At 39.8% G+C, this 288,358-nt stretch overlaps 2 protein-coding genes and 2 non-coding genes across 8 annotated transcripts; 2 read left to right on the top strand and 2 right to left on the bottom strand.

The window, feature by feature from the left end:
• The first annotated feature begins 21,268 nt into the window (after positions 1 to 21,268).
• Positions 21,269 to 21,329, top strand: LOC122444436. Its single transcript, XR_006270270.1, has one exon. It is a non-coding gene; the product is annotated as a U7 small nuclear RNA (small nuclear RNA).
• A 100,229-nt stretch (positions 21,330 to 121,558) lies between these two features.
• Positions 121,559 to 121,630, top strand: TRNAC-GCA. Its single transcript has one exon. It is a non-coding gene; the product is annotated as a tRNA-Cys (tRNA).
• Positions 121,631 to 166,452: 44,822 nt separating this feature from the next.
• Positions 166,453 to 171,167, bottom strand: LOC122444310 (histone H3.3A-like). Its single transcript, XM_043473024.1, has 2 exons — positions 171,128 to 171,167; positions 166,453 to 166,859 (listed from the first exon to the last, which is right to left on the bottom strand). Exons 1-2 carry the CDS (start codon positions 171,165 to 171,167, stop codon positions 166,453 to 166,455), a joined length of 447 nt encoding a protein of 148 aa, XP_043328959.1.
• A 2,451-nt stretch (positions 171,168 to 173,618) lies between these two features.
• On the bottom strand, positions 173,619 to 285,902 carry KTN1 (kinectin 1). Of its 5 annotated transcripts, XM_043472164.1 has the most exons (45): positions 285,594 to 285,902; positions 252,944 to 253,125; positions 251,203 to 251,755; positions 247,979 to 248,116; positions 246,430 to 246,600; positions 244,745 to 244,875; positions 237,637 to 237,753; positions 235,633 to 235,773; positions 232,454 to 232,560; positions 231,492 to 231,624; positions 230,014 to 230,101; positions 227,303 to 227,469; positions 226,823 to 226,891; positions 225,521 to 225,558; positions 224,607 to 224,697; positions 224,166 to 224,234; positions 223,406 to 223,443; positions 223,179 to 223,260; positions 222,315 to 222,383; positions 215,229 to 215,263; positions 214,719 to 214,809; positions 213,713 to 213,781; positions 213,070 to 213,107; positions 210,576 to 210,666; positions 210,358 to 210,426; positions 209,108 to 209,145; positions 208,458 to 208,548; positions 208,312 to 208,380; positions 207,798 to 207,835; positions 205,958 to 206,048; positions 202,932 to 203,000; positions 201,886 to 201,923; positions 200,295 to 200,385; positions 198,201 to 198,287; positions 194,602 to 194,691; positions 189,977 to 190,057; positions 188,768 to 188,857; positions 188,559 to 188,651; positions 187,439 to 187,510; positions 187,134 to 187,217; positions 186,885 to 186,968; positions 183,822 to 183,905; positions 181,869 to 181,961; positions 180,901 to 181,021; positions 173,619 to 174,101 (listed from the first exon to the last, which is right to left on the bottom strand). In XM_043472164.1, exons 3-45 carry the CDS (start codon positions 251,723 to 251,725, stop codon positions 174,097 to 174,099), a joined length of 4,074 nt encoding a protein of 1,357 aa, XP_043328099.1. In that variant the 5' UTR covers positions 251,726 to 251,755; positions 252,944 to 253,125; positions 285,594 to 285,902; the 3' UTR covers positions 173,619 to 174,096. The 5 variants fall into 5 exon arrangements, with proteins under 5 accessions (XP_043328099.1, XP_043328098.1, XP_043328101.1 ...); XM_043472163.1 differs by lacking the exon at positions 252,944 to 253,125 and having other exon boundaries at positions 285,594 to 285,901; XM_043472166.1 differs by lacking the exons at positions 198,201 to 198,287; positions 252,944 to 253,125 and having other exon boundaries at positions 285,594 to 285,900.
• Positions 285,903 to 288,358: the final 2,456 nt, after the last annotated feature.

The raw sequence follows: 288,358 nt of genomic DNA, 5'->3' as shown, positions 1-288,358 counted from the left end.
CCAGGGGAGGTCTGCTGCCCACTGACATTGCTGTCTCTGCTGCTACTGCTGCCCAGAGCTGGAAAATGAAATAGCTCCTCCCCTTCTTCCACCTTGCAGTGTCCCATCAGTTCCTCCCACCAGCAGAATCTAACAAGCCAGCTGGCTAAAAAGTCTGGGAAATATAGTTTACAGGCTTGTCACCCCAAAATTGGAGATGAGTGAAGAAGGATTGATTAGGACCTGAGCAACCACAGACAGCATTCTGGCACACCCCACTGAAAATCCTTTGTCTTGGGCAAGAGCAAGCTGCATGTGTATTTTAGTGTCCCCAATGTTGCTCCCATCATCTTTTATCCTTATTTTCTTTCCTTTCTCCCCTTTTCACAATTGCATGCTAAGCAAGATACTTGCCATTGGGAATACAGAGTGAACAGACAGTGTTTCTACTCCCACGAGGGTTAGATTCTGGTGGAGGGTAACACAAACACATTCTGAGCTCTGTCCTGATTCTTTCCTTTCCTGATGTTTGTTCATGCTTTCCCATTCCCAACTTTACCAGGATTGCGATCCCCTCATTTAAATGACATGCCAGTGTTGCTTAATATTTATGTTTTAGAATGCTGTTTACACTTCTACTTTGAATGTAAATCATCTGTTTAATAGGATGCTACTCCAAGATTAAGAGAGGATATGAGTTAATGAGTGTGTGTGATTTCCAGAAGACTGTTTAAATTTCATAGTCTTATCTTTTACAGCTGAGCCTCAGATCCCTGTAAGACTTTCTGTGTTTTCACTATAATCAACTTGAGAGGTATTAATAAGTAGAAAGCTTTGTCAAAACAAAAAACAGAACTATAGTTTATAGAATTTTCTCAAGGATCTTCCCTGGAAAATGCATAAAAACCAGTTTGTTCACAAATTCAAGTGAATGAATTGACAGTTAACCATGCATTGGTGCTGTGTACTGAGAATACAGAAGAAAATAAGAAAGAGTCGCTGTTCTCAAGGAACTTGTAGCCTAGTGAGGGAGGCAGACAAGAGAATTAACAGTGACAGCCCAGGGTCAAAATGCCTAATTGTGGGGCAGGAACATAGAGAAGGGGTATCCATGTCAGCCTGAGGGTTCAGGGCAATTTCCAAGACAAGTGGGGTTTTAGATGAATTGGAAGAGGGCAGACAAGTCAAATGAAGAAGGAATAAGGAAGAGGAGACCTTCTGACACCTCCCTCCCCCAACACAAAGCCCTGGAGGGTCATGAGACGAGAGTGAAGGAAGGTATAGGAATGATTTCCATGATGGATAAAACGAGATGAATGACATGATGGTTGTTAGCAGGAGTTGGGTTATGGAAGGATTTAAATACTGTGCAAAAGGCTTTAACCTGAAGAAAATGAACCAGCCACCAGCTTTAGGAGAAAGAATAAGATCACCATCGAGGGTTTATCAGAAGGACTCAAGACTGAGACAGCAGGACCATTGGAAGACATTGCAGTACCCACGTAAGAAACAGTAACGGTCCTCTATGCAGTTGGAGGGAAAATGAAGAGAAAAGGCAGGGACAATAAATATACAGGCTAACAAGGCAATACAATATAGTATATAGAGAAGGGCTATGAGGGCAGGAGAAAGATCTAGGATGATTCCCTGGGTGCTGACTTTTATGACCGACAGGCCAGTGGTCCACTGACCAAGGCAGGGAAGTACGGGAGCAGGACAAAATCAGGAGCAGGTATTGGGGCTGTGGCAGAGGGTTGGGTGAGAAGACTTTTAACACACAAAATTTAAAATACCCAAGAAACATCCTAGTGCTTGGTGGAAAATATGGATATGGAGCTCAGTAGACAGACTTGGGTTACTTACGTGGCTTGAGGAGCTGTCTGCTTGACAGTGAAGCCAGAGATGGGCAAGACATCATACAGGGAGAAGGGGGAAGTCCAAGGATAAATCGCTTGAGAACTTCCACATTTAAAGGGCATTCAGAGTAAAAGAAAAGCACAAGGAAACTAGGAGAGAATGGTTAGAACTGCAGGAGAAAAAGTCTGTGTGTTCTGCCTCATCTCATGAACCTGCACCTTCAGGTTGCTTTTGTTGGAAAATAGGAGACCATCCTTCCACTTCCAATTCCTCCTTGAGTTCCACTAATGGTACCTTCAATACATACTACAAATATGTTTGCCACTGGTAGCAGCTGGTTCCTAGTTCAAGTCACCTGCTCTCCACTGTCTATACAATCTCTTCCCACTCCTCCCTAACTCCCTCTTGCCTAGCTTTAATCCAGAGAACCCGCCTGTTTTGTTCATACAGCACAACATCACTTCTTGAATGAATAAATGATCAAGTGAATGAATGTAGCCCTGCCTAATGGTACAAAGAAATCAAGAAAACTATTCTTTGCATTAGGCATTCTGGAAGACTCTGGTGATAGCAGTTCTCCTAAAGGAGTGGAGAGCCCTAAGGTTAAGTCTTGAATTCCCTGTGATGTTAGGGACCCTGATTATTCTCTGTGGCCAGAGATCACTCTCCTGTCGTTAGGCAGAAGAGCTGAAATTAAATTATTTCTTAAGATTTGGGAATAAAAATTTAAGCATTTACACTCCCCTTTCCATTGGGCATGGGGAATTTTTGCTCGTTGGACAAAAACGTCCATTATTCCCACTGCCCTTTTATGCTTTTAAGGAAATCACAGTATTAACAGTCCAAACTTTGAATCTTCCTTATGATTTTCCTTCAACTCCCTCCAGTGCGGATATGCCATAAGTTTCAATGACCTTAATGAGACCCAGGACCAAATCCCCTGGGCCCCAAATATTCTATTTCCCTGTCACATCCTATTAACTTTCAGGAAGTCAGGTAAGGAATTCTGTGCCTTCCACATTCAACTAAACTGAGGAGCAGTAGCTTTCACAATGGAAAATTTGTCTCACTTGGTAAATGCCTGCCAGATCATTATTGCACCTTTTTGCAACCTTTATGAGGTGTGGAGTGAGTGTTTTTAAGAGGAGAAAAAAAATCTAACAGGATTTCTCACGAGCCAGTTGCCAGAGTTGGCAGAAAAAGAGTAAAACTGAGTTGATGGGGTGGAGAGGTGGCGCTTTGGTGTAAAATTTGGGTCTCATTAGAGCTTGGCAGCACGGACCTAGTGGAAGTCGGGGAGGATCCCTTGGATTGCCCGTCTGGGGAACGTCTCCAGAAGAAGAAGGTAGACAAATGCAGGCCTTGGGGCTGGAGCAGCATGCCCAGTCAAGAACTGCAACCTGATGTTTATTGCTTTGCTGCTGTTTCCCATTATGGCTGTCCCCTGAATGCTCTAGTACTGGGCACCATTTTTCAGACAGAAATTTAGTAACTCAATTGGCATCTACCTGGGCTCTGTGGCAAGTGGGAATGAAGCTTGTTTTCCCTTAAAGTGACAACATGGTGATAAATAAGTCTCCTCTCTCTCCCTCTGTTGTCATATTCACCCTCTGGCCCTGCCGTATATGAAAACCCCTTCCAGTAGCACCTTGCTAGAATGAGGTATGTATTAAATCTGTTCTCCCAAACGGAGCTTGAAGGAGGGTGCAGGCCCTGAGCTGGATTTGGAGCCTGGTGACTGTTGATGATACCAGGTTTCCCTCAAGGTCCTTCCACCCAAGAAGAAAATGCCAAGATTTTCAGGAGAGAATTTAACCCTCCCTCCCAGCTGCCCTACAAAGTAGGCAATTAGTCTTGGGGACTGTCAAGGTCAGAACAGCTGCAGGGGAAACCTGATGCGGGGAGCGGTCCAGAGAGGGGCACAGCAGGCACGGAGGACGTCCTCCAGCTGAATTTAGCAAAGAAGGGGGGTCACAGGAGGACATCTAATTCTCTAAATGGGATATAGACAGCAACTAGTCTCCCCAAGACTTTGAATTTGCTCCCAGACTGACTTTCAAGGGCCACAGAGATTCAGGGATCAGAAGGAGAACCCCAGAGACCTGGGAAGGTACCTTGAAAGTAGCCCCATTAGGGACTTCCCTGGTGGTCCAGTGGCTAAGACTCCAAGGCCCCAGTGCAGGGGGCCTAGGTTTGATCCTTGGTCAAGGAACTAGATCCCACCTGCCCCAATTAGAGTTCACATTCTGAAACTAAATATTCCACATGCCACAACTAAGACCTGGTGCAGCCAAATAAATTTTTTAAAAAAGAAGTAGCTTCATTAAGAACCTGCAGGAGGAAAGGGGTGCTTACTGCCCATCCTTAATATCCCTGTCACCCAGGATTCCTAGACCTTAGTCATCTGGGCTTCAAAGCTGGGCCATTTTAGTGGTACCAACAAACCAGTCAACAAACCAAGAAGGTACCTGTCTGGAGCACCTCCACTCAGAGTTAGGAAACCTTGATTTCTGTCTCCTTCCAAGTCCCTCCAGCTCTTAGGCCTCAAGGCTCAGTCAGGGAGAGGGTGTTCGCTGCTCATGAACAAACCACAGGCTCTTCTCAGGTGTGCTCTGTGGTCTAATTCTGACCCTGCAGCAGAAGCATTTGAGGAGCTCTTAAAGAAATAAACTTTCAAACCCCAGCTCTAGAACCACTAGAGGTAGCACCCAGTAATTGTAAATCACTTCAAAAAGAGACTTAGATAATGCTGATGCAGCAATCCACAGGCTGGCTTTGAAAACACAATCCTGTAAAACGAAAAATTCCAGGCCTGAAATCAAATTCCTTCTCTGCCACCAACCAACTTAACACTTAGATAAGCTATTTTAAAATCTCCAGGCCTTGATTTCCTCATCTCTATGTTACAGCTAATCTATTGATATTTTTTAAAGCAGTGGCTTTTATTTGTATTTCCTTGCAGTCTTCTGAGGTCTTCTCTGGTAGCTTAGATAGTAAAGAATCTGCCTACAATGTGGGAGACCCAGAATCGATCCCTGGGTCAGGAAGATCCCTGGGTCAGGAAGATCCTGTGGAGAAGGGAATGGCAATGCACTCCAGTATTCTTGCCTGGAGAATTTCATGGACAGAGGAGCCTGGTGGGCTACAGCCCATGGGGTTGCAAAAGAGCTTTAGCATTCATGCATGCTATCTTTCTTCTAAGACAGCAATTTGCAAGAGATTCAGTGTACCAGAGGAGAGGGTGGAGCCAGTGGGTGCCACTCCCCTTTTAATGGGGAGCCAGGGCTGGGGACAGGGATCTTCAGAAAATTCCAGAAACTCCTCACTTTCCAAGGAACTGCCATCTGGAGAATTGTAGGGTTATCAGTGTTGTCTGCCACACTTTCCTACCTCCCTCTTTGCTCACTGTACAGAGAAAGGCAGACAAGTCAAATAAAGGAAATGGCATCAAGGCTTACTAAGATGCAGTTTCCTACAGTGAAGAACCTCTGGCAACAAACAAAAGGACACAGAAGTATTAGTATCTACAAAGCCCACTTGAATTGCCTTAATAACCCTTCCATCCATTGCATTAAGAGATACATTTCTAGCACAATTACTCTTAGGTTTAGTAATTAACCATTAAACTATGTAATGGAGAAGGAAATGGCAACCCACTCCAGTATTCTTGCCTGGAGAATTCCATGGGCAGAGGAGCCTGACGGGCTACAGTTCATGGGGCAACAAAGAATCAGACACGACTGAGAGACTAACACTAAACTATATAATATGTATATGTATATGTGTGTGTGTGTGTATAGTCTTGATCAATTGTGTACTAATACTAATTCCATTGAGAACTTAACCCATAATAAATTTTCTTATAGAGTCCTGTGGTAAACCCCCCCCCAAAAAATAAGCAATTTAAAATTTTCAATGTACATACATATTTTTGTTGAAGAGCAGGATGATAGGGTGATTAATAAAATCTTTCAAGCATAAAAATATATCACATTAGGATAAAGTTATACAAGAGAAGTGAAATGGAAATACAATTTCTAAGGAGGAAAAGAAACACTGTAAAATTTCCAACTTAAAAAAATAGCTTGTTCATGTGTTTTTTGAACCATGGGTATTAAATCACTATGGTATTTAGATTCCACTGGGTAAATTTAAAAGAGTGCTATAACAGCTTTATTCTAAAATGTCAATATTTACAATATGCCAGAAATTACATCCTTTTGCAACTCTTTCATTTAGATGAAAAGCATCTGATACCAACCTAAAAAGGAGGTCATTGCTTCCCAGAAGTTTTCGAAAGGACACACAGAAAAGGAATAAGAAGACCACAGGGCTATATCATAGGGCTGTACTACATGCCAAGGCGGGAGGGGACACACAGGTGGCTGAGAAGCAGAGGAAGCCATGGCCCTTTGGAGCCCGGGGATCAGGATAAGAGAGGCGGGGAGAGCAACGAGTCAGTGCAGTGTCCTCCCGTGGAAGGCAGCCTGAGGTTGCTCTCCGGGCCCCCCATGGCCCACGTGTGGCATTCAGGAAATTTCCATGAGCCTCAGCACAGACGGGTGGTCACCTCCTACAGACTTCACGACAGTACAGATGATCAGACCCCAGCCGTGTGAGACTCATATGACTCTGGAAGACCAGATAGGCCCCATTGACCCTCTCTGGTCAGCCGGCCCAGCAGTAGAGCAACAAGTGTCCGGAAGCCCCATCCCCTGACTGTGGAATCCCAATGAGTCCTTGCCAATACCCAGGACCGTCTTTGGGGAATGGGGGACGTGAGAAATGCAGCAAGAGCAGATGTTCACCGAGGGAGAATGAGTCATCCAAAGGAGACTAATTAAAACAGCCCTGATAGGGAATTCAACTTAGAAAACCCTGACTATTGAAACAGGAAGGAGGCTATAAACCAGAAGAGACTGACGTGTCGTTGATTGGTAAGACTCAGTTTCGTGCTACCCAGCAGGCTGGGGATGTGTAAGGAAGTTCAAGTGAGCTGGAGAAAAGAGTTTGCATTGTCTTTGTGAACTGAGTGTCTTCTGAGCAGATACGCCACCCTACTACACTTGTAAATGAGGTCAACAATACTTCCCTTGCGAGGGTTCCTGTAACAATTAGAAGGAATGTCTATAAAGCCAGCCAGAACATGTGGGCTTCGTGAAAGGCAACTGTGGTTGTTAATGTAAAATCCGTCAGCCTCCACTGCTGCCTGTGAGGTGGCGAGAAGACCACTGGACTGTGGTCCTGGGGCAGCGTCAAGCTGTGCCCGCCTTCGTGTGGCAGCATCATTCTCTGGGCTCTGAAGCTCTCTTCTAACAGAGGCAGGAGGACACCTCCCCTGTCACATTTTGCACTTTACCTTTGGGTACCAGGAGGGCTGCTCTGAGCTGTAATATGAATACTATACAGAGCCAGACAGGAGCCAGTTCTGAGGAAAAGCCCTCATATGCTTCTCAGAATCATTTCTCTGATAACTCAGGCATTATTAACAGGCCTGACCCTTCCCCGACGGCTCAGTGGGTAAAGGATCCACCTGTGATGCAGGAGACGCAGGAGGTGCAGGTGCGATCCCTGGATCAGGACAACCCCCTGGAGAAGGAAATGGCAACCCACTGCAGTATTCTTGCCTGAGACTCCCATGGACAGAGGAGCCTGGCAGGCTACAGTCCATGGGGTTGCAAAGAGTCAGACACGGCTGAGCGACTGAGCACGCAGACCCTACCTTAGAACAGATTTGTTCCCGGGGAGCGCTCTATTGTCCCTGCAAGCAGGTCCTCAGTGAGCCCATCCTGGGAGTCCTCGATAAAGCTGGATCCCAGAGGGTGCAGAACACCCAACTCCAGAAGCAGATCAACCATCAAACTCCTGAAATATAAGCCTCCACCCTGCTTCCCAGACCTTGGGCCTAATTTCCTGTTCTTTCTCTCACTCAGGGCCACCCACAGTGTGAATAGCTCTGGTCTCAGAAAACCTGGCTCTGTCCCACCCAGACCTTATTCTTACCCTCTTCTGGTGACTGGAAGAAAGAACTGGGCCTCCCATGCTGCTATTGTAAGAAAGCCCTAACCGTGCCAGTGATAAAAGCACCTCCACAGATGAAAAAAACACTTCCAAGTTAGATTTTCTCACCAAGTTCTCTCAGATAATGAATTCATTGATCAGATGTTAATTAAGCACCCACCAAGTGCAGGCCCCAGGCCATGTGCTCCCAGCCCATGCCAGGAAGATCCTACAGCCAAGTGGGGGCGTGTGGCTTTGACACTGAAGAATGAAATCTACCTGCTTACTGCCTAAGCAGTCTCTGCAAATTCCTTCCCATGGGGCTGATGATCAGCATAGAGACACCAGTATCTTCCACCCTGTGTCAACTCCCCAGGGTCCATCAACTAAAGGGTTAACACAGCAGGGGATGAGAACCATACTGGCTGTTAATATTTTCATATTATCACTCCTTCCAACTACTATTTTGCAAGCCCTTCAATTTTGCTGGTCTTCTTTAGGTATCAACAAAAAAACCTAGGAAGAGAGATCACTATTCTGATCATCTATGCAGAAAGCCCAGATGAGTCTAGATGGCCTTTGGAATGTTCTCCATCATGCATATAGCCATATATAGGGAGATCTTGCCTAAAGAAAAATCTAACACTAAAACGTAGGTCTAAACAAAAGGCCAAGGAGGAATTCTAATTCCCTTTATAGGATTGATGAAAGATAGGATTCATTTGAACAATAGCTTTCTCCTAATGAATTTAAAATATGTTGCACCAGAAATTAATGCAATATTGTAAATCAACTATATCTCAATAAAAATCATGTTCCATTTATAATAATTAATTTATACACAATTGCCCAGGAACATGTCCATTGGGGAAATTGAATTCAAGAATTCCTTCTTTCATTCAACAAAATGTTATGAAGTATCCACCATGTGCCAGGCACTGCTAACACCAGGGAAACAGTAGTGAATGAAACAGACAGTGGTTATGTTCATGGAGCTGACATTCTGGTGGGAGGAAACAAACAGTACGCACATATGCAATATATCAGGATGGGATAAGTGCTATATGTAAACTAAAGCCGAGTAAAGGGGCTATCAGAGTACCTGGGTCAAGAATGGGGTGCTATCTTTATGGGGAAGTCCACTCTGCTTGGTAATGTTTGAGCTGAGAAGATGTAGGAAGAGGAAAGAAAGGAAACACACCTTGAAATCAGAGCATGCTTGGTGTGTTTGAGGAACAACAAAGGAGTCTAGTGTGGTTGGGTCCTGATGCAGCTGGGGTCGAGCCCGAAAAGGCCAGTGTGGAAGAGTATGAGGTTGGAGAATGAGCCAGGACTTATGTTTGAACCGCCCGAAGCAGACATTTGTTCTGAAACATTTCTCAATATGCCCAGCATATAGTCAGGACCCAGAAGCTCCTTGACTCCTCAAGAAAATTCAATCATAAAATGCTAAACCAAATTTAGGAACCCTAAACACATTTTAGATTAAAAAACAATTTCCTTCCAATATCCTGTAACTTTAGGATATAAGCTGGCAAGCTGTATAGGGTCTACAAGGATTCTTTCTCACTCAATAAATGTGCTGTTGGCTACCCAGGCCTAGAGAGGAAAGAATGGTATTTTCACATATTTAATTCCACCCTGTTTTTGATTAGGTCTTTGTGTTGTACCACCAGCTCCGGGAAGGCTTTCTGATACACCAGCTGCTGACAGCTTGGTATGCAGTTTTCATTGGAAAGATTATGCTCTGACACTGACCTCCAAATTCCCAATGATAAACATGAATGAGCTAAGATATACACCCCGGTGTCCCTCTTGACCCAAAGAGCTGTGCTGTTCACATCCTCACCTCTTCCTCTGATGATTTAGCTTTTATCCTACACTTTAAAAAATTAAAACAATATCAACAACTTTCATGAGTCATTTTTCCCCCTTTGTATCTCTAAGGAGTCCCTGGTGTACGGGAAGGGCCAGGGTCCCCATGGACTCTTGGAGTGTCTGCCATAACAACGTCAAAGAAGAAAGATCATTTCTTTATGCAGTGAAATTGCAGTCACCTCACATGCTTGATTGTAAGAAGTTGTCAGGTAGCATCTCCGTAAGAGAATGCTGTTTCTAGAAACTGCTCAACTAGACAAACCATCTTTCAAAAGGATTTTGGCTTCTTAATCAAGCAGAAGAATAACATGGAGGAAATTTAGTAAATGATGATCCAACTCCCAAAAGCTACTAGAATTTGTTTTGTTTTGTTCTTAGATTTAAAATAGCTTCAATAAAAAACAAAACATTTCTCAATATAGAAATATATTAATGCAATTCAGAAAAGCATGAAGGAGAAATTGAAAAAAAAGTTACTTGGTATCACAACCCATGTTAACATTTTGGTGAACCCCTTTTCAGACATGTTTATGTATGAGTACACACATATAATTTTACATAAATAGAATCAAAGCACACTTAAAATTTTGTGATTTACATTTTTTTCACTCTCATGTATCATGGACAGCTTTCTAAGTTATTACATATAGACTTAAATCATTATTTCAACTAGATGCATAATATTCCATTATATTGATACAAATTGTGAGAGTCAAAAAATCACTTAACCATACTCATACATACAAAGAAGTAAAACTTCTTTATGGGTCATAAATGGAACCTTTCACCAGCTAGTGGAGAAAAAATAATTTAGTCCAATTCTACAATCTTAGTATAATTCTACAATGTGAACAATCCTCAAAGGATAACACTTTTTCTAGGCAAAACACTTTGCTGTTATTGTTCAGTCACTCAGTCATGTCTGACTCTTTGCGATTTAATGGACTACAGCACGCCAGGCTTCACCATCTCCCGGAGCTTGCTCAAACTCATGTCCATTGAGTTGGTGATGCCATCCAACTATCTCGTCCTCTGTTGTCCCCTTCTTCTCCTGCTTTCAGTCTTTCCCAGCCTCAGTGTCTTTCCTAAAGAGTCGGTCTTTGCATCAGGTGGCCAAAGTATTAGAGCTTCAGCTTTAGCCTCTGTCCTTCCAATGATAATTCAGGACTGATTTCCTTTAGGATGGACTTGTTTGATCTCCGTGCAGTCTCTCAAGCCTCTTCTCCAACACCACAGTTCAAAAGCATCAATTCTTTGATGCTCAGCCTTCTTCATGGTCCAACTCTCACATCCATACATGACTACTGGAAAAACCATGGCTTTGACTAGATAGACCTTTGTCAGCAAAGTAATGTCTCTGCTTTTTGATATGCTATCTAGGTTTGTCATAGCTTTTCTTCCAAGGAGCAATTTCATGGCTTCAGTCACCAACTGCAGTGATTTTGGAGCCCAAGAAAATAAAATCTCTCACTGTTTCCATTGTTCCCCCATCTATTTGCTATGAAGTGATAGAACTGGATGCCGTGAGTTTTAAGCCAGCTTTTTCACTTTCTCACTTTCATCAAGAGCTTCTTTAGTTCCTCTTGGCTTCCTGCCATAAAGGTAGTATCATCTGCATATCTGAAGTTTTTGATGTTTCTCCCAGCAATCTTGATTCCAGCTTGTGCTTCATCCAGCCTGGCATTTCACATGATGTATTCTGCATGTAAATTAAATAAGCAGGGTGACAATATACAGCTTTGACACACTCCTTTCCCAATTTTCAATGTCTGGTGTTCCATGCCCAGTTCTAACTGTTGCTTCTTGACCTGCATACAGATTTCTCAGGAGGCAGGTAAGGTGGTCTAGTATTCCCATCTCTTGAAGAATTTTCCAGTTTGTTGTGATCCATACAGTCTAAGGTTTTAGTGTCATCAATGAAGCAGAAGTAGATGTTTTTCTGGAATTCTCTTGTTTTTTCTATGATCCAACAGATGTTGGCAATTTGATCTCTGGTCCCTCTGCCTTTTCACTTAATTTCTCCTATTCATTGCTCTCCCACACCTTCTCACTAATAAAAGTGTCCAGCTGTATGACTGGGAAGGACAGAGATTACGTGACGTTATGGTGACAAGAAGGATTCTCAGGTGCCCCTCCCCTGCTGATCTGCTAGATCCTAATTGGGACTTCAGTGATGTGGCAGGTACTGCCTGCCCCCTGAATACAGAGGCTCTGGAAGTACAACTGGCCTTCTTGGTCTTTTTGTTCAGGTAATGAGCAAAATTCACCCATGAGATCACCCACTATATACCACCATGGTGGCCATCCCAGAAAGGTGTGGGGCTCCCATGCAACTCAACCGGTGTAGGGCTGCCCAAGTTCACACACTTAAAAGGAGACTATATGTTGACATCTTCCATTGCACCCCTGGGAATATACTGTTAAAGACAGATATTTGTAAGCCTAGAATGGCTGTCTGATTATCCCATCTGGAGACAAGCCTGCTATAGCCTCAACCAATTGACCCTGATCTCAGAAGTCCCAACTCTGGCGGCCTCTTCCACCTGCCCCAGTCCCTGCTCATTCCGTAGGGCTTTTAGCACCCCTATACCTCTTGAGGTTGCAGTGACTAGTACTTCCTTGGCCCAGAATGCTCCCGATAGCAGTGCCCATGATCAGTAAAACACCATCCAGCTGGGTTACAATTCTCTGAGGGGATCCAGATGTCCTATCACCTGCCTCCCCATCCTCTGTGGCATCCAGAGTCCCCATTTTTGGTGTCTTCCTCTCTGCTCTGTGTCCCCAGAGTTTAGAGTTCTCAGCGTCCCATAGCCTCCCACATCAAAGCATCAGACACATTCCTTTTCACGTCTTCCAGCTCCATGAGGGTGGAGACCACATCTGCTCTGTTCACTGAGTTCCTATACAAGGCATTGTAGATGCTCAAGGCACATTGAGGGATGAACAAACAAAAGAAGGGATGAATACATACATTCAGAAATGAGGTTCTATGCCAAAGCAGCCCTGTGAGGGGCATTTCCTGCCTAGTCCTTGACTTTGGTAATCCGGGGGATGCTGGTTCTATCTTCTGGGGTCTGTTAGAATTCAGATAGGATCCTTGGATAGGATCTTGTTCCTACTCTGACAGTGACTTCACTGTGTCTGGATGCCAGATTAGATTCTAATAGCAGGAGACACGAGGGAGGTTGGGCATTCAAAAACACTGTTTCCTGACATCTGGACAGACAGAGAGAGAGAGAGAGAGAGAGAGAGAGCTAAGCGCTACCAGGAGATGAGCCATACCCCATCTTCACCCTGCTTTGTATTGTACTGTCTTACACTTATTAAGAGGTGAGAATTTCCCCATCATGATTTATCAAACAACTCTAATAAGTACATTTTATGGTCCAGGTCATATCCTTTCATGAGCCTCATTATTTTAAATCAGTTTTATAGCAATAAGAGAATAAAATGTACCATAAATTATTTTTCACTAAATGTCAATTAGTGGTTCTGTTTAAGCACAGCTTCTAAATCCAAAGGAAGAAAGTTGTTTGTGCTAAATATGTTGCTATGATAGGATGTGTCAAAAATGTAAGCTCATGTTAATTTTAATCCACTGAGATAAACCATAAGAGTCTTTTATTTTCATTAAAAAATACTGCTTTTTTTTGCCGACATCTGAAAAAAATGCTTGTGGATTTTTGCTGCCATTGTTTATTTATTTATTGTTTATTCCTTTATAAAATTTTTGTTGCTATTGTTTTTGCCAACATCTGAAAAAAAGTGCTTATGGAAAAAAATGCTTGTGGATTTCTGTTGCCATTGTTTATTTATTTAAAAGTAAGTTTCCCTTATTTTAAAAAAGTTACTGATTTTTTCTGTGGGTTAAAAAATATAACTGTAATTGGCTCTGGCCAGCCATAAATTCAGGGAGAAAACTAGGCTTTTTCTTGTACTATGAGTAAGTTACCTAGACAAGTGTTCTAATGATCTTGTTTTTATGACAACTGCCTCTGTTCAGGATGTATTTATTGAAAACTTCCTCCAACTACTTCAGAGGTATACTTTTAAAGCAAAAGTATGGTATATTTCTAGTTTTTTGCTAGAGTGAAATACTGCCACTTTTTCCTAGATGGAGGTGGGGAGATGCCATCCTACTATACTGTTGACTCTGACGCGGGACAAAATCAGCTCCACACCTTTGTGCCTCGCAGCCCTCATTCATCCAAGCAGCTTTCGCCCGATGTGCTCGCTGGTCTGCTCCGCGTGGTATCAGCTGGCACTATCTCATGACCACCTTTAAAGCAGGCTCCGTCAGGAATTCTGTGCTGTGGTTAACCTCTCTTCCCCTTGGATTGCCCACCAGTTTTGCTCTAATAGAACATCATCCAGGAGATCTACTCTCCAGCATAGTGCTCACAGCCAACAGTACCTAAAATTTTCTAAGAGGATGCATCTTAAGTGCTCTTACCACACACAAGTACACACAAGATAATAATATTAATAATAGTAATAATAAAGGAGGCCAAAGAAAAGTAGCCCCTTCCAGAAGGTGATGAATATGTCTGTGGCTTTGAAAGTGATTTATGCTCAAACGCATAAAGTGTATACAATGTATACAATAAACATGTACAATTTTTTACAAGTCAATCATACCTCAAGAAAGTGGCTTATAAAAAATAAATATTTTTTTAAATTAGGAAAAAAAACCTTGGGTGATATCTCTCTTTCAGCTAATGACCCAGTATGGCTGGCTGCTAAAATCACATTATATTTTTCTTCCACCAAGATCACCTCTCCTGATCACAGGCTGGGTGAGAATCAGCCTTCTGTTCATCCAGGAATAAAAGGTAATCATCAAGAAGCATCGTGCTATAAAATTCCATTTTCAGGTTTATAAACTCAAGTTATGAAAAACAGGAACATCCAAAATTAATGGGAATAAAGCAGTACTTTGAAAAGACATTAGTAAAAGCAGAGCTGGAAACCAGTTTCAGTCTGGTTAAAATCAGTATTTTCATCTTTAACAACAAAAGCAAAGAAAGAGTGGCATCAGGAAGCCAGGAATAGGTATTTCAGGAAAAGGATCACAGTCTTGGAGTTAATGAGTTTCCCTACGCAAGTCCCATGTGTTCAGGCCTGTTGATAGCATCACAGGCGTTATTTCAGGACAGCCAGGATGGAATCGCAGAGCTATGCTATGCAGCACGTGGTTTGTAAGTTCAAGTTTCAGTGAGGATTTCTGCGTTTACCCAAAACCCTTTGAAATGACTATGTAAGGATGTAAGCACAATTTTCTACTTCTACATTGTTGGTGTTGCTGTTTTGATATATCTCAAAATTTTTGTAACAGCAATTTGAGACAATGTGATTTGATTAAGTGCATGAAATTTTCCAGGGTGAGTGCATGTAATTCATGTTTTTAAATACATGTTATAAAATGCATGTTGCTTATTAGCTTTCTAGCAATCTCTTAACTCTTCTATTTTCATCCCTTTAATTTTTATTAAATGATTTTCTTTTTTCAGCATTATCTTCTTTATTCCTAACTTCAAGGAAATAATTATTTAAATGACCTTATTTTCTACTAACCTTTGTAAATATTTTCCCTATCGGCCCCCATCTTTTTTAGTTATATTTTCTGCAACAATTCTCGGTAGTGTTGTCCAGAGACATAACAGTTAGCACTTACTGGCCGCTTACTGCGCGCCAGGCACTGCATTATCTCATTTAATTTACTGAAAGCACAGTTGTAAATTCTCCTGTTGCTTTTGCTTAGGAGAATTTGCTAAAGCCCCATTTATTAGTGTGAGAATTAGTAGCAGTTTGCTGCTTGGAGTAGACTAAAAACACATTCTGCTCTGTATTCAAGCCAGGGGACTGAATGTGGCTGCCGGGTCCAGCTGGCCATGGGAAATGTCTGGATGATTTCATTTAACGCCTTTAGAAATATTTCTCACTGGGCTAATTCAAGGAAAATGGCTTGTCATGGATGATATCTGACTATAATAAGCAGCTAAAGTGCTTTCCCAATAAATATTGTAAAATGAAACAGGTGTAAAGCCACAGTTGGAAAATCAGCAGCCGAAGAGTGCTACAAGGATTATAGTTGCTACAAGGCCAACTTTCCAGCAGAAGGCTAATGCCTGGGAAGTAGCAAGGACCCGTGTTAGCAGGGCATTTCCCCCACCTCCAATGCTCTCTAGAAATTCATCATTTATTCAAGCATTCATTTAATAAATATTGATACACTACATAGAGGCACTTTTCTGGGTCTTAGCAGGACACAAAGATTAATGCGCTTCAGCCTTAAGGAGTTGCAGGCTAGTGGGATTTAGAGGACCTGGTAGGAGCTCTAGGAAGTGCTGTCAACCCACATATGTGCAGAATGCTCCCTGCTGTGTATAGAGAAAACCCACGTCCCTGAGTTGGAGGTACCACGGGGCAATGAGTCTGGATTGGGTAGAGAGAAAAGACCTGCAGAAGAAGCTGTAAAAGAGCAAGGTGGTGGGTGCTAGGGGCAGGAAACAGCTCTCCTCTCCCCTAGAGGAATACCAGGGTTTAGAGACCTGCAAGGTGAGAGCTGAGCCCAGGCCTGTGGCCCATGAGGCCTCCCTTCTGTGCAGAGGAGGTGGAGCAGAGGGGGTGGCAGGCATGGAGGACACCCAAGGGCATACCTTGCAGGTCGGTCAACTGGCTTCTGCTTGCCTACCAGCCCCGAGACAGGAGTGAGCAACACCCCCAGCATCCACTGCAGAGAGAGGAGGGGCCCAAAGCTAGTGTATTCAGCAGAGCTCCAGGGAGGTGGGAGCTGTGGGTTGGAACGGAGGGGCCTTACATGACCCAAAGAAGGGAGAGCCAAGGTTGTGAGGAAGTCAATGGCTCTTAAGGGAGAGAATGGGCCCTGAGATTCTGCTGACTCCAATACGTGCATCGTGATGCTGATGATGATGAGGTACTGAACGTTTACTATGTGCTAAACATTTTTCTAGATGCCTTACATTTGATCTCATTTAATCTTGATAACAACTGTATGAAGTAAATAGTATCCTTACCCCCATTTGACGAATGATAAACCTGAGTACAAGAGAGGTGACGGAAGTTCCCACATCTAATACCCACACAGCTGGATTTTGAACACAGGCTGTCTGCCCTGGCATCACACTGTTAATTACTCAGCAATTTTTCCCCCTCAAAAAGGTAATGCTTCAGAAAAATGAAAATCCTTACACTCATGATACCAGCCCAGCATCAGTCAACACAGGAATCAAAGATGCATCTCAAACAGCATATAATCAGGATAGCTCAGCCACATCAGTGCAGGACAAGGCTTTTGGGTTTCTTTGCTTCATTCTATCTGACTTGGAATTTGAGCAGAAATTCATGCTAATGGGGTGAAGATATTAGCAGGTCTTAAAAGCCAGTAGGATAGATAACCACCTCTGTGATGCTCTATGGGAATGCTAAAAATCATTTTGTTACGATTAACATGTGGGTCAAGACCAGACCACATTTAGACATGAGCTTCCAATGGCTAACATCTCTTAAAATTCTAATATATCATTGCCAAGTGTGGAATTACACAAATGCGTGTGTGCATGCTCATTCATTCAGTCGTGTCTGACTCTTTGAGACCCCATGGACTGTAGACCTCCAGGTTCCTCTGTCCATGGAATTTTCCAAGGAAGAATACTGGAGTGGGTTGCCATTTCCTACTCCAGGGGATCTTCCCAATCCAGGCATTGAACCCATGTCTCTTGCATCTCCTGCATTGGGAGGTGGATTCTTTACCACTGTGCCTTTTTCCAGTAATGCTGTTATATCTTGAATTGGAGTTTAAAAAAACAAGGAAAATAATACTTCTGGATTTCAGGCTTTGGGTGAGGGACAGAGGGAGAAGGAGATTAATGAAGGCATCTTTAAAAATAGTTATGTACACATAAAAACCTGTACGTGAATGTTTGTAATAGCTCTAGTCTCAAGTAAAAACTAGAGATGATTCAGATGCCCTACAATAAGTGAAAAGTGTAAAGTGGTACATCCATACAAGGACTATTACTCAGTAACAAACACATGAACTATTGAAACATCCCCCCCACCACTGCCACAAGTTATATGTGCTAATCATTAAAGTCCATTTCTGTGGGGCTGACCACCTATTCTTTCTTTCATATACTCTTAAAAACACTCAGAAAAAAGTGACAATCCCATAATAGTCTGAGAAACTCAGTGCCTGGGCAGTTTGTGTTCGGAGAAGGCAATGGCAACCCACTCCAGTGTTCTTGCCTGGAGACTCCCAGGGACGGGGGAGCCTGGTGGGCTGCCATCTATGGGGTCGCACAGAGTCGGACACGACTGAAGCGACTTAGCAGCAGCAGTAGCGGCAGCGGTATCCTGGAGCCAGCTTGTACCTTTCACCTTGCCCCAACTCCATGCTCAGTGACATCATAATGATGCCTAAAATTTACTATCACACATCACACATGAATGCTAAGTCGCTTCAATCGTGTCCGACTCTTTCAGACCCCGTGGACTATAGCCCGCCAGGCTCCCCTGTCCATGGGATTTTTCAGGCAAGAATACCAGAGTGGGTTGCCATTCCCTTCTCCAGGGGATTTTCCCAACCCAGGGATCGAACCCACATCTCTTACATCTCCTGCATTGGTGGGTGAGTTCTTTACCACGAGGGCCACCTGGGAAGCCTCTTTACATCACGGAAATCAGCAAATCAGAGGTCACTTACAATCCTGAGAGCTGGTTACTAAAGCTTTACCAGCACATCACTGTGGATGAGTCACATGAATAAGTTATTTTAGAAAGTTCCGAAGGTGGGCAGTGGGGATAATCCAAGACAGAGAAATCTAACTCAGTTCATATTTTGTAGCAACATCCCTGTACAATCCCTCACGTATCACCACTTGACAATCAGTTCTGAACCAGTCACATTTCTCAACAGAAATAAGACTTGAGTGGAAAAACCTGAGAGATCCAAATAATGAAAATATTTCAACTTTAATAAATAAAGTTCTTTCACATTTCTCAGGGACCCATGAAAAATAAACATTTTTGAAATGTTCAAAAAGTTTCTGAAAGCCTGGGAAAATAAAATGTCATTGAGCACAATAAGACAAGTTGCTAAAAGGGAAAACACATGGGCAAGACTGGTTTTGACTACTGCAGGTGCCATGTATGCATCTTGAGGAAGGTGATCCAGCACCTACAAAAATTATTACCTGAGTGCCTTATAAACCATTTGTAATGATCAAAAACCTGTATCTTCAAAAAAGCATTTGACAGAATCCAACACTCTTCCATGATAAGGAAAAAGATTCTCAGAAAGCTAGGAACTAAGGGGAACTTTCTTAACTCCATACAAAATTTCTAAGAACAAAAACAAACCATCAAAAGTGAATGAAAAAAGCCTATACAACTAGAAAGTGAAAGTTGTTCAGTCATCTTCAACTCTTTGTGACCCCATGGCCTATACAGTCCGTGGAATTCTCCAGGCCAGAATACTGGAGTGGGTAGCCTTTCCCTTCTCCAAGGGATCTTCCCAACCCAGGGATCGAACCCAGGTCTCCCGTATTGCAGGTGGATTCCTTATCAGTTGACCCACAAGGGAAGCCCAAGAATACTGGAGTGGGTAGCCTATCCCTTCTCCAGAGGCTCTTCCCAACCCAGGAATCTGGGGTTTCCTGCATTGCAGGTGGATTCTTTACCAACTGAGCTCCCAGGGAAGCCCCTATACAATTAACATCATACTTAATAGAGAAACACTGAATGCTTTCTCCCTAAGATTAGGAAAAGGGCTCTAAATTGTTTATCTCTCTCTTACTCAACATAGAAAGTGTTAGTTACTCATGTCCCACTCTTTGCCACCCTGTGGACTGTAGCCCACCAGGCTCCTCTGCCCATGGGATTTTTCAGGCAAGAATACTCGAGTGGGTAGCCATTCCCTTCTCCAGGGGATCTTCCCAACCCAGAGATCGAATCTGGGCCTCCTGCATTGCAGGCAGTTTCTTTACTGCCTGTGCCATCAGGGAAGCCCCTTATTCAACATAAGACTCTCACAATTCATTCAACATAGTATTGAAAGTTCCATGTTGTAGGGCAAGAAAAAGAAATAAAAGGCATTAAGATTGGAAACAAGGAAATTAAAATGTCCCTATTTTCAGATAACATTAGTGTCTTTGTAAAAAAAGCCCAAGGAATATACAAAAACAAAGCAAAAATCAAAGACCTTTCTAGAACCAATAAGTGAGTTCAGTAGGGTTGAATATAAGATTAATATTTTTAAATTAATCATATTTATATGTATCAATAGTAATAATGATATATGGAGAATAAAATTAAAAACATAATACCATTCACAACAAAGAAAATGAATACCTGGATATAAACTAACAAAACATGTACAGAATCTTCATGCTGAAATTTATAAAACATTGAAGAAAGAAATCAAAGACCTAAATAATTGAGGGATATATGGTATTTGTGGATTGAAAGACTCAACATAGATGTAATTTATCCCTAAATCAATACACAGCTTTAATGCAATCTCTATTGAAATCCCCAGCAAGAGTTTTTGTAGATTCAAACAGCATTATTCTAAAATGAATATGTATGAAAAGGCAAAGTAACTAGAATAGCTAAAAACAATTTTGAAAAATAAAGTGGTAGGAATCATTCTACTTGATATTAAAGATATCAAATATTAAAGATATTAAAGAGATATATGACTTGGCTCCATAGCTTGGGGGTTAGAGTGCTGGCCTTATAAACCAGGGGTCACAAGTTCAAATCTTGCTGGGGCCTAGGCAGAGTGTCTTTGCCATAACGAGGATGATTATCTGTACTTTGAACTTCCCTGGTTGCTCAGACGGTAAAGAATCTGCCTGCAATGCAGGAGATCAGGGTTCGATCCTTGGGTCGGGAAGATCCCCTGGAGAATGGAATGGCTATTCACTCCAGCATTCTTGCCTGGAGAATTGCATAGACAGAGGAACCTGACAGGCTACAGTCCATGGGGTCACAAAGAAATGGACACGACTGAGTGACTAACATTTTCACTTTCACAAGAATCAAGATGGTGTGGTATTGTAAGAGGGATAAATGTATAGATCAGTGGAATAGAATACAGAACCCATAAATAGGCCCACACAAATATGTCCAACTGATTTTTTTCATTAAAGTGAAAGAGCAATTCAATGCAGGCAGGACAGCCGTTACAGCAGATATTACTGAAGCAATGAGACATCAGAAGCCAAAAAACAAAATAAAACAGAACAAAAAAGGAAGAGCCTGGCCTTAGCCTCTTGCAGTCTCTCAGTGGTGTCCAAGTCTTCACTACCCTATGGAGTGTATACCACCAGGCTCCTCTCTCCATGGAATTCTCCAGGCAAGAATACTGGAGTGGATTGCCATTTCCTTCTCCAGGGGGTCTTCCCAAACCAGGGATTGAACCCAGGTCTCCTGCATTGGCAGTCAGATTCTTTACCACTGAGCCACCAGGGATGCCTTTATAAAAACTCATCTCAAAATGAATCACAGACTAAATGTACAATTCAAAATTAAGTGTCATAGCTCTTCTAGAATTGGTCTAGTAGGTTTCTGGTCTTTATCAGAAGACCCCTCATAGAAAAAAAATATATGTGAACTATAATTTTTAGAAAAAAACTGGAGAAAAATTGGGGGGTGTAGGACTAAATAAAGAATTCTACAAAAGCATAATCTATAAAAGGAAAAACTGATAAATTAGACCTCATCCAAAACTTTCAATTTTGCTATGCAAAAGATCTTAAAAGGATGAAAAGATAAGCCACAAACTAGAAAAAAATACATGCAAACCACATAGTCAACAAAAGGACTAGAATCTAGAATATATAAAAACTCAACATTAAAAAACAAACAATCTAATTAGGAAATGAGAAAAAAGCATTAATAACATGTCACCAAAGAGAATATACAGATGGCAAGTAAGCACATGAAAAGATGTTCAACAGCATTATCCATCAGGGGAATGCAAATTAAAACTCCAATGATAAATCACCACACACCTTTCAAAGTGGCTAAAATGAAAAGCAATAGGAGCGCCAAATTCTGTCAAGAATGCAAAAAACTGGATCATCTCAGATTGCTGCTGAGAATGAAAAATAAAACTCTGGAAAACAATTTGACAGCTCTACACAAAACACAAATGTGACTACCATACAACCCAGCATTAACACTCCTGGACATTTCTCCCAGATCATTAAAATTTATGTTTACATCAACATCTATGTACAAATAGTCATAACAGCTTTATTCATATTGACCAAAAACTAGAAACAACTCAGATGTCTTTCACCAGATAATCACTGTTCAAATGTGGTACATCCATACCATGGAATACGACTCAACGATGAAAAGGACAAACTATTGACACACTTGGCTCAGATGAATCTCCAGGGAATTAAGCTAGGTGAGAAAAAAAAAAAGAGCAATCCTAAACCACAGATTTTGTGATTTTATTTATATAACATTCTTGAAATAACAGAATTATGGACATGATGAACAGGTTAGTTGTTGCCAAGAGAGGACACCATGAGGGATTCTTGTGGTGATAAAAATGTTCTTTTCCTTGACTGCATCAATGAAATATCCTGGTTGAAATAATGTAAAATGGTTTTATAAAATGTCACCATTGGGAGAAATTGAGCAAATTGTACACAGGATACCTGTACTATTTCTTAGCGATTCATGTGAATCTACAATTATCTCAAAATGAAAATCCCATTATTTTTTTTAAAAAAACCTACATCTTGGGAGCTTGATTGATTTCTTTTTACATTTTTATCTGTGACTTTTGCTTATAATTTTTTATAAGTTTCTTTGAAAATATTAGCTGATATGTATATTTAAGGAAGTTTTAAAGTGTTTGGTCATTTGATACAGTAATTCTAAGCCCAGAAATATAGCCTGAGAAAAAACTCAAAATGCAGACAGAGATGTTTATTGTAACAATATGTGCTAACACAAAATCCTGAAATCAACTTCATGTCCAACATCTAAGGAGAGATTAAAATATCACATCCAAATGAAAGAATATTCTACAACCATTAAAGAAAATTTTTTTACCCCCCCCCAAATTTCAATCATATGTATAGTATTCACAATGTGCAAGCCACTATTCCAAGATCCTTCCAAATATTAACTCATTTAGTTCTCATAGCAAGCCTTTGAGGTAACTACAATTATTACTGAATGAGGAAACTCAGGCAAAGAGAAATTAAATAATTTGCCCAAAGTTATACAATGAATAAATAGCAAAGCTGGAGTCTGAATGCAGAGAGTCCTGGTTCCAAAGTCTGTACTATTCATCATTACACTATTTAGCCATTGTTGGGTATTATTATTATGGAGTAGAAGTAAAACTTTAAGTCAGATGCTAAAATAATGAAAAATGCAGAATTTTTCTAGAGATATATGGTTGATGACAACCAGCACAGAGAAAATATGTCAGAGTAGATATATTGCTATAACTGCTTATGGAATCTAGAGTCAAACAGTTTGAACTAAGTATCAGCTCCCCCAATTCTAACCTATATGGCCTTGCATAAACCATTTAACCTGTCTGGGCATGAATTGAATAATCTATTAAATAATATTTAAAAGTACCTATTTTTCAGACTCATTGAGAGGATTATTGAAGTTAATATGTGTAAAGTAATTCTAATATAGTACATACTCAACAAACGCTAGTTTCTTTTCTCTTTGTTAACATCTAAAGCACTGTTTTTAAAGAAGGCAGAACATATTCAGATGATCACATCAAAATATATGCCTCATGATAAATGTATCATCTCCTGATTATAACCAGCAAAATAAAATGGATGCAAGAATCTAAGTGGCTTGAAGGACCATCTTAACTACATAGCCTAAAATGTTCCTGGGAAATGTAGAATCCACAGTGTGTGTAGTTGAAGTATCTCCTAGAGCTTGAATACCCAGCACAAACAGCAAGTGGGTGATTCTCGGTAACAATGTTTACTTGATAAATACAGCAGACACTATAAAACATCCCTTGCAAAGTCCTAAGACTTAACAACATCAAAAGCAAATGTATACCATCCAGTCTTTTATGGAACTTTATGACTCTATAAAAATGGAAACAATAGACTATTGCATCAACATACAATCCCAATACAACAATGAGGCTCAAGAGACTCTGAGATACGCCATCTGGAGCAAGAGAAAGAGAGAGTGATCAAATATAACTAAACTATCTGTAGCAGGTCCAAACAAGTAATGTGGTATTACTTACAGCTGGGGACAGATGCTCAGAGACCCTTAAGTAAAGTGTTGTGACTTATGAGTTTTCTTGTCACAAGGATTTTTAAAAAGTCTTTCCTAAAAAAAAAAAAAGCCTTTCCTACACAAAGCATGAAGCTGAGGGGGAATGGACTATCTGCCATGATACAAAATGTGTTTTACATTGATCATTTTAACAGTCAGGTAATTTCATATTTCATATCAATAGCGATGACAGTAAAATACTGTGTCTAGAATTCATACAAGCTAAATTTGTGCAAGTTGCCATGGAAAGAATGTAGGTTTTGGAGCTAAATGGAGGTTGGTCTCCTGACCTCTCTCTTTAGCATTAAGGCGACTTTGAGCAAGTCATTTATGTTCCTTTAATTCTCAGTTTTTGTTCTGGTTTCTCTTCCATAGGTAAGAAGTGGATTTATCCGATTCAGAGAGAAGTGCTCTCCACAGAGTGTGGGCCATTGCAGAGGGCGAGTGCCTAAGTCTCAGTTTTACTCAGCTCTAAGGTGAAGAAAATTACTTAACCTTGAATAATTGTTATAAGATTATAGATTAGGTATGGAAAAGGAAAATATCAAGTGACCACTAAATCAACTGCTATTATTATTATTAAATTTAAAACTTTGAAACTCTTTAAACATTAACAATATTTCCTGGGGCAAAATTCATACAGGATGAAATAGATAAAACCTGAATAGTTCTAAAACGATTAAGTAACTGATTAATAAATACCTGAAAAAAAAAATCTTCAGACCCAGATGTCTTCTGTGGTGAATTCTCCCAAACATTTAAAAGAAGAAATCATGAATATATTGCAGTATTATTTTCAGCAGCCAAGATATGAAAGCAAGATATGGAAACAACTTAAGTGCCCGTCAGTGGATGAATGGATAAAGAAGACACACATGCATGCACACACACACACAAAGGAATACCACTCAGCCATAAAAGAGAGTGGAATCTTGCCATTTGTAAAACATGGATGGGCCCTGAGGGCATTATGCTAAGTGAAGTAAGTCAGAGAAAGAAAAACATCGATATGATCTAGCATGTGGAATCTAAAAAACAAAACAGTAACAACAACTTTACAACCAAGTTTACAGCTAGAAAGCAGACTGGCAGTTGCCAGAGAGAAAGGTGGATGGGGAAGTGGGCAAAATAGGTGAAGAAGGAAGAAGGTACAAACTTGTTTGAAAGTTCCTAAGAAAGGAAGTATTAAAAGTTCTCACAAGAAAAAAGGATTTTTGTCATGTGTATAGTGATGGATGGTAGCTTGTTATCGTGATCATTTTGCAGTGTATATAAATATAAAATCATTATTATGTTATATATCTGAAACTAATATAATTTATATTATAATTGATATTGCATAATATATTATTATAATTAAATTATAGTATCAATTATACCTCAACAAAAATTTATTAATTTTTCAAAAGAAATCAGACAAATCCTATAAAACTCTCAGAAAGCAGAAACACAAAAACACATCCAACCTCATTTTATGAGACCAGAAGTCATTATCCTGATGCCAAACCAGATTATAAGAATAAAAGAAAACAAAATAATTACAATATTCCTTATGAACGTAGATGCAAAAATCCTTAACAAAATGTCAGTACATCGCATCTAACAACACATAAAAGGAATAATACACCACAACCAAATGGGGTTTATCCAGGGAATGTTTAAAACATGAGCTCATGTTTAAAACTCAATCATGCAATCCACAATATTAGCATTCTAAAAAAAACCGTATGATCATAAGCAATTGATGCAGAAAAAACATTTGAAAAAAATCAACATCCATTATGACAAAAACTCTGAACAAACTAGAACTACAAGAGAACTTCATCAACTTGATAAAAGGTGTCTACAAAAAACCTATAACTAATATTATACTTAATAATGTAAGCTGAATATTCTATCTCCAATACAGGGAACAAGGCAAGGATGTCCACTCTCACCAGTCGTTTTCAATATCAGCAAGTCTTGTTGAGTGCAACTGGCAATAAACAGAAATAAAAGACATACCAAATAGAAAGAAAGAAAACTTCACTATTCATACATAATGCAATTGTCTACATAAAAGCTTAAGCAGTCTGGAAAAAAAAACAGTAAGTACATTAGCAAGTCCTCAGAATATAAGGTCACCTCACAAAAGTCAACCATACTTCTATATACTACAGTGAATGTGGAAAACCATGTTCTACAGACTGACTCCAAAATATGCAAATAGCTCATGCAATTCTACGTCAAAACAAACAATCCAGTCAAAAAATAGGCAGACGATATAAATAGACATTTCTCCAAAGAAGACATGTGGATGGCCAAAAAAGCACATGAAAAATACATCACTATTTATCAGAGAAACACAAATAAAAACTATAACAAGGTATTACCTCACACTGGTCAATATGGCAATCATCAAAAGGTCTACGAACAATAAATGCTGGAGAAGGTACAGAGAAAAAGGAAATATAAATTGATGCAACCACTATGGAGAACAGTATGGAGAAAAATAGAACTAGCATGTGATCCAGCACAGCTGATGGAAATATAAATTGATGCAACCACTATGGAGAACAGTATGGAGAAAAATAGAACTAGCATGTGATCCAGCAATCCACTCATGGGCATATATTCAGAGAAAACCATAATTCAAAAAGATACATGCACCTCAATGTTCACTGCAACACTATTTACAATAACCAAGACATGGTATGCAACTTAAATGTCCATCAACAGAGAAATGGATAAAGAAGATGTGATACACACACACACACACACACACACACACAACTATTAGTCAGCCATAAGAAAGAACAAAATAAGTCAGACAGAGAAAGACAAATAGCATATGATATCACCTACATGTGCAATTTAAAATATGATACAAAGCAGAAGACGAACAAAAGATTTCAAAAACAAACTTACAGTTTCCAAAGGGAAAACATGGGGGAAGGTATAAATTAGGAGCTTGGCATTAACATCCACACACTACTATATAAAAAATAGATAACCAACAAGGACCCACTGCATAGCATAGGGACCTCTACTCAATATTCTATATGGTAATGTAAATAATAACCTATATGGGTAAAGTCTGAGTAAACTCTGGGAGTTGGTGATGGACAGGGAGGCCTGGCGTGCTTCGGTCCATGGGGTCGCAAAGAGTCAGACATGACTGAGCGACTGAACTGAACTGAACCGATACGGGTAAAGAATCTGAAAAAGAATTAATATATGCATACATATAACTGAATCACTTCGCTGTAACCTGAAAGTAACACAACAGTGTAAACCAACTATATTCCAATTGAATTTTTTAAAAAAGCAGCCAGTGCCAAAAATTTATATTCTGTATGATTTCATTTATATGACATTCTCAGAAAGACAAAACTACAGTGATTGAGAACACATCAGTGGTTACCAGTGGCTGGGAGGAGGGGAGGTTGTGACTGAAAAGGAGCCACACAATATGGAAATTTTGGGGTGGTGCAACCATATGTACCCTGACTGTGGGACTACTTATACAAATTTTTACATATGTTAAAATCTATAAAACTGTACATACAAAAAAGTCAATTTTACTATATATAAATTTACGAAAATATTTTTGAAAAAACATTACACTGCTAGCATCATTTTGGCGAAATTCCATTGGGTTTGACAACTATATTACAGTGACAATGCTGTGAGTCCAGAATCAAATCGCAGATTTGGATATAACCTGATAATGTGGGCATGAACTTGACAGAGTTGTATTTACTGGCCTAGAGTAAGGAACTAGCCCATAATCTTTACTTAATATTTGTTTACCTTATAGAATTTTATAGTAGAACTCTAATTGATCGTAAGTAAGACTGGCTGTCCAGAGACATTTACAAGGCTAGTCCTTAATGACATGATGGGCCAAATCAAATTGGATTTATGATCAATATTCTTCATAACAAAGAGATTCAAGTCAGGTTGGCTAAAAGGGTCAGTCTTCTTCAATCTACTAAATTTTATTTGCTATATCTTATTCTCCTAGCACTGCCTGTTTATTAATAGACATCTATAATACAAATGGTCAGAAACTCCCTGTTCAGATATCAACTACAGTCCACTGTCTCCATTAGTACTTTTACTATACCAGAATTTAATTGGACTTGAGAGCTTATGCTTGCCAACTTTTTCTAAATATAGTGCTTTCAAGCTTTACGCAGGATATGATACTTGGGCACTTAATACTTTGCTTTGTCTTGCTTGGAAATCAATAACAGGTGTGGACAGAAAATCTGAGCAGGCTAAAAACAAACCAATATTGAAGAAGCTCTAGAATAGTACCATTTCTAAAGACATTCACTCATTCATTTATTCAAGAAATATTTACACAGTACCAACTCTGAGATAAAAGTGAAAGTGTTAGTCACTTGGTCGTGTCCAACTCTTTGTGACCCCAGGAACTGTAGCCTGCCAGTCTCCTCTGTCCATGGAATTCTCCAGGCAAAAATACTGGAGCAGGTTGCTATTCCCTTCTCTAGAGGATCTTCCTGACCCAGGGATTGAACCTGCATCTCCTGCATTGCAGGCAGATTCTGAACCATCTGAGCCACCAGGGAATCTGTGATAAGTAAATAAGACAGATAAGGTCCCTGCTCACAGAGCTTACAATTGGATGGAGGGAATGGAGGGTGAAAAATAATCAAATAAATAGCCAAATAAATAAGATATTCACAGACTATAATAGGCATTAGGAAGGAGAGTCCCGTTGAGATGATAGAGAGTAACTGAGAGGCTAACTAAGAGGGGATGGTCAGAAAAGGCCCACTAGCAAAGTAAGATTTGAGCCAAGACCTGAAGGATGAGAATGAGGTGACTGTAAGGAAATGAAAAAATGGAATTCCTAAATGGTAAAGGAAAATGCCCAAAGGCAGGAGAAGCCTCAGTGCATCTGAGTAACAGAAAGGCCAGCGTGTTCACAGAGCAGTGACCGAGAGAGGATCATGGTATGAAATGATGTCAGAGGAGTGCGGTAGACAAATTACACATAACTTATAGGCCAACCATTCAGATTTTATTCCAGAAGAAATAGGAAGCTACTAAAGAATTTTAAGCAGGGAAGTGACATATATAATCTGTTATTTATTATAAATCTCTCTGATTGGTACCTAAGAGAACTGGTTGAAAGAGGCAAAGATACACCCAAGTTAAAAAGCAATTGTAGAAATTCAAATATTGATAAAAGATAATGATGACTTGAACCTTGGTGGTAATAATGCAGATGGGGAGAAATGGATGGATTTCAGGTCTGTTTTGGATGTAGAATCAACAACATCTGCTGATTGATTAGGCATGTGGAGGGTTGAAGGAGAGAGGGAAATCAGGCACAACTCCTATGCTTTTAACATGAGCATCTGAGAGTTTGATAGTACCATCTATCAAGAAGGTAAATACTGGAGGATGATTCGGTTCATGTGAGAAAGAAACTCCTTCATTTTGAACACATTACATTTAAGAAGTCAGATATTCAAATGAGAATGGAAAGTAACTGGATATGTGAGTAAGTTGCTCAGGTGATAGGTCTAAGTTAGACAACCAGGAAATATGCTAAACCCTTGGGGAAGGGTTCAAGATTGAACTCCAGGGTGTGCTAATATTTGAAAATTAAGTAAAGAAAGAAGCTGAGAAAGAATGGTCAGTGATGTTAAACCAAAACCAGGAAGCCAAGACATGAATGTGTTGGCAGATGGAGAGAATAGTCAACAGTCAACAACTGGAGTTGTTGATGCTGTTCAAGGGTCAGATCAGATAGGGACAGAGAATAGCCCTTTGGACTGGCAACATGCAAGACACTGATACCCTTAAAGAGAACAGTTTTAGTGGAAGGAAACCTGTTTTAGTGGAGTACTGGGGCAGAAACTTGACTAAAGTCAAAGCGCAAATGAGAAATAAAGGAACGGAGGTGGTAAACATAGGCAATGCATTGTGAAAGTTTGGCTACTCAGGGGAACAGATAACTGGATTCAAGAGACAATTTTTCAACATGGGAGATCTTCGAGAATACTTATGTGCTTATGGAAATTGTTAGCCAAGAGGAAAAAACTAGTGATGTAGGAGAGAGCAAACACAAAGGAAAGAGCAGAGTTGTGAAGAGGAAGGTGATCTTTGATAAAAGAAAAGGCAGAGACGGGTACATGTGCCTAGTTAATCCTTGTAAGGTAATAATCAGGATGCAATACCTATAACCTGACTCTTCAGATTTAAGACCGTGTGTAAGACCCAACCCTGAGAGGCTAGACTCTTTTCATCTCATGTACCCTGCCCATCATGAGATCATGATGGCAACAGGCCTGATAAACCTAACATGCCTCCTTCCAAAGAGAACTGCATGAGGAGAGGAGTCACTTTCAAGAAAATTTGTAATTGTTGCTGTCCCATGTGTATTTAGTTTCATGCAACAGATGAGCAAACTGATTTCATGTTATTAATAATAATATAGTGCTCTCAGAGTTATTTTCTTTCCACCTAAAGTTTTTTGTGGAAGCTGAAAAAAAGACCATAGTTTAGCCTGTAACATATCCTACCAGTGAAATCTATCAGCAATGCAAGAACGCTTATGAAAGTAAGAATGTCCTATTTCAAATACGTTGGTGGTATATGGTGCTCTGGCTGGGTTATGCAGTGTGCTGGGACCACTATGGCAGACAAACTCAAAACTAGGACAGAAGTGTCCCTACCCGGATACTGCTGCTACTACTACTGCTAAGTCACTTGAGTCATGTCCGACTCTGTGCGACCCCATCCCTGGGATTCACAGATAGGACACCTAGAAAAAATGGCTATAGTTTCCTGGACACCTGCTCACAGGCATGCTAAGTCACTTCGGTCAAGTCTGATTCTTTGTGACCCTATGGGCTGTAGCCTGCCAGGGTCCTCTGTCCATGGAATTCTCTAGAAAAAATTACTGGAGTGGGTTGCCATGTCTTCCTCCAGGGGGTCTTCCCAACTCTGGAATTGAACCCACATCTCTTAGTCTCTTGCATTGGCAGTTGGGTTTTTTACCAACAGTGCCACCTGGGAAGCCCTTCCTGGATACCAACTGCCTTTTAAACAAAGGATTATCCCTACAGAAAAAGCAAGAGAGTTCCAGAAAAACATCTATTTCTGCTTTATTGACTACACCAAAGCCTTTGACTGTGTGGATTACAACAAACTGTGGAAAATTCTTAAAGAGATGGGAACACCAGACCACATGACCTGCCTCCTTGAGAAATCTGTATATAGGTCAAGAAGCAACAGTTAGAACTGGACATGGAACAACAGACTGGTTCCAAATCAGGAAAGGAGTACAGCAAGGCTGTATATTGTCACCCTGCTTATTTAACTTATATGCAGAGTACATCATGCTAAATGTCAGGCTGGATGAAGCACAAACTGGAATCAAGATTGCCGGGAGAAATATCAACAACCTCAGATACACAGATGACACCATCCTTATGGCAGAAGGCAAAGTAGAACTAAAGAGCCTCTTGATGAAAGTGAAAGAGGAGAGTGAAAAAGTTGGCTTAAAACTCAATATTCAGAAAGCTAAGATCATGGCATCCAGTCCCATCACTTCATGGCAAATAGATGGGGAAACAGTGACAGACTTTATTTTGGGGTGCTTCAAAATCACTGCACATGGTAATTGCAGACATGAAATTAAAAGATGCTTGCTCCTCAGAAGAAAAGCTATGACCAACCTAGACAGCATATTAAAAAGCAGAGACATTATTTGGCCAACAAAAGTACATCTAGTCAAAGTTACAGTTTTTCCAGTAGTCATGTATGGATGTGAGAGTTGGACTAAAAAGAAAGCTGAGTGCTGAAGAATTGATGTTTTTGATTGTAGGAGAGGTGTAGGAGAGGACTCTTGAGAGTCCCTTGGACTGCAAGGAGATCTAACCAGTCAATCCTAAAGGAAATCAGTCCTGAATGTTCATTGGACGGACCAATACTCCTTGGAAGGACTGATGCTGAAGCTGAAACTCCAATACTTTGGCCATCTGATGTGAAGAACTGACTCATTGGGAAAGACCCTGATGCTGGGAAAGACTGAAGGCTGGAGAAGAGGATGACAGAGGATGAGATGGTTGGATGGCATCACCGACGTGATGGACAGGAGTTTGAGTAGGCTCCGGGAGTTGGTGATGGACAGGGAAGCCTGGCCGGCTGCAGTCTATGGGGTCACAAAGAGTTGCACACGACTAAGTGACTGAACTGAACTGAACTATCCCTTCAGATACCGCATTAAATCCAAGTGTTACCTAAGGGTGGACATTAACTCTGATAGAATTACAAAGCTGGCTTTCATTGGCTATACTCAATTACAGGGCAGGACTATACCCCCAGAATGGAAGCCACAATCTCATCAGCTGAGCAAGGGTTCATAAACTGAGAGAATAGAGTGCCAAGATCCAGGGGGAAGGAACTGATGACTTCCACCAAATCCTATGAGATCTGGATAGTAAATATTAGCAACACATTTAAGCTTGCTGGGCAATGCTGCTGTCTCAAGAGGTTTCTTTTTATCCCTCACCATTGAGTTACAGTTAAGCTCTAAGAAGAATGTTTAAGCTGGATTTAGAAAAGGCAGAGGAACCAGAGCTCAAATTGCCAACACCTGCTGGATCATCATAAAAGCAAGAGAGTTCCAGAAAAACATCTACTCTGCTTTATTGACTACACCAAAGCCTTTGACTGTGTGGATAACAAAAAACTGTGGAAAATTCTTAAAGAGATGGGAATACCAGACCACCTTACCTGGCTCCTGAGAAATCTATATGCAGGTCAGGAAGCAACAGTTAGAACTGGACATGGATCAACAGACTGGTTTCAAATAGGGAAAGGAGTACAGCAAGGCTGTATATTGTCACCCTGTTTCTTTAATTTATAAGCAGAGTGCATCATGAGAAATGCTGGACTAGGTGAAGAACAAGCTGGAATCAAGATTGCTGTGAGAAATACCAATAAACTCAGATATGCAGATGACACCATCCTTATGGCAGATAACAAAGAGGAACTAAAGAGCCTCTTGATGAAAGTGAAAGAGGATAGTGAAAAAGCTGGCTTAAAACTCAACATTCAATTAAACTCAAAAGCTTTTGCACAACAAAGGAAACTATAAGCAAGGTGAAAAGACAGCCTTCAGAATGGGAGAAAATAATAGCAAACGAAGCAACAGACAAAGAATTAATCTCAAAAATATACAAGCAACTCCTGCAGCTCAATTTCAGAAAAATAAATGACCCAATCAAAAAACGGGCCAAAGAACTGAACAGACATTTCTCCAAAGAAGACATACAGATGGCTAACAAACACATGAAAAGATGCTCAACATCACTCATTATCAGAGAAATGCAAAGCAAAACCACAATGAGGTACCATCTCATGTCGGTCAGAATGGCTGCTATCCAAAAGTCTACAAACACTAAATGCTGGAGAGGGTGTGGATAAAAGAGAACACTCTTACTCTGTTGGTGGGAATGCAAGCTAGTACAGCCACTATGGAGAACAGTGTGGAGATTCCTTAAAAAACTAGAAATAGAACTGCCATATGACCCAGCAATCCTACTGCTGGGCATACACACCATGGAAACCAGAACTGAAAGAGACACATGTACCCCCAATGTTCATCACAGCACTGTTTATAATAGCCAGGACATGGAAGTAACCCAGATGTCCATCAGCAGATGAATGGATAAGAAAGCTGTGGTACATATACACAATGGAATATTACTCAGCTATTAAAAAGAATGCATTTGAATCCATTCTAATGAGGTGAATGAAACTGGAGCCTATTATACAGAGTGAAATAAGTCAGAAAGAAAAACACCAATACAGTATATTAATGCATATATATGGAATTTAGAAAGATGGTAACAATGACCCTATATGTGAGACAGCAAAAGAGACACAGATGTAAAGAACAGACTTTTGGACTCTGAGGGAGAAGGTGAGGGTGGGATAATTTGAGAGAATATCATTGAAACATGTATATTACCATATGTGAAATAGATCGCCAGTCCAGGTTCGATGCATGAGACAGGGTGCTCAGGGCTGGTGCACTGGGACGACCCTGAGGGATGGGATGGGGAGGGAGGTGAGAGGGGGATTCAGGGTGGGGGACACATGTACACCCATGGCTGATTCATGTCAATGTATGGCAAAAACCACTACAATATTTTAAAGTAATCAGCCTACAATTAAAATAAATAAATTTATTTTTTAACAAAGAAATTTCTGTAATCTCATAAGAATGCCTCCAGAGATACACATGTACACAATTCTGAATCACTTAGCAGAATCAGCTCCTCTATGAACACAAACACAAACCCAAGATTAAACATCCTTCTGCATTAGGGCAGTCCAAAAAGCCGGGGACATCTATTGGCTTCAGAGCTGAAGCTATCACTGAATATACCCTCCAAGGCACCACACTGCCAATGCTCAAGAAATTCTAAATGTTCTTAGGGGACGCCAGTGTGACATTTAAGCTCTATTTGCTACAAATCTTACATTTTCCTTCTTGAGTGTTTTCTCAACCCTCCTTACAGTTATTTTCACATTTCATTAGTGGTTAGTGTATGGTTCTTTCTTGGGAAATCACTTATTTGCAAATGACATCCCCAAAGCTTTTTTCTCCCCCTGGAAATTTCTCAATGGTTATGCCTCTCCAAGAGTTATTGTCTATTTCTCTCTCATCCCAACTGAAGAACTACAGGGCAATATGGATGAACCATTTTCTCTTAGCTAAATCTTGAATATATTGCATAGGTTACCTAAGTGATCTTAGACATAGTTTTCTCAATTTCACATGCCATTTTACGGTATTGGGAGTAACTCACATTCAACTTGCCCTGGACTTTTGATTCACCTGAAGGAAGATGTGATGGACAGATAAAAGTAAGAGAGATAACTTTGAGAAATATAGTTTACCAATGCAGACACTTTGTTTCCCCTGGGAAGAAATAAACAGTGCCTGAGACCAGGAGATGAAGATGGAGGCTGACAGATATAGCAATAATTAGCAATTAGGGAGAAGAGCGGACATCAGGACAAGTATGCTGCTGACCATGGTCCTGAGAATTATTTGCCTACAAGGATATAATCTTCCTAAGCCTGAGATACTGGTGATTCTGGTACAACCCTCCTCAGGATTTCTGAGTCAGGTGAGGAAAGAAGTGGTGGCAGGAAAGAATGGAAGAAAGAGAGGGAGAGAAAGAAAGAGGTGGACTGAGGCTTTCAGAGAAGCATAGTCATTAACTGTGAACAGACATAGGAAGAAGGAAGAAAAAACAACTTTCTGGACAACATTTTCAAGTAATTGTAATTGACAAGAAAGAAACAACAAATCACACCTAAAAATCAAACATTTGAGAGTGACTACGAAATTTTGTACAAGAAGATGTAAAGTTGTACAAGAGGAGGAATGAATAAGTGTAACCAAGAGATGAGCAGAGCATCATCTGTGTAGAATTGCAATGTCATTGTGAGTTGAGTTCTACCAACATTCTCCTCTCATCCTTATGCATTATCTCCTTGAAGGATCTTGTTCATTTCCAAGGCCACAATAGCATCTGATGCTGATGACTCTAACTTTGTATTTCCATCTGTGATCTCACCTTTGAGCCTTTGATCTTAATGTGCAACTGCCTACTTCCCAAATATGTGAGCAAATTTGGAAAAGTCAGCAGTGGCCACAGGACTTTAAAAGGTTTTCCAATCCCAAAGAAAGACAGTGCCAAAGAATGTTCAAACTACTGCACAATTGCATTCATCTCACATGATAGCAAAGTAATGCTCAAAATTCTCCAAGCCAGGCTTCAACAGTATGTGAACTGAAAACTTCCAGATGTTCAAGCTGGATTTATATAAGGCAGAGGAACCAGAGATCAAATTGCTAACATCTGTTGGATCATATAAAAAGCAAGAGAGTTCCAAAAAAGCATCTACACAAAAGTCTTTGACTACATCAAAGCTTTTGACTGTGTGGATCACAACAAACTGTGAAAAATTCTTAAAGAGATGGGAATACCAGACCACCTTACCTGCTAGGAGAAATATCAATAACCTCAGATATGCAGATGACACCACCCTTATGGCAGAAAGCGAAGAAGAACTAAGGTGCCTCTTGATGAAAGTGAAAGAGGAGAGTGAAAAAGTTGGCTTAAAATTCAACATTCAGAAAGCTAAGATCTTGGCATCCAATCCCATCACTTCATGACAAGCAGATGGGGAAACAGTGGAAACAGTGGCTGACTTTATTTTGGGGGACTCCAAAATCAATGCAGATGGTGATTGCAGCCATGAAATTAAAAGACACATACTCCTTAGGAGGAAAGTTATGACCAACCTAGACAACATATTAAAAAGCAGAGACATTACTTTGCCAACAAAGGTCCATCTAATCAAGGCTATGGTTTTTCCTGTAGTCATATATGGATGTGAGAGTTGGACTATAAAGAAAGCTGAGCACCGAAGAATTGGTGCTTTTGAACTGTGGTGTTGGAGAAGACTCTTGAGAGTCCCTTGGACTGCAAGGAGATCCAACCAGTCCATCTTAAAGAAGACCAGTCCTGGGTGTTCATTGGAAGGACTGATGTTGAGCTGAAACTCCAATACTTTGCCCACCCGAGGAGTTGACTCATTTGAAAAGACCCTGATGTTGGGAAAGATTGAAGGCAGAAGGAGAAGGGGATGGCAGAGGATGAGATGGTTGGATGGCATCACCGACTCAATGGACATGAGTTTGGGTAAACTCCAGGAGTTGGTGATAGACAGGGAGGTCTGCTGTGCTGCCATCCACGGGATCACAAAGAGTCAGACATGACTGAGCGAGTGAACTGAACCGAACTGAAAGCCTTTGACTGTGTGGATCACAACTGTGTGGAAAATTCTTGAAGAGATGGGAATACCAGACCACCTTACCTGCCTCCTGAGAAATCTGGTATGCAGGTCAAGAAGCAACAGGTAGAACTAGACATGGAACAACAGACTGGTCCCAAATTGGGAAAGGAGTACGTCAAGGCTGTATATTGTCACCCTGCTTATTTAACTTAAATGCAGAGTACATCATGAGAAATGCTGGGCTGGATGAAGCACAAGCTGGAATCAAGATTGCTGTGAGAAATATAAATAAACTCAGATGACACCATCCTTATGGCAGATAACAAAGAGGAACTAAAGAACCTCTTGATCAAAGTGAAAGAGGAGAGTGAAAAAGCTGGCTTAAAACTCAACATTCAAAAAGCTAAGATCATGGGATCTGGTCCCATCACTTCATAGCAAATAGATGGGGAAACAATGGAAACAGTGACAGACTTTATTTTCTTGGGTTCCAAAATCACTGCAGATGGTGATTGCAGCCATGCAATTAAAAGACGCTTGCTCCTTGGAAGAAAAGTTATAACCAACCTAGACAGCATATTGAAGAGCAGCAACATTACTTTACCGACAAAGGTACATCTAGTCAAAGCTATGGTTTTTCCAGTAGTCATGTATGGATGTGAGAGTTGGACTATAAAGAAAGCTGAGAGACGAAGAATTGATGCTTTTTAAATGTGTTAGAGAAGACTCTTGAGAGTTCCTTGGACTGCAAGGAGATCAAACAAGTCAATTCTAAAGGAGATCAGTCCTGAATATTCATTGGAAGGACTGAGGCTAAAGCTGAGACTCCAATCCTTTGGCCACCTGATGCGAAGAACTGACTTACTAGAAAAGACCCTGATGCTGGGAAAGATTGAAGGCAGGAGGAGAAGGGGATGACAGATGATGAGGTGTTTGGATGGCATTACCGACTCAATGGACATGAGTGTGAGCAAGCTCTGGGAGTTGGTGATGGACAGGGAAGCCTGGCGTGCTGCAGGTCCATGGGGTCCCAAAGAGTCAGACATGACTGAGTGACTGAACTGAACTGAACTACTTCACATCTCCACTTGTGTGATTCACAAGATGTAAATTCCCCAGTTCAGTATACCTGTACAGAGAAAACGATTGGCAGTTCAGGAAAAACAAAATGCTTCAATAGGATAAATACAGTATTAGACAATATAAACTGCATGACAATATTCGGGACAAAGCAAAAGAATCTAACTGGATAGGAAACTTGGATGTGAGACATGGGGGCTTATTCAGAGAGGATATTGAGGAGACTGAAATTCAGAAGCATTTCCTGCTCATGGTAACTGTAACTAAAAGCAATTCCATTCTGAATACCCTGCAAAAAGAATTGTTGCACAGGCATCTGTCTCCCCAGTCATACTTGTATCCACAAGTAGGAACACTATCAAATAATAATAATGAGATTCTCAAATCCAGAAACTCCAAGATTGAGGGAAACTCACATATACTGATAAATCCAGAAAAGTGATGGAGTCATCAAGGCCCAAAGTCTCAGAATTCCAGAACCAGGCCTTGAAGGATTATATCTTAGAGGAAGTAAAAGTAAGTATTAATTTACACAGTGGGTAATTAACTTGCAGAATCCTTAGCTCTAGATGTAACAGAGGCTAAAAATATAAATCATGTGAAAAAAATTTTAGATCCTTTTCTTGGTGGAAGCATTATTGTATGCTAGCAAGAAACTTTCATTTGGGGGGAACATAAAACTAGCTATGAAAGGCTGAAGCCCTAGAGAGATTTGTAAAGATAATCTTGGTGTTATATTCCACCTGAATTCACCTCCCTAAAAAGCAGGGACCTCCCAGGCCTCAAATGAATGCAGAGGTAAGGCAAGACAGCCCACAGGTTACAGAATATGGAGCTGCTAGAGATCTGAAAGTCAACATCTTGAACTAAAACCAGAATTAAGAACTGGGATAACCCAAATGCCATGTGTGTGGTAACAGAATGGCATCTAATAGCAAAAAGGAAGGAGCGAGTTCAGAGGAGAGGAATGAGGTAGACACTGGAAAGATGTTTTAAGACACAAACAGAAGCTTAACTAGGGGGCAAGGGCTTGGCCATGGGTGAAGAGCAGGCTGTCATGGGCACAAAGCCATGGTCCTCCAGAGGTAAAGCCTGTCCTTGGACCAGTGACCTTTCCGTGTACCCTTTGGACCTTGGAACATGACATGCAAACACATTATAACATCCTCTAGAAACATATTCTTGTCTGAAGATTAACAGGCAGCATGAGAAGGCTTGTGAATATGCGCGCATGTACACGCACACACACACATTCCCACAAAGTTTTTATTAGCATCAAAAGCCAAGAAAGGAGGAGGGAAAGGATCCTTTGACCCAAAGACTGAAGAAAGTTTTTCACAATATGTCATGCACATGAGAATTTAATGAGTCACAAATTCCAGTGGGTATTTTTTTCCCTCAATTTTCCAGTTTGTTCTATTTTGCAAATATTTGTACTCAAGTGATAATGTGACTTTTGTTGAACAGCCACACTGACTCCCTCATGAAGAGCTTTATTTTGAGCCAGAAGACATCTGCTAAATTGAGACTTACAAAGAACTTAATAAATACAAACATAAATAGATGGGCTCTGAATATTATATTCTGAGCATTCACCATTCACTTCCTTATGTACTTGCAAATTATACACCAGCAGGCAAAGCATTTCAAAAGAGCGATGAGTAAATCTCCTTAGAATCTTTTCCTTCTGAGCACCTTGGAGATGTTCTTTGATTCAAATCCATTAATTAGGGAGGTTAAACATTGCCTTCCCCAGTAGGCAAGCTTTGTCTCTACGGGCTATTGATGCAGAATGTGGGGAAAGACAAAGCTAGTGCATTGGAGGATTATGACCACTGATGATTGACATCAAGAATCCATAATATATTCCAGACACAGATTTCAGTCATCTAACAGAGCACACGATATGCTACGGCACAGGCCAAAATCCTCGGGAACGTCATGTTGCTGGGGAGCAGGCTGGTTTACGATTTTCAGGCTCATAAGTGAATCAAATTTGGCCTCATTGCTTTGCTTTTGAAACCGTTTCTTGGCACTGTCACAGTGACAAACCAATGGCCTAAAATGCAATTAGCTATCATGTATCCTTGTTAAGCAACAGCCTGCTTGCCCCTGGCACTGCGTGTGAGATGCAGTTAATGTGGCACGCCTAACTGTCACACAGGTCTCAGTCCAGATGAGATAAGGAACTCACTTTAAATGAGACGTTTCTTTGCAGACTCCAAAAACTATGAAAAAAAAAAAAAAACCCCATGTTTCCTAGTATATTAAGGAGAATTTTTATAACATGATATAGATGCAGTGTTGAAGAGATTCTGGGCTCCCTCTGGAACTAAGTGATATTTTAATAATATTTATCATTTATCTCCTGTGGTTAGAAAGGTAGAGAGGGTCAGAAAGACACAACATATAAATTGGTTTCTGTGGCCTTTGATAAAAACTGTTTGTGTTACATCATTTTAGTGGTTCTTGAATTCTGACTGAGGACATTATTTGGCTCTCCAAAACTGACGGCATCTCCTCTGGGGATAAAGCTGTAATGTGGAAAACTTTGCACTCTCTGCCCTTCCTGTGTAAATTCAAGTCCTAGCGAGAGGAAAGACATCTGTTTTGCCATCTATCTGCAAATGCACAACTGTGATAACGCTCATGACCAACTCCATATCACTCAACAAGAGAGCTCCATTCAATCAGAAGAGCCAGGTCTCGAATGTAAATGAAATAAAAGTGTCCAGTGGTCTCAGCCCCTGTCCTGTGTCCTGTCATCCCAGCTAGCTCTCAGTCACCCGCAGTGAAATCCTAATCATTTCCTGAATGTGCTGCAGCAGCATAAAAATTTCTTTCCACGATAAACCTGCTTCTGAGATCCTGATCATTGCAGGGTATAGTTTAGTAGTGTGCCATAGGCACATTTGAGGACTGTGATAGACCAGTTGCATTAACAGCCCCAATGAATATCTTTTTCCTGCAACTTGTAGACCCCCATCCACTGTAACACTGAGCTGAACCACATGACTTTCTTTAGCTAGTGGGACCATAACAAACTGACTCTTATAGACGTATGACAAAATGTTTGAGCACTTCTGCTTCCTCTCTTGTTTCCCTGTGATGATCCTGAGAATATGTGCAGGTCGGTCTGAGACCACACCTGACCTAGCACGCCAGGGGCATATATGGGACATGAGACAGATCCAGGGAGGAGAACTCAGCAATCCCAGTCATGGCCACCCCAGTCCAGGTGGCCTTCTTCTGACTCATTAGCTGAACTGATGCATGAATGAGCCCAGCTATCCCAATACTCATGGGAAATAATAAATGGCTAATGTTTTGAGCCACCATTTGGGGATATTTTGTTACATAGTGCTATGTTGGCACTACGTAACTGATACAGGGCCAGAACTGAATTTGTGGGGCAACGGAGGACAATTTGAATGTCAGTGTCACCCTGCTTCTCCATTCTCCCCTGTGCAAACTCCTGAAAATAAATGTTGAACGAAAACATAGAGGTAGCTTGAAAGAGCACTGAATGATTGGTCAGTCTGAAGCACCTACAGTTTGAGGAGGCATTATAGATCAGAGGTGAGGCAGGAGTTCAGGGATCAGGTGACTTTGAACAGGCCTAGGTAGATGGGTCTAAGCACAAATGGGTCTCAAAAGCCTGACACACAGGTGAATCATGAAGCTGAGTGTCTGACTCTGGCCCTGGGGCTCCGGGATCTTCCAGCCAGCGAACAGGCGCAGACTCTATCTCATCACCACCTTCCTTAAGAAAAACTGAAGAATCTCCGAAAGAATCTCAGTGGTCATCTGGTATGTGCACTCCTCCTGATACTTGATAAATGTGGGATATCACTTGCCTGGTTTGTTATAAGCTGAACAAATTATTGTGTCTGAGAGTGGTGGTACATGAGTGATGATCTCTGGGGACACTTAGATGGGTCTGAGAATTGGAAAGGCCTCCATGGGTTCAGGTTCCTGCTTGAAAGCCCCTCACTAGGCTCTGCCAGCAAGGAATACGAACTGAGCCAGAGCCTTCAATTTCTCTAAAGCTTTTAATCCATCCATTAAAGCCAGAATCTGAAGGAAAAATAAACTGGGTTTAATTAATCAGGATTTCGCAAAATCTCAAGTCAAATAAAAATGTATTAGGTGTCTGGTTTTGTGCCCTCTGCTGGACACTACAGTTTTACAAAATAATGACACAGACCTCTACCTTCAAAATTCTTATAATTTGATAAAGTAAGATCAACATAACTGGAGATACTAGCAGAGCAATAAGGGCTATATAATTCTGATTGTCATTTACATGTTCATAAATATTCAGATTCTCCTTCCACACACAAGGGTGGATTTTATGTCTCCAGCCCCTAGAAGTGAGGTACAGCCAAGTAACTGGTTTCAGGCAATGGAATGTAAATAAAAATATTGGATATCATTTTTTCAGTGAAAACATTTAGCTACCGGTGCCCAACTCCAGTCTCCCTTCCCTGATGGCCTTTGTCATGGAAGTACACTTCAGGATACAGCCTCTGTCAGCCAAGACCCCTCACTGACCACAACAGAGGCTCCCTGTTAACACAGAAGACTGAGTATGAATGAGAAGTATATTTTTATTATACCAAACCACAGAGACTTAGAGCCCATTTGTGACCCGAGAGTAACTTAGCCTACCCTGTCTGATACAATAACCAACTTTTATTTTATTTTTTAATGTATTTATTTTAATTGGAGGTTAATTACTTTACAATATTGTATTGGTTTTGCCATACATTGACATGAATCTGCCATGGGTGTACATGAGTTCCCCATCCTGAACTCCCCTCCCACCTCCCTTCCCATCCCATCTCTCTGGGTCATCCCAGTGCACCAGCCCCGAGCACCCTGTATCATGCATCGAACCTGGACTGGCGATTTGTTTCACATATAATAATATACATGTTTCAATGCCATTCTCCCAAATCATCCCACACTTGCCCTCTCCCACAGAGTCCAAAAGACTGTTCTATACATCTGTCTCTTTTGCTGTCTCCCATACAGGGTTATCATTACCATCTTTCTAAATTCCATATATATGCATTAGTATAGTGTACTGGTGTTTTTCTCTCTGGCTTACTTCACTCTCTATGATAGGCTCCAGTTTCATCCACCTCATTAGAACTGATTCAAATGTATTCTTTTTAATGGCTGAGTAAGAGTTGACTCATTGGAAAAGACCCTGATGCTGGGAGGAATTGGGGGCAGAAGGAGAAGGGGACGACAGAGGATGAGATGGCTGGATGGCATCACCGACTAGATGGACATGAGTTTGAGTAAACTCCGAGAGTTGGTGATGGACAGGAAGGCCTGGCGTGCTGCGATTCATGGGGTCGCAAAGAGTTGGACACGACTGAGCGACTGAACTGAACTGAACAGAAGATTCCACTGTGTATTTGTACCACCACTTTCTTATCCATTCATCTGCTGATGGGCATCTAGGTTGCTTCCATGTCCTGGCTATTATAAACAGTGCTGCAATGAACATTAGGGTACACGTGTCTCTTTCAATTCTTAACTTTCAAAACTTGAGCATCTTAACTGTGAGCACAACAGGGGCATGGGAGAAATCAGTATGGGAAAGGGTAGTATATAAAGGTAGTTATGCCACAAAAGGTAATACAAGGGATGGAAAGGAAAGGGCAGAGGATTGAACACAGGGAGAGGGAGAAAAACTACAAAAGCATAAAAATAAGAAGGCATTTACTGTTGTCTTTATTATGGGACTTCATATTGCCACTGTGTACCTGGTGGGCTCCTCAAAGGGGAAGACCTGGGCTCCTGACCTTGGTCTCCCCAGGTCCTGGCAACAATGGGTTTTCAAGTTATGTTTGTGGAATAAATTATCAGGGTTTTGTTATTATAAATTAGCAGGTCAACAGTGTGTTGATCAGAAGGTTAAAAAAAAAATAGACTTGATTGACAAACAGCACCACTTTGGGCTTCCTGGGTGGCACTAGTGGTAAAGAACTGGCCTGCCAATGCAGGAGACATAAGAGACATGGGTTCGATCCCTGGATTGGGAAGATTCCCTGGAGAAGGAAATGGCAACCCACTCCAGTATTCTTGCCTGGAGAATCCCATAGACAGAAGAGCCTGGCAGGCTACAGTCCATGGGATTGCAAAGAATCAGACAAGACTGAAGCGACTTAGCACAAACACTTTAAATATCAAAGATAATAAATGTTCAGCTGGAGTGTCGGTGTTGAGAAAATCTTCATCAGAAGACCTCAGTTTCCTCATCCATAAAGCTGGGAGATCAGAGCAGATGACCCCCAAAATCCTGCACCAGTTCCCAGAGCCAGGATGCCATTATGTGTGTCTTTTTAATCTCAGAGAGTGCTTTCTCCATTTAAATTTTAACCACTCTATGGTCTAACCACGTCATTAGATTTTTCATAACATCACTGTTCTTTTAAAAGCTGCAGGATCTTATAAAATCCTATGCCAGCATCAAGCCAAGGGCTCTTTAATGTGGAATAACACAAATTTTTGAATGAAACATTTGGCTTGTGGTAAGTTCAAACCAGGCCCAAATTGCTTCAATGCATGCGTAATGTACAAACAATTTCATTTTGCTCAGGAATTCTATTCTTAGTGAAATAATCAGAGTGGTGTGGGTCGGGCGCGGTGAAGGATGACCTCTATATTGGTAGTGGACACAAATAAACAGCTACATCTGTGGTAACTGAAATTTTTATAACTATGATTTATTCCTCCATGACTTGAACAAATTTTTAAAAATTAAAAGAAAAAAAAATTTGTTTTTCTCTAACATGTTCCAAAGATAGACTTTGAAAATCCCTCTCCTGTCGTGTTGTTTCTTAAGTCTGCTTAGGTTTCACTACTGGTCTCTGGTTTATGTCATTGTGCAACCCTAACCCCACCACTGGATGGCATCACCGACTCGATGGGCATGAGTTTGAGTAAACGCTGGGAGTTTGTGATGGACAGGGAGGCCTGGCGTGCTGCAATTCATGGGGTCACAAAGAGTCGGACACGACTGAGCGACTGAACTGAACTGAACCCCACCACACAGCATTTGTTAAATACATGTCAGGACTGAACTCAGTCCTCCCATTTGCTCCGACTTCAGTCCACCTGAGGCAGGGGACAGTGCCCTTAGAAACACCCACCCACAGGCTGAGAGCTAAGAGCTCTACAGACAGAGCAGGCCTAGGGGCCTTGAGACACATGACCGTTCATCACACCATCTTTGAGAGGGTTGTCCTGCTCCAGGCAACCAGCTCTTCCAGCAGGAAACTTCAGACTGTCTGAACTGTCTTGACTAGGCCCAGGACAGCCTTCATCCTAGGTAATATAATTAAGCTATTAAGCAATAATGATGGAGACTATGCTTATTAGAAGATAATTGTACACTCAGGATGGTATTAACGGCAAGGTCTACCCAGAGGGACATTCGTCTCCCAGGAAGGAGATTAACTCATGATAAAAATACTCAGTGGGGCCTTCCCTGCTTTGGAGACTTTTTTAAAAAATAATCATCTTTATCCTAAAGAAAGATGATAAGATAGGGAGGTTCAAAGGGAGAGGACCTTTGAACAACAATTTCAGACCTGATACATTCAGATTAATGGGCTCTGCTAGACTGTCCCATTGCCAGTCAGTGCCTCATTAACTTGACTCTTCCTAGAGTAAAAACAGAAATACTCAAAAAAAGGATCTCCTATTGTGGGAAACAAATAAATAAATACCCCAAAGCTAATCTTGGAGAGGCTCAATATGGGGATGAGAGAGGCAGGGAATTCACCTAGCCTAATTACAATCCCTAGGCCAATTTAATGATTTCTCTTTTATTTGAACTTTCTTGAGAGTGCTCAGGGAAACATGTCATAGATTTTTCCGTCTGGTTTCAACAAGCTTATTGACTCCTCTGTGCCAATTGCACATCAAAGCATATACTGTTAGCTTCCTAAGGGGGTGTGACCCCACCCAGGGCTGGGTGGTTCTCTGATATCTCTGTTCCTCCCTTCCAGGAGGCTTCTCAGACACAATAAGAAAAAAGTAACCAATACACAAACTCTCTCCTGCACAAAGCCGAAAATTCTCCACAATGGCATAGCAGCACAATGGCTGCCAATATAACATATTTTACTGTACATGTACCTACAAAATCAAGGAATTCTAGGAGCATAAAGCAAAAAATTCAAGTGGAACAGCCCAGGGAAGAATTACTCCCATTTTCTTTTTATTTTGATACCACATCAGGGCTCCTGTGATGTGAGGATTGGTCATTAGTCTTTTACAGTTATCTCTAAACATCCCTTGAGGCCTTTCATGCCTTTCAACCTTCAGAGCCAACTCCTTCATTGAAGCTATCATAGTTTCTCACCTGGACTATTGCAACAGCCTTGAAACCTATCCTTCCAGCAGCTCCACATTGCATTCAGAGTAACCTGGTTTTCTTTCTTATTGAGATGAAATATACATAATGTAAAATTAACCACTTAAAGTCTTCAGTACACTGACATTTAGTTTATCCACAGGGCTATGCATGTGGGGCTGCCCTGATGGCACTAGTGATAAAGAACCCACCTGCCAATTCAGTAGACTAAGAGATGCAGGTTCGATCCCTGAGTTGGAAGACCCCCTGGAGGAGGGCATAGCAACCCACTCCAGTATTCTTGCCTGGAGAATCCCATGAACAGAGGAGTCTGGTGGGATACAGTCCATGGGGTCACAAAGAGTTGGACTCGACTGAAATGACATAACTCACTCACTATGAATGTACCACCTATATCAAGTTCCAAAACCTTTCATCATCTCAGTAGAAAACTCCATACCCATTAAGCAATCACTCCCCGATCCTATGCTCTCTCCAACTCCTAACAACCACCAATCTAGTTTATGTCTCTGTGGCTTTACCTATTCTAGTTATTTTGTATAAATGGAATCATGAGCCATGTGACCTTTTGTGTCTGGCCTCTTTCACTTAGCTTAATGTTTTTAAGATTCATCCATGTTGTAGCAAATATCAGTACTTCTTTTCTGTTTATGGCTAAGTAATATTCCATCGTACATATGTACCATAATTTGCTTATCCATTCTTTCATTGATGGATATTTGGACAGCTTCCATTTTTGGCTAGTGTGAATAGTGCTGCTATGAACATTCATGTACAAATTCAGAGTAATTGTGCACGCACACACACGCTAACCACACACACACACACACACACACACACATCTCTGATTGTGACCTTACTCTCTTAACAGAAGATGAGGAAAAACTGGAATGGCCAAAGAAAACTGAGGCTAAAGCACACTGTCAAGTCTGGTGGTGTCAGAAGTCAATCAAAACAGTTTGGTGGCATTATGAAAAGAAATTTTAGTTTCTAAACAGTCCTGTGAAGCTTAGAGAAATCTGTCCAGCCTAAAGCTGTTGAGCAAGGTCTCACATTTCAGTGGGGAGAAAGGGAGAAAACTTAGTCCTCCCCAAACCAGGATCTTCCAGCCAAGGCCATTGTGAGTTGCCCATTACAAACATAGTGGATTGCCCTTCTCATTCTTTAGGGCTCCCACCAGTCAAAAGATATAAACCAACCTATAGGACAGGGCCAAACATGAGTTTTTAACCAGATTCTAGTTACTGCTTTCAAGTCTGTCATAATACCTATAAACGTCAAAGCAAACCCAAAATAGAGAGAAACTTCTGCTTCAATGGAATCTATCCAGCCTTCTAACTATATGCCAATATGATGAACATGTAATGCTAATATCAAGCCATATCAGTTGTAGATATTTTGTTCATTAGAAGGTATCACTTTTCAACTCTTATCAGTATGTAAATTAGATTTTGACTCTCTGGCCACCTGCCCCAAAGGCACAAACTCTCAAAATTCAATTAATGTAATTTTTATTCTAGTGTGATATTTCTGTTGATGGGAGCTGGACAGGGCCCCTAGCTGAGGACTGGGCCAGGGTTCCTCTACACTTGGCAGAACGAGAAAATGCTAGGTATACCTAAGGTAAAAGCCCCTAGAAGTCAAACTTCGGGGACATGAATCAGAGGATGCAAGAATTTTCTTGCTGGAAGTTCTTTAAAAATTTCATTGACAAATCAGGACACTGAGGTTCTGGTTGCAGAAAATGGGAGGGTTCTGATATATAGATGTTTAGTAGGGGCTATCTGAATAGGGAGTGAAAACCTGCATGCCAGAGGCTGTTTCCAACCTAGGTCCAGCAGTAAAACCAGAGAACTGTGTTTTCCATTGTTAATAAAAGGAAGAACAGGCCCTAAATGGAGTCACTTGTGCTAAGGCCCACATCAGTAAACCAAGACTTAATATCTAATCTAATTGCCATTACAACCTCCCCCAGGAATGTAGTCTGAACCAGTCAGTCTGGGACTTTCTGGTCAGCATCAGTGAGGAAATCTGCCACATAGCTCCCTCCCATCCCCCACAGGAAGGTTACCTAAGCCGAAAACAATTCACTCTGTGCCTCTTCTGCCTATAAAAGGCTTCCATCTTGAACAACTCCTTGGAGCTACTCTCTGCTTGCCAGATGTGGTGCTGTCCCAGTCATGAATCCTTCAATAAAGCCAATTAGGTCCCTAAATTTTACTTAATTGAATTTTTATTTTTTCACACCACCTACTCCTATTTCCTATTTTTTTCACCCTTTTCTTTTCTCTAGTGCCATCACCCTCCACTACCTAGAAGTCTACACCATGGTGTCCCGTCTGTATCCTCTCTCTCAAATACCACCTTAGAACACAAACTTCTTTCCTTCCTTCTCCCTCTTCTATGCTATTGATTGCTTACTTTGATAATCTGATGAATTCTATGGATCCTCTCCAGGAAAAAAATGCACACGTGCAATTTTGCATTCAATTTTAGAGTTTTTAGACTCCCTCCTGAAGTCTTATCCACCTACCCCAATTTAAGAACTCTTGATTTCTGCCTTCTTTCCTCTGTGCAATCACGGGGGAAAGCAGGGAGAAAATTTACATTTTATACTGAAAAGGATTTCCCAACCCAACTTCCCCACAAAGCAGAGTCTGAGATGAAAGCTCAAAAATAGGGAAGTCTGATCCCAGGCAGAGGGATGGGGGTGGGCTGAAGGGAACATTATGGAGTTTGCCACCTGAAACGGGGAGGAGGAGGCATGAAATGTTCTGCAAGATGCAACCTATGAACTAAGCTGGTATCTGAGGAATCCCAACCTGAGGCATCAATAACAAAGCTCTGGGGTGGGTGGTGAGAGATGCAGAAGGTGGGCCTGAAGTGAGGCGTGGCTTGCTGCTCCTGCATGAAGCTGGTCGGAGCGCTCCCTGAGTTGGTCCCTGCAGCAGTGGCCAAAATAAGACACAGATGAGTCTAAGAGGATCTGAAATAAAGCTTAAGAGGTATCTGACATAGAAATCTTGGAAATTGTCTAAATTGTTTTCCTCATTTATCTGACAAACTAACTCACCTCTATCTGTCAGTGATTATTAGAATTTTGGTTACCCAGAAACGGCATACAATTTGGGAAAAGGCTTTAAATTTGTACAGTAAGATACTTAAGAAAGAGAGACCACTCTCACATAACTTTTACTCTAGTATATTGTTTCAATATATTCCATTTTATTATTATTGTTAATTTTTTTCTTTGCCTAATTTATAAATTAAACTTTATCATAGGTATGCATGTATAGGAAAAAACAGTACATATAGGGTTTGGTACTATCCATGGTTTCAGGAATCCACTGGGGGTATTGGAACGTATTTCCCATGGATAAAGGGAGACTACTATATATCCATATATATTACATAAACACTCTGCAACAATGAGAATTATTCTTATAGATGAATATTTAATGGAAGGGGAAAGTTTGACTAATACATAGCAGGATTCTATAAATATTGGTTAAACGAATAATAGCTACCATATATGTTTATTATCTGCCAGACTCTATTTTTGTATATTAACTCATTTAATCCTCAGATCAATGGTATAAGGTGGGTACTAATATTATTTCTATTTTATAGACAAGTAAACTTCATTAAGAGATTAAGGAACATGCTCAAGATCACGCAGTTAATGAGTAGTGGAAGTGAAATTCACACCTGTAAGTGTGATTCAGGGTCCCTGCTCTTAAACATGATGGATGAGTGGATGGGTGGATGGGTGGATGGGTGGATGGATGGATGGATGGATGGATGGATGGATAGGTAAACTGATATTGATTCTTCTTAGCCGCTTACAGTTTTCTCTATAAAACCTCACTACAACTGGGCATTTTATAAACATACAAAACTCTACAGTCACTAGGGTTTATCTTCAATTGCCGAAGCATCTCTTTGGAAGTCAATTGTTTACTTCCATGCAAATGATTCTCATTTTCCAGGTACTAGATTGTGGCTGATTTTTCCTAGTGCTATAAGAATCCTTTGTCTTTAAAAGAATAGCATTTTATTTCCAGAGAACAGTGGTTTTTTATGACATAATCATGCCATTAACCAAGACTGAGGGGCATTTTTAACCCTCATTTTAATAACAGAAAAGTATTAATGTGGTACACAAACAAAGGCAGACAATCTAAGGCAGCCTGTTCTGTTTCTTGTTATTATCTTTTTCCTTTTCTTTCCACATCATTGTTTACTTCCTTCATTCCCTCCTCCCTCAACTTCCTTCCCTCCTTATGAAGGTAATTCCTGGAAGGAAAAATGAATTTGAGATCAGAAAATATGGCCATTTTTTAAATAAGAAACTTATTGCACTCAGTACAAATGTCTTCTTCTTTGCAAGCTGTTTTGTACTCCTAAAGTACAACTTTCCTAGGTATTATCTCATTTGAGCTTAGTGAAAATCCCATGAAATGAAACCAATTTATCATTATTTTGCAGATTAGAAGACTGGAGTTACCATTCTATACTTTCTGCTCAAAAAAGAATCTCACTGCCCTGTTTCTTTTCTCCCAAAAGAGGGAGGCCCAAGTGTCTTCAAGTCCATCAGTTGGCGGTCTGTCTTTGGGTTGATGCATCATGTAAACACAGTGTAACAGCATCACTGCCCAGAGGAGATCTGCCCTACTAAGCCAGCTGGATAGGAGGGCCAGAGGCTGGCATCTAGCCGTGGAGTCTGTCTCCACTAGGTGAGATTATCCTGTGTCTACTTTTTGCTGCAGAACCTCTGGCAAATACTAAAAGGTAGTAATCTTACAGTGGCTCATGCAGAGGCAACAACAGTCCTGAGGTGGGTCTGGGGAGAAATGTTGCAGATGCTGGCAAGGAGGTCAGGACCAGAGGGGACAGGTGACTCTCAGAGAACTCACAGGGCTGGCGGACGTGCAGAGCACAGGTCAGCTGATTGGAGCCAAAATTGGGAATATTGATAATCCTTGCTACCTGCTTGGCCTGCAGAAAGGTGATGAGGGAATTAGTTTCGTTCACAACATCCTCTTGGCCATGGCCACAGGGCAGAGCCAATAATCTGTTTCGCCCACCATCCTCAGGCAACCTCTTCCAGATATGAGGGCTCCAGCCCATCCCCTGTGGAATTCCTAGGGGCACCTCCTTCAGAAAGGGACAGGGACACTATGGACCAGGACTTCGTTGCCATTCTAGACCTTCCAACAATTTGTTTAAAGGCAGGATGACTCATTTGTTCAATTCATTCAACAAACATTTATTCGGCACCTACTACGTGTCAGACACCATTCTAGTTGCTTGGGACTTATCAGTGAAAAAAACAGACAAAGATCACTGAGGTGAGGGAACTTACATCCCAGAAGGGGACAGACATATTAAACATGAGAAATAAGCAAAGTGTATAGTGTGTTAGAAGAGGGTAAGGAACATGGAAAATGAAAACAAATCACAGAGCAAGAAGGACAGGAGTGCAGTGGCAGGGATAAATGAGGAGTCAGGAAAGGCCTCTTTGAGATGGTGAGTTTTGAGCAAAAACTGGAAGAGGAGGTAATGTGAGCCATGCTGCTATCTGGGTGGTAGGGATGGGGGCTGCCGAGTTCCAAGCAGACAGAACAGCTCAGATAAGGACCCTGTTCTCAGAGCCTTTGGCATCTCACCCAGAGGAATCTGATATGGGGAAGGGAAATGGAATAAATGAGCCTTCTGCATAAAATCTATTATGAAGACATTATAATCCAGGCCTCCCAGCTGTAATAAAGCAAGTTCTCGGTGGGAGCGCTCAAGGTTCTCTGGTAAAAGTTCAACAAGCCTCCAGAGAGGCTTGTTATGTGTGTCAATTTCCATGGTGTAAATACCTTCACAACGGTTGATTTCAAGCTACCAAAATGAGATCACTGAACTGGGAGTTGGAGCTGGGGCCAACACACTGATTCTCAACCTCTTCTAGGGAAAAATGCCAAAAATAATCCTATGTTCCAGGATTTCTCATCACCTATTCCTTCCTTAGTATTTCCTTATTCTGAAGTGGAAACTTCTTTTCCCTAACTTCACACCCAGTATCAAAAGTCAAATCAAGATCATCTCTTTTTTTCTTTCTGCCCTATAAGAAATTTTCTGGAGAAAGGCCTAGATGGATTAAAAACAAAAAAAAATCCAGGGAGACAGAAATGCAAAATATGGAGTCGAGAAGCAAATGCTGAGATAAGGGGAGAGGAAAACCTAGCTCAGAACACACAGTTCAAATGGCTGAAACATCAAGCGCTCAAAAGCCTGTGAGCTCCAGCACCAAAAAGCAAGAGGAAGGGAAGGAGGAGAAAAAAATAGTAAAATGCATTTGAAACCAAATGTACTTTTACTTGAGGAAATGATTTAAATCCATCCAAAACACAAATCTGAGTGTAGCTGTCCTTGCTGGGGTAGTTTTATGTACATGTATGTGTGTGTGTATGTGTGTGTATATACACACATATCCCTGGAGAAGGGAACGGCAACTCACTCCAGTATTCTTGCCTGGAGAATTTCATGGACAGAGGAGCCTGGCGAGGTGCAGCCCATGGGATCACAAAGAGTCGAGAACAACTGAGTGACTAATACGCACACACACACATACACGCATATACACATACATAACTGGGGATGGGCTTAGGAAAGGTAGGCCTGTTTGAAACTAGGTGTGCAGATTTGTTTTGATCATAGCCTTTTATAATATCAAAAGCAACCACACTACTTGAAGCCACCTGCTTCTCTTGGTTTCTATAGCAAAATCAACCAGGAACAAAGGATGAGATTAAAGGTCCAATTTAAAACAGACAAGAGGATTTTGAGTTTGCCTATGCCCTACCCAAAGAAGCTCTGGATATGAACAAAGGGGCCAGGAAGAGGAAGCTCAGACACACCTTTAACCCATGGGCAAGGAGATGCTGAAATAGGCCGACATCCTTTGGTTAGACTGTCCCAGTCCATTTAGTGGGATAATCCCTTTGCATTTCATTCAACTTTGCATCCACTGGACAACACTGAATTGAATCTATCTTGGAAGGCTATTGTGGGAAACAGCCACTAAAAGTATTCTTAATTCTGTCTCTGAAATGCCTTTCCAGTTTGGTTCAAAGGGAACCAACTCTACCAGCCTTCTAGAGGCAGTGAAAGTGAAGTCGCTCAGTCGTGTCCAACTCTTGTGACCCCATGGACTTTACAGTCCATGGAATTCTCCAGGCCAGAATACTGGAGTGGGTAGCCATTCCCTTCTCCAGGGGATCTTTCCAACCAAGGGATCGAACCCAGGTCTCCTGCATTGCAGGTGGATTCTTTCCCAGCTGAGCCACAAGGAAAGCCCAAGAACACTGGAGTGGGTAGCCTATCCCTTCTCCAGCGGACCTTCCTGACCCAGGAATCAAACCGGGATCTCCTGCATTGCAGGCAGATTCTTTACAAACTGAGCTATGAGGGAAGCCCTAATACAATATTTAATGTATTTTTTCTGTGAACTTGATGAACAGGAGAAACAAGAGAGATCCTACAGATGTTTTAGAGGCTTTCTTCCAAAGAGGAACTATTTTCATTTTATGAAACATTTTCTACATAACGTCCTCATCGAGTTCCTCTGAAGACTGAGCTTTAAATAAAACTTACAGCATTTTGAGCGCTGTATGAAGGAAGTTTTGATATATGCATCATTATTAATTGTGATCTTATTGGACATTTACTGTTTTGTCTTCTGAGGAACATACTTTTCACTAACCTCTAAATAAGATTAAACGAAAGCCTCTGTCATTTTACAGGTCATGCCTCCTTGGCCACAGGGATTGTCTAGAGACAGCACCCGACCTAAGTAAGAACAGTCATGGCAACCTGCCCCCTGGGCCATAGCGTTAAGAGTATAAGCTTTGAAGCACCACAGTTCAGAAAAGTCTTTAGAAAGAAATCTCTGCTGCATGGGATGTTTATCTGGAGCCAGTCAGGTTTGAGTTCTAGTCCAAATGTACACGGTACTTTCAAGTCTCCGCCTCACTTCTTCTCCATCCGCAGCTGTGGCAACCAGGTCTGCATAGATTTTGAACATAGATCATGCAGGTGCAACCCAAGAGCAGCACCCGTATCCAAGGGTTTTGTCTGACCAAGAAGCATGGCTCAGACAAGAACCACCCGAAATGCAGGAGAACTAACTCCCATCGGGTAATACCTGACTACTGGGGAAATAAGGCGACAGATAGATGCTTCCTCGCTCCCTGCTCCAGGTGGATACTTGTGACACCTTCAGTGGTCCTATGAGACAGAGCACCCAGTCACCCCAGGCAGTAGCTACTCATAGCTCTGTGACCTTGGGGAAGTTACTGAGGTGGCCTTAAAGTCACCGCTGAAGCTCCCTCCCATCCTGACTTACAGTGTCTGAGCCAGTTGTAGGTCAAGTGGTATGGTGGTCTCAGGTGTGCCATCCTTTGCCTCTTCATCCCTATCTTCCCCACTCCTTCATTTCCAATCACGGAGGCCACACCAAAACCATGTCCAACAAGGGATCACACAGTACTGTGAATGCATATAAAATGACGTGGAGAAAGACTGTTCAGTAACATGAAACTTATACAGAATACCAGCTCATTTTTATAAAAGGAAAGAGTGAGCATGTATGCAGAGGGAGAGCGCATGCATAAAAATGTTTTCAGGAGCATCCACCACGGCAGGCTTATGACTGATACCTTTTCCTTGTGGCTGCTGAATTTTCCAAGTTTCCTTTAATTAGTACATATTTATTTTTGGAATAAAATGTAAATAGGATAAATTGAACCTGCTCTGCACATAAGCCAGGTAGGCAGCCTCTGGCTCTGTGGCCTGAGCCTCCTGAATCCTCAGACACCTCTCTGAGCAGTGGCTCCTTTGCAGCCTTTCCCCCTCGGCCCCCATTCCCACCGTTCACCTCACCCCATCTGTGTTGAAAAACGAATGCAGCAATGTCCGCAGGAAGCCCCTGTTAAACTCCCGCGTGTTCTTTTGGAGGCAAGCAGGAGTCCTGAGAACCTAGTCTGGCTTTTCCCATTGGTACATAGGAGCTGATTTCCTTCTCAGATTAGTTTAGTCTTACCTCGAATGGGATTAGAACCAAGTAAAAAGTGACTCTCCAATGGCCTGAGGATGCTGGGGACAACTCATGGGTCAAGAACCACAGAAGGTAGGCCCTAGTGGAGGACCGCCCAGAATTAGCCTCTGGGTAAAGTGGTGAGGAAGGAAGAGAAAAAGGGAGGTCAGGGATGGTGAGGAAGACATGTGATCCCTAAAAATCATACGGAGCGGAAAGATGCCTCCAAATAAACACAGGGAGAAAAAGGCGATGAATTCTGGAGTCAAACAGGGTTGGTTCTAATCCCATCTCCTCGCTATTGCTCCTTAAGGAAAGTTACTCAACGTCTCTCAATCTTAGCTTCCTCAGCAGTCAAATGGCTAGAGAAAAACCCATCTTGCTAGGCAATTTTGAAGATTAAAGAAGATATCTCTGAAGGGCCTAGAATAATACCTAGAGAAAGTAGGTCCTTCTATAACATCCCTACTATTAATAGTTTGTATTATTTCTAATTAATAAGACTAACAATGAGGAGGAGCAGGAAGAGGGTAGAGAAGAAACAGCAGCAGAAAGAGGGGAAGGGGAAAACAAAGGAGAAGGCAGAAGATTGCCCTTGGCTGCATCCCAGATGGATTTCAGAGGTAACCACATACTGTCACAAACCATCAATCATATTATCAGTGTTCAATGAAAATTTACTGAGCACCTTCTGCATACCACGATCTGGGGAAATAAGTCCCCATCCTTAAAAAACAACCGGTTTGGAAAGTGAAGGAGACATGTAAACAGAGAGGGGATGAGTGGGTGGAAGGCATGAAGGGGGAGCCACAGAAGCCCCAGAAAGGAGGCTTACTAAGTGGGAGAACCAAGAAGGCTTTACAAAGGAGGTGAGGCTTTGCTTCAGTCTCTGAGGAGGCTGTTTTGTTGAAGAACAGGAAGGGTCTTTTAGTGAGCTCAGTGTGTGCAGAGTCAGAGTGGCAGAAGGGGCACAAAAGTGTTGCTTGGGAAGTGGAATGCTTTCAGCATGACTGAGGGGCATTTGTATCAGGCGAGGTAAGAACTTTAAAAGGAGGATTCATGGGTTGTAACGGCCTTGCATGTTATGATAAGGGACTTGGCAAGTGGGGGCAGCACAAATCTTTAAGCAGATGAATAATAAGTTCATTGCCTGATAGGATACCAGAAGCTGAACTGAAGTGAGGAAAGTTTTGGCAGAAAGACCAAAAAGGAAGCCGCTGTAACAATCCAGAAAAAGATATAATGAGACCTCTACCAAAGACAAGACAGTGATAAGAGGTGGGGATGGGTTCAGAAGCTATTTCAGTGGTAGAATTGGAAGACTCTGGAGACCAACAACGGGCAAGGATGAGGGAAGGAGCGGTTTCAGATTCTAGCCAGGAATTCAGCTCAAAATACTGGATGACCTCCCTAGAAGACAAGTGGGGAGGAGGTGATTTTGAAAGGAAGCTGAACCCATCTGAATTTGAGATGACTGTGGGGCAAATGGATGAGATGTCTGTCATAGAGCTGGAAATATGGATCAGGAGCTCAAGAGGGAAGTTAGATGAAAATTGGGAAATATTAATATGTAGGTTATAGTTGATATTATGGCAACAGATATGATCATAAAGGAAAAACAACTGTAAATTGGAAAGGGATCAATAAATAGGGAGACCATACATCCTTGTGTCCCCATAGCACTCTAGTTAATTTCAAAACTATTCCAGTTTAGACAATGAATTATATATATCCCCCTACCAATAACTCAGAAAGAAAGAAAGGAACTAAAGAACCTCTTGGTGAGGGTTAAAGAGGAGAGTGAAAAGGCTGGCTTAAAACTCAACACTCAAAAAACTAAGATCATGACATCTGATTCCATCACTTAATGGCAAATAGGTGGGAAAAAAGCGGGAACAGTAACGGATTTTATTTTCTTGGGCTCCAAAATCACTGGGGATGGTGACGCAGCCTTTAAATTAAAAGACGCTTGCTCCTTGGAAGAAAAGCTATGACAGACTGGCCCAGCCTCTTCATTCTTTCTGGAGCTATTTCTCCATTCTTCCCCAGTAGCATATTGGATACCTACAGACCTGGACAGGGGAGGGGGGCTCATCTTCCAGTGTCTTATCTTTCTGCCTTTTCCTACTGTTCATGGGGTTCTCAAGGCAATAATACTTGAGTGGTTTGCTATCCCCTTCTCCAATGGACGGCATTTTGTCAGATGAAGATTCAATTAGACATTGCTTTCCAAAATAGGATACTAAACAAGGTACAGCAATTTTCAAAGTAGGTGTCTGGTAATAAGTTAATCAGCTCATAAAACCCTCATGCAATTGAGAATACAAAAGAAGTTTAAAATTAGAAGATTCTGTTTTATGATTTCAGGGAAGAGATGTTATTACGAGTCTCATCTCCTACTAAGGGCTGGAATAGACACAACTTGCCTCTCATTTCAGAGGACGCAGCTTGCATCCTTTGCAGCTGGGGTGTGCAGTGACCTGATTTCTGGCACACCTCATGCACTTACACAAACCTTAGAGTTGGCCATCCTATTCAGGGAAAGGGGCTCTTGGGTAAACTTTCCCATACAACTACAGAGGAAGGTCATATCAGTCCCCTTATGAATCAGTCTAATAATAGGCTTTTTCATTCATAAATGAAGGGAATCTCAAAAACGCTAAATTTTTTTTTTTTTGAGGAAAATCAGCAATGTGAAATGGAAGGACCAAATTAAACAAAGAAAGTAAATGGAACTTCAGGAAACTGAATATTCGAGGAATAGGAGGAAACTTAAGAAGAAAATTTAAAATTGGTATCCTCAGAAAGATTTAAGAGGATAGATATTGTATTCATAAACTAATAACACTATTATGAAAAGGAAAAAAATGATACATTAAAACTAAAATATGATTGTCAAAATAAAATTATTTAGGAGAAGGTTGGAATATTAACACAGATGTGGCCAAGACTTAATGGTAATATACAATAGAAAGCCAAGAAAATTTCCCAAAATTTCAAACTATAAGACAAAGAGAAAATTTGAGAAGAAAATTGGAAAGACAAGGAGGACCAACCCGTGAGGCCCAACACCTGCTCAGTAGGAGAGCAAAAAAGGGAGAACAGAAGCTTATATGAAGAAACAATAATAGAATAAACAATTCATGAATTTTCTGAGTTGAGGACTCAGATCTTTAAAAGAATCTACAGAGTCTCAAACAGGTGGATTGGGGGGGAAGTTGACTTCTGGATACATTCTGATAAAATATCCAACTCAAAAGATAAACAGAAAATTCTAAAACCTCACAAAAGGAAAAAAAGCAGGTCACCCATGAAGGAGTAATAATGAGGATGCTATCAGACTTCTCATCCACACCACAAGCTATCAGAAGGCATTGCAGCAGAATCTCCAACACCCTAATGATGTGCTCCTGAACCTAGATGGGCCAGTTATTGATTTATTGTCTCTGGGCCAATAAGGAGCAAATCTTTCTTTTTTTGTTTGCTCTAGGAAAATGAATCTGGGCCCTTTAAATATTTTTCTTTGAGTGCCATTACTGAAGTTTTGTCAGTAGAGGGTTCTGCCGAGACACCATAGGGTTTTGTGTCCCAGTTAGGCTTCCCTGGTGGCTCAGAAGGTAAAGAATCTGCTTGCAACACAGGAGACTCAGGTTCGATCCCTGGGTCAAGAAGATCTCCTGGAGAAGGGAATGACAACCCACTCCAGTGTTCTAGAGAATCCCATGGACAGAGAAGCCTGGTGGGCTACAATCCATGGGTCACAAAGAGGTGGACACAACTGAGCCACTACCACTTTCACTTTTGCTTGGGTATGCTTACTTAGCAGGCTTCCACAGTGCAGGCAGCTGCTCCAGCACCCAATTCCTATAGCCCAAGGCTACTAGCAGCAGTACCCGGTGGCCTGAAGTTCTACTGGAATCATCTTTCGAGCAGCTTTGCCATGTAACACCCCTGATAAGACACTGCCCCATGAACAGTTTTCCCCAGCACCTGGAAGGGTAGGTTTCCAGCAAGTTCCAGAGGGTGGAATTCCAACTGGCATGTCACTACAATGAGCCCTCTGCGACTCAGAGAGCCATGGTTGTGCTCTTTCCAACAAGATCTGGATCTCATCTCTGGCTCAGGGGAGGGGAGGCTTGCTCTTCCTGGGTGCTCTGTTTCAGTCTATATCTGCTCCTTATACCTGCTATTTTTATACTCTTTGGCGTTCTTTTTACTTCTTACTAGACAATTGCTCATTACTCCAATCCTCTTTGCCAACAAAGGTCTGTATGGTCAAAGCTATGGTTTTTCCAGTAGTCATGTATGGATGTGAGAGTTGGACCATAAAAAGGCTGTGCGCCAAAGAATTGATGCTTTCGAACTGTGGTGTTAGAGAAGACTCTTGAGAGTCCCTTGGACTGCAAGATCAAACCAGTCCATCCTAAAGGAAATAAGTCCTGAACATTCATTGGAAGGACTGATGCTGAAGCTGAAACTCCAACACTTTGGCCACCTGATGCAAAGAGCCAACTCATTAGAAAAGACCCTGATGCTGGGAAAGACTGAAGGCAGTAGGAGAAGGGGACAACAGAGGACGAGATTATTGGGTGGCATCACCGATTCAATGGACATGAGTTTGAGCAAACTCCAAGATATGGTGAAAGACAGGGAAGCCTGGCATGCTGTAGTCCATGGGGTCGCAAAAAGTCAGACACGACTGAGTAACTGAAGAGCAACAACCAATCCTCTATTAGAGCTAAAAGTGTTAGCCGCTCAATCATGTCTGACTCTTTGTGACCCCATGAGCTATAACCTGCCAGGCCCCTTTATCCATGGAATTCTCCAGGCAAGAATACTGGAGTGGGTAGCCATTCTCTTCTCCAGGGGATCTTCCTGACCCAGGGATCAAACCTGGGTCTCCTGGATCACAGGCAGATTCTTTATCATCTGAGCCACAGGGAAGTCTATTAGAGTTAGTAATTCTCCATATTACTTTTCCTGTTCAAATTACTATGTGGTATCTGTCTCCTGGTTGGACCCAGGCTAATAAATTAGACTTTAAAATTTTAATGAGTACCAATCATATATGAAGGCAAAAGACATTTTCAGAAGTTCAGCAACGAAGAAAATTATTCTACATATTATTTCCATCAATTATTTGATGATAACCGTCAGCAAAACAACAAAAGAATTTGAGAAAGAATAATAACTGAGCTCTGAAAATAAAGGAACTACTACAAGAACCTAATGAACAAAAATTATGGTGACAACTTTGAAATCCACTTAGAAAGCAAATGATCTAAATTAAAACAAGAAGTCGGAAGACTTTAAGAAGATCTTCAAAAAGAAGACAGTTCCATTATGATTAAGAAACTGGAAGCTCTTAAACATGTTTCTTCAGTTAGCAACAACAAAAAAGACAATCAGAAACTTCAAGAGGAAACAAACAAGCAAAGGTTGTGTAAAACATCATTCCAGATATAATGCAAACTAAAATGTGAAAAATAATTGAACAATTATTACAATGCAGGAAAAAATAATTTGATTTGAAACATTCTCCTGTTTGTGGTGTAAGATGACATTTCCTTTACTAAAGCTTCATTCATAGTAGTTGATTCTCCCAGGGAGAATAGTTACATAATTATGATATCATAAATGTTATTCATTGCATTTCAGCTTTTAGAGTCTACCTACAGACAAAATAGAAAGCTTGATGGCATTTATGCAACAGAATACACATGCAACCAGCAAATGTAAACCTTGACAATGTGAAAGTACTATGACTGACCAAAGCAGGAAGGGAGAAAGGTTGATAGTAGCAGTGGAAATTCAGAATGTTCTGTATGCTTTATTTTACACAGTTGGAAATTAATAAATGCTGTCTAAAGTTAATGATTCAAGAAATAAATGTAGGGACTTCCTTGGTGGTCCAGTGGCTAACACTCCAAGCTCCCAAAGCAGGGGGACCCAAGTTCGATCCCTGGTGAGGGAACTAAATCCCGCATGCCCCAAGAGTTTGCAAGCCACAACTAAAAGATCCCACATGCTGCAACTAAGGCCTGCTGCAGTCAAACAAATTAACAACAAATAAATAAAAAGTTAACAAAAAAAGAAATAAATGTATATGTGTGCATGCTCAGTCATGTCCGACTCTTTGCAATCCCATGGTCTATAGCTTGCCAGGCTCCTCTGTCCATGGAATTCTCCAGGCAAGAATACTGGAGTTGGTAACCATTCCCTTCTCTAGGAGATCTTCCCGACCAAGGGATCTAACCTGGGTTTCCTGCATTGCGGGCAGATTCTTTACCATCTGAGCCACCAGGGAAGCCCTATAATGTATATGTATGTCTATAAATACGTGTGTATTGTTTTAAATTATGGTGGTAGTCAAAATGATTAAAATGATTAAAAAGGGAGATTTACCAACTGCAGCATTTTTTTCTAACTACCCATTTCTACCACTCGTAAGTAGGGAGAACACATAATTCATCATCCAAAGAGAACACTTCAGATAGTGAAATTGGGAGCTAAAAATAATTAACAATCATTAATCAATCAGCAAGCATTTACCAGGACTGTCTGGGCAAACCAAAATGTATGGTCATTTGACTCATAAATCTGTAGACTGTCTTCCATGGGGCTAGCTCGGGGTATAAAAAGGGAAATTACTTTTAAAGCGTGCCAAGTTCTTCATCATCTGGCTGGCAAATATACGGAGAATAGATTTGAGTAAAAATCTGGGAAGACAAATTCAGCCAAATTTAAATGGGTATTCAAACTGTTATAATGTACCCCTTCTCTAATTCCACATGTCGGCAAGGGGATTAGCATTTGAACTTATCTGCTTTTCCAATCAGTGTAAGAAATCTTTCCTTTTCCAAACATGAAAGCAGAAATGCCTCTCACTTGTGCCATTATTATTATGATGCTGTGATATCCTTCAAATTTTCTGACTAATTCCAGATCCACAGAGAACAAACCAAAATGAAAATTTTTAGCAAAAACTACAGTGGTAGCTGCTGTATCTTGGGTGATTTTCTGAGCAAGGATGTTTCTACTTTACATGAATCACAGAGAGGAATGAGCAAAATAAAACCACATGCAAATCTATCTGAATTTAGAAAGGATAATCCATAGGACCTCAAATAGGTGGGTGAATTAGAGACTTAGCTCCCTGACCTTCATATGCCTTGAAAACCTACGCTACCTAAGCTTTCCAGGTGCAGCAACTGTACTTAAGGATGACATCCTCAAATTTCACTCTGCTGGAGTCTGGGGTGGCCCCTGACCAACTATGGAGGAGCAGAGAGATTGTGCCAATGAAGACAGGACCCACCTGGAAGCTAGGCCTTCTCAACCCTCAGAGCCACAAGCAGTCCTTCACAAACTTCTCCCCATTCTATAGTGATGCTCGTGAGGGAGGCAGATCAGAAGAAGAGGAGGCACATAGAACGTCCTGACCTTGTTTGATTCTTTGCTCATTGGGGGAAGGAGGAAGGGACAGACATTTTTCAATATTTGAAAGACACATCAAATATATTGCCTGACAGCCACTATGGAGAACAGTGTGGAGATTCCTTAAAAAACTGGAAATAGAACTGCCATATGACCCAGCAATCCCACTCCTGGGCATACACACTGAGGAAACCAGATCTGAAGGAGACACGTGTACCACAATGTTCATCGCAGCACTGTTTATAATAGCCAGGACATGGAAGCAACCTAGATGCCCATCAGCAGATGAATGGATAAGGAAGCTGTGGTACATATACACTATGGAATACTACTCAGCCATTAAAAAGAATTCATTTGAATCAGTTCTAATGAGATGGATGAAACTGGAGCCCATTATACAGAGTGAAGTAAGCCAGAAAGATAAAGACCATTACAGTATACTAACACATATATATGGAATTTAGAAAGATGGTAACATAACCCTATATGCAAAACAGAAAAAGAGACACAGATGTACAGAACAGACTTTTGAGACTCTGTGGGAGAAGGCGAGGGTGGGATGTTCAAGAGAACAGCATTGAAACAAGTATACTATCAAGGGTGAAACAGATCACTAGCCCAGGTTGGATGTATGAGACAAGTGCTCAGGGCTGGTGCACTGGGAAGACCCAGAGGGATGGGATGGGGAGGGAGGCGGGAGGGGGGATCGGGATGGGGAACACATGTAAATCCATGGCTGATTCATGTCAATGTGTGGCAAAAACCACTACAATATTGTAAAGTAATTAGCCTCCAACTAACAAAAATAAATGGAAAAAAAACAAAGATATTGCCTGGATGGTTCCTTATTGCCAGAAAGCTTAAAATTGGGGGGGGGGGGGTGCGATTCAGAATAAATTCCTTATTCTAATACCTTTCCTTTTCTCTTTAAAAATTCTTAGCTCCCAAGGGAACATTTTGGTCACTGATGTTTGATGAATCCTAAGAAGGATAAGTTACTGTTAAATCTCAACCATTTATGCAAGAAGATGCTCTGCCATGTGCTAAAGGCTTTGTGCACCCTCAAATATTTCACCAGTGCTTGCAGAAAAGCATGCTGTCTCTTCACCACTAAGAAGTCAAGGGCAAAATTGTTTGACATTTGTGCTAGACCCCCATTTGATAAGACAATGACAGGTTACCAGAGCAAACATTGCCTAATGTAAATCTAAGGAGTGAAGCCTCAATCATTAAAAACAGTGTTCTAAGTGCTCACAGAGCATTAGTCCTCTAAGATGCTTCCTTAGCCTGAGAAATTCTGCTCACCGAAACTGCCTCTGGGAGATTCAGAATACAGGTCATATATTAAATGCTCTGAGAAATCCTACAATTAAAAGAAATCTGTCAGTGATTAAGCAAGCATTTCCCAAAGTTATTTTATCCTTGAACTCTTGTTTTACATATCGTCTGTCAATTTCCCAGAAGATATTTTGGGAAACCTTTTAAGGGGAAAAAAGAATGAAGGAGAATGGAAGGGGGATCTGGGAAGCATTTTCTTTGATAACACAACTGCACACCTGGACAAATGGCTTTGCCAGTGGAGCTGGCGCGATTTTGACCTCCACATTCATCCCCTCAGCCAAGCAACCTCACTGTGTATGGAGACCCTACTTGACCCTAGACTAATCAGTGACACATTCCTGGTCTTTCCCATCACTGAACACTTGGAGATTAGAAGAGCCCATGCCAGTGAAACCCTCACCCCTCCCCAGATTTGCAATGATTTTGTCAGGATGTGGGAACACTTAAGTATAAAGTCAAGTCTAAGCTTATATTAAAACTGGTGTGAACATAATGATTTCCTGGATATACTCCTAAAGTACCCACATTAGATGAGGTTTGATCAATGCTTCCCACATTCTTTTCGCCCTCATGTTTGTTCTTCATTTTTCTCAGGACGTTTGTTCTTGAAAACAGCTCACACTCCTCTCTGTCTCTTCTGAGACAGCTGTTTCACCTGAGCACACTGGGACTCTATGGACTTATCATACACATATACCCCATACACACACACAGCACAGAATTCTAGCTCAGGACCTAGACAGTGATCTTTGCCTTGGCCGTGAGATCTACACGTGCTATCAGGGGTATCCTTCTCAAAGTATGAAATGTGTTGCTCATGGGTGACTGCAAATCCCTTTTCTCCAGCTGCTTGCCTCTCTGGGACCAGTACCTTGGTAGTTCCAAAGGATCAGGCCCAGAAGTGGTAGAGAATATGAAGAAACAAAGCATGCAGCTTATGGAATTCATCCAGAACCACCCAGATGTCTGCTAGTTACAGTCTTGGAGCATGCTCTCTCTCCTACCTACAGGACTAATTTGCCCTTCTGTTGTTATTATTTGTTCTAGGAGGTTTTCCTTTTACTAGAACATCTGGCACTATAGCTTCATACCCTGGGGTTTCCTGGAAACGCTCTCAGGGAGGAGTCTAAACCTTTGCTACTAGAACTGGCCTGGACCTGAAATGCTGTGAGTTGTAATCTCAGCCCACGTCACGTTCTCTCCCTTGTTTCCTTTGCAAAACATCATTGTAATCAGCCCCGCTGTTTTTCAGTGAGAGGCACTGGCACCAAGCCCAGAAGTGGCTGCTCAGGTCTTGTCCTGCCAGGGAGTGGAGGGAGCACAGGGCTGATATGAAGTGCGCCCACCATGTCTTTGGGCGGCTCCCTCCACGCAGCACTGTCTGATGTCCTGGGGGAAGTCAGAGTGCAACAAGCAGGGGAGTGGGCTAGGTAGGCACGTGGCTCACACTCTGGTCCTGGTCACACTGTTACTCACATGGCTTAATCACAGGTGAAAAAGCCCTCGTGGCCCACTGATGCCCTCAGGGGAGACACAAGGCCCCTTTAAGCTTTGAAAGACCCTGAGCAAATGAAGAATGTTAACTGGAAAGCTCTGGAAGGGACCCCTCCTGCCTTTCCCCTGTCACTCTCCTTTCTGTCCCTGCCTTGACTGCTTTTTTCTTGTTGTTCTTGCCGTGTGTCTGCAGAACTTCTCTTCCCCATCATCATTGCAGTCTCGCTCCTTGTCCTTCAGATTGCAGCTTAAATGTTATCTCCTCCAAGAAGCCTTCTCTGACCTCCCAGGTTAAAGTGGTGACCTAGGGACTCCAGCACATCTGCCTATTTTAATTCTCCGTGTGGCACTAATCACTACCTGAGAGCCTGTAAATACATTTGCTTCTTGGATTTTCACATGACTTGATCTGCTAGAGGAGGAGCAGGGACACTGCCTACCTAGTTCACCTAGAATAGGTGCTTGGTGTGCAGTGAATGCTGAACACACAAGTATTGAAATCATGGAGTTTGTGCACTGGCCCCACTACTAACTAGTCAGTTGGCTTTGGGAAAGTTATTTAACTTCTCTGTGCTTTGGTTTCTCATCATGAAAGTGTGAATAACTATAGTTCTTAATTTCTAAGAATTAGACAGGATCATCCTTGCATAGCCCTTCACAGAGTGCCTGGGACAGAGCAGGACTCAGCAAACATCAGCTATTATCTCTATCCAACATGTTAACCTATAAGTACTTGGTCACTTCCCAGTATTCACTAGTTTCTCAGTTTGGCTGGGTCCTAAAAGAATGGACCAGCTCATGAAACCAGGCCAGAAAGTAATACCTCCTCTTTGTCAAGTAAGAAGTACTCCTTTTAGAAGGGTTCTTTCTTTCCCCCTTCCCTTTCTCCTCCTGTCCCTATCAACCCCACAGGACTCAACCTGGCCCTATACTTGTCACAGAGCAGTAGGGACCAGAGGGCAGAGTGATGCTCTATAGACAGGGCAGCCTAGTGCTCCAACCAGGCTGTTCCACCATCTTGCCTAAGGCTAGGGGTCAATTGGCAGCTCCCTCCTATCTGTGCCACCTAAAAATAGGGCAGGAAAAATGTCCAAGAAGTCACATAATTCAATTTTAGGTATGACAAGAAGAGGAGACAGGCTAATTTCCTTTGATTGTGACCACAGTTCAGTATGGACTCAAGCCTACGACACAGTTCAGTATCAACTCAGAGTTAATACTCTGTGCACCAGGGAACAAAGCCTGTGGGCCCCCTACTTGGCATTTCCTGGGAGACAGTCTCTCTAGGCACCCAAAGGGAATGAGGGACACCAGTTTTTACAAGGAAAAAAAACTGAGTGCCCCTCCAGACCAGAGATTACCTCGGTCATACCCTCTTCCCCCATCCACCCCAGCCGAGAGAGCACCGCAAGTCCCTCTCCTTTCCAAAACAGCCAGCTGCTTGGAACCTCCCATCAAGACCCAGCTGATGCTCTTAGCTGACCCAGACACCACCTGGTATTTCAATAAATGCAGTGGGGGTTGCTCCGGTGGCCCCTGTGGCCACACTTGACCTGTGTCACTGCCAGGGCAGGGCAAGTGCTGTGTTTAGTAATATCATTGACTCTGCAGGTCAACCTGTTTCCCCATCAAGTTGCTATTCTTACTTCATCTACATTGTGGCCCGTACTCTCCCACTGCAGAGAAGTCCAGCCACCAGCTGGACAGACATGTATCTATCTACCAACAGCGGAGAGAGGAGAAGGCTGTGGACCTCAGCAAGTTCTCACAGCTCAGTGCACGTGACCCTGTGAGTTCTCCACAGTGGTTCTAACCACCTCCTCCACCTTTCAGACACTCTATCCTCTGGCAGGAAAAGACTAGACATCTGTCAAGTCTAATCTGGGTTTCCTTATGAGGCTGAGACCAGGATTTGAATACAAGTGTTTATTTGGAGATGACCAGCGCACAGTGGGGGCTTCCCTGCTGGCTCAGTGGTAAAGAATTCACCTGTCAATGCAGGAGATGTGGGTTCAATTCCTGAGTCAGGAAGATCCCCTGGAGAAGGGAACGGAAACCCACTTCAGCATTCTCGCCAGGGAAATGCCATAAACAGAGGAACCTAGAGGGCTACAGTCCATGGGGTCGCAAAGAGTCAGACATGGCTAAGCGGATGAACAACCAACAGCAAGCACACTGTGACGGAGCTGGAAATTTAGACCAGGCAGGCAGGTGAGCCGATTAAGGGGCATAAATTTAAGGAATTTATGACTGCACATAGCTGACGCTCCATCCCACAGGGACCCTCACTGAGACTATGGAGAAACCACCTCAGAATTGGTCAGTGACTGCACATAGCTGAGGCTCCATCCCACGGGGACCCTCTCTGAGACTATGGAGAAACCACCTCAGAATTGGTCAGTGCCTGCACATAGCTGAGGCTCCATCCCACGGGGACCCTCTCTGAGACTATGGAGAAACCACCTCAGAATTGGTCAGTGCAGGCAAGGAGGCTGGGGGATTCACCCACCAACTCCTGTCCCTTATTGGCTGAGAGTTGTTCCTGGAGTGTTAATTCCTCAGCACTTCAAATCTGCCCTCAGAAACCGCTACCAGAGAACGTTCTCTGGCAGAAAGCCCAGACGCCACAGGCCTACACAGGATCTTTCCGTGGGCAATGTTCAGGGTGGGTGAAGGAGATTTGGGCCCAGCCAAACAATTCCTGCTCCATCAAGCTTTCTAATGACCAATAATGAGCTTTTTAGAACAATGCCCCATGGGTAGAGGCATTTGAAGCAGGGCAAAGGCTAATAGACTTCTGCCAAGAGAAAACACTGGTCATAGCAAACACCCTCTTCCAACAACACAAGAGAAGACTCCACACATGGACATCACCAGAGGGTCAGCACCGAAACCAGATTGATTATATTCTTTGCAGCCAAAGATGGAGAAGCTCTACACAGTCAGCAAAAACAAGATCAGGAGCTGACTGTGGCACAGATCATGAACTCCTTATTGCCAAATTCAGACTTAAATTGAAGAAAGTGGGGAAAACCACTAGCCCATTCAGGTATGACCTAAATCAAATCCCTTATGACTACACAGTGGAAGTGAGAAATAGATTTAAGGGACTAGATCTCATAGACAGAGTACCTGATGAACTATGAATGGAGGTTCCTGACATTGTACAGGAGACAGGGATCAAGACCATCCCCAAGAAAAAGAAATGCAAAAAAGCAAAATGGCTGTCTGAGGAGGCCTTACAAATAGCTGTGAATAGAAGAGGAGTGAAAAGCAAAGGAGAAAAGGAAAGATATTCGCATTTGAATGCAGAGTTCCAAAGTATATCCAGGAGAGATAAGAAAGCCTTCCTCAGCGATCAATGCAAAGAAATAGAGGAAAACAATAGGATAGGAAAGACTAGAGATCTCTTCGAGAAAATCAGAGATACCAAGGGAACATTTCATGCAAAGATGGGCTCAATAAAGGACAGAAATGGTATGGACCTAAAAGAAGCAGAAGATATTAAGAAGAGGTGGCAAGAATACACAGGAAGAACTGTACAAAAAAGATCTTCACGACCCAGATAATCACAATGGTGTGATCACTCACACTCACCTAGAGCCAGACATCCTGGAATGCAAAGTCAAGTGGGCCTTAGGAAGCATCACTACGAACAAAGCTAGTGGAGGTGATGGAATTCCAGTTGAGCTATTTCAAATCCTAAAAGATGATGCTGTGAAAGTGCTGCACTCAATATGCCAGCAAATTTGGAAAACTCAGCAGTGGCCTCAGGACCGGAAAAGGTCAGTTTTCATTCCAATCCCTAAGAAAGGCAATGCCAAAGAATGCTCAAACTACCGCACAATTGCACTCATCTCACATGCTAGTAAAGTAATGCTCAAAATTCTCCAAGCCAGGCTTCAGCAATACGTGAACAGTGAACTTCCAGATGTTCAAGCTGATTTTAGAAAAGGCAGAGGAACCAGAGATCAAATTGCCAACATCTGCTGGATCATCATAAAAGCAAGAGAGTTCCAGAAAAACATCTATTTCTGCTTTATCGACTATGCCAAAGTTTTTGACTGTGTGGATCACAATAAACTGTGGGAAATTCTGAAAGAGATGGGAATACCAGACCACCTGACCTGCCTCTTGAGAAACCTGTATACAGGTCAGGAAGCAACAGTTAGAACTGGACATGAAACAACAGACTGGTTCCAAATAGGAAAAGGAGCATGTCAAGGCTGTACATCGTCACCCTGCTTATTTAACTTATATGCAGAGTACATAATGAGAATCGCTGGGCTGGAGGAAGCACAAGCTGGAATCAAGATTGCCAGGAGAAATATCAATAACCTCAGATACACAGATGACACCACCCTTATGCAGAAATTGAAGAAGAACTAAAGAGCCTCTTGATGAAAGTGAGAGAGGAGAGTGAAAAAGTTGGCTTAAACCTCAACATTCAGAAAACTAAGATCATGGCATTCTGGTCCCATCACCTCATGGGAAATAGATGGGGAAACAGTGGCTGACTTTATTTTTTGGGTCTCCAAAATCACTGCAGATGGTGATTGCAGCCATGAAATTAAAAGACGCTTACTCCTTAGAAGGAAAGTTATAACCAACCTAGACAGCATACTTTGCCAACAAAGGTCCATCTAGTCAAGGCTATGGTTTTTCCAGTAGTCGTGTATGGATGTGAGAGTTCAACTATAAAGAAAGCTGAGTGCCGAAGAATTGATGCTTCTGAACTGTGGTGTTGGAGAAGACTCTTGAGAGTCCCTTGGACTGCAAGGAGATCCAACCAGTCCATCCTAAAAGAGATCAGTCCTGGGTGTTCATTGGAAGGACTGATGTTGAAGCTGAGGCTCCAATACTTTGGCCACCTGATGTGAAGCGTTGACTCGTTGGAAAAGACCCTGATGCTGGGAAAGATTGAGGGCAGGAGGAGAAGGGGACGACAGAGGATGAGATGGTTAGATGGCATCACCGACTCAATGAACGTGGGTTTGTGTAGACTCCAGGAGTTGGTGATGGACAGGGAGGCCTGGCGTGCTGTGGTTCATGGGGTTGCAAAGAGTTGGACACGACTGAGCAACTGAACTGAACTGGATTTCAAATTTCTCATCACTTCCTATAAATCCTTTCAATAATCCTTAAACAGACATAGTTATAGAAATCAGACTCTTTATGATATCTTTGAAAAAAATAATTGATAGACATGAAGTAAAGTTGTTCAGACAAGTGGCCCAGCTTCCATTCTCCCTGGACTCACAATCAGGCCCACAGTGCTCTGAGTAGATATTTTGCTGTGGACACTTCGGGAGGAGGTCAGACCTCATCAGTTTTCCATGGAGACCAAGCAGGAAAAAAGATACAGGAGCCTGCTTTGTAAAGCTTTGAAGTTCAGATTAAAAGCTCAGCAGGGAGGCACACACCCTTCTCCCAACTATAGGGCAAAGTGAGCTCAGGAACTAGTGGAATAAACTGGCTCCTAATGAGAAAAAAATAATCTCTCCTCCCAAGTACCTCTCCACCCACCCATCTGGACATGCCCACTCTCATAAGCCCTGGGCAGGAACAGGCTTACTTTGAACAATAGAAATCATATCAGGGGAAATTTTCCTGGAATTCAGCCATGGAAAAATTCACCCAACTACTATTTGATACCTTGATCCATGGAGCTCCCACCCACCTCAGGCACTCTGTAACTCTTATAGAGTCTTTGGGGAACGTCCTGCTTTAGCTAAATAACACATTTGCTCTTTGCCGACAAAGAATAATTTTCCACAGGCATTGCTGACTCTGTTACATTCTCAAAAGTGGCAGGTGACTCAGCAGGGAAGGTTCCAAAAGAAAAGGAACAATCTCCTTATTCCTATGCTACAGCCCAGACTGAGGGTCAACTCTTTATCAAAGAGATAACGGAAGTCAAGGAATTTTCTGCAGTTTAGCATAGAACAAAATTGCTTACCATCAGCTCCCCCGGCTGGTGATAAGACGGTCACAAGAGGCACACCTAGGAAGTCAAGAGTTGTGTTCTGGTGACTCTTACTAACCAATTTTATGGCTTCAGATGAATCATTTGACCCTATCAAGACCTGTAAAATGATAGATAAGTCAGAGATGGCAAATAGAGTCAGCTGCTAGAACAATGCCCCTGCACCTAGAATAGAGACATGGCAACTAAAATAGTGTCATGCATATAACAGGGACTCGATATTTGGTGGTTGAATGAATGGATCTGGCAAACATATCATTGCCCCTGACTTCTGCACCTCTGACAGACACTGCTAATTACTGGTGATAGTTTTTCACACTGAAACTGGATGCAGTATCAGAATTCTCAGCTTAAGTCTCCAGACAGGTACAACCAATCTGAAGACTTGCATTCTTCTGTACAGTAGTCACACAGGCAAGCCATGACCCTTCTCTACCACCTTTGGTTGCCACTAGCAAAGGGCCCTTGTCTGGTAATACACCTGAAGTCTACTCTGATCCTCACCTGCTAAATTATGTCTGCTTTTTTGTAAAATGAGAACAAGTGAAGTGAGTCACTTTCCCACTGCATATGCAAAGTATGGAGGCATAGATGTTCCCTCTGGCCAAAAAGTTAGTTTTCAATATATTCATCTACTGTTCATTGTCTCTCAAGACTTGAACTTGGGGACATAAATCTTCAGAAATCTCTAGGCATGAAAAGACAAGGTCTGAATTCATAACAAGTAGCTGTAGTTGTTGGGGGTTGGTGGGGAACGATACTTAATTTGTCCCAACAGCTTCTAGGAGGCCTTAATTGTTACTCAGGCTGGCTTCAATTAAAACCCCCAGGGCAGTAAATAACTAAATCAGTGGATTTAACAGGAGCCTATTGGGCTTTCCTGGTGGCTCAGATGGTAAAGAACCTGCCTTCCAATGCAGGAGACCCTGGTTTGATTCCTGGGTGGAAAAGATCCCCTGGAGAAGGAAATGCAGCCCACTCCAGTATTCTTGCTGGAGAATTCTATGGACAGAGGAGCCTGATGGGCTACAGTTATGGGGTCACAAAGAGTCGGACATGACTGAGTGACTAACACTTTAGGGATCAAAGAATCAGAGAGGTTGCTATAGAAGGAAGGGGGATGGGTTCATCTAAGGGCTCCCCCAGTGCTGAAAGAACTGCTCCTTCAGTTTAGTTTCCCCACCCAGTGCTCCCACTTCCTCTGAGAATTGTCCGCCTAGGGGAAAGAGACCAAATGCAATTATTGGTACCCTATTGGCACAGCAGAGAATCATGCTTTTTTACTAGCCTAACTTCCCTCTGGAAAGGAAATTTGTGACAAAATGCTAACTTTCCCAATCCAAGTAAAGACACTGATAGCACCAGGCTGACCACAGAATTGTTCTTGTCTATGGCAGACAGAGCCTGCTGAATACCAAAGAATTTGCTTCTCTCTATAGTGTAGAGTTGTTCCTAGGAAGTGGCTGTCTAGCCAGAGACAACCTGGTGATCTAAAAGTCAAAGAACTTGTCATAAATGCAGAGGGTTTTCAATTAATAGTCACCCAGTTCAAGAAACTTTTCCTCTTGCAAAAGGGGACCGATCAAGAACATGAGAGGAATGGATGTGGTTCAAAAGCAGATGTGCTTCTCTACTTGTTCTTCCCTCATTTACTGGCCTGGTATCAACGGTAAGGCCATGTTAGGAGCCATATAATGAAGATACCAGAGCTTGTCAAGCTGGATCTATAAATGCCTACAGGAAGTAGAGCCACCCCACTTTTAGCCAACCAGAAGAAAGTCCTAAAGAAATAAAATGAAATAAAAGATGTTTGCATTAAAAGACTAGAGTTTGTTATAGCAGCTAGATTACTCTAACTAACCCACTATTCTTGACCAGAAGAGCATGAACTCATTCAGTACACTCATGGCAAACAACAGCACACTTTCCTCCCCAACTAACATCCCATCCTAAAAACTCTAAAGAGCCCCAGAATTCAAGATTATTTCCACAATAATCTTGATCAATATGTGCTTTTGCTTCCAGGAATGCATTCTCTCTAACCTGTCACCCAAATTGAGATGGGTCAGCCCTCCAGAGGAGTGGAGACTTCATTAGTTTAGGTTTACAAAGCTTCTGTTTGTAAGGCTGCCAACTTGCCAGACATCTTTGCTTTTCTCCTTAACACACAGTCTATAATCCTTTGACTTTAGCTGTGTGACTCTGACATTGTCAAATCTGCATGCACATCAGGCTGCAAGAGACAGTGTCCGAGGCTTTCCAAGTGGCCTCAGTGTGCTGACAACTTCACACATGGTCAAAATTTCCTCTCCCAAAGAGGCTTACCTTGGACTCACAACCACTCCTCCCCCACTCTGCAATAAATCCCTGTGCAGATCCCCAGCCCTAGCTGCAAGCTCACAATTTGGTATCTTCCATGCTGAGTTCTCAAGAGGCAAAAGGCCCAACAGAGGCATCAAGCTTTGAAACTTCACACGAGGAAACCCCTTCCTCCCTGAGCAGTCATGTCTAGAAGCTACCTAAAAGCTCTGCTGGGTCTTGATGGTGTAACTATCCTGTAAAGGCAATAATATGCCAGAACCCATCCCCCCATCTTGAGATAACTGACTGGGTGCATCTCTTCCCATCTCCATACTCAGTGATATCACACTGATGGCTTGAAGTCAGCCCTGAGGAAAGCACACCATGGATGTTAGCACACACCACATATCAGGGCTTTTTATGTCCCAGAGGACAATTATTAAACATTGGCAGAACTGCCCAGCCAACAAAGAATCAGTGCAATCAAAGAATCAGTGGAATGAGTTCTGTCTGGCCACCCCTTTCTTTCTCGGAAAGGCAAGGACAGAGCACCCATCTCCAGCGCAGTGACAAGGCCCTGGTGGCTGTGCCCAGTGACACGTGTAGGGCCTTTGTCCTGGATCTGATGAGAAAGGAGGCTAAGGGACAGTGACCTCCCATGGCAAATCGTGGACAGAACAATGCTGAACCAGGGCAGACAAAGGGGGCTTCAAGAGGCAGACTAGTCATTTTGGACGCTACAAAATGGATCCTATCTCAGTAATCAGATTCTAATTACTCACTCTGCCACTCACCTGGCCACTCTGCAGCTCTGCTGAAGGAGGAGGAGGAGAGAAGAGGACCGAGCCCATTGTCAGCCTGTCAAGCCCAGGGCTGGGCATTTCATGCGGGTTAATGAAGTTGACCTTCACATGGTGCCATGTCTTAAAGTTAGAATACCCATTTTTCAAAGCAGGGAAATGAGGCCTCAGGAGGTCAGAACAGTAACCTGCCCAGGGGCACACAGTGGTAAGGAGTCTGGATACAGATCTGGGTGTGTCTGACTCCGGTGTCTACATTACTTCCATCACACCACACTTGCCAGCGAGCCTTGTTTTATTTATCTGTGGAACCGCAGGAAAAGAAATACTCACCCTGCCTCAGGGGAAATTAATGACAGACTTGTATTTTTTAATAACAACTTTGTTGAGATATAATTCACATCCCATAAAATTCTCCCCTTTAAAGTGTACAATTTGGTGTTTTTTAAGATCTTCACAGAGTTGTACAACCATTGCTATTATCTAACTCGAGAGTATTTTTGTTACCCCAAAAAGGAAACCCCACACCCATGGGCAGGCACTCCTTCTTCCCTCTCTGCTGCCCCTGGCAATCACTAATCTGCTTTCTCCGTGTGTGGACCTGCCCCGCTCTGGACGTTCATATGAATGGAATCACACCATATGCGGCCTTTGGCATCTGGCTTCCTTCATTTAGCATAATATTGACAGATCTGTTTTTTAAAGTTCATGCAGGCTACAGAGGCAATCCACCAAGTTGAAAGGCAAACATATGCAGTTGTTTTCAAATACCAATAAGAACAGAAGCAAGGCAATGAATGTGAAGTACTGGCATCAATGTGTTTTTTAATTCAATTGTATAGCATTTACTGACTGTCTAGTTTATGCCAGGCACAACAGACACAACCCCTGCCCTCAAAGAGCTTACATGAATGGTGGGGAGAAACAGACCAAAAGGTAAATAAACAAACACAATAAAATAAGAAATATTAGACTATTTCAATTGTGTGTACAGAAAAGAACAGATTTGGAGGAGGCCTTCTGAATGGCCTCCAGAATACATTATACATTTCTTCATTTATCATTTCTCTCTTTCTCTCCCTCTCTCCTTCCCTCACTAAATGCTCAGCTGTGATCCAGATGCTGTTCTAATGCCCTCTCTGTGACCACATACCCAGCAGCAGGAGTATTCCCAACCCCCACACCACTGTCCACCTCTGAAGGTCAGTGGGCATCCTTCCCACCATGGACAATATACCATCAGGCAGCCACCTTCACTTACGCTATGAGAGGTCCATCTTCTCCTGGGCCAGGCTCGCTTCCTCTCTGAAGTCCTGAGGTCAGAAGGAGAGAGAGAAGAAGGTCCTCCTCCCTCATCTCTTCCTGCCAGAGCAGCCCTGGAAACACCATCGCTCCTAGCTCCATCCTCCCCAGGCCTCCTCACCCTGCCCCACATACATGCATCTACCAGTGACCTGCACGGGTTCTTGCCAAATATCTCCAGGCATAACATTTGCCTCAGTCTGAAGCCTTCTGGAGCCTGGTGAGGTTTCCCCTCACCTCCACAGCCTGCCATTTAACAAATTATTATCTTCTTCAGGTTTCCTGCCACTACTGAAGCTGTCTCTAAATAATAAACACTTTTCTTAAGCCTGCCTTTATTCTTACAATTAGAAACATTGCAACTTTTCTTCCCAGGTAACTTCACCATCTCAAATACCAATAAGAGTTATTAGGCCATAAGAATCTACACTTGAGTGTAGGTGGAACCTAAAGAAATCCTAGTTTTCTTCCACAAGGAATATATTGCTTCTTCTACCACATACATACTGCTATATATATAATTAATCATGGTTTCCTAATAACTTTTTCTTGACATAAAAGTGCTTTGGGTCATTAGAGAGAAGATAGAAAATATTGATGAGAAAAGCTGAGACTCCTTTTCTAGTGGTCAGTTTCTAAGAGGGCCCAGAGCTCCTTCCTCCTGGCATTCACATCTGTTGAAATTCCCTCCATGACTATGGGCTGAACCTAGAGAATCACTTCTGTAGAGCAGAATACAGAAAAAGTCATGGATATCACTTCCAAGATTAGGTGTGCAGAAAAGAGTTAATGCAGCTGGCCTGAGACTGTCATCCTTAGAAAGGGCTGCTTGCAAGTCTGGCCCTTGGCCAGCATCTGGGAGCTTGGATTTCAGGAGGAAAGGTTCCTACTATTCCCTGATGAGAAGGGCTCACTGTGACTAAACTGTTTGTGCAAGCAGAATTTTTATGCTAAGCATCAGCCTCCCTTCCAAGAGTCTGGAATTTTGATATCAGCCTGGCAGAGGGCGCCTACATGACTAGCCCTAAGTAAAAACCCTGAGCGTTGAGACTTCAATGAGTGTCTCTCGCAGACAGCGTTTCATACTCACTATCACAACTGACTACTGGGGGAATTCAGGGTGTCCTGCATGACCACTGGAAGAAGCCTCTTGAAAGTGGAAACGTGTGCCTAGTTTCCTCCAGACTTCACGCACATTTTCCCTTTGCTGATCTTGCTTTGTAGCCTTTCACTGTAATAGTTTATAGTTTATACACTGTAACTATATAGAATATGACTATATGCTGACTCGTGTGAGCCCTCCTAGCCAATCATCAAACCTGGGGTGGGTCTTGGAGACCCCCAATGTAATAGGCTACCAAAAAACTAATATTTCCTTTCCTCTCACACACACACACGTACACACACACACACATCCTTCCCTTGTTGAACCATGAGATGACTAAGGCCCAGCCACAGCCTTAACTGCAGCCTTATGAGCAACCCTGAGTCAGAGGACACCCAGTTAAGCTGCATCTAGATTCCTGACCCATAGAAACTGAGAGATAATAAATGCTGACTGCCTTCAGCTGCTAAATTTTAAGGTAATTTGTTACACAGCAATAGATAGCTAATACACAGATGGTAAGGTGTCTGCCTGCAATGCTGGAGACCCAAGTTTGATCCCTGGGTTGGGAAGATACCCTGGAGAAGGAAATGGCACCCCATTCCAGTACTCTTGCTTGGAAAATCCCATGAACAGAGGAGCCTGGTAGGCTACAGTCCATGGGGTCGCAAAGAGTCGGATACGACTGAGCGACTTCACTGATACCTGTCATCTAGAGGTCATTGCTGATTATATTTTAAGGTATGTCTATTCAAGGGGTTTAGATATATATTTTTATTATTATTATTTATTTATTTATTTTACTTTACAATATTGTATTTGTTTTGCCATACTTTGACTTGAATCCACCATGGGTGTACATGTGTTCCCCATCCTGAACTCCCCTCCCACCTCCCTCCCCATCCCATCCCTCTGGGTCATCCCAGTGCACCAGCCCCGAGCATCCTATATCATGCATCGAACCTGGAATGGTGATTCGTTTCACATATGATAATTTACATGTTTCAATGCCATTCTCCCATATCATCCCGCCTTCGCCCTCTCCCACTGAGTCCAGAAGACTATTCCTCTCACACTGTTGGTGGGAATACAAACTAGTACAGCCACTAAGGAGAACAGTGTGGAGAGTCCTTTAAAAACTGGAAATAGAACTGCCATATGACCCAGCAATCCCGCTACTGAGCATACACACTGAGGAAACCAGAATTGAAAGAGACACGTATACCCCAATGTTCATTGCAGCACTGTTTATAATAGCCAGGACATGGAAGCAACCTAGATGCCCATCAGCAGACGAATGGACAAGAAAGAAAGCTGTGGTACATATACACAATGAAATATTACTCAGCCATTAAAAAGAATACATTTGAATCAGTTCTAATGCGGTGGATGAAACTGGAGCCTATTATACAGAGTGAAGTAAGCCAGAAGAAAAACACCAAGACAATATACTAACACATAGATATATATTTTTAAATATATCATGTATATACATGTTCTGTAGTTGAAACTGAATTTTTTTTGAAACATTCTTTGTAAAGAGCAAAGATATGGGGCAGAAGTACAGTGTTTCCTATTATTACTACAAGGAAAGTTTGCATTACAGAATGATAACTGGTGTTTCGAATTGTCTCTGTTCTGGGGAGAAGGGGAATAGAGGAAAGGGTCTCTTTAATGGCCTTTTGGTCATGCAATAATAAGATCTCATCCTGAAATGGGGAGGTTTCCGACACCAAGTTAAATCACTCAGCATAATAGTCTAAATGTTGTTATCCTCAGTGTCAGTTCAGTTTAGTTGCTCAGTCGTGTCCGACTCCTTGTGACCCTATGAACCTCAGCACACCAGGCCTCCCGGCCCATCACCAACTCCTGGACTTTACTCAAACTCATGCCCATCGAGTCGGTGATGCCATCCAGCCATCTCATCCTCTGTCGTCCCCTTCTCCTCCTGCCCCCAATCCCTCCCAGCATCAGGGTCTTGTCCAATGAGTCAACACTTCGCATGAGGTGGCCAAAGTACTGGAGTTTCAGCTTCAGCATCAGTCCTTCCAATGAACACCCAGGACTGATCTCCTTTAGGATGGACTGGTTGGATCTCCTTGCAGTCCAAGGGACTCTCAAGAGTCTTCTCCAACACCACAGTTCAAAAGCTTCAATTCTTCGGCACTCAGCTTTCTTTATAGTCCAACTCTCACATCCATACATGACCATTGGAAAAACCATAGCCTTGACCAGACAGACCTTTGTTGGCAAAGTAATGTCTCTGCTTTTTAGTATGCTGTCTAGGTTGGTTATAACTTTCCTTCCAAGGAGTAAGCGTCTTTTAAATTGATGGCTGCAGTCACCATCTGCAGTGATTTTGGAGCTCAAAAAAATAAAGTCTGACACTGTTTCCACTGTCTCCCCATCTATTTCCCATGAGGTGATGGGACCAGATGCCATGATCTTACTTTTCTGAATGTTGAGGTTTAAGCCAACTTTTTCACTCTGCTCTTTCACTTTCATCAAGAGGCTTTTTAGTTCCGCTTCACTTTCTGCCATAAGGGTGGTGTCATCTGAGGTTATTGATATTTCTCCTGGCAATCTTGATTCCAGCTTGTGCTTCCTCCAGCCCAGCGTGTCTCATGATTTACTCTGCATATAAGTTAAATAAGCAGGGTGACTATGTACAGCCTTGACATACTCCTTTTCCTATTTGGAACCAGTCTGTTGTTCCATGTCCAGTTCTAACTGTTGCTTCCTGACCTGTATACAGGTTTCCAAAGAGGCAGGTCAGGTGGTCTGGTATTCCCATCTCTCTTAGAATTTACCACAGTTTATTGTGATCCACACAGTCGAAGGCTTTGGCGTAGTCAATAAAGCAGAAATAGATATTTTTCTGGAACTCTCTTGCTTTTTCGATGATCCAGCAGATATTGGCAATTTGATCTCTGGTTCCTCTGCCTTTTCTAAAACCAGCTTGAACATCTGGAAGTTCACAGTTCACGTATTGCTGAAGCCTGGCTTGGAGAATTTTGAGCATTACTTTACTAGTGTGTGAGATGAGTGCAATTGTGCGATAGTTTGAGGATTGCCTTTGGGATTGCCTTTCTTAGGGATTGGAATGGAAACTGACCTTTTCCAGTCCTGTAGCCACTGCTGAGTTTTCCAAATTTGTTGGCATATTGCGTGCAGCACGTTCACAGCATCATCCTTTAGGATTTGAAATAGCTCAACTGGAATTCCATCACCTCCACTAGCTTTGTTCGTAGTGATGCTTCCTAAGGCCCACTTGACTTTGCATTCCAGGATGTCTGGCTCTAGGTGAGTGTGAGTGATCACACCATCATGATTATCTGGGTCGTGAAGATCTTTTTTGTACAGTTCTTTGTGTATTCTTGCCACCTCTTCTTAATATCTTCTGCTTCTTTTAGGTCCATACCATTTCTGTTCTTTATCGAACTCATCTTTGCATGAAATGTTCCCTTGGTATCTCTGATTTTCTTGAAGAGGTCTCTAGTCTTTCCTGTCCTGTTGTTTTCCTCTATTTCTTTGCATTGATTGCTGAGGAAGGCTTTCTTATCTCTCCTGGATATACTTTGGAACTCTGCATTCAAATGCAAATATCTTTCCTTTTCTCCTTTGCTTTTCACTTCTCTTCTTTTCACAGCTATTTGTAGGGCCTCCTCAGACAACCATTTTGCTTTTTTGCATTTCTTTTCCATGGGGATGGTCTTAATCCCTGTCTCCTGTACAATGTCACAAACCTCCATCCATAGTTCATCAAGCTCTCTGTCTATCAGATCTAGTCCCTTAAATCTATTTCTCATTTCCACTGTATAGTCATAAGGGATTTGATTTATGTCATACTTGAATGGTCTAGTGGTTTTCCCTAGAACCTGGAATGTTAGGTCCATGAATCAAGGCAAATTGGAAGTGGTCAAACAGATGGCAAGAGTAAATGTCGACATTCTAGGAATCAGCGAAGAAAAAGGGACTGGAATGGGTGAATTTAACTCAGATGACCATTATATCTACTACTGTGGGCAGAATCCCTTAGAAGAAATGGAGTAGCCATCATAGTCAACAAGAGTCCAAAATGCAGTACTTGGATGCAATCTCAAAACCGACAGAATGATCTCTGTTTGTTTCCAAGGCAAACCATTCAATATCACGGTAATCCAAGCCTATGCCCCAACCAGTAATGGTGAAGAAGCTGAACTTGAATGGTTCTACAAAGACCTACAAGACCTTTTAGAACTAACACCCAAAAAAAGATGTCCTTTTCATTATAGGGGACTGGAATGCAAAAGTAGAAAGTCAAGAAACACCTGGAGTAACAGGCAAATTTGGCCTTGGAGTATGGAATGAAGCAGGGCAAAGGCTAATAGAGTTTTGCCAAGAGAACGCACTGGTCATAGCAAACACCCTCTTCCAACAACACAATAGAAGACTCTACACATGGACATCACCAGATGGTCAACACTGAAATCAGATTGATTATATTCTTTGCAGCCAAAGATGGAGAGGCTCTATACAGTCAGAAAAACAAGACCGGGAGCTGACTGTGGCTCAGATCATGAACTCTTTATTGCCAAAACCTCAGTGTAGGTGCAATTAATTTCTACAAATTATATTTCCTATAGCTAAGGCCTCAGAGGGATTGGTGGCAAGGACTCCTGGGAGGGGAGACAAGCTTAAGGACACTCTTAAGAAGGAGTAATAGCTAGTCCTTACAAAGTGGTAACCATTAGGAAGAAAAGGAGAGAAACAATCAATAGAGGATACATGGACACACAGGTGAGACTGACCCAAGCACCGTTTTCTGGGTGCAAACATCTAGTGTTCTACTTTAAGTTTTCCTTTCTTGGCTTTGCCACTCCCATATATTATACCCAAGTGCTCAGGAAAGTTGTATTAAGCATCAAAGCTCAGTCTGACTTATGTTTGAGGGAGTTAAGGGAACCAATTATTGCCCATGTTTCTGCAAATCTTCATGAGGGAAGAGATATCAGCCTGGAGAAGCTGGCTTCCAGCAGACAAGGGAGTCTGCAAAGGAGTGAAGCTCCAAACTTAAGTGATGCAAGACAGAGGAGGGAATTTCCTAGAAGAAAGATCTCTTACAGTCAACTGGATGGGGGCTAGAGTCACAGGATGTAAAAGCATGTGTAGCCTTTTGAGGGTAGGGAAAGTTGGAAAGTCAAAGTTATAACAGGTTGCAATCAAACTGAACACAACTCTTTACAGCCTGCTTAAACTGCTTAGCAATGTATTGTATCCAAAACTTTGTCTACAATGCAATTTGTATGGCCCACTAAGTACTCTATCATATGAGGAAACCATAATTTATCTTACCAATTTTCCATTATTTCACATGTAGGTCATTTTCAGGTTTTCATCACTATGATAAACAACACTGCAATGAACATCCCTATACTAAATAAATCTCTGTCCAAAAATATATCTTTGCTTTTTAAGAATGCATTGTTAAAAATGGAATTGTTATATCAAAGGATATGTACATTTATAAGTTTTTGATGCATCTTTTCAAATTGCTTTCCAGAAAATTTTACCACAGCTCCCACAAAGCCATGAGAGAGAACAAAGGCCTGCCACCACCTCAATTTCAGGTTCTAGCTCCCAAAAGTGTTAGAGAATAAGTTTTTGTTGGTTTAAACCACTCAATTTGTGGTACTTTGTTATGGCAGTCCTAGGAAACTAATACAGACAGATTCCTAGTTAGGGATTAGTATGAGAGCTGAAGTTGTAGGAAGTGTGCAGATATCCTTCAAGAAGACTCAGAGAAGGGAGGAAAGATCCAAACCTGAATGGGAGCAAAGAGCCACATGTGATAAGCAAGCCAAGAAGCCAGAGAGGGACACTGGAAAAGAGATCAGGAAAAGGGAAGGAGCATTTGGTTTGAAGAGAGGAGAAGGTGTGCAGAGATGGAGGGGAGATGGCTGGTCTGGATGGTGGGTGGATGGAGGGCAGTGTTAAGAAATCAAAGTGGGAGAATTGTGAAGAGGATTGGGTTGTCAATAAAGACAGATGCTCTCAAAATATTGAACAAGATGCAAAATCAGAGAAACTCTTACAAGCCAAGTGACCACAACCACATCCCCAGAAAAGAAACTTTGAATACAAAAAAGGTCAAGCGCCATCTCCAACACCAGTTAGAAAGTTATTGACTCCAAGATACGTTAAGTGAAAACATTAAATTCCAAAACAACATAAGGAAACTCAGAATATACACCAAACTAATATAATGATTCCCTTGGAGGTGAGGGGATGGCTTTCACGTTCTACATTACATATTCTGAAATAGGTGAACTTTTTCTCCAACCACATTCATTTTGTTAAATCCAATTTTCTCCCCAAAGAAAATTATATTTCACTAGAGGTGGTAGCCCCATTTTTACTACTTTTTTGACGTGTATTCATGAGAAATGGTATATCTTTCCTGAAGTATGCCACCTCCCTAAGAGAAGGCCTCACACGCTAGGTGGCCAGGCTTGAAGAAAGAAGGATGGGAAGGAGACGCTGAGTCCTCCGGCTGAAAGATGGTATAAGACAGCAGGGCAGTGTCCCATAGAGCACCAGTTCAGGATGGAGCTTCACTTTTTTCTATTATTTTTAAAAAACTGCTGTTAATTGTTAAAATGGATATATTTTCTTTTATGATGATTTTCTAGGGGAAAATAAACAAACTTCTAATCTTGTACCACCTCCTATAATGCCTGCAATATTCTTGTACTGCAATTCTTGAAGTATTGATTCTGAATTTAATCAGGAGGAGCTATCAGATAAACCTGAACTCTCATATATTCTATAAAATAACTAGCTAGCACTCTTCAAAAGCATCAGTCTTGCAAAACAAAGAAGACTGACTCCAGGTTCAAGGAGGCTAGGGAAATAGGACAACTAAATGTGCTTTGGGATTCTGGGTTGAATCCTGGACCAGAAAAAGGACATTAATGGGACAACTGGAAAAATTCCAGTGACTTGCTTTTAAATTAAATTTTCATTTAATTCTACAGAATTAACCTGTAGATTAACTAATGATATATTGGTGTTAATTTCCTGGTTTTGATCTTTGGGCTATTGTTTCTAAGTTACTAATTAAAGAAGCTAAGAGAGATAAAGAGAAACTTTGTAAGATTTTTTTTCAACTTCTTTGTAAACCTGAAATTACTTCAAAACAAAACAGTAAAAAAAGGAAAGATGTAAATATTTATTAAGTAGGGGTGACTGTTTTCCTCCACCACCCCGTTTACTTTCTTCTTCAAGGTACCCCCTCTGTCCAGCTATCCTGGCTTCTCAGAAGGAGGATGGTGTAAGGGAGATATTAACAAAAGAAAAGAAATAGCTTTTTTTTTTTTAGGCCAGGAGGTCCTCTTCTGGGGAGGAAGAAGAAGACAAGGATTTTATCACACAGTTGCCTCCTATTAGTGGGTGAGGGAGTGAGGTGGGAACAGAGTGGGCCTCTGCAACAGAACACATCATTGGAGCTGACCAGAAAATTCCCGAATGGTTTATTAGAATTACATTTCTGGGGAGGGTCAAAACTACAGTTAAGTCAGGTGTTAAGTCCAGATTTGTTATAGGCTTCAATTCAAGTGATATCAGTTTGGCTCTGTGGTTTTTCTTGTTAACACCAACTCTTTCAAGAATAAATAAAGGAGAGCACAAGCTTTAGGGGCACGTTTACTATCCTCCAAGGGCCGTGGAGAACAAGCTAGGGTGAGAGGTGCCCCCCTCTCTTCTTGGGGACACGGCCCCACAATCCCAGCAACTCCAGTGGGCCTTCTGTCTTCAGAACTCTCTAGACTACACTGTGGGCACCAGGCTCTATATCCCCACTTCCTTCCTTTAGGGGCTCAGATTGGCCTTTCTAAGGACCCCTTCATCTTGCTGAGTTTTGGTGACAGCACAGAGTGAGCCTGTTGGTTCTGCCACTCAGCAAACCTCCAGCAGCTAGTTTTCCTTCTCATGGGTTCCCAGAGTTTGTATATGGCATCAAAGAAGGGAAGGCTTCCCTGGTGTGGACTCAGTGGACTGGTGTGGTCTGGTGGACTCAGACCATAAAGAATCCGCCTGCAGTGTGGGAGACCTGGATTCAGTCCCTGGATTGGGAAGATCCCCTGGAGAAGAGAATGGCTACCCACTCCAGTATTCTGGCCTAGAAAATTCCATGGAGAGAGAAGCCTGGCGGGCTATAGTCCATGGGGTTGCAGAGTCAGATGTGACTGAGCGACTTTCACTTTCACTTTTCAAAGAAGGAAAAACACTCCATTCCCCATGGTGAGCTATCTGCTGCCCACCATACACATGGCCTGAGTACTAGGAAAACCACTCCTCCTCTTGCCTCCCAGTCCATCCCAGATGGCCTTGGGAGGGGCCACTGAGAGGCCACTGGGGGATGGCAAGCCCCACTCTGCTGCTTCTTGATAAACCTGGCACCGAGGGTCTGGCCCAAATCTTCGGGAAGCACTGCTTAGCTTCTTGTTTCAGACTTGGGCCATGGCCACCATTCAAGACCACAAGCCCCACTCTATTAATGAATGAGCTTTGGTATCACACGAAACTGGATTCCAAACCTGACTCCTCTACTTACTGTGTAAGTCACTTAACTTTTCTACCTATAAATTGTCATTCCTTCTGTTCTGGCTTCTAGGGAACCCTGAGCTAAGTCTATGACCATATCTAGGAACTCTGCCAGTGTGTGTGCATTTCTGGTGACTTAATGTTTCTTCCATGCTTTGCCTTCATTCCTTGTCTCTGCATCAAGCTTTATTGTTTTCCTTTTGAATCCTAAGCACTGTTGTTAACTACCTCAAATCCTTTAAAGAACAGCAGGGAGTGAAATAAATAAACTGAACTTCCCTGAGACTGTATTTCCTCATCTAAAAAAGATGGCGATAATAATTCCTACTTCACAGGCTCATGGGGAGGATAGGTTAAGTCAGCCCACGTAATGGCCCAGCAGAGGGCCTGGAGAAGGGCAGGGAGGGTCTCACCAGGGGCTGGACCCTCCCCACCAACCTTGCCTCCTTTCAGCCATGTCGAAAGACCTTGAGCACTCAGGTTGTATTTCACAGAAAAACATTTCTTACTGATTCCTTTTGCCCAGAATAGACTGCTAGGGTGCGAGCTTGTTGGACAGTCCTGGGCCGACCATCTGTGAAAGACAGGCATGAGCAGGAGACAGGCAGGGGCGCAAGAGGAGAACATTAGTGCTGTGAACCCAGGGTGAGTCCCATGAGGGTGTGGGTACATTTCCCAGTATAGATCTCCCCATTTAATCATGCTGCAGAAGTAGTCACAAATCTTACTTCCTACTATTTATTGACGGGGTCCCCCACCCTGTTTTCAATACTAGTTAACCTTTTTGCCATCAGACTATGGGCACAAGGCCCAGAATTCCTTCCACTGCAGGTCACAAGGCTCTGTAAGGCCTGTTGCCCTGGAATTCTCAGGGCTAGCCCTCATGTTCTTTCTGGCAGGTGCCCTGGTATATGACGTGGAGGGAGGTGGTGGGGAAGAATTTCTGCTGGGTTTTGCTTATAAGCAAACTGGAGATAGGAGAGGGGTGGGAGGGGAGGCCTGGAGGAGAGAGAGTGCCACATCCACGTCTGTGCCTACAGGGTAGTTTGGGAGTTGATTTCCCCGTGTTCCTTTTCTCATAAAATTGCACAAAGCCTGGAATGAAAACGTTCCTCCCTCTCCAGGCTCTGAGTTGACAGGTATTGTCCTAAAACACAGTGGCCCAGACATCACCCAACGACGTCAGCCACCCCAGCTTCAGGAAAAGCCTGAATAAACAGGTGAAGCGAGCTCATAGGGACAGGAAAGTTTTATAGGTTTTTCATTAAGCATGTTTAAGTGGGGTAGGATACACTTTTCTTTCATCCACAGTGGAGCTAAAAATCTCCTCCCCTGTGATGTCATCTTCTGACTCTTGTCATCCTAGACTAGAGGGGGCATCAGTGACTTAGGGGACAAGAAGCTGGCAAGGCCTCCAAAGACACAATGAAGTTGCAGTGGTTTTCCCCTATGTCAGGGAGGCCCATCTGGGCTTCCTGGTAGAAAAACATTCGGCACATTTAAAGACTTATCACTTAATCACATTAGCAGGTTGGGACTTTATAAAAGTGTAAGGTCATTCCTGGGCCATCCTGAACTGTCTCCACAAGGAAAATAAGCAAAACATGTATTAGCCCTACAGACTGGCCATCCAGGGTACAGCCTTATAGCAACATCCTCCCTGTAACTGATTGAGGAGAATTCTTAAGACAGATGTGGGCTGAAACACCAATGGGTGTCTTGGTGACATTATAAAAATTAAGACAGGGCTCCAATGGCCTGTGAAGTCAGCAGACAGGACAAGAATTACAGCCCATCATTCAAAGCCCAGCAGATTGACCATCTGCTACTGCCCTTCGCCATAGGGAGCCCAAGGGCTGAGGTTTTTTAAAATCATACTCACCTAGGCCTTCCATTCTGCACAAATTTTTTAGCACTCAGCATTTATAAAGCCAGAAGGCAGCTTACCATTCCCATGGGTCCCACTTTCAAGTGCAAGAAACTTGAATGCCAAGAAGGGCTAGCCACTTTGCCAGGTTTCTATCACAACCTCCAAATTCTAGCTCTGTGCCTGGTGTATGGGGAGCTCTGAGTCTTTGGAGAAATCTAAGAGCAATGAAAGAAAGTAAAGGGCAAGCTTACAGGACAGGAGAGAGAACCTGCAAGAGAGATGCTGAATAACTGTGGAAGGAAGAGGAGACTAACTCATCTGGTAGATGCACGGGTGCTACTGATATGGGAAGACCTCCTTTGTGGCAAGCACTGTTAGCCCTGAGCAGGGGGCTGTTAGAGTCAGAAAGTCTTTTAAGAAACAGACAGGCAAACACTTTCTGGAGCAGTTGAAGCTCAGACCACAGAGTCTAGAAACTGGTGCATGCCAACTTTTCAAGACTCTTAGGAGTCCACAGTTAATGATCTTAGCCTATGGTTCCCTATCTAAAAACAGAAGTAAACAAAGAAAACAGCCCTTTAAAAAAAACTCATCAATAGCTTAAAGATGGAAATAACCCAAATGTTCATCAACAGAGGAATGGATAAACAAATCGTAGTATATCAGTAGAATGGAATATTATTTGGCCATGAAAAATGATGGGGTATTACTGGAGCTTCCCTGTCAGCCCAGTGGATACAACTCTACCTTTCCATTGAAGGGGGCCTGGGCTCCATCCCTGGTTGGGGAACTAAGATTTTGCATGCCACGCAATGAGGCACAGTCAAAACAAATAAATAATAAAGTACTGTTACATGCTACAATATGCATAAAGCTTGAAAAAATTATGCTAAGAAGCCAAACACAAAAGAGCATATATTGTATGATTCCATTTCTATGAAATATCCAGAACAGGTAAGTCCATGGAGACAGAAACCCGAAATTAGTGTTGTTGCTGGGCATAGGAGATGGGGGAGGTAGGTGGGGCAGAGAATGGAAAGTGACTGCTTAAGGGGTATAGGGTTTCTGATTGGGGTGATGAAAATGTTCTATAACTAGATTGAGGTAATAGTTACACAACATTAGAAATATATATATGTCACAAACTGTATACTTTAAATGGTTATGTGTTACATGAATTCACCTTAATTTTTTAAAAATGTCATAGCACCACTCGGATGATCTTCGTGTTTGAGAGAGAGTAGCTGCTAGAGCAGAGGAGGGAGGTGTGATGGAGGCAGGGGAAATTCAAGCATCTGATGACACTAAAAGCATCAGAGGCCACAATGGGCAGGGGGAGGTGCCCAGTGTACAAATTTCACAGGCTCTATGGTCCAGAAAAAGGCCCTGGGCATATTCAGTGAAAAGACTGTTAGCAGGTCTTTCCTTGCTAGGTAAGGGCTTGAGAAAACATACTTTTGCCTAAATCCAGACCCTTTCTTGGTGACTCTGCCAAAGAAGGGGTGGCCCTAACTGTCAACACTCAGGACAACTTTCCTAGACAGAGACCTCACTTGCATAACACCACTGAAGAAAGAGATAGACCATCAACAGGTGGGGCCGAGCCCAGATGAAGCTCCAGCCCCTTCTCAAATTCCTGAGGGGGAGGAGGGCATGCCACCACCTGGACCAGGCCTCTCCCCATATTCAGAACACACAACTCAGCAGAACCTGACTCCTCCCACCCCACACACACCATCTCTTATAGGGTCAGGCCTGTCTGCCCCACGAGCCATGAGCACCCACCCCAAAGCACGATAGAACAGTGGCAGTAACTAAAAAGTTATTAGAGGGAGTTTAAAATCATCTGTCTCAAGATGCTTTATCGTCTTTATTTGATTCCATTTTGAATGACTTTTTCTTTTAAAAAAAAAAAAGATTTTAGGTAGAAAATGTCAAGCTCTTGTCTTCTTGGCAGTGGGCTTTCCATTGAAATAAAAAGACTGAGTAAATAAATACAGTTATTTTAAGAGAAAATGTACATAACAACATTTATAACTCTAAAAAGAATTTAAAATATTTGTAAAATCTGACATATGCATAGACCCAAAATGTCTGAAATGAATAATCTGACTTTTCTATGTTCTCCATGGCCATGACTGGGGGAAAAACTGTTTAAATAATGAATATAAATGTTTGGAAAGTCAATTTTATGACTCTGCTAGACTAAATTTCATAAATGATGAGAATTACTTAGCGATTCTCAAGAGCATGGAGTTTAGTAACTAGACAGTGTATTGCGCCTTTGATTTTATCTGAGGACTTTCCTATTATTTGCCAGTGGAGTGGCTCTTGTTTTCTACTGCTGATATAGCAGGGATGTAGGTAGATGCATAAGTGGGTAGATTGATGATGATAATGACAGAATAGATATTTTTATATTCTTCAAAAATTCTAGTTCTTGCCCTTTTACAACTGCCTTTTTCCCCTCTAATGTTCAGGGAATGCAAGTTCTCCTTAGACTAAATTAAATGTGAGATGCAAAGAAGAAAAGAGAATAGCTGAGATTGTCATGGTCAGGTCAACCTGACCACTTCACCTCACGTGGCAGACACTGTTGATCTTGGAGAGAAGAGGAAAAGGAAAGGAAGAGGCAGAAAGAGGTAAGAAAAGGACATAGAGAGATAGATGGGAAGGAAGGAATGGAAGGAGCAGCTGTTTAGTCGCTAAACCCCTCTTTTGCAACCCCATGGACTGTAGTCTGCCAGGCCCCTCTGTCCATGGAATTTCTCAGGCAAGAATATTGGAGTGGGTAGCCTTTTCCTTCTCCAGGGACCTTCCAGATCCAGGGATCAAACTCACGACTCCTGCTGGGCAGGCGGATTCCTTACCACTGAACAACCTGGGAAGCCCAACAGAAGGAGAGGAGGAGAGAAAAATACTTTATTTCCCTCTTGGAGTCATGTTGGACCCTCAGAAGTGTAATGACCATTTTGTCATCTTGACCAAAAAAAGGCCAAAAGAATTAAAGAATCACCAACTCAGAGAGCTGACTTGCTCAGAAACTGTCAGCCACGAACTCCTTATTAAAAGTAAGTTTTCCTTTGTTTTAAACAGCTCATAGTCTGGTTGACTGGCAGTTTGCAGACAAAGCAACCTACCCAGTGGGCGTGGGCAACATGTGTGACACGGGCTTTGAAAGGAATCCTCGTGGCTTTTCTTCAGACTGTGCCAATGAGTGTCCTAAGCAGCAAGAAAGAGAATCAGGGCTGGCAAAACTAGAGAGGCTTCTCTGTCTCTGTCCGCTGTGGTTTGTAGTTTAGATATTAAAATATATTCTCCTGTAGCTACAATTTTTCTGCTTTGCTATTTCTACTCCTATTTCTAAGGCACACATGTATGCTATTATAGAAAGTATAGCTCATTTAATGAGACCCAACAAAATCTGTCTGCCATGAAAAGCCTTCTGTGTTCCTACAGAGGCAGGGAGGATGTGAGAGGAGTGTTTGTAAGTATCCCCAGCTTTTCAGAGTGAAGAGAATGTAGTCCTGCTGAGTCTACTCAGGAGGCCTTTGCACACAGTTGCTTCCTGTCTGGCTTTATCAGCACCTCTCTGGGTGATAGGCATCAACAGTTGCTAAAAACTGCCCACTTGATACATCCTGCTGCTGCTGCTGCTGCTAAGTCGCTTCAGTCATGTCCAACTCTGTGCGACCCCATAGACGGCAGCCCACCAGGCTGCTCTGTCCCTGGGATTCTCCAGGCAAGAATAATGGAGTGGGTTGCCATTTCCTTCTCCAATGCGTGAAAGTGAGAAGTGAAAGTGAAGTCGCTCAGTCGTTTCCAACTCTTCGCAACCCCATGGACTGTAGCCTTCCTCCAACCATGGGATTTTCCAGGCAAGAGTACTGGAGTGGGTTGCCATTTCCTTCTCCATGATACATCCTAGGGTTTCACTATTTAGTTATTTTATGACTATATCAGATTGGTGTCTAACTTGCAGGTGAGCCCTTGAGAAATCTATCAATAGTTTGGCTCAGGGACTCCTTGGAATGGGACACAGTCCTACCCCTCAAGGAGTTTATAAACCATGGAGGAAAAAGTGTCTACAGTGTATGGGGCATAGATTATATACCCTGAACTGTGCTAAATTTAAATATATAATCTCATTGTAACTAACCTCATTCAGTGTCTTATGCAACACACAGCACAAGAAACGTGCAGAAATGTCACCTAAGCCAAACTAATCAAGACATACTCGCCACCAGTGAATTCGTACAATCTCAGGGTAAGACCAGCTTCCCTGGTGGCTCAGATGGTAATACGCCTGCAATGCAGGAGACCTGGGTTCAACTCCTGGATTGGGAAGATTCCCTGAAGAAGGGAACGGCTACCCACTCCTGGGTAGTATTCTGGCCTGGAGAATTCCATGGACTGTATAGTCCATGGGGTCGCAAAGAGTCAGACATAACTGACTTTCACTTCAGAGTAAGACCAGGGGGTGTGATCTGGCTGGGCCATTCTCAGATGGCTCCATAGGAACAGCAAGAATCTGATCTGTAGCAAAGTGGACTCTGCACTTATCAGGAAGTGGAGGGCTAGAGAATGGCATCTAGAGAGATTGCCTGAGCAATTGTGCTCACGGGAGGAGGGAGCCATCACGGGGGTCTCAAAGGAGGCCATGGGCCTGGACAGAAATGAGAAAGAGTCTAAGTTGGTCTGAGAAATTTTCCTCTGAAGTTCTGAAACACCATATCCCCTAGAGAAATTTCTTTCCCTTGTGTGTGAGGCCCAAAGGGCAGCTGCCCCTAAAATCATCAGGAGAGTTGTTAAACATATGGATTTCTGAAGCCTTCCTCTGATCTACCAAATCATAACTTTGGAGGTTTGAGCCTGGAAAGACTCTCATGAGCCATCTCGGTGAACCTCATGCAGGCTAAATTGAGAACCGCCACCCCAGATGATGGCCCAAGCACCAAGTCAAACATTTATTCATTCAACAAACATAACTGTACACCTCCATGTGCTAAGCCTAGTGCTGGGAAACGAGTAATACAAACTACTCTCATGATACTCACCGCCATGAGCAATAAGAAAGAGAATCATGCATACATCTATTTTGGGAATACACTATATTTCCAAGGTCACAAAAGTATTCGAGAAAAACTATTCTAATTATGGCTTAATTGATAGAAGGAAGACCTGGGACCCTCACGGGCTCAGATTTAAACACTGAAGAGGTCCAAGTGAGTAGCTCTGGAGGGCTATTCTGAGCTTCATTAAAGGATGCCCCTGCTGCAAAGAGTTTGTCTCTTTTTCTCTCCTTTAAAACTGTGAACACAAAGAAATATCAAGGAAATGCAACTGGGAAAATGAGACTGTTTTTAAAAGTCATTTGCAGAACTGGACAAAAACAGAGGAAATTCTGTGACCAAGTCCACCCCTGTACTGCAAATCCCTTCTCATTTTCCTTCTGATTTCTTCCTCAAAAGTAATATTGTGAGGTAAGGACAGAGTCCATCTTGCTGTAGATGGTCCCGGTGTCAGCCCTGAGAAACACACTCGAGCAAACCAGAAGCATTCAGGCAGGCAAAATGAATCCCAGGAGGTGGCCTTCACAGTTGGGAACAAGTCTGACTCATCTAGTAAAAAGAAATATCTAACCTAAAACATATGCATTTAGATACAACTCTATAAAGCCAATGCTAATTAATCCTCCTGCTCATATAAAATGGCAAAGGAATTAACAATATTGCCAAGTCTGAAAAAGTCTTTTAATTGCACTGCGGTTCTTTCCAAGCAGCAGGCATCTGAGTCACACGTGGCCGCACCCCCCACACCCAGGCAGCTTCGCCCTTCACGCAAAGCACTTGGCACTCAGACTCACAGCCACGTTTTGTTGAAGCCTGGTACACATCTCCCCCACAAACTGCTCAGAAACCAGCAAGGTAAGTCCTGTTTACCTTTGTAAAAGATCAACTGCTGAACATTGCAGGAACCCTAGGAACCCTTCAAGTCCCCTCTGGCATTTACCTTCCTGTGAAGTTATTTTTGTTTGTTCTTCATGCTAGGAAAGGAATTGATTTAGATTAAAATTGTGGGCTATGGGCATTTTGCCTTCCATTTAGGAAAGGTCATTAAATACGTTCTTAACGTCAAATTAACTGAACTTTCCTTTTTGATTCCAAGACTAAAATGAAAAGCAAGGTTAAGTTGGATTGTCTTTAAACACAAACTCTGGAATAGACTCCTGGGCATCCTGGATGGAACATGCTGGTGCAGCACTCAGACCACTGCTGCTGAAGGTGAAAGAGGTCCCAGGAAGCCCCCAACCCTGTCTTCCACCCCTGCTCAAGCAGAGGGCTTCAGAATCTCACTGGGATGTGAGTTCTGAGGGCATTCTGACACTGGATTTTCCATCTGCCCCAGCTGGGAGCCTCCAGATGGTTCCAACTCCCAGAGACAGGGTTGTCCTGCTGGAGAATTAGGACTCAAACCTTTTCAGAAGGCCCCAGCTAAAAAAGCTCCAACTCATCATCACATACATTCTGCAAATTACCAGGTTAAATGACAAAATAAATACTTATTGAGCACCTACTGTATATGAGGCAATGCTGTTCTAGGGGCTCTGGGAGGCATGGATGAATCAAAGATTCTGTTCTCAGGGAACTTAAATTCGGAAACAAAAAGGAGGAAGGACAAAGGGTATTTGAATAAATACACATTATCACTATGTTTGGGGTGGGACGGTGGCATTGATGACACTTGAGCTTTCCAAGTTATTCACCACATTTGGAAGTTTCATCAACAATATGAAGTTTCTGGACTTCTTTCCAGGAACTAACAACTAGTTTTGAGGCCTTCAAGGCTTTTGGAATCCATATTCTGCAGTGATGATTCTGTTTAAAAAATACAGGGCTAAGGTTCATGAAACTTGAAAATCCTGAAGCTCCCTCCCTCCAGACCACCGTCATGGAATTTAACCTGGGAGCAATGAATTAAACTAAACAGAATCCACTGTCTTCCTCAAATCCGCCTCCCCTACCATTATTCTCCTGGCCCCCACTCTGCCCCTAACCCAGATTATTTCATAAGATAAATCAAAGGGGAAACCACATTAATAAGAAACCCCATCTCAGTCAAAGCCACCGTATATAGCTGTATTCAACTTAGTCTATGTGGATGGTGACCCTAGAGCTGTCTGGGACACACCTGCCACTGAACCTGCATCCCCCAAAGGAGCAACTTGCTCTTGGGCCATTCCTGACCATGGTTTCCACAAATCGGATCAGACAGAGTTGGTGAAGCTCTCAGAAACTTAAGGAATCCTTAACCTGGGGAAGTCAGACAAGAAGAAGGGCTCTAGGATCACCTCAATTGTCCAGACTGGAGCTGTCCTCAGGGACTGAAGGTCAACTAAGCCTGTTGATATTTTCTCAGATAATCTTGAGTTAAAGTTTTTTAATGGCTCCATTCTTCTGAGAATTATTCCTTGACCTTCTTAGCTAAAGGAGCTTCTCCCCACCCATTTTTCATTACTTTATACCATCCTAGTTTTGTTTCCTTTATAATACCATAATTTCTTAACAATGTATTTGACTATTTACTTGAGTTCTTCAGTCTCTTTCCTCTAGACCTTAATGGCAAGCTCCATGTCTGCCTTGTTCACTGCTATATTCTCAGCTGAGAACCATTCCGGATGTTTGATAGGTACTCAGGAAAATGTTTTCTAATTAATGAATGACTGATAGGAAAGGACAAAGGACATGTGCCATAAGGGTCAAGTTACCCTCTATTCAGACATGAGCCCAGCAGAAATGGCAAAGTATGAGGACAATAGTCATATAGTTTGCACAGATAGGTTAATTAAGTTTTTTTAACATATATGTAATTTTGTATCAAAAACACCAACTAAATGTTTCTTCACCATCATCTAGTTGAAGGAATAAACTGAACATCCTCTGAGGTCCCTTTTGGCGCTAACACAGCATGACCTATGATACACATTTGGTGAACCAATCCATTTCCTGTCTCTGAGCTCTTTAAATCAGAAACAGGGCCAGTGCTGCAATCAATTGGAGAGAGGAATAGTTTATTTCTAAGATAACTGAAAACAGGTCAATACTGACATTTTTGAGAAGCTCCTTGATAAAACTGCTCTGACTTAGATACACACATAATTTCCTTATAATGTCTAAAGGCAGCTTAGGTATGTGTTCAGCTTAGGTATGTGTCCTTGGAGATGTCTATCAGTGAGCTCTGACTAGATTGTTACATCATGTTCTCCCAATAATTGTCCTTCGATGGGTCATTATTCATGGACCACAGTGACCCAAAGTACTTTTCTCTCCACCTGTTCCCTGAGCATGCTGCCTCTTTCTCCTCATGTAGCAGCCGTTTTTTGTTTGGACCACTCAGCATATATCTCCTTTATCTCTTGGAAAGAGAAGTTTCATTCTCATTCAAGTATCTACCTCCACCATATGCATGGGAAAAACTGACCATACTCCTAGCTCTATGAGTGAAACTTCACTAATTTCAACTACACACTGGCTGAGTGTGCTCAGAATGGCTGGGGACATTCCTGGTTATGTCATCCTGCAGTTCTAGTGAGACGAGGGAGATGTCTTCCCTAGTGAATTACTGTTGCTCCATCTCTGACAGCTAGATTTCAGCTCTGCAGAGTTCAAAGCAAAGATCCAAATCCCAGTCCTAAAGACCAGAGAGCTCTACCCCTTGGAATGGTCAGTTTGATAGTAAAGCCTGAATCTAGTCTCAAGGTTCATGGGGTAAGGCAAAAGAAGTAACAATTCCTAGAAGAGAACAACACCAAAAAATACCCCTATCTTGTTTTAGTGTTAGTCACTCAGTCGTGTCTGACTCTTTGCAACTCCATGAACTGTATGTAGCCCACCAGGCTCCTCTGTCCATGGAATTTTCCAGGCAAGAATACTGGAGTAGGTAGCCATTCCCTTCTCCAGGGGATCTTCCTGACCCAGGGATCAAACCCCAGTCTCCAGCATTATAGGCAGATTTGTTACCATCTGAGCCATCAGGGAAGCCCCTACCTTAACTGCTCATAAAAATTAATTCAAAATGGATTAAAGACTTAAATATAAGGCCTGATAGCTATAAATTCCTAGAAGACAACATAGGGAAGAAGCTCCTTGACACTGGTCTTGGCAATGATTTTTTTGGATAGGGCACAAGAAGCACAAGTAACCAAAGCAAAAAATCAACAAATAGGACATCAAACTAAAATCTTCTGCACAGCAAAAAAAAAAAAAATTAAAAGGTAACCTATGGAATGGTACAGAATATATGCAAGCCATGTATCAGATAAGAAGTTAATGTCCAAAATATATAAAGAACTCATACATGGTACATCCTTGGTGGTCCAGTGGTTAAGAATCCACCTCCCAATGAGGGGGATATGGGTTCCATCTCCGGCCAGTGAACTAAGACCCCACATGCCATGGGGAAACTAAGCCCACATGCTGCAACTACTGAGCCCATGCATCACAACTAGAGAGGCGCTGCGCCACAACCAAAGATCCATGTGCCACACTAAGACCTTACAAGGCCAAATAAATTAATATTTTTCAACTCAATAAAAAGAAAAAATATCTGATTAAAAATGGGCAGAGGAACTGAGCAGACATTTTTTCAAAGAACACATCCAAATAGCCCACAGGTACAAATATCACTAATCAACAGAAAATGCAAAGCAAAACCGCAATGAGACATTGCCTCCCACCTGTTAGAGTGACTACCATTAAGAAGACAAGAGACAAGTGTTGGCAAGGATATAAAGGGAATCCTTCTGCATTGGTGGTAGGAATATAAATTTGGTGTAACCACTATGGCAAATAGTATAAAGTTTCCTCAAAAATTAAATATAGAACTACTATATGATCCAGCAATCCCACTTCTGTATATATATCCAAAGGAAACGAATACAGGATATCTAAAGGATATCTGCACTCCCATGTTCCTTTCAGCATTATTCACAATGGCCAAGCCATGGAAACAACGTGTCTGCCAGATGAACAAAGATATGGTATATACAATGTATATGTGTGTGTGTGTGTGCTTAGCTGCTCAGTCATGTCTAAGTCTTTGCGACCCCATGGACCCTTCCAGGATCATTTGTCTGTGGTATTTCTAGGAATGAGTACTGGAATGGGTTGCCATTCCCTTCTCCAGGGGATCTGCTCCAGGAATTGAACTGGGTCTCCTGCATTGCAGGTGGATTCTTTAACATCTGAGCCACCAGGGAAGTCCATATAATGTATATACACAACGGAATACTATTCAGTCATGAGAAAGAAGAAAATCCTGCCATTTGTGACAACATGGTTGGAACTTGAGGGCCTTATGCTAAGTAAAATAAGTCAGAGAAAGACAAATACTATATGATCTCACTTATATGTGGAATCTAAAAACACAAACAAATAAATAAAGAAGTAAAATTAAAATCATAGAAACAAAGAGTAGAATGGAGGTTACCAGGGTCTGGAGGTTGCAGGGAATTGGGAGTTGTTTCTTAAGGGTCCAGTTCAGTTCAGTTCAGTTGCTCAGTCGTATCCAACTCTTTGCAACCCCATGAATCCCAGCACGCCAGGCCTCCCTGTCCATCACCAACTTCCAGAGTTTACTCAGACTCATGTCCATCGAGTCGGTGAAGCCATCCAGCCATCTCATCCTCTGTCATCCCCTTCTCCTCCTGTCCCCAATCCCTCCTAGCATCAGGGTCTTTTCCAATGCGTTAACTCTTCGCATGAGGTGGCCAAAGTATTGGAGTTTCAGCTTCAGTCCTTCCAATGAACACCCAGGACTGATCTCCTTTAGGATGGACTGGTTGGATCTCCTTGCAGTCCAAGGGACTCTCAAGAGTCTTCTCCAACACCACAGTTCAAAAGCATCAATTTTTCGGTGCTCAGCTTTCTTCACAGTCCAGCTCTCACATCCATACATGACCACTGGAAAAACCATAGCCTTGACTAGACGGACCTTTGTTGGCAAAGTAATGTCTCTGCTTTTTAGTATGCTGTCTAGGTTGGTTATAACTTTCCTGCCAAGGAGTAAGCGTCTTTTAATTTCATGGCTGCAATCACCATCTGCAGTGAATTTGGAGCCCAAAATAATAAAGTCTGACACTGCTTCCATTGTTTCCTCATCTATTTGCCATGAAGTGATGGGACCAGATGCCATGATCTTAGTTTTCTGAATGTTGAGGTTTAAGCCAACTTTTTCACTCTCCTCTTTCACTTTCATCAAGAGGCTTTTTAGTTCCTCTTACTTTCTGCCATAAGGGTGGTGTCATCTGTATATCTGAGGTTATTGATATTTCTCCTGGCAATCTTGATTCCAGCTTGTGCTTCTTCCAGCCCAGCGTTGGGTACAACATTACAACTAGTAGATTAAAAAGTCTTGGAGATCTAATGCACAGCATAGTGATTATAGCCAACAGTAGATAAATGATAAACTTCAAAGTTGCTAAGAGACTAGATCTTAATTGTTTTCACCACATAAAACCGAAAGAATATTGTGACATAATAAAGGTGTTAGCTAACACTACCGATGTAATCATATTGCAATATGTAAGTGTATCAGATCAACACATTGTAAATCTTAAACTTACACATTTTTTCAATAAAAGAAATATTAATCCCCGCCCCCAAAAAAGCCTCACAGAAAGACAAAAACAGCCGAAGTCAAAAAGGGAATGCAGATGAAAACTGCAGTGAGATACTAACTCACACCAGTCAGAATGGACATGATCAAAGAACCTATAAGCAATAAATTCTGGAGAGGATGTGGAAAAAGGGAACCCTCCTACACTGTTGGTGGGAGTATAAACTGGTACAGCCATTATGGAGAATAGTATGGAAGTTCCTTAAAAAACTAAAAATAGAGCTAGCATATGATCTTGCAATCTCACTTCTGTGCATATACCCCAAAAAAACCATAATTCAAAAAGATACATGCACCCCAATGTTCATTGCAGCACTACTTACAATAGCCAAGACATGGAAGCAGCCTAAATGTCCACTGATAGAGGAATAGACAAAGAAGATGAGGTAAATATATTCGTACATATAATGGAATAATAGCCATAAATAATGAAATAATGCCATTTGCAGAAATATGAAGGGACATAGAGACTGCCATACTGAGTGAAGTAAATCAGACAGAGAAAAATAAAAATCTTATGATATCACTTATATGTGAAATTTTTAAAAATGGTACAAATGAAGTTATTTACAAAACAGAAATGGAGTCATAGGTGCAGAAAATTTAAGTTATGGTTATGGGGTCGGGGGAGGCAAGGAGGGATAAATTGGGAGACTGGGATTGACATATAAACACTTCTATAAATAAAATTGATGACTGATAAGGATATACTATATAGCACATGAAACTCTACTCGGTACTCTGTAATGACCTACATGGGAAAAGAATGTTTTAAAAAGTAGATACATGTAAAACTGATTCACTTCATGGTATAGTAAAATTAACCCAATATTTTAACTCAACTATACTCCAATAAAAAATTTAAGAAGAAAAAATTAAATAGATAACCAACAAGGATGGTGCTACTATATAGCACAGGGAACTCTACTCAATAATTCTGTAATAACCTAAATGGGAAAAGAATTTGAAAAAGAATAGATATATGTACATGAAAAAAAATAAACCTATTTTTGAGATGCTTAATTAAAAAAAAAAAACTAGCATATAAAGGGATAGCAGTGAGCCTTGCCTGACTATGTATCCCCACAACTATGTTAGGTCCCCCAACTCCAGATTCCCCTTGCCTTCACTTCTATTTATCAGTATATTGTAAACACAAAACTTTCCCTCCATTCCTTCAGTTCCTAAGGATTTTGGACTCAACATTGACTCTTCTTTTTCCCTCATCCTATACAAATAATCCATTAATAAATCCCATTGGCTTTATTTTAAGCATATGCTCCAAATATCACTAGCCATTTCTCTGTAACTCACTACAACCATCTCAGACCAAACCAATATTGTGCCTGAACTAATAAAATATCCCATTAAATAGTGTCCCTGAATCCACACTTAGCCCCCCCTCGTTCTCCACATAGTAGTCAGGGTAATTATTTTAACACTTAGTTCAGATCCTGTTACTTTTCTGCTCAAAGTCTCCCAAAGTGCTTAACAGTGAAAGAAAATTTGAAGTCCTCCCCATAGCTCCCTAAGACTATTGTTCTGGCCTCATTCTCCCTTCACTCTTTCTGTCCAATCATGCTGGTCTTGTTGAAGCCTAGAATGCCCTTCTCTCAAATATTTATGTGGCTTGCTCCCTGGCTTCATCTGGATCTCTGTTCAAACACTACGTCCTCTGTGAAGAGCCTCTTGATAAGTTTATCTTAAAAGTTCCTTTCTTAGACTTTCTTGGTGGCACAGTGGATAAGAATTCGCCTGCCAATGCAGGGGACACAGGTTCGAACCCTGGTCTGGGGAGATCCCCCATGCCTCGGAGTAACTAAGCCCAGGCACCACAACTACTGAAGCCCGTGTGCCCTAGAGCCTGTGCTCCGCAAGAGACGCCTCTGCAATGAGAAGCCCACACACCTCAACCAACAGTAGCCGCTGCTCACTGCAACTAGAGAAAACCTGTGCACAGCAATGAAGATCCAACACTGCCAACAATAAATTAAATAAATATTACTTTTTTTAAAAATGCACAAAGCCTTTTCTAAAAAGGTTCTTTCCTTTCTATCCTCTTACCTGCTTCATTTTCCTTCAAAGTGTTTACTATTTGTTTGCTATCTGTCTACTCCTATTAGAATTTAATTCCCCTGTGGATGGAAATCAATGTCAAACTCTGCCTTTTCCCAGTAACAGCTGAAGTGTCAAAGGAATAAACAGTATAAGACTATGGGTCCATTAAAATATAAGTTCTCCTCCCTCTTAAACTTGGGCAAATGAACATCTTTGTCTCTGTGTTTCCTTCCTTAAATTTGGTCAAATGAACATCTTTGTTTCTGTGTTTCCTTCCTGTAATGAAGATGAGATAAAAATGTATTTTACAAAATGAAAAGATGAGGCTTCATCTTTCTAGCTTCATTATTCAAGGTCTGACTTAACATCTATTAACATTATTTGATCCATCCAAAAAATTTAATGGATTATAAAATCTTTTTATAAAGAATTTATTTGGAGGACTTCCCTGGCAGTCCAGAGGTTAAGACTCCACGCTTCCAATGCAGGGATCATGGGTTCGATCCCTGGTCAAGGAACTAAGATCCCACATGCTGCATGATCAACAAGTAAATTAAAATATGCTTTGGAGCTTAAAATATTTCTATTTTGACCTTTTACTTTCCTTTTCTCTTTATGTGTTAACTTACCATTTGTATTTCTTCTCCTGCAAAATACTTATTCATGCCTTTTGCTCATTCTAAATTTTGTTACCCATTTTTCTGATATTGAAATATAGTTCTTTATTTGTCTATCACATCTTTTTCAGATCTAAACTTTTGGGGAAATTTTTTAATATAAAATTCTAACTTGACAATTTTCTTTCACCACTTTAGGATCTTATTCCATTGTTTTCTGGATCCCATTTTTTTCTCTTGAGAAGTCAAATGTCTTATTGTTGTTCCTTTAGAGGTAAATGTATCTTTCTTCTCTATTTTTAAGATGTTTCTCTTTGTGCTAATTCAGATTTATTATATGATTAGACATGGTCTTCATTCTATTTACCCTGCTTGGGTTCACAGAGAATCTTTGTATTTAAGGTTTGATGCATCAGCTTGGGAAATTCTTAACTGTTATCTCTTCAAATATTCTTCTCTGCTTATAGAATTCAAATGTTAGATCTATTCACATGTCTCTTACACTCTCTTATATATTTTCCATCTTCTTTTCCTCCAGTCTCCAGAATGGTTATTTCTATTCAGCCACTGTATAACTCACCAAACCTCCCTTTACCTGTATCTTATTTGCTGTTAAATCCATCTACTCAGTTCTTAATTTCAGGTGTAGGACTTTTTAATTTCTAAAATTTCCATTTGCTACTTTTCTGTATAGATTTCTACTCTCAGTGAAATTCTCCATTTTGTGGGTCACTTCTTGGTCTGCTTTTCTATATTCTGTCTCCTTCTCTTAGCATGATTTATAATTTTCTATTGAATACTAAAGCGTTGTGCATGAAAAGCTATAGTGTCTCCATATTATATCACTCCAGAGAAAATACTCCCTATTCTCTGCCAAATGCTATAGCATCACATAATATCAACCCAATCAGAATCAATTCTTGCTCAAGATTTGTCTTCATCCCTCATTAGGTTTACAGTATTTTTGGTTCGTTGCCCCACTCCTAGGGATTAAGCCTCCCAGGGATCCCAAATGAGAATCTAGGATGTTTCCTATGCTTCCTCCTTAAGGGACCCTGAACTTAAATTTCTGTCCTCACAGCACTGCCTAAGATTCCATTCTGTCTCAGCAGCCTTCTGGTTGCTTACTTTACATAAATTAAACAGGATATATCTTGAAGGGAAAACCGATACAGCATCTGATCCACTTCTCTGCAGGTTTTTGTGTCCTTGACTCCAAGTTTTCTTGCAAATCTGGATTCTATTATTTGTCTCCCTAGCTTCATGAAATTGCTAAAAGCTCAGAAGTCCTCTCTGACCCTTAGATACAAAACCACTGCCCAGATTCTCAGCATCTTATCCATGCCTATTACATTAAATGTCTCATGAAGAAGGTAGCACATAAAATGTGCTTATTTCAATGAGCTCTCTTTCCAGAATCTGGCCCTTTAAATAAAGGAGGCTCAGTATCTCTCTGATGCTTTCAAACAAACCTTTCTTATGTACTTTATCCACATCTTCTAGGCATTCTTGGCAGAAACGATGGTTTGATACAAGTGATAGGCTTATCATAGACAGAGACCTAACACATATGTCTTAAATAATAAATTTTTAGACTCCAAAACACGTTTCACTAAAAGTATCATGTATTGTCTCCAATAAATAACTTATTAAGGAACATAGGCTGATAAGATATGAAATAATTGTATTTTTCATGTAGAACACAGGAAAACTCTTCACTGGTGGCAAAGAGTTTTTTGCAACAGAAAGCACTTCTGAAAAGTTACCATTTTTATGTTTGCTTCTTCAGGAAGATAACAAAGCACATACTTTTTAGTCTTTGTATGTGGGGGGGCAGTTTGAAGGGTTGCTAAGCAAGAAACCCCAGGTGACTCAGTGGTAAAGAATCCAGTAAAGAATCTGCCTGCTAATGCAGTAGATGCAGAGAATGCCCAAGACACAGGAAATGCAGGATACTTGGTCCCAAAGATATAGCAACCCACTCCAGTATTCTTGCCTGGAAAATCTGCTGGTGGGGTAGAGTCCATGGGGTCACAAAGAGTCAGACACGACTTAGTGACTGAGCATGCACACATGCAAGAAACAATCTATAATATCAGAAAATTACATAAGAACATACATATTGAAACAAAACTCTGGGCTCAAAACTTGTATCGAAAATCACATCTTGTTTTATCTAAAACATTTATGTGAGGATAGTTTTCCTGTTCTTGTTTTTGGTTAACAGCCTCATTTTTTGTTTTGCTTAGGAGACAGTATGCAATTACTGGAGAGTAATATCTCCACTTTCACCCAAGCACTCTATCACTTATATTTTGCTGCTTTTCAAATTGCTTGAGTCCTTTTATAGCTGAAAAGAGTGTGGTCATTCAACCACAAGAACATGCTTTCTAGCTTCCTGAACCTGAAGATGTTTGATAAGAGTAAGGGGTAAAAGTTGTCATCAGCACAGGATAAAAAAGCAGCTTCTGTCCCCACAGAGAGAAGAGCACAGGGATCTTTTTATCTCCTTCTTACAACTTAATTTCTTCCTATAGCATTGCCAAAGCTCCCTTCACAAACTTCGTGAAAGCTTGAGTTCTCATTTATTAATAATCTAATTTTACTGGCCTGTAAATATTCACTGGACCACAGGAATCAAAAGAGAGAAAACCAACCTCCCAAATGGAATCTTGACTGGATATCTAAAATAGTTGGGAGCTATTAAATGATTTGCAGACTAGTACACTAATAGATACCCCCATCTCATCCTAAGATAAACTTCTAAGGCATGGCTTACTCCACCCACTTCAAGGTTAAAACTAATGATTAAAACAGAAAGTAGCTATTAACCAAAGCGATCTGCTCTCAACCCAAAACCAACATTTGGAAACACTGTCTTAGAAATGAGGAGCCCTGACATATGGACACCATATGTCCACTGACTTATCCAGAAAGAGTTATAGGAGCCCGAAAATTCAGTCACTCAAAAATGTTTATTAAACACCTACTGTGTGCCAGACTGTGTGCTAGCGGCTGAGGATATAGTGGTGAACTTAGCGAAGCCACATTACAGACAAATAACCTATTCAGTAGGAGCATTTCACATGGGAGTGAGTGCAATAAAGGAAGTAAAACAGGATGATGTAACACTGAGTGAAGTGAGGCCCAGCTATATGGTGATCACAAAGGGTCTCCTTGCAGAGATACATTTAAGCAAGATGTGAAAGACAAGAAAGAGCCAGTCATGCAAATATCGGTGGAGCGGGGGCGGGTAAAGTGTAACAGGCAGAGGAGATCCAGTGCAAAACCTAATGCAGGAGAGAAGGCACATGAAGGGTATATAGCATAAAGAAGGAGAGGGATGGGGGTTATCAGACAGACAGGAATCAATGATGTCAAATCCCGTAGGCCACTGAAAAGCCTTCGCATGTTACTCAGTCTCTCTTTTCTACCTTCTCCCTTCTCTGAATAGCATGTGTATACGGATGTGGTCGGAATTTGTTCCGCAGTGCTCATTAATTGAAAAATAATACCAGTGTACTAGAACGTAACCAGATAATAGCTTCTGGCAATGATAGAAATACATTTATTTTTCTGAGCCAAAGCAACTGATCCTCCTGGCAATATTCAAGGGCACTGGCAGCACTTGAGCTGGGCCCTGTGATTAATGCAGATTTAATCGGTTTATCTGATGGATATCAGCACAGAGCCTTGACCGTGCCCCTGTGGACCCCAGTACACTGACTGGTGAATACAACAGAACCATTGTGTGGCTGAAGCCAATCAAGGACTGGGCCAGTTCATCCCAGGGGCATTGAACTCAGATGAATGACCTGCTTTCTGACTGGCTAAAGTCACAGTGACTGTTTGTTACTTTTGCCAATGAATAAAGCTTATCCACATTCATTGGGTCCAATTGGTTGGCCCTGATCCCACCTCATATAACTAATGCCACATTGTGTTGCAATATTTCTGAACTGACATGTGGCAGGCAGAGAAATTCTAAATGAGTTCATCACCACCAGGGCTCTGAACAAAAAAAAAAAAGTCAAATTAATGCAAAGTAATGGAATGGCCAAACAGCCAGCTGCTATCTTCCTACCCTAGCACATTGTCACTCAGTCATTCATCCCTAGAAATTGCGTCCAACTGATTATGACGAAGAGGTTCTTGAGATACCCTTCCTGTGTGTAAGGATAGGAAATTTTAACTCCAGAACCTTGGCCACCTTCCATTTTGAATAATTATATTCCATTAGCCAAAAATTTCTTCTGCCTTAGGCCTTCAGAAATATGGCTGGATGGGGTCTCTGTCTCCAATCTCAATGCCTCATCCCAGAAGAATCTTTACTCTTGGCAGTGCTAATTAGAGAAGTTTTTACACACACACACACGCAAGTATGTTTTCCCATACACAGGACAACTTTATGCCTACCATTAAAAAGGTATGAGCATATTAAATAAAATAATACTCAATTGGCGGGGGGGGATGTATAATTTAGTTCACTGTTAGGCATTCATTGCAGAGGTTTATTGATTTCTTGCACCACAAGGGAGCTCATTATAATAGAAACGTTGCCTGGAATGCAACACAAATAGGGGACCGGCCCCATTTCCTGGGTTTTTGGGAGGAGGGTAGAGAAAAGGGAGCTGTAACGTTGTAGAAACCAGGCAGCTATATCCAAAAGTAAACTGAGGAGTGTAGGGGAGGAAAATTTTCTTTCTACCTTTCTAGGTTCTTTGCCTGGTGTAATGATCAAATTGACATGAGACAGATTAACAGGAGAAAAACCAATTTAATTTCATATGTACAGGGGTGCCATAAAAATATGAGGCCCAAAGGCAAGCTGGGCAGTTGAGGCTCCTATGCCATCCTGAGCTGAGGAATGTGGTAGGGGCCTGGGGCTTCCAAGGGGAGGAGGACAATAAGAAGAGCAGATGTCTGGTAATTAGACGCTTGCCCTGTCATACGGAGAGTTCATTCAGATGAAAAGTTCTCTCTGGTAATAGCATTCTTTCTCTCTCTATTACCTAAATTCTTTTCCGTAGTTAAGGGGGAGGTAGAAAGCTCTTCCTGAGTCTCTTGAGCCTTGATTGTCTTCAGCTCAAAATAATCCACATGCCTAAGTGGCACATTTTGAGGAAGCTTGTTCTGAACACCTTTGGGAGATAGAGGTAGCCTAGTCAGCTGCTCTCTTAAAGACCTGAGTGTATACATAGGGTATATATATTCTATACACATATTTAGATACATAACATATATATGTACTAACATAGGACAGCCCCTGCCCAGTCACCTCTCCACCTTCCAACCAGCAGGCTGACCTTTTGCATCCTCCCCAGGACTTTTTCCTTCCACAATAAGACCTTTGACTACTTTCTTCTACCACCTACACAGTACAATGGCTTTGCCACAGCTCCTGGTTTGGAGTTCAGAAAATATGGCACTCAAATAGCACTGCAAGCTCCTTTTAATCAATTTTATTAGCAAAGAAAGACCAGCAGGGCAGGGAGTAGATGTGGTGTATGATCACAGTCTTCTCCATGCCCCAGTCCTACCCTGTGAGAGATAGCAAGATATTAAAGACTAGACAAGATATTGAAGTTTCACCTTTAGAATCCAGGTACCTCAGTGAGATTACATTTAAAACACTCAAATGTTCTTTATCATAGTAATGATTCCACATTCTATGTGTACACGGTTCATGACATTGCACAGGAGGCAGTGATCAAGACCATCCCCAAGAAAAAGAAATGTAAAAAGGCAAAATGGTTTTCTGATGAGGCCTTACAAATAGCTGAGAAAAAAAGAGAAGCTAAAGGCAAAGGAGAAAAGGGAAGATACGCCCATTTGAATGCAGAGTTCCAAAGAATAGCAAAGAGATACAAGAAAGCCTTCCTCAGTGATCAGTGCAAAGAAATAAAGGAAAACAATAGAATGGGAAAGACTAAAGATCTCTTCAAGAAAATTAGAGATACCAAGGGAACATTTCATGCAAAGATGAGCACAATAAAGAACAGAAATGGTATAGACCTAACAGAAGCAGAATATATTAAGAAGAGGTGGCAGGAATACACAGAAGAACTGTACAAAAAAGATATTTAAGACCCAGATAACCATGATGGTGTGATCACTCACCTAGAGTCAGACATCGTGGAATGTGAAGTCAAGTGGGACTTAGGAAGCATCACTATGAACAAAGAAAGCTAGTGGAGGTGAAAGAATTCCAGTTGAACTATTTCAAATCCTAAAAGATTATGCTATGAAAGTGCTGCACACAATATGCCAACAAATCTGGAAAACTCAGCAGTGACCACAGGACAGGAAAAGGTCAGTTTTCATTCCAATCCCAAAGAAAGGCAATGCCAAAGAATGTTCAAACTACTGCACAATTGCACTCATCTCACATGATAGCAAAGTAATGCTCAAAATTCTCCAAGCAAGGCTTCAACAGTGCATGAACCATGAAATTCCAAAGGTTCAAGCTGGATTTAGAAAAGGCAGAGGAATCAGAGATCAAATCCCAACATCTGTTGGATCATTGAAAAAGCAAGAGAGTTCTAGAAAAATGTCTACTTTTGTTTATTGACTACACCAAAGACTTTGACTGTGTGGATCACAATAAATTGTATTAAATTCTTAAAGAGATGAGAATACCAGACCACCTGACCTGCCTCCTGAGAAATCTGTGTGCAGGTCAAGAAGCATAAGTTAGAACTGGACATGAAACAACAGACTGTTTACAAATTGGGACAGGAGTATGTCAAGGCTGTATATTGTCACTCTGCTTATTTAATTTATATGAAGAGTACTTTATGCAAAATGCCTGGCTGGAATGAAGCACAAGCTGGAATCAAGATTGCCAGGAGAAATATCAATAACCTCAGATACACAGATGACACCATCCTTATGGCAGAAAGTGAAGAAGAACTAAAGAGACTCTTGATAAAAGTGAAAGAGGAAAGTAAAAAAGTTGGCTCAAGACTCAACATTCAAAAAACTAAGATCATGGCATCCAGGCCCATCACTTCATGGCAAATAGATGGGGAAACAGTAAAAACAGTGGCAGACTTGATTTTCTGGGGCTTCAAAATCACTGCAGATAGTAACTGCAGCCATGAAATTAAGATGCTTGCTCCTTAGAAGGACAAGCTATGACCAACCTAGACAGCATATTAAAAAGCAGAGACATTGCTTTACCAACAAAGATCCGTCTAGCCAAAGAATTGATGCTTTTGAACTGTGGTGTTGGAGAAGACCCTTGAGAGTTCCTTGGACTGCAAGGAGATCAAACCAGTCAATTCCAAAGGAAATCAGTCCTGAATATTCATTGGAAGGACTGATGTTAAAGCTGAAACTCCAATACTTTGGCCACCTGATGTGAAAAGCTGATTCATTAGAAAAGACCCTGATGCTGGGAAAGATTGAAGGCAGGAGGAGAAGGGGATATACAGAGGATGAGATGGTTGGATGGCATCACCAACACGATGGACATGAGTTTGAGTAAGCTCCGGGAGTTGGTGATGGACAGGGAAGCCTGGCATGCTGCAGTCCATGGGGTCACAGTCGGACACAGCTGAGCAACTGAACTGAATCTGAATGTGTTTAACAACAGTGTAATTTAGTGCAATGTTTTAATCAAAGATTTGGAAAGATGTTACTAAAAATTAATCTCTGTGGAAGCTTGGGGTTTAGAGTTTTCTTTTTTCTTTTCTTTTTCTCAAATATATTCTTTAACACTCATTTCATCTAGCTTCCCTAAAGTTTTGAGTGTACCCCTAAAGATAAAATGGGTTTTGGGAACCTGGAAGAGGAGGCTTTCACCTATGCCAGAGAGATGTTCCTGGGCAAAAAGGAGCCAAGAGAGAAACAGGACTTCCCTGGGTCATGACACAAGCCTTAGGAGTCTCAAGAAATGATGTTAGGTGATAAAAAGAAAACTACAGGGCAAATTTCTGCAAAAAAAAAAAAAGTTTAAAAGTCCCATATATCCAGGCAAGTGAGTACAACAAATCTGAAATACAAATTGGGACTAGAAGTTCAATAAGTGAGCCCACTTCATGGGTAAAAGAGAAGACACAGAAAGAAGAACAGAGCCATTGGCATTTCAGAAGCTGCCCGTGAGAGATACTCAAAGATGGGACAAAGAGGAGCCCAGAGCACATGACACATGATGCCAAGGTCAACACAATATTTTTGTGTAAAATGCAAATTTCCCCAGATTTCAAAAAGTCAAATTGCTTTATTTTAGTTGATTACGTAAAGTAACAGTAGAGGAGGTCATGTACTCTATAAATTTCACAGAGCTCTCAGGGATAGAAAATGCTAACTACAGGAGGTAATTATCTGTTACAGAACATGGTTAATGATTATGTTCAGAAGATGTTAACAATCACACTTAGGGAAAAGATTACAAGGCCTTCAAAGGGGTCCCTCTGGGCCACGTGACTGTAATGTGGTCTGAGGAGATTCTTCAATGCAAATACTTGTTGTCATGGCAACAGGATAGCACCCGCCTGCTCACCAGCACCACACAAAAGCCCCGTACTTTGGCACAATAAACTTTTAGTTCAAGAGAGACTTTATCAGTAACCAAATGTGGAAAGTAACATCACATATGATTTTATCTATCCAACACTCAGTGAGGACCTAAAGTTCACTAGAGTGAATCTAATCCTAGAAAAGGTTTGGAAGAAAATGGAAAAAAACTGAGATGGGTCTAAGAATTCTTACTCCCCCAACACACATACACACACACACACACACACACACACACACACACACGCACACAGTCTCCTGTTTTCTCCTGAAACTTAACAGCTGCTGCTTATAGAATTGTCCTTGTACTAAGACACATAGTCATTCAGTTTTTTGCTCATTTTTTAAATTTCATTCATAATAAATGTGAGAGCTTTTTAAATATTTGGTAGTGCCTTAGAGATAAGTGGTCACCCAGCGTGAGTGATGATTTATGGGGGTCAAGTAATAAAGAATAGGAATTTCATTTATTTTATTGCCTGTTTACCTCCTGGGGAAGAGACAGCTGGTAAATCATTTTGGTGAGTTAGTAAACTGGGGGGCCTTTGTTTGCCGGGCTCAGGAAGAAATCACAGGATGGAAAAGGATCCAGAGGCTGCCTCCTTCACCCACCCTCTGCAGATCAGCAAGAGATCTGTTAATTCTTCCATTCAGAAACTGTAGGTTTAAAAAATAATAACTGAGTTTCTTCTCTCCATTTTTCCAGTGCCTTAAGGTCCTCTTATTCTCTAAGTACTTCCTTATGTCTAACTTAAATCCCTCTTTTTTTTCCCATTTTCACAGTTATTTCTCCTTACTCATGTAGAATTTCTCTGGATGCAAGCACAAACATTCTTAGTACTTGTCTCAGTTTAAAATTGGATGTCTTTGGGATTTCTGGTCAGTTCCTACAGGAACCTCAAGGAATCTCTATTTCCTCCTCCCTAAAATAGGAAGACCCCTGTCCTCAAAGAGCCAGGTGAGAAAATATAGACATTTCTCTGTTCTTTTATAGGAAGCTCATCAAAACTTAATTTAATCATTTCCTAGAGATCAGCACTTGTGCAAAGTGACATTATTTTTATGATCAAATAAGTAAGGATAAAAGTGTATTTTTTCAGAACAATTTTGCACCATAACTTATCATAAATACCTAATGTCACCCTGCCCTTGTTCTACTTCTTCTGGGATGTGTCCCTCAAGCTGAAACAATAAGGAGAAATGTTGCTCAGGAAAAGTGTGTACCTCCTGCACGCATCTCTTGCAGGTCATCTGTCAGGGCACTTTGCACATGTGTGTGTGTGTGTGTGTGTGAGCTTAATGGGCCAACCCAGGGCTTTAACACTTTTTTAATTAGTTGCCAAGATTTTGTACATGGGAATTTTCAGTTAGAAGTCTGGATTTCAGGTTTTTATTTAAAAATGTGAAGATATAACAACCATTGCCTATACTGCCACAAGTGAAGCTATATAGCAGCTGCCTCCTTTAATGAGGTCTTCACTTTCCACTTTTCCCTAGTCCTCACCAGTCTTTATTGCATTACACCCTGCTCTTAACTTGGGTTACTTGTCTGACACCTTTTTCACAGCTAGCTATTTTGGGGGGGTGGGGGTGAACTGATAAGCCTATATCAGCTCAGTGGCTCAGTCGTGTCCGACTCTTTGCAGCCCCATGGACTGCAGCACGCCTACCTCTTTACTTCTTGCATGCTGTCCTCCTGCCTCCCAGGAGTCAAACACACTGGATTTATCAATTCATTTCTAACACAAAGAATATGACAGGAGAGGTGTGCCATCAATTCCAAGTTTAGGTTACTTAAAAACTGTTGCTCCCATTTTGAAGGAACACTCTCTCTCCCTTGGATGGCCTGTGCTGGAGGAAGCCAGGTGGCAAGTTAAGAAACAGCCCCATGACAAGACTAACAGGGTGAGAGACAGAGGCCCAACAGCAACTATATGCGTGACCTTGGAAGTAGATCTCTTCTCCTTTAGATGAGCCCACAGCCTCTACTGACAGCTTGACTGCAACCTCATGAGGGACTGTGAGCCTGAAGCTCCCAAGTAAGCCACATTCAGATTTCTGACCCACAGAAACTGCAAGATAATACACGTTTGTTGTTTTAAGCTACTAAAATTGGGGGTAATTTGTTAAGTTGTTGCTGCTGTTCTATCGCTAAGTTGTGTTGGACTCTGACTGCAGCACACCAGGCTTGCCTGTGCTCCACTGTCTCCCAGAGTTTGCTCAAGTTCATGTCCACTGAGTCGGCTTTGCTATCTAACCATCTCATCGTCTGCCACCCTCTTCTCCTCTTGCCTTCAATCTTTCACAGCATCAGGGTCTTTCCCAATGAGTCAGTTCTTCGCATCAGGTAACCAAAGCATTGGAGCTTCAGCTTCAGCATCAGTCCTTCCAATGAATATTCAGGGTTGATTTCCTTTATGATCGACTGGTTTCATCTCTTTGCAGTCCAGTTTATTAAATAACATATGTAACCGGCACAGGCGATGCTGAGGCTGCTGGTCCAAACACCATTGTCTAAAAACCTCAGCTCTGATGGAACAGCTTCTTCTTCAGTCTTCTGACTTGTTTAGGCAGGGAAACACTGGGGTTATTTTGTTTTTGTTTTTGTTTTTAATATTTCTGGGCTTTAGAATGTTATAGAAGCATCTTTCCAGGCTCTTCATCATATTGATTACAGAGACAAGTTTGACATATCAGCCCCACTCACCAAACAGCCCCAGATTCTTTGCAGGTAGAATGATGAAGGCAAAGTGCTGTGAGTGGGGTGGTCCTCCCCACTGATGCCCAGAGCTGTGTGAACTGTCAGGAGATTGAAGTTCTCTTACAAGGAAAGACACAGGCAATTCCTGCTTCTATTGAGAGTGCAACAGAAGTCAAGACCCAGAAAAACTAGAGGAGTGAATAAAATATTTCTTTGGCGACCCTCACTGTCCCTCCCTTACTCTCCCCTGGTGAGCAGCCTTGGGGGCCTGCCCTTTGCCACGAGCTCTGGACTGAGTTATCAGTAATTCCATAGGAAACTGCCCTGTGTACATCCCACCTTCACATATACATTCACATATACATTCCTCAAGGGCAGGGCCCTTGCCTGTTTGTTTACTGCTATGTACAGGCACTTTGACTTGTGACTGGCATGTAGAAGACACTCAGGGCATATTTGTTGAAGTTTTAATACCCCAGAGTGGGACGTGACCAAGGGTGATGACCTCCTATAGCCAGAGCCTACATCTTCCACTCCCTTCCCCTCCTCCTAGCATCAGTCTGCCCACCCCTGGAATCTGGATTTGGGGAACACCCCCGATCATCTTAGCCTGGTCCCTGGCACTGCGGAGATGGGGGGCTGAAACAGGGGCACCACTCTCGCTCCATTCCTTTCTGCCACAGTGTTCAAAGAGAAGGACCATTTCTGTGCCCAGCAAGGAGACAGATATACAAAGATTCTGCAGGCCACATCTACAAAGCTTCAAGGCCAAGCTCTCAGTTCAAGGGGCACCAAGTAAGGAGACAGAAACACCAGATGGGGTCCTTTGGTAACTGGGTCTAAATGCCTGGTGCCAGAAACCAGAAAATAGCATTTTTTGTATATATAGCAACTGGCCTAGGGCCTCGTTCCACCAGCTTCAGAGGGAAATAAATCTTGTTTGTTTAACAGACCCAGTGGAAGAATGTCCTGGCACAATGCCCAACACCCAGTGAGCACTTAATAAATATTTATTGAATGAATGAGAAAGATCTTGAGCCCAGCAATATATTTCTTGGCTGCAAGTGGGGAAAGGTAAAAGTCAGATTTGTGAAGCCATACATCCCCCTCTCCTCCCCACAACCCACACACAGAAAAGAGCGAAAAGGAAAGCAAAGAAACGTATCATTAGAGCAGTAGGAAGAAGCCACCTCCGCTCTGCGACTTGGGTCAAAACAGTTAACCTCTCTGGGTCATCACTGCTTCATTTGTATAATGGAAAGCCTGGGCTTGGAGAGCCAGTGCTGAGCTGCTATGACTCTGCGTTTCTCTAAGGCACAGTCCCTCACACCTAATTACACAGTTTGCCTGCGAAAGGCAAGTGGCCTGTCTTTATCAGAGCAGGAACAGGAAGGAAGAGCCATTGTCATTCAAATCATGGCGCTGACCTTTCTCTCAACCTCCTGCTTTGTGCAAGCGGCCCAGTTACAGAACAGACATTCTTCTTTAGGGCTATTTTTTTAGTAACATTGGGAAGAGGTTGAAGAGGAGAAGCTTCTGGTGAAAACATGCCCTCCTTTTCAGGTTGTAATTTTTCATGTTCATTACAATGGGAAATCCCCTCTCCAAGGACAGTGCTAAATAAGAGGGCAGCAAGGTTTCTCCACACGGAACTCAGTCTGCTGCTGGGGTGGAAGCAGCTGGTATTCAAGAATCAGGAGTAGATTTACTTTTGAAAGGAGGTAGACAAGGGGAGATCAGGGAGCAGGGGAAAGCCTCTCTGCCTTTTCAGTTTTGTAGACAGTAAAAAATGTCCTTCTGAAAAGAGCAAAAGGAAGAGGTGGGGAAAAGAAGTTTTTAAGTGAAAAGAAAAAAAAAATTAAATTTTTGTGTGTGTGTGAAAATAAAGCACTTATTTTCAGCAGCTATAGTACTGGTGATCAGCACAAAAATCCTTACTGAAAAGACGGCAAACAAATCAAAATCTGTGCTAGGAAATTTCAGGAGCATTTAATAAATGTCACATAGCAGAAGGATTCCATGTTCAAATTAGTTTGGGGACTTTGTAGTACTTCTCAGAGCCTTTACTGTACAAAAGGGCATGGTGACTTGAAAGAAAGACTTTTACCTCTGGCAAGCAGGGTTTTCAGAAGACACTTTGGGAAACACCCATTCTCTTACTTGAAGGCAAATCATGCAAAGAAAAAGAATTATCCTCTCTAGTTTCAAAAGAAAAAACAAGATCAACACATGTTTAAAATTACTCCTTTGGGAGAGTGGAATTAACAATTTAGTTTCAATATTGAACCTTTGCATGGAAGTTAGAGGGCAAAAGATCCGGGCTTGATATATTGACACACTTGCTGACAATAACAGCTGTTCTCAAATGAAGAAACCTATCATCAGGAAGACTGAATAACTTGTCTCTGGAATAAAAATAATGGCCACCCCAGACGGAGTGTTTGCTGTTATGATTCTGTGCTAAACAATATTACCTATGTAGATACAGATAGAGATATATAAAACATGCATGTATATACAGTATGTATGATTTTATATTTATGTTTATACCCACTTTTCTATTTAATCTTTATAACCCTACATAAGAACATAGTATCATTTATCTTCATTTTGTAGATTAGTAAACTACGATTCCAGAACATTACCTAACTTGCCCAAAGTCACAGATAGAGTAAAAGGCTTAGCAGAAGTTCAACTACCAGTCACAAAACCCTGTAGAAGGGGTTTTGGTATAGACAAAGAGTGTTCTATGCTGGGAAAGATGGAAGGCAGGAGGAGAAGAGGGTGACAGATGATGAGATGGTTGGATAGCATCACCAACTCAATGAATATGAGTTTGAGCAAATTCTGGGAGATAGTGAAGGACAGGGAAGCCTGGTGTGCTGCAGTACATGGGATCACAAAGATTTGGACTCAACTTAGTGACTGAAAAACAATGTGATTTACAGGATCCTTACAAATAGTTATGACTAATTTTCCATCCACCTATATAGACTACTAATAATAGTATTTATAAAAACACTGAATTCAACTTGTAAACATACTAGTGGCTGCTATGTGCCTAGCATTGTAAAGAATGCAACTGATAACAGCAAGGAGATCAAACCAGTCAATGCTAAAGGAAATCAACTGAATATTCATTGGAAAAACTGATGCTAAAGATAAAGCTCTAATATTTTGGCCACCTGATGTGAAGAGCCAGCTCTTTGAAAAAGACCCTGATGCTAGGGAAGATTGAGGGCAGGAGGAGAAGGGGTGACAGAGGATGAGATGGTTGGATGGCATCACCACCTTGATGGACATGAGTTTGAGCAAGCTCCAGGAATTGGTGATGGACAGGGAAGCCTGGCATGCTGCAGTCCATGGGGTCACAAATAGTCAGACACGACTGAGTGACTGAACTGAGCTGTCCTGTGAAGCCTCAGGCTTTGCACATAATGGTTACCATTAAGGCAGAATGTTCTGGATGGTTGTGGATCTGAAGCTGTTGCAACAGTGAGCTGGAGTGACAGAAGTTCCTGTGACAAGGGTAAAGAGCATGCAGAGTACTCATATCTAACCAACACTAAGTGCTGGGCTCCGTATCTGCCACATAGAGTGAAGAGCTACAATAAAATACAGGGGAAGGTGCCCCAATTAGCTTCAGCAGCATGAGCAGTCAGGACTACACCTGGATGTGAATCAGATCTGCAGAAATGCCTCAAGTAGGACCAGGTAATCCAGGTGAAGGTACAAAGGAAGGTAGGCTAGTCTGAGCTTTGAGAGTCCTCGTAAGTGTGGATGCAGGTTGAATCACAGGGAAGGAAGAAAACCTTTTGGAAGACAATGTCCAAGGCATTTAGACTTTTTGTGACATGGTGGTGGTGGTGGTAGCTGAATCGCCAAGTTGTATCTGACTCTTTGTGACCCCACAAACTGTAGACTTCCAGGCTCCTCTGTCCATGGGATTTCCCAGGCAAGAATACTGGAGTGGATTGCCATTTCCATCTCCAGGAGATCTTCCCGACCCAGGGATCTAACTCATGTCCCCTGTTTGGCAGGCAGATTCTTCGCCATTGAGCCACCAGGGAAGCCCTAATTTGCTTGCTCACGTATCCTTCATTGGTTCATTCTCTTCCTTTCTGACTTTTCCACTCCCTTACAGTGCTTCCTTGGATCATCTCCCGAATTAAACACTTGCCCTCAAATCCGTGTTCAGGGTTGCTTCTGGGGGAACCCCACCTGGACTTGGACTCCCAGGCCCTGGCAACCTGGACATCCAACTTAAGTACTAAATGACCTAAATGATTCTACCTGAGAGTTTTACCCTAGAGCAGGTAAAGAGAAACAATCTAGAATTTGTTCTGAGGCCACTAGCAATGGCCTCCTATGTCCAGCAAGGTGATATTTTACCCCTTGGATTTTAGAGTTGGGAAGGATATTTGAGGTCATCCAGTTTTTTTCTTTACAGATGAGAAAATTGAGGCTAGCAAGGTTAAGAGATTTACTTCAGGTCCCAGAGGGAGGCAGAGATAGGAGACAGTTATAGACTCATAGCAAAATTAAGAGGAAGGTACAGAAATTTCCCATTTACCCCTGCCCACACATGTGTAGCCTCCCCATTATCACATCCCCACCAGAGCAGTATGTTTATGACAACTAATGAAACTACATTGACACAACATCACCCAAAGTCCATCATTTACACTCAGGTTCACTCTTGGCGTTATACATTCTATAGGTTTGGACAAATGTATGACATAGTATTTTCACTGCCCTAAAAATCCTCTGTGGTCCACCTATTTGCCCCTCCCCTTGGCAACCACTGATCTTTTCACAATCTTCACTTGTTGTTATTCAGTTGCTCAGTTGTGTCTGACTCTTTGTGACCCCATGGACTGCAGCACGCCAGGCTTCCCTGTCCTTCACCATCTCCCAGAGCTTGCTCAAGCTCATGTCCATTGAGTCAGTGATGCCATCCAACCATCTCATCCTCTGTTGTACCCTTCTCCTCCTGCCTTCAATCTTTCCCCAAATCAGGGTCTTTTCTAACGAGTCAACTCTTCACATCAAGTGGCCAAAGTATTGGAGCTTCAGCTTCAGAATCAGTCCTTCCAATGAATATTCAAGGTTGAGTTCCTTTAGGACTGACTGGTTTGTTCTCCTTCCTTGCAATCCAAGGGACTCTCAAGAGTCTTTTCCAGTACCACAGTTCAAAAGCATCAATAGTTTTGCCTTTTCCAGACTGTCAGTGTTGGTTTGTCCAGTATGTAGTCTTTTCAATTTAGTTCCTTTCCCTCAGTAATATGTTAAGTCATGTTTTACTTTACATTATGGGGATGTTTTGTCAAGGAGAAAGGTGGCTATGGAGCTGGGAGAATAGATGGAAGTACAGAGAAAGAAGAGCTTGGTAGAACCAGAAAATGAATTTCACAGGCATCCCAATTTTGCCTAGGGCCTGCTCCGAGCTGGGCTTTAAAGAATGGATTTTACACTTGCACTTGTCCTCCTGAAATCCAAATTCCCACTTGTACTATGAGACTTTCAAGCAAAGAGCAAGTCAGAAAACAAATCCTGCCAGAGCCTCTTCTAATAGCTGTGCCTCTTAGTGCATATCGCCTTGGCAGGGGCCCTAACTTATTTTGCTCACCCTGACATGGCTAGCACAGCGTATGATCAGGATGGGAGGTGGCCCATCGAGACATTCCCAGGTTTTGTCACTAGTGCAAATCTTAACCCTCAGTGAGCGTCTTTCATCTATCAATTTCTTCACTGTGAAAAAGGACTCTTACCTTGATATTCATCTAGGCCCTTCAGCTGACAGGATCTTTTAGCCTGTTCCCCTTGACCCCTAACTCACTTTTTCCCCAGAGAGGGAATCTGGTTGACCTCACTCACTGGCCAGTCTGCTAGTAAGGACCTCCCCCTCAGATGAGGCACAGCCCCAGGCAGTGAGCAGCAAGTAGGCAGTACAGAGTCACATCATGCTTGCCTGTGTGACATGGCCTGTGAACAGGGGCAGGCTCCACTCTGTTGAAGGGGATATGGGAAGAGTCGGTGGGGGGCAGGGAACCAGACCAAAGTACCTGGGGGACAGAGGCATTAATTTACTCAAGAGTATTTAGCCAGAAGAACTAGAGAAAGGTTCCTCTGGCTTCTCCAAGAGGGAGCTACCCAAGTGAGCAGCAAACATGACTTTAGATCTAAGGGATGGTGTTTCTGAGGGACCCAGAATTAGTCTGCCTCCCTCCCCCTTTTTTACATCCATTTCAGGGTTTTCTGTGAATCAACAAAGATAACAAACAAACAAACAATGAAGGTGGGAAATTGCAGAAGAGAAGCTTGCTGAAGTGTAAACATGGGAGCCTAGTCTGAAGTTGCTGCCTTCCTCCAGATTTGGCAAAGTAGTCTCTCTAGACTTTTACTCCCTACCTTATTCCTTAGATGGGAACTCAAATTTCTCTCGGTCTTGAGTCACAGAATTATAGATAGAAAAGTGTAAAATACACCACCTTGTGTTCAGATCCAGAAACTGAGACCCAGAGAAGCCCTGTGGCATGCCTAACTGCTGGAACTTGCCTTGAAATTAAGTCTTTAGCCTGGCTACTCATGTATTCTGGTGCCAGTGGAACCTCTCCATAGCTTCCTGGAGAAGTCTCAGAGGTACAATAGCTGCATGGGCGCCAAGAGAGTTTGCAGACACCAAATGTGGGAGCCTGGAGAGTGCCTGAGCTTTCATGTGTCCACAGCTGATGTAGGCAGAAGTAGCATCACCCCAGCCTGATGAGGACCACCTGGAGAAACCAGAAACTGAAGTGCAAGACACCCCACCTTGCTCACACAGCCTGAAAATTGATTCAGGGAAGTTACACTGCCCATAGTGTGACATGCAACTCTTATTTCTTAAAAGAGTACCCGTCAAAATCACTAGTCATTAAAAATGAATCAAGGTAAGGTTAAAAATTACAAAGGTGAAGACTTAATTCAACTACAGTTTACCTGAAGGAAGGGAAGACCAACTCTTGGGCAAAACCCATCCCAAAGGCAAATAAAAGAATCCAGACACTTAGCCACTTGCCCTTCCCCTCCATTTTCACAGAATAGGCAACACCTCTTTGATGGAAGAGGCCTGGGTTCAGATCCTGAATCCTCTGCTTACTAGCCATGAAGCCTTGGCCAGGCAATTGCACTTGTCTGAAGTTCTGCTCACTCTTCTACATGATCTAGGACTATTTTGAGAATTCAGAGATAAGGTACATAAGGCACAGAGTAAGTATTAATGAAATAGTCATGAATTTGGCTGTAACCGTCATTATTTGACCACCATGTGCCCATATCTAACCATACCATCACCAACCTAGGCAAGCTGTTTCAACAGGTGAGAGGCAGGCTTTGGTTGGACACAGCTGCCTGGACTTCACATCCCAGTAACAGCTCAGAGCCAGCACTGGACACTGGTTGGCTTAAAGCATGGATCTTCAACCTCAATTGACATTTTTGGACCAGATAATTCTTTGATTGAGAGACCTAACCAGCCTTATAGGATGGTGAGCAGGATTTCCCAGCCTCTACTCATTAAATCCCAGCAGCATCCTTCCCTAATTGTCACAACCAAAAATGTTTCCAGGCATTGCCATATGTTTCCCCAGGGGCAAAATCACCCCACGTGTACTGCTGGTCTAGTGACATATCAGGAATGGGTTTCTCAGGTGGGTCAAAGAATCCATCCAAAGTTTCTGGTTACAAATCACCTGCCCAGGTTACCTTTCTCTGGCAAAGCAATGAAGAACATTCATCTCATATATTTTATAAGCACTGCATTCCAAGGGAGGAGAATGAACTGGGGAAATAATTTGGTGGGCATGTAGTCTGTGACTACCCATTGCTACCTGATTAAATGGTAGTCTTTTTCTGAAGCTCAAGCACAGACCAGATGTTGGCAGGAGCCCCTTGTTCCTGGTTAAACATTGTAACTAGTCAGCAGCATTCTTTCCAAGGATATTTATCACTCTCCAGTTAAACATACCAAGGCGTTGCTCCAATGCCAGTGGCCTATGTCTGCAGAGGGCCCTTTAACAAGAAAATAAATGAGTAAAAGAATGAATGAAGCCCCCCCCACCTTTTTTCCCCCTTTTTCTTTTTACTTAACAATTTGTTTTCTCACAATTCTAGAGGCCGAAAAATCCAAGATCAACATTCTAGCAGATCTGATTTCTGGTGAGGACCCTCTTCCTGGATTGTTGACAGCCACCTTTTCACCATGTCTTCACGCTGAGGAAAGAGGGGGAAGCTGGAGTTCTCCAGTGTCTTTATAAAAGTTTATTTTAAATAGGAGTATGGTTGATGGCTTCCCTGGTGGCTCAGATGGTAAAGCGTCTGCCTGCAATGCAGGAGACCCTGGTTCAATCCCTGGGCTGGGAAGATCCCCTGGAGAAGGAAATCGCAACCCACTCCAGTACTGTTGCCTGGAAAATTCCATGGACAGAGGAGCCTTGTAGGCTACAGTCCATGGGGTCACAAAGAGTCGGACACGACTGAGCAACTTCACTTCACTTCACTTCATGGTTGATTAATGATGTTGCATTAGTTTCAGGCGTACAGCAAAGTGATTCAGTTATACGTATACATGTATCTGTTCTTTTTTCAAATTCTTATCCCATTTAGGCTGTTACATAAAACTGAGCAGAGTTCCCTGTGCTATACAGTAGGTTTTTGTTGGTTGTCTGTTTTAAATACAGCAGTGTGTACATGTCCATCCCAAACTCCCTAACTATCTCTCCCCCTACCCATCCCCTGGTAACCAGAAGTCCATAACACCTCCTTTTCATGTCACCTTCTGTTGACCTGTGTGACTCAGGTTTACTAATACATAGGCTCAATAAATAGTATTTTAAAAATTAGCAGGCTGTGATTGAGACACACCCCTGGCCAGGAATGGGTTCCCTTGGTCCCACTGGTGGTTCACTGTTGGAACCTCCAATGACCTTCAGGAGTACCCTGAGAGAGCCCTCTGAGTCCTGCTGTGGCCCAAGTGTCTCAAAAATGTGCAGAAACTAGTTCTTTCCAGGTTTGGGGGCTAAAGTGATTCCGTTGGGAATGAAGAGAATCAACCCCCCTCAGCCACACAAAGAGCACCCCAAGATTTGATGGGCCCAGAGGGGAAGGGTGCCAGAAAAGAAGTAGGTGAGGTACAAACATACACTTAGTACGTACCTTACAGTAAGTAAGACACTTTTTCAAATGTTACCTCCTTTACTTGTCACCACAGAGGGAGCTATCATTACCCCCCATATCACTGACAATAAATTCAGAAGAGTTTGGCCAGCTGAGACCAGTCTAGTCTTTGCCACATCTGGGCCTCCCAGCCCTGCCTGCAGAGTTAAATCACCTGAAAAGCTTTAGAAAAATACAGATGCCCAGGCCCCAGCCTCCACCAATTCAGTCAAAGCCCTCACAGTGGACCTGGGCATGTTCATTTTGGAAAAGTTCCCAGGTGATTATAGTGAACATGTAGGGTCTAGAACCACGGCCCTACCACAAGGAATAAAGAAGGGAGGTGTGGACAAAAGGACAGCACAGTGGGTAACGGTTGTCTGTGTCCGGTTATCCGCCCCCAGAGCCATACAGTGCTGCAAGGGACACTCCTGCCCCACACCCCCACACCAGTAGGAAGCACTAGGACAGGTCAGGCAATTTTAAGGTATGCCAAATCCACAAATCCTGCATGCTGTGTGATATATTCCAATAGGAACTGCTTTTGCATAATGGACTTTTCCATACAGTCGGCACTGCTGTCTCACTTTATTCCTACAGAGCACTGGTTCTCAGGCAGGGCACATTGGACAATGTCTGGAGACAAGATTGCTTCTCACTACTTGGGCAGAGTAAGGAGGTACTAGTGGGGATGCTGCTAAACACCTTTCAATACACAGAACAGCCTCCTGCAACAAAGAATGATCCAGCCCTGCACAACAACATCAGTGAAGTTGCAACACTCTGCTGTAAGGAAGCAGCAGTCACCACTAGGGTAGACCCAAAGCCTTGAAGACCACCCTCCTTTAGGTCAGAAGCCTGTCTCTGACCAGGCATGTTTCAAAGAATCACAGAAGAGACTTCAGAGACAATGAGCCCAACTGAGACCCAGCTGGGTTTTTAGAAAAATCCTAGAACAAAGATACACAGTGTTTACCAAAGCACATTATAATGCATTGCTGGTTTGAATTTCCACCCAGATAGTACATGTGTTGCAGATTAACTAAAAATGGTATTCCTTACTAAGAATTCTTATTCGTTGATTTAACAAATATTTCTTGGGTGCCCAGTGTGTTCAGGGCATGGTGCCAAACTTCCCTGCCAACACTGTTACCCACCCTGGAATAGCCCTCTTAATGTTCAAGCCCGATATAAGATCTGGGTGGGATATACAGACTCAGAACCCAGCAAAATCACCCCCAGCTGGATTTATGGTGGTTTTATTGTTTTCTGGTTCATTGGGTAACTTGGCAACCTGGAATCAGGTGTGCGAAGAACTGAAGGAGACCCACTCAAGAATCAACTCTCCCAGGGGCTGCATGGGGCAGCGGGGAGGGGAGAATGTGAGGCTCAGCACAGCCTGAGGCCCAAGGACAGATGCCTAGCATTCCTCCCACTGCCCAAAGATGCCCTCTGCCCCCAACCCAGCCTACTCCAGCTCCCTCTCACATCAGGCAAGTGACGAGCTGCAGACTCTGGCCACCCAGCACCCAGCCACGGAGCCCAGGGCTCTCCTCCTCCCCCACTCCGCCTCCTCACTGCCACACGGTTATCAACAAGAATAAGCGCTCCGCGGTAACCTGCCATGGAAATGAAAACTGCTCAGGGGGAAGGAATTGGGAACGTTTTGTCCTTCAGAGTCACAAAAGATTTAAGTCATTCTCCCTATCAGAGGTCTCATTTACCCTGAGCGGAAACAACAGCAAAATAAAAACCTGTCGAATGGATTGTGCAATAAAGGGAAATAAATGCTGCAGAGGCAAACTGGTGCAGGCAAAGAGGAAGACATGAAGCCACCATGAGGAAGAAACACCATGAGGAAGCCTGTGAGCGTGGGGTGCTGGACTCAGGGTGATGCTGGAGGAGGCGGCCAGGGGCCACTCTCCTGCCGGCTCCCTGAGAATCCCTGTGCCTCTGACCATGGCTCTCCACGCCAGCGATCACAGCTCCCAGCCGCTCTGCCCGCTCCACAAAACTCTGGGCTGCTGAAACCCGGCCAGAAACAACTGTCCCCGATGTGAAGCAAGAGCTGGCCAGAGTCATCTGCATGGCAGGCTGTGATCTCAGCAGATGCCCCCAGTATTTCACCTGACTCTCTGCTCCTTTTTCAGAACTCTATCTGGAAGTTATTTCCTCAGAGATGTTTCCTCTAATCCCATAGGTTCATCCTTGCACTCAACAAATATTTACTGAATGAATAATATTTATTGAGCACCCCCAAGTGTTAGGTACCCTATGGGGCTTCCCAGGTGGTGCTAGTGGTAAAGAACCTGCCTGCAAATGCAGGAGACATAAGAGATACGGGTTCAATCCCTGAGTCAGGAAGATCCCCTGGAGGAGAACACGGCAACTCATTCCAGTATTCTTGCCTGGAGAATCCCATGGACAGAGAAGCCTGGCGGGTTATGGTCCATAGGGTTGCAAAGAGTCAGACACCACTGAAGCGACTTCATAGCAGCAGCAGCAAGGGTGTGTGATCTCCCACAGCAAACCTCTTCTCCTCTTTAACAATAATGATGGTAATTAACCACTTATATAATTATTTCATGGGGTCCGGTTCCCACCCCCAAGTCTCCAGCCTGTCCAGAATGTAGAGCTACAGGAGAACAGGAGCCAAATCATCTGTTGACTCTGCACCATCCCACTGTTGGTGCCTCCCAGGCACTGGGACATAATGAATGAACAAGTGAACATACGCGTGAGCAAACAAAGATACTCTATTTCTGGAAGCAACCTAGATGCCCACCAGCAGACGAATGGATAAGGAAGCTGTGGCACATATACACAATGGAATATTACTCAGCCGTTAAAAAGAATTCATTTGAATCAGTTCTAATGAGATGGATGAAACTGGAGCCCATTATACAGGGTGAAGTAAGCCAGAAAGATAAACACCAATACAGTATACTAACACATATATATGGAATTTTAAAAGATGGTAATGGTAACCCTATATGCAAAACAGAAAAAGAGACACAGATGTACAGAACAGACTTTTGGACTCTGTGGGAGAAGGTGAGGGTGGGATGTTCTGAGAGAATAGCATTGAAACAAATATACTATCAAGGGTGAAACAGATCACCAGCCCAGGCTGGATGCATGAGACAAGTGCTCAGGGCTGGTGCACTGGGAAGACCCAGAGGGATGGGATGGGGAGGGAGGTGGGAGGGGGGATCGGGATGGGGAACATATGTAAATCCATGGCTGATTCATGTCAATGTATGGCAAAAACCACTACAATATTGTAAAGTAATTAGCCTCCAACTAATAAAAATAAATGAAAAAATTAAAATAAAATAAAATTGCAATTTTTTTATAAAAAAATAAAAGCCTTATAAATCAGGAAAAAAAAAAAACAAAGATACTCTATTTCTCAATCTAAGTCCTCAAAAATCTAGTACTTATTTTATCCTTATAGCATATGTCAAACTGAACGAGCCTCATTTCAAGAGCTCAGAGCCACACATGGTTACCACACAGGAGAGCACAAGACTGGGCTCTACCAAGGTCTTACCAGCGTTCTGGTTTGCTGGTAAAGTAGCAGAAAAATTAAACTCTGCTACAGCAAAAGACAGGGCTTTCCAGATGGCTCAATGATAAAGACTCTGCCTGCCAAAGCAGGAGACGTGGGTTCAATCCCTGATTCAGAAAGATTCCCTGACGAAGGAAATGCAACCCACTCCAGAATTCTTGCCTGAAAAATCCCATGGACAGAGGAGCCTGGTGGGCAATAGTGCATGGGGTCTCAAAAGAATCGGACACAACATAATAACCAAACAACAACAGTGGGAGACAACACAGCCATTACGCTTCTGCTCGTTAGACAGCCCGGGTCCAAACCTGACTCTGCCACTCACTACTTCCCCAACCTGGGTAAGTTATGTGACCTCCCTGTACTTCACTTCCCTCTTCTATAAAGTGGAGGTATTTTAATAACAGTATCGCGTTGTGAGAGAGAGAACAGGAACGATGAGCTAAGACCCATCAGCCCTTAGAACAATGCCTGACACATAAGCTCACAGTAGTGTCAGCCATTGAATATCTTATTACATGTTTGTATCACATAGATATTCACACTCCACTTTCTGCCGCAAGAGACAGGAGGCAGCCTGAGTTACCACACATCCCATGGTTACAACAAAAGAAAGACCAGTATCCATGTTAGAATTGCATTCTGAACACATCAGTTACCAGCAAAGCCCACTGGGGGCCCCAAGAAAAGTAAGACGGAGTCTAGGTGATAAGGTCTAACCTTTTCCTTTGTGCAGCATGTAGGTCCCTTTGCTCTTAGGGTGCCAAGTCCAGAGGCCTCGCACCTGGCCCTTCAGCCAGTTTATAACAGGACTGTGCCGACATCTCAGCTCCAGGGCTATGTGCAGAAACGCTGCCCAGGACATTCAATTCAAGATCGCAGTGGTGAGCCGTGTGCAGAGGCATTGCTCTCGGCTCTGCAATCTAGAGCCCAAGCAGCACAGCTGCGCCTGATACCACACTGCCTCCACCCACTCTTTGCTGGCGAGATCCCTACGAAGCAGCCCCCACTACAGTCTCTCTGGGAGAGCATGAGCTTTAGAGGCCACGCTCACACCTCTTCATTCTTGGATCAAAGACTAAAACTTTGTGCGGAAGAACTCAGTCTTGTTCTGTTGGCTTGAGCAACACTGAGCAGAAGGACCTTTGTTAGGGACCAACTTGGGTCAGTAACATATTCCTTCATGTATCATAGCAAATGAGACTGATTGTGGATGTACAAATTGTACAGGCTAGTAAAAAATTTAAATCTGCACAGAAAATTTAGACTCTGCCATGACACACATTATCATTGGTGAGAACAGGAAGTACTCATTTAAAGAAAACCTTGAGCAACTTTCTACACGTTGTTTTAATGTAGTTCTCACATCTGCTAAATTTAAATTAAAAAAATTAAATCGCATCGTACAAGACAGACAAGTTTCCAATCCATCAAAGAAAGCAAATGACCTTTACATATGATTTCCTGTCTGGGGCATAAAGTCGGTTTTAGAAAGCTGAGCATGCAGCAGGTTCCAGATGCAAGGAAGATGCTGGAACCCTGGCTGCTGCCATTATGACTTTGGAGCAGGGGGATGCCACATTTGGAACGAGGTAATAGTACCTACTTTGCAGGAACATTGTGAAATTCATTGTGAATTTCATTCATTCACAATTTCATTCATTGTGAATTCATTGTGAAATAATACAAGTGACAATGCTTGACCCAAAGTAGGTATTGTGTTTCCTTGGGGAAACACAATCTAATGTCTGGATCTCATTAATGATACCACAATCTCATTAAAAACACTTCTATATTGAACTAAAAATGTGTTTTATTCTGCCCTTTTTGACTGTACAGAATGAGTTTAATTTCTCCTTCAAAAAGCACTCAACTATAGGAGAGTGACCTTTCACGCCCTCCCCACCAAACGTCTCTTTTCCACCTAAATACCGTCAATTTCCTCCAATAAGACAAGAATTTGTTGTCATCAAAGTAACTAGAAGCATCTGGGCTGTGGTGGGTCCCAAGATACACCTCAACACATCTCAGCACCGATAATATGCCAGTAGCCCTGGAGGATCCCAAACTTGGTCTTGTGGGATCAAGTTAAGCTCATGGTTAACCTAATGCTTTCTTCTTCATATAAAATTCAAGGAACTTTCTCCATATGCTCTCCCCACCCCAACACTGACTGCCGACACTGCTTTGTTTGAAAGAGCTTGTTTCAGGACAAATATGCTCTTCACAGTTGAAATCCAGCCCTGAACCTTTGAAGTGACATTTATTGTGGTCTTGGGAAAGGCTCAGTAGAGGTGAGAAGTGACAGCTGAGGGTGATAAATCAAATGCAGCTCAGTTTTCATTTAAGGGCGAACTATCACCCAGTCAGCCTGGCTGATGACTCAGCCAGCTCGGGCAGCTTGAGATTTCTTATGTAAATGGTAAACAGAACACTGAATGGTGACCATTTCCTCAACCACTAGGATGAGCCGTTGGCTTCTGTTCTCTGCTCAAACTTGACATCTTAAGCTGCTGGTTAGAGGAGAGTAGTGTTAACAAAAACATTTCAGGCCTAATCATAATCATAAAGCCTCTTTTAGAAATGATGCTGTTTGAACAGCATGTTCACAACACACCTTGTCTGCTCTGCTTCCCAAAGCACTGGATGGGACGTTGTAAAACTCTGGCATTGACTATCTATATGGTAGCCACTAACCACTTGGGACCACTGAGCACTTGAAATCTGGCTTGTCTGAGATTTTAAGTATAAAATATTACAGGATTTCAATGATTTCATACAAAAAAATTATAAAATATCTTATATAATCTTATATGTTGATTTTATATTGAACTGATATCTGGATATATTGAATTAAGCTAAGCAATTATTAAATTAATTTCACCTTTTTTTTATAGTTTTTTTTTCAGTGTGGTTACCAGAAAATTTTAAGTTGCATATATTATTCATAATGTGGCTCCTATTACATTTCAATTGAACAACACTAGTCTGGAAGGCAAGATGGGAGCTAGAAATCCCTCATTTCTCTGACTCTTCCTCTGGGTTCAGACTTAGGAAAAAAGGGACCTACTTCAGAACTTATCACTCACTTTACTGTTTGTTTATTGGTTAGACTAGAGCAGTGTTCCTCAAACTTCAGTGAACATAAATGCTACAAACTGAACTATGAAGCCCCAAGAGTTATATGTTGAAGCTCTAACCCTCCCCCTCCCACTGTGTGACTGTATTGGAGATAAGGTCTTTAAGGAGGTGATTAGGGTTAAATTAGGTCACAGGGGTAGAGCTCTGATCCAATAACACTGATACTCCTGGGTATATATTATAGCTGAAAAAACCAAAAACACTGATTTGAAAAGATACACATACTCCAGTATTTATAGCAGCATTATTTACAATAGCCTAGATATGGAAGCAACCTAAACATTCAACAAAGATGAATGGATAAAGAAGAATATATTTGTGTGTGTGTATATATTCTTGTATATATTCTTGTGTGTGTGTGTATATATATATATGCATGTGTATATACATATACACATACATACACACAATAAAATACTATGCAGCCATAAAAAAGAATAAAATTTTGCCACTTGCAGCAACATAGATGGACTTGGAGGGTATAATGCTAAATACAGTAAGCCAGAAAGATAAAGACAAATACTGTATGATGTCACTTATATGTGGATTCTTTAAAAAAAAAAAAAAAATTAGTGAATATAACAGAAGCAGATTTGCAGATATAGAGAACAAACTAGTGGTTACCAGTAGGGGGGAAGGACAATAGAGGGCTGGGGAAGTGGGAGGTACAAACTATTATGTATAAAATAAGCCACAAAGACATATTGTACAATAGGGGGGAATATAGTCAATATTGTATACTAACTATAAATGGAGTATAACCTTTAAAAACTGACCTGTAACTCACCCAATATTATAATCAACTGTACTTCAGGGACACAAAGCAGAAGAGGAGGAAACGCCAATGCCGTCCTCCCCCACGTGAGGACACAGGGAGAAGGTGGCCGTCTACAAGCCAGGAAGAGTCTTCACCAGAAACTGAACCCTGGTGGAAACTTAATTTCAGATTTTTCAGACTCCAGAATTGTGAGAAAATATATTTTTGTTATCTAAGCCACCAAGTCTGTAGTATTTTGTTATGGTGGCTTGACCAGACTAAGGCAATAAGCATCACCTGGGGAGCTTATTAGACATACAGGTTGTTGGGGCCTGTTCCTGACTCTATTGATCTGAGATAGGCCTGGAAATCTGCCTCTTTTTAACAAGCACTCTAAGCATTCTATCTATATTTTGATGTGCCCTATGAAGCTGAAACTCCAATACTTTGGCCACCTCATGCGAAGAGTTGACTCATTGGAAAAGACCCTGATGCTGGGAGGGATTGGGGGCAGGAGGAGAAGGGGATGACAGAGGATGAGATGGCTGGATGGCATCACCGACTCGATGGGTATGAGTATGAGTGAACTCCGGGAGTTTGTGATGGACAGGGAGGCCTGGTGTGCTGCGATTCATGGGGTCGCAAAGAGTCGGACACGACTGAGCAACTGAACTGAACTGAACTGAGTCCAAAAGAAACATCATTATCTAGACTCCTGTTGGTGCTGTTACAGTCAGACTTGGCGGCCATGAACTGAATTCTAGTTCTACCACTCCAGTATGCATGCTAAGTCACTTCAGTCGTGTCCGACTCTTTGCAACCCGCCAGTGTCCTCTGTCCATGGGATTTTCCAGGCAAGAATACTGGAGTGAGTTGCCATGCCCTACTCCAGGGGATCTTCCTGACCCAGGGATCAAACCCAGGTCTCTTCTGTCTCCTGCATTAGCAGGCAGATTCTTTACCACTAGTGCCACCTGGGAAGCCCTACCACTCCAGCAGGGGTAACCAAATTAGCTTGATTGTGAACACCCCCTTTTGGTAAAATATTTTGAGCATGCAACCAGCTGAGCACTGTACTTAATAGACTACATATGCCCAATGGGGCTTCCCTGGTGGCTCAGTGGTAAAGAATCTGCCTGCCAATGCAGAAAACAGGGGTTCAGTTCCTGGGTGGGGAAGATCCCCTAGAGAAAGAAATGGCAACTCACTCCAGTATTATTTCCTGGGAAATTCCAAAGAGAGGAGCCTGGTGAGCTACAGTCCATGGGGTTGCAAAAGAGTCGGACACAACTTAGGGACTAAATAATGAAGCATTTACTGAATATTAACAAAGTTAATTTTTGCATAAAAACACAGATACAAAGTGAAGTTGTTTTCTTTTGGGATCCCAATGGATCATCTTTAGCCTGTGGAGGCCTCTCACTGAACAAGGTATAACACTTCATATGTTATATGAAGTCCTTGCTTTTGCCCAGGCTATTCCCATTCTGCCTTTTCTGCACTTAGAAAATGCCTATTTATTCCTCAGGCTTCAGCTCATAAATCTCCTCTGAGCTGCTCTTTGTCCCCTCCCCCTCCCACAGACAGCATTTCAGCCCTGCTTTGCAGCACCTCTATGGACTCACCACACCAAACTGCAAACATTTGTTTAACCTGTCAGCTCCTTGAGGGCATGGACGGGGCTTTATTTATCTGTCTCTCTCTGCCTTGCACACAGCTTCTGGCACAAGGTATGCATTTTTTTTTTTTAATGTTTGTGAAATGAGCAAACCAATGAATGAAATGCAATTAATCAATACTTTCAGCAAATCATTGCCCTTCTCTGCAGAAGTAGAATCACCATAGTTTGTGTGAGAAATAATCCACATAAAGGCATGCAGCATGAAGCTGTCTGAAGCCATGCTGGGCTTTAAGTTTGGGTTTACAAAAGCACGTATAATTCATGCCAAGAAGAGGATGAAAGCGAAGTGAACAGCCTAAGCCACGCACAGCTTAAACAGCAGAGAAGGTTTTGGGTGTTTATTTTTGTTTTTGTTTGTTTTTTTAACTGCTATTTTTAATTATTTATTTGTATTAAAGTCAGGATGCTCCTGGCAAAGGAATAATGGATGGTTTGTGAGAGATCTCAGTGCATCTTTGTGGGGGCAGGACAAAGACGGATGGGAAACAAGAGGGCTTTTAGAGGCAATATAATCTGTGAGCTACATCCAGGTCTGCACCATGCAAAACGAAGGAGTCACTTGGTCCAAGCTCCAGAAATGTTACAGTTCAAAGTATTGCCTTTAGGAAGTTTCAACCTGGCTTGGCTGTGTAATGACAAGTGTCCTTCCTCTGTAAAGTCTAAACCTCACTAGTTAGAAGTTGGTCTCCCCATTCCTTCTCGTGCATTATATTGTCTCTGTCTCAAGCTTCCCCATCAGGGGTCATCATGAGTTGCAGCAGGAACCTGGCTGGAAGAATTCTCTTGGGTGCGCTTTCTCATGTGCTGGGACCCATAGGAGAAAAGAAATGCTTTGTCACTTCCCTGTTTACATAAAAGCTTTTCCTTTCAGTAGATACTTGAAAGAAACCAAGTTGTACATAACCCATTTATCTTCTCAGACCCACTTAAAAGGATTGACCCTATGATATACTAGAAAGTAAAATATACATCTGTTTATGAATCAAAAGTGATTTATGAATCACTTTTTGAGGTGATTAGCAAGCAACATTAGCAAGTAAAAAGGTTTGTATGTTGCTCCCCTAAGAGTAGGGTTGCCAGATTTAACAAACAGAAATATAGGACACCTGGTTAAATTTGAATTTCAGATAGACAATGAATAATTTTTTGGTATAAGCATGTCCCAAATATTGCATGTGTCCTGCATTTTATCTGGAAACCTTACCTGAAGGGGAAAAATCTCTATATAACCCTCATGGGGAAAATTTCTCTCTATGTCTCTTTGGAAATGTTGATCACTGGCTGAGAGGTATATGTTAATAAAAACATACATTTGAAAAAAAAAAAAATACATCTGAGACTCAGACAGCTGAGTTCTCTTTCAGTTCACACTCTCATCTACTCATCAGTGTTTCATCCCATATACTGAGTATGACTCTTCTGGTAGCGTGTTTTCTTTGTAACATAGCAGATTTTTAAAGATCAAATATGTTACCTGCCAGGAGGACCTGATGCAGGCAATTTCATGTAGCAGTGGCAGATACAAGGCACTCAAGAAGGGATTTCTATCCTAGCTGAGCCTTTCAAAATGCTGTTGTTACCACCTCTACCTACGTTTAAAGGCTGTTCTGCATCTGACTTGTTGTTGTTCATTTATTAATATCATATCTTGTGCCTGTTTCCAAAATGGAAGTAATTTGCATTAAAGAAGAATAAAAATCACTAAAAATAAATATCGTGTGAGCTTCCTGGAAGCTGAGGCAGAAAATGAAATGCAGCACATTACATGCCTCTCACTGCTGGGCACACAGCACTGCTGGCTTCTCATAAGAACCAAAGTTCTTCCTGGCATTAAATTCCAACACACACATGCAAAAATGTGCTCATCCAGCTGCCCCTTCAGAACTGTCCTTCCAGAACTTTCAGAACAAGGTTATTTGTTAAGAAAACTGCAATAGAAACAAGACTCTGCCCACAAAGTTAAAGTCCTTTCATTGGGAGATGCCTCTTTGGGAAGCAGGGAACTAGCATAGTGTCAACACAAAACAAGGGGAAGTTAAAAAAAAAAAAAAAAACTGGCTGAGCTTGGTCACAAATGTGAAAGTAGGCTTAATTTTGTTCATAAGTGAGAAACACTACGGAGCCTGAATAAAGGCTCTCCACAAAATGTTCCTTATTTTCACTCATCAGTGTAAACAGGTGGCTTGGTTTCTTCTGTAATTCTTCTGACGCTAGTGAAACAAGATGATAAAGTTCTAAGACAATGCTAAATTACTAGGGCCCCTTATTAGAAAGCAGCATTTTTCTTTTCAGGGTTATGTACCATCATTTTTTTTTATTCATTACTGATGTAACATCAAGCTGTGAACTTCTGCAAGGCTGAAAATAATTCATGCAACCAATCTTCTTTAACAAACTAATCATCTCTCTCCTTCAGGAAGTACAAGATACGGAACACTGGTGATGATTATGAAAAATAAGTACTTATAAGAACCCACTGGGCTCCACACTATAGCTAAGGAAACTTCAACTATGTTTAATGATCTTAACACTTATATTCTCACTGAAATAGACAGGGCCTGCCACATCATTTTAGGACAGACGTTCTCAAACATTTTGTTCTCAGACCCATTTACACTCTTACTAAAATTATTAAGTACCCCCAGAGAGCTATTGTTTACATGTATTATAAGGACAAATATAGCCAGGCTGGATGAAGCCTCTTGATGAAAGTGAAAGAGGAGAGTGAAAAAGTTGGCTTAAATCTCAACATTCAAAAAACTAAGATCATGGCATCTGGTCCCATCACTTCATGGCAAATAGATGGGGAAACAATGGGAAACAGTGACACACTCTATTTTTTGGGGCTCCAAAATTACTGCAGATGGTGACTGCAACCACGAAATTAAAAGATGCTTCCAGCTTGGAAGAAAAGCTATGATCAACCTAGAGAGCATATTAAAAAGCATATTAAAAAAAAGCATATTAAAAGAGACATTACTTTGTCAACGAAGGTCCATCTAGTTAATCAAAGCTATGGTTTTTCGAGTAGTCTTGTATGGATGTAAGAGTTGGACTCTAAAGCTGAGCACCGAAGAATTAATGCTTTTGAACTTTTGTGATGTTGGAGAAGACTGTAGAGAGTCCATTGGACTGCAAGGAAATCCAACCAGTCCATCCTAAAGGAAATCAGTCTTGAATATTCATTGGAAGGACTGATGCTGAAGCTGAAACTCCAATACTTTGACCACCTGATGCAAAGAGCTGACACATTGGAAAAGACCCTGATGCTGGGAAAGATTGAAGTCAGGAGAAGAAGGGGACTACAGGATGAGATGGTTGGATGGCATCACCAACTCGATGGACATGAGTTTGAGCAAGCTCTGGGAGTTGGTGATGGACAGGGAAGCCTGGCATGCTGCAGTCCATGGGGTCACAAAGAGACTGACACGACTGAGTGACTAAACTGAACTGATTATAAAGGATCAATATGACATATTGCTATATTAGAAATTAAAGCTGAAAAATTTTAAGTGCATTTGTTAGCCTTATTAAGAAAAAAATATAATACACATGAACATTTTCATCAAACACAGCTATGTTTTCCAAAATGAAAACATTAATGAGAAGAGTGGTATTACTACACATTTTTGCAAATCTCTAATGCCTGGATAACTGGATTGTCATATTTGTTTCAGTATTTGATCTGTTCCAATAATCATGTCATGTAACATCTGGAAAAAAAAACCCGTACACTCATGAGAGAATGAGAGTGAAAAAGGAAACAGCAACTTAGTATAATTATTAAAATCATTTTGACCTCATAGACCCCCTGAGTGTGTCTCGGAAAGTACTAGGGTTCCCTCAACACATTTTGAGAACCACTGTATTTGGATAAGACTGACTCCTATAATAGCAAAATTAAGTTTACTTAATTTTTTTACTTAGTGAAGAAAGACTAGGATTATAAGAGTAATTAAAAGTTCCATTCTATATATATAAGCTAACAGAAGTATAAAACACAGTGTCTATTTTAAGAGGCTCAAAATTTATTTTGCAACAGAGCAGTGGGGGATGTGCATTACTCTTCAAAACATCAATTGCTTCTCTTACACACTTCCCCTCAATGGGCCCGCCCAACAGATTCTTTCTACAGGAAGATTATACTTTTCCCACCTGACTATGTTCATGTCAGCCATCTGACTCACTTTGGCCAATAAAATGTGAGTGGAAGTGATATGGGCTACTTCTGTGCAGAAGTTTTAATGATCATGAATGGATGCTTTAATGGATAGATAATTCTTCCATCCCTCAACTCCTCTCCCACGAGACTCACAGTATCCCAGGAAAGAGCTGTTTCTTCAGCCTGAGTCCTGAAATGAAGGACACATGGAGCAGAGAGGTAGTCAATTCATGAAGTACAAGCAACCAAACAGTCCACTGAGATTTTTGGAGTTATTTGTTACTGCAGCATAACTTAGCCTATGGTGACTGATAAAGGTGGAATAAAACAAGTACAGAAAACTTTACACATCAAAGTATCATAATAATTATTCCCATGTCAATATCCTCAATTTTTTAACAAATATTTAATTAAATGTAACCAGCATAATGGAGTCAGGCTGTATGCTAGACTCTGAATATCCAGGGATGAGTATGATACTTTCTCAGCCTGGAAGGAGGTGATAGAAAGCACAGCTTTGACATTACCAACATGGGAAGCTTAGCTCTGCTCCATACAGCTGTATGACCTTGGGTAGGCTTCTCTGAGCCTTATTTTCTCACCTGTAAAATGGAGATAATAATACCTACACTTCATATGACTGTGAGAACTAAATGATATGATTATGTAAAATATGCAGCAGAGAGCCTGGCATTATGTGTATTTACAATCAAGATTATTTTCCTTCCACCTTTGTCTCCCCATTTCCCAGCCCCCACTCCTAGATGAGGGTCTTGGGATTCTAAACTTAGCTCTATCTACTGAATTTCTCAGTTTTCTGAATTTTAGTCTCTCCAAAGATTAAAAATTGCATATGTACAACATACATATACACACACACAAATATATTCATTTAGTCTGTCACTCAGCTTATTAAATACTACACTCATTTTACAAATGAGAAAACTTAAGCTGTGAGAGGTTGAATAACTTCCCCAAATCATATGTCAGCACATATATATTTAATCTCATTTTCTTAATGGCTGATAATATTCAACAGTATTAACAGATTACGATTTACTTAACCACTCCCTTTTTGATGGGCATTTGTAAGATGTGTTATGTGTTTACTATCACAACAAAGAAACGTCCTGTCCTCATATAAATATCTTTTTACACAACTATAAATACATCTTAAGATAAATTCTTAGAACTGGATTGCTAGGTCAAAGAGCACAGAAATTTTAATTCTGATAGGTACCATGAAACTGCCTTTTAGAAAGTCTTTGCGGTTTTATACTCCTGCCCCTGCCCTCGGGAAATGAACATGCCCTTTCCGGAGAGCCTTATCTACACGTGCCCCTAAACCTTCAGCAGCCTGTGTCTCTGGATCTGGATCATGTTCCCAAGAACAGTCTCATCAGGCACTGCTTAGGAAAGCTGCTGCACAGACAGCGCCCATTTTGCTTGTGTGTGTGTGTGTGCGCGTGTGCGTGTGTGTGCATGCGTGCCTGGTGGGTTAATGCCTTCTTCCTCTGCTTTTACACACAACGCACTTGGGACATCTGGCTGGAAGTGGGCTTTGTTCTGCTCTGAACTACACAAGAATAATTTATCTGTCTGAAAGGTAACTTGTATATTGATCCAGAAACATTGCAGGAGTGTAGCTTTTTCATTGATTATTTGATAATGGGTCATTTCATTTCTATCTACTTCTGACTTCTCTAACTCAGACAAAAAACCAGATAACCCTGAGCACATGATTCATTTCAGTGAAAAGCATTTTGCCTGCCAATTCATATTAACTCAAAAAGTGACTCTGCAAACCTTTAAGTCATTCAGAGCAATACATTTTAGAGATGGCTCTTCCAACCTGCCTTATTCTTAATATTTGGAAAGGACACTAAGACAGCATTTAGTTTGAAGCAAATTGAGTCTTTTTTTAGAATGAGGCAAAAGCAAATTTAAAACATCTTTCAGTGAAGTGAGCCCACATTGACAACAGCACATGTAATTGCTTCCATTGTATGTTCTTAGCTAATTTACAACTATATTCATTGAATTAATAATGATCAGCTGGGATTCACAGAGGCCTGATCCCCAGGGTTCCATTCAGGGGCTGCTGGCCTGATATTTAAATATTTATTGATGATAATTGGGTGACAGACAGGGATGGACTCAGCCAGAAATAAATTCAATCTGCTTGCACAAGCTTCTTAGCCAAGATGCCTCCTTAGGCCACATAGATGCAATACCAAGAGAATCGGAGGTGAAAAGAATATTGAAAATATGTGAAAACTGAGACATTAAGACTTATGATTGCTTTGCTTAGTTAAAGGTAAACTCTTTAAATATCATTTTTTTTAACCAATGTGTGAACTAAAAGATGAGCAGTCTCATCTTTGAAATCCTCAACACTGCTTTCCTGGATTCTGAACTTTTCTTCCTATTTTAAAAATCATCTGAGGGCTGCTAGGCACTAGGCTTTCCTGGTGGCTCAGATGGTAAAGAATCCACCTGCAATGCAGCGTTCGAGCCCTTGGTCAGGAAGATCCATGGAGAAGGGAATGGCTACCCACTCCAGTACGGACACCACTGAGCGACTAACATTTTCACTTTTTTTTTCAGGCGCTAGGCATTAGATCTGTCCAGAGACTAAACAGAGGCTCAGAGGGAAAAAATGAAAGAGGTGGAAAGTAGGGGTGGGGGAAAGGCAAGAGAGGGAAAAGAAACTGATCAGAAAGAAAACACTGGGCGGGGAGGGGGATGACAAAAGATCCTTTTCAACCTGTGACCTATCTTATCAGCACTCATAAACATTTAATTATTATCCATCCTCCTCAAGGTGATCCAGCCTGCTGCCTCTACTTGACAAATAGGAAAATTGCAGATAACTTAGCTATCAGTGTTAATCACCTTTTTAAACATGTATTAGTCAAGATATGCCAGGTTATGCTCCAGTAACAGAGAATTGAAAAACCTTAACAACTAAAAAACACAAAGCTTATTTCAAGCTCATGCTACAAGTTTATTTCATGCTGCAGGGCATTCTGCTCATCACAGTCACCCAGGACATAGGCTGACAGAGTAGCCAATTGCCCCTATAGAAGGAGAATCTTGCATTGGCAATTAAATGATCTGGCCTGGAAGTAAACAGCACTGATACTACCACAGGGGTTGCAGTTAAAACAGGTCTGGCTTTGGATCCCTTCTCTGATTCTCACTAACCATATGAACTTGAATATATCATTTAAACTCCTGGAGGCTCAGATTTCTTATGTGGAAAATGGAAATCGTACAATTTACTCATGAAGTTACTATGAAGAATAAATGGACTGATAAGTACATAGAACCTAGAACATACCTGAGGCTCAATAAATGATAGGCTCTTGGTTCTTAACCACATTAAAAGACTTATAAAGAGCCCAGTGAGTTCACATGGATGTGTGCTTTTGCTCACTTGCACTACATGATACATTAGTTCTTTAAAATATTTGTTAAACCACGATGCATACATATCTCAAGGCTCTCACTGCCACCTACCATGGTTCCAACAGTTCAGTGTTATACACAGGGAAATATTACCTGAAAGTGATTGAAGAATTGATACAAAGTTGTTCCATAGCCACTTGGGTGTAACAACCAACTCTGGGTCTCCTGACATCTACTGCAATTGTTCACCTCACTGCTGTACCTGACTCATTGTACATGGAAGCAAGTAAAGAGAACAATATACTGCGCCCCCAGAGAGCATCTTTGGCAGCAAGCTTTTAGACAAGAAGGTAAGTCTAAAGGCTATTTTCTATTCATATGAGATGATTACTCTTTACTATATTTCAAGAGATCAAAAAATGATGATTTAACATTTACTAAGAATTTTCCCCATACCAGGCCCTACTCTATAAACTTTCAGAAGATCCTCTCATTTACCTCTCACACTGAACCTTGGATGTAATATTACCCCATTTTGCAGATCAGAGAACTGAGTTCCCATGATGTGAAGTTATCTTTCCCAGGGTATCCTAAACAGTAAGCTGTTGAGTCAGCAGTCAAGCCCAGTCAATTTTATTCTGAATCGCATCATCTTAGCTTTCTTACTATGGTTCTAATTCATCTACAGTCACTATTTTGAAATCTTGCTTACCAGAAAAAGGGAATGGTAGCTGATGTAATTGATCCATAAGTTCAAGGGCTAAGAACTGTAGGTTCATTCAGACATGCTGTTGTATTCTTGTCCATCATTACACTCAACATCTCCATAGCATCAGACAATTAACCAATAGATTAAGTTCTTGAACATGTAAAGAAAGAGTAAAGGAAAAGCGGCCGATGGGAGCACAGAGAATGTGGTCAACTAATATTTACTGAATGCACGAGTGGCAAATTCATCATCACCAATTGAAGAATACTCAAATCGATGCTCTTCCTGTGCTAGTCAACAACATTCCAGTCATAAATGAAGTTTGCTATTCTGTGTTTTATGGTAGAAAGCGAAGAACTAAAGAGCCTCTTGATGAAGGTGAAAGAGGAGAGTGAAAAAGTTGGCTTAAAACTCAACATTCAGAAAACTAAGATCATGGCATCTGGTCCCATCACTTCATGGCAAATAGATGGGGAAACAGTGACAGACTTTATTTTGGGAGGGCTCCAAAATCACTGCAGATGGTGACTGCAGCCATGACATTAAAAGACACTCCTTGGAAGAAAAGTTATGACCAACCTAGACAGCATATTAAAAAGCAGAGACATTACTTTGCCAGCAAAGGTCTGTCTAGTCAAAGCTATGGTTTTTCCAGTAGTCTTGTACAGGTATGAGAGATGGACTCTAAAGAAAGCTGAGCACTGAAGAATTGATGCTTTTGAACTGTGGTATTGGAGAAGACTCTTGAGAGTCCCTTAGACTGCAAGGAGATCCAACCAGTCAATCCTAAAGGAAATCAGTCCTGAATATTCATTGGAAGGACTGATGCTGAAGCTGAGACTCCAATATTTTGGCCACCTGATGCAAAGAGCTGACTCATTGGAAAAGACCCTGATGTTGGGAAAGATTGAAGGTGAGAGGAGAAGAGGACGACAGAGGATGAGATGGTTGGATGGCATCACCGACTCAATGGACATAAGTTTGAGTAAACTCCGGGAGTTGGTGATGGACAGGGAGGCCCAGCGTGCTGCAGTCCATGGGGTCACAAAGAGTCAGACACGACTGGGAGACTGAACTGACTGAACTGATTCTAACTGTGTCAGCCCCTTAACGCAAGATATACAAGCCAGATTCTGAATATTGAGCCTCATTGCATCACTGCCTTTTATAACCAAGAAGATACTTCATAGAACAGTGTTTTAGGGAAGTGTTATAGGGTGGAAGCAGGGAGGTAATTCATGCTTATCTCTAGGGAGAAGCAGGGACCCCATGGATGAAGCAGGCCAGTTCCCTCAGTCCTGACAAGTACTACTTCAGTGTCACGGAACCAACAAATTGGAGAGAGAATTTAGTGCCTATTATTTTAATACTCACATAAAAGAACTTTTTAAATTCCATATCTATGAATTTTCAGGGAGAACCAAGCAGCCAGCACTAACCTCAAGATGTCAGATCTAACACTCTGCCAAAACAAATCTCTCTCCAAATGATGACAACAATATTAAACAAAATTCTCCATGTGTTTTTAAATATATAAACAATTAGCAATCACTCAGTTAGGAACTAATAGAATTTACAAGTTTCCCCTTCCTGATTGCATAGGAATACATGAAACTTAATGGGATATGATTTTTCAGACTAAGCCCACAAGCTATTTTCAAGTCTTTGTTCCTTTTTCCTTTCACATGACAAGGTGAGCTGCAACTAACAATTTCTGTGATCGCAGTGTATGATCATTATTGCCAAGTGGAAGCTGTAGGGGCAATAACAGCAGTTGGCAAGGTAGATGAGGGTAGCACACAGCCTTTGTCAGTCAGTACCCCTCACAACACACATTTTCACCTGCCGTCCACATCCCCTTAGCTGTGTTTGTTGAGAAAGACTTAGCCCTGGCAAGCTGGTGAACGGTCCATGGCATGCTCCACCAATGGGGATCAAAAACACATGAGCACTGAAAACTCAGGGAAGTAGAGGTCAATCCAAACACATTGGCCCTAAAACAATTATGTAACAGCCACCAAAGTTATCAATTTATTATCATGACTTTAAAGCCAAATGGAACAGATCAGCTTCACTGTACCAACAGAGGGTCAAGGCAACCCCAAAGGAAACCCTTTGTGATCATACCTTTGTGCCCTATGGGTACTATGTGCCCATATCTATGCACCTGTTAAAAGACATAAGTTGTTATCTCCCTCTAGACAGGAAAGTGTGAAAGTCACTCCGTCGTGTCCAACTCTTTGCAACCCCATAGACTCTACTGTCCATGGAAATCTCCAGGCCAGAATATTGGAGTGGGTAGCCGTTCCCTTCTCCAGAGGATCTTCCCAACCCAGGGATCGAAGTCAGGTCTCCCACATTGCAGGCAGACTCTTTACCAGCTGAGCCACCAGGAGTATCAAAAATGGCCTTATATAGATGCCACAGCACCTGTATCTTTGATACCCAAAGATGTTTTTTTTATTCTTCAAACTAAGGATGGTGCCGTGGTCTTGCCAATAAGCACCAAAATAGATCAGGTCACACTTCTTGCTAGCAGAGTAGTTTCCCACTGTTCCTCAGAGTGCCGGGGTTTCACAGAGGGCTCCTCCAAGAGAGGAAAGGAAAAAGAAAGTCAAGAGCGTGGCGCATCTCTCCCACCTCCACAGCCAAGGTTTCTGCTTCATCTGTTTAACACATCAGGTTTTTCACCTGAGGAGGGGTCTGGTTCTTTACAAAGTTTGAAAACCATTATTTTAGAAGATGCCCAGGTTGTTAGAGAAAAAATCAATACGTAGTTTGTCTCGCTCATCCAAGAGGAGCAGCTGTGTATACAGCACTGTCTTGGGTTTCCAGAGTAAAGTACTTTCCTTTCTCAACAGTGAGCATTAGCCACTCCTCAGCACTCCAGGAGGAACCAGCATCTCTGCGTGCCACACCAGCCTAACGAAGCCCCTGACAAAACAGAAACAAAAACAGCAGCACCATGCCACCATGGAAATGCTATATTATTACTTTGCTTCGTGGGAATTTAACCAGCCCTCTTCATAGGAATGGCCCAACCCAGCTATTGAGAGGTTCACACAGAATGAAGGAGTAGAGAGACAAAAGAAGCTGAGTAGAGGCTGTATCTGCACTCAGATATACTCAGAAGCCCGTGGTGACCTCACCGCAGTCCTGCTGAGTCTAGGAAGAGAGGGAGAAATTAGACCCCGGGGTTGAATCATCGGTAGTCAATTCTGGATGCCTCCCCAGACACAACAGCAGTCAGACACCCTGGCTCCAAAGACACAACCAAGAAAATGCTAGGGAAAGATTTCTGTTTAAAAGTCTATGATCCCAAAAGAGCCCTATAGCAAAAAGTCTTTGACTCCAAATGCTGTAGACAGTTCTCCTCGTGGTCACGCCTGCAACATACACAGCCTGATGTGAAACGAGTTCGTACAGTTCTGATGTTCATCTCTTAAGCAGTAAATGGTGTCTGAGATAGAAGAGCAGGAGGCTCTTCCGAGAAGCACCCAGACCCTACAATCTAAAGGCGTCATGTTGATCCTAGACACTCCCATATGGAACTCTTCCATGGGACCCCCTAACCTGTTCTGTTCTCTGGGGACCAGACAAGGGTTGCTGTTGTTCTTCGGTTACTAAGTCATGTCCAACTCTTTGTGACCCCATGGACTGCAGCACGCTAGGCTTTCCTGTCCTTCACTACCTCCTGGAGTTTCCTCAAACTCATGTCTATCGAATCAGTGATGCTATCCAACCATCTCATCCTCTGTCACCCCTTTTTCCTCCTGTCCTCAATCTTTCCCAGCATCAGGGTCATTCCCAATGAGACAAGAGTAGAGGGTCTCATTAGCCAGAGAGGAGAATGGAACACAGAGGGGATGGAGAAAGAGACCCAAGGCTTGGTCAGTGGGGTCTCCAAATGCCCAGACTCCTTCTGGCTCCTGGACTGTTTCATGGAGACACACCAGTGCCTCGTCTCTGGACCTTCTGGGACATCTTCTTGCCTTGCTTTACCCAAATGCCCTGCCTTTCATCAGCCCTGATGCTTTTGCACTGATGAGCTCCTTTCAGAGCAGGCCCAGGTGACTACTGCTTCTGAGGCCAAGACAGTGTATGCCCAACCTAAGCTTCTTCGAAGAACCCTGGGAGGGCCAGTTTAAATGACTTTTCCTCCAAGCAGTGCCTCAGAAGCTCCACAGTGCATCTCTCTGCCTCAGCATTGTCTTCCCTGAAGATTTAGATGTGGGAAAGGACAGAGTTACGTGGACCATGCACGGCTGGGTTGCTTTCTCTGACCCCCAAAGAACTTCCTCCATCTTCTCTACAATCAGACCCAGCCCAAGGGACTCTGAAGTCATGAACTACTTTTCTCTCCCCAGATAAGGCAGCTTCTTTCACAGTGATATTACCAAGGCATCCACTCATCATTAGCTTGGAATGGATGTTCAGCAACTTTGCTATGGGGTGGCTTTGATCTGGTATTTTCATTATGGTAGCTACATAATGAAGAATTGGGGGACATTTTATAAATCCCAAAGACTTAAAATGTATTTTTAGAGAATTGTTGGCTCATGAAATCTTAGGTTATGTCATCATTGTGTGAGCTCCAACAAAGAGGGATCTGAAATATGTGTCTCTGGTGACCACATGGTTTCTCACAGTTTTTCCAGAATTCATCTGTGAAGAGTCCCACAGGAATTTGGCAGTCACATCAGAGCTAGGGAGCTCATTCAGAGTGATTAGAATGGAAAGTCATAGCTGTAACTTTCTAATATCACGAATTCACAACAGACATCTGCATCCCTTGGGGGCCAAGGCATCATTTAGCTTATTAGTAAGGAATGATACTAGGCTCAGTCAGAGAAGTTTGGCTCATCTTAGTTTAATAAGATTTGAAGGCTGAAGGCATAGCCACCAGTGAGAGACAAAAGAGGAATGATGGGCAGGACCTGGTAAGCAGCAAGGAAATGAAAGATGGTAGCAGATGTTATAGTCCTCTGGTTACAAGTCCCCAGTCCCAATCAAACTTGCCATGGAGATCCTGGGGATCAGGCTCTCTGAGCAGAGCCCACATCTCCCACACCAAAGCCACCAGGTTCTGCTTCTTGGACAGTCTGGTCCATGGACAGTTATCTTCCTTTAAATATGAATGGTCGTGGTCCTAAACACTGTACTCTAGGACAGTGAGGTAAAGGAAAAGTGCAGAAGGAACTTCTCTTTGAACTCCAAAGCCCAGGCAAGATTACTCTTGGCCTAGATTTCATAGGCAAGTATCAAGGGCTAAAGTTTTATTCAGGTAATACAATGCCAGGGCAGTGAAAATGAGGGGAAAGGATGGGAAGTAAATGCTTGTTGATGTCTTACTGTGCTGTCCAAATCATAAAGAGATGCAGCCATTGCACAATCGGTGTACCTGTTCGGCCACACTAGACATCTCTGATCAAGCTATAAAGAGAAGAAAATGTATCTCAGGACTGTCCATCAAAAGGGAAGAATAAAGAGGGGATTTATCTACCTACCTTCAGTCTTGTTGGCCAAGATGTAGCCCATTAAACTTCCCTGCATGTCTGAGTTACATCAAATGGCCCCTCCCCATCACACGGCACGATGCTCATTCAGATCCAGAAGTCCAAGCAGCAGGCAGAGACTCTGGGCATCTGAACTGCACAGAACCTTTACAGAGTTGAGCCATGCTGCAACAGCTGAGATGAAGTAACCAGCTGCATCTAGGAGGCAAGTGAGGCCAAGATATGTCCATAAAATGACACATTAAAACATAGTTGAAGCAAACTGCTTCCCCTTGCTCCTAATTTTCAGCATAGCTGTCATCCATCAGTTGTGAGCACATCACTGGAACTGGCAGAATCTGGAGTTAAGGAAGCCTAATGGGAAGCCAGGCTCCCTGCCCCTCTGCTCTCCGGGTGACCTTTTGGAATGGAATATGTCCAGTGCCTCACTGCACCTGCTCCCTGAGACAGGCTTTCCACTCTCCATCCACAAACATATTAGTGACCAGGTGAGATCAGGTGTGACCCATTGGGCGACTGTGGGACTCCCCTCTGTTTCTTGGCTTGATGATACATATCAAAGTGCCAGAAAGAACTGCACATCCCCTTTCCCATATATTGAGGCAGCACAGCATTAGACGGAAGGTTTTAGGTTGGGCTCTGGAAAGAGGCAGCCTAGTGCAACTGGGGCCACCACCTCCCAGTTATTTAACCCCTCTCCCCGTTTTCTCATATGTAAAAATGGGCATAAGTTTAGGGACCTCCTCATAGAACCATTGAGGGGATGAAATGAGACATTCCCTGGCAAGTGCCTAAGCAGCCACTGGTACCCCAGTCTCAGTTAGTCGCTCAGTCATGTCTGATTCTTTGTGACCCCATGGATTGTAGCCCGCCAGGCTCCTCTGTCCATGGAATTTTCCAGGCAAGAATACTGGAGTGGGCAGCCATTTCCTTCTCCAGGGGATCTTCTCCACCCAGAGATTGAATCCTGGTCTCCTGCATTGCAGGCAGATTTCTTTACCATCTGAGCCACCAGGAAAACCCGACTGGTACCTAGAAGGCATGAAATATTAGTTTTTAATAGTTAGAAATTCTCTTGCCCATTATTGTTTTTTTTTTTTTGTCCTCACTGCCCCAAAGTTTAATGGTAAATTGTGACTACATTTGACCTCACCACTTACAAACCCATTTATTCCTCCTAAATAAACTTTTTCCCTCCTCTGTTGTATTTTCAATGTCACGTGAAGCTGCATCTTATTTCTCCTTCCTATCAAGCTTTCCTCCTTTAACCCACCTTATCAGATTTCCATTTTTCCGGATAAAGAAACCGGCCTCTAGCTTGGTCCTGCACCCAACACGCTTCCTAGGGTAGGTGCCTGGCTGAGCGCTGACCCTTCCATGGTTAAGTGTTTGTAGAGGGCTGCCCGCTTCATTAAAGGTGAGTGCATCCCCGCAGGACCCAGCTGTCACCATCTGGGGTGCTGGACCACAGAGCACTGCGGAGGAGTGGGAACAAAGTTTCTAGAATAATCACTCCTCAGAGGCTGCGGCCTCCTAAGGCCAGCTGCGCACCCCAGCCCACCAGCAGCCTACACCCTGCTGCGGATGTAGGAGAGAGCCACCTCCAATTCTTGTCCCTAGATGGGGCACTGTTTACTAGGACAGTGAATCCTAGTAATGGACGGTTTATTACTAGACATGTGAAACTCGAAGCCTCGGAAACAAACAAATGCAGTTTCCTCGGGGCACTTAAAGCTATAGATTTCCATGTAACCTCCTTGGGCGCCTGAAGCTCACACTCATCTGTGTGATTGATAACAAAAACCCTCACAGCCCGGGGCGGTGGCTTTCCAGGGCTGGCAGCCGGCGGCCTCCCTGCCTGGCCCTTCCTACCGTGGACCGCGGACCGATACAGGGTGAGGGGAGTGGATGGAGTGGACTGGACGCTGGCAGCTGCTTGCATCCTTGCGCCTCCAGGGCGTTCAAGGGGAAGTTACCGGAGGGGCTGAAAGACAAACTGCAGCATGAGCTGCTGCCGCCCAGGGGTGGAAGAAGGGGCTTCTCCTCAGGGCGCCTTTGGGTCCCCAGTGCCCCCAGCCCCCCCTGTCATCTCGGGCCAGCACCGGGTGCAGACTGAGGATGGGGAATGAGCCCCAGAAAGGTAGAAGAAAGATTCACCGCAAACCGCCCCCGTGCACTTCTGGATCAGGAATCCTAGATGGAGCAGGAAGGAGGCGGGGACTGAAATAAAGCAACTGGCCTCCCAGTCCTGGGAAAATCTTAATCTAAAATAAAACAAGCAAAAAAATAAATGAATGAAAAAAAAAAGCAAGGGAAGTTCAGATACGATCTGCTCTCAGTAACAGCAGTTTATTCAGGCCCCAGCTAAACCCAACGAAGTGGGGATAGCCATTCCAATTTCAGAGCCTGACTCAGACTGTCAAGGTATCATATTAATTATATATAGCCAACTTAATTTTTGTATCTGAGCCCCTGATCTACTGATGGCAGCAAACTCATTCTTGTCAAAATTAAGTAAATGTCTATGCCCACGTCTTCCCCACCCTGGGCCTCTCTCAGCCCCTCCTCATCCTTCCGGGGGCCCAGGACCCTTGGAATTCTCTTTGCACTATGAGGGGGTAGGGGACTGCCCCCTGGATGTCCCCTAATCACCCTTTTCTTCTCTACCTTCGTGGGCCCTGGCCTGCACCACAGGCCGGGAACACACAAGTCACCTGTGCTCTGGGTGCGGTCACCCAGACTTCACTGGGGTTTCCATCAACCAACTTCAAAGCTGGGGCTTGGTTCTGATGGTGTGATCCTTTCTCGGAAATACTTCTTATATCAAATTCAACTTATCTCCTAACTCAAAAATCAAAACCAAAGAAACTTCTCCAAAGCCAAGAAAAGATTTATATTTGGCAAGAAAGACTGTCCTTACATATTTATTCTTTCTTTCCAGTGCCATTGTTTTTGAAGTCAACCTTATGCTCCTTCAGTTTTTTTTTTGGGGGGGGTCGGGGGGTCGGGGGGTCGGTTTTGTTTTTTCCTTTGGAACTCAAATAACGATAAGAGTATAAACTGTGGAAAATTCTTAGAGAGATGGGAATACCAGACACCTGACCTGCCTCCTGAGAAACCTGTATGCAGGTCAAGAAGCAACAGTTAAAACTAGACATGGAAAACCAGACTGGTTCCAAATCGGGAAAGGACAACATCAAGGCTGTATATTGTCACCCTTCTTATTTAACTTATATGCAGAGTACATCATGCGAAATGCCGGGCTGGATTAAGCACAAGTGGGAATCAAGATTGCCAGGAGAAATATCAATAACCTCAGATATGCAGATGACACCACCCTTATGGCAGAAAGTGAAGAAGAACTAAAGAGCCTCTTGATGAAAGTGAAAGAGGAGAGTGAAAAAGTTGGCTTAAATCTCAACATTCAAAAAACTAAGATCATGGCATCTGGTCCCATCACTTCATGGCAAATAGATGGGGAAATAATGGAAACAGTGAGAGACTTTATTTTGGGGGACTCCAAAATCACTATAGATGGTGACTGCGGCCATGAAATTAAAAGATGCTTACTCCTTGGAAGAAAAGTTATGACCAACCTAGACAGCATATTAAAAAGCATAGACATTACTTTGTCAACAAAGGTCCATCTAGTCAAAGCTATGGTTTTTCCAGTAGTCATGTATGGATGTGAAAGTTGGACTATAAAGAAAGCTGAGCACCGAAGAATTGATGCTTTTGAACTGTGGTGTTGGAGAAGGTTCTTGAGAGTCCCTTGGACTGCAAGGAGATCCAACCAGTCAATCCTAAAGGAAATCAGTCCTGACTATTCACTGAAAGGACTGATGTTGAAGCTGAGACTCCAATACTTTGGTCACCTGATGTGAAGAACTGACTCATTGGAAAAGTCCCTGATGCTGGGAAAGATTGAAGGCAGGAGGAGAAGGGAACAACAGAGGATGAGATGGTTGGATGGCATCACTGACTTTAAGGACATAAATTTGAGCAAGTTCCTGAAGTTGGTGATGGACAGGGAGGCCTGGCGTGCTGTAGTCCATGGAGCTGCAAAGAGAGAGACACATCTGAGCCACTGAACTGAACTGAATAGTAGCAAAATAGTAATGATGATAATTTTCCAATAGTAACAAGTGTTTCTCCTCTTGGCAAGGAACTGCTGGCTTCACTGCCCCTCGGGCTCCATGTCCAAGTTGTTCCATGATCCAGATGACCTATTTATGGAGCCTCCCTGCTTCCAGGCTTCTGCCCTGGGTGTTGAGCTAGTAAGAGCAAGGAAAGGAAATACCGCGTTTTTCAAATAAGCAAACTTTTAGAACCTAAACAAATTCCTTAAGGTCTCACCCCAAACCAAGTCCTTGTCCATTAAAAACAGAAATGGCCTCTTTTGTCAAAAGCTGTGACTCTCCCACAACTGTCCCCAAAGGAAATACCAGCTATAATAATGGTGCCCTTCAAACTGCCATTTCTTGGGCTTCCCTGACAATTCAATGGTTAGGATTACATGCTTCCAGTGCAGGGGTGTAGATCCAATCCCTGGTCAGGGAACTAAGATCCCTCATGCCATGCAACCAAAAAAATAAATTAAATCTTTAAAAATAAATAAAAATTTTAAATGCCATTTCTTGTTTATTGTCCCTCTTCGTGAGATCCGTCTTACCAAGAAATAACCAAAAGAAAATTGAGAGAGAAGATCAGAAAAGGAGCAAGTAAGAATCACAGAAATATTTACCAGCCCATAAAATCTGTAGGCTTTTAGAAAAACAAATTCATGTAAATAATGAATGATATTTTATTTCATTTTATTTCTAACTTCACTTAAAACTTTTATTTTTTATACAACTTAAGATTTCTAACATAGGTATGACACTATTACCATCCAAATTCGAACTTTCTCACTTGTTCTAAAGCTGTCTTTTAGAGGCGAACTTTTCCCAATATCCAGGATCCAGTCAAGGACCACACATTGTACTTAGCCGAAATGTCTTGCGGTGCTGTGCTGAGTCACTGTCGTGTCCAATTCTTTGTGACCCCATGGACTGCAGCCCTCCAGGCGCCTCTGTCCGCGGGGATTCTCTAGCCCAGAATACTTGAGTGGGTAGCTGTTCCCTTCTCAGGGGATCTTCCCAACCCAGGGATCAAACGCAGGTCTCCCACATTGCAGGCAGAGTCTTTACCATCTGAGCCACCAGGAAAGCCCAAAAATACTGGAGTGGGTAGCCTATCCCTTCTCTGGGGGCTCTTCCCAACCCAGGAATTGAACCAGTGTCTCCTGCATCTCAGGAGGATTCTTTACCAGCTGAGATAGTTCTCATTTTAGTTCTCATGATAATTCTCATATCACCAGGTCTGGGATAGTTCTCTTTTCATCTTTTATGACATTGAATTTTTGAAGATTTCAGGCCAGGTGTTTTGTAGAATGTCCTCAAATTTGGCTGTGTTTGATGGTTTCTTCTTGATTAGATTCAGACTAATTATTTTTGGCAAGAATCCCACACAGGTGGTGTTGGTCCTCATGTGTCACACCAGAGACCATGATGTCAATTTATCCATTATTGTTGATGTTAATGTTGATCACTTAGCTAAGGTGGTGTCTGCCAGATTTCTCCTTCATAAGGGACCTTTTCCCCTTTGTAATTAGAAAGTAATCTAGGAGATGATACTTAGAAACTGTGAATACCCTCTGCCTCATCAACCTTTCACCCAATGGTTTTAGCATCCATTAAAAATTCTTACCTGAATTAATTTTTACTGCAGTGACTGAAAAATGATGAGTTTTGTAATTCTGTCATTCCTCTGTATTTATTCATTTACATTCGTCTACAAAGAAGGGATTTTTCTTCTCCTTCCCTTTTTTATTCAGTATAAATATGGACTGGTAGATAATTTATTTAATGTAAAGTGTTATTATCCATTACTGTCATTATTATTCTCATTATTAACTTTCATATTCAAGTTGTCCCTAATCTGGTTAGGAGAGGAGCCTATTCAAGCAAATCCTGTGTCTTTTGACATGGATTGTTGTGAACACATTTCAGTGGTATTTAGAAGGAAAGACAGAGATCAAGGGAAACATGGAGGAAGAAAGCCATGAAGACCTGGGCAAGAGGAGAGCCATGGTCCCAGTGGCAATTCTTTTCAGTCAAAGTGGAGATCTCATCTTCAGCCACAGCCTCCACATCCACCCTGGGGGTCAGGAGCCACAGGGACAGGTCTTACAATAGTTGATGTGCATGGTAAGTCTGTGGGAAGAACTCAGGATATGCCTGTTGATAGGTTCAAAAATATTAGGTTACGCCTGGCAAATACCCTATTTTCAGAAGGATGTACAGCTTGTCTTAAGGGAGGGGAGTTGAGCACCAACTGACTGGCCCTTGGTTGTTAAAGGAGAATAGACAGTCACAAGTCGAGTGGGACGGGGCTGGGGGGAAAGGCTATTCTCCCCACCTCCAGCCAGTCCTGAAGGTGAGAGTGGGCAACTGAGATGGTGGTAAACTGTCACACCTGGAAGTTCGAGCAGCGCTGCTCTGGGCTCCTTCTAGCAGGTAGTAAGACAAGGGAAGAGAGCCCTTCTTCCTTTTGGCAATAGAGGTCCATATAGCTCTCCCACAAAGGATCTTCACCTGGCAGAACAGTGCAGACACTGCAGGTAGAGACTCCTTCATAAGTACCTGCGGACTAACTCCCAGAAATATTTGAAGTGGGAGAGATGGTGTACTATTTGAGCAATCCTGCATGAACAGCAGAGGCAAGAGCTAGATTAACGTAATGAAGTAAATAATGCTGTATCTGAATGGTAGACTTGGAAGTTATCATTACTCCTGGTGTTCATTACAGTGGTGTTCTGTGTCTCAAAGTCAACTAGCTCATGAGTGGTATTCATAGGGCTTGAATTACTAGTCCAACATGTTTCCCTTTCCAAAAGGGAAATGAAGAATTCTAGAAAAATGGAAAGAGAAGAGAACAAATCATGATAGAAGCACAAGGAGGACAATGAACTAGAAATAGTCATGAAAAGTTTTGCATGCAATAACCAAACAGACTAGCCCAGAAGAGCACATTTAAATGGATGGGAATGTTCAAGAACATGCCTCACCAGCTCTGCTTCACATGACCAACAAACATGGTTTACAGAGGAATGAAGAAAGGGGAAACTGAGCCTCAAGAAAAACAGAAGTGATTACAGAGGAACAAGGCAAGAAGCCAGAGGACAATGAGAGAGTCAATGCTTAGCCTTTAGCATCTTCCATTCATTTGCTGGGCAACACCCACTATTCAAAAGTATTCATGACAGGATAAGATGCCTTCGTGGAAACACTTCAATGGAAGCACAAGATCAAATCTGGATGAGAAAGGCAGTCAGTGCCTGACACAAGTCTTTGCTTTTCTATTTTAAATCTCTGAGCCTCAATTACAAGAAAAATACACTTCCTTTCCAAAACTAAGTTTGCTTATATGCATTGTCTATTGCCTCCCCCTAGTGATTACATATGAGATGTGCACTAAGAATCCATCATAGAGTTGAAAAATCAAATGACCCAATGATAATACTACCTCTTTATACTTGTACAATATCGCAAGTCCTCAGAATGCTTTTCTGTATTCTGACAACAGTCCCATGAAACAGGCAAAGTGTATTCCACCACTAAATCACCTCATGCTCACATGGCTTTGGAACTTATTAATCAAAACCTAGGTGTTTGGAGTGAGACCTGCACTTGGAGTTTGGTGCTGCCATGCATCCCCTTGTGATGTCCAGCCACGGGTTTAAACTCAGTGCCTGCATTTCCATATGTGTGAAAGGAGGTGAAATTCGCACATCAGAGATGCAGGAAGGACTCAGTGAGCTATATTCATGCAGGCTTGAGCGTTGTGTTAGGTGCACAGGGAAGGCTTGTAAAAATGATATGGCTGTTGCTACCGCTGCTGTTTAAAGCAGCTTTTTTTTTCATACCTTAAACTTTTATTTTGTATTGGGGTCTAGCCGATTAACAATGTTGTGATAGTTTCAGGTGGACAGCGAAGGGACTCAGCCATACATACACATGTATCCATTCTCCCCCAAACCTCCCTCCCAGCCTTAAGAGCAGCTTTGAGGAGAGGTTTTCACTGCCTTAGAAACCCATTTATGGTTTTTGAACCTCCTGGGAGGCATCCTACTGAAAAACATACCGTTATAATTACTTAATTCTATTTTCTTTTGCTCAGTTCTCTGTTATTTCTCCCTTTTGAAGTTCGCTTAAGGCTTGTCATACAGTTCACGTCTAAAGGAGAAGAGGCTTGGCATGGCAAGAGTCCTGGCATCCCTCAGCTTGGGCCTCAAGCCCAGAGCCCCGTGCAAACCCAGGGGACACCCTTTCCTAAGGCTCCCTGGTTCCTGAGAGGGTGCATCTGCCCGGCTCTGGGCACCCAGCACAGCCAGAAGAGCATGTCCAGACCAGGCTGTGTTCAGCATGGATTCTCTTCCTCAAAGACTTTATCCGCTGCTGGCTAAAGAGGAACCAGGGGTCATGAGAAAGGGCAGAAAAATCCATAGGGAGCTCTTTAAGCCTCTAAAGCAGACTTATTATCAGGCACACACATACAGAGTTTCAGAGCAATTATAGGCTCATGAGATCCGTTCAGGGATGATGGGAAGTAATTCCTGTAGTCAGCTACCCAAAATAGCTCCAGCACCTAGACTGAGCAGATGTCAGGATGAAGAGCAAACAGCTTGTTCCTGAGCAAACACCTTTGACACAACCGGAGTCACGCAGGCAGCCTTTGGAACAAGCGTTAGCCTCTGTCTCCACTCCATGGAGGAGTCAAGAGTCAAGACTCCACCAGGTCCTTTAGGGTCTTATGAGATACATGATGGAGAAAGGGAAATCTGCGACCACACAAACTTCTTTACTCATGTGCCTCCTTCCTGATGCTGAAGAAAATGCCACCTTTGCCCTCTCCAAGGTGCAAAGGATTGGACTTCTTTTTACTGTGCAGTAGGAAGGTGCTCTCCAAAATTCATGTTCCGGGATGTGAGCCGTCGGGCACACAACTAAGTCTGTGCTAGCTTCTCTGCACTGAGGCTAGAGAACTTGTACTCCAGACCCTAAAAGGGAAGCAGGAGATGCCATCGTGGTCTCAGTTCCTTCAGAGCTTCAGTAGGTCCTGCAAGCCCATGCCAAGATCTGTAACAAACCAAAGACTTAGTCTGCCGACCCACCCCAGGAGCCAGGGATCCTTGGGAATCAGAGCCCATCATATTTGTACACAACAAATATGTTAGATTGAACTGAAGGGCTCTATTCATGTGTCTTGGGATTTAAAAAAAACAAAAAACCCTAAAGGATGCAGGACTAAAAAGTTTTAGCTCTTCCTTTAGGAGACAAACATTCATTGAGCCCCTTCTGAGTGCCAGGCATTGTATATGCTTGACACAGGTTTATCCTTTACTCCTCACAATGATCTTATGAAACAGGTGCCAGAATCCCTCCTTAACAGATACAAGATCTAAAGGTTTAGATCATTTTACCTATTGCCATACAGCTTGAGGGACAAAAGGATTTGGAACCAATTCCTGGGTATTCGGAAGTGATCTAACTACAATGCTGACATCCCAAGAAGCAGCAAAAGTCACTGTTGGTGAGAACTGCCACCTAAAAAACTGGCATGTCCAGTCACACACAGGCACACTCAGGCAGCACTGAATAGGCAAGCTGTGCACCTCATCAGCCCAGTCTGGACAACACAATCTTGACTGCAGTTGCCACAAAGGCACCACTCCATTCAGGAACTTGGAGGATATCTTTAACTTTATGAAGTCAGCCAAAAGAACCAGATGAGAATGGCCACCTTCACTCCAGGGAGTGGAGCTCAGAACACAGGCTGTACATCACACTGCCTGCATGAAACCTTGATCAGGCCACTCAGGAGCTGTGCAATCTTAGCAAGTCGACGAGTCTCTTCGAGTCTCACTTTTCTCATTTATATGATAAGGCAATATGAGAATCTACTTCATTTACCATGACAGTTAAAAGAGATGATACCCTTAAAGTACTTAGCACAGCAGCTGGAATATAGTGATCATACAATAAATGTTCACTGTTATTATTACTATCATTACAGTTAATCAGAATTATACACAACAAACAATAACTAATCTACAGTGGGGTGGACTCTCTTCCAATCTCTCCTTGCAAGGAAATGATGAATACCTTCAGCCAGATATGGCTAAAGGAAATGTCCTCCTTTTCTTTGGTTTTGCATTTTATGCAGATTCTCTTTTGTGTGACATATACCCTCCTCCCTTCCCTCTTCGCACCTGTGTCTGGGGGAAGACAGAGCCTCCAGACTGGTGAGTGAACCCTGTGATCATTATAGCGTTCACAGAGGCTGTGATGGAAGCCTGGTGGCGGGGCCCCTGGGGTCCAAGTAAGAGAGCTGTCAACTTCCCCATCCAGTGTTCATCAGTGCTTTGCTACCATGACTTGTCCTGTCCTGAAATCAGAGTCCTTAATACGAAGTGCAAGGAATAATATTTGCTCCAAGTCCACATATAACTGTAATATAGTTTCTATCTCCTGCATTTTGCAGGGAAACTTACTTTCTTGCTTCATTATCACTTGTTGGCATTTATGTGCACAGCACTGCAGTGTATTCATCAAAGGTCTCCGGAGAAAGGGTGTGTGTGTGTGTGTGTGTGTGTGTGTGTCACACACAGAAAGAGAGACAGAAAGAAATTCATGATAATTAATTGGCTTATATGATTATGGAGGCTGGCAGAGGTGAGTCAGCAAGCTGGAGGACCAGGAATGCTGTGGGCAAAGTTTTGGGCTGAAGACAAGCAGTTGCGATATCCAGGAAGAGTTGATGTTTCAGTTCAAGTATGAAGGCGGGAAAAAATGACATCCTCACTCAAAGGCAGGCAGGCAGGAGGAATTCTCTCTTATCTGGGAGAGGGTCAGTCTTTTTGTTCTATTCAGGCCTCCAACTGATGGGATGAGGCCCGCCCACACTGAGGAGGGGATCCCACGTGCCACAGAGCAACTAAACCGGTGGGCCACAACATTGAGCCGGCACCCTAGAGCCCAGGCGTCGCAACTACTGAAGCCCGTTTACCCTAGATCGGGTGCTCTGCAACAAGAGAAGCCGCCACAACAAGAAGCCAACCCACCACAACTAGAGAGTAGCCCCTGCTCGCTGCAACCAGAGAAAAAAGCCTGCCAGCAACAAAGACCCAGTGCAGCCAAAAATAAATAAATAAATAAAATTATTAAAAAAAAAGAAAAGAAAAGAAAAGCACCTCCTGTGGTACAGACGCAAAAACTCCAATAAAATTTCCTGAGCAGCTGTGTCATAAACTGCTGCTAAGTCACTTCAGTCGTGTCCGACCCTGTGCGACCCCATAGATGGCAGCCCACCAGGCTCCCCCGTCCCTGGGATTCTCCAGGCAAGAACACTGGAGTGGGTTGCCATGTCCTTCTCCAATGTGTGAAAGTGAAAAGTGAAAGTGAAGAAGCTCAGTCATGGACTGAGCCTACGATGGACTGCAGCCTACCAGGCTCCTCCGTCCATGGGATTTTCCAGGCAAGAGTACTGCAGTGGGGTGCCATTGCCTTCTCCAGTGTCATAAACTACAACACAGTAAAAAGGGAAACAGCCAAGTCTTGGTGACCAGATTTGGTCTGAATCTTGGTTCTATATCTTTCTCGTTGGTGGATCTTGGAAATGTTACTTAATATCTTCAGTCCTCAGTTTTCTTATCCTTCAAATGGACATAACACCCCAATCTTGCAGGGAATGAAGTAATGTATAAAACACTTGACCCCTGTAGGCATTACATAAGCGGAGCTTTTGTCACTGTTCCCCTAAAACCTAATAAATGGCACCAAATGCAGCGGCTGAGTGTGGTTCCTGCCCAGCCACCTTATCCTGCTCATTATGGAGGATCTTCCACTGCCTCCAGGCTAATGGCCCTCAAGTGATGCCTCTGTGTTATCCTTGCTGTTGGGCTGCATTAATTGTCTCAGAAATCTGTTAGGCACAACCCTCCCGAGGCTCCTACTGTGCCCTACAATAGCTTACAATTCTTCACATTAAAAAGGAGCATCTTCAACTCTTCATTTCTTACCCTCAGCCCCCTGGGACATGTTTAAAACAATAATCAAAGCAGCATAACCAGTTGAGACAAGTCATGAATAAAAGCAGCCTGTACCTAATGCCGTTCCTCTTGGGAACATTAATGCTTTCAGTCCCACTTTGAATAAAGCCTTTCCCTCCAGGTGTTTAGCATCACTCTCCTAGCTACCTGGCCCTTCCTTCTCATACCTCCTGAAGCCTCCTCCTGCTTATTCTCACCTCTCTCAACAGTCTCCTTAGTTTCTTGCTCTCCTGCCCCAATACTGACAATGACAATGACAGTTGATAACAACTATGGAATATCTACAACGAGCTAGTCTCTGTTACAAGGAATTTACAGGTGCTAAGCCATTTACCTCCTACAACAAACCTAAGAGTGTGTTCAGTTCAGTTCAGTCGCTTAGTCGTGTCCAACTCTTTGCGACCCCATGGACTGCAGCACGCCAGGCCTCCCTGTCCATCACCAACTCCTGGAGTGTGTTACTGTTATCCTGTTGCAGATGAGATGACAAAGGTGCCAACATCTCTGAGTAACTAACCCAAGATCACAGAACCAGTGGACACTCAAACCCACTCCATATTAAGAGGCTCTCACCCATCCTTGAGCCTTCTTCTCCCTCCCTCTCTTCCCCAAGTTCTTACCAGGTCCTGTTCCTTCTGTCTCCTAAATAAGCCCTGAATCCATCCTCTCTCTCATCTGCATGGTCCTGCTTTGGCTTGCACTCTCTTCACCTCTTGCCTGGATTCTCCCTGCTACAACCTTTTCCCTGGTCTCACTACCACTATGCCTCCTTACCCACATCATCCTTCACATGACTACATTATGCACTCAGTTCTTCACTCGCTTAACAAAGTGTTACAAGGTGGCTATTATGTGCCAGGCACTGTAGTAGATTTGGGGTCACCAAAATGATAAGATAGTCCCTGACCCAAAGGAGCTCACAGACAAGCAAAAAATAATAGTCAGTGATAATGGAATACAAGACTGTAAAACACGCAAACAGAAACTCAGAGGAAGGACTACTAGATTCTGCCTAGCCTTGTGTAACAGGATTGACTTGGGCTGCAAATCAACTAAAGGAGTTTAAACAAATTGTTTTTTGTTTCTGTTTACATACTCAGAAGTCTGAAGCTAGATGTCACAGGGATAGGTAAGAATTTCAAAGATTTGGGAGTCCTTTGTGCCAGTTCTTTGGCTTGTCCTTCATGTCACAAAATGGCTGCTGCAGCTCCAGCCACTGTGTCTATATTCAAGGCAGGAGAAAGGGGAAAGGCCAAAGGGTGGGACCAGAGCATGTGCTTTCTTTCTTTCTTTTTTTTTTTTTTTTTTGTTAATATATCATGAGAGAACTTCTTTTCTTGGAAGCCCCTCTTACAGACTTCTTCTTGGGGTTCACAGCCCAAATTTGGGTTACATGGCCACTCTAAGCTGCAGGGAAAGCTAGAAAAGTATTTGGTTTTTCAGCGCCTATAATAGGAGGCAACAAAAGAGAAGGAGGTTGGGTGTGGCTTTTGGGTGGACAGGACACACATGGTCAGGAACATTTCAGAGCAGATATCATGCTTGCCATGGTCTGAATGTGCACTCCCAAAATTCATATGTTGAAACCTAAGCCCCAAGGTGATGGCATTAGAAAGTGGGCCTCTGGGAGGTGATTATGTCATGAGGAGAAGCCCTCATGTATGGAGTTAGTGCCCTTATATAAGAGACCCTTTGCCCTTCCACCGTGTAAGACACAGTGAGAAGTCTGTATGTGGCAGTGGGCCCTCACCCCATTGTGCTGGCACTCTGATCTCAGACTTCCACCTCCCAGAACTGGGAGAAATATATTTCTTTTGTTTCTAACCTGCCCAGTCTGTGGTATTTTTGTTATAACAGTCTGAATGGACTAAGACATGCTTAAGCCAAGTCTTGATTCCTGACTTGCAATCCATAAATGCGATTTATTTAAAAATGTGATTGTGCTGCTGGTTCTCATTCAGAAATGCTTTAAGAGTAAAATTCTATGTACAGAATTGTCATGGCATCATTACCATGTACCTGCCTGATAATAGGTGGGGGAGAGTCATTTAGATGAAGGTAGAAACACACCTAAATCATCCATCACCCTCTCCTATACCTCCTGCTCCAGCCCCTCACCCCCCATCCTACTCTGCCACACCCCACCCTAAATTCCCTTCTCTGCCTGTACCCTCCATTTCAGGCCTTAGCCAAGACCTTGTGTTCTCCTGGGAGCCATGCTTGACCTGGTTCAGTGGCCATCACTGGACTTTGCGTGATCTGGAACCCCCATGGCCCCCGAGCCCTGTAAAGTACCATCATGTCTCATTCTCTGCTCCCTAGACCTTCAGCCTGGTTCTTAGATGTACAATAAAAATTTATTGAATGGATAAAAGTCACATATCCCCCATAAACATACTGTAACATACCTATATTTGTAGGAAGTACCTTACTCCTACCTCAAAAGCAGGCACATAAGCAAACAAAAACCACCCCAGAAATGAAGTCAAGAAGGAATGGGCTTAACCGTGATGTGGACCTGTATAAAGATGCTGCTTCATGTTGAGATCTGTAGATAACTACAACACGGGCACCCAGATTAGAAAGAATAAGAAAGACACACCAGCAAAGGAGGCTGAGACATGTACTCAGGGAACCTAAACAGGCTTTCTGGCAACAAGGACTCAGTTCCTGGCCACAGATGTGCTTCAGGACACATGCTGGTCCCTGCATGCTGAGGGAGGCTCTGGGTCACTGTGAGGGCGTGCGGGATCTCCATTATCAGGCCAGCACTCCACTCTTCTCACCACAGCCCTCTGGGGTGAGAGGCTTTGCTGAATGTGGTAACTAAGAAGCCCTAGCAGCCACCTCGACAGCAGATCATGCTCCTTGTCCACACCGCATGCTGTGGGCTGGGCGCTCTTCTGCATGGCTCTCCCTCAAAGACTCCTGGGGATCTGAGCTCCTTGGTACATCTCTGCCAACCCCGACCCTTCCCTCCCTGCCTTGGAGGTCATACGCCTGCACTTGCCTTTGAGAGCAGGAACTTGCTGGTTACTTCTTCCTCAGCTCATAGGCCTCTGGGGGTATCTTCAGTTTGGTCTGCTGAGTCTTTTCTGGGCAGCATCCAAGACAATCCCCCTGGGTTCCCCCCTCACATGGCTCATGTCTGGTCCATGGCACACACACATATATCCTGCATTCTGAAATACATGGGTAATGCAGACAAAATGAAACATGTGGTTAAAAACACTTAGCATGTGTTGCAGCGGATGCTGGAAGATAGCATTCAACAAATGTATGTAATTATTACAATGCTATTATTCTTGTATTATTGTTATCATTGATAAAATGATATGGTTAATTAGTTGTTTTATAGGGGCATCAGTCATAATCCAGTTTAAGGTTCAGTGGTATATGCTAAGTGAGCATATGTTCTAGGGTGCTGGGTGGTGTAGTGTAAGCTGGTGAAAGAAGTTCATCCTTCTCTCCTAAGCTACTCTGAGAGTGACTGGAAAGCAGGCCAGCGGTCTCAGTATGGCCAGTTGCCGGTATGTCTCAGAGCATGCAGGCTACTCATAACACTCAAACCAGGCACTCGACACCTGTGAGAAAGTTTTGTATTTTCCATGCAAATGTGGGTAGGAAGTGCAGTTAGTTTACTCAATAGGTGTCAAGCTATGGACAGAAAGTTATGAAGATTGACTGTCAGAAGAAAAAACCCTGTTCCACATGACTGGACACGTTCATCTATTTTAACAGAAGATCCAATCCGTAGAAACTGTCCCTTAAAGGAACATCAAGGCAAAGAGTCTGTAAGATTCTTTATACCTGGGTTTCTGTATTGTACTCACACTATTGAGGACATAAGTCATCCTATCCTTGGTATCATAAGTGAGACAAACTTGTTGTCTCATCTAATTTTATTCCAATTATGTCTTCCTTACAAGGGGCTAAAAATGATAACACTGGTCAATGGGAGGACAGTATTCATTTCTATAAAGAAATTTACCAAAGAGGAGACAATATTCCTTGTGTGGCACATCCAGGAAATAACAAGAAATGCCAAGAAAACTACCAATTGGCACTTCACCTTTTTGGGGCCTATTTTGGGAGAATTTGGTTTTCAACGTGTTAGACTGAGTACAGGCTGCAATCTCTCCCTGCTCAAATTTGTAGAAATTAGAAAATTAACATAAAAATATATTAGTAAATATTTAGCAATATTTGAAAACAAGAACTCTCATTTGACAGGAAAAAAATGTGAAGAAATTACAAAAAAAGGAAAGCAAATTGAAAACCATAATGCATAAACCAAAGTATGGTCCCCAAACCAGCAACATCAGCGTCACTTGGAACTTGTTTGAAATGCATTCCTGAGGCAACCCAGAAATGATAAACTAGAAACACAGCTTGGGAACCATGGGAATTAATAAATTTGAATTTAACAGAAAATATCCTTTCTTTTCAATGGCTTGGAATACTTACAGATATTGACCATGAACTTGGCAACAAAGGAATTGCTGAAGAATTAGATTGCATTTAGATTAGAATTTACTAGAGCCACAGTTTTATCTTGCTGGCACAGCTAGCAAGAAGGAAAATGAGTCACACAGGTTGAAAAGCCTGCACAATTTAGGTGGTGATGAACATACCTTAACACAATTCATAGTGTAAGTGAAGTTCCATTTGCTACAACTATAGTATATGAATTATAGTCAACAGTACCATACTTCAGATGTTTTGAAAAGAATACTGCATTCAGCAGATAAACAGAAAGTTTGTACTTGGCATTGAATGAAATCTCAAGAACTTTGTATTGAATAACTCAGGAAGAAACTGCTCTTTGCTCAAAAACTCATAATTTCTTGATTTTTCATAGCAAAAACATCAGACAATGCATAAATATAAATGTAAATAAGACATTTCTCCACCTGTTTGACTGTTTCCTGTGTTCCTGAGAACACTAGAAAATAAATATTCAACATGCATGACTCTCTCATTTTCTAACCAAAGAGGATAACAACTAGCCTGGTAAAGTAATGTGAAAATTCAAACTACTCTATAGATAAAATCATTTCCCACCAAAGCTTAGCAGCCTTTCAGATAATCTCTTTTGTTTTAAACCAAAACTGAATAATTTTTTTTGGTTTATATTTTTCTTTCTTCTGAAGTCTCCACACATTCAGGAGGAAAAAAAAAAAAAACAAGTCTATATGATTTGTCATATAGATCATGTTCACTGACTCAAATGCAGTAACACTCAAAAGCAGTACTTTAAAAATCCATGATGTGGAAAATACACAAGCTCAAAAAAACAAAAAATCTCTTAGCTCAAAGGAAATAAAAACAAAAGTAAACATAAAAATGTCTATTGGCAGAGAAATGTACAAATAAATTGTGGCATAGCCATGGTTAAAAATGAATGAATAAAAGCTGCATATATGAATTTTAAAACTAATATTGACCAAATAAAGCAAATGACAGAATGATTTATATAAAGTTTGAAAACACTATTACGTGTTTCAGGATACATGCATATGTATTAAGCATATAGCAACATGAAATTAAGTGATAAATATATCCCCAAACTATTAGAACTACTAAATGAATTCAACAAGGTTGTAGATACAAGAGTAATGTATAGACATCTGTTCCATTTCCATACAATAATAATGAAATGTCAGAAAGTAATGGCAGAAAGTGAGGAAGAACTAAAGTGCCTCTTGATGAAGGTGAAAGAGGAGAGTGAAAAAGTTGGCTTAAAGCTCAACATTCAGAAAACTAAGATCATGGCATCTGGTCCTATCACTTCATGGCAGATAGATGGGGAAACAGTGGAAACAGTGGCTGACTTTATTTCGGGGGGCTCCAAAATCACTGCAGATGGTGATTGCAGCCATCAATTTAAAAGACGCTTACTCCTTGGAAGGAAAGTTATGACCAACCTAGATAGCATATTAAAAAGCAGAGACATTACTTTGCCAACAAAGGTCCATCTAATCAAGGCTATGGTTTTTCCAGTGGATGTATGGATGTGAGAGTTGGACTACAAAGAAAGCTGAGCACCAAAGAATTGATGCTTTTGAACTGTGGTGTTGGAGAAGACTCTTGAGAGTCCCTTGGACTGCAAGGAGATCCAACCAGTCCATCCTAAAGGAGATCAGTCCTGGGTGTTCATTGGAGGGACTGATGTTGAAGCTGAAACTCCAATACTTTGACCACCTGATGCGAAGAGCTGACTCATTGGAAAAGACCCTGATGCTGGGAAAGATTGAGGGCAGGAGAAGGGGACGACAGAGGATGAGATGGTTGGATGGCATCATCAACTCAATGGACATGGGTTTGGGTGGACTCCGGGAGTTGGTGATGGACAGGGAGGCCTGGCGTGCAGCGGTTCATGGGGTCACAAAGAGTTGGACACAACTGAGTGACTGAACTGAACTGAACTGAAAAAAAAGAAACCTTTAAAAATTACATTAAAATATTAAAATAATTAGGAATGAACTTAACCAAAGAAGCTAAACACCTATACTGTGAAAACCATAGAACACTGATGAAGGAAACAGAAGATGATTCAAAGAAATGGAAAGATATCTGGCAATCTTCAAATTTAATGCAATCCCTATCAAAATACCCATGACATTTTTCACAGAACTAGGACAAATAATCCTAAAATTTATATGGAACCACAAAAGACCCAGAATTACCAAAGCAATCTTGAGAAAAAAGAACAAAGCTGGAGGAATAACCCTCCCAGACTTTAGACTCTACTACAAAGCTATAGTAATCAAAATATACAGTCATACTACTATACAGAGGGCTTCCCTGCTGGCTCAGCAGGTAAAGAATCTGCCTGCAATGTGGGAAACCCAGGTTCAATCCCTGGGTAAGATCCTCTGGAGAAGGGAATGGCTGTCCACTCCAGTATTCTTGCCTGGAGAATTTAATGGACAGAGGAGCCTGGCGGGCTTCAGTGCATGGGGTCACAAAGAGTCAGACATGCAGAGTCTGATTGAGGGAACTAACACTTTCACTATGTATAAAACAGATAACCAACAAGAACTTACTGTATAGCACAAGCAACTTACACTCAATGTTTTGTAAAACCTATAAAGGAAAAGAATCTGGAAAAAAAAAATATATATATATATATATATGTATAATGAATCACTTTGCTATACATATGAAACACAAAATCCAGTATACTTCAATAAAAATTTTTTTAATAAAAAAAATTTAAGTTGCACAAACTTCTCTGATGATACAAAAAATTTAAAAAAAAACAAAATAGCACAGTATTAGCACAAAAATAGACACACAGATCAACAGAACAGAGAGTGCAAAAATAAACCCACATACCTACAATCAGTCTACGACAAAGGAGGCAGGAATATACAGTGGAGAAAAGACACTCTCTTCAACAAGTGGTTCTGGGAAAACTAGACAGGTACACGTAAGACAATGAGATCAGAGGATTCCCTCACACCATATTAAAAAAAAGAAACTCAAAATGCTTCAAAGACCTAAACCTAAGACCTGAAAACATAAAACTCCTAGAAGAGAACATAGGTAGAACACTCTTTGACATAAATTATAGCAATATTTTCTTGGATCACTCCCTTAAGGCAAAAGAAAGAAGCAAAAATAAATAGTACCTATTAAACTTACAAACATTTGCACAGCAAAGAAAAGCATCAACAAAATGAAGACAACCTAGTGAATGGGAGAAAGTATTTGCAAATGATGCAACTAACAAGGGGTTAATATCCCAAATACATAGACAGCTAGTACAATTCAACATTTAAAAAAGCAAATAACTCAATCAAAAAATGGCAGAAGGCCTGAATAGACATTCTCCAAAGACGACACAGGTGACTAACAGGCATGCAGAAAGGTGGTTGGCATCACTAACCATTAGAGAAATGCAAATCAAAACCACACGATACCACCTCACACCGGTCAAAATGGTCATCATCAAAAAATTATGAATTATGCCAGTAACAAATGTTGGAGAAAATATGGAGAAAAAGGAACCCTCCAATATTGTTGGTAGAAAGGGAAATTAGTACAGCCACTGTGGAAAACAGTATGGAGGTTCCTTGAGAAACTAAAAACAGAACTATCATATGATCAAACAATTCCATTCCTGAGAATATATCCAGAAAAAGAGTGAAAAAACTTATCCGAAAAAAAATACATGCACACAAATGCTCATAGCATTATTTACAATAGACAAAACATGGAAACAACCCAAGTGTCCATCAACAGACAGTTGGGTTAAGAAGACGTGGGTGTGGGAATATTACTCAGCCATAAAAAAAGAATTAAATACTGCCATTTGCAGCAACATGGATGGACCTAGAGAATATTATGCTTAATGAAGTAAATCAGACAGAGAAAGACAAACACTATACATCATCTATATAAAAAGTAGTGACATTACTTTGCCAACAAAGGTCCGTCTAGTCAAAGCTATGGTGTTTCCAGTAGTCATGTATGGATGTTAGAGTTGGACTATAAAGAAAGCTAAGCGCTGAAGAATTGATGCTTTTGAACTGTGGTGTTGGAGAAGACTTTTTTTTTTTTTTTGCAGTCAATAAGAAATTTACTTGTTTTAAAAAAATCCAAATGCGGGCATTGTCCAGAAAATTTAACAGATTTATAATTGTTATAAAGTTGAACTGCTGAAACTTGCTCACTGAAACATTTTGACTTTCATTAATGCTTTATGTCCCTGCATTTATCTTAAAAATTCACACACAAATGAAAATGGAAAAACTGCCAATACCTGATTTCTGTCCCCTATTTTTCCACTTGCAATCATATACTTAGGTATCTTTTGACCCCATGGGAAAAAAATATCTAACGTTCAGAACTACCAATAACAGGAAGAAGAGAATTTTTTTTTTTTTTTTTTAAGAATGAAATGTTTCCCATCATAGTGGATTCTTAAGCACCTTTTCCACGTATGTGGCATGCTAGCTGGATACCTTTCGGTATAATTGTTACACATTTGGCAGGGATAGCACACAGGTTGGTGTCTTCAAAAAGGCCAACCAGATAGGCCTCACCTGCCTCCTGAAAAGCACCAATAGCTGCGCTCTGGAAGCGCAGGTCTGTTTTGAAGCCCTGAGCAATTTCCCGCACCAGACGCTGGAAGGGAAGTTTGCGAATCAGAAGTTCAGTGGACCTCTGATAACGTCTAATTTCACAGAGTGCCACAGTACCAGGCCAGTAATGATGAGGTTTCTTCACCCCTCCAGTAGAGGGCGCACTCTTGCGAGCGGCTTTTGTAACTAGTAGCTTCCTCGGTGCTTTACCACCGGTCGACTTGTGGGCAGTCTGCTTTGTACGAGCTGTGGTAGAGAGACCTCCTTACTTACCCCTCTTCTCCTTCGGCTGGAGCTCGGTGAGCTAGAGGCAGCGCTGGCGTTGGAGAGCGACGGCGGGCGCAGCAGCGGCTGCAAACACTGGAGAAGACTCTTGGGAGCCCCTTGAACAGCAAGGAGATCCAACCAGTCCATCCTAAAGAAAACCAACCTTGAATATTCATTGGAACAACTGATGCTGAAGCTGAAACTCCAAAACTTTGGCCTGTGATGGGAAGTACTGACTCATTGGAAAGGACCATGATGCTGGGAAAGATTGAAGGCAGGAGAAGGGGATGACAGAGGATGAGATGGTTGGATGGCATCACTGACTCAATGGACATGAGTTTGAGTAACCTCCAGGAGTTGGTGATGGATGGACAGGGAAGCCTGATGTGCTGAAGTCCATGGGGTCACAAAGAGTCGGACATGACTGAGCGACCGAACTGAACTGATATGTAGAATCTAAAAAACAATACAAATGATTGCATACACAAAACAGGATCAGACTCAAACACATACAAAACAAACCTGTGGTTACCAAAGGGAGGCAGGAAGAGGGGAGGGTTAAATTAAGGGCATGAGATTAACAATCTACTATATATAAAATACATAAGCAACAAGGATTTACTGTATAGCAACAGGAATGCCCATTATCTTATAGTAACCTATAATGGAATATAATCAATCACTATGCTGCACACCTAAAACTAACACATACTGTAAATTAACTATACTTCAAAAAAATTAAATGGTAAACATTACCTTGAGTGCAATGGCTACCTCTGGAGAGGGACAGGAATGGGATCAGGGAGAGGTATACAAAATGCCTCAACTGTATCAACTGTTGTGTTCTTTTTATTTAAAAAAATATGATAAAATGTTAATATTTTATATTGAGTGGGGTACACAAGTTTTTTCAATTATTTTCCATGACTTTCTGTATATTTGAAATATTCATGATTGTAAGAACTGAAAGACCACAAAATTCCCACATAGCAAAATCTGTGGGATACAAAGAAATCCAAAGGAAAACTTACAGCCTCTAAAAGGAAATAGAAAATAAGGAAAATTGAAAACAAATGAATTAAAATTTAAAGACAGTAATTTGATGAAATGCAATAAAATAAATGCAGAGAGGACTGAAAAATGATAAAACCACAGATGAATTAAATATAAAACAAAATACAAGAAAGTGCTGATAGAACTGCCCAATGTAATTTTTAAAAAACCATTGAAAACAGTATTTTAGACCAGCAGCCATCAATTTTTTAATCTCAGAACTCCTTTACACTTTTAAAAACTTTTTTGTTATTTCTATTAATATTCAATGTAGTAAAAGTTAAACCAAGTAAATTCAGTTCAGTTCAGTCGCGTCCAACTCTTTGCGACCCCATGAACTGCAGTATGCCAGGCCTCCCTGTCCATCACCAACTCCCGGAGTTTACTCAGACTCATATCCATCGAGTCGGTGATGCCATCCAACCATCTCATCCTCTGTCATCCCCTTCTCCTCCTGCCCTCAATCTTTCCCAGCATCAGGGTCTTTTCAAATGAGTCAGCTCTTCACATCAGGTGTCAAGTATTGGAGTTTCAGCTTCAACATCAGTCCCTCCATGAACACCCAGGTCTGATCTCCATTTAGGATGGACTGGTGGATCTCCTTGCAGTCCAAGGGACTCTCAAGAGTCTTCTCCACACCACAGTTCAAAAGCATCAATTCTTTGGTGCTCAGCTTTCTTTGTAGTCCAACTCTCACATCCATACATGACCACTGGAAAAACCATAGCCTTGATTAGATGGACCTTTGTTGGCAAAGTAATGTCTCTGCTTTTTAATATGCTATCTAGGTTGGTCATAACTTTCCTTCCAAGGAGTAAGCGTCTTTTAAATTGATGGCTGCAATCACCATCTGCAGTGATTTTGGAGCCCCCCGAAATAAAGTCAGCCACTGTTTCCACTGTTTCCCCATCTACTTGCCATGAAGTGATGGGACCAGATGCCATGATCTTAGTTTTCTGAATGTTGAGCTTTAAGCCAACTTTTTCACTCTGCTCTTTCACTCTCATCAAGAGGCTCTTTAGTTCCTCTTCACTTTCTGCCATAAGGGTGGTGTCATCTGCCTTTCTGAGGTTATTGATATTTCTCCCGGCAATCTTGATTCCAGCTTGTGCTTCTTCCGGCCCAGCGTTTCTCATGATGTGCTCTGCATATAAGTTAAATAAGCAGGGTGACAATACACAGCCTTGATGTACTCCTTTTCCTATTTGGAACCAGTCTGTTGTTCCATGTCCAGTTCTAACTGTTGCTTCCTGACCTGCATACAGGTTTCTCAGGAGACAGATTAGGTGGTCTGGTATTCCCATCTCTTTCAGAATTTTCCACAGTTTATTGTGATCCACACAGTCAAAGGCTTTGGCATAGTCAATAAAGTAAATACATGTTTTTCTGGAACTCTCTTGCTTTTTCTATGATCCAGCGGATGTTGGCCTCTGGTTCCTCTGCCTTTTCTTGTTGATCTCTGGTTCCTATGCCTTTTCTAAAATCAGCTTGAACATCTGGATCTTCACGGTTCACACGCATGGAGAATTTTGAGCATTACTTTACTAGCGTGCGAGATGAGTGCAATTGTGCGGTAGTTTTAGTATTCTTTGGCATTGCCTTTCTTTGGGATTGGAATGAAAACTGAACTTTTCCAGTCCTGAGGCCACTGCTGAGTTTTCAAGTAAATTACAAACATTTATTTTAAAATAAAAACGAACATGTTCTCAAGAAATGTAACTTCATTTCCTAAAACAAATAAACCAAAAAGATGTAGTGAGAAGACCAGCATTGCTTTACATGAAGACAACTTTCTATTAATACATTGAATCTGTTGTGACAGGTCATTTTCTTTGGAGTATAAGAAAAAAATATGGCCTCACACAGAAATGTCATTGGAAAACTAGAAAGTAGCCATTTCAGATGTGGCAATTTCTTACAGATTAATTGTAATACAGAGTCTGAAACTCTATCAATGAACTTTTTGCACTCTGTTACATTAAAATCCACTAGTTTATCTTGTTTTTTGAATGAATCTTTCACCCAAGCTTGATTTTGTAACATTGTACATTGGTCATTTGAAAAATTCTGGTTCACTGAGTTATGCAGATCTTCCAAATGTTGACACATTTCATTATATATACCAAAAAAACACCTTCATTAATACCACTACTGATCTCATCAGAAAAGACATTCTCCAGTGAATCCAATATTGTCTTTATGGGAGTGAATAGTGGTGAAAATACAGTAACTACTAACACAGTTTGGAGTCACTGTTCTGATCCTTGCTGAAGCACCAGTAGTTTTACCTACTTGTTTTAACACCATCAGCAAAAAAGGAAAATAACATCTTAGTATTATCAAAGTAGTTCTGACCTTTCAGAGTTCTGCAAAGTGTCTCAGGGAAGCCCAGTGCCCTGAAAACCACACGTTTGAGAATCACTCAAGTAGAAAATCCCTTGGAAAGTACAATGAAAGAGAAAAATGAGAAGGTATATAACAACATCAGGGAAAAGTAGGGTTAAAAAACTATACAGTATTTTTTCAATTATAAATTATGCACATAATTACACACACATATATATGTGAATATATTTGTCAGTGTGCCAATAAGAGAAGTAGGCCAGAAACTTTAAGTTGGAGGATGGAATCCTAGTTCCTCCAGTCAGCAGCTGTGAGACCTTGTTTAATTGTCCAAACTGCCGCCCCCAGCCCCAGTGTCTCAACTTCCTTATTTATAAAATGGGGATGATGATAAAAGCACCCCTTCAATAAATTCTGGTGAGGATTAAATGAGTTAACGCAAGTAAAGTACTTTAAAAATGTCTGGCATGTGCTAAGTTGTATAAGTGATTATGTATCAGCTGTCATAATCAAATGAATATGAAATTTCCCAATTTCCAAGAAAAACATAGACGGCAAAAACTGAGTCAAGAAGAAAGAGAAAAATTTATCAACCAGTTGGTAAAAGGGCCTGGATTTGGCCTCAGCCGCATTTTCCCAAGCAGCATCTTTGAGCAGCACTTCCCTCTTCTCTCAAGCCCATCCCGAGCAGATTCCCACAACTCTCTTGTAACTGTAGTTAACGCAAGCACAGGTGTCACTGGCCTTAGTGGCAGCACCAAGGAGTCTGTTCTTTAACTCCTTCTTTGCTCTCCCTTCTCTGGGGACCCAGATGATGAATGCGGTCAAGAGACAAGCACCTCTTTACTCACCTGCAGCCCTCCTCTGGTGGTCACTGCTCCTCCTGTCCATGCCATCTACAGCAGATCCCACAAGTGGCAGATGCCCATGTGTAGTTCCCCCTGGGATGCAAGATGTGTGAAAAATCTGGTCCTGGCTCAAACCCTCCACGGGCAAATACAGCTACTGCCTCCTTGCGGCTGGGGTGAACACAAGCCTGGATGATTTACACAATGTGAGTGACCTCCCAGAAATATACTAGCTTTGCTACATCAAACTGAAGGGCATAGCCTGCTTCTCAGGTATCCTGTCACTCCCTTCCACGACTCTCCACTCTTTTTAAGGATCAAGATGCCTGCTGTCAACTACACTGGTCATCTCTCCCCTTCCAGTAGTCATTGTCCTTCTGACAAATTTTCTTAGGGCTCTCTACCTCAATTGGCTGCAACAGTGACAAGAGGAGCCACTCGAGTCTGAGGACATGGATGCCCTGTTTTGATGCTCTCGCCCTCTCCCAGCGATTGGCATATAGCACACTGGGGAAGGATGAACAGCTGGGAATGGGTAAGACAAGAAGGCTTGTTTAGCCTTCCATCATTCAGGACAACTAAGGAACTGAGGATATTTAACCTAGAGGGAAATGGACTTCAGAGAACATGGAGCTGTCTTGGCATATCTGAAGAATTGAAAGGGAGTGTGATAAGCTTTTCCTATGTGATTCTGGAGTAAGGAAGTAGGACAAACTGATATAAGTAACAGGAACCAAACTTTCAATACAATACTTTAATAACCACCAGCAATTACAACTGCACCTAACTGCAAACTTCTTGCCACCTCAGAGGCAAAAAGATGAATATGTATTAGGTTGGGATGTTGAGGGAGGGAACAGAAATTAATAAGAGATTACACCGAGTCCTTAAAATCTCTTGCAATTTTTTTTTTTCCCCAAATCAACAGACATAATACAAATACACAGTTCTGAGAAAATAAGCTCTGAAAGGACAAAAACAGCAAGAAGAGGTTATAACACGGAATGCTGGATTTGTTTTTTCAGATGGCAGAGATATGAATACTTTACACCATGCTATGCCAAGCTAAGTCATGTCCAACTCTTTTTGCAACCCTGTGGACTACAGCCCGCCAGGCTTCTCTGCCCATGGGATTTCCCAGGAGATAACACTGGAGTGGGATGCTGTGCCCTCCTCCAGGGGATCTTCCCAACCCAGGGATCAAACCCACATCTCCTGAAGCTCCCGCATTGTGGGCAGATTCTTTACCGCTGAGTCACTGGGGAAGTAAAGGCAATGGCAAAAGGAAAAGAGAAAATGATGAGATGGTGTCTGGCTGGCCTTCAGACCAATTTCCCAGTAGTTTGCTGAAAGCAGCCCAATAAGGCCTGGGGTAGCCCAAAGGCCATGAGCAGTCTTTTCAGTTTACCTCCACATACGTTAGAAATACTATCTGGTGCATGTGCTATGTGGTGAAGGCACCACTTTAGATAATCCTCAAGGTATATAAATGAATTTGGGGAATTCCTGTGGTCCAGAGGTTAGGTCCAGAGGTTACTGCCGGGTTTGATCCCTGATCAGGGAACTAAGATCCCATAAGCTGTGCAGCATGGCCAAATAAACAATAAAAATTAATTTCACCCATTCATTCATTGAAATATTTGAGCACAGTTAAAACAGGCACTTCCCCAGGGTTTGGGATAAAGCAAAGAACAACAGAGATTATTCTGGCACTCCTGGAGCTTACTTTTTGATAGAGAGGGGTATAGGGAATGAACCAGTATATACTGGAAGACTATTAACGTTACAGACCAAAACAGGTAGTGGGATATGGTAGGGGGGGCATACTAGATGGTGAAGATCTAATGAAAAATGTGACATTTAAGCAGATTTCATGATGGTGAGGGAACAAGTGAAGACTGATATCCAAGAGGAGAGAGTTTTAGCAGAAAGAAAACAAAATGAAAAGGCTCCATGGTAGAAGCACAGCTGAACCAGCAAGCAGGTCACCATATGGCCAGCAGCTACTTTAATACTCAATGGCATAAGACATTTGCCAATGCTTAGTTAGCATCTAAACGCTCAGTGTCTTCACCTAATTATTAAAAAAGAAAACAAAAGATAAAACATGGTATCAACTATAAAGATAACATATGTAGTCTGTGTAACAGTATCTGATAAGAAGGAAACTAAACAGTATCTGATAAGAAGGAAACTAAAAAGTTAATTATTACTTAAAATAACAATGGTAATAAAAATAAAGCTCTTCTACCTAAAGTGAGGGTGGTAAGCCTGAAAGCTTAAACACTTGCCCCCATCCTTTCTATAAGCCACAGAACTTCAGGACACAGTTTACACGGCACACAACCACAGAGAAGACCCAGAGCTCCAGCTGAGAATGGATACACGCAACAAGCCTACCTTGTCTGAAGTAGCGACCAATGACTGTGCTCCAAATTATGTTGCTCTGAAGTGCTAATGAAATTTGTTAAAGCTCAATGAAAATCACAACACATTTGAATAATAAGCATCCCTTTATTTGCTGACGCCATTACAAAAACCGATTACATTAGCAACAAAAAGTGTTTTCTTGAGTTGAAGTCAGAGGCAGTTACTCCCCAAAATGTTAAGTAAAACAGTGTACAACATCAGTATTAAAATGTTAAATTTTACATTGTCTTTACCACTTTTGATCTTCTGAACAATTTTATTGAGCAAAATAAGATAAAAGATTACATGTTTATTTTATCTTCAGGAATGTAAAGGTCTAATTATTCAAACAGTTTTTATTATAAAACTAAACTCTGAAGGTGTCTACAGAGTTGGCTTTTTTCTCTCTTTAAATCAGTAGTCTAACAAGGATTAGAAAAGACAAAACTCTGTTCAGTGTTTCTGACAAAGTAGAAAGGGTGAAAACATAAATAAGGCTTTAATTTGGCAAAATATAATACAATGCCTTCTGTTATCCTTGAATGAACAGCTTCCCAATTACTTCACTCTGCAAAAGATCAGAAAGAAACAAATTCATTTTAAAACAAAGAAACAAAAGACAATCAGAAGACATCTGTCAAACACCAAAGGTACATATTCCATTTGATCTAGCATGGCCCTTTCAACTAAAATCAGATCAATACTAATGGTAATCAAAAATAAGAGAAAAATCTCAGGATTCAGAAGACGTTTTCAGATGGATTTTAAAATATGTGAGCCAAAACCTCAGACCAAACTGAGAATAATGTAGGGATTTTGAACCCTATTTAGAAAACATTTAAGAAAACAATATTGGGAATCCATTTGTATTACTGCTCTACTCAAAAGACTATAAAGCTAATAAGACAAATCAACAGCACTGAAAAGAGACTGAAATTTACAACTCTCCACCCACAAATAAATAATTTAAGTTTCAGAGATTTTCTAAGGCCTTTTGAAGCTTTCCAAATCAGATAAAATGACCAAAGAAATTAAACCTCAAAAGCCATTAAAAAAAACTAAAAGGATTTAACCATATGCAACATGTGACTGGATCCTAGTTTGGAAAAAAGTTAACTAAAAAGATGTTTCAGGTATAAGTAGAGACACCTGAATATACGCTTAAAAAAGGGGTGATATTATAGAATTACTGTTTTGGTGATTTGGGATGTGACAGGGATACTATAGATTTATAAGAGAATATCTTTGTTCTTGAGATGCACACTTATGTGCTTAGGGATAAAAGATCATGTTATCTCAAAGTTACTTTCTAATGGTTTAACAGCAACAAAGTACGTATACACAAATAAAAAGATGAAGCAGTGGAAGGGTGACTGAGTGTTATATATTCTTTCAACTTTTCACTATGCGTGAAATTTTTCACAAAGTTGAGGTGAAAAGAAGCAATCAGAAAGTTAAAAGTAATCACTGGCTATCACATACTATAAATGAAGCAAGATTAACAGCCAATCAGAAAGTCTACATAGGCCACTGGTACGTTAAACTAAGAAGTGCTATGTAAACACATTATAGAAAATGAAGCTCCATATGACAATCAAGTGTAAGCTAGTCTTTATCTGAAGCATTAACTCTAATACTTCAATACACCAAAAAAGAACTTTTTTCTTTCAGAAACAAAAGACAACCGTATCGTTAAAAAATCTACTTGTTAAAGGGAGTAAGGAGGGCACATATATACCAAACACATAAACAAAATTTCACCTCAGTTTTTCCTGGATACACTAAAAGTCTCTCCAATTCACTACTGACAAACTAAGTATCAACTTCAGGAAAAAGCCAGGACTGAAGGAGGAAACTAGAAGAGGCTGGCAAGAGAGGGTTAGATAGAATGAGGAGAAAAGCAGTGACAACAAGGGTCAGAACACACAGTGCTTGAAGTAAGGAGGAGAAAAGCACAGATTAAGAGCACAGGGCCTGGGCTCAGACAGACCACCTTACTTTAAATCCTGGCTCGACTAGTTCCAGCTGTGTGACTTTGGACATTTACAGAACCCCTGTGGCTCTCTTGTAAAATGGGAATTATAATAAGGGATTATTATTAACAATCCCTACCTATCTACTGCACTGGGTTGTTGTGAATATTTAAATGATTGACCACATGTTAGAAGCATGTTCCTTCTTAGAGGAACACTTACAAAGTGTTAGCTGTTAAAACCATCATCCTTCTTCCACATGATTCCACAAACAGGTTCCAGGTAAGGGACCTGGGTGGTGTGTCTCAGAGAGAGACACAAACTCTCCCTCAGAATTCCTATGTTAAGATTCTAACCCCCATGGTAATGGTATTTGAAATGGGGCCCTTAGGAGACTCCATTCATGAATGGGATTAATACACTTATAAAAAGAACCCCAGAGAGCACCACTGCCCCTTTTGCCAGGTGAGGACAGAAAAGAAGATGGCCACCTTTAAACCAGGAAGTGGGTCTCATCTGACAGAATCTACTGGTGCCTTGATCTGAGACTCCCCCAGCCTCCAAAACTGTGAGAAAAAAAAAATCTCAACTGCTTAAGCTCATATATAAGATTTCTGTTATAGCAGCCAAACAAAGACACTAGGGTAATAAAGTTTTCTGGTGTGGTCAGATATACACTTGGAACACTTAGAAACCAGGCAAATATGCAACATAAGAAAAAGTAGATATCGAAAAACAAAAAAACTTACATTACAAAATACTAGTGTTACCAGTCCAAAGCTATAAAAAAAATTACTCTAATTAAAAGCACGGGGGAGGGACATCCCTGGTGGTCCACTGGTTAAGAATTTGCCTTCCAATTCAGGGGACACAGGTTCAATCCCTGGTCTGGGAACTAAGATCCCACAGGCTGCAGAGCAGCTAAGCCCAAGTTCACAACTAGACAGAAGCCAGAGTGCTGCAACTGAGACCCAACACAGCCATTAAATAAACAAATATATATTTTTTAAAAAGCATGGGGGAATGATAGCCTTCTTTTTGGAGAGGTGGTGGGGTGAGGAGAGAAGAATAGGAGATGAGTAGGCAGACTTCCAGGAGAAAAGAAGGTTAATGTTTTACAAATTAAGGATACAAGATAAATACACCTACCCCTACAATTCACAGCAATGCTAAGTTCTGTGTATTAGGATTGAGAAAACTAAATTTGACTATATATTATCTCTCTCATTTTTGCCTTTTAAAAATAGCTTTTCCCATACTGAAAATGTACAGCATTACCTTAAACAATTCATATGCACTTGAAATACATACTAAGAAGTAAGATTCCTAGTGGGAATGTAAATTGGTTCGGTCAATACAGAAAAAAGTATGGAGGTTCTTCAAAAAACTAAAAAGAGTTAATATGTTATTGCTGTTGTTTAGTTGCTAAGTTATGTCCGACTCTGCAACCCAATGGACTATAGCCCACCAGGCTCCTCTGTCCATTTCAGAGGCAAGAACTTCATGGCAGATAGATGGGAAACAGTGGAAACAGTGGAAACAGTGGCTGATTTTATTTTTTGGGCTCCAAAATCACTGCAGATGGTGATTGCAGCCATCAATTTAAAAGATGCTTACTCCTTGGAAGGAAAGTTATGACCAACCTAGACAGCATATTAAAAAGCAGAGACATTACTTTGTCAACAAAGGTCTGCCTAGTCAAGGCTATGGTTTTTCCAGTGGTCCTGTATGGATGTGAGAGTTGGACTATAAAGAAGGCTGAGCGCCGAAGAATTGATGCTTTTGAACTGTGGTGTTGGAGAAGACTCTTGAGAGTCCCTTGGACTGCAAGGAGATCCAACCAGTCCATCCTAAATGAGATCAGGCCTGGGTGTTCACTGGAAGGACTGATGTTGAAGCTGAAACTCCAAAACTCTGGCCACCTGATGCAAAGAGCCGACTCATTGGAAAAGACCCTGATGCTGGGAAAGATTGAGGGCAGGAGGAGAAGGGGATGACAGAGGATGAGATGGCTGGATGGCATCACCAACTCGATGGACATAGAGTTTGGATAGACTCTGGGAGTTGGTGATGGACAGAGAGGCCTGGCGTGCTACGGTGCATGGGGTTGCAAAGAGTCGGGACATGAATGAGCAACTGAACTGAACTGAATATAATGGAAAAGATATTAAAATACGTGTGTGTGTGTGCTGTATACCATAAACTAAATCAAGATTGTAAATTAACCATACTTCAATTTTTAAAAAAGTAATAAACTATACCTGAATAAAATAGGGGGGGAAAGAGAAGATTCTTGACATCAGACACTAGCCTATAAATTCTGATAATTAAAAAATTTGTATTTCCAATTTAATCATCCAGTAGTATTGATAGTTTTAAAAGAGTTAACAAGAGGGAGTATACACTAAGCAAAAATGATGGCTCAGGTTAAAAAACTAAGGGTAACACAAACATTTAAAAGGCATAAAGAAAAGTTGTGGGAACCAAGGGATCCCTACAGAGGGGTGATCATTGTCAGTGCTGGATAGAACCTATGCAAGGAGAGTTCTCAAGTGCTGGTGGACCTCTAAATTCATACAATCCATCTAACCTACAAGATATACTACTGATCACTCAACCACCCTTTCACTTGCCAAAAGTGGACTTATGTTCACCAGCTGACAAAAGAATGCTGAGTTAGCACTTAGCTTCCTGCTAAACAACAGTTCAGTTTCAGTTGTGTTGCCAGGGTATATGTATTTCTTTTAACAAATTACACACTGTAATTTCATAAACCAGGAAGAAAAAAATCTGAAAAATAAAAGTGTTATTACTGATGATCAGTGTAAGGCTCAAATTTTATATGATTAAGACCAAAGTGGAAACAGGCAAGCCAAAATGGTTCAGACCACATGTCTGAGAAAAAAAAAAGAAAGTAACTAGAGAATACTTTTGAGATGCTAGTGAGATATTATTGACAAGGCCTAAAGGAAAAGGGTAACAGGACAGCTTATAATTTTGCAGGTTCTCAGAAACGAAATCCTTCTATGGGCTGACCTCACCATATTTAGAATTCGTAACTATTTGCAGTATCCTGTATGCAAAAGAAGATCCTATATTAGCTCCAGCAATTAGGAAATCACTAATGAATGACAAGGAATGACAGGTCATTTCATCCAGTTCCTGGAACAGCAGAAAAAGAAGCCTTTCTCCGGAGAAGAGAGTAGCAAGTAAAGAAGTAGATACTGTGAGGATAGTTTCTTCTTTTAAAAAATTTTAAGCAGTGAAATAAAAAAACAACTAGGATGGTATCCTGAAGCATAAAGTTAAAATAATATATTTGAGCATGTTTTCAAGACTAAACAGAAGCAGTATGTGGAGAAGAAAACAGGACTGAGGATGTGGGAAGGAAAGCTGCCCTGGGACACAGGAAGCAAGGTTATTTTCTCAGTAAGGAGAGGGTGGTAAAGCGGTAGAAGTTTAACTCTAGGCAACTGAGAAGTCAGCTTACCAAGGATAAAAGACTGAGATATAATTCTTGTTATTGACAAGTTAGAAGAATGAGTTGAGTTTATGTGCAAAGTCTTCATAGAGGTAACTGACCTGAAATAGCAGTTTATAAAGAAGAGTATGTACTAAGGCAGACAACAGAACAATCAATCTACAAGTGAGACAGAATGCCCCTGGAATCAAGACGGAGGTCCCTCCCAACTTTTTCAGGGCACCCAACCTATTCTGGGGCTTCCCTGATGGCTCAGTTGGTAAAGAATCTGCCTGCAATGCAGGAGATCTGGGTTCGATCCCTGGGTTGGGAAGATTCCCTGGAGAAAGGAATGGCTACAAAATTGTATTCTGGCCTGCAAAACTCCATGGATTGTATAGTCCATGGATCACAAAGAGTCAGACATGACTGAGCAACTTTCACTAACCTATCCTGAGGCCTTTGCATAAGTTAAGAGTCCTAAGTTTGAGTACTGAAAGAGAGAATTCAGTGGTAAGTTGCCCCGTGGCGTTGCACAGGCCACTCCACTGATCTCCAGGACAGCATGATTATTACAGAACAAATAGCTTCAAAGGAAGAATATCTAAGTATTCGGTGCATACCAGAACATTTTAATTACCCAAGGCATTGTGACTTAAGTCATTCTTAAAACAGGTAAAACCCAGGAACCAACATGAATTCATCAACATGCATTCTCAGGTAATATGGGCAATAAAATTTCATAACAGTTTGGCTAATGATGGTTTATTTATCTTCAGCCAAGACTCTCACTTCAAGAATTAAAAAATGTATTTCTTTGATTACCCATGCTGCTGCTGCTACTGCTGCTAAGTCACTTCAGTCGTGTCCGACTCTGTGCGACCCCATAGACGGAAGCCCACCAGGCTCCCCCGTCCCCGGGATTCTCCAGGCAAGAATACTGGAGTGGGTTGCCATTTCCTTCTCCAATGCATGAAAGTGAAAAATGACAGTGAAGTCGCTCAGTTGTGTCCGACTCTTAGCGACCCCATGGACTGCAGCCTACCAGGCCCCTCTGTCCATGGGATTTTCCAGGCAAGAGTACTGGAGTGGGGTGCCATTGCCCATAAGCAACCTTAAATAAAACCCAGCTTCCAATGTAAATTGTGATGACAATTTTTCAGTTCAGCATCTTATGTGAAAGGTCAAAGAAGAAAAGTGTTTCTATATGAAAATACTAATTCAAAAGGTATATACACTGCTCTGTTCATTGCAGCATTATTCACAATAGCCAAGATTTATAGACACAACCTGTGTCCACTAATGAATGAATGGATAGAGAAGGTAAACACACACATACACACAATGAATTACTACTCAGCCATAAAAAAAGAAGGAAATACTGCTATTTGCAACAATATGGTTAGAACTTGGAAGTATTATGCTAAATAAACCAAGTCAGAGAAAGACAAGTAACATGATTTCACTAGTATGTGGAATCTAGAGAAAACAAAACAAACAGACAAAATAAGACAAAACAAAAACTCACAAAACAGAACAGCTTAGTGGTTACCAGAGGGGAAGGGAGTTGGAAGTGGGCAAAAGTGAAAAAGGTCAACTGTACGGTGACAGATGGTAACTAGTCTTATGGTGGTTATGACCTTGTAATGTATACAAGTATAATGCTATAATCATGGAACTTATACTTAAAAAAAAAAAAAAGGTATTTATTTTCTTCTCTAAAGTATAAGATCAAAGTATGCACAAAAGGGAAATAAAACTCCAAGAAAGCTAACACCATCATTTGGAGGTTTTCAGAGAGATACAGGGGGAAAATTTCCACTATGGTAACAAGAGTTTCTATATTTATGGTAAATACACACTGTATATACATTCACACACACACACTATGTCAATTATCCATGGACAGACAGCAATTCTTTAGTTATTCTTACCTAATACCTGATAGTGTTCTTTCTCCTTTGTGAGCTGTTGGTTTACTGCCTGAAGCAACTGCTGTAACTGTGTTACAGTCTGATTTAGACTTATAGACATTGTCTCCTTCTCAGAAGACTCCTAAGAAAAAGATTAAAGAGATGAAAAACCCTAAGCATAAAGAAAAGGCATTGGCAACCAAAAACAGAAAATATTTTACCGCTGTTTTACACACAGATATAAAAAATCTGAAAGATGGCATGAAAACTGACAATAAAAACCACATAGAGCAATAGTATTTGCTACCTAGTAGTGCAAGTTAGTCTGCACCTAAGAAAGTTTCATGTTATATAAATGTTGTCACTAGGCTACAAAGGGAAAAATAAACAATCCATGAATATCAGACATAAATCCTTTTCTACTTTCATAAAAAATGTACAAAGAGCCAAAGGAGAATACACTCACAACAGAAAAATAACAAACATATATTGAGCTCTTACAAAATTTGAGGCACTGTTGGGTTACCCACTATTCTAAGTGTTTTATATAGTAACTCACTTATTCCCTTCAACAATCCTACAAAATACGTATTATTATCATTACCTTTTATACATGGAGCAACTAAAGCCCAGAGAGGCTGAAGAGTTCCCACTAAGTCAGTCACACAGCTACTGAACAACAGAATCAGGATTCAAATGCGAGAAGCAGAGTCTACAGTCTTAAGTAGTATACCATACCTCCAACTCAAACCTAAACATTAATGTAATATCTCACCAAGCTAAACTGAAAACAAACATTAGTAAAAACACAGAATTTCAGATAAGATACCTCAAAGAAAAGATATCTTGAGTTAAGAATGCCAACAAAATGATGGAAGCACATTACAAAGGCATTTTTTCAGTCAGAGATGGATCTTGTACATTTTTCATTCTTCAAATAATTTATAAGGTAATTAGCCCAGAGATTTGGAGCTAAAGAAAATGCATACCATTTCTTGGGAAACATCACTATTCTCAATAACAGTAGTGTCTCCAGCAGCTTTTACTATTTTTGACTGGATAAGATCTAGTGACTGTTGAGCCTGTAAGGAAAGCAATATAGAGCCTATCAATACTACAATTGATAGATAACTATATATACATATATGAAAAAATGAGTGATTTCCTCACATATTTTGTATAAAACTAAAGCTCTTCTCACAATACAACATAAAAGTCAACCTGTTCAAGTTTTTTCTCCAAAATCAAATAGCTGTCTCCCCAACCAGATTATAAAAACACATGCTCACCATTTTTAAAAGTTCAAACAATGAAGAAAATGTATAAAGAAATTAAAAGCAGAAATAACCTCAGTGGTATTTAGGTTAGATCAAGATCACATTAGTGATATTAATCTAGATCAGAGGCTGGCCAAATCTAGCCACACTGTCTTTGTACAGTTCACAAGCTAAGAATGGTTTTTACATTTTTAAAGAGTCATGTTAGACAAACAAACAGTATGTGAAAGAAACTATAGGTGGCCAGTAAATCCTAAAACTTTGAGTCTGTTGATTCCTGATGTGAATTCCTCATCAGGACATATACGTCCTAATGGAAGATTAGTAGAAAATATTTTGTAAGTGGACTTTTAACATACACATTACTTCATGAAAAATTTTGTTATCTTTTTACATGTCAGTAAATATTTACATGCATTTCCAATCACGAGTTACACAATACTTCTATTACATAGATATGGGGCAGTTCACTATCAACTATTGTTGTCATTTTATGCCAAACAACATGGCATATCCATATCTTTGAGCACCTGTTTAATATCTTTAAAGCACCTTCTGAGAAAATAAATTGTTAGGCTAAAATTGCATGTTTTATTAGTTTGTCCAGTGTCAAACACTAAAATCAAGTATCAAAGGAAATTAGATTGCTCAGTCTTGGCAATGTAGTATATATATTTAAGGTAGAGCTCCAAAACTTTTTAAGTTCACATTTTCTCTACTGGCCACAACATCAAAGAAATCTGAACCAACTCTGGAGTCTTAGACTTTTGCATAATTATAAGCTATAATCATATAGAACCAACAGAAATATTTCCTTCAATTTTTCAGAAAGTGACATATTTGTTTTGCTGACAATACCTCCTATAAACACAATCATAGCTCGAAAGAAGCTCTGATAAAAGCATATACAAATTACACTATTAAAAATCTCAACAGAATTACAAATAACTTGTCAAACTAACGCAAAGAATAAAAAATGTAATCCTAAATCACCCATCTGTGTGAGATTAAGAGAAACATGCTTCTACAAAGAAATAAAGGCATAAATTTCTGAAAGAGCAGAGGTCTACACTTCTTTTAGATACATGAGGTGAGATGAGGTGAGGTGAAAGTCGCTCAGTCGTGTCAGACTCTTTGCGACCCTGACAGATGGCTAGGCTCCTCTGTCCATGGAATTCTCCAGGCCAGAATACTGGAGTGGGTAGGTAGCCTTTCCCTTCTCCAGGGGATCTTCCCAACCCAGGATTCAAACACAGGTCTCCCGCATTGCAGGCGGATTCTTTACCATTTGAACCACCAAGGAAGCATGAAGATCCAAAGAAATATACTTTGTCAATGACTATATAAGCAAATCCCAATAAAAAATGTATAGATGTAACCAAATTTTTTAAGAGTAATATCAACTGAATTCAAAATGTAATCTGTACTTTACAAAGCAATTAATTATATAAATATGATGAAAAGAAGAAGCAAATTAAGAAAAATGGAAAAACAAGCCAAAAAGTCTAGTTCCAAATATCTAACTATGTAGCAAACAGCTTAAATTTAAGAACCAGTCACTGGGATGATGCAGAAGAACCAACCCGGAGCTGGCAGCGTGTCAGCCCGGGGCTCCGAGCGCAGCGCGTCAGTGACACGGCGCCTCCGGCACAAGCAGCGCCTCACCTTGCGCAAGTCGCCAGCTACCTTCTGTCGCTCACTCTGTTCAGCTCTAAGTTTTGCGTGTGTTTCATTTAACTGTTTCTTTAACTGTAAAAATAAAGGAACACCACAATTAACTTAATTCACATCCTTCTTTGATTATGCTGAGACCCCGAGGATTGAAGAATGAATGAGAAAGAATGGGATCGCTAACAGTTATTATGCACAGTGGATGAGCCAATATGCTGCACCAGATGTATAGAAAAGCTGTAAGCAGTGGAGATTCCAATCTGTAAACCTAACCTTAAGAAAAGCTACAGAAACAAACTAGAGTTTAAAAAACTGCAAATGTAAAAACAAAACCATAAAGTTCCAGCAGAGTGTTACTATTTTAAGTACTGTTGTTGTTCAGTCACTTGAGTCGTGCCCGTCTTTGGGACCCCACGGACGGCAGCACACAGGCTCTCCTGTCCTTCACCATCTCCCCTAGCTTGCTCAAACTCATGTCCACTGAGTGAGTGATGCCATCCAACCATTTCATTCTCTGTCGGCCCCTCCTCCTTCTGCCCTCCATCTTTCCTAGCATCAGGGTCTTTTCCAATAAGTCGGCTCTTCACATCAAGTAGCCAAAGTATTGGAGTTTCATCTTCAACATCAGTCCTTCCAATGAATATTCAGGACTGATTTCCTTTAGGATTGCCTGGTTGGATCTCCTTGCAGTCCAAGGGACTCTCAAGAGTCTTCTCCAACACCACAATTCAAAGGCATCAATTTTTCGGTGCTCAGCCTTCTTTATGGTCCAATTCTCACATCTATATATGACTACTGGAAAAACCATAGCTTTGACTATCCGGACCTTTGTTGGAAAAATGATGTCTTTACTTTTTAATACACTGTCTAGGTTTGTCACAGCTATTTTAAGTATTACTATTCACTATTCATAAAGCATATTCATTCACATTTATCCCAAATTAAAAGGCAAGTAATAAAGCCTACTAATTTTAAATGTTTAAAGGTTTTCTTAACCTATATAGTTAAGAATTGTGTAATACTTTTAAAAACACTGAACAGAAAATGAAATCTTCAAAAATCCAGTAAAATGAAATCTTCAAAAATTTAAATGTTGTTCATCCTTTAAGATGTCACTAGAGAGATGAGTGCAAGACCACACTGACTTAACTATACTAACAAGAAACATCTTAACATATACATCTCAACCAACTTGTTGAAACAGTTATAAAGCTGTATTAAACTCCAGTGTCTATACATATTGCCTCTTCTCTCGTTAACTATCCTGAATAATTATGAATGAAGAAAATGAACTCACTGACAAAAAATAACTCTTTTTTAACTAAACTCATCAAATTAATTGATTATGCCTCTTACCCATAAGCAAAGCATTCCAAACAGTTCTGGAAACCCCCAAGGAGAAAATATAAGACACTGGCATTTCAAACATGTAGAAAGAATCAGTGCACGCACGACATGCCATTTGCAAATTTGATTTTGTAAACTCTATTCCAAATGCTTCAGTTTTTGCTTCTTTATTTAACTCTGATTTCATTCATCAGAGAGGTTATTCCTTTGGCTCAGGAACATACAATGTATAAGCAAAAACAAAATTACTTTAATGTATCTTAAAATGCAGAACAGTTACCCTGAGCAAAAAACAAACAGAAAGATTAAAATGAAGACTGCAAACTCAAGGCAAAAAAAAATTTAAATACCGTTCAAAATGACCTTTTGACAGAAGGGTCAAAATATACAAAGAGAGCATCAGGCTAAATGGACACTCAACATAATCCTTAGGTTTGAAGCTACTATCAGGGACAGCCATCAAGCACCAAAGTTAAAAGTAAAATCTCCAACAACTGTAGTTAGAAATGGATTTTTTAAAACCACATTATAGGATAAGCAAATCCCTTAAAGCTATAGCATACCACAGTACCAATCTGTGTAATATATAGCAAATGTACCTAAAATTAATCTTACATTGCAGTGAGAATGATTTAATTCAGGTAAAATGAAGGTAAATTTTATTTTAAAACTGGAAAGGGGTGTGTGTATAGACAGGGGGTCAGGGTGGGGACTTGATGTGTACATTTCATAGACAGCCCTACTCTGAAAATTGATTCCCATGGATCACTGCTGTAACACTGCTTAACATGAATGAGTTAAGAAATTTTCTTTGGTATACAGCAATACTAAAAAGAAAATTCCAAACTTGGCAGCACCAACTTATAGTAAGGAGACAATCAGCTTATTGTGATTGTACTAGAGTTCATTCAGGTACTTTTAAAAAGTCTAGTAACATTCTTAATTTTTAAAAGTCACAGACATAATAACTATTGTTTGAAACATACAATAAGATAGTCATGTTTATCGCTTCTCGGCCTTTTGGCTAAGATCAAGTGCAATAAGAGAGTCATGTTTATGTAACAAATAAGCCTGTCAATCAGTGTAAATTTCCAGAAAATTTAAGAATGGGAATACCTGTACTCTATGTTTTTATACAACATTTAGCTAACTCTGAGACTGTAGTTTTAAAATTATTATGCTCTGAATTATATGATGATGGTAAAGAATTCCATAAGCTTTATGTTATATATAATGTATAGAAATGCCAGTTAAAATAAGAAGCTAGATTGGATTACTGCCCTTGAAAGAAGAGTATGTATTTTCCACCTTCAATAATCTCCTTCCATGTTAGAAAATAAGAGGCCCAGTTAACTATGGTAACTCTGAGAAACTTTACAACACAGCCAGTCTTTACCTTGTTTGTTTAATTTCTTTATTCACTGAAAATAATGCTGTTGAAGAAATTTGGTTTTATAAAACACAGAAAATTTTTTGAAAAAGAGTTGCAAGCCAAACATGCCATTGTTAGGAGCTAAGAAAAGAAGGATCATCTTAGGAATCAAGAAAAGACAGACCATCTTGAATCATCAGAATATAAAGATTATCTTAAACTTTAAAAATGCCAAGCTAAGGGTGTTAGCAAGGAGAAAGGTTTGGATGGCTTCTCCACATGTCAACACAAGTGTTTTCAGAGCCTACTTGATACACAGTGGAGAACAAGCTTCTTACCAAATTTAGCTCTTCATTCTGCCTTACTGCTTCAGAATATGAATCATCAAGTTTTTTCTGCAATTCAGTCAACAGATCTTTCAGCTGCAATGAAGTTTAGAGTTTAAGATTGATCTCCTTATGATATCCCATGTTTGTATGCTACTTGGAAGTTCTGCCACAAACAACTTACACTGAAATATTTTATCATTCTGTTATAAATTTAACTTCACCTGAGAAGCAAGGTTGAAAAAATTCTATTATAAGTACCTCTCTGACTTCTGTAACATAGGTAGATCGTTCCATTTCTGCCTTCTCTAGTTCCATTTCCAAATGCTCTCGTTCTCTTCTCAGCTAGCAATGCAACAAAGAAGGAAAAGTTAAGAAACATATTTAAGATGCTTCCCTACAATGAGAAGTTACAACACTTACTGAATACAAAACTATTACCATCTCAATAAAGGTACAACAACCACATCATTAGATAAATGAAATCTTAAAACACAGCCTGTAAGAGAACTCTTAATGCTAAAAATGAGGCCATAGGTTACAAATCAAACAATGAGATAACATACATTTTCAACATCTTTATCTTCTCTTCTTAACCGATCTAGCTCTTGCTCCAAAGATGTGAATGACAACTGCATCTGAAATGTGAAATAATTATATGACCAAGTCAAACCACCAATGATACAAAGGCTTTTCTATCTTGTAGAATTTTAATCAATTAGATACTTCAGAGGGGTTTTTTTGTTTGTTTGTTTTGGAGGAGAAAGAGTGGCTTTATTTCTTCACCGAGCAAAGGGAGAAAACAGTAGGCTACTCCCTCAAAAGCTGTGTCCCCAGAGGTTTTTTTTTTTTAATATATTTCATTTAAAGCCATAACTGAATTTTAAAAGCCCTTAAAAACGAGAGTGTCACATATAACCTGATTTAAACGGTGGTCAAAACCTACCTCACTTGCATGACATTATATGAGGTCCAGCTAAAGTGCTTAATTTTTTAAAAACTAACTGATAATCAGCTTCATCAATCCCCAAATGCATTATTACAGAATACCATCAACCACCCTAGATTCTGCACAAGGTGGCCCAGGAAAACAAGTGAGCAAGAGACGGCACTCTTTACCACACCCAAGTACTACTCTCCATTTTATATGAGCATTCAAGATACCAGATTTGGGCATCTTTGAAGATTCTGAAACCACTTCCCTGATGGATATGGAGGGAAAACTATAGAAGAAAAACTAAGACTACATTAACAACATTCAGGTCCCATGAACAGAAGGACCTATTTTTTCTTAAATACTATATCTGAGTCACAAATCAGTGTTTTAAAACATTGTGAATACCAAATTATTTGCCTTATGTTATCACATTGTGGTTCTTTAACACCACTTTACATTCTGTATCATTGGGGAGGGGAGGCCTCTTTAAAACAGTGTTTTAGAACTCTTTAAAACAGTGTTTTTAAAACCCTTTAAAACACTGTATCATTGCAGGGGGTGCTCTTTAAAACTGCCTTGGCCCCACAGAGTTTCACCCTCAGTAAGCTACAGGTGGGGCCTAAAAGCATTTCTAACAAGTTCCCATGTGATACTGACGCTGCTCATTCAGAACCCCCACATTGAGAACTGCCAGTCTGTTTGGATTTTATTTTCAATAGTTCACACAACTCTTAAGCTTTCTAAAATACCTGTTTAATAGTCTTCTGTGATTCATCAACCTTAACTTTCCATTTATTCTCTTCTTGCTCCACACTTCTCTGTAGCTTCTGTAAAATTCCTTCCTATGAACACAGTACAGTTGTTCTGAAAAATTCATGTTCTAATACCAAGATAAACTACTTAAGTCACTAATAAATTAATAATTATTTTTAAATGTAGACTAAAAATCATTTCCTACTGTTTCTGCAAGGACGGATTTGTATTTTTCACACTCTAGTTGTAACAATGTGTGCATTTCATCAGCTTCTTTCAACTTGTGCTCCAAATCCTGCAAAGAATGATATAAATAAAAATTCTCTAGTTATACCAGAAAGTTTTGTGCTTCAAATTTGCTTCTGTACTTATTGATATATTAAGATAAATGGCTTCTGTTTTATCATTAATCATTATATTTTAACCTGCTCAAGTAGCAGTGAAATTCAATGACACTGTTAAGTCATTTGATTTTCCTAATAAAACTCCCAGTCTGGGACTTCCCTGGCAGTCCAGTGGTTAAGACTCCATGCTTCCAATGCAGGGGACACGGGTTCAAACCCTGGTCAGGAAACTAAGATCTCACGTGCCAGGAAAGAAAGCTTAGTTACTCAGTTGTGTCCAACTCTTTGCGACCCTATGGACTGTAGCCCGCCAGGCTCCTCTGTCCATGGGATTCTCCAGGCAAGAATACTGGAGTGGGTTTCCACTCCCTTCTCCAGTGGATCTTCCCAACCTAGGGATTGAACCCACGTCTCCTGCATTGCAGGCAGATTCTTTACTTTTCTGAGCCACCAGAGAAGCCAGGAGGAGTGGCCAAAAGATAAAACTCCTAGAGTATGTTTAATACAAAATATAATCATACAATTTTATATAAATAGGTTTGTCACTACTTAGTGAGACACTAAAATCAAGCAGATCCTCATATGAAATAAAGTCACAATGCCACAGGAAAGAGGGTTATATATTCATACCACTTGTGATACAAAAAAAGTGAATTTCCCAAATTTTAGCAGTCAAGCATAAAAATGCATCTAGGCTCTGAACACTCCTGAATAGTGTATTTGACAATATGTTAATAAACCAGTCAGGTTCTACCTATTAACTGGTCTTTACTTCCTGAACCCAAACTAAAAAGAGAATCAGAGATAAATATTCAGTTTTATAAATGACTAAGATAACAGAGCTGAAGAAATGACAAACACCAGCTTTGTACACATATCAAATATGAGGAAGACAATAGCATTTGCACCAAAATGAACACAAAATGAAATCACCTTCTTATACTTTCTGAAAAGATCACTACTCTACTCATAATGTAGTTATTATCTTTCCCAAACTTAAAGACAAATTCTGATTTATTCTTTTTTTCTACATTTGTTTAAAATATACATACTTGACTTCTTGAACTAACCTTAACCTCCTCTGAACCTGAAGCTCCAGCCACACATTCTTTTGCCTTCTTTTCAAATCCATGCAACCATTCACTATAACTCTGTAGAGAAAAAAGTCAAATTACTAATTTTTTAAAATACCTAAATGAAGTAAGTAAAAAAAAGGTAAATAACCAAATTGGAAGATTATAAAAAGAAACCTACATAGACAAACACCATCCCTGTGGAAATCTCAAATAAGATTATAATTGTTAAGTAAGTTGTACATGACCTGGCCTTGAAAATAAACAGTAAAAATATGCCTGTGTACTATATTATCATCAAAATCAAATCTAAATTTATTTACCCTGTCCAAGGATATCTGTGAATAAATTCAGGCCATAAAGGTAAGATTTGGGCTCAAACTAGCCTCTACCACTAACCAGTGCTGGGACTAATAGATTCGATCTTTAAGACAGAGAAAGCCTAGATCAAGCAATTTTTCAAACTTTTTTTTTTTTTTTTTTTAGGAGATAGTTCCACAGAGATACACTAGTCTGAAGATTTTAGGTTCTATGAAGGTATTCAAGGCATTATGAAAATACTTGAAAATAAATATTATGAAACATTTTAAAAATCATAATGAGAAATAAGAATACACATTTATGTGTGTAAAATCAACAAAAATTCTATTTGTACTGTAAGGTTAGCTGAGGCAAACACAAGGCATATTTATAGCTTTAGTCATTATTCCAAATTTAAAAATAAATTATTCTAGATTTTTGATGCTTCTTGTCTCAATTTTAAACTCTGATAAAGAGTGTTAGGTAGATACTTTAAAGCAAATTTCCTCTTAGGTCTTTTAGGTCTTTGAAAGTGAAAGTGAAAGTCACTCAGTCGTGTCTGACTCTTCACCACCCACCCCAAGGGCTATACAGTCCATGGAATTCTCCAGGCCAGAATACTGGAGTGGGTAGCCTTTCCCTTCTCCAGGGGATCTTCCCAATCCAGGGATCGAACCCAGGTCTCCCGTATTGTAGGCAGATTCTTTACCAGCTGAGCCACAAGGGAAGCCCGAATACTGGAGTGGGTAGCCTATTCCTTCTCCAGCGAATCTTCCCCACCCAGGAACCAAACCAGGGTCTCCGGCATTGCAAGCAGATTCTTTACCAACTGAGCTATCAGGGAAGCCCACTGATAGGTCTTTGGCTTAGTTTAATTCAAGATTTAAAAAAACCACACGACATGAAATTTCTATTAATTGCTCTAATTAAAAGCTTTACTTATGTGGCTGAATCAGGATTCTCTATACTTCATCAAATAAAAAACAAAGAAAACTGGATGTTGGAGATCACCCTGTAGTGCAATATCCCATAGTACATATTAGTCACAAAAGCCTCTCCATTTAAAAAAAAATTACATTCCCCTGTGGCTCAGTGGTAAGGAATCCTCCTGTAATGCAAGAGATGCAGGAGATATGGGTTCAAACCCTGGGCTGGAGGAGGAACTGGCAAACCAATCCAGTATTCTTGCCTGAAAAATTCCATGGACAGAGGAGCCTGATGGGCTACAGTCTATGAGGTCGCAAAGAGTGAGACACGACTGAGCACAATCATAAATTTGATTGACGATGAAAACATACTATTAAAATCCCACTTAGCTTCAAATACTAGGATTCTATATAAATTAAATTCAGCTGAAAAATTGTTTAGATGCTTCAAGTATATAAACTTCCCTTCAATCTCGGTCATATAGTTTAGATCTCATCTCTGCTGATTTTCTTGCGAAAAAGCAATAGAAAACAGTTTATAAAAATTACTTCATGTATAAAAGTCCTTTTTTATCTACTGACTATATTAATTTAATATTAAATTTAATCATTATTGCTTTATCTTAAGGTAAATAGTCTATTAACCATCATATCTCTAAAAACTCAAATACTAGACTCTAAGTAGCACACAGAAAACTTAATATATTTCTTAAATATAGACTACATGCAGAAGTATTCAACTTTTATCAAGTGGATGAATAGAAGCCAAATATAATCATCCATATGTTACAGTGATTCATAAATATTTATAGTGTAAAAAAGGTTTGGTGGTTGTAGGTGGGTAATATAGCTGTTAAGAAATAATTTGTTACATTAAACAGAATTTTTAATTCTGGTGATCTTATACAATCTTTAAAGAAGAGAAATCATGAACTCTTCTGGCTCAGAACAGCATGTATACTATTTATGGGTGGGATGCATGAGACAAGTGCTCGGGCCTGGTGCACTGGGAAGACTCAGAGGAATCAGGTGGAGAGGGAGGTGGGAGGGGGGATCGGGATGGGGAATACGTGTAAATCTATGGCTGATTCATATCAATGTATGACAAAAAAAAAAAAATACTATCAAACAAATTTCCCAATTTCATTATTCATTAATGAAATATAAAATAGGAATACAGAAATAAAAACAACTTATGGCTACAAAGTAAAAAAATATGAAATATAGGAAGAACAACTCCTATGTTTATTGTAAAAACAGCACTAGAACTGACAATTTATCCATATTGCCCAGAACAAGGTATTTCATCAATTCAACCAATTATCTATTAAGTGATCAAACCTGAATATATCCTTAACAGTTACAATGAAAACAGAAGCATTTTTGCTTCTTCTGCAAGTTAGACATAGAATATACATAGATAAAGCCTAACAGAGCAAGCAGTTAAACTCAGACTGCACAGAGAAGTGGTCATTAAGTTTACTTATATCACACCTGGCAACCAAAGCCCTCTCCTTGGAGAAATATCCTAATTCAAAATTTGGGACAGGAAATGTATATGATAAATTCAGGAACATCTTATCACATCACTAAGCAAAGAAACTACCAAAGATTAGCAGTGCCCTGTCAAAAAGATTTGGCAGCCAGATTAAATAAGCTCCAATGGGCCAAAGAAGCACAGGCAAACATTGTTGCTGATTAGTTGCTAAGTAATGTCCATGTTCAACCTTTTGCGACCCCATGGTCAACAGACTCCTCTGTCAATGGAATTTTCCAGGCAAGAATACTGGAGTGGGTTGCCACTTGCTTCTCCAGGGGATCTTCCCAACCCAGGGATCGAACCCACATCTCCTGCACTGGCAGGCAGATACTTTATTACTGAGCTTTATGGCCCTTCTAATGGAAATGCACAACACTGCTCATGAAACAGTCTTGCCTCCACCCTGTCCTACCCCTGAAGTGCTGAGTCTGAATCTAATCAAGCCTCCACTGATTACCAATTCACGAGATACAAAAAGGACAGAGGAACATACTGACATTACAGGAACGCAGTCAGCTAAAACCAGACTGGGAAAATGAACTTGAAACCACTACATTAAAAAAAAAAAAAAAAGTGGGCCAGAAGGTATGCTGACAAAAGGGAACTCATAGAATAAAAAGTATCTAAAAGACATCTTAAATCAATCACATGTTGACTTTATTTGAATCCTGACTAAAACAAACTACAATAAGTTGTTATTACTTCATTAAAATACATTGTATCACAACTGAAGAAATTCAAGTATTGACTAGATGTATAAGAAATTTTTTTTTAATTTTTTAAAAATAGAATAATAGTATTTTTTTTAAGGAATCCTTATTATTTAGAAATATTTACTGATGAAATGCTCTGATGTTTGACTTCCTCCAAAATAACTTAGGAAGTACAGGGTTAGTGGTAAAACAAGTCTGTCAGTATCAATGCATGTCGTATAGGTAATTGTTAAGGTGAGATACTAGGTACATCAGGTTCATCATGCTATTCTCTCTACTTCTGACTGTATGTATAATTTTCCACTAAAAGGAAAAAGACCTATAGTATCATTTTAGAAAACTATATGCACACTTATTGGTTTTCCTTCTCTGCCCTCAAATAATTATATTCTCTGAATCAAGCAAACTTTTCTCTCCCATTGAAAACACATACAATCTCAAATAAAACAAGTTATTCCAAATCATCTTCAAGACTTTTGCTTAAAAAGTTAACAGATGACCAAAATCTTAAGTTTTGAAATAAAGAGAGTCTGGTTCTTAGTATTAAATACTTTTTAAAATAAAGTGTTCCTAAAATTAAGTTCTATTTTTAATAAAGTCATTAAGAATATTACTGATTTATTAACCACTATTGGGTCTTCCCTGGTGGTTCAGACAGTAAAGAATCTGCCTGCAATGCAGGAGACCAGGGTTTGATCCCTGAGTCAGGAAGATCCCCTAGAGACAGAAATGTCTACCCACTCCAACACCCTTGTCTGGAGAATTCCATGGACAGAGGAGCCTGGTGGGCTGCACTCCATGGCGGTTGCAAAGAGTAGGACACAACTGAGTGATTAACACTTTCACATTCAACCACCATTGACTTATGAAGAAATATTTCTTTCCCATTTATGGTGTTTATAACCTAAATAATGTCTTATATATAAATTTTATAGATTACAATAAAGTAGCAAATGAAACAACATAAATGATTTTGAACCAAGTTACCTGATTTTAACTACTCAAGACACCCTAGGTTAAAAATGAGAAAGACTGATAAGCACACCTTTAAAACTAAATGCAGAGTGCTAATGCTACTTATTCACAACTTCCTTAAATAATGATAAAGATGTTATGTTTTAAAAAATAATAAATTAATCTTACCAAATTAGAAGGGACAGACACCTTTGGAAATAATTTTTTGAGAACTTCTTTAGCTTCTAACTCAACAGCTTCCACGTGTTGTTGTCTTTCCTAAAGCAGAGGAAGCACCAAATCAAACTCAGAAGATTATAGAATTGAAAAATAAAAAAGCTACAGTCTTTTAAGCTTAAAGGAAGAAAAGGCAATGGTATTTTTAAAATTCTTCTTAATGACAAATGTTCAAATTTCCCATTCTGAAATATCAAAATGCTTACATAAGAAAAAAATCTGCAAAATCTCAAAGGCATCCTAAGTGACAAATAATGTCTTACACTAATCAAGCTGAGGCAATATCTGACAATATGAACAGTGTCCTTGCCATCAATTGATAACCCTCCAGGAACAATTCAAAAATGAAACCAAAACAAAAAACACTTCCTACAGCTAAAACAAGCTACATGCAAAAAGTATGCATCTGGGTGACATAACTGAGCTGGCAAGTCTCTTTCCAAAAAATACATCTCTGATGGATGATGATACCATGGGATCAAAATGGCAACTTTGATACTTCCAGTTTCAAGGTCATATGAAGCTATTTATGCTAAACAAAGGGGGAAAAAAGAACCACCAAAATTTGACAAGTGTACATATGAAAAAAGGAGTAAAGAGAAAGAGGGAAAATTGATGGTATACTACTTCACCAATGCCATACATCAAGAAAACTAATTCTGACACAAATGAATGGACTCTGTCAGCTGTAAATTTAAAGATAAGTATTACAAATGCATGTCTAGATTTGGTGATTTCAAATCCAAGTCTAATGGGTATCAATGATTAATTCAAAGCCACAGTTTGTCAAAATTAGGATAATGATTTGATCACACAAAAAATAGATATCTAATATTCAAATTATCTCTACAAGATTAAAAAAAGACATCTATAAAAATACACATCTAAACAAAGCCAAGAAAATCATCTCAAAACACTGGTGAAGTTCAACAGGTGACAAGAAGGCAAGCAAGCTAGCAAGATCTCAAGCCTATCTTTCCCCCATTATTTAAACTGACCTTTCAAATCCGTTACAGATTTAAGATCTATTACAGATTTAAGATGCACACACTTCATTTTGAGAATGGTATAAAATGGTATAAAAAATCTAAAGTTACGCAATAAGAAGCTAGAGATTAATCATATTCTGTACATATAAAATGCTGTTACTTTACTCAGATTAATGGCAGGATTTTAAAAATGGAATATTTAATAGAGTATTTTCAACAATTCAATGAGTTTTAATGGAATATTTCCAATAACTCAATAAAGCCCACTATTTTTCAGAAATATACCCATCTAACTGCATAAAATAAGGTACATTCATTTAAGGAAAATGATTAACAGCTAATTCAGAAACAATCAAGAGCTCATTTTTATCATCTGACCATAGAAGTGGTGGGCTTCCCTGATAGCTCAGCAGATGAAGAATCCATCTGCAGTGCAAGAAACACAGGAGACAGGGGTTTGATCCCTAGGTCTGGAAGATGCTCTGGAGAAGGAAATGGCAACCCACTCCAGTATTCTTGCCTGAAAAATCCCATGGACAGAGGAGTGGCGGGCTACAGTCCATGGAGTCACAAAGAGTCAGACATGACTGAGCAACGAAGCATAGAAGCAGTGGTGCAACCTCTAAAGAAAATCAGTTAGGAAGAGAGACTGTGAGACAGAAAACTTTTTGAAAATTCCCCAAGGGAAGAATAATCTAACTAAAGGAAATAGATGTCTAATTTGTAACTAACAAGAACAAAGGTAAACCAACAAGTTAAGTAAAAAGTTTTCATTTGACATAGTAGTTTGGTTGTGAATAGCAATTTCCATTCCACCTTAAAATCTGGAAAAGATATAACTGAAGATTGCATCATTATCATTATTTCCCTACTATTACAATTTCCTTACTATTTTTATCAAGTGTAATATGTGTGAAATGTCTTTCATGTGAACCTGTCATTTACAGTGGCTCCTCAAGAACATATTTACTCCTTACAGTACAACTTGTAGTCTATAGGTTAATCAGTATCACTTTATACCTATGCTATCTCAGGGCTGTCTAAATATACACATTAAAACAGAGAAAGAGTATAAAGTCTATGCTCTATAGATCATTAGCCATGCAAGAGACCATCATGCATTTGGTGATGAGGTTTGAAACATAGATAAATTCTTCTATTCATCACCAAACACATGGTGAAACAAATTCTAGTTTTCTTTTGGAATCATAACATGCAAGAATGTCAAGTGGTATATAACTTCTTATAGGAATAGCATGATATTAAGAGTTTAGCACTTTGTAGATAACCAGCCTCATTAGCAAAATAAAAGCTAACTCGGAGATCTTAACAGTGAAAACCAAAGTTATAGAAACAATCAGAAACTATACAGAGCCCCTACTGCTGACAGAGCTGACTGCAGCCACTGACAATGAAACAATAATGTCCAAGCTGGCCTAGATTTTTCTATTCTCTGGTCTAGATTTCTCTGGTCCCAATATTTGCTAGCTGTCTCAAATCAAGGTTTTAGTGAAAATTAGGGTCTGATGAGTAAGTATGTAACTAAACACATACCCATCACACTAAAGGAAATATAACTACAAACATATATTTGGTTAAAATTTTTATTACAATTCTACTCTGCTTTTTTTTAAAAAAGTCCTTCAAATGCCATAAAGACTTACATTTAAAATTCAACGTATTACCTTAGCACACAAAATATTGATAGTTCTAGAATGCTGAATTGAATAACAGAATGAACTTTAACCCATAACAAAAACTCAACAATTCTGTTCCAAGTTTATTCTTGGTAGGAATTTTCAAAATTCTTGAAACCGCCCCATTTATTTCTCTCAATCTTTAAATTCAATTTCTCAATTCTAATTGATTACAAATCTTTAAATCCATGGAACAACTTGAATTCAGGGAGAATTCTTAATTATCTGTAAGACAGAGGGAGGATATACGTTTCAGGAGTACTTTATATACTCCAGTTAAGAGAATTATCCCTTATACTAATACTGTATACTAAACATACATGCATCATTATCGTCCAGCTGCTTAAAAACCTAGTTTAATTTCATCGCTTCTAAGGGACCATGCCCAATAACACACCCAAAATCGATGCCTTCCTTGTACTTCTGAAGACTTTCATCGTTTTCCACCTTGTCTGAGTCATCTTGGTATGCCTCAGAGAATCTAGGAGAGTCCACTGGGTGTGTGTTTGTTAATGAGACTAGACTTTTTTTGGCTCAGTTTGCACCAAGTTCTCTTAACCAACCCAAGAGGTACACTCTGTCTGACAAGAGCTTACATGGGTAGCACAGGTCTCCTGAGACTCTTAAGCTTAAAGCAGTAATCACCAAAGCTCAAAAAATCAGGTAATCACAACAAAACAGCATGCCCAAAATTAAAGCTTCAAGGAGTAGATGAAAAAAGCAGAGATGGCAGAGGTGATAAATATGGATGATAAGGAGATTTTATATTTAAATTGCAGTAAAATTAAATGCTTTAGTCAGATTTTAAGACAAGCTGCAGATTTTCTCTGTTCAGTGGATTGTTTCTAGGAGTTAGCATTACAACCTTGGAAGTCTTGTTCACTTTGTCCTGCAGCAATTTTTCAGTTGATGCCAATGCTTCCATTGCTTCCCAGTTTTTCTCCCGAAGGTCCTAATCATTTTTAGAAAAAATGATTTCAGTTTATCCATTATTGAAATATTTTTGCTTTTTGCTTCATCAGTATTTTGCACTGCATTTAAATGCTGGTTACGGCAAAATTATTTCAATGGGAAAATATGTATATTAGCAAAAAAATAAAAAGCAATGTTTAGAAGTTTGAATGAGAAAATAAAGATGCCCACTTCCCATGTTTTAGTATACACACCAAATACGCCAGCTTTAAAGTAATTACTATGCACACAAGACAAAGAAGAAAGCATTCAAAAGTAAGCACAGAAACCAAGATTACAAATATAATTTCAGGTACATCGAATATCAAAGGATTAAGGACAGAACAAATACACAAGTATTATAAAGGCTTTAACTATGACTTTTAAACAGGACCCACATCATTCATGGGACTTTCCACTGCAGCATAACAATTTTTCCTCTAAATATGTTTTATTGATTTAACACATTTCAAGTCTACCTGGGAATGACATAGGAATTCACTGTATTTCTCTATCTTTCCTGGCATGGTTAAATGTGCATACCAAAAAACCACCTGACAGGAATTGCACAAGCTACTTGATCAAGGCAAACAGGGAGGCTAGAAAGCTATAAAACCCATTCTTTTGTAAGAGAAAGAAGCTGCGCTCTGAAAGATCTATTTTAACAGCATTTCATTAGCAAATATTAATAAGGACAATCTGCTATATTTCAGTCTTTCTTCAGATTTAGAAATCTAAAAAGATTAAAAACAAAAACTAAAAAGCCAATAACCACTATGTATTGAATGCTTACTTGTGTGTCCAACACTGTACCTGGCACTTCACATAAATTTTCATTAATCCTCATAACAACCAGAAGAGGTACGTATTCCCATTCTATAGATGGCAAAACCACAGCTCAGGTAAGTTAATAAACATGATCACGTGTACAAAGCAAATGAGAAGGCAGAACTAGAACGGACTGACGTCACGATCTGCTGGCCTCCAGTGTCCCGGCTCTTTTCACACTCTGCAATGCCTCCAGCACTGCTGCTGCTGCTGCGTTAAACTGGCATTACTATGCCATCCTTATCTTACAATTCCCATCATAAAACACAGCTAGGATGTTAACAGTAATACTGGCAAATTCATCTCTGGTTTTCTGGCCAAGCAATGCTATTAGTAACGTTACAAACACACAAAGGGCAATTCACATACCTAATTTTGACAAACTCAGGGGAGCAGAAACATGTCAACTTGTTAAATTAACAAATTAAAGCAAACTTTGAAAAATCAAATTTCATTAGAAAATACCAGCTTAGATTTCAATAACATTTCTAACTTTGCTCAAGTCTTAACAATGAAACTTGTGTGTGCAAAAATTTTTCATCTAGCAAGAATGCTTGTATTCTACTTAAGGCTGTCGTCTTCTGATCAGAGAGACTTTAAGAAACTTATCTAAATTTACTATTTGTCAATATTTCTCAGGGCACTATCCCATCCATTCTAACCTAAATGTATTCAGATTGTGAGGCCTCTAACATGCTTAATCACCAAAATTTGAAAACGCCTCTCAGTTTAAAAAGGGAAGTGCCAGAGACTTCAAAAGACATATAATTATTGAAAATACTAAGTCTGAATTCTGGCATTACTCTTATAGTTTACAAAAAGGCTAGCCCAGTCAAAAAAAGAAAAGCCTTTAAGATAATGAGCTGAAAGAATAATTTTCCAGTAAAGGTTCAACAGAAAGTAAACTATAGGTTTCTTTTTAAGCTGAAGCTATAATAATTCTAACTCGAATATTTAAATATTCAGATGTGTACAAAATGGACTTTTCACTTATTCATTAAAAAAAAATCTACTCTCTAATAAAGTGATTTCCCCAATAATCTTCTCAAAAAACCTACACACAAAACAGTACTTTCCTACAAAGATTAAGAAATTTAAACTAAAAGTAGATTAAAAGAATTCTAATCCATGGATTTCAGTGAAATAATAATAAGCTTTATTCTGGTAAAGACTTGCTTACATTATTTTTCTTCCTCTGGTGTTCAACAGCATCCTTCAAAGAATGTAACTCATTCTGGAGATCAGTTATTTCCTTATCTCTTTCTGAAATTCTAAACCAGAAAATGGATTTATATAACAGTATTTTAGGTAAACAGTGAACATAATATTAGTTACTACAAAATAAAAACAGCAAGTAGGTGATGCTTTGAAAAACACAGTAACCTAGGCAAACTCTTTAGGCTTAATTACAGTTACCACAGAAAATTTATTTTCAGAATGAATTCTTATTTTCAGAAATAAATAAAACTTTACAGTATATGTTGACATTTATGCTAAAAAGAAATCATCCCCTAAGAAACAGTTCATGAATACATGAACTGCTATACTTGTAGTTACTTCTATTTTTAACTACGGCAGTGAAGTAACTATTTTCACAAGAGTAAAAAGTGATGTAGGTGCACTCCCTTAAATTTTTTTTCAGAAGGTAATGAAATCATTATGACTTTCAGTGGCTAACCCACAATAAAAGTATGACATTAACGTAAGGTAGGTGTTCTCATTTCACTTTCGTAACAGTCTTAGGATTCATGTTATTTTGGTTCTGTCAAATGACTTAGTTACTTCCCAGAAATGCAGAAAGAAATGGCAAAGATTTATACTTTGATTCTGTTATAGCTGAGAAGTAGCTAGGGTAGAAAATTAAATTACAAATACCTCTTCCCTAAGAATAAGGCTCTATATAAGGGGTTCGCAAACTAGAGTTCTAGGCAAGACCCACAGTCTGGTTTTGTATGAACTTCAAGCCAAGAGCTGATTTTATGTTTTTAAAGAATTGTGGGGAATAAAGGAAAAAAAGAGTATGAAACTATGTGGCCCACAAAGCCTAAAATATCCACTATCAGGCCATTTATTAAAAAGAAGTTTGTTTGCTGACCCTTGCTTTACATAGTCAATCTTAAGACCCAATTTAACAGTAAATAATTCTAAACTAGTAACTTTGTAAACCACCAACTTTGTAAACAAGTCAAGATGGAAGAACATATAGATATTTCACTGAATATACTTAATGTGGCTGACATTTAACATGTTGAAGCATACCAACTTATCTGAAATGACCTTAAATACAGCCTCTTAGAGAAAAATACAGACCCACAATAAAAATGCTTCAGTTAAAAAAAACAAAAACAAAAAAACTCCTTAAAAGAGAGCAACCATAAAGATTACAAGATTTGCTTTTTTAATGCAGAAGCTAAACCAAAGTTTGCATGGTTCAATTCCATAATGGTATCAGTAGAATAAGTGAGATAATTTAAGGTAAATTAGTAAAGGCTTCAAAGTATAGCTATATGTGATTAGATATTTTCTGAATGCCTGAAAAACCAGTATCACGCTCAACAAAATGTTCAAAGAAACCCAAATATTTAATACCATAAAAGGTACATTAGCTCAGCCAAAGGCATAGCTAAGCTCTTTGATCTACTATCCAAGAAATCCAAATAGAACTGTAAAAAGTAGGGGAGCATTTGCAATTACATTAAATTGCTTATCTGAGAACTATTTAGTAATAAAAATTACCACTTTTCAAATTGTGAATAAAGATTATTACTTACCCTTTTAACAGTTCTTCATGAGGGGGAAAAGAAGATGCCTATTAAAAGAGTTCAATGTTACTTTAAAACAAAGCTTTCCAGAAGACTGCAAATAATTAAAACTCTTCTCAGACATAAATTAAGGCAACACCAAAGGTAAAACTATAGCATAATTGATATGCCATCAAAAAGTAATTTTAATAAAAACATGTACACATTTATAAAATGTATTGAGTGTTAAATCAAACCTTCATTGTCACTATAGTCTTAAACTTTTCACTTAAATATATATCAGTTTCCTATCAAGTGCAAAGCACTGAGTTAATTTAAATTTTCATAATGCACAATTCATATTTGACTATGTTAAGTTTCCAAAAACCATTAATGAAGGAAAGGTTAGGTAATTTGCATGTAAAAACTTTTACATAATATTTACATATTATGTATATAGCCCTTCATATACAGTATTTAAGCTTGATGACTATAATCTCCCAAACTAAACTGCTATAAACTTCTTGTTGACAAGGATGCTAATTCTTTTGTCCTTCAAAATAGTTTCCAGTTTATCCATATACATACATAAGATAAATTAATTTAAAGACTATTTTGGCAACAATTAAAAAAACATATACATCATATTTTTACCAGGCAGAATTATACTTTGAAAAAGTATTTTGAATAGTGGTAAATTATTACTTAGATATTACACATTTCTTAGTTTCTCTCCAATTGTAGATGTTCTGAGAAAAGGGGAAGAATTAAGGCATACACACAGTTTTAAACTGACCTCTAAAGGATTTTATCTGACTTGCTAAGGAAAGCATTCTAAAGGATCTGAAAACATAGACACACAGATACAAAACAGAGCTGGAATATATATATAGTAATATTGTGGATACTTTATAAACTATAGATTATCATATCTTGGCTATGACATAACAAACTGCTTTATATTTTAGGAAATTTGATAAACAGTTATAAATAAACAAAACAATGAAAAGGCAAACATCATGAGTCATAAAATTTTTACCACATAAATAAAAGGCAAAGCATCTAACAGAACCTACCTGTTGGTAGTTTTGTTGCTTAAGCTCCTCAATTTGGGACTTAAACAATTTGTTTTCATCTTGTACTTCCTATGTAAACAAAAATTAAACATGAATACAGAAATTTTTATTTTCAATATAAACTTTAAAACATATCATACAAGCCAGAGAAATTCTAAAATAATAAAGATTTTCAAACGGTATAATAAGCCCTATATTAAAACACTTTATAAAATTAGAATAGGGCTTCCCAGATGGCAAGAGTGGTAAAGAGCCTGCCTGCCAATGCAGGAGGCATATGAGAAGCAGGTTTGATCCCTGGGTGGGGAAGATCCCTTGGAGGCCCAAGGACATGGCAACCCACTCTAGTATTCTTGCCTGGAGAATCCCATGGACAGAGGAGCCTGGCGGGCTACAGTCCATAGGGTCACAAAGAGTCAGATGCTACTGAGGCAACTTAGCACACACACATGCATAAAATTGGAATAATTAAATTATTCTGTACTATCTGGGGAGTGAGTATGTCTCAATGGAAGAAATCCAGAAACAAACCCAAACACCTGTAGGAATTTACTACAGGGTGATACCTCAAATCAGTAGGGCAAGTTCTACTGAAATTTTGGACTGGATATGTCTTTGTGTTGGGGGCTGTCCTACATACTGCAGGATGTTCAGCAGTATCCATAGTCTCCATCCACTAGACGCAACAGCACCACTCTCCCAGCTGTGACAACCAAAAATGTCTCCAAATACTGGGGCAAGGGTGAGGCAGGGAGGGGGGAGAACCACTGCAGTAAAGTAATAACAGATTACTTAAAAATGTAGCTTGTCTTTTCTTTTTTTAAGGTTGAAATGCTAATCTCATAACTTAAATTACATGTGAATAAAACATCTAAGCAAAAATAAATAAATTATAAACAGTATTAGAAGAAAACATGTGAAAACATTCTTATGATCATAGGAGAGATAAATTTCAAAACTTCAAACTCAGAAAATTACTTATATCTGAGTACATAAAAGTTTTAAACTTCTAAGGTGGGGGGGGACAAAGGAAGTCAAAAGAAAAACTTAAATTGCCACACATATGACAGAAGGCTAATTTCTCTTATTATGTAAAAAGGATCTTACTAAATTAGTTTAAAAAAAAAGTCAACGAAGAGGAGGAAATTAGGAAACTCATTTACAAATACTCATATACAAATGAGGAGTGCTTAACTTCTCTCATTCTTGTTTAGTCACTAAGTCACTGGTAGCATCCATAGCCAACTCTTTTGTAACCCTATGGACTGTAGCCTACCAGGCTCTCTGTCCATGGGATTTCCCAGGCAAGAATACTGGAGTGGGTAGCCATTTCCTTCTCCAGGGATTGAACCGACATCTCCTGCACTGGCAGGAGGATTCTTTACCAATGAGCCCACCTGGGGAGCCCTACTTCTCTCACTAGCAAATGTAAATTAAAATAATCTAACAGTCTTCCAAACAGAATATCAAATCTTTCATCTTCATCAGTATTGATGAGGATGAAAATGAATGGCTCTCTGTTGGAGAATGTAATTTAGTTGTTGTAGTTCAGTTGTTCAACTGAGTGTAATTTAGTTGTTGAGTTGTAATTCAGTCTATCACAGAGTGTTAATTAGTAAAAACACTTGGGAGGGCAATTTAGCATTATCTGACAAAATCTTAAATGAATCTACTAGGGAACAAAAGGGAATGTGTCAGAACCAACCCTTGGAGCAGAAAATGTGAAAACAAGTATGTGAGACAATGTTGTTGCTGTTCAGCCGCTCAGTCGTGTCCGACTCTTTGCAACCCGTGGACTGCAGCACGCCAGGCCTCCCTGTCCTTCACGATCTCCAAGTTTGTTCAAACTCATGTCCATTGAATTAGTGACGCCATTCAACCATCTCATCATCTGTCATCCCCTTCTCCTCCTGCCTTCAATCTTTCCCAGCATCAGGGTCTTTTCCAATGTGTCAGCTCCTCACATCAGGTGGCCTAACTATTGGAGCTTCAGCATCAGTCCTTCAAATGAATATTCAGGACTGATTTCCTTTAGGATTGACTGGTTGGATCTCCTTGCAGTACAAGGGACTCTCAAGAATCTTCTCCAGCACCACAGTTCAAAAGCATTACTTCTTCGACACTCAGCCTTCTTTCTGGTCCAACTTTCACATACATGCATGAGACAATGCAGGCATCTAAAATCTATCACTTCAAAACAAAGCTCTATAAGGACTTTCAATACTAACTACATGAAGCTGACGTGATAATATTTTCTATTTTAACTATCACTTTCAAGAAGGGAAAAAACCCTCTGCATAAAACTTTCACCCAAAAGTTCACTTGCAGGAATTTTAAATACAGATACAGTACTGTGTAAGAACCAGCCTGCCAATGCAGGAGGCCTAAGAGACACGGGTTCAATCCCTGGGTCAGGGAGACCACCTGAAGAAGGAAATGGCAATTCACTCTAGTGTTCTTGCCTGGGAGATCCCAGGGACACAGGAGCCTTGGTGGGCTACAGTCCCAAGGGTAGCAAAGAGTCAGACACAACTGAAGCAACTTAGCATGGTACTGTAAGTACAGAAGGTGTGTGTGTTAAGGATACTCACCATATAATTGTTTTAACAGGAAACACAACTCTAATCTAGGTATTCATAAACTAAGACTGTATGATTGTAAATAGTAATACAATCATACAAAAAATTTAACAACATCATTAAACATTAAGATAAAAATGTGCTTATGTGGAAATATCTCAAAAAGATTATTAATTGGGTGAGCAGAGGAGCAAAATACAAAAGTGTGTATAATTAAAAATACAGTATATTTAAACACACACACATTTTATGCATGGGCACTTACTCAAAAGATACATAAACAAGTGATAGTAGTTATCTGAGGAATGAGACCCAGGATCTGGGTGGGAGGGAATGTCATTTTGTATTCTATCTTCTTCTTTAGTAGTTAAAATTGTTTTCAAACATGCAAAGACAGTACATGATAACTTATTAACTCACATGATAATTTTAAGTAAACATATTTACCTGTAACAGCTTTGTTTTGTTGGAAAGATCACTCTCCCTCTCTTTTAGCACAGTTTCTAATCTCTTCATTTCATTTTCCTTTTCTTTCAACCTAGAATTTTTACAAAGATGTTATATTTAGTTAGGTGAATTGGAGGAGCATAGAATTTTAGGACAATAAACTTTTTCTTTTGTGATTCTATAATGATAGATACATCATACATTAGTCAAAAACCTACAGAATGTACAACACAAAACGGAACCCTAATGGATACTATGGACAGTCAAAACAATATACTGACTCCACTCATGAATTGTAACAAATTACCACACTAATATAAGATGTAAATAAGAAATGAAGGGGAGGGTATACAGAAATTCTCTGTACTGCTCTCTCAATTTTCTCTGTAAACCTAAAAGTGCTCCCCCAAATATTGCATTAATTTTTTAATGTGAGGTAGAAACAAATCTAAAATCATACTTTAATGATCTATATACCACTAAGAGGGCTTCCCTTGTAGCTCAGTCGGTAAGGAATCTGCCTGCAATGAGAAGATCTGGGTTCGATTCCTGGGTTGGGAAAATCCCCTGGAGAAGGAAATGGCAATCCACTCCAGTATTCTTGCCTGGAGAATCTCCATGGACAGAGGAGCCTGGCAGGCTACAGTCCAAGAGGTCTCAAGAGTCGGACATGACATAGCGACTAAACCACCACCACCAGACTGCTAACAACAGGCCTCAAACATGTCTCTCAGCTTTCTATTTGCAAATGATACAAAAGCACCTTGACAGTTACAGAAGCCCACAAGATACACAGTTGTACAAATGAGCAACACTAGTGCCACAAATAGAGACATCCCCTTTTTCTCCATGAAGATAATGACTTAACAAATATCTTCAATGTTTTACTTCTTTAAAGATAACAGCTTCAAAGAGCCACTTCTTAAACAACAATAAAGAATGAAAAGATCATATCTAAGCAAAAATCTCTTAAAAGTAATTAATAGAAGGCCAAAAAGATTAAGTCCAGATATACTTTTTACCACTTAGACCAATTTAAGAGAACAGACTTCACAGGATAAGATGAACAGAATAATACTTCCTATGCTCATTGCATGTATGATAGGTGCATGCTAAGTCACTTCAGTCATGTCCGACTCTTTGCGACCCTATGGACTGTAGCCTGCCAGGCTCCTCTGTCCATAAGATTCTCCAGGCAATACTGGGGTAGGTTCCTGTTTCCTCCTCCAGGGGATCTACCTGACCCAGAGAGCGAATCCACATCTCTTCTTGTCTCCTGCCTTGGCAGGTGGGTTTCTTTACCACTAGCGCCACCTGGGAAGCCCATGCTCATTAGATTGAATATTTTTACTATTTGGCACAATATGATTGACATGACAAAAGATACTACTTTCCCCAAAGAGCAAGTTACTTTTATAGAAAGAGTCCATATTCACTATCAAGATTACGGCTAAGATTATCTTCTGGTTAATTCAGAGATATTCATCTTTCAAGTAATAAAAATGATTTTAATTTTAAATAAATTTAACCTCTCTTTACAATAATTACATACTTCATTCAAAACGAGAGAGAGAGAGAACTTAAAACCAGTCCATATTAACAGAAAGAGTACTTTAGAGAATGCATTTGAAGAGTTTGGAAAGGACAGTCTTCAGGTATCTGAAAGCACTTGAAAGGTCTCTGTTTTATTACACCAAATAGAGATTTATTTACCCTTGGATTATAATTCCTACTTAACAAGAAAGTTAAAGACTTAGAAGAAACTCATCATAATATTCAAGGACATTCAAGAAAATATTGAAAATTTCTTCTTTAAAATGCTGACTAAAAGTATACTTACACAATCTGAAGTTCTTCAAATTGTGATGCAGAACAAGCCTAAGAAACAGATTTCACATTTTTAATTCTAACGTCAAAAAGATCAGGTTCTACAACATATTATAGAAACAGTCACCAATAAAATAAAAACACAATTATCTGTGGTAGATTTAAGATTGAGCCATTCATAGAACAAAGAATGAATTTTCTTTAATTTTTAATATCCACTTGTTAAAGGATTACAGATTAATACACCAATTAAACAACAGACACTTAAAGGTGAGAATGAGAGTCCATCTGAAAAAGTAAGGAGAGGAAATGCTTTTAGACTCAGGTTGACAAAAGAGCCAGTAACAGATTTGACAGGAATAAAAGTTAATTTTATTTTATCAACAACAATAAAACTACGATACCACAGTAATTTTTATGGCAAAAACAAACTCAGGAGAATATATTAACTTCTTTATTTTCTAGTACAGTAAAATAGAGATTCCTCGCTTTTTATAAAATATGCTGGCAATCTGTTTATACTATACCTCTTGAAACTTATGCTGCGCAAATTCCTGAACATGAGTTTTTAAAGATTCGTTTTCTTCCTGAAGATCCTGAAAAAGAATAAGTCTGAATAAAACTGACATTGAAACATAAAAAAGCGTGTTACCTTTCGTTTTTACCTTCTCACCTGTAGCCGTCTCCCTCTGTCGTCGAGGTCTTTCTCCTTCTCTTCTAAAGCGGTCTTCATGCTATTCATCTGCTCCTCCTTCCCTCTTAATCTAACAGTAAGTTAACAGAACTATCAATGCAAATGTTACATGACTCAAGACTCAACAAAGTAAAAGTACTGGAGACTGGAAAAGTATATTTCAGATTACACTCATAACCCAAATTGATTAAATAAGCTAAAAAATAAATATTTTATGTATAAGGGCATATAAGACATCAAACTGAGAAGCAGCTCTATTCCCACCCATTAACACACTGTTTAAGTCAATACCGGCAAATTCAGCTTATTACAACTAGTTTGGGTATGAAATATATAACCAGTTTCACAGTGACTATTAAAATGAACATAGAGTAACACATCAGTTTAAGGTCATGTTTAGATTATAAACCAGAAAAATAAGACTTCCACTGTGTCCCCACTCCCATCGGTAAACCTGTAGATTAACGTCTAATGAAAAATTTAAGACCTTGAGGCCTTTAAGATATAATTTGATATTCTTTAAAATATTACTTGAAATCAAATAAAAAGGAGTTAGGATTTTCATTATAATTTTATATTTAACTTGTGGAAAAGAAATATTAAAGCGAAGTGAGGAAGATGATACTTACAAGTTCTGAAGTTCCTGAACTTGAGAAGTGATAGATAACTGAAATGCAAAGAAGCAGAAAAACAGTAACTCATTTTCTTTCAGTTTATTTTACTAGGCTTTATGATAAACCTTAAAATATGTACATTTCAAATCACAAAGATCTTGGTTGAATTATTCATGTCAAAATGAGATGACTTGATTTCACCCTCTCCTGCCTCTGATGACAGTAAGAGTAAAAAATTTTAAAAAGGGGGATAGGGGGAGAAGAGACAAGGAATACAGTTACGAATGGTAAGTCTAAGGAAAGTGATACTTCTAAAACCTAAAATTGTGAAAATTAGAATATTAACTGTCCACATACCTCCCTACAAGGTCAGAGCACTTTTCCCTCCTGGTCTTCAAGGCCAACTACTCAACAGTACTTTATGTGTGTGCTTAGTCTCTCAGCCATGTCCAACTCTTTGCAACCCCATGTATTGTAGCCCACCAGGCCCCTGTCCATGGGGATTCCCCAGATAATAATACTGGAGTATTCTTTATACTCTCCTTTAATCTCCTCTTTTTATCATACACAATACAATAGGATTTTTTATTCCCCACTGTCTTCTCACAATCCCTTCAGATCTCGGCTTAAGTATCAGCTCCTCAGGAGGGGACTTTCTGAATTCTCAATCTCTGCTAGGAGTTTAATCATTTCCTCATACTTTATTTCATTCAACACATTATCTCCAACAAATAATACTTTGATAAGTAGGAGGAACTGAATAAACATTTCTAAATTAATCTGTTGGATGAATGTATGAATCATCTCTTCCATGCAATCTCAATATTTCTTTCAATGAAACCTTATCAGATTAAATTCACCAAAACCACACATTTATTTCCAGTAACCACATCTTCCTCTGAAATACCCCTATGAAATCTGTACTTTATTCTATAGGCAAAGGTTGAGTAATACATATATTAAAAATATTTTGGAACATGCATTTTAAAAAATAAGTTTACCAAAGTGTTTTGTTAAGTTGGCAAACTAAAATAAACAATACTACAGAAAAATTCCCAGAAAAAGAACTTTAACAATTAAAAGGTATGTTGATTCAAATATTAAGAACATTTTCTCAAATCAGGCAAAAATAATAAGCACAAAACCCAACATACTTACAACACACTACTAAAAAGTATTTTTCTGAGTAACAAGAAAAAAACCAAATAGTTCATAAATACATATACACTAATAAATCTGTCATGCTATGGCTCTGGGATTTTTACCTGTTGAGCCTTTTCAAGCTGGATATTTCCTATTTCTTCTTTTAGAGCCTCTATTTCCTGTTTCAAATCCTTGACAATGACAAAACAAACAAGATTGGACAATGGAAACATAGAAATTGACATAAAATGCAATGTACAGACAAACACATGAAATTAAATGGTATTCACTAAAGTTGATAAACAAAAAAACAAAACATAGGTTTTATCTCTCTGAATACCTGAATAGTTTTCTCCTTATTAGCAACTTTGAGAAGTTCAGCTTCCAAAAGCTCTTCCACAGACTTGATCTTTCCATCTTTTTCATGGATCCTTAGATAAGGAAATGCAGTGTTAAACGTGGAGAGAAATCATCAAGACCCACCACTAAGATATAAAAACAGCACCAAATCATGAACAAGTTCACCAAATCAATTCTCCCCGTTTTAAGTAAAAGAGCAACTTGAAGCCAGGAAAAAACACTTAAGAGTTCTTCCTAAACAAGAATTAAGCAGTAACTACTAGATGGTTGAAGTCTATTCACACAAGAAGCTGGTGACAAGCTTCAAAAGAGCAAAGGGAATGTAAGATTTGTATTCCAAAGAATACGGGGGAGAACTAAGTTCCTCTCAACAATATAGGCTTCTAGAGAGCTCTGAAAGAAGAATGGAACTGGAGGAATCAACCTGCCTGACTTCAGACTCTACTACAAAGCCACAGTCATCAAGACAGTATGGTACTGGCACAAAGACAGAAATATAGATCAATGGAACAGAATAGAAAGCCCAGAGATAAATCCACGAACCTATGGACACCTTATCTTTGACAAAGGAGGCAAGGATATACAATGGAAAAAAGACAACCTCTTTAACAAGTGGTGCTGGGAAAACTGGTCAACCACTTGTAAAAGAATGAAACTACAACACTTTCTAACACCATACACAAAAATAAACTCAAAATGGATTAAAGATCTAAATGTAAGACCAGAAACTATAAAACTCCTAGAGGAGAACATAGGCAAAACACTCTCCGACATAAATCACAGCAAGATCCTCCATGACCCACCTCCCAGAATATTGGAAATAAAAGCAAAACTAAACAAATGGGATCTAATGAAACTTAAAAGCTTTTGCACTACAAAGGAAACTATAAGTAAGGTGAAAAGACAGCCCTCAGATTGGGAGAAAATAATAGCAAATGAAGAAACAGACAAAGGATTAATCTCAAAAATATACAAGCAACTCCTGCAGCTCAATTCCAGAAAAATAAATGACCCAATCAAAAAATGGGCCAGAGAACTAAACAGACATTTCTCCAAAGAAGACATACAGATGGCTAACAAACACATGAAAAGATGCTCAACATCACTCATTATTAGAGAAATGCAAATCAAAACCACAATGAGGTACCATTACACGCCAGTCAGGATGGCTGCTATCCAAAAGTCTACAAGCAATAAATGCTGGAGAGGGTGTGGAGAAAAGGGAACCCTCTTACACTGTTGGTGGGAATGCAAACTAGTACAGCCGCTATGGAAAACAGTGTGGAGATTTCTTAAAAAACTGGAAATAGAACTGCCATATGACCCAGCAATCCCACTTCTGGGCATACACACTGAGGAAACCAGATCTGAAAGAGACACGTGCACCCCAATGTTCATCGCAGCACTGTTTATAATAGCCAGGACATGGAAGCAACCTAGATGCCCATCAGCAGATGAATGGATAAGGAAGCTGTGGTACATATACACCATGGAATATTACTCAGCCATTAAAAAGAATTCATTTGAACCAGTTCTAATGAGATGGATGAAACTGGAGCCCTTATACAGAGTGAAGTAAGCCAGAAAGATAAAGAACATTACAGCATACTAACACATATATATGGAATTTAGAAAGATGGTAACGATAACCCTATATGCAAAACAGAAAAAGAGACACAGAAATACAGAACAGACTTTTGAACTCTGTGGGAGAATGTGAGGGTGGGATATTTCAAAAGAACAGCATGTATATTATCTATGGTGAAACAGATCACCAGCCCAGGTGGGATGCATGAGACAAGTGCTCGGGCCTGGTGCACTGGGAAGACCCAGAGGAATCGGGTGGAGAGGGAGGTGGGAGGGGGGATCGGGATGGGGAATACGTGTAAATCTATGGCTGATTCATATCAATGTATGACAAAACCCACTGAAATGTTGTGAAGTAATTAGCCTCCAACTAATTAAAAAAAAAAAAAAAAAGAATTAAGCAGGAACTACTAGATGGTTGAAGTCTATTCACACAAGAAGCTGGTGACAAGCTTCAAAAGAGCAAAGGGAATGTAAGATTTGTATTCCAAAGAATACGGGGAAGAACTAAGTTCCTCTCAACAATATAGGCTTCTAGAGAGCTCTGAAAGCTATAGCAGAACTTATATGCAATTATAGCATTAAACGTTACAGACACGTCAAGAAAACAACACATATAAAAACTGACCTCTATTCAATATAACCTGTTCATTAATAGTTCTTACTGCTTAAACAAAATTAACAATTCGATACTCTAAGTTCATAAATGGGAGTCCATCATGGAAATTGATTTTTAACAATCACAAATTGCACTGGGAAAGCACAGCTAAGTTGCCTTATTCCAACAATGAAAAAATCCTAGCCACCTCAATTGCACAATAAAGTAAGACTTATGAGCAGGAAGAAAATGGAGCAAAAAAGACCAGCTTAATAATGTCATTACTTACACTTTCTTAAGCTCTTCAACTAGAGATGCAAAGGAAACCTAGAAATAGGAGGGTATCCTACTTAGTAATATGCTCAAAACATAAATGGGTCATAAATAGAAAAATTTGTTATTTTTTAAATTAAATTTTCTACTATACCAAAATCTGTGAAAAATAAACATGGGAATTAATTCTTTCCAGATTTTTTTAAATGTCAGAATTATGAAAATGAAAAGCACTTTGAAAGTAAGGAGCTTTAAAGCTACTTATGATAAGTATAGGTCAAAAGAAAAATAAATGTATAAATATTAAAATTATTAACTCAATGATCCTAACCATATAAGGAGAAGATAGGTAACCTCTTATACTATTATTTAGAATTTTTACTTTACATACATATATTCAAAACCATCTATCATTATAGTAATGAGCAAGGACATGCTATCTAGAGTACTCTATCCAGTGTCTGCCATAAAGTCAGCGTTTACTAAACTGCAGCTCCTATTACTCACAATCAAGTCACCAATCAATCACAGATTAAAACTACAAATGACAAATGCCATGTTGGAGAAGGGAGGAACAAACAAGATTTGCTACTGTACTTGATAACAGGTATGCCCAATGTTTAAAAGAGAACAGTTACAGGATCCACTTAATATATTACCTGATCATTTTGCTTGGCCTTTAAATCTTGAACTTCTTTTGTCAAAGATGAATTTTCTGTTCTTATTGCCTTTTTCAAAGACACATAAGTACAACATATTTTAATTTTCTGAAAAAACAACTAGCTTCAAAATATAGTAGCTTCTTATTTTTCTCTAGCTGCTTCTTTTCCTTTCTGAAGGCCCAGAAATCTCAGTTGCTCTACATGTCTACAATTCTATAACTTCCAGAGCCAGCCAAATAGAGTTTTAATTTGATTATCCTCTCAAGTACTTCTACTTATGTTTCCACAACCTGAAAACCACAAAGTATACCACTTGTCATGTCACTTCTCGCCTTAAAATCAAATACACTGTTTACCCTATTTCTTCCAGCAATCCTATTCAAATTAAGTTACTTAAGGCTAACGATGGGGCATCCCAAGTGGTGCTAGAGGTAAAGAACCCATCTGCCAATGCAGGAGACCTAAGAGATGTGGGTTCGATCCCTGGGTGAGGAAGATCCCCTGGAGGAGGACATGGCAACCCACTCCAGTATTCTTGCCTGGAGAATCCCAAGGACAGAAGAGCCTGGTGGGCTTACAGTCCATGGGGTTGCAAAGAGTCGGACACGACTGAAGCAACCTAGCACACGCTCAGGCAAAGCTAATGATAACCATAAAATGGAACTTCATTTTCTCATTTCTCTGGTCTCTAACACTACTTCATGAACTTATCAACTCTACTAGTTACTATTATAACTAGTTACTATTTGGTTATAATTCGGGCATGGGGGGAAGCACTACAAACCATAACAACAGTATCTACCTCATTAAGACAGTAAATGCTACAGTCAAGCACACATTTTTCTATTTATAATAAAATCTTAAATTTAATGAAAAAAGAACATCATATAAATTCATAAAATGTGGGTAACTAAAAGCTATGGGAAAAATATTACACGTTACAGCAAAAACTCTTCATGTCACTGAATAATCACAGGTAAAACAAATATACAATATGCTTTACATTCAGCTCTTCCTCTTTCGTGGCCACCTGAATAAGTCCAGTTTCGAGTAATTCTTCTACAGTCTTCAACTTCTCATCTTTCTCTTGAATACTGAAATAATAAATTGAAAACACATGTATGAACTACATTTCAAGGAAAATGACATGCTTTCTAAATAAATATTTGACATGGATTAACTCTTATGCCCATCATTCTTTATAAACTTTCAATTCTAAAAAGGTTTCTGATGACCTTCAATCCTGGTCCAAGGGTTCTTTCTCTTTACCAATAAATAAAATGTATTCAAGTAATACATGCTTACATGCTAGCTTAAACAAGTAAATCATGGCCATACATGACTCTCACAAACCTAATGTAATGCCAAAGCAATCAACAGTACATCACTCTCTTCCCTTTATGATGTATAAAGAAAATTTTAAGAATTTACATTAATATAGTTAATCATTCTGTTATCTCAGACTTGGCAGAAATGAGTCATTAAAATATCAAAAATAATTTTAAGCTCTTACCATCTTTCCATTTGTTCCAAAACATCTTTATTAGGCTAAAACAAAATCACCAAAAAAAAAAAAAAAAAAAGATACTTTTACCAAGTTTGCATGAAATAAAACTACTTTAGAAATAAAATTCTATGAAAATTGTTTACTATTAAATAGATCCAAAATTTAGGAAGATGATCCATATTTAAAGACTGCTAACAGTTAAAGAATTTTTTCATTCAGAAAACACAAGAGACAAAGCTACACGAAAGACAAAGATGAAGTATAAAATGGGCTGGAAATGCCCAAACTTACCCTTGTGAGTAAGTTTTTAATTCCCATTAAAGAAAATCTTAAGGATAAAGAGAGAATTTGCCTCTCTTTTACAGTAATTCTTCAAATCTAAAATTCCAAGGCTCTAAGGCCTTGTAGGCCAAGAAAGAGGCTTTGCTCTTTTTCATTTGTTTTTCAACTAAGGTATAAGGCAAGTGTACAAAACCTGTGTTCAATTCAATGAATTTTTAACATGCAGATTTCACATAACCACCACCTAAGTCAATATACAGAATGTTTTAAAATTGACTGTAAAAGGAAAAAAAAAAAATGATTTAATAAAGACTTCTAAAGGAAAAAAAAAATGATTTAATAAAGACTTCTAAAGGAAAAAAAAAATAAATAAATAAAATTGACTGTAAAGTGCAGAAGAAACACAAGCGCATATTCTCCTTGTGACATGTGACATGTGAGCTGATCCCCATCTTTGACCCATCTTCTAGTATTCCCCCAATAGACACAAATTCCTCAATGTTATAATTTACTATGTGTCCAGAAGCAGGGCACCCCCTTGGAAGTCTTAAGCCTTCAGGCAGCTAAGCAGCCTGACAGAACAGGTTCAGGGTCTCTCTCCTTCAACATTCTCTTCCACCCATTCTGTTTCCTACCTGCTTTCTCCTAATTCTACTAGTTTTGTAATTTTTTCCCATTTTACTAAAACCATCATTACAACCATTTTTTCACAAATACTATTAATTTTTCCATTACCACATCCTAATCCTAAGATTCCATTTACTAAATATTTCTAAAAATTAACTCTATTTTCTTTAATACCTTAGGTTAGGTCTCCAGCTTTACACATCTCAAGTATCATAATACCCTGCCTCTAGTTCACAAGGATTATATTGTGAGGGGTACAGGAGAACTTCTCAATGGGAAAAAAAACTTTCCTACCACTAGAAAGGAGAGAGATGTCAAAAATATATTAAATCATGATTATAAACTGAAAAATAAATCATGCAATAAGTTTATAAACCTTTCATCAAGATGACTTTTGTCCATCTTTATTTTTCATGAATCTCATCTCACATAAAAACAATATAAAATTTGTGACCATGCATGATGACAGATGTTAACTAGACTTACTGTGATCATTTAACAGTAACACAAATGTCAAATTATTATGTTATATATCTGAAATTAATGTCAACTGTAACTCAATTTTAAAAAGATACTATTAAGTCTTAGTTATATGCAGCTTAATCAATCAGTTGTATTACACCTTTAGTACTGCATACTTCACTACCACATAAATTCAAACACCTCATGGATACCATTATGATTCATCTAAAATACCAGACAAAATGCTTATTCATTCTTTCAACATCTTTCAGCAGCACAGCCACATAAATAGATCAAACTCATGGTCCTTACACAGCCTTCATGATTAGGCCCTAGCAAGCTTGTCTCTTCTTACACCTCCATAATATGCCCTGAATATGCAAATTTTCCACACTGCCATAGCTTTTAATACTGTATTCCCTTAGCCTGGATTTCCCCTTAGCTGCTCAGCATATACTTTGCTTTTTTCAAAATCAGGTTTAATTGTCCCCTCTCTGTGGTGCCTCTTCATCCTTATTCTCCTTCAGATAGAATTCTCTCTTCATATAAATCTATCCACATTTTAAGAATTTTCAGAAAAAAAGAAGAATCTTATTCATCACAATTTTCTATGTATACATCTATCTCCACCCATATTCTCAAAGGCAGGAATCAAGTCTTATTCATCTCTATAGCCTTAGCATTGTAGCACAATACCTAGCATACTCTCAGTAAAAATTCAGTGGACTGAATATCCTTTAACAAGGTTACAGTTAAAGTATTCTTCGTCAATTGCTCAATGAATATTCAATTGTATTAAACTGACCCAATTTAGTATCCAGTATTTTAACTTTATATATTATTAATCTAATCCAACCCAATTTTCTCCTCCCTGGATGATCTTCAAAACTACATCTTATACAGTAATGAAATTTTCTGCAATAAAATACAACAAGGCTGCAGGGCAAAAGAGAAAAAAACATTCTACTTCTACCATCTTTACTTAATAATCTTGTTGTGCGTGTATGTGTTAGTTGCTCACTCATGTCTGAGTCTTTGTGACACCATGGACTGTAGCCCACCAAGCTCCACTGAATCTGACAAAAGTATCAGAATAAAAATAAAAAGTCATGCTGTTCCTCTGTTCCAACCATCTCATCCTCTGTCGTCCCATTCTCCTCCTGCCTTCAATCTTTCCCATCATCAGGGTCTTTTCCAATGAGTCAGTTCTTCTCATCAGGTGGCCAAAATACTGGAGCTTCAGCTTCAGCATCAGTCCTTCCAATGAATATTGGATGATGCTCAAAAAAAAAAAAGACAGCTCAGGACATTCCCCACCCAAAAAAAGTTTTGTTTTATTCTGAATAAATGAGATCTTAGTGACTGATTTATTTGTGTGATCTATTCACAGGATTACATCCAAATGAAGTCTCTTCTTCTTTAGTATATAAGCAGGTAACTTACCTGGTATTTATCTTTCTGCTTCCTACACCTAAAGAAACAACAACTTGGTACCATTGTTGGTTTCTGCTTCAATAAGCTCAACCTTTTCCTCCAGGATAAAAATCCATGGGGCAAAGGGACTGAAATTTTTTTATAACTAAACTGCTCATCTCTCAACTGTCACTTGGAATTCTGACTGCTGGGCAGGAAGGGGTTAAAGAAGGGTGGAAATAAAAGAAATTAAAATTACGCTAATCTTTTATCTCTTCTTTCACTAGCATTGACAATAAAAATGACCAGAGGGAAAAACCAAACAGCTGGCTCTGGTCTGCCAAGATAAGACAGAAGTCATAATGACAACCAAAAATACAGCATCACAGTCGTTTGCTTTTTTATTGTTCAGCCGCTCAGTCGCGTTCGACTCCTGGCGACCCCATGGCCTGCAGCATACCAGGCGTCCCTGTCCTTCACCATCTCCCAGAGCTTGCACAAACTCGTATCTATCAAGTGCTGATGCCATCCAACCATCTCATCCTCTGTCGTCCCCTTCTCCTGCCTTCAATCTTTCCCAGCATCAGGGTCTTTTCCGAATCAGTTCTTCCCATCAGGTGGCCAAAATATTGGAGGTTCAGCTTCAGCATCAGTCCTTCCAGTGAATATTCAGGACTGGTTTCCTTTAGGACTGACTGATTGGATCTCCTTGCTGTTCAACGGACTCTCAAGAGTCTTCTCCAACACCACAGTTCAAAAGCATCAATTGTTTGGCACTCAGCCTTCTTTACGGTCCAACTCTCACTTTCATACACGACTACTGGCAAAACCGTAGCTTTGACTATACGAACCTTTGTCAGCAAAGTAATGTCTCTGCTTTTTAATATGCTGTCTAGGTTGGTCATAACTTTCCTTCCAAGGAAATACGTTAAATAAGCAAGGTGACAATATAAATCCTTGATGTACTCCTTTCCCAATTTTGAACCAGTCCATTGTTCCATATCTGGTTCTAACTATTGCTTCTTGACCTGAATACAGGTTTCACAGGAGGCAGGTAAGGTGGTCTGGTATTCCTATCTCTTGAAGAATTTTCCACAGTTTGTTGTGATCCACACAGTCAAAGGCTTTGGCATAGTCAATGGAGCAAAATTGGATGTTCTTATGGAATTCTCTTGCTTTTTCTATGATCCAACAGATGCTGGCAATTTGATTTCTGGTTCCTCTGCCTTTTCTAAATCCAGCTTGAACATCTGGAAGTTCTAGGTTCACATACTGTTGAAGCCTAGCTTGGAGGATTTTGAACATTACATATGCTTTCTAGACTATTTTTTTTTAATTAAAGAGTTTTCAGAACAAGAAAAAAAATTCTAAAAATTAGTCAAAGAACAAATCTTAAAAAATGAGTTTCCCGAAAGATAAAGAACATTACAGCATACTAACACATATATATGGAATTTAGAAAGATGGTAATGATAACCCTATACACAAAACAGAAAAAGAGACACAGAAGTACAGAAGAGACTTTCGACCTCTGTGGGAGAAGGTGAGGGTGGGATGTTTCTAAAGAACAGCATGTATGTTATCTATAGTGAAACAGATCACCAGCCCAGGTGGGATGCATGAGACAAGTGCTCGGGCCTGGTGCACTGGGAAGACCCAGAGGAATCGGGTGGAGAGGGAGGTGGGAGGGGGGATCGGGATGGGGAATACATGTAACTCCATGGCTGATTCATGTCAATGTATGACAAAACCCACTGAAATGTTGTGAAGTAATTAGCCTCCAACCAATTAAAAAAAAAAAAAAAATGAGTTTCCCCTCTTATCAAATAGTTCTTTTAGATAAATTTTAAAATGTGGCTATGGAATTCTCTTCTTTGGACTGTTCTTCATAAAGCTCTTCTTCATTTAAAAAAAAAAAAAAAAATCCATCTCATGCTCAGTGTTATGTTAACAGAATATCTAAAAATATTGAACACTGAAGCTTTATAGATGGAAGCCTGACCCAATAGGAAGATTAGACAAACAAATCCTATTGTATAGCATAGGGAACTATATTCAATATCATGTAATAAACTACAATGAAAATATGATAAAAAATATATATATGTATAACTCAATCACTTTTATGCACACCAGAAACCAAAACAAGTGTAAATCAGCTATACTTCAATATAAAGTATTTTAACAAAATTCAAACCCCCCAAAAAAGAAAGAAATTGGGATTTTAAAAAATATTAACTCCACACATGTGATAGGGAATTTTATGTAAGATGTTACAATGGCAGTTCTTAAGGTATCATGTTATCTTAAGGGAAAAAAAATTAAGGCTAATGGTTTTACTCTTATCTAATGATGAAGAGTATAATTTTTAACACAGAATAAAACTGAAAAGAAAAGACCCAGGTACTCTGTTGAAACCTAAGTAAGAATCACCAGCACCTTTAATACTGGAATTCTAGGGCAGATTGAAAAGTTTCTAAGCTTTCTAAGTGTTCCCATGAAATTAATTTTAGAAAGTTTAAAACTTTAAAACTTTATATATTAAAATAGATGTTTCAGAATCTCTGACAACCAACTCAAAAAAGAATTCTGTTCTGCTTTTCTGGATAAGAATTAACACAACCAAAAAATATCTATCATATTTTATCTAATCCAAGTCACCAATGCTGTATTTCACAACTGGTAGAATCTTTACATAACACTAAAAATTAAAGATGCCTTCAATTAAACTAACCAGAGACTAAGATACATCTACCCTTCAGATGATAAACTGAGAAGGAGGAAAAAACCTTAAACTGATGAACTATTACATTTGCTAAAGCCATATCACAACAAAAGGAAATAGGAATAAGATTTAAGAATAAAAATGAAATACCAATTGAGCATTACATTGGCATGAAGTTACATCCCTGCACTAAACATTATTCATTCAGCATTTTCTCTTCTATTACCTTTAGTTGGAAAGGATAAAACATAAAGTAATAAAGCATATGCAAAGCACTTAGTATCATATTTAGTGGGAAAGGAAAATAAGAAATAATGGATTAATTCTCGACAATCAAATGGATGTTAACAAAATACTTCTAAGATAACTTCCACAGCATTTGGCAGTCACTTACACCAATTCAATACCTGCATAGATGTGAATTTTAAAATAAAAAGAAAGCAGGCATCTGCTAAAGGAAGTGCTATTATTACATTTCAGCCTCTAATAAAATGTGTCCAAATTTAACAGTAATAGAGAAACATGCAAGGCTTCTATTTTAATGTGTCATATAATATGACGCATTTCTAGAATACTTTTAAAAACCAGAATTTGAAGAATTATATTTAGAAGAGTATGAATGCAACTCTTAGGAACAGCCATAGAATAGACATCACCTGGGGTGCGAGTTTATGGAGCCATGCTTATTCAGGCTGCTATAGTTTTGAGGGCTTGCTATAAATACAAAAAGAAGTATCATGGCAGAAGCAGGTGGAGATGAGATGGGAAAAATAAATATTCTAAAGGAAAGGAATTAAGGCTTAAGATGTCTGCTATATGCAAAGCACTCAGCTACTCAACTATATATAAACTCCCCCACTTAATTCTAACAAGCTCAGAATGTAAATAAAATCTCAATGTAAAAGACTTGGAATGAGAGGCCTTAGAAAAATTTAAAAATTTGATCATCACCGCTTTTAAGTGCTGGTACTGGGTTCAAGGGCTTCCCAGGTGGCTCAGCGGCAAAAATCCTCCTGCCAATGCAGGAGACTTGAATTTGATCCTGGGCCAGGAAGTTGCCCTGCAGAAGGAAATGGCAACCCACTCCAGTATTCTTGCCAGGGAAATCCCATAAACAGAGGAGCCTGACGGGCTACATATAGTCCAGGGGGTCGCAAAAAGAATCGGTCTCGACTTCGCAACTAAACAACAACAAAGTAGGTTTCAAACCCATTCTCTTTTTAAGAATCCACACTATTTGAGAGGAAAAAACTGAAGCTCCCAAAGTCCAAGGATTATTATCCTGAGAGCTAAATGTATCAAACTGATTTAAAGAAATTATTTTTATGCATCCTATTAAACTTTATTTTGGTGTGGGGGTGGTGCTTATAAACAGGTTCACATTAGCTTCTTCTAAAGAAGAAAATGTAAATTTTCCTCAATTTAGATACTTGACTAGCACAAGATGACTAGAAATGCAATTAAAAGACATACCTACATTTAAACAAAATTCCTAAAAATGAATGAGTTGATTACTATTTAAGAAGAACCAGATCCTGTTATACATTGGATATTTCTAACTTATAATTCATGAAAATTCATACCTGTTCAGAAACAAGAGTCTGTAGCTTCTGAACTTCTAATTGTAATGCTTTGTTTTGGTCACTTAGAATCTAAAAGAAAGAATCTCAATTTACTGCTTTATTAGGAAAAATTAACAAAGCAACCATTTGAGTAAGTTTTTAAAAAATCAAAGCCATATAATTACTGTAAGTACTTATAAAGTGAGAGGTGAATTATATACTGACCTAAGAATGCAAATCTCATGGCGGCTTCATTTTTCGGTTTCAATGAATATATTTCCAGGGTATAGGAATACAGTAATGGTATAAAGCACATGTATGATGATATCTAAAAAATAGTTTCCACTAAGCCCCCTAATTCATTCACATGGTTTATCCCAAATGTTTTAACACTGGGCTTAGAACCCTTTCATGTGTATTTCAAAAAGTTTAACAATCTGTCCCAATGGGAAACCCTGCTTTCATAAGTGAGTACTTACAGGATTACTATTAAGTAAAAGCAAAAAAACTAATTAAACAAACAAAAAAAAAAAAGCATTTTTTACTGCATGCAGAGATGTACCCATGCAATCAGAATACTTTACAATAATACTCAAGATATTTGGCCATGAACAGAAACTAGCACTACATCAGCAATGGAGGCAAATGAAACCATCTCAAACTATCAACTGAAAAATGTAGAGAAAAAGGTTGGGGCAAAACAAATATCAAAAGTCTATTATAAAAACAGATAAGTCAAAATAATAGATTAAGTCCCCAAGTAAACTATAGAAATACTGCTTCAGAGTGATTACATATAAAAAGTAGTTATTTCTACATTCACTTCAACTAAAAATTAAAGAAGGTTGTTCAAAGAAAGCTGAGTTCACAAGTTTAATTACACACCTTAAATTCTTCCATTTTGTTTGAAATTTCACACTGTAGCTGCTCTTCAAGCAATCGTATTTTATCATCCTTAACATGAATACTATGAGAAAAAAAAATACTTCATATATTCAGAAAGCTTATATAAATTATGTGCACAACTATCAGTTATTAGCAGTAATATTTTCTTCAGTTACACTTCAACATAAGCATATGAACGGCCTAAAGTACAGCAATACTTTAATCACCTTTTCTGCATCTTCTCCAGTTCATGTGCAGCAGCAGCCTATGTTGGGAATGAGATGAGAATTCTATTATTTCTCAGGAAGCACTCAAAACTATTCTTTTACTTAATTTTACTTATTAAAGTTATATTTCATATATTTAGAGTAAATATTAATAGTAAAATGAATAGCACACATTACTGTAATAATTTTTGCTGTCTATTTTTTATTTCTCACTGATCAACTTTTATCCTAGTAAAAGCTACATCCTTTTCTGATTAAATGGCAGAAGGCTAAAATAAATCAGCACATGAGTGTTACAATCAAGTCCTCCAATAATTCCCTGACAACCCAGTGGGTAAAGAGTCTGCCTGCAATGCAGGAGACCCTGGTTCGATCCGTGGGTTGGGAAGATCCCCTGGAGAAGGGAAAGGATATCCACTCCAGTATTCTGGCCTGGAGAACTCCATGGACTGTATAGGCCATGGGGTCGCAAAGAGTTGGACATGACTGAGTGACTTTCACTTCACTCACCAATAACTCAAAAGTGATCCATTTCTTTGGACCAAATATTAATTTCAACATGAATATAGTAACATTCAGGTGAGTTGTGAGGGTCATGGTCAAACAGAAGAGGCTTTTAACAACATATCACGCAGCCAAACACAAGTAACCATTATATTTATTATCTACATGGATAAAACTAGGGCTTGCGATACCAATGAAAATAAATATAAGCAAACTGTAATTCTAAGGTAAATGCTTAAAAGCAATAAAGATCTACCTGTTCGTTTGCCAGGGCCTGTAATTTTTGCACTTCAGCTTTTAATAAGAAATTCATATTCTGTATGTCCTAGAACAAAAAGGAAAAATAATATTAGAATTATTTAATATAAAATTAGATTTGAAGTTGTGTAATGTCTCTTTTCTACCTAAGCAAAGGTCTCAAAGCAGAAATCTCAAATCACCACTTAATATCAGAAAGAAACCATCAATTCCTGTTATTTAACATATTTCCCAAATTATTGTGAATAATATCATGTGAGAAAAGGCCTTTGAACTTCTCCTCTTAGAGGGCTAAAGGAGATTTTGTAGTTTAGAAAAGAGACAATTTCCAAATGAATTCTAGAGTATTTTCCAGACTTCACAGACACTCGTACTGATGACAAGATTAGGACAGTCAATGCCTATAAAGTATTGTAGCCACTTATAAGAAGTACTGTACCTTAAGTTCCTCCTCTTTACTCGCTAAATGATCATGCTCATTTGCTAAAGAATCTTCAGTCTGTTTTATCTGCTTATCCTTTTCTGCAATCCTTTAAAAGGAAATAGATTTGTACATTCAATAAACATTTAGAAGTCAAGTCACAAATTAAAGGATTAGAAGCCTCAAGTATGATCAACCTAACTTAAGTAAATTTTCATATAACTGTACCTTCAATCTCTATAGACTCTTTCAGTTTAGTAGTTAACTGTCACATGTATTACTACAACTTCATAAAATACATACTCCTATTTTAAAACTTGAGGTCAAAGAAGTTAATAATTTAAGCTCACAAGCCTGGTAATATCAAAAACATTTTTCAGGTCTTCTGAACTTACATGATCCATGTCTATACAAATTATACAATACATAACAAAAAAGAATTTTATTTCTCAGCATATCATCATATAGTTAGACTGTTGTCGTTCAATGGCTCAGTCATGTCCAACTCTTTGCGACCCCATGGACTGCAGCACGCCAGGCCTCCCTGTCCTTCACTATCTCCTGGAGTTTGCTCAAATTTAGGTCCATTGAGTCAACAATGGACCTAACCATTTCATAGTTAGATACAGAGTAGCTGTAACTACTTATTAGATACAAAAACTAACTTCCACTAATCTCAAATCACAGTGATCTCTTCCACCTAACTGCTAAAGCCCAAAGGAAAGAGTTTTTCCAACTCTTTATATGACAAAGACATAAAAACACAGAATACACAATGCATAGGGGTAGAAGAGCTAAACTTGTTCCAAATCTAGTTGAGAGTAATTCTTGAACAAGTTAGAACATAAAATCAATCATAAGTGTAGAATCTAACAGATATAAGTTAGAGATAACTAAGCAATTTTAAGAGAAATATAGAAAGGCAGGCTTACACTTTATGTAATTCTTCTGCTAGAGCTGAAGCGGAGGTCTAAGAAAGAAAAACAGTGTCAACATAAAAGCCTTTAAGAGAAAGTTCAAAAGTTGTACAATAATCATCACAATAGAGCTTTAAAAATTAAAAGAAATAAGTGTATATAAAGTTAAGGAAGTAGCTGGCTCATGATGAATGTTCACTAAATAACAGCAATTATTCTGAAAGTAAATTTGATCAACAGCTTCCAGTATTAGGGAATTAGCATCATAAGACATTTCTAATGAAGTAAGTTGGCAGGCCTGAAAACTATTTAACTGACAAGCAACACATACACAGAAAAAAAAAAAGCAGCAAAGGCTATTTTTCATTTATGAACTTCTCCTTAATAACAGTTTCTAGTAATGAAACGATACCAATCATGATTAAGTTTAACAAGTCGTTTGATAAAGCCCATGTTCATCTTTACTTTTCAAAGGTACTAAGTATTTAATCTCTGATAAATCTTCTAGAACTACCTTTCAGCTATAACTTAAGATCTCAATCCAATTTGAGTTAATAATTTATATACACACAAACATTCATATACACACAAACATCCTTTCCTATGTAATTCTTTCTCAATTAATTTTAGACAATAGTTCCTACAAAGAAAACAATTAGGAAAAAAACCCAAAAAAACCTGTTCACAGTTTTGGGATTTTCAACTTGCCTGAACCTTAAAAACAAGCTTTTAATGTTAGAACTACTTTTTGCATGGAAAAGTGACTTCTGTTCTATTACTTTTCCTACAAACAGTTTTTAGAATTTTAAGTTGAAAAACTGAAATTGAAATTCACAGTATGTATATTATGGAAACAAGCCAACAAGTATTTAAAAGTTTCTTCTCTTCTTAATGTTATACTATTTATATTCTAAAGGCTATGATCTATCTACCTAACTAATGTTACACAACAATGATGCCAAAGAACAACAGGTTTAGTGAATATTTAGTGAATACTTTTAATACATAAACCATTATTCTTGACACCTTTTGGCCAATTCCTCCTTTTTTGTGACAGGATGGTGGACATTTTTTTCCTTCCTAAGGTTAAAAACTCTCTAACCCACCTTCCCATTAGCCAGATTTGGATTTCTTTCATACTGTTCTCTCATAGCACTAAACGTAATTATCAGAGCACCTACCACTCAGGATCAGCCAGTTGATTCACGGACTACTCACCCAAATACTAATCCAGTGCATGGCACTGAACAGGCACTCAAATTATTTACACAGCTAGGAAGCTGTTAGTAATGACAAGCAATAAGAAAGCGCCATTACCTGGGCTGCTATTTGGGAATGGAATTGCTGAATTTGAGCTTTCAACGCCTCATTCTGCTCCAAAATATCCTTTCAAAACCGAAAAGGAGAGGGAAGAAGTGTGCTGTTAAAAATGCCAATGTACACGAACAAAATGAGTTACAGGTACATCTGTTTATCTTTTAAAGATACTCTTAGATTCCAAAAGGCACCATTTTAAATAACAATGATGAGGCATTCTATTCTCAGAGCTAATTTATAAAGCAGAAATTAAGAATACATTGTACTGTTGCTAATCTAATACAAAAAGCATAAGACTGTGAGTAAAGGCATTTTGAGCACATATTCAGACTACGTTGTGACAACTGCTCGAAGATTCAATTTAAATTTTTCATGCCCACTCCAAAATTAGGATAAGGAAGGCTATCCTCTCTCTCCTACACAAGACGCATCCAACCACTGCCCATCTTTATTATTTTTTAAAGAGGGAAAATTAGATACCTGAACTTGCATTTGTAGAGACTCTTCTTTGTTCACCCTTTTTTGCTCCGATTCCATTAACTGCATTAGTCTTTGCTCCAACTGTTGTTTTGATACCAAGGTATCTGTAAGCTTACTATGCAGACTCTGTACTTCATTTTCTTTGGCCACAAATTTACTCTGTAGATCTAACAAAACATTGCATTTTACAAAGGTCTCTTCCTTTGCCTGGTTACTGCTACTCATCTTTAGAGCAGGCTTATCTCCCCTGGAATATTCCCCTTTTGAATCTCTCCTGTGCTTCCCCACCTATATATGGCTCCCCTGAGCAGCCTATGCTTACCTTTTTCACAGCACCTGCCACACTGTACTAATTCACCTCTTCTCCCAAAGAGTGAGCTTTTTGAGATCAGAGATTGCCTTTTCTCTATATCCAGAGCTGTGCCCAAGACTTGACACAAAGTACATAATTAATAAATGTGTTAACTGAACAGTACACGAATGTTTAAAACTGCTATATCATTTCTTGAAGGCATTCTTAATTTCCCCAAAGATGTTTTAGTAAGTTATTCAGTGAATTTCTTATCAATTCCGCATGCTCTCATACCTGGAGAACAGAGAAAGATGCTGAAAGCTGACAAATGTCCTATTCTAAGATGAAGTAATTAAAACTTTTCTGCCTACTTCTACTCTTCGCAATAATCCCAAAACAAGAAAATGAGAAACAAAACAGTCTTTCATGCAATTAGAAAATAAATATAACTCCAAATCACAAGAAATTAAGATAAAAATAAATGGAGAGATGATCACTAACTTGGCAAAGATGAGGAAGGGTAAAGTAAAAGCTCAAGAAAACAGCAACTCATGAGTTGCCTCCCCATTCTATAATACAAATAATTCTAAAACAGGGGAAGAAAAAACAAACAAATAAAAACATACCACACTACCACCAAGGACAGAGAGGCAAACAGAGAGAAAAAAAATGTATATAGGAGTGTGTTACATAGTTTTAAGAAAAGTTAAGATAATGTCACTTCTTTAACAAGACACTAGTAACAGAATGGAACACAACTCACAAAAACACTCCTGAAAATTAAACATGTAATGGTAACATCCAGGATTAGAATCAGGAAAGCGTATTTCTTACTAAATTAGGAGAAGTTACAACACCAAATTAATACCTTCAAAATTCTCTGGGGAAAACTATTTCCAACCTAGAACTCCACATCCAAACTACCCATTAAGAATGAAAGTAGAAAGACTAAAAACATTTTCAGTTACTCAAAGCCTCAAGAAATGTACTTTGAGGTATATGCTTATAGAGCAACTAAAAGATATACTATTAAATGAGGCAGGAAAGCAAAAAAGATGGCAGTGACACAGGATCAGGAAAACAGAGTAAACAGACTAAATGAAGTCTCAGAAGACAGCTTTCGAGTCAACGTAGAAAGCAACAAGTACTGGGGCAGAAAGAATGAGGACTCCGAAGGTATAGCACTAGGAAAAACTGATAGCTTCACCAGTATCTAACATGTTGAGAGGCTGGGGGAAACAGAGAGGTTAAGGAGTTTAACCTTAGGTAAAATGTGAAACAATAAAACAAAGATCAAGCAAGTTAAAAATATAAAGCAGGAACTTCCCTAGTGGTCCAGGGGTTAAGAATCTACCTTGCAATGCAGGGGATGCAAGTTCTACCCCTGGTGGGGGAACTAAGAGCCCACATCCCATACCACAGAGCAGTACAACTACTGAAGCCTGCAACCACAACTAGTGTGTGTATTGCAACAAAAAGATCCCACATGATGCAAGGAAGGTCCCGCATGTGCAACTAAGACCCTAGGCAGCAAAATAAACAAATCATCATACATATACATATACATATATATATATAATTAACTTCAGGAAATTAAAAACATTGCTCAAGAATTGTACTTTTATTTATCTTGACTCAACTTTGAGTTACACAGTCATACTAATGTTAAAATTGAATGCTTTGTTGATGAAATACAACATACTAATTAAAAATAAGCTAATACAGCTTAATATAACAAAAAACTTCATATATATTTTTTAAAAGCCTTCAAATATCTTAGATATATCTAAATATTGAACCAAAGGGAAATGCCTAGGGGTTAAAAATGTGAGAGGAAACCAAAGGTCTAATACAGAGCCAAAACTCTGTATGATCTACTCTTCTGTTTAGGACTGTATTTTACTATTAGCTCACCACCACTTTCATGGGAGGAAGGGGGACTGAGATAAAACACACTAATATAAGCTCCATTATCTCCTAAATGAATTCATCAAATTAAGAATAAATAGTGAAAGTTAGCATTAAGTAAACGGTTTTCAATCAACTATTTGGAATGGTAATGCTCTCACCATTTTTCTCTTCACAATATAGGAATGTCCTTCTTAGAAAAAAAAATTAAATGAAGAACTGATCATGGAACGAGAGAGAATAATCACAGAAATGGAACACACATAGATTCCTACTACCCTGTTTACGGACTATAATTTTATCTGCAACTTAATACCTCAGACAAAACCAGTAGAGACTTATTTTTAAAACCCTAAGAAATGTTAAAGAAATAAAAGTATTCAAAGTGTAAAAGCTATTTTTATTGAGCTATAACCAAATTGTCAATTTATACTTTCTTCACATATGGAGAGGGGAGGAAATTTTACTCAGAATTACATAGTAACTTGACGTGAATATTTCTCCCCCTTACCTTGCTGAGCTGCTTCATGCTCTGCTGTTCTCTTCCTGATATAGCTCTGGACTTCTTCCCACCTCCTCTCAGCTTCTTGAAGTTGAACCTGAGGAAAGGATAAGTCAGCGCAAACACAGGATTTCAATTTACAGAAAAAAAGCATCCTCTATCTTTACTGTTGTGCCATAAAACTGCTTCTTCCAACAACTAGTCACTAGTCTCCCACATTTTAATAACATAGGCAGATGTGCTCAGCCTGATAATATGCACAGATATTATCAGTCACAGCCATTCTACCCGCTACAGATACAGATTTACAGATTAGAGATTTCAGAAACTCCTTATTTGTGCTGGTGGATCAATATAGCTACTACTGGGTATATATATATACTGACCCACTTAGCTATGATGAGCTTTCCAATAATCTTCCTTCAGGTGATAGGCTTTTCAAAAGACAGGATGATATCTTTATTGCTAAATTTTAGTAGGTTCCTAAAATTCTTATTTTGAGGTATAGCACAACACTTCAATTATGACTATAATGTTTAATGTCATTAATCTACTTATCCATATCCACAGAGTACAAACATCATATTTACAAATGCCACCAGCAAATATATTGGCAAGAAAAATATTTTATTAAAGAAAGGACAACAATATCACTCTCCCACAGGGACCCATGAAAACTTCAAGAAAGCAAAAACTACGCTACTTTCTACATCCAATTATCCTCAGAGCTCTTTTAACCTCTACTACTCTGGAACTGGTATTAAGGTATATCATCTATATTGATGACTTAGGTAGGAATCTATCCAATACATTTAACTTACAGAAACTGAACTGTTCAACAAATCCTCTCCCCTGTATAAGGAGGAACAGACAATTCTACTCATCACTCTACTCAATATGCACAGGCTAAAATGTGCAAGAAAAATAAGTCCACTCTTCTCTCTCAGTCAGCCTAAGCAACCCCATGCATGTCTTCTCAGTATAAGCATCTAATGGCACCAAGTGCCACTCTGGTGTCTAAGGAAACTGGGTGATTTTTTTTTCTACTATGGCTCAAGTGAAAGCAACTGGAGTATTACTTGGCCTCGTGCTCAAGCAACAGAAAATCATCTATTCCAATGCTGAAATAAAAATAGACTCTACTAAACTTACTTAGAGATCCACGTTATTGATAAGTGATGCTGAAGGTGATTTTAACCACCTATCAAAACTTTGATTTTTGTGTTATACATGCAGACCCTCACCTCCACACATAAGGTGAAATTCTATTGTTTATGCCTGTCAATCAGCTAATATCAATTTTCATATCTTCAAATAGTCTTTAACTTCAAACTCAAGCCTGTATTCAATTCTGTCATTAGTGTACATGTTTCTATACAGGCCCATTAAGCCTCAAACTACATTTCTCAAAAGCTACATACACTTTCAGGTTATTGGATTGAAAAGCCACATTACTTATGAAATGATAAATAAAGGTAATGTTTCACCTTCAACTGAGTAACTGCTTGCTCAGCATTCTTCTTTTGGACTTCCTCTTGCTGTAGCTTCCCTGTTTTCTCAGTCAGCTCATTTACCAACCTAGCATAATCCTGGCGCAGTTTGTTTAGTTCAGCAGACTGCCTGAAAACAGTTAACTGGATTAGGAACCTTCCATTATTACAAACACACGTAAATGAGTAAAGAAAATATGTGAGTTTTGCTGAATTAGTGATTCCACTTACAGGTAAATGACAACGAATGCTCTAAGTGTCTACTAATAGTGAATTTGGTTGAATATAATGTCTGAATCATTCTGATGACAATAATACAAATACTAAAATTACCATAAAGTAATCAAGAAAAATGGGTAACCACACACCATGAGCATGAATCAACAGTATCACTCTCAAATCAGTGTTCTGAATCAACCAATCAGAATAGTTATTCTATGTAAGCATGCTACTAGTCTTCTCTAGGACTGTTTCTCAAAGTATGCCACTGTGCATGCTTTGCATGCTCAAGTATGGCTCAGACCAACTAAATCACTATCATAAGGAATGTGTCTTAACATGCAGATTCCAGGACTCTACCTCAGAGCCACTAAATCATAAACTTAGAAGGATAAGACTCAAGAATATGATTTGCAGCTAACATGCCAGATATTCTTCAGATTAATGAAGTTTGAGAACTACTGTTAAAGGAAATAGAAGGTTTAACACTTGCTAATTCAGTCTCTTAAATTTGTAAGCTATCCCACTGGTGGCACTAGTATTTATCATACAGTTTAACTGAAGAGGTTTTTCGAAAGCAAGAGGATGGGTTTTGAAAATTTATTCATTTTAAAAACAAGTGTAAAAAACAAAAGTCTAACCAATTACTATCAAACACATTTTGGTGACTGAAGAAAACACTCTACCATTCAATGAAAATACTGTCAATTTTATTAAAAGTAAAGCATTTGGGAACATACTTGCTTTCCAGTTGGTTTGCAGTGTTGCTGACAGCATCTCTCAGTATGCCATTTTCCTGCTTCAAGTGAGCTATCTCTGCCTCCATCTGCTCACGAACTTGCTGGAACTAAAATTATTTTACACACATAAGATTTAGAAAACAATAACCGCCAGAGCTAACCTCAAAGAAAATTTATCATGATGAAAAGTAAAAAAGCATCAATAGAATGAAGTCTGGATATCCTTCTCAAATAAATATAAGCAAATTTAAAGGATAAATTTTGATAGTGACCAATACAAAGTAAATATAAGTTGTCAGAACATTAAAGAAAGCAAGTAGAGGCTGGATGCTATCATATGTAAAATAAATACTTAAGATGCTGTTTTAGAACTGAAAGATATTTTTAGAAATCTTTCCTACACAAGACTCATACAGAACTGAAACTGTATTGATCCTAGAATATGTCAATTAAGTTAGCAACATTTTAATAAAAGGTTTTAGTAATCAAAAGCTTACAGACTGAAAATACATTTGAAACATTTACATTAAGTTACAAATTAAGCCATATCCAAGTAGATGGAAAATTCACTATACAAAAATCTACCTGCTAAAATATTTGGCTTCTAGTTTTTTATTTCAGAATTATAGAATCAAAAGACAAAGAACACTGAAACTTATATTCCCACATCCTCACTTTAGTATGTGAAAAACTCTTAATAATTTTTAGTAAACCTATTCAATTAAAAGGAAAAAAAAAGTATATGCTGCTAATTCTTAGAAAATTTATCACATATAAACCATATCTTGACCTCTGCAAGCAATCAGTTTCAAAAAAAAGAAATAATCACTTCAAAACCCTTAACCTTCAATAAAAGATATTGCTGAAAGTGAGAGTGAAAGTGAAGTCGCTCAGTCGTGTCCAACTCGTAGTGACCCCATGGACTGCAGCCTACCAGGCTCCTCGATCCATGGGATTTTCCAGGCAAGAGTACTGGAGCGGGTTTCCATTTCCTTCTCCAGGAAAGATATTGCTACAGCTATCCAACTACTTTTCAAATGAATGTAAGTCAGAATTAAGAGGGGAAAAGATCACATGAGGTCAGGAAAAATCAGTTCTTCAATAATCTGGTTAATGGAAAAGAATATTTCAAAAGACTGGGGGCTGGGAAGATGGAAGACTGAGCCAAATTAAAGCATCCAGGTAGTGGATGGGTTAAGAACCTGAGAAGACATTCATTCACTTTTTTTTTCATTATTAGTGGCCTTTCCACAGAAAATACTACTGGAATTCTGATAACAGTAAAGAATTATTCATTTTTCAGCAGACTACTAATGTGATCAAAGCACTATTTTACAAATAAAAATCTTGTGCTAATTATATATGAAATTGGAAAAGAGACCTATTAAGAATGCTATAACTGGGGCTGTGTAACAGCCTAGAGGGGAGGGAATGGATCGGAGGAGGGAGGGAGACTCAAGAGGGAGAGGACATATGTACATCTATGGTCAATTCATGTTGATGTATGACAGAAATCAAACCAATATTGTAAAGCAATCAATCAACTTAAAAAAGTAAAAATTAAATTACCTTCTCAAAAAATAAAAAAGAATGTTGTAATTATGCTAGTAAGAAATAATAAACTAAGGTCCTATCTAAAAACTGAATGCAAGAAAGACTAGAAATAAAGTATCTTTAAGACTTTAGAACAAATTGTAGATTGGGCAAGTGAGAGAGAATTCAAAGGATTCAAGCATAATAATGATAATGCTTCAAAACATTAGAAAATAAAAACAACCTGACCAAAATCAACAGTTTGATTTTACACACATGTTAATTTTGAGGTGACAACAAGCACTTTCAAACTGAAGCATCAGCTGGCAATGGAAACAATTTCAAAAAAAATCATTGATCCACAAGGTTCAATTAAGGGGAGTATTATAAGCCCACTTGACAAGCAAGCCAAAACCATATTCTTCAATAGCCTTTTAATCAATAATAAAGATGATATTTCAATGGAAGGGAGGGTGAAGAAAGAAGAAAGAAAACAACGAAAAATCACTGGTCCAGACCTAATGGAAATCATGAAAATGGATTAACACCGTAAAAATAGAAAGCACTGAACCCTCTAAAATGTTCAAAGAAAACAGGCAAAAATAAGAACACAAAACTGAAGGTCACTTAAGCTAAACCATTATCATTTTCCCTCTCTTCTCCACTGCATCATCACGCCCTATCTACTACCTCTTTTTTATTAAATAAATTCCCTCATTATCAGTGTCTTGACTTAAGGTTTTCGTTCTCTTACTTGGATTCTGGCAAAAGTCCTCCAACTATCCCTTGTTCCACTCTTCACACTGCTGTCACTCTGCATACTATGTCAGAGTAATAATTTAAAATACTATAAACACACTGCTGGGTTGCTTAAACTCCTTCACTGGCCCGCCAGTCTTCAGGTATGTTGTTCAGTTGCTAAGTCCTGTCCGGCTCTTAGCGAACCCATGGACTGCAACACACCAGGCTCCCCTGTCCTTCACTATCTCCTGGAGTTTGCTCAAATTCATGTCCATTGACATGCCTTCAGGTATATAAGACCTTTATTTATTTCTCTAGATCTCTTCATTCCAGCCCTGAATGCCAAATACCAAAACTATTACTATATTTCTCATAAGCTGTTCTCTCTAGACAACCTATATCAAAAATACCTGGAGTGCACTCATTAAAAAGCTCAATCCTGGGCCCCAGAAGAGACCTACTGAACCACCAATCTCTCGGGATGGGAAGGAATTTCACTGGGTAATAAGCCTTATACCCAGTGCCCACTCCTTCACTCTCTTTCCTGACAATGCCTAATTGTTTCCAAAGAATCAACAAAGTCTGTTTATCATTGCTAACAAGTCTTCCCTAACAGTCCTTCTGTTCCCCACCTCTCATCTCCATTGTTCCAAAGCACCAGAAGCTTACCTCTATTGTAACAGAGTATTCACTTGTCAGTTTCCAGCCTCCCCACCTAAAAATGTTGCTTACTTAAGGAGAGGAAGCCAGTTTAATTAGCCATTGATACCAAAGCCAGCACAAGACACTTGAAAGTTTGCTAATAAAATGAATACAACTATTTAATTTTGTATTCAAAGAATGTGGAATAAAATCCTACATTCTAACTTTACTTTCACTTCACTTTTCAAAGAACAAAAATATACCTTCATCTGCATCTGTTGAGTCTCTTGATAACTGACATGCATTTTGTTTTGAAATACATTATGTTCCTTTTCTAACGTTCCAATCCGATCTTTCATCCTTGCTATAACCACACTGCTTCTTTCTTTTTCTGCCATCATTTCCTAGAAGAGTAAATCAGAAAAAAAAAAAAATTTGTGAAAAACTTGTTACTTAAAAAAATAAGAACAAGATTTTACTAAGAAAACATATTTAACATCAGCAAAAATGATGTCAGCAAAACAATCATGAATTCTGAAATAAGTACTTGCTTAAAAACCAAGGTCAAAAAAAAAAAAAAAACCAAGGTCAAAGGTTTAAAAAAAATTGTCTTCTACATCTTACTTGCTCTTTATACCAACTCCCTTCATAAACACTTAGCTGCTCTATTTACTCATATTTCAAATGTACTTTTGGTCTAACAGTTAAAGAGCTGAATGTGGGATTAAATCCTACATCTAACTTGATTATAAAAAAGAACATTTTTAAAGCAAAAACAGTTAATTCTTCATTATTTCCAGGTACCAGCTCTCTTCTGGAATACAGAAAAGACCCCCGGGGAAAAAAAAAACTGTTAAGAAGAGAAAAATCTCTTTCCTATAGGAAGAGATAAGGATATGTTTATAGCAGAATAGGGAAAGTAAAACTCAGAAAGTTTTATTATCTTCCCAAATCAAACATTAAAAGAGTGATTTCGCTTTGTGTTGCAAGTATTATGAACCCCTAGAGGAAATATTAATTACTAAAATGCAAGAAAGCCAAGCAACTTTAAAATTACCTGCAGGTATGATCAGTCCATTTCCTCAGATCTAAGAAACTGCTTGACAAACTAAGCTTTTCATTTAACTAAGAGCTGCCCATTAGCATGAGTTTATTTACATGTGCAAATTGTTTTACTGATGTACATAATACATTTAGGAAAAGTATACACAATACATCTTGAGTATATAGCTCAATGAGTTACACAAAAGTAAACAGATTCTTTTTCTAATTTTTAAAACAATCAGAAAATTATAGTTTCTAACCTTATGGAAATACTTATTTTAGCAATCATAACTGATTAATCTTAATCTGACTGTTTTCCATTGACTTTTATTCACCTCAAATTCACAGAAAAGATTCTATATTCAAATGAGGCCATTCTCATAATGTAATCTAGTAGCTACATAAATGACAGTGAAATAAACTTCATTTACTCTACTGTATTTAACATCTAAAAGGAGAAAAAGCACTTCAGGAAAAATGAGACTACATTTACTATAAAATTTCAATTACGTTCTCAGTCTACATGATCTTTTAAAATGTAACTGATGCAGAATATCATTAGTTTTGAGTATATAATGATTCAATACTTGTATTTATTGCTAAATCATCACCACAATAAATCTAGTTAACATTATCACCACACGTAGTTACAAATTTTTTCTTGTGATGAGAACTCTTCTAACAACTTTCAAATATACAGTGTTAATAACTATAGTCACCATGCTGTATATTACCTCCCCTGGACTTACATATTTTATAACTGGAAGTCTAGTTTTATTTTTTAAGTTTTTTTTTTAAACCTCTTTTTTTTCAAACCTCTCAGAGTAAAAAGGGTTTAAAGAACTTCACTGATTAAAAACTACCTATATAAGAGTTTCACATTTATCCAACAAATTGGATTTAAACAAGATCACACTGAGTTTTGTGCTTCTATAGAATAATTCTAGGTCAGAAACAATTGAAACATGCTCCCAGAGTCCAAATGCTTCCATTATTCTGAAATTAGTATACCTACAAGTACTGCTATTTTAAATTCAAAATTTGACTAAAGGATATAATACCATGAAATAGTGGTATTTCTACCACTTAAATTCTAAAAGAAAATTACTTTCACTGGGTGTAAATTTATTACACGAATAAATGAGGAATTATAAACAATTTCTAAAATCCTTCACTGCCTCTGATTCAGAAAGTATAACCCTCAAATACAAACATGTCTTCACCTGGGTTAACTGCTTACACCGATCCTTCATAGCAGCAGCATCTTCCTTCAGAGCAGTAACTAACTTGTCTTTTTCTTGAAGTTGATGAACAAGTGCGGTCAACTCTCCTTTATTGTACTACAATTGAGAAATCAATACAGAATTGTTAATAATTAACAACCGTTAATAAAAATTATGAAAATGAACTATCTGATATGAAGTGTTCTTAGGCCAAGGCAGAGTTCACTATTATATATAAAACAGAATGACTGCCAAACACTGTCAGTGAAATATCATTTGGAAAAATCACTATATCATTACATGTTCTGATGTATACAACAGGACACATATCAATCAAGAAACAGATTTTTACAAAGAATTACAGACTTCCACTTTTAAACAAAGTCAAGACAGTACTCTCTCCCTCCTAAAGATCAAAACAAGGAACATGAAACCTAATGCAAACTGAACTAAAATAAAACAATCAACTGTAATGTCAAAGCATAATATCAGAAAGACTGCCAAAAGTAGTGGAGATCAAAGCAGATGCTCAACAACCCTGCTGGAATATACCCCAGACAACAGAGGTGCCACGGGTTACATAGCTATCCGAAGTTAACAAGCATACACTGAAAGGTAAAACCAACAATCCCCCATTTGGTATCAGGCACAAGAACAATGATAGAAGGTAGGAATTTTCTTACTAGGAGGTCCCAAGAAGCAGAAGTAGAAATGTAGAAGATATCAGACAGATAAACCTAATTCAAAGAGGGCAGCTAAACAGTGAGGCAGTTACAAGAGATTCTCTACAGTGAGATTCTCAGTAGTGAATGAAGTTTTTTATCTGAGAAGGAAAGGCTCATAGCCCAAAGAGAACTGTGGGGCTTGGCCCTTCATTCTCAACCTCTAGCCACAAAGATGATGCAAGAGAAACACCTCTCATTGGAAAGGGTGTATTAATGAAAAAGAAATAAAACAGGGTCTATGTAAGATAGGAGAAAAAAAGCAACAAAAGCAATAAGAAAAACCAAATGCCAAGTGCAGAAAAATAACTCTAAAGAGATGGTCAAGAACAGACAAAAACTGTGATTAAAAAATGTCACCATGACTTTTTAAAGTCTAACATACCAACAATTTTTTAAAACAAGAGGAAGGAACAGAGCTCACAAGAAATAATTCAGAAGAAAAATAAGACCACAAAATGAGATGAAATATGAGTTGGCAAAACCCAAAGTAGAAATAAAAGTAACACCATATGAGATATATAATCCAATTAGAAGCAGCAAACAGAAAAAGATGTGTTGCTGAAAACATAATAGAAGACACAGAGTTCAGAGTGTAGAGAAGTAAATAAAAATAAGTGGAAATAAAGCAAAAGTTTTACCTTTTTTTATGACCAAAATATGAAAAATAAAGACAACAGGTAAAGAAGATCCATTTCAGTCCCTCAGTCATGTCTGACTCTTTGCAACCCCATGGACTGCATCACGCCAGGCGTCCCTGTCCATCACCAACTCCTGAAGCTTGCTCAAATTCAGGTCCATCGAGTCGGTGATGCCATCCAACCATCTCATCCTCTGTCGTCCCATTCTCCTGCCTTCAATCTTTCCCAGCATCAGGGTCTTTTCCAATGAGTCAGTTCTTCCCATCAGGTGGCCAAAGTATCAGAGCTTCCGCTTCAGCATCAGTCCTTCCAAAGAATATTCAGGACTGATTTCTTTTAGGACTGACTGGTTTGATCTCCTTGCAGTCCAAGGGACTCTCAAGAGTCTTCTCCAACACCACAGTTCAAAAACATCAATTCTTTGGTGCTCAGCTTTCTTTATGGTCCAACTCTCACATCTATACATGATTACTGGAAAAACCATAGCTTTGACTAGACAGATCTTTGTCGACAAAGTAATGTCTCTGCTTTTTAATATGCTGTTTAGATTGGTCATAGTTTTTCTTCCAAGGAGCAAGCATTTTTTAATTTCATGACTGCAGTCACCATCTGCAATAATTTTGGAGCCCAAGAAAATAAAGTCTGTCACTGTTTCCATTGTTTCCCCATGTATTTGCCATGAAGTGATGTGACTGGATGCCATGATCTTTGTTTTTTGAATGCTGGATTTTAAGTCAGCTTCTTCACTCTCCTCTTTCGCCTTCATCAAGAGGCTCTTCAGTTCCTCTTTGCTTTCTGCCATAAGGGTGGTGTCATCTCCGTACCTGAGTTTATTGGTATTTCTCCCAGCAATCTTGATTCCAGCTGTGCTTCTTCCAGCCCGGCATTTCGCATGATGTACTCTGTATAGAAGTTAAATAAGCAGGGGGACAATATACAGCCTTGACGTACTCCTTTCCCAATTTGGAATCAATCCATTGTTCCATGTCCACTTCTAACTGTTGCTTCCTGACCTGCATACAGATTTCTCAGGAGGCAGCTCAGGTGGTCTGGTATTCCCATCTCTTGTAACATTTTCCAGTTTGTTGTGATCCACACAGTCAAAGGCTTCAGTGTAGTCAATAAAGCAGAAATAGATGTTTTTCTGGAACTCTCTTATTTTTTTCGATGATTTAATGGATGTTGGCAATTTGATCTCTGATTCCTTTGCCTTTTCTATATTTAGCTTAAACATCTGGAAGTTCTTGGTTCACGTATTGTTGAAGCCTGGCTTGGAGAATTTTGAGCATTACTTTGCTAGTGTGTGAGATGAGTGCAATTGTGCAGTAGTCTGAACATTCTTTGGCATTGCCTTTCTTTGGGATTGGAATGAAAACTGACCTTTTCCAGTCCTGGGGCCACTGCTGAGTTTTCCAAATTTGCTGGCATGTTGAGTGCAGAACTTTCACAGCATCATCTTTTAGGATTTGAAATAGCTCAGCTGGAAATCCATCACCTCCACTAGCTTCGTTCGTAGTGATGCATCCTAAGGTCCATCTGACTTCAGACTCCGGGATGTCTGGCTCTAGGTGAGTGATCACACCATCATGGGTTATCTGGGTCATGAAGATCTTTTTTGTATAGTTCTTCTATGTATTCTTGCCACCTCTTCTTAATATCTTCTGCTTCTCTTAGGTCCATACCATTTCTGTCCTTTATTGTGACCATCTTTGCATGAAATGTTCCCTTGGTATCTCTAATTTTCTTGAAGAGATCTCTAGTCTTTCCCATTCTACTGTTTTCCTCTATTTCTTTGCACTGATCAATTAGAAAGGCTTTCTTATCTCTCCTTGCTATTCTTTGGAACTCTGCACTCAAATGGGTATATCTTTCCTTTTCTCCTTTGCCTTTAGCTTCTCTTCTTTTCTCAGCTATTTGTAGGGCCTCCTCAGACAACCATTTAAAAATAAAGACAACAGGCAAAGAAGATCCAACTTATGCTTAATAAATACCCATTTCAATTCTTTCAAGGGACACTGACTCTCCGGATTGAAAAGACATGCTTTGCCCAAGGGAATATTTATAGAAGAGTCAATGCAAAGTCACATTAAATAAAGAAGTTTATGACAAAAGAACTGACATCAAGATTTGAACCCACCATTAAGCTGTAGAATTAAGACTGAAACCATCATAAAAGGTACAGTCACAAAACAAACATTAAATATATAAGTATATTATAAACAAATGCTATAATTTTAAAAAGTGGACAGGAAAAGAAAAGAGAAAGTAGGAAAAAATTTAAATAGACTTCCTCTTATTATACAACATGGAGCCAAATAGTTAATAAGTTTGCATTGGAAGAAATCACATAATGAAGGCAAGTATATTTAAAGGCCAACATGAGGAAATTAATAATCAACTAAAACTTATCAAATACATTTTAAATATTTTCTTACTATTTATCACATGAAATTAACATTTTTGAGCAATTACTTTATGCTAGAACTTTAAGCATCTATTGTGTACTATCTCATTTGATTCTCAAAACCTTATTATCATTCCCATTTTAAAAACAGGGAAACTGAGGCACTGAGGTTAAGTAAATTATCTAAAGCCACAAAGCTCAAAGTAGTAACATATAGATGTGAATCTTAGGAAATGTGACCCTACAGCCCAGGATCTTAACCTATACTCTAAACATAAAACGGAAGTGTCATAACTTTTTTAAACACAAAATGCCTTTGTGTTTAAGTTATAAGACACTTCTGTTTTATGTTTAGAGTATAGGTATGTATGTGTACATACATACACAGAACATTTCCTCTACAACTCTGTAAAACCACTCTAGCTTCTACTCTGTTTTCCTCTTCCCATCTATGCTTATTCAAAGTGAATAAGGACGGTGAATAAGAATATGCTTATTCACCGTCCTTAGTCATCCACCACTTATTTACAGTCTAGTAGTACAATGAAAGTGCTTTCACTAAAGATATCAAATCCATTTTTTCAATCCTTATTCTCCCTGATTGCTCTAAAGCATGCCACTGGTGATTTTTTACCACCACTTCTGAACTCTCTACCCTTCCTAAGCATCTGTGATTCCACTGTTTCTTGGTGTTTTTTCTCTCAGTATCCTTTGTGGTGGCTTTCCTTGACCTTTAAATATTGATGCTTCTCAAGGTTCATTCCTGAGCTTTCTTACCTCTCCGCACATCCTCTCTGGACCAACATACATCCCCTATATGTACTGGTGACAGTTGATTACCTTCCAAAACTACTCCCAATGCAAACTATTTTCAACTCCATAGAAATATATATTCAACTGTGAAATGATTATAACCACTTAAAGTTTCAAAGTATGCCTAAAACAATTCCCTAAAAATTTTCAAAACCCTCTGCTTTCTCTTCTTCTGCAACGTATTCATGAATAACCATTCTCACCACAATTTACCCAGTTACCCCAGAACAAAAACAAACATTCATTCTAGACTCTTCTTTAGCCACCATATCTAATCAGTCAGCAAGTCCTCTAACTCCTCTATCTCTATCCCACACCTATGCTTGTATTCCTGCATTTATCTTCTCCCTTTCTCTGAGGTGGTCTTTATTAGATGTGAATATTCACCTATTTCTGGGATCTTGAAATCTACTAAAAGGTCTGACCAAGACTCAATTTTTATGACATGAAAAGAGAGTAATTAAATTCACCTAGTCTTTTCCTGATACAGGGGATCTACAAGGGCACTAAGTCCCTGAAGATAAGAATAGAGCCATTCCCTGAGAAAGCCAGAACAAGATTTAATTGAAAGCCAAAGTTTCCAAGAAAAAGGAAAAAATGTGAAGTTTCAAAATGTGCACTCTATTTCAAAACATTATCTTTAACAATTCCCAACTTCATTCTCAGCCTGCCTAACATAGCTATCAAGGGGAGTCTGACTAATCTCTAGAGTTCAAAGCTGTCCCAAGCAATAAAATGACTACTCTTGCACCCATAAACCACCAACCACAACTTTAGCCAAAAGAGAAACACCTGAACCAATTAATTTTAAAAAGGAGTAATTTCAAACAGTAACTAACTTCAGCTGGAGGTTCTTCCCTGCTAGGACATTTTCTCAAACCTCTAAGAACTCTTTAAAGATATATTAAGATACACACTTGCAAGAAAGTTCCTTGCAAGAGAATTATCTGACTTTGGATAGAAAGCCATACAGTTATCACACTTATTTTGAGGATCCTTGAACACATCCTTTACTCTGAACCATTGCTGGCACCACATGGAGACTAATAAGCATACTACATTATAAAATGCCACAGATTTGTAAAACACTGTCAACAGATACTTGGAAATATGGACAGACATAATGTCATCACAAATGCTATGACAAAAAAATTTAGATGGTTATGAGAAAGTCTATGAGGGAGAATAATTTAGACTAGGAATTCAAATTAGCCTTAGATGAGGAAATGATATTTAAATGGAAAATTGAAGGAGGAATTAACCAACTGAAGAAGTTTGGGGGTAAAGGCTTAGGGGTTTTATGACAATCCAGACAGAAGAGAACATTTGGTATGCTTTAATGAGAGGATGAGGAAAATATCATGAGATAAGGTTACAGAGATAGACAGACATAGGCCTTTGAAGGAATCTAGATTATGTTTTAAGTGCAAAGAGAAAGGCATCCAAAATGTTTTTAAAGCAGTGAACAATATAACCTGATTTACCCCTTAGAGGTCACCTTGGACCTGTATAGAAAAAATAGATCAGAAGGCTACAAGGGAATACAGAAACATCAACTAGGAGAACACTGACGGTAATCAAAAGAGAAGTGATGGTTTCGACTAGGGTGGTCTTTAAGGAAAAATGGAAGCCACTAAACATTTTAAAGCAGTAAAGTGTTAGGAGTATGTGTGCTTAAAAAAAAAGTTTTATTTGCTCAGTTGTGTCCGACTCTTTCTGATCCCATGGACTGTAGCCCACCAGGTTCCTCGTTCATGGGATTTTTCAGGCAAGAATACTGGAGTGGGTTGCCATTTGCTTCTCCAGGGGATCTTCTCAACCCAGGGATCAAACCCAGGTCTCTCACACTGCAGGCAGACTTCACTGTCTGAGTTACCAAGGAAGCCCTAAAAATGGTTAAGCCCACTATCTAATACTGAACACCAGATACCATGTCATCTTATCTCACACAAGTAACACTTAAAAACTTGTCATCTTCTGCAATATGCCATAGTACACATGATATAATTTAAATAGCAGCTTCATGGATTTTTTCAAGTTTTAGTCAGTCATAGCAATGATTTTATCATTCAAAGCATTTACTTTAAAAAAGTAATATCACACACACACACAAGAAAAAGATTCCCAGATGCTCTGAAGGGTGCTATATTCAATCATAAAAACATTCCATAAGTTATCCAGAAATCACCCGATCTTGCTTTCAGTATTTACATTCACAACAAAGCAAGGTACAACTTAGCCATGTGCCAAATGACTTTAAAGTTATATAAATCATCTTATTTATTACAAGCAATTCATTTTGGTCAAACCTCAGATGACTTGGATACCTGTCTGAACTAAATAGGTAATTTGATTAGTATGGATACATGAAATAACTTCTGAAGGCATTCCAGAACTTTTAAATGTGACTAAGTGTTATTGGGGTATAAAATGGGAGTAGATTATAATTTATTGCTCTAGCAGAAGTATTGCTTGGTGAACTTCTAATCACTACTCTCAAATAGGCTCATAATCAAAACTATGCTTACCTTCTTTAAAGCATCCTGTATCACACCAGACTTTTCCTTTAGCAAGTCTACAACACAAAGGGCCTCTTCTTCAGAAAACATCATAGTCTTCAAGGACAGAAGAAAATCTTTAAATTTTACTTCAGCATTTTCTTAAGAGGAAAAAAAAAAAAGAAACTAACATTTAAAAGATATGTGATAAGACAGCAAAGGTAAAGCACCAAGAATTCTTGACCCAGAAAGTCAATAACCCAGAGAAACAGACTTACATTTCAGGTCAAACAACAATAAATGCTCTAGGTAAGAGAGAAAAAAGTGCTTATCATCTTTAATATGGAATAATTAACTAAAAATTTGCTCAAACTGCAGAATATCTATGTTTTGTAATTGAAGTATATAGTTAATTTACAATGTTATGCTAATTTCTGCCATACAGCAAAGTGATTCGGTTATATATACAGACTCTTTTCTAGATTCTTTTCCATTATGGTTTATCATGGGATACTGAATATAGTTTCCTGAACTAAACAGTAGGACCTTGTTGCTTACCACATATATTATGTATATAAGCTTCCCAGGTACAGTGGTAAAGAATCCACCTGCCAATGCAGGAGACAAAGGGACTCAGGTTTGATCCCTGAGTGAAGAAGATCCCCTGGAGTAGGAAATGGCAGCCTGTTCCAGTATTCTTGCCTGGAAAATTCCACAGACAGAGGAGCCTGGCAGGATACAGTCTACGGGCTTGCAAAGAGTCAGATGCGACTGAGCACACACGCACCCACAGGCACACACAAAGACGTATATAATACATAGAGGTTTGCATCCAAAACTGCAGAGTAGTAAAGTGCCACAGAAAAAAAAAGCATTCAAATGTCTAGTATGCTAGTATCTATATGAAATATGTTTCACAAATATTCTTATTTAACTGTAATACTCACAACCTATGAGCCAAATTTTACAGACAAAAAAATAAGAGACAATTGACAAAAAGTCTTATTTTACAAAAATCAACTATATAAAAGCAATCCTGACATTTTAAAAATCCATGCACCAAATACCTCACTTCAGTTCCCCTAGGGCTCTTATATTAGACAACACCTGCATTTCCAAAAAAGCAACAGCCACCTGTTAGATCCAAAGGAGCCCAGAGCTTCTAATATTTCAGCTATATCATAAGTTTAAAAAGGCAGTTGTGGGCATGTATGGTAACAAGGGGTATATAGGAACTCCGTATTTTCCACTCAATTTTGCTATGAACTTAAAACTGCTCTAAAAAAAAAAAAAAAAAAACCTATTAAAAAAATAATAATAGGGAGTTCCCTGGCAGTCCAGCTATTAAGCCTCAGCACTTTCTCTGCCGTTGGGTCTAGGTTCAGTCCCTGGTCAGGGAACTAAAATCCCACAAGCCACGTGGGCCAAAATAGTAATAGTTTTATGTGAATTAACACAGAAAACTGAGACAATAAAAGGAGGGAAAAGATTGTCAGACAGCAAAACAGCTACGAGACTTTAGGCAAGTCAAAGTCCAATTCCAGCTCTATAAAACTGAGAGGACTGGATTAGAAAACTACCAATAAATCCTTTACCACAAAGACTCTATTAGCCTTTTGGAATTCACTGATTCTATGAGAAAAAGCACTCATTCCATAAGAACTCAAAAATATGTGTTTTCAATACAGCAGGTTGCTGCACTCTGTATACATTACCTTTGTCAGTTTCAATCTTCAGTTTCTTAGCCCCTGTTTTCTGGATTACTTCTACTTGGTCAGGTTTAATCAGATCAATAACCTCTCTCTTATCCACCACAGGATTTGAATCAGCATTATCCATCAGAGGAATGTAAGTTGTTGCATGAATAAGGGGTTCATCTACCAAAACTGCAATTTAAGTTACAAATCTTAATCACACAAGGTTTTTTATAATGGAGTAATAAAATAACATGTAAGCACAATTAAGTTTCATGATAAATCTCTATTACCAGCTCAATTTGACTTCAAATTCCTATTTATCCTTTTTACCAAGTCAAACACTCTTCTAATTAAGAAATATCCATTCAGTATTATTTTACAGCATATCACTTAGGTTATCTAAAGTGTATCACACATCTTCTTCTAACAATATCTGAAAATTTCTTCTCATACATTCTTATATGTTTTGGTTCGATCTCATGTTTCTTCTGATTTAACTAAGAATACATTCACATTTAACTAGTGCTCAAGGAAAACTATTAATTTCTATGTATGTTGGTACTTTACTGACCTCTTATTCCAACTGATAATTCTTAACTGATTTTTTTACTTGCTAGATACAAAAATTGCCATTGTTCCTTGCAGATATCTTCTCATTTCTAATAATTAAGCCTTTAATTTACAAGGCACATCTTACTACACTAGTTAAAACTTCCAAAACAACATTAAAAGTGAAGGGAGGAAGCTTTCTTACTTTGTTTCTAGCTTTAATGTGAAGAACTCTAGAGTTTAAATACTGTTCTGATATCTGCTGGTTAGACACACACATTTCCACACCCATGGAAATCTCTCTATATCCCTACTTTAAAAAAAAAAAAAAAAACTTGGAGGCACATACAGTTCTTTTATTTAAAATCTGTAATAAATACTTGATATTATCAAATATCAAGTGATTTTTTTCTATTCCTAATTGCTTGATATACCATAATTTTAATACAAATAACAGAATTCACCTTTTCCCTTTCCAATTTTATTATTTTCTAACACAGGTTGCTATCACAGCCCAATATTATAAAAGTTACTATTTAATCTACATAAATTTCACAGCTAAGACACCTTGTGGACAACTGAGAATAAAAATTGCTCCATCACTTTTAACTGGATGCTTCTCATATATACCTTCACATTACATTTAATGATTAGGAATGCAGGGTAATGATACATCTAGATAGTGTTCTCAAGTATGATCTTTACATGATATTAAAAGTACATATATTTCAGGAAAACTTTTCTGCTATAGAGCTTGTATGCTATTCACATTATTTTCAAAACTCAAGAATGAGAATATTTATAAATGCTTTGTCTTGTTTAAATTTCAGATTAAAGTTTTTACCACAAATTTATACCCTGCCCATCTGTCAAAGCACCCTGGACTTGTGTTAGTACTAAAGCTGTTAGTATACACATTAAGCTGAGAATTAAGGGAGCATGTGAAGTCTCTAGGGTCCTTTTCCTAGCAGACTTCTCTGGAATTAGTAGCTATAAAATACGTATCTACATGTTTCACCATTTTCAGTCTTCTGCTTCTTTGATGAAACTTTCTTCTTTCCTGATCCACTTTCTTGTTTAGTCTCTTGATGCAGAGGTAATGATTCCTGCTTTTTTGAAGGTGCCGTAAGAGATTCCACCTTTTTATCCTGATCATCTTTATTAAAAATAAATGAAAAATCATAGTACCAAACAATGAACACATCAGAAAAAAATTTATTAATGAATACTTCCCAGAATGCTTTACCACCAACATTTTAAACTCTGATATACAATTCTCACTTATCATTCTAGCTTTCTTGCTCTGCTACACCCACTCTTTAACTTCATCAGGATTTCTAGTACTTGCTCCTTTTATATCCCATTTCTCAGCCACTCCTAACCCTACTCAGCTTATAGGCATTGTCAAATCTCTTATCTTAAAAAATAAGACCCTTCCCGCCACTGTAATCCCTAGCCTCCCACACCCATTTCCTTCTTATATTGACAAAAGAACAGTCTGTACTTTCTTTTCTACCAATCATTTCTCAACTAATTGCAACCTGATTTTTATCTCTTCCATTATATCCATAAAAAATTTTACTCAGGTCCCTAGTGTCCCAAATATCTGATTCTATCAATAATATCCCTTAATCCTTACTTAACTTCTATTCAAACTATTGGTCTCTACCTCCTTAAATTTCTCTCCTCTCCATTAGGCTAAGTGAAATAAGCCAGTCACAAAAGGACAATCATTGTATGATTTCCCTTATATGTAGTACCTAGAGCAGTCAAATTCATAGACACAGAAAGTAGAATGTTGCTTGCCAAGAACTAAGGAGCGGGAAGAGTGGGAAATTAGTGCTTAATGGGTACAGAATTTTAGTTGGGAAAGATGAAAAGTTCTTGAGATGGTTGGTGGTGATGACTGTTCAAGAATGTGAGTATACTTATGCCATAGAACTATACACTTAAAAATGGTTAGAATGGTAAAAATGTTTATATACTTATTTTACCACAATAAAATAAATAAAATTTAAAATTCAACTCCCATGAGAATTCTTTTCTTACACTTGGAATATTCCTTTGCAGTCCTCTTTGTAAGCTGTTCCTACGGAATACCTTATATCTAGTGTTTTTCAGGGTTGTGTTCTCATTTTAAATACCTCCCTTGAATAATCTTCTCTACAACCATATCAACTACTACCTTCATGCTTAAGGCTTCTGAATCTGTATTCTAGCCTTATGCCTCTGTACCTAAATTTCCTACTGCATCCTGAATTGCTCCCTATGTGAATAGCCCCCACAGGCACCAGAAACACAAACTGAAACCATTCTCCTCTCTGTACACATCCACTCTCTCCCCAGTATTGCCTCTTAGTGCTATCAACATCTACCAGTAAAAGGTTGGTTAATCTTTCCTATAAAGGTATGAACAGACAGTAAAGGTTTTGTGGGCCATTTAGACTTTATCACAACTATTCACCTGCTGTTGCATTGTGACAGTCAGCCACAAACAGACGTTAACACATGAGTGTTGTTGCATTAAAAAAAAATTGATTTATGACACAGAGGTTTCAATTTCATATCATTTCCACATTTAACACAATATTACTCTTCTTTTATTTTTAACCTATTTGAAACATAAAAACCATTCTTGGCTCATGAGCTATAAAAAATGAGCAACAGGCCAGATCTGGCTCACAGGCTGCAGTTTGCCAACCCTGACCTAACTTAGAACTTGGAAATCATCTTTAATCCTGCTTTCTCCTTTTTATCTGCCATATCCTATCCAATAAGGTTAGCCATGTCATTTTTGCTTTGCAGATCTCTCTAATCTCCTTTCAACTTCTTCTGTCACTATCATAGTTCAGTCCTTCAGCTTAACTTTGGAAAACAATACTCTCTTAACAAGTCTGCCTACATCAAACACTGCCCTATGAAACTTAGTTTCCCAAGTTCTGCCAAAAATACCTTTCTAAAATGTAAATCTGTCAATGGAAACTAACCTGTTTGAAAATCCTCAACAATGGCCAAATTATAACATCCCACCTATTTAGCTCTTTACACAAAAATCATCATAATCTACCCACTCCATTACCTTTTCAATTTTGCTTCCTATCATTCCCTACCTCCCACTTCAGGGTACAACAACACACTGCATTCTTGCACCTTTATTCCTTTATGCATGATCTTCTGCCAATGGGGAATAAAATCCCACTAGTTCCTTGATAAATTGACTCATTTTGCAAGACCCAGTTCAGGAACTGCCTCCTCTGTAAAGCTTTTGGCCCACGGATCCCATATGTACTAGTTGTTTTGGCTTCTGTACTACCGCTACACTTTGTACTTTTCTTACATAAGTCGTATTTCATTATTGGCTCAAATGTTCTCCTCTCCCCTTTACTCTTATTTCTCTAGTACCATGCTTGACATAGCTGGCAAGTAAATATTTAAAATCCAATATAACAATAACTTAATACTCCACAAGTTAAGATACAAAAACAACTTAATGGTAAACACAAGTCCTTTCACACAGAGCAAACAATTCAGTTTCACCTATCAGCACACCATTTCTCATGTCCTTTTCTTTGCATCTGTTAACCCTTCTCCTTAGAACACCCTATTCACCAAGAAAAACTAGCTAATATTTATTCAACACTTCAGAATAATTTTAGGTATTACATGCTCTAAGTGACCCACTTTAGTACTCCTATACTGACTGAGACATATCTAGCCCATTATACTAAACTTTTTATAATAACATATTTCGGCTTGTGTATACAGTTTGCATGTGACTACCTGGAAAATGCCCTCTTTATAGGTCCTAGCACCTATATAGTGACTAACACAAAACAGATGTATAATAAATGTTTGCAAAGTAAATCAATCAAGTATGAAAATGATACCTGATTTCTCTTTTCATCTTTAATTCTTACCACACTGATTAGAAAGTATTGGTTGAAATGTAAAAGCTTCTAACTACTGATATTTATAGGTCTTTAGTGGTTTTAGTAAAACACATTTTATATATTTCCACTTAAGGCCTTTTCCATATGTGTAATGTGAAATTTAGCTTTAAATGCTGTTTTATGATCAATACTAACTCTATCAGCATTTAATGAAAACAAATAGTGAAAAGGATAATGATCTCGATTTCAAACTCAATATTTAGTATGTGTGCACACTTCAAGTATCTGAACTTCAAACTCTATTAAAGTTATCAAATATAACCATGCAATAAAGTTTAATAGATTATAATACCGCTTTCATTTTTAGATTTCTTTTGCCCTGGTTTCTTCTTTGAGGCAGCTGCTTCCGAGGGGGGAGTCGGCTGTTTAGTAACTGGGACAGGTTCTACTTTTTTGCATGGAATCTTTGATACATCACTTTCTTTGGTGACCTGCTCTTCTAGTACAGGCTTGTGTTTCTTTTCCTTCTTCTTTCTTTCTCTAACACTACTTGGACTTTCAACCACATTCAATGGAACAGGTACAACTTGCTCATCTTCTACAGCCAAGGCATCAGATAATTTAAAGTCCCGGGGTACACTCTCAGAATCGGATTCATGGAGGTTTCCATTTTGGATTTCTTTCTTTTTATTCTTTTTCTTTTCTGCCTTCTTTTTATCGGTTTTGGTAGGAATAAGCTTTTGTTCTCTTTTCTGTTTTGCAAGAACTTCATCATATAATGTTTCTTTCATGAAAAGCCAGAAGAAGAGGAAAATTACTGTAATAACCACTGAAGGAATAAGAACAATAAAATATGTTGACTCATAAAACTCCATGGTGCTTTTGTTAATGTGATCCTATAAAACCTAAATGTGGGGAAAAAAGAAAAAACAAAAACTTGGGTCAGTCTTATAAAAATTAAACACACAAAACCTCTGTTCTTTCAAGAGGTATTCAGATTTAACCTGATCTACCAATCTAAACAGGTTAGTTTTTTAAATCATACACTTGATTACTTTACAGTTCAAATATACTATATACTGTAAAAAAAATTTTTTGGTAGCTAGGAATGTAAGACATTCTTCTATTTTTCAAGCATGTGAAAAGATTCTGACAGAAAAAAAGTAGCCATTCATTTTTCTCCAAAATATCCACTTTTGATACTATTAGTATTTAGTTTTTCTCTTACTGTACAATGTTCATGAAAATACTATATATGGAAATAAAGAGGCATTAACTATTAACAACACCCTAGATAGTCATTGAAAGTACACACTCTTAACGGCAAAGAAAATAAAGGGAGTTCACGCCTTCACTCATCTGTGAGCACCTTTATTCCAGCTAACCGCTGCCTCATGATATGGTGGGATCCATCAAGAATATGGAAATAAAGTAAAAATTAAAATGTTAGGATATGTCATTTGGCACTAAATTACAAATAAGTTGCTTCTCTTGATTTTTTTCCAAGGTACCTATTACTGAAAAAAAGTTATACTTCAAAAACAAAATGGGTAATCCCACCCTATTGCAATAATTTAGTCAATAAGCAAAATTTAAATGATATCAATATAACCCTGGACTACTAAGAGAAAGATATAACAAGATGAAGGGGAGAGTGAATCACAGGCTAACAAAATACTAAAAAGAAACTTATATAGAATTGTTCTTCTCTAATAATTCATGAACTATCCAAAATTTTTTATTTATTAGACAAATTTTATTATGCCTAAGTGTCACTGGTCAACCAAAAATTATTTTTAAAAGATGTTTTATGTTTGGATTTTGCTTAATATTACCATCTACAGGCTACAAAGCCTGTTCAATGTGGCTGAGGGTTAGGGTAGGGGAGAAAAAGGACAAAACAATGAGTTAGAACTCTATGGATTTTTGCTCTGAGGAAAGAAAAGAGGCTAAGACACTGAGCAGTAGTGAAAATGCTGGAAAAATGTCAAATCAAAGTCAGAAGGTCTCTGATGAATAGCAAGCTCCAGTCCATGCAACCTAGGTCTTTCTTAGGAGACAAAATCTATGACAAAGCAGATAAAGAAGCAAACCTTCAGAGAAGAGAGGCCACGAAACCACAGAAACTCTGAAACACAGATTCCTGATGATTTTTCTAGCTCCCTTTTCTAGGTCTCATACGAGGCTGGAAGAATCATGATTTCAGTCTTTAGATTTTTCAGGAGATTCCCTTCATACAATTCAATGCCCCTTCATTTGAGCTCTCTTTCTGCATCTAGGAGGAGTCCAACCAAAACACCAAGGCAAATTTAAAATCAAGAAAATGTTTGCATTGCTTTAATCCAATATTCCTGATACTTTATCCCAAGACATGTACAAAGAAAAACATATGTAAAGATGTTCAGGGCAATATTACATATAATAAGAACAGCTGAGACTAAATACACAACATCAGAATGGGTTGAATTAGCAAGTATAAACTCAATAAAATATGGCTGTTAAAACTGTAAATACTGAGACTATTCAATACTGAATAATCAAAACCATAATTTTACTTGCAGGATCAAAATATCTCATGTATAATAATAGGTCATTAAGATGAATATGTAAATTAAAGAACTATGCAATAATCATGGGTACAGTCTCACTTGTCTTAATACTTTAAATTTTGTTAGTTCAAGAGGAACTCATAAAGTTTTCAACTCGTTGTTTAAAAATAGCAAAATGAGTAAGAACTACAGTACTGATTAATATACCACAGTTCAGTTCAGTTCAGTACCTCAGTCATGTCTGACTCTTTGCTACCCCATGGACTGCAGCACGCCAGGCCTCCCTGTCCATCACCAACTCCCAGAGTTTACTCAAACTCCTGCTCATTGACTCAGTGATGCCATCCAACCATCTCATCCTCTGTCGTACCCTTCTCCTCCTGCCTTCAATCTTTCCCAATATCAGGGTCTTTTCAAATGAGTCAGTTCTTTGCATCAGGTGGCCAAATATTGCAGTTTCAGCTTCAACATCAGTCCTTCCAATGAACACTCATGACTGATCTCCTTTAGGATGGACTGGTTGGATCTCCTCGCAGTCCAAGGAACTCTTAAGAGTCTTCTCCAACACCACAGCTCAAAAGCATCAATTCTTCAGTGCTCAGCTTTCTTTTTTTTTATTATTTTTTTTTTTAATTTTTATTAGTTGGAGGCTAATTACTTCACAACATTTCAGTGGGTTTTGTCATACACTGACATGAATCAGCCATGGAGTTACATGTATTCCCCATCCCAATCCCCCCTCCCACCTCCCTCTCCACCCGATTCCTCTGGGTCTTCCCAGTGCACCAGGCCTGAGCACTTGTCTCATGCAATCCACCTGGGCTGCTGATCTGTTTCACCATAGATAATATACATGCTGTTCTTTTGAAACATCCCACCCTCGCCTTCGCCCACAGAGTCCAAAAGTCTGTTCTGTACATCTGTGTCTCTTTTTCTGTTTTGTATATAGGGTTATCATTACCATCTTTCTAAATTCCATATATATGTGTTAGTATGCTGTAATGTTCTTTATCTTTCTGGCTTACTTCACTCTGTATAAGGGGCTCCAGTTTCATCCATCTCATTAGGACTGATTCAAATGAATTCTTTTTAACGGCTGACTAATATTCCATGGTGTATATGTACCACAGCTTCCTTATCCATTCATCTGCTGATGGGCATCTAGGTTGCTTCCATGTCCTGGCTATCATAAACAGTGCTGCGATGAACATTGGGGTGCACGTGTCTTTTTCAGATCTGGTTTCCTTGGTGTGTATGCCCAGAAGTGGGATTGCTGGGTCATATGGCAGTTCTATTTCCAGTTTTTTAAGAAATCTCCACACTGTTCTCCATAGCGGCTGTACTAGTTTGCATTCCCACCAACAGGGTAAGAGGGTTCCCTTTTCTCCACACCCTCTCCAGCATTTATTGCTTGTAGACTTTTGGATAGCAGCCATCCTGACTGGCGTGTAATGGTACCTCATTGTGGTTTTGATTTGCATTTCTCTAATAATGAGTGATGTTGAGCATCTTTTCATGTGTTTGTTAGCCATCTGTATGTCTTCTTTGGAGAAATGTCTGTTTAGTTCTTTGCCCCATTTTTTGATTGGGTCATTTATTTTTCTGGAATTGAGCTGCAGGAGTTGCTTGTATATTTTTGAGATTAATCCTTTGTCTGTTTCTTCATTTGCTATTATTTTCTCCCAATCTGACGGCTGTCTTTTCACCTTACTTATAGTTTCCTTTGTAGTGCAAAAGCTTTTAAGTTTCATTAGTTCCCATTTGTTTATTTTTGCTTTTATTTCCAATATTCTGGGAGGTGGGTCATAGAGGATCTTGCTGTGATTTATGTCGGAGAGTGTTTTGCCTATGTTCTCCTCTAGGAGTTTTATAGTTTCTGGTCTTACATTTAGATCTTTAATCCATTTTGAGTTTATTTTTGTGTATGGTGTTAGAAAGTGTTCTAGTTTCATTCTTTTTACAAGTGGTTGACCAGTTTTCCCAGCACCACTTGTTAAAGAGGTTGTCTTTTTTCCATTGTATTCCTGCCTCCTTTGTCAAAGATAAGGTTGTCCATAGGTTCGTGTGGATTTATCTCTGGTTTCTATTCTGTTCCATTGACCTATATTTCTGTCTTTGTGTCAGTACCATACTGTCTTGATGACTGTGGCTTTGTAGTAGAGTCTGAAGTCAGGCAGGTTGATTCCTCCAGTTCCATTCTTCTTTCTCAAGATTACTTTGGCTATTCGAGGTTTTTTGTATTTCCATACAAAGTGTGAAATTATTTGCTCTAGTTCTGTGAAAAATACCGTTGGTAGCTTGATAGGGATTGCACTGAATCTATAGATTGCTGTGGGTAGAATAGCCATTTTGACAATATTGATTCTTCCAATCCATGAACACGGTATGTTTCTCCATCTGTTTGTGTCCTCTTTGATTTCTTTCATCAGTGTTTTATAGTTTTCTATGTATAGGTCTTTTGTTTCTTTAGGTAGATATACTCCTACGTATTTTATTCTTTTTGTTGCAATGGTGAATGGTCTTGTTTCCTTAACTTCTCCTTCTGTTTCTTCATTGTTAGTGTATAGGAATGCAAGGGATTTCTGTGTGTTAATTTTATATCCTGCAACTTTACTATATTCATTGATTAGCTCTAGTAATTTTCTGGAAGAGTCTTTAGGGTTTTCTCTGTAGAGGATCATGTCATCTGCAAACAGTGAGAGTGTCACTTCTCTTCCTATCTTGGATTCCTTTTACTTCCTTTTTACTGCTCTTGATTGCTGTGGCCAAAAACTTTCCAACACTATGTTGTAATAGTAGTCGGTGAGAGGTGGGCACCCTTGTCTTATTCCTGATTTCAGGGAAATTGCTTTCAATTTTTCACCATTGAGGGTGATGCTTGCTGTGGGTTTGTCATATATGGCTTTTATAATGTTGAGGTATGTTCCTTCTATTCCTGCTTTTTGGAGAGTTTTAATCATAAATGAGTGTTGAATTTTGTCAAAGGCTTTCTCTGCATCTATTGAGATAATCATATGGTTTTTATCTTTCAATTTGTGAATGTGGTGTATTACGTTGATTGATTTGTGGATATTGAAGAATCCTTGCATTCCTGGGATAAAGCCCACTTGGTCGTGGTGTATGATTTTTTTAATATGTTGTTGGATTCTGTTTGCTAGAATTTTTGTTAAGGATTTTTGCATCTATGTTCATCAGTGATATTGGCCTGTAGTTTTCTTTTTTTGTGGCATCTTTGTCTGGTTTTGGAATTAGGGTGATGGTGGCCTCATTGAATGAGTTTGGAAGTTTACCTTCTGCAATTTTCTGGAAGAGTTTGGGTAAGATAGGTGTTAGCTCTTCTCTAAATTTTTGGTAGAATTCAGCTGTGAAGCCATCTGGTCCTGGGCTTTTGTTTGCTGGAAGATTTCTGATTACAGTTTCAATTTCCTTGCTTGTGATGGGTCTGTTAAGATCTTGTATTTCTTCCTGGTACAGTTTTGGAAAGTTACACTTTTCTAAGAATTTGTCCACTTCATCCAAGTTGTCCATTTTATTGGCATAGAGCTGCTGGTAGTAGTCTCTTATGATCCTTTGTATTTCAGTGTTGTCTGTTGTGATCTCTCCATTTTCATTTCTAATTTTGTTAATTTGGTTCTTCTCCCTTTGCTTCTTGATGAGTCTGGTTAATGGTTTGTCAATTTTGTTTATTTTTTCAAAAAACCAGCTTTTAGTTTTGTTGATTTTTGCTATGGTCTCTTTAGTTTCTATTGCATTTATTTCTGCCTTAATTTTTAAGATTTCTTTCCTTCTGCTAACCCTGGGGTTCTTCATTTCTTCCTTCTCTAATTGCTTTAGGTGTAGAGTTAGGTTATTTATTTGGCTTTTTTCTTGTTTCTTGAGGTAAGCCTGTCATGCTATGAACCTTCCCCTTAGCACTGCTTTTACGGTGTCCCATAGGTTTTGGGTTGTTGTGTTTTCATTTTCATTCATTTCTATACATATTTTGATTTCTTTTTTGATTTCTTCTATGATTTGTTGGTTATTCAGAAGTGTGTTATTTAGCCTCCAGGTGTTTGAATTTTTAACAATTTTTTTCCTGTAATTGAGATCTAATCTTACTGCACTGTGGTCAGAAAAGATGACTGGAATGATTTCAATTTTTTTGAATTTTCCAAGACCAGATTTTTGGCCCAGGATGTGATCTATTCTGGAGAAGGTTCCGTGTGCACTTGAGAAAAAGGTGAAGTTGATTGTTTTGGGGTGAAATGTCCTATAGATATCAATTAGGTCTAGCTGGTCCATTGTGTCATTTAAGGTTTGTGTTTCCTTGTTAATTTTCTGTTTAGTTGATCTATCCATAGTTGTGAGTGGGGTATTAAAGTCTCCCACTATTATTGTGTTACTATTAATTTCCTCTTTCATACTCGTTAGTGTTTGCCGTACATATTGCGGTGCTCCTATGTTGGGTGCATATATATTTATAATTGTTATATCTTCTTCTTGGATTGATCCTTTGATCATTATGTAGTGTCCTTCTTTGTCTCTTTTCACAGCTTTTATTTGAAAGTCTATTTTATCTGATATGAGTATTGCGACTCCTGCTTTCTTTTGGTCTCCGTTTGCATGAAATATTTTTTTCCAACCCCTCACTTTTAGTCTGTATGTGTCTCTTGCTTTGAGGTGGGTCTCTTGTAGACAGCATATATAGGGGTCTTGTTTTTGTATCCATTCAGCCAATCTTTGTCTTTTGGTTGGGGCATTCAACCCATTTATATTTAAGGTAATTATTTATAGGTGTGGTCCTGTTGCCATTTACTTTGTTGTTTTGGGTTCACGTTTATACAACCTTTCTGCATTTCCTGTCTAGAGAAGATCCTTTAGCATTTGTTGAAGAGCTGGTTTGGTGGTGCTGAATTCTCTCAGCTTTTGCTTGTCTGTAAAGCTTTTGAATTCTCCTTCATATCTGAATGAGATCCTTGCTGGGTACAGTAATCTAGGTTGTAGGTTATTCTCTTTCATTACTTTAAGTATGTCCTGCCATTACCTTCTGGCCTGGAGGGTTTCTATTGATAGATCAGCTGTTATCCTTATGGGAATCCCTTTGTGTGTTATTCAGCTTTCTTTATGGTCCAACTCTGACATCCATACATGACTATTGGAAAAAACATAGCCTTGACTAGATGGACATTTGTTGGCAAAGTAATGTCTCTACTTTTTAATATGCTGTCTAGGTTGGTCATAACTTTCCTTCCAAGGAATAAGCATCTTTTAATTTCATGGTGGCTGCAGTCACCATCTGCAGAAATTCTGGAGCCCAAAAACAAAAAGTCTCTCACTGTTTCCATTGTTTCACTATCTATTTGCCATGAAGTGATGGGAGCGAATGCTGATCTTTAAGCCAACTTTTTCACTCTCCTCTTTCACTTTCATCAAGAGGCTCTTTAGTTCTTCTTCACTTTCTGCCATAAGGGTGGTGTTATCTGCATATCTGAGGTTATTGATATTTCTCATGGCAATCTTGATTCCAGCTTGTGCTTCATCCAGTCCGGTGTTTCTCATGATGTACTCTGCATATAAGTTAAAGAAGCAGGGTGACAATATACAGCATTGACATATGACATACTCCTTTTCCTATCTGGAACCAGTCTGCTGTTCCATGTCCAGTTCTAACTGTTGCTTCCTGATCTGCATATAGATTTCTCAACAGGCAGGTCAGGTGGTCTGGTATTCCCATCTCTTTCAGAATTTTTCACAGTTTATTGTGATCCACACAGTCAAAAGCTTTGACATAGTCAAAAAAGCAGAAATAGATGTTTTTTCTGGAACTCTCTTGCTTTTTCGATGATCCGGAAGATGTTGGCAATTTGATATCTGGTTCCTTTGCCTTTTCTAAAACCAGCCTGAACATCTGAAAGTTCACGGTTCATGTATTGTTGAAGCCTTACTTGGAGAATTTTGAGCATTACTTTGATAGCGTGTGAGATGAGTACAGTTGTGTGGTAGTTTGAGCATTCTTTGGCATTGCCTTTCTTTGGGATTGGAATGAAAACTGACCTTTTCCAGTCCTGTGGCCACTGCTGAGTTTTCCAAATTTGCTGGCATACTGAGTGCAGCACTTTCACAGCTTCATCTTTCAGGATTTGAAATAGCTCAAATGGAATTCCATCACCTCCACTAGCTTTGTTCGCAGTGATGCTTCCTAAGGCCCACTAGACTTCACATTCCAGGATGTCTGGCTCCACATGAGTGATCCTACCATTGTGATTATCTGGGTCGTGAAGATCTTTCTTGTACAGTTCTTCTGTGTATTCTTGCCACCTCTTAATATCTTCTGCTTCTGTTAGGTCCTTACCATTTCTGTCCTTTATTGTGACCATCTTTGCATGAAATGTTCCCTTGGTATCTCTGATTTTCTTGAAGAGATCTCTAGTCTTTCCCATTCTATTGTTTTCCTCTATTTCTTTGCACTGATCACTAAGGCTTTTTTTTTTTTTTTCACTAAGGCTTTCTTATCTCTCCTTGCTATTCTTTGGAACTCTACATTCAAATGGGTGTCTTTCCTTCTCTCCTTTGCTTTTCACTTCCCTTCTTTTCACAGCTATTTGTAAGGCCTCCTCAGACAGCCATTTTGCTTTTTGGCATTTCCTTTACTTGGGGATGGTCTTGATCCCTGTCTCCTGTTCAATGTCACAAACCTCCGTCCATAGTTCTTCAGGAACTCTATCAGATCTAGTCCCTTAAATCTATTTCTCAATTCCACTGTATAGTCATAAGGGATTTGATTTAGGTCATATTTGCATGGTCTAGTGGTTTCCCCTACTTTCTTCAATTTAAGTCTGAATTTGGCAATAAGGAGTTCATGATCTGAGCCACAGTCAGCTCCTGGTCTTGTTTTTGCTGACTGTATAGAGCTTCTCCATCTTTGGCTGCAAAGAATATAATCAATCTGATTTTGGTATTGACCATCTGGTGATGTCCATGTGTAGAGTTCTCTTGTGTTGTTAGAATAGGGTGTTTGCTATGATCAGTGCATTCTCTTGGCAAAACTCTATTAGCCTTTTCCCTTCTTCATTCTGTACTCCAGTTTTACATTATACCCATAGGTAGAAGAGTAATACAAAGCAGGAGGAAAGGTGGCAAGAAGGAACTGGGAATGAAATTCAGGGGAATACAGGGAAAACATGAAAGACAGAAAGATTTTTAAAGGAAGTAGTGGGGCGGGGGTGGCCAACAAAAAAGTGAAAGAAACGGGATGGAGAAGAAGTTGAGACAGAATTAATTTAACTCAAGATGACAGGAATCAAGTGTCAAAGTCCATACTATCTAAGTCCATAGCAGCAATTCAACGTACCTTTGTTGAGTTATTAATAGAAAAACATGCAGACAAGCAGAGGCTCAGATTATGAGATGACAGCAAAAGTCACCAATGCTAATTTCTTCCATATTATCACATTCCCTTTGTAATATTAAGGACCCTTTAACTTAATCACACCTTAAACCTTAATAGAACACAATTTTAATGTAATTAACAGCTAATGGCAGTAGAGATGCCTCTGTCAAGTGAACCAGAGTGAGCTATCCATGGGATCATAAGAAATCAAGCCCAAACCAGTCGCTTTATCTTTTATTTGGACATAAATCTTTCAAGAAATTTATGAAAGATACCAGTCTCTTTCTCAAACAAAAAAGCATACACTAAAGTGTACATTCTGAACATTTCTGGACTCGCTGAAAGATATGCATGGATTCCAGGTTAAAGAAACCTGCCCTAGAATAACAGACCAAAGTTTTCATCCCTGGTCTGCCCTACTCCCAAACCTTTCCCCCAAAAGTTTACAGAATGGATATATATATCTCCTGTGTTTCATCTGAGTATATATTATGAATGCTAATCAGACAGTTTTACAATTCTATTCACTTGCCTTCCTATAACTTAGGTTTGTTCATACAAAAATTGAGCTGTACCACTGAGTTTAAATTTTGTAAATCTCTCAAAAGGCTTAACAATCTGTTTATATTAATATAATAAATAATGTGAAAACTAAAATTTCATAATTGCTCCTTGATTTTATTTTTTAAAAGTTCAAGAGAACTAGTTAATCAAAAAAGATAAAACTATATGCATAAAGAAGGTCCCACTGTCTATAATGATGGGACATCTACAGACACATCACATTTAAACATCTGAAATAAACAGTGTAAGGTTGCAAAATACATTATATAACAAAAAAAGCTGAAAATTATTTATGTAGAGCACAATTAAATATGTGGTCTCAAACTACAGAAAAATGAGAATTATTGCTTTCTCAGACTAAAATTACAAATATTTTTAACATACAGTTCATTCTTCACATTTTTAAAACTTTTCTACATTAAAACAAATTTAAGTAATTACCCTGAATGCACAATATTACACTTTTAAAAGTTTAGATAAACACAAATTTTAAAAGAATTGTTCCTTATATACTACAAGGAAAAATGGAAGCAGTTTAATCGGCAAACTATTGAATTTCAAGTAAATGTAAAAATTTTGAAATCTCTTTTCTTACTACCACAATATTTTAGTTACTCTTGACTCTGACACCATTTTCTTTAAACTAAAAGAACATTTAAAACAAATGACAAAAAACCCAAATCTTATAAATTGTCTGTCCTTCAACTGTCAACTGAGGTGACTCAAAAGAACCAATAAGAAAAATGTAACAAAAATTCAAGACTAAACTCCGAACAAACTAAGTCATTTTTTTCCCCACTGATGTATACCAAGCAACATATGAGGAAGCACATTTGTAAAGAGCAAACAAAGAGTTGAGGCAAAGGTAGTTTTCAACCCAGGAATACTTAATTACATAAAAATTCCCGTATAAATCTACAATGTCTGAACAACTAAATGAATACAGCTTTAAGATATACAAGCACCAAGAGTACTCTACAAGAGCTTTGTTCAATGTACAACACAGTTATAATATTACTATCAGTAGCTGAAAGCCCTTATCACAGTTTCTTAGTAAAAACAGATTTCATGTGTTAAAAAATCTCTCTGTAACCTCATCATGCTGAATCTAAACAGTATGTATTCCAAACATGCCACTATTATACCACGTTTCTCTTCCTTTATATCCACAATAACATCTTATGTTGTTTTTTTAATGTACAAGTGAAGTGAATTGAAGTGAAGTGAAAATATCACTCAGTCGTGTCAGATTCTTTGCAACCCTATGGACCATAGCCCGCCAGGCTCCTCTGTCCATCCGATTCTCCAGGCAAGAATACTGGAGTGAGTTACCATTTCCTACTCCAGGGGAATCTTCCCAACCCAAGGATCCAACTGGTATCTTGTGCACTGCAGGCAGATTCTTTACCATCTTAACCACCAGGGAAGTCCCTTTTAACATACAAGTTAATATTTTTGAGGAAAACAGTTTATGTATGGAAGTACTATACAGTGCTTAAAAAAAGGATATTCATGGGCAAGTATCATTTGATCAGATTTCCTTTCCACAACAGAAGTTATCTACAATATTTTCAATCCCTTCTTAGTAAAATTTAAGATTGACCCCATGGACTGTAGCCCGACAGGCTCTTCTGTCCATGGGGATTCTCCAGGCAAGAATACTGGAGTGGGTTGCCATGTCCTCCTCCAGGGGATCTTCCCAACCCAGGGATCGAACCCACGTCTCCTGCATTGCAGGTGAATTCTTTACTGTCTGACCCACCAGAGAAGCCCACACTGTGTTGTCACTAACCTTCAAAGAAAGTATGCATGTCATATCCCAGATATATCCTGAACAAAAATAAATTTTCAGATTGATGAACAGCAATACAATGAAGCACTAAAATGAAGTCAAGAGTCCTGACTTTTGGTCCCAATTCTGACTTGACTTCAGGGGTCTCTTCTTACATAGAGCTACTTACATGATCCAAACTACTTACATGATCTTGGAAATGCCAAGACAAAATATTTAAGCGGTCCCAAGTTGGTGGTACCCATAGTGCATGTGACAAAAATGAATGTACATCTTCTTTGCTGGATTGCTCCCTCAAGCCAAGAAGCTCAAGATTCCCAAATACTGTCATTCAGATAAGAGCCCACAACACAAAATGACAGAACATGAGATAAGCCACTATGAGCAAGAGGCAACAGAAATAAACTAAGGAATCACATCCCTAAAAGTTTAAGATACCTGAATTACTATATATAGATTACAACCTACACACAGAAAGTAACTAAGAGGAAACCGGGGAATAATAGAAATAGTAGAAAATAGAAACTATCAAAAGTAACTAGGTAGATATGAATCAATTAGGACTTCTACAAATAAGTTACAAATCAAAATTTAAAATCCAAAGGATAGGTTAACACAGGTGCAAGGAAACCAATTAAAATGACTATTTCAAAAGGCTAAATAGATCTGATAGAGTGAATTAAGTCAGTGGAGATTAGAGGATGGTGAAAGTTAGGAAGGTCTCTAAGACAACACCAATGCTTCCAGCTTGGAAGAAATCTGTAAACTATGAAATTATATGTCAAGTTCAAGAATACAGGGGTAAGTTTTTGTCTGGGAGTTCTAGATGTGATTTTGAGAATTATAAACTATAGCCAGACACAGTAGGTTAGCAGTCAACTAAGTAAGACAGAACTAGCAGTAAAAAGCCACAACAGACTCTAAATCAGGTAACCGAAAGGAGTGACTTTCTACAAAGTCCAATTTTCCCTCCTTCCTAGTATCAAACCCAAAAAGTTTTGCCTTGTTCCTTTTATCAAATCTTCACTAATCCCTCAAAACACAGCTCAAATCATTACAATGAAAGTATCTTTTCAACTACCATCTTCCACAACAATTAATTCACTTTGTATAGTTATTTTATCATCAATTATGTGTAACACTGTTTTCTAAGACATTCTGAATAAACATCAGTACAAAAGGCCACAATCCCTGCCCTTAATAAAGCTAACATTTGACTAAAAGACAGTCCAGCAATTTATATGCAGTACATGAGACAGGAACACGCCTGACAAACAGTTGAGCAAGAACAATAAAGACAAGTTTAATGTACAGGAGGAAATGTAGTAAAAGATGAGGTTGAAGAGATCATTTGAAGGGGGCAGAGGACAATGAACAAAATCATGTCGTTTCTTACATGCAATTGGAAGGACTATGGCTTAGAGAAAAAAAATCACCAAGGGAATCAGTATAAACAGAGCCCAGATCTCAAGACGGAGCCCCTGGACAATTGAGAATAAAATAAAAAGAAAATTAGGAGAATGTCACCCTGGTTGCTAAATGAATAAAGTATATCAAGAAGGAGAGACCAAACAACTTTGTTAAATGGTGTTAGTAAATAAAGTACAATAAAAACTAGAAACTGACTATCGGATTTTAGCAACAGAGACATTAGTGGTAACTTTGACCAAAACAACAGAGTGGTGATCAACAAAACCTGACTGAAAGGAATTGAAAAGTGAGAACTCCAGCAGATGAGAACGACTCTTTGGAGATTTCCTGTGAAGTAATAAAGAAAAATGCAATGGAAGCTGGAGGGGAATATGAGCTTGGGAGTTTGGTTTGTACAGGCAGAAGAAATTACAGCACGTTAATGCAGTGATAAAGATGATCCAGTAGAAGGGGAAAGCCTGAGGAGGCAGAAGAGAGAGCGGTGAGGGACAACGTTTTCAAACGGCAAGAGAGAAAGAATTTGTGTGCGAGTAAAGAGACTGGCCTTAGATGAAAGCACAGACATCTAGGGAATATATAGGCACAGGCAAGGAGGTAGATACAGTGTATAAGTTTGTGTAAATTATCCTCCTGATTCTACTATTTTCTTAATGAAATGGGAAAGTTATTAATTCAGAGTAAGGGTAAAAAAGGGGGCACTGTCAGTCCTATAAAATACATTTTAATTATTATATGGCTAATATTTTATTTATAGATTTTGCTCACTTTATTCTCCACTTAAATTTAAAACTTGGAATGGAGAACACAAGACGCTCAGCAGTATTGGACAAATAGATTCACTGACTTTAAATGAATTTATGATCTAGGTGAGTAAGTACCTATACAGCATCTACAAAACAGAGCACAGGGCTTCCCTGGTGGTCCAGCGGTTAAGAATCCGCCTGCCAATGCAGGGAACGAACACAAGTTCAATCCCTGGTCCAGGAAGATTCCACATGCTATGGGGAAACTAAGGCTGGGCACCACACCTACTGAAACCCACACGCCCTAGAACCCTTTCTCCACAGCAAGAGAAGCCACAACTCGAGAATAGTCCCAGCCCTACACAGCTAGAGAAAGCCAGCACCCAGCAACAAAGACCCAGCACAGCCAACTAAATAAAGACACCACAAGTTTAAAAACAAAAACAGCGCATAATAACAGAACCTGAGTGTCAATGAGATCTGCTCTTCCAGCTCAAGCACCATGCCTACAGATAGTTCTCCTCCTCCTAAAATCCTAGAGCATTTACTCTTTATGTACACGTTCACAGAATTCTATGAGACAGAGCAATTAGAGAAACATAATATACTGCAGTGCAATGAAGATAAATGAAGAGAGAATAATGGAACTCAAAATCTAAAATAGATCCAAACTGATTTTTTTATTTAGTTTATTATAAATTATTTCAAATCAGTAGAGGAAAGGCTTGATCATTCAGATCAAATAAAGACATCCAGACAACTTAAGAAAATGTATAAAGTACTTCAAGAAAACACAAGAAAATAAGTGAATTCATTTTATATATTGCATAGCTAAAAAAGTTTAAAAGTTTACAAGTGTATTAAATCTATAATAAAAATTTTTTTAAACTTGATTCTACAAACCAATAAAAAAAACCCAAATTAATCAATTCCTGAAAAGGCCAACAAAATACAAAAACTTAACTAAATTTCTATTCTCTAGTTAGTCACTACAACAAAAGTATAACCGCCCCAGAGTTCATAATACAAGTATAAAAAATTATCTTTTACAACAAGAGGAAAAGATTCAAAGCAATCAAAAGATAAGATACTCTAACAAAGCAAACATTGAGTTGCCTAACATGAGAACTCCATTTACAACCTCCTAAAATTAACTTTACAGATTACACTGGAATCTTAAAGCTAAGGTGCAATTTCTCTTTGTATACTGCAACACATATTTATTTCTATGACTCACACCTTACTAACACATCCCTTAAATTATTTCAGCAATACCCATTCTAGAGTAGTGCTACCCCAATCTGAAACAAATCCAACTAAAGCCAGAGATGAGTAATGAAATTCAATTTCTCCATTAGGTATCATGTCACAACACATGAAACTTCTATTCGTTCTCTTTTAACCAGATTCATTGTCTTCCCTTTAATACAAGACTAGATAAATCAGTTTGAAGAGCTTCTCCAAAAAAATGAAACGGATCTGCATAGCTGGTAGCTGCTGAGAGTTATGCCAATCCTTCATATTTTTGCTTATCCATCGAGCCCCAGCAAGTCCATTTTCTCAGGAAAAGACACTGTTCATTTTAAAACATATGTGCAGGAAATAACCTGGTAAAGTTTACTCTGTAAAGAAAGCTAACTTATCATAAGTTAGACTTTACTACCAGAAACTTAATAATACATTTAAATAATTAGTATTTCAAATCAATACATAAAATCAGTTTCTAAAGATGAATATAAATCATCAGAATTGTTCAAAAAATTAACATTAGAACATGAAATTCATACCACTGATGTATCTGTAACACAGTTACACCATATACAGAAGACTTCCTTCCCCTAAAATATAGTCTTAAAATCTACTTCTTCACAAGATCTCCTTGGAAGAGGCCATCTAATTCAACTACCCACCCAGCTGAATGGTCAGCAATTTTATGCTTATTAGGAATAAACACCTCCCATAAGCTCCTTCTATAAAGACATTAGAATATTCTTCCTAGTTTTGATCCACAGTCTTCCTCCTGTAACTTCTCCTTGTGGCCCTCTAACCACCCTAAACCTCATCAACTGTGTCCAACTGCACTACCACAAGGCAATCCTAATAAATGATGCACGGTATTGATTAAATTCATCAACAAACAGAAAACATACTTCAAACTCTATCATCCTTTAGGAAAGTTCTGCTAGGGTGTTAAAGTGACAGTGTTCGTCACTCACTCACATCTGACTCTTGTGATGCCACGGACTATAACCTGCCAGGTTCCCCTGTCCTGGAATTCTCCAGGCAAAAATCCTGGAGTGGGTAGCCATTCCCTTTTCCAGGGGATCTTACCGACCTAGGGATTGAAACCAGGTCTTCTGCACTACAGACAGATTCTTTACCATCTGAGCACCAGGGAAGTTAAAAGGTGTTAAGCTAAAGTGCATCACCTTAGGTCACTCATCAATGAAGGTACTAAAATGATAAAATAATATATTTATTCTTGCCTATTCCCAAAAAAGACATAATACTTAATATCATTTCACAAACTAAAGATGAAATGTAAAGGACAAGACAAGAATGTCAAATACTATTCAAAAAACTCCAATGGAACTATTGGAAAACTTCACTAGGAAACAAGAATGTTTACCTCTTGCCCAAAAACTGCCAAATAAATGTAATATAAAAAGCCCCAAATACATAAGAAAATTTCAGTATAAAATCAGAAAGCCATTTCAAATCAATCAGTAAATCTATGATTTAATAAATAGTATCAGCACAAATGGTAGCCACTTTGGGAAAAACTTAAAGCCCCTAATGAAATTATATATGGATCAAAGTTTTTAAGGTTAAAAAATTAAACCATGAAAAACCAGAAGACAAATGTATTTCTTTTCATGTAAAATAATTTTGTTTGTAAAAGGGTTTTTTTTTTTTCCCTATGTCTCATGTAATACTCAGAGCCATCAAGGGAAAAACTGACCCAGAAAACACTGTAAAGATTTTGTGGAAAAAATAAGGGACTAAACTCAAAAAAGACAAAGGTCTAGTAGCCTTAACTTACAAACATCACCAAAAATGTGAGAAAAAGATGAATACAAGACAGAAAGGTTAAAGGACACCTTTACAAGATTCCTAGAGGGGAAAAAGATATCCAACAAATATATATATATATATACACACACACACACACACACACTTTAATGCAACCTCACTCATATTAAAGAAATGCAAATTAAAACAATGTTACCTTTTCCCACTTAAATTGGCAGGGAAGGAACAAGTGGGAATGAGGGATTACCAAACAGGAATGAGGAAACTTTGGAGATGACGCACATGTACACCATCCTGATTGTGGTGATGGTTTCATCAGCATACACGTGTCAAAATTTATCATATTGTACACTTACATACATGCAGCTCATTGTGCATCAACTATACCTCAATAAAACTGTATTTAAAAAATTTGGCATGAACTAGGAAGTATGAAAACCAGTATTCTCACGTAGTGTTAACTTGATTGTATCTAGTGCAATCTCCTAGACAGATATAAGAATAGTGCATACCCTTCAATAGAGAAAACTCCTTCTCTGGTAGCTTACTGTAATCACACAAATACAAAGACACACTAACAAGAGTGTTCACTGTTGGTAAAGCCACTTTAAAATTAGAAAGAACCATATGTCCAACATTAGGGAAATGATTAAATAACCTCACAGCAGAGCTTCACATGTAAAGTGGCAAGACATTCAAAAATATTGTAAATAAACCAAATACACATAAAAATCAAGTTGCACAAGGCTCAGATGGTAAAGAATCTGCCTACAATGCAGGAGACCCAGGTTTTGATCCCTGGGTGGGGAAGATCCCCTGGAGAAGGAAATGGAAACCCACTCCAGTATTCTTGCCTCGAGAATTCCACAGAGGAGCCTGGCAGGCACAGTCCATGGGGTCACAAAGAGTAGGACACAACTGAGCAACTAACACTACCACTACTACATACAGAGAAAATTCCCTTTCAAGTAACACAGTCATGCTCATACATGCTTAGAGAGCTCCTGAAAGGACACAACAGAAACCATTAACTCTATGGTGACTTCTGGGTACCTGTCTGGTAACTTTTCATCTTAAATCTTTCAGAATGTTTACATTTTTTCCACCGTGTGTATATTATTTTCATAATATAATTCAAGCTTAAACTGAATTCACTGTATTTTAAAATTATAAATTAAACCATGATATTAAAGCTAATTTAAGGACTCCATTTCTTAAATAGGAAGTGAAAACTCTTTCAATTAAACATAACAGAAGTTGCTTTGTTTTGAAATAGACATGTTTTCCGGAAATTAAAGGAAATCCTGGGGGACAGGGAATATGAAACAGGAACTGAAAGTATTAATGGCCACTCAAGACTATCACAGGAAACACTAGGCTATAAGTTGGGGAAGTAGAAATGAGACAGGTACCTAAAACTGGGACTTTTTAAGGGGTCCAAGTCGCAAATGGCAACCCTCTCCAGTATTTTTGCCTGAAAAATTCATGGAGAGAGGAGCCTGGTGGGCTAGATAGTCCACAGAGTCTCAAAGCGTCAAACACAACTGAGTGACTGTATACATTACACACTGCAAGTCAGCAAAGGGTAAACTAAGGAGGAGAAGTGGCCACACTGACACGAGGAAAAGAGAGCTGGCTTCCTTCGCCCACCACCCAACAGTTAAACAAAAAGCGTTCATTAAGACTTTACCAGAGATGGGGCTTCCCTGGTGGTTCAGTGGTCAAGAAGTCGCCTTCTAAAGCAGGGAACACAGGTTCAATCTCTGATGGGGAACATCCCACACCTCACGGGGCAACTAAACCCTCACACCATAACTAGTGAGCCCTCAGGCCACAGCTGGAGAGCCCGCACGCCACAAACTACAGAGCCCACAAACTCCAGAACCTCAGCCCAGCACTCTACAGTCCACATGCCACAACTAGAGAGAAGCCTGAAAGCTGCAACAAAGAGCCCACACAAGGAAACAAAAGACCCATGGGTCACAACAAAGACAACACAGCCAAAACATGTAATTTTTTTTAATTAAAAAAAAAAAGATTTTATAGGAAAACAGCCAAAATGGTGGAGTAGAAAGACCCTAAACTCACCTACCCTCATGAGCACACCAAATTCAAATTCACAACTACCTGCAGTACAACCATCAATGAAAAGAACTGGCAACTACCCACAAAGGTTTTCTATAACTAAAGACGTAAGGGCTTCTTCCCTGGCGGCTCAGACAGTAAAGAATCTGCTGCCAATGCAAGAGACCCAGGTTTGATCCCTGGGTCAGGAAGATCCCCTGTAAAAAGGAATGGCTACCCACTCCAGTATTCTTTCCTGGAAAATTCCATGGACAGAGGAGCCTGGCGGGCTCCGGTCCAAAGGCGTAGAGAAGGAACCACAATGAGACTGGTGGGAGGAGCAGAGTTGTGATATAATCAAATCCCATAATATTCTGGGTGGGCAACCCACAAACTGGAAAATAACTGTATTGCAAAGGTTCTCCCAGAGGAGTTAAGTGTTCTGAGCCCCATGTCAAGGTTCTGGCAGTAGGTAGGCGAGCCATCCAGAGCCCTTGGCTTTGAAGGCCAATAGAGCTTAACTGCAGGAGCCCCCTGGGACTGGAGGAAAATAAAGACTTCATTCTTAAAGGCTGCACACAAAATCTCATGTGCACCAGGATCCAGGGCAAAAGCAGAGTTGACAGGAGCTAGGCTCAGACCCACCTGTCAGTCTTAAAGAGAAGCAGGGGGCAGTTGTAGGGGGAGGTGAGGGGAGAGTATCTAAGAAAAAGAATCAGACTTAAAACCTATGGTAACAGTGCTATAGCTTTATAGAAGCCCTGAGCCTGGAGAGTAAAAAGGGCAAAAATCCAGCCTCACAGCAAATTTAAAATTAAAAATAATCCCTTAATATCAAATATCAAGCCAGTATTCACATCTCCCCAACTGCTGTGTAAATATTTTTTCAGTCATTCTGTATTGAGAGAGATGTTTATTTCTTGTCTCCTTTTATTTGTCATCCCTGTATCTGTTTTATTATTCAGTTTCTCATAATCCGTTGGAGAAGGAAATGGCAACCCACTCCAGTATTCTTGCCTGGAGAATCCCAGGGACAGAGGAGCATGGTGGGGTCACAGAATCGGACACGACTGAAGCGACTTAGCAGCAGTTGTAATCCACAGAATTTGGGGTTGGAAAAATCAGATCGTTTTCTTGTAGAGATTCTCAGTATGAATTTTGTTGATGGAATCCCCACAGTGTTAACAACTTTTTGCTTTGTTTTTGTATTTTCTATTTCCTATAAATTGGTAGTTAAATTTAAAGGCTAGATCAGATTTAGGATTATGACCTCAGTGCAAGACTAAGGCACAGACACCATGGCACATTTCCAAAAGTTCATTTTTTTACTTGGCTGCACCAGGTCTTAGCTGTGGCATGCGGGAACTTCATTCTTTTTGTTAAGCATGTGGGATCTTTAGTTGCAGCAAGAGAACTCTTAGCTGCAGCACATGGGATCTAGTTCCCTGACCAGGGAGAGAACCTGGGTCCCCTGCATTGGGAGCTCAGAATCTCACCCACTGGAACACCAGGGAAGTCCCTCAATGTCTCCATGATATTACCAACTACTGGAGATCTTTGCCTAGACATTATTCATTAGGAGATGCAAAACGGTGATATTCTAAGTCTATGCCTCTTTCTTTCTTAGGCAGAATATATCCACAGGAAAAAACTCTTATGACCTATTTGGCTACCCTGAGATACAATTCATATAAGAAAAATAGGATAAATGCTTATTTTTCTTTACTTATCAAAATTGTCAAAATAATGAGCTAGCCCAACAGCAACTTTTTTTAATTTTTAGCATTATGAACTCAAAGATTAAACATACAATATTTGACTAGCTTCAATTCCTTACTGTCTTTACTGATGTTCACATTGTCCCCTTTTTTAGTTTTAATTTTTACACTGAAGTGTAACTGAATTACAGTGTTGGGCTGATTACTGCAGTACAGCAAAGTGACTCAATATATACACACGTTCTTTTTCATATTGTTAGATTCCATGTGGGTTATCAAAAGACACTGAAGATAGTTTCCTGCACTATACAATAGGACCTTGTTATTTATCCATTCCATATATATCAGTTCATATCTTCTAATCCCAAACTCCCAATCAAACCCTCTCCCAGCCCCTCCCGTGTGTGTGTGTGTGTGTGTGTGTGTGTGTGTGTGTGTGTGTGTGTGTGTGTGTGTGTGTGTGTGTGTGTTAGTTGTGTCTGACTCTTTGTGACCCCATGGACTGTAGCCCTCCAAAACTCCCAAACAAACCCTCTCCCAGCCCCTCCCCTGTGTGTGTGTGTGTGTGTGTGTGTGTGTGTGTGTGTGTGTGTGTGTGTGTGTGTGTGTGTGTGTGTGTGTGTGTGTGTGTTAGTTGTGTCTGACTCTTTGTGACCCCATGGACTGTAGCCCTCCCAAACTCCCAATCAAACCCTCTCCCAGCCCAAGAATACTGTGTGTGTGTGTGTGTGTGTGTGTGTGGGATCTTCCCAATCCAGGGATTAAACCTGGGCCTCCCACACTGCAGGCAGATTCTTTACACTCTGAGCCACCAGGGAAGTCCCTCCCCCTTGGCAACCACCCATCTATTCTCTACGTCCCTGATTCTGTTTCTGTTTCATAGATAGGTTCATTTGTGTCATATTTCGGATTCCACATGTAATCATGTTCATCTTGGAAACACTTCTATACACCTGCTTTCTCCTTTTAACTGTTTCAGAACAAACCTAGATTGCAACTAGATGAAGAGTGAGCCAGGTAGAAACAGTTAAATAATAATTTTGAGGTGGGGGATGGAAATGGTCACTGATGGAAAAAAGGTTTAAAAAAAAAAACTCCAGTCAAAATGAACTCAATAAATAAATAAACCAAAACACAGGAAGAAATTTAATAATGTGGAGAGGAAAAAAAATCAATAAAAACATGAATTCACACCAGATGGTATTAGTTTACGTAACAGTCTGACAAAGATTTTTAAATTTGAACATGTTGAAGCTGTCAGAGTGATAAAGGAATCTTTTTACAAAATAGCAAAAAGGTTATAAAACAAAAGAGAGACTAATGAAACAGGCAGGTGTATATGAAAAAGCAATTCCAAATCTAAGAATTGAAAATTGTAAATACTGCCATGTAGGCTCAATAGACAGAATAAACTCTAGACCAGACAGAAGCAGAAGAAAAACATAAACTGCTACCCTAGTATAAGGCATAGAAAAATAAAGAGAAAAAAACTGAAAGAACAATTAAAATACACAGAGGATAAACGAACAGACTCCAACATAGGTCGACCAAAGGAGAAGAAACTTGATAATAATAGGAGTTATTAATATATTTAAAGAGCTCAGAATGTTCCAAAACTGAAGAAAGATCTGATTCCTCAGATTGTATGTATACTCGAAGCTGGATACAGAGAAATAGGTCTACACTCACAGTGCACTACAATAAAGCCATTAAATATCACGCACAAACAGCTGCAGTTTTAAGAAAATAACTAACCAGACTACTTCACAACAAATGTCCTTAATAACTTAAGGAAACCACACGCAAACACTGGCATCACTGAAATGTTTACAAATCTTTAACCTCATATGGGGGTTGGGGGAGAGTGAAGACTTCAAAGTTTACTAGATAACCATTCATACCTTAATGTTCTTACATGATATTCACCTATGATTCTAAAAGCAAGGTGTGGACAGCACATAATACTAATAACTCAAAGATTTATTTCAAAAGTATCTACTAAATTCACACATTTTACTACTTAAAAAAACAAACTGAAATGAACAGCAGTGGAATTCTGGAGGAAATACAGCAGAAGCATAAAAGGGAAAAAACAAGAATCAACTCCTGAGAAAGAAATATGAATGGCAACATTAAACTTCCTAAGACAACATGCAAGAATATCTTTATAACCTTGAGGTAGAAAAGGGTTTCTTAAACAAGACACAAAGTATAAAACACAAATCCTGAGAAACTCTACTAAATTAAAAGGTTTAACTTTTATTAACAAAGATACCATAAGAGAATGAAAAAGACAAACCACAAAGTGAGGAAAGACACTTGCAACCTGAGACACTCGACTCCGAACATAGAGACCTCCTATCAGAGAGGAAAACAGGAAGTCCCTGAGATCAGTTCAGTCCAGTCCATTGCGCAGTCGCTTTGCGACCCCATGGACCGCAGCACGCCAGGCCTCCCTGTCCATCACCAACTCCCAGAGTTTACTCAAACTCATGTTCATTGAGTCAGTGATGCCATCCAACCATCTCATCTCTGTCGTCCCCTTCTCCTCCTGCCTTCAATCTTTCCCAGCATCAGGGTCTTTTCCAATGAGTCAGCTCTTCGCATGAAGTGGCCAAATACTGCAGTTTCAGCTTCAACCTCAGTCCTTCCAATGAACACCCAGGACTGATTTCCTTTAGGATGGACTGGTTGGATCTCCTTGCAGTCCAAGGGACTCTCAAGAGTCTTCTCCAACACCACAATTCAAAAGCATCAATTCTTTGGCGCTCAGCTTTCTTTATGGTCCAACTCTCACATCCATACATGACCACTGGAAAAACCATAGCCTTGACCAGACAGACCTTCGTTGGCAAAGTAATGTCTCTGCATTTTAATGTGCTGTCTAGGTTGGTCATAACTTTCCTTCCAAAGCGTAAGTGTCTTTTAATTTCATGGCTGCAGTCACCACCTGCAGTGATTTTGGAGCCCCAAAAAATAAAGTCAGCCACTGTTTCCCCACCTGTTTGCCATGAAGTGATGGGACCGGATGCCATGATCTTAGATTTCTGAATGTTGAGCTTTAAGCCAACTTTTTCACTCTCCTCTTTCACTTTCAAGAGGCTCTTTAATTCTTCACTTCTGCCATAAGGGTGGTGTCATCTGCATAGCTGAGGTTATTGATATTTCTCCCGGCAATCTTGATTCCAGCTTGTGCTTCATCTAGCCCAGTGTTTCTCATGATGTACTCAGCATATAAGTTAGATAAGCAGGGTGACAATATACAGCCTTGACATACTCCTTTTCCTATTTGGAACCAGTCTGCGGTTCCATGTCCAGTTCTAACTGTTGCTTCCTGACCTGCATACAGGTTTCTCTGGAGACAGGTCAGGTGGTCTGGTATTCCCATCTCTTTCAGAATTTTTCACAGTTTATTGTGATCCACACAGTCAAATGCTTTGGCATAGTCAATAAAGCAGAACAGATGTTTTTTGGGAACTCTCTTGCTTTTTCAATGATCCAGCAGATGTTGGCAATTTGATCTGTGGTTCTTCTGCCTTTTCCAAAATCAGCCTGAACATCTGGAATTTCACAGTTCATGTACTGCTGAATCCTGGCTTGGAGAATTTTGAGCATTACTTTACTAGCGTGTGAGATGAGTGCAACTGTGTGGTAGTTTGAGCATTCTTTGGCATTGCCTTTCTTAGGGATTGGAATGAAAACTGACCTTTTCCAGTCCTGGGGCCACTGCTGAGTTTTCCAAATTTGCTGGCATATTGAGTGCAGCACTTTCACAGCATCATCTTTTAGGATTTGAAATAGCTCAACTGGAATTCCATCACCTCCACTAGCTTTGTTCGCAGTGATGCTTCCTAGGCCCACTAGACATTCACATTCCAGGATGTCTGGCTCTAGGTGAGTGATCACAGCATTGTGATTATCTGGGTCGTGAAGATTTTTTTTGTACAATTCTTCTGTGTATTCTTATCACATCTTCTTAATATCTTCTGCTTCTGTTAGGTCCATATCATTTCCATGCTTTATTGTGCCCATCTTTGCATGAAATGTTCCCCTGGTATCTCTGATTTTCTTAAAGAGCTCTCTAGTCATTCCCATTCTATTGTTTTCCTCTATTTCTTTGCACTGATCACTAAGGAAGGCTTTCTTATCTCTCCTTGCTATTCTTTGGAACTCTGCATTCAAATGGGTGTTATCTTTCCTTTTCTCCTTTGCTTTTCGCTTCTCTTCTTTTCACAGCTATTTGTAAGGCCTCCTCAGACAGCCATTTTGCTTTTTGGCATTTTTCTTGGGGATGGTCTTGATCTCTGTCTCCTGTCCATTGTCACAATCCTCCGTCCATAGTTCATCAGGCACTCTATTAGATCTAGTCCCTTAAATCTATTTCTCACTTCTACTGTATAATTGTAAGGGACTTGATTTAGGTCATACCTGAATGGTCTAGTGGTTTTCCCTACTTTCTTCAATTTCAGTCTGAATTTGGCAAAAAGGAGTTCATGATCTGAGCCACAGTCAGCTCCCGGTCTTGTTTTTCCTGACTGTATAGACCTAGTGGGCAGGAATCTGCCTGCCAATGCAGGGGACAAAGGTTCAATCCCTGGCCCGAGGAGATCCACATGCCACAGAGCAACTAAGCCTGTGCACCTCAACTACTGAGCCCTTGCTCTAGAGCACATGAGCCACAACTATCAGGCCCCGTGCACCTAGAGCCCTGTGCACTGCAACAAGAGAAACCACCACAAGGAGAAGATAACGCACCTCAACCAAGAGCAGGCCCTGCCCACCACAACTAGAGAAAGCCCATGCACAGCAACGAAGACCCAGCACAACCAAAAATAAATTATTTTTTAAAAAATAAAGGAAAAAACCCAACGGTCATTTCTGAGAAAAGGAAACAAAAATGGCCAGCAAATTTCAGAAAATACATCTCCACTCTATAAGCAAAAATGCAAAACCCACAAGATGTCAATTCATGCCCAACCGGCTGTCTGACTTCATTATTTACCATCATTAGGTCTGGTAGACCCTTAAACAACATGGGGGTGAAATGTGAGGGTCTGATTCACAGATTTTCTTCAATAGTGACTACCTCAGTACTACACAATAGATGCCAAACCACAGTTGAGAGGAACAGGGGATATGGAGGGCCAATTATAAATTATAGGATGAATTTTGACTGCACAGAGGGTCAGCATCCCTAACCCCCCAAGATGTTCAAGGGTCAACTATATAGGCAAGAATGTGGAGAATAAACTGGTACTACAATTATACTGGAAGACAACTCAGCACTACCTAAAGCTAAAAATGAACCTCTCCTACAATTCAGCAGTTCTGCTCCAAGCGAGATATAAGGTCCGAAACATTCATTCAAACTGCTAATCTCAACACGTTAGTAGGTAACAAAAATCAACTTATTAGGTCTTGATTAGCAATCATACTTTTAAATGAAATGAACTAGCAACACATAGGGTTTTTCCCCCAAGAAACTTAGTTATATATGTATATATCTGATAATGTATTGAGTCTCATAATGTGAAAGTTATTTGTTATTGTAAGTAAAAACAAAAAAATTTTTTAAAACCACCTAGAGACAGTACAGATGCAAGTGCACCCACAGAGCCATACAAGGTATTCATAACAGCATTGCTTATAACAGTAAAGAGGACTGGAAACTACCCAAATACCCATCAACAGATAATAAATTAGAAAATACACATACAATGAAATTCCACGTAGAAGTGAAAGTGAATGAATCAAAGTTATATATAACATGGAAGAAAAATATTAGGACAATAAAGTTGAGGGGGAAAAGGAAGTTGCAAATAAACTCATACAGAAGAATCCCATTTATAGTGTTTAGAAAGAAAAAAAAAATACAAAAAAGGATTATACACCACAGTAACTGAAACTATACCCAGAAATGAAAATACCAAATTGTTATGAGAAACATGATAAATTCACTTCACAGAAATCATGTTCAGCCACCTGAGACATCCAGGTTATGAAAACTATGTAAAATAATTATAGAACACATTTCAAATAAACATGATTTCCCAATAAAGTAAACAAGTACAGTCCAGAAGCACATAAATCCAACCTGTGTGTGGATTTTTTAAATTTAAGGAAACAAGTGTTCAACACCACATCATTGAGAACACTGGGGAGCTTTCATTGTAGCTTGTTCAAATTTATTTCAAAGATAAATAGATCTAGACATATGCAATCACTAAATAATTTATGTACATATTTCACTTAGAAAACTTACTGATCAATAAGATTAACTGGTACTAAGCAGAGAAGTATTTTTGCTGAAATTCGTTTTTAAATTTTATTTTCCAGCCCACTCCCAAGAGTCAACCTGAAACCCTTATTCTTGAAGTCTCACTTTACATGGCATTCCATGTAAATCAACTAATCATGCTAATGGAGAAGGAGGATGGCACAAATGACAAGGAAAGCAGAAGGCTCAATGAGTCCCAATCATTCTCAAACATCAGACAACAGATTCATTCATTTTCAATGCCTGAAGCACGCCACCAAAAGCTGGTGCTCTGGGACAATCTAGAGGGATAGGGTGGGGAGGGAGGTTGAATGGGGAGTTCAGGATGGGGGGGGAACACATGTTTACCTACGGCCGATTCATGTTGATGTATGGCAAAAAACCATCACGGTACTGTAAAGTATTTATCCTCTAATCAAAATAAATTAATTTTTTTAATTAAATCTGGCGAGCAGTACCTAAGTACCAGAAACATAGTTCGCAGTGGTGAACAAGACAAAGTTTCTGCCTCATAAAGTTTATATTCTTACAGGTGAAGCAGATATCAAACAAATAAATAAATAAGCATATATTATCAGTTCAGTTCAGTCACTCAGTCATGTCCGACTCTTTGCAACCCCATGGACTGCAGCACACCAGGCTTCCCTGTCCATCACCTACTCCCAGAGTTTACTCAAACTCATGTCCATCGAGTCAGTGATGCCATCCAACCATCTCCTCCTCTATCGTCCCCTTCTCCTCCTGCCTTCAATCTTTCCCAGTATCAGGGTCTTTTCCAATGAGTCAGTTCTTCGAATCAGGTGGCCAAAGTATTGGAGTTTCAGCTTCAGCATCTGTCCTTCCAATGAATATTCAGGACTGATCTCCTTTAGGATAGACTGGTTGGATCTCCTTGCAGTCCAAGGGACTTTCAAGAGTCTTCTCCAACACCACAGTTCAAAAGCATCAATTCTTTGGCACTCAGCTTTCTTTATAGTCCAACTCTCACATCCACACATGACTACTGGAAAAACCATAGCTTTGACTAGATGGACTTTCATTGGCAAAGTAATGTCTCTGCTTTTTAATATGCTGTCTAGGTTGGTCACAGCTTTATGATATTAGGTAATAACTGATAATGCAATGAAGAAAAATATAAAGCTCAGACAAAGACATGCATTTTGGTGATCAGGGTTGGCCTTTCTGAAATAACCACTGAGCAATGCCTACAAGATCACATGGCAGTAACTCATAATGCACATACATAGGAATTAAGACTGAAAAAACTTCTTATAAATTAAAAAGATCATAGTCTACGTACTGCTTTCTATATAAAATATTTTATAGCATTTGGTTTTAAGTAGCTTTTACTATTTTCTCTCCTTGGAAAACTTTAGGTCCTCAAATTTAAGTCACTAGCTTTCAGAGTTAATCCTCTAGCTCCAGGGGAAAGAAATCTTTATAACCTTAATGCAACTTTATAATACCTAACAACAGACAACTGCACATGGACAGTGTTTCTTTTCTTTCCAGAAAACATTCTTATAAAACAGCTCAATGGATGAGAATGGGCTCTAGAGTCAGAATATCTAGTTCAAATTCAGGTTCCTCCTTTTCTTTGCTCTGTGTCTTTGGACAAATTACTTAACCTGCCTCCATTGTTTCCATCAAATACCATCTATCTCATAAGGCTGTGGAGAGGAATCAATATGATGCTATACATAAAGTATTTACAAAGTCTTAAATAGCAAATAAGCACTCTATTATTAGCTATCACTTATGTAGCAACTACTAAGATAAAATAAGCAAGGCAAATGAGTCTCAGGCAGGTAAATCTACACATACAGTAAGTGGTTTTAAGAAGCAAAGCCAAATTCAAACCCAAGTTCTTCAGACTCCCTAGCACCCACACTTTATCCACTTACACCACACATTACACAATTAAAGAACTGAGCAATAAGAAACTTGCATAGAAGATTAGAATTAATAAGGTCTAAGACCTGCAGGTCTCCTAGTTATTACTGACTTTCAGACCAGACTGTTTCCTTGGCAACTTAAGTGATTCATATATAAGAATAAATAATAACCATCACACATTTTCCAGTGAGAATGTAGCACATCATCAAGTCTCTTGATAGACAATGTAATTACTAAAAATCATATAAGTTCTGATAACTAATTGCAGATGTCACTGAGAATCAAAATAAAAGAGATGTGGATAAATGACATTCTCCACTAGTAATGGTAGGCAGCTAGGATCCTGTGAAAACTACTCAATATAGAAGCTATCTTAAAGGACCTCTCACTGGATTAAATGACATTTGTCCCCCTGTGTAGACACAGGGGATAGTGTCTACAGAAAGCTAAATGCTCTGGCTAACAACTTACTCACTTATATATTTTATTTCTACAAATCGATTAAATGACAGAATAAACATCAAGCTTTCATTTCTACAAAACTAAGTCAAATCCTTTGGAAGCCTTTAATAAGGACTGGAAAAACCTAGAATAATTTGTAAGTTTGAAAGTTTCATTTTACTTTTTTAAAAAAGAAACAATACTAGAAATCATAGACAATGCTCTTAGGATATGATGTATAGAAAAAAGAACAGGAGACCTCTACTCAAAGACAAGAGACTGATCCAAATAAAATGAGACGCAAATAAAAGTAACTGCTTCAAGTTAAAACCAAGTGCACAGATACCTTGAGTTCTTGCTTTAACCAACTTTTTAAATGACCTAACCAATGATCCTAATCACATGGGACAGGTAAGACGGTCTCCACCACACTCCAACATCCCTTCCTCCATCAAGGTGTTCCTAAAGGTTGCCAGCCATTTTTCTTGTGCTCTCTGTCTGCACATAGGAAAGGAGCAAACTGAAAACCACGTGTCCAAAAATGAGATATGCATCACAGTAAAAAAAAAAAAAAAAAAACCCTGCAGGAGATAAAGATTTTAATTCACTTGTAATAAACAAATCTTTAAAAAAAATCTTCATTGAGATTATGTTATGTACCAAGCACTGCCCTAAACCCTTGGTGTTGTTCAGTTGCTAAGTTGTGCCTGACTCTTTTGCAACCCCATAGACTGCAGCTCGCCAGGCTCCTCTGTCCATGGGATTTCCCAGGCAAGAATAGTGGAGTGGGTTGTGATTTCCTTCTCCAGGGGATCTTCCCGAATCAGGGATTGAACCCATTTCTCCTACATTGGCAGGCAGATTCTTTACCACTGAGCAACAAAGAAAACAGACAAAAAGCCCTGTCCTCATAGAGGTTACATTATAGTATGTCTGGGAGCAGAGAAAAGAGACAATAAGCAAAATCAACAAGTAAATTTTATAGCTTGCTGGAAGGTGACAACTGCTATGGAAAACAGAACAGGATACAGGGATCACAAGTAGGGAAGTGCAGCTTTAAATAGGAAAGCAGACTTCTGAAAAACATTTCAAGAGCAGATATGAAGGAGACAAGTGAATGGGTCACAGAGATAGCTCACAGAAAAAGTGATTCAAGGAGGGGAAACAACCAGCATAAAGTCCCTAAGACAGTCAGTGGGACTGGAGCCAAAAAAGCAGGAGGCAGAGCAGTCGCTAACTTGGGAAAGGTAAGGGGAGACGGGGAGAGTAGGAGGATTCTGTAAGACCTTGTAGATCATAAGGACTTGGGATTTTATGATGCACATGGGAAGTCACTGCAGGATTTTTGAAGAGAGAAGAGGTATGATCTGGTTGCTCTGCTGAAAAAGACTGCAGACAGGCAAGACAGAAGCAGAGAAACCTACTAGGAGCTTAACTGCAGAAATCTAGAAAAGAGAGAAGACTGGTTTAGACTAGCCTAGTGAGCAAAGGAGGTGGTAAGAAGTGACTTGATTCTGGATATATTTTCAAGATAAGACTGAGCCAAGAATACCAAGTATGAATAAGTCAGGGATGATTCCATTTTTCTTTTCACTTGAATGTTGGACAGAGCTGCCATCTAGTAAGACAGATTAGACTATACCTTAGGCAGGTTTAAAGAGGAACATGCAATTTTAGTTTGAGTTTACTACTTCACATCCAAAAGGAAATTCAGAATAGGTTTTACAGAACACAGGAGTTAAGTCTGAGCTGGAGATATAAAAATGGAAGCCATCAGCATATAGGTATTTAAAGCCATGACATTGGATGAGATCACCAGAGGAATATAGAAAGTAAAGTGAACCAAGAGTTGAGCACTTCAAGAGTGAGGACGAATCATGAAGACTAAATAAGCAGAGTAATTAGTAAGAAGAGAATCCCTAAAAGCAATACCCTGGAAGAAGGGAAGTATAAACAATTCATTTTGTGGTAAGTCCCATGTAGTATACAAATCACTTTGCTGAAACTTGACATTAGGTTAAAGTTCTTAACTGTAGTAAAGTGATAGGTAAAATACTAAAATCATAACTTTTTTAAAAGGAAGTGAACTCTTCTTACACATTTCCTAGAAATAACAGATTTTTTCTATTGGAGTCATTACTGAAATTATTCTTAGTACTATAAGTATGGGCTTTCCAGGTGGCTCAGTGGTAAAGAATTTGCCCACCAAGCAGGAGACACCGGTTCGATCTCTGGGTCAGGAAGATCCCCTGGAGAAGGAAATGGCAACCCACTCCACTATTCTTGCCTGGAAAATCCCATGGACAGAGGAACCTAGCAGGCTGCAGTCCATGAGGTTGCAAAAGAGTCAGACAAGATTTGATACAACTTATTGACTAAATAACAAAAAGTATACTATTTTACCTATTTTACCTTTTTAAGATAAATCCAATTAAAACCCTATACCACTTTAAGAATTAATTAATTTTAAGAGCCTAAATGGCTTACGCTGCAATCTATCTCAAAGGCTGAGGGGGGAAAAAAAAAAATTTAAAACACCAATTCAACAGCCTGGCATGCAAACAGTTATAAACTGCCATTACTCTTGTCTTTCAAGAGCTCAGATGCAGACGGTTAAGTTACATCAAACTCCTTAGTCATGATACTAACGATTTTCCCTCTTTATGCTTAATTTTCTGTTTATAGGGGAAAAAAGCTTCTATTCTTATCTAAACCAATGTTTTACCTGTGCTTTGTACATAAACTACATTTTTTTAAGATTAGAACACCCAAAGTCATGTTCACAAATACTCAAAGAGGAAACAATAAAATTCAACTTTATTTATGCATGTTGTTGTCCAGTCGCTAAGTCGCATCCCACTCTTTGAGACCACATGGACTGCAGCACGCCAGGCTTCCCTGTCCTTCACTAACCTCAGGTCCTTCATAAATGTCATATTGATTACCATTTAATATCTAATTATTAGAATGTTTGCCCTACTAAAAGCAGATTAAGGCCTATAAACTCTGAGGAGGCTTGGAGTGAGAGAATCAAGAAAACATCTGCATCAAGCAGAAGAGACTGTGATATTAAAGGATACAGAAAAAACTAAAGTGGAAACAAAATGGTAAATTAATGGCTTTTCATAATGTTGACCCTGATCCCATAACAGTTACACAATGCTCAATATTCTTTATAATTTTAAAGTGCTTAACATTTTTAAGAAAAAGTTTCATCAGGCTTTGTTATATTTTAAGTTTCAGTATGAATCTCAGAAAGGTAAACAGAATGCCTCACTCTTTAAGTGCACCTGATAGAGACAGTTACACTGCTCAAAGCTGCAAAATTAGAAGAGACATTTCTAATTCAGTGTTGGAGGCAGGGGGAAAGGGATGAATTAATGAATTTTCCTTAGAATCTACAAACAATAAACCCAGTTATTTCTTGTTATAGCCTTGAAGAACAGCAGATGGGGGATCGGAGACTGGGGGTGCTTCTCAGCTAACACATTAAATATGGAAGTATTTATAGCAAGGCATGTCTACTCAAAACAGATCAACTCAAGAGTACTCTGGTGTTATTCTTGGGACAATCATACCAGTCTCAGCAGCAACTAGTTCAGCCAAGCTGGAGACAGTGATACCATTCGCTTGCTAGGTGAGGTAGTGAAAAGAACCACCTAATTAACCAAGAATTCAAACTTCAAGAGAAGTCCTACACAATTTAGGGTGTTTAGTTCATTCATCTCAAGATGTTTATCTTTAGCAGAAAACGGTTGTCTAAATTTCTCAAGGGTTTCCACAAAGCATCTCAAAACACCCCACAACTCTGAACAGTTCACTTCAATTGCAGCTTTTTAAGCAGTGCTTATTAAGATACCCGCTAAGGAATCCTCTCCTGGAATAGGCCCAACCATGAACTTAAGAGTCCTCCTTCCTCCCAAAAGGAACAGCTAGTATTAAACAACCCGTTCCTGAATCTACACAGGGTGCAGCTTAGCCGAGGTTAGGATGCCGCTCCCCGCGCCTGGGGCTGCCGGTCTCCGGTACACACATGCTCCTTCACCACCGACGCGCGGGGCAGCACTGCCCACGTCTGATTACCGTACGACTTCTCTTGGCTGCAGGTTTGGTTTTCTGCCGAGGTCCCCGAAGCCAAAAATCTCCTTGTTGGATAACCGAAGAGGGGAGGGAGAATCCGTAAGGAAGACACACCCCTCAGGGAGAGGAAGGATAACTTCCCCCTTCTCCAGGGCGGTCCCCAGATTTTTCCAAACTCTCCCCTCACGCCGCTTTCCCATCCTCAACCGCCCCACTCCGGGGCCCGGGGACAAGCACTGGGCGGCGGGAGGGGGGGCTGAGCACGGACGAGCGCTGCTTCCCCAAGCACCCCGAGAGCGGCGAGGGCTGAAATTCCAGCATGGCGTAAGCGTGGCCCAGGGCCGCCGCTGGGGACACGCTCCCTCCGTCCACCGGCCGAGGAGGCGGTAATCCGCCTTCCCTCCCGGGGGCCCTCACGCCTGGCTAAAAATAGGCTCCTCGGTCACCCCAGAGCCCTCTCCCGCCGACCTCGCCCTCGGGAGACGTCCCCGGAGGAGGCGCCGCGGCGGAACCGGGGTCGGGCCGGGGCGGCCCGGTGAGGCCGAGAGGCCCCTCGGAGCCCGCCCGCCACGGCAGCCGGGCCCAAGCTGGAGCCCGGGGGCGGCGACGACCCTGCGCCCGAGGCCTACGGCGGGGCTGCGGCGGGTGGTGTCGGGACCCCGCGGCCGCGCCCCCCGCTCGGCGCGGCCCTCCCGTCGGCCCGGCACCCCGCGGCCGGCGCAGCCCTCCCCCCTCCGCGGTCCCCGCGGTCGGAGCCCGGGCCCGGCGCGGCCTGCTCTCCCTTACCCTGTGCGGCCGGGAAAGGAGACCGGGAACACGCGGCGGCGCCGGCACTACAGCCCGGGCCGCCCGCTCCGAGTCGCCGCCGCCGCAGTTGCTCAGGTGCCGTCGCGCCGCCCGGCAGGAAACGGGCGGCTTCGGGGCGGGGCGGCCCCGGCACGTCCCGGCGTCTGGGCCCCGGCGGTGCCCGGAGACCGGCCCCTTAAAGGCACAGGCGTCGCCGCCTCGGCCCCCGCGCGCTCTCCCGCGCGCCCGGGTAAGTCCCAGCGTCCGGCGGGCTCGGGATTCCAGGGCTTTTCTCCAGAGATAACGTCCCGCAGCCAGGTGGAGGGTGGGCGCTCGAGGCACAGCGGAATTCTCTTCGTGCAGGAACCCCCCACCCCCCGCGTCCTTCCCCCAAAGCTGGTTTCGTCTTGCAAGGCCCTCCTACCGAAGCACCACCTGGCCCCCCAGACTGGAATTTCTTTTTTTTTTTTTTAACCTTAAGCAAATGGTACTCTATTTCACCCAGCCCGTCCCAGATTCCTCCTCGGAAACCACTGGAAAACGAAATCTTCCGTCCCTCTGTCTCCAGAGTTTCTCTCTGAATTCGTCGGGCAACCCTGGCGTCAAAGAGAGAGAAAATTTTTTAAACCGACCTAAATAAATTGTGTGCAAATACTATAAAGCTGTTGTGTCTGCCAGCCGGTGGCCATTCATTAAGCCCGGGTAAATAACTGGAAGCTGTAACGGAAAGGAGAGGCTGGCCAGAATTCCTGCTTATTAGTTTGCTCTTTGCTAAAAGAATGACAGCGATCTTTCTGGTCCACTGGTGAATGAGATGTGTTTATTATTTACTGCTTATCAATTTCTCGCAGAATGCCAGGCATTGTCCAGAACGTACACAAAACACGACAAACTCTCCTCAAATGTTATGAGCGCTCAAAATAATTCAAAAGCTTTTAGAGAGTGGATAGGGATACAAAAAATTAAGACTCATCACTAACACCTCCCCCTCCATACTGACAAAGGAGAACGAGCAATTTTTAAGTAATGAACATCAGAACGGTTCCTATACCGACAGGGTTTCCTTTATATTGACTGGCTAAAAAGGTACTGTACCTCTAATTATTTTTTTGTCAGAGGTTTCTAAAGACCCTCCAAAGTACAAACGAAAACTGAACAGTATGTGGTAGCCTGAGCTGTTGAGAATTCTGCCAGTCTTCAGCCGCTGTGTTCTCCAGTGATGCATTCTGTCTTATTTTAACTCCGGAAGCGCCTCCTCTTTTTTCTTTCTCAGTAGGGTTACTCAGCACCTCGGCGGTTCCAATGTCCTCAAAGCAGTCTGTCTCTAAGCCTCGGGCTGTCTCCTGAGCCTGTGATAAAGGATCCAGCTTCACTGAGGAGAGGAGCCATTAGTCTCTTACTACAAAGGGAGGGGAAAATATATCATTTCTGTAAAAGGAGTTTAAGGACTCTTGATTAGCCTACCAATCACCGTCTAATTTCCTCTGATTGGTACTAAAGCAGGTTTTAGGTTAGAATTTTTAAATTCTATAATTTTTATGATTGCTGTAAAACCCCAGGGTCATTTTAGAGGCAGTAGTTTTTAGGTACACTTGTACATAAGACAAAAAACGAGCTTAGAGACATGTTTAAGGCAAATATGCCACTTTTTATATACAGGGATCACTTATTTTTGTGTTCTGCAGTTTGAAACAAAGAAGTGTAAATGTATCAACTATTCCAACTTCTCCGAGTTTTTGAATTTTGACTTTTTAAGAGGGAAGTGACTGGGTGCTTTATTCCTTCTTATAAGCTTCATATTTATCCACATCAAATCAAAAAGATTTATTAGAAATGTTATGCATGATAAACCCTGTTAGGAATTAAGACCTACCCTCTAAGTTTTGAAATATAATTAACTATAATTGAACATATAATTAACCTTGGTTGCTGCTTACTACCCTCAGTGTTACTGAAACAGCAACTAACTTGCTAAAAAGGATTAACACTCCCAGTATCTGAGCTATATCTAGCTGTGACAACTTAGAAAATAAATTTTATTGAAAATGATAAAGTGTAACACTGTTAACTAAAGAGTATTCCCCCACCTCTATTTAACAAAGTGCAATTTATTGGAGAGTGCCTTCCAATTTTTAACATGTAATAATTCTTTTTTCTAATTTTGGAAAAGCTTTAAAGATGCACAGTACATATCTCTCTAGTAGACAGGGAGAAAGCAGGCTATTCCTGTTTTGGCTAGGGAAGACTTCCCAGAAGTGGTGAGTTATATAGAGATTTGAGTAGTACATGAGTAACAGATTACATCTCCCCAACTTCACCAGTGAAGGGATGGCAGAGAAGAAACTATAACAGAAGCATTTCACAGAACTAAAAGTAAAAACAAGATTCCAGGTCCACCTTTTCCACCCAAACAATGGAGTGGGGCCGTTCATACAGACAGCTACAACTGCAGATCTAGAAATAACCAGGTATTCTAACAAAGTATCTGGCACTTCACTGCTTATCAGAGGTCTGCACTGTTCATGTTCACATAAAATCTCTTCAAGCATATGGCATTCAGATTATCTCGTAACAGACTAAAGGTGACTGTGAATCATTTGCCACTCTGCATGGAGAGGTAGATTGTCCCTCCTTTTGATTCTGAGGGGGCTCTGTGACTGACCTGACCAACAGGGTATGCCAGAAGTAACACTGTGTCAATTTCTGGGCCCAGACTGTAAGGCAGTTTCACTTGCTGTCTCTTGGAAGCATTGATCTTAAAGCCC

This window comes from Cervus canadensis, chromosome 6 (assembly GCF_019320065.1).
Source record: "Cervus canadensis isolate Bull #8, Minnesota chromosome 6, ASM1932006v1, whole genome shotgun sequence".
Classification (NCBI taxonomy): Eukaryota; Metazoa; Chordata; class Mammalia; order Artiodactyla; family Cervidae; genus Cervus; species Cervus canadensis.
Note: the sequence above shows the minus strand (reverse complement) of the source record. Positions and strands in the feature narration are given on the sequence as shown.

Excerpts from the sequence above, each read along its gene's own strand:
- KTN1 (XM_043472164.1), bottom strand. The coding sequence starts at position 251,725 with ATGGAGTTTTATGAGTCAACATATTTTATTGTTCTTATTCCTTCAGTG. Across the intron at positions 213,108-213,712 it reads AGGCCAAGCAAAATGATCAG|GTTTCCTTTGCATCTCTAGT; the intron begins GTAATATATTAA and ends TCCTATTTCTAG. Across the intron at positions 210,667-213,069 it reads GTTGAAGAGCTTAAGAAAGT|GATCCATGAAAAAGATGGAA; the intron begins GTAAGTAATGAC and ends TCCTTATCTAAG.
- LOC122444310 (XM_043473024.1), bottom strand. The coding sequence starts at position 171,167 with ATGGACAGGAGGAGCAGTGACCACCAGAGGAGGGCTGCAG. Across the intron at positions 166,860-171,127 it reads CCACCAGAGGAGGGCTGCAG|CTCGTACAAAGCAGACTGCC; the intron begins GTGAGTAAAGAG and ends TCTCTACCACAG.